The following is a 266,610-nucleotide window of genomic DNA, read 5'->3' as shown; positions in this document are numbered from 1 at the left end:
TGTGAGCAGTGTAAGTGATAGCATTTCTTCATCCAAAGGGGCAAATCTTCTCCTAATTCTGCTGTGTACCTGGCTATGAATTTTAACTTTTCCTCTTGTAAATTGATTTAAATTAAAAATAAATTCATATTAATGTCGAGCTAATACAGATTACAATATAAATGACCTAATTATAAATTATAAATTATAACATGAGCTACTGCATATGCAGGACAAACTTATGAACCATTTGCTTATTATTTTTCTTGTTGAGTCTAGTGTTTCAAATGTGTTTAGTACAATAACCTTTCTTCACTATCTGCTCCTTGTCAGATCTATAAATCAAACCGTTTTGAAATCTTTGAATGATCAAGTCTTGCTGATAAGAATCTAACCCTTGTAAAACAGTTTGTTATCTACCTCATATTTTATCCTACATTTTTACATATTTTTTTTTTGTCTTTCACCTTTTTAATTAGGATCTGTGTGATACACAGTACTTGAACACTAACTCTTGTTGCAGTTCATTGTCTGTGGTGCACTACTGTGAAAGTTTGTTGAGTATTTGTTTGGAGACACTTGTATATTTATTTTAGAGAAGGAGATAATGTTAATGTCATATGAGAAGTTTAAAGTTAAATTGCACCTGTTCCTAAGAGGAAATATGTTTGTGACTTTGACCAAAACAAGTGTGACCAGGCTCAAGCCTCCCAGAACAGAGTATGTGATCTCCATCTGCTTTTGTTTTAAAATCAGACAAAAAGGATAGCTTGGGACCTTTCTTGCCTAGAAAAGCCCCTTCAGAAAGGGTTCAAGCATCTTCAGGTATTCCCCAAAAATAAGCAGTACTTCTACACAGCCTGAACTCAGGCTGTGCTCAAGGTGCTTACAAGATGCAGGAGCAGTTGCAAAGAGCCTCAGCCAGGCCCTGTACAAACTCAGCTACTGACCACCATGGCCAAGCTTCCCAGCACTAAGAGCAGTGGTTCTGTCCAAATCTTTACAGGCCGAGACAGAAATATCATCTTCCCAAGAATAAAGCTATTCCAGCACCTTTCAAGGACTGTGATTTACAGACCATCTGTTCATCTGAACATTGCAGAGTAAACCCTCTCTCTAATTACATGTATTTTTAACAAAAGTTTGTAGTATATGAGCAGAAACTATATCAACAATATAGTTTTTAATATATGGTTTATATACCTAAATATAGCCTAAGACTGGCAAAGAAAACACATCTTACAGAAAATGATCATTATAAGCCCATTTTTTCAAACCTCCCCCATTTGTTCCATTTTCCGTCACACGATGTTTCATAGTTATTTAGCAGTTTCCTTACTAAAGGTTAAAAATAACTCTAGGTGATGACTGGACTCCCTTTGACTACACATGCAACAGGGAAGCTCTGACAGTGCACGGATGGGCAGGCAGCCCTCTGGCATTCAGAAGAAAACAGTAATCTCAAGAACTGGATGTACAGAACATGCAGACTCTTCAGGACCAATAGGGCTTGAATCTCTGCTCGCATGCCTGCACATCCAGGTAAACTCAGGAACCAGCAAAGCCCCAGAACAAAATCCCTGAGACAAGTCCACAAGGTGCTTCACTTCTCATTTTGCAACTCTCCATCTTGTGTATTTTCTTTCATGTCTTACATACATTTAGTACTTCATCTGATCTCTTCCAACTTCATCCAAAGATGTAGGGTTTTCCTTCTGAAAACATTGGAACGTCATCCACAAAAACAAACAAACAAACAAACAAAACAAAAACAACAACAACAACAACAACAACAACAACAAAACCTTAAGTACTCTGCCATGCCCATGTATTCCCTAGAACATATACATGGGTTTTGTTCACAGAAGCCTCCAGAGAAGAAGAGGATGACAGAGAATTGTTACTGTGCTATGTTCATTCTTTTTCCTTTTGGAAGATAACCTTTGAGCACATTTTTCTCCTAGCACTCCTAGCAGAAAGAAATCGTGATTTTAGTCTCTCCCTCCTCCAGACTTTGTTCAGGGCTCAGATTTGGAGTTTCCTGTTAGACAGAGTGTGCTTGAAGTGCTCTGATTATTCATCCTTGGAACTCTTCCACCCTCTTTCACAATCCTGGGTCTGCAGCAAATTAGCTGCTTGTGAAAATACATTCACAGCCCACATGGAGGGAGCGCTCAGTGCTTCAGAGTCCATAAGAGATCTCTTTCCCTCTGCCGCCACTTTCAGAAGGATATATGCACTTATACTTGCAAAAGTGTCATAGTATCCCCCTCAGCTTCTACTAACACCACGTGCCTTCAAACCCATGCTTGCTGAATGTCCTTGTGGTCACACCATTTCTATTCCTTGCCAGCTTGACACTCCAAACCTGGAAGCCCTGCTAAAGAACATGCTCTGGGGCTGTAACTTGTCCATTTCTGTAGCTTTTGTCTTTTACCCATTCTCAGCAGTTTCAGCACAGAAAGACTACTTCCTGCACTCCAGCAGTTCTGTGCCCTACTTTGTGTCTCTTTTCTTCAGAAAAGAGGACTGGTGCAGAGAAGAAGAGTTTTGAAAGAGAGAAAATTTAGCAAACACTAGTTATGCTTTCAACTGCATGGTCATATTGCACACAGCATGTAGAAACTGTAGCAGTAGCAGCAAGGCATAAAACATGAGGGAATAGCTCATGGAACTCAAACTGTTAAGAAACAACCACAAAATCCACGCAGGTACCCTGGTGGACACAACTCATGGCTGGAAACACCAACCATCAGCTTTAGAAATGTTTGAAGTCTACAAACCACTGTACAGATTTTCTTAGACAAATAGACAGATACAGCATCCTTTCATTCATGTAATAATCAGAGAACTTCAAGCAGTCACTGTGTAACAGGAAAATCCCAAACTGAGCTTTACTCAGTGTACTTTTTCCTATGCAAAGCTTTTTGTGGTCAGGAAATTATAAAAATAAAAAAGTTGTGAAGTATGAACAAACAGAAGTGCATCAAAGATATCTATCACCAATTTTTCCTTCAGTTAGAGGCAGCTTCCAGGATACTGAACTTTTGTTAATCAAGTAGGTGAAAAAAAAAAAAAAAAAAAAAAAACAAGTGAGATAATACATGTCATTTCTGAAGTTCTAAGAGATAAAGTGATCATGAGTACCCCAAAGCTGGAATAGAAAACTGAACTGCAAACCTGCAAACCCCATGAGGTGGCTAAGACACTACTCAACAACCTGTATTTCATATTGCCTTGAGGATGCAGCATTTCTTTCTCCGCTGAGGTCATAAGGAATAATTGTATAAGGTAAAGATATTACAGTAATGGAACCACATAAGCCACAGGAAAAACAATAAAAAGGTTCTTGAAACAGAAACTCTTTTGTGCAACGTGGCAACTGAGAGCTCTAAGTATTTAAAGTTTCCTGAGAAATGCAGACTGACTTCTGTGGGGAAGATCACAATTTGTGAAATGATTTTAAACCTAGCTTCCAACCACTTTTATCTCCTGTCTCCCGTAATCATTTTGCATTGCTTCTGTGAAAAGAGACCTGTAACGTAACTTGCCTTTTGTCCTGAGGTTGTCCCTTAGGTTGTTGGACCCAGGAGCTGAGTGGGTCCTCACAAACCAGCTACAGACCCCAGCCATGGTTTGAACCCATGCCAGGAAGACACCTCAGAACATGGAAGGATCCCTATATTTTGCTTTCAGTGGAAAATAAACTTCACTTTGAAGACTAAAATGATATTCTTCCTCTATTCAGATTCTCATTATGAGGGCCTAGAAATCCAGAACTGGAAGGAGTGACACAGCCCATGACTCCTCGAGTCTGGAGAGAACCTGAAAAGGTTAGTTAATTAAGAGTTTAAGTATTTGTCTAAATTACAGTTGTTATGCTACATGAATTAGTACACACTTTCACACTTATGGTGGAGTAACTTGATGGAAACTGAGAATCAAAACATAAAGTTTTAATTGCTTGTGAAATTGCATTCACATCGGCAGTATCATTGGGTTGTTCTGTGCATTTTAATACCACAGCTTCAAGGTCATGCTATAATGACAATTTAAACATATTAATGTGTCCGTAGTTAAAAGAAAACAGAGAGTAAATCTGAGCTGACAATATGGACTCTGTGGGCTCAAGCAGACCTACAGCTCTGGGCTATCCAGCTTATGAGTTGGGGTCTAACATGGCACAGTTAATGTTAAATCTTTTCCTGTAAGATGTTTTCTGTAACACCCATGGGTCCGTTTGTCCAATGTCTATGAAAGACCATGAGTCTCTTGCATTTTCTGTTCACTAAGGTGCTTCTTTTAATTTAATGAAGACAAGCTGTCTCATGTCTTGTTTGGTTTTCACTGTACAGATGGAGAAAAGACAACAACAAAACCACCATTAATAGCTCTCATGTGTTTGTTCAGAGCGATGATCTCAATAAAAAAGCTGGTGTGCAGGTGTCGTTATTTAGAAGTACAAGAGAAAGTGCCGGATTCTGCACGTGGGAAGGGGCAACCCTGGCTGTACGTACAGACTGGGGGATGAGAGGATGAAGATCAGCCCCGCAGAGATATATCTGGAGATTTTGGTCGACAGCAAGCTGAACATGAGCCAGCACTGTGTCCTGGTGGCCTAGAGGGCCAGCCATACCCTGGGGTGCATCAGGCACGGCACTGCTAGCCGGTTAAGGGAAGGGATTGTCCCGCTCTGCTCTGTGCTGGTGCAGCCTCACCTCCAGTATTGTGTGCAGTTCTGGGTGCCACAGTATAAGAAAGATTTAAAACTGTTAGCGAGTGTCCAAAGGAGGGCTGTGAAGATGGTGAAGGGTCTGGAGGGGAAGATGTATGAGGAGCAGTGAGGCCCCTTGGTTTGCTCAGCCCAGAGCAGAGCAGGCTGAGGGGAGGCCTCATGGTGGCCTGCAGCTCCCTCACGAGGGGAGCGGAGGGGCAGGCGCTGAGCTCTGCTCTCTGGGGACAGCGACAGGACCCGAGGGAACGGCATGCAGCTGGGACAGGGGAGGGTCAGGCTGGGGGTTAGGGAAAGGTTCTGCACCCAGAGGGTGGTTGGGCACCGGGACAGGGTGCCCAGGGCAGTGGGCACAGCATCAAGCCTGCTGGAGTTCAAGGAGCATTTGGACGATGCTCTCAGACACAGGGTCTGATTCTTTAGGTGGCCTTTTAGGAACACAGGAATTGGACTTGATGATCCTTGTGGGTCCCTTCCAGCTCAGGATATTCTGTGATTCTATGAAGTCACAGCTAAGTTTATCCCAGCAGATATCTGTGGTATATATGCTGTCATTCCAGCTGTCCATGTATTTAACAGGTATTCACACTTCAGTATGATCAGTATAATATAGACTATCTTCAGTATGCCTTTTCCTATATACAAGTCATGCACATTCATTTGAGCCAATTAGATGTATACTCCCTTTATAATGCCTGCAGTGGAAAATTCCTGCAGAATATAAGTTCATTTGTATATCTACACTTACTGTTTGCAGATCTGATACCAAGTCTATAACCAGAGGAGAAATCTGCTACTTTACAAGGGCTTTGATTTAGGTCCTAACTACATGTCAGAGAACATCATAAAAAAACAATTTTTAGCTTAGAAACACTCACAAAAATGGCAAATGCTTGACTATCATTACCTTAGGCTAAGATCTATTTGTCACAAACCGAACAGGATCTATATCTTCACTTCATTGTTTCTTTCTTGGGTGACAGGTCTAACTTCCAGTGAGGCACGCAGAACTGTTGCTGGTCCTTTAAAACATGCTCATGACTGAGTCCATGACTGAAGCCCTTTTATTTGTTAAAGATTAAAACGTCCTGTGTACAAACTTGTGCAGTGCCAAAACTTTAGCTCACAGGCAGCACACTGTCTCGCTTTTATGACTCCTAAGAATTATTGCTGTGTTTGGGAAAGAGCCAAAGTAGAAGAGAAAGCCCTGTTCAGATGATAACCCCTTCATTATGCTGCATCATTTACTGACGTATCCTTTAGGAAGTCCAAACAGGAAACCAAGCCAGCCGTGTTTGTATGAAGCAGCAGAACATAAGGCTTTGTTATGTTATGATAACCAGGAAGTAACACATTAGGTTGTTTTAACTTCACTCTCTTACTTGTCCACTGAATAAGTGGACAACAGTTTGGTTTAGGCACAGGCTCATGGCTTCAATATTTAAAGTAGATTTGAAACCTTCTCATATCTTCTCTCCAGTGTGCTACCTTCCCACTTTCCTTTATGTTGATGTACACAGATAGGACATTATTTGACGTCATGTTGATTTTATATCTCTTTTCAGTGAAGCTAATCACTGAAAGTTGTTGATTAAAGTCAGATCATTTGTTCTGCATGGCAGCTTATGGGTTAACAAAACTGAAGCTGTCAGTTGCTAGAGCCAATGTGGCAGACAAAGAGAGATCTAAGGCCAAATGAAGGGGCCATCCAGCCCCTGAGGCAATCTCATGTTTTTGAGTTTGGCTGCAAATACTTGTAAAAACTTTAAATGAATAATGCAAATACAGTTTGTTTTTATGTCATACTTTTCCATTTTCCAGTAATAGTGTTTCAGGCATCCCCTCTGCAAAAGGTCATGCCCAGATTGTCATATTCATTAGTGACTAATTAACTTTCCCTCTATCATTTTGCCTAGTCCTTAACTTTCCCTCTATCATTTTGCCTAGTCCCTTTCTGAACTTCTTATCTTTTGTTGCCTCCACAACATTCAACATATATTTCCTGCAGCTTAATCATTAAACTGTAAAGGCACACTCTTATTAAAAAGTGATTAAAACCCTCTACTACTCTTTCTTAATCTGCCCCTCAGTAATTTAGTGAGGCACCCTTCACTCTGCTTGTGTGAGAAAGAATGAACACATCTTTTCCTGCTCACTTTCTCCATTACTATTGATGACTCAGAGGAACCTCACAGCATTTCCAAGCTGCAGAGCCTTGTAGCAAAGCCAGCCCATACCACCATCATGTGTGGCACCCTTCTCTGTGCTGTGTTTTATTGGTGATGAAAGGACTCAAAAGATATGCTCTTTCCAAGATGTTGGTGTGCCTGCTTTGATATAACCACCTAAAGTTACTCACAGAGAGATTTGAATTCAAATCTCTCTTTTATCAGTCAGTTCTGTGAGAAGATTTAGTAAGATCCTTCCATAGCTCTCCCAATATGTTTCAATGAATTTGACTAGCCTAACAATTTTGTAGCAGGCACAAGGTCTGTCACCTCGCTACTATTCACATCACCTTTTTGTGAGCAACATGCTGAAAGTCCCAGATCCAGGCAGTAGAATCCCACTGAGCACTCTCCTGGCAGGTGAGCAGCACCAGCTACCTGAACCAGTGTAAGTCAGCTGATGGAATATGCTATTATTTTTACTTAACAGCACTCAAAGGAAATTGTGGACTCAAACATTTCTGTCAGCAGTGGGAGTGAATGAGGATGCCACACCCTTGCAGGCTCCCCTGTAGAAGTCAGGCCCTGGGGGGGCTGGGCTTTAACCTAAAGAGAAGAGAAGGCTCTGAGGAGGCCTTATAGCAACCTCCCAGTACTTAAAGGGGTCCTACAGGTAAGATGGGGAGGGGCTCTTTGTCAGAGAATGTAGTGATAGAACATGGGGTAACGAATTTAAACTAAAAGATGGTAGGTTTGGATTATGTATTAGGAAGAAACTCTTCACTCCAAGGGTGGTGAAGCACTAGAACAAGTTGCCCAGAGAAGCTGTGGATGCAACATCCCTGGAGGTGTTCGAGGCCAGGTTGAATGGTGTCCTGAGCAACCTGGTCTGGTGGGAGGTGTCCCTGCCCACTGCAGGGGGGTTGGAACTGGATGGTCTCTAAGGTCCCTTCCAACCCAAAGCATTCTGTGATTCTCTGATTCCATTCCAGATGAATGAAAGCAGTTTGAAGCTAGAAATTATCAGACTTTGCAACTTGCCCCAGATTAAATTGGAGATCAGCTCTGTTGTACTTCAGATCACGTAGGAAATTCTTGCTAGACAGACAAGAGAAAGGGGTGTCATGCAATATCAGAAGTATGATGGAAATTGCATTCCCATGGCACCTCGGAGCTCAGTGATCACAGTGATAATTATGCCACTCTAATGTGAATCGTATCCATCCTGCAGCTGAAATGCATACAAGTGCTAGGTTTGGTGTTACAAGAAATACTGGTGTTTCACACTGGTACATGCTAGCCTGTTTCAGCCACTAAGCTGCTCCTGTTTTGTGTCAGCAATATTCCAGATATTACAGGTTGTGAATGAACTCTCAGGATGAAGATGCCAAATGAGTTGTGAAAATGTTGCTCTTTCTGATTGTAGAATCAGCACAAACTGGGAGGAAATCAAAAAAAAATTAGTGGGAATCCACACATTCCTAACAATTCCTTGAACGTGGACATGAACAAGAAGAGCATAGACTGGAGAAGGACATGAACCCTCTGAAGATTCTTCCTGGAAATTAATTTCACCAAAATTAACTCACTTTAAAAATAAGTTTAAATTTTAATAAATTGTTATTTTCCAGTGACTAAAGTTTTAATAATTAAATCCCTGTTCTTCTCCACTTACACTGGCCCCTACAATACGAAAGGAAAATTTGCCATCTTATTTTATGAAGTTGCCTAATTAAGTGATTTCTCTCTGCCATTTTTAAAACACATACTGTCAGAACAGCTTTAATTTGAGCCTGACTGTACCGATACTTACTCATTGCACTAAATATGTAACCAAAAAATGATCCTAATTGCATAAACACTAAAGGCAGCTTCTTGTGCCTTTGCAGAGACTGTTAAAACAAAGAAGTCCTCTCTGCATTTTTACCATTTATTTTATTTGACAGTGACATACAGAAAAAATGTACTGAGGGCTGATTTTCTGTTTCCATTGTGGATTATCGGGACCTTAAATGAGCCACAACAAAAAACAAAGCTCTGGCTTGCAATAACATGCAAACCATACACAAGCCCATGTTACAGCAGGTAAAGCCTACCAGGAGCATCAGTCACTTGTCCTTCAGGAAGAAATATCTCTTTCTCTTGCTTAGCTACACAAATGTAGTAGAAAACTTAAAACTAAAAATATGTCAAGGGCTGGTAAGGAAAAGTGGGAAGCTTCCAAGCCCACATTATGGAAGCAGAATTCAAGTGCAGGCTTGCTCTTCTGCAAACTTATTGTCACATATCCCATTCATACACATAATCTGCTGACAGTGCAGATTTCATTCTGCATACATATACAGAACGAGAGCCTGACCTTGGTGACAGCTTTGCCCTTGTTTCAGATGGGAATAGGATTGCACTCTGCTTTATGCCTCAGGCATCATTCCCTAAAAACTATGCATCCCATTCAGGTTCAGTGTCGCTCCTGCTCACACGTCATTCCAGTGAAAGCGAGCAAGACTTGCTTTCTGGTAGCTGACTGCATACACTAATTACTGAGACAAACCTTTAGACCCTTCCTATGCAAGAATTGCTATGGCAAGCTGTTCTCCAACATGAGGCCTGTTTGGTTTTTTTCGGAGCATTTTGTGCAAGAGTTTGGGGCAAATGGGCTTACTGGAAAAGACGGTGGCAATTCTCAGAAACATTCATCCAAAATAATAACTGTCACAGGTCACAACCAAATGCTTTTCAGGAAAACGTTATTTGTTTTTTTATTTCACTTTTGAAAGCCAGGCTCAGTCCACAGCTCCCCTTCACACAGGAAGGAGCCACGTATCCCAGTGAAGCATGCATGTCTCCCACACTGCTTCCTTTGCTTACAGACCTGATCTACTTCTGTCTGACGTTGTTGGAGAGGTTCCCATTGCCTGCAGGGAGATGTCAATGGAAAATTGGAGGTTCACTAGTGTTGTAAATAGGTTTGAAGACACCCAGAGGCATACATATTTGCATAAAGGAAAATGAGTATTTCCTTTGCTTCGTACTCTGTAAAGAAGGTAGCCCTGATTCTGCCCGGGATACTAATTCAACAGAAATAATAACTAACTGTGAGACTGCTAGCATATATAGTGCAAACTAGAGCCTACAATAACAATCCACACCTGTTCTTGAGAATCCCAGGCTCAGCTGGAAACTGGTTCACAGTTTTTGCTGGAGATGTTTCAGCTGGTTTTATGAAAGACAAAATTCTCGGCCCTTATTAACTGCAAGTCTTTCCTGACCTGTCTCTGAGCTCATGTATCCACTGAGTCCATAGTCTGAGGAGCAACGGCACTGAATCAAGGCAATATTAAGAAAAAAAAAAGAAAAAAGAAAAAAAGAAAAAAAGAAAAAAAAAAAAAAGAAAAAAAGAAAAAAAATGACTGAAAAACTATTGTTACCCGTACTCTGATCATCCTGCTGGCAACCTGTCTTCCTTTTCTCCAGGCACTGCCTCTTTCCAGATCACAGCTCCAGGCATAAGCTTCTAAATTGTTTTTTCATTCCACTCGAAGTCCCGCTTTGCTTTGGGCAGGGTTGTTTTTCCCACGGCTAGCTGCAACTAACACAATGTGAAGAGTGCTGTATCACAAGTATTTAATTACATTCTAATGCCAAACCTGTCAAAGTGGCATCTTCCTGTCTCAGCTCCTTCAAAAGTAATGCAGCTTCTGAAAAACACAGCCCAAGAAGCTTCTGAGTCAAGCAGGGCTGGGGTAGAGCGGTACTTGAATGACAGGCATGTTTTGGTCAGCAGCAATCAGCAGACAAGGGATGAACTGAAAAGGAAGATGTAGACACTTAAGAATAGTTTCAGGCTGTCAGAAAAGAAGAAAGAGCTTCTCATCCCACTGCGTTTCAGGTCTGAGCCAATTAGTCTCAGGCCAAATTCCCACTCAACAGTTAGTCTTCGGCCAAATTGCTACTGAATCTTATGCCATGATTTTTTATTTTTTTTCCCAATTATTATTTTTAAGAAAAAACTTGATGAAAACTCTGGGATCTTCCCCAGCACACTCTGCTGCCGTCTGCATGGCTGAGTCAAAAACTGCTCCATGTTCTCACACTTTGTTCTTTTAACTGCTGCTGGCGGGGGAACATAGGACAAAGCTCATCTGCCACTTACTGGAAAACTCACCCAGCCTTTGACTAATCCTTAGAGGCATTTCAGCACTCTGTAGCCCAGCCCTGTCTGGATGCCAAGCCTTGTACTTTCAACCGGTACATCTATGGTATGTTCAGCAGGGACATGCAGGGAAAGTAGGCTCCATCTCCTGTTTTCCCGTTGCAGAGCTTTTCCAGAACAGCCTCTTTTGGCCCATCAGTCCAACGTGCTGGTTGAAGGCATAGCATTTTTATCTACATTCAGACGGGAGCCTGTGGTTTGTACCATCTTATAGCCACAGGCCAGCCTTTGCCACGTGCCCCTTGAGGAAGGGTGGTGGGCAGAGGAGGAAAACTTCCTCCTCCTCTTCACACTGTAATCGTGTTTCTCCCTAAAATATAATTCAAGTTTTTTTCCAGCTGGTTTTCAACTTTGATATGTAGAAGTCCCACAAATCAACTAAGAGTGACAAATACATTTTAAAGAAAGGAAAAAAAATGAATTTTATTAAGGGACTTTGCATTAAAATTAGCTGTATTAGGAAAAGTTTCTGCAATTATCTAATTAGCAAAGATATTCCTCAGGGCTACATAACTGTGAGAAAGGTTAGAGATGCATACTTTGGCTATGGCCTTGTAGTTCTGAACTATGAATTTCAGATTTTTATTTTTTTGAAACAGTTTTTAATTGCTTTTCCTTTTCATTTCCACTGTGTGATATCAGGACATTTACAGTGTATGTAACAAAACATGTAAATTTGTTTATTTGAAACCCTTTACAAAGTTACAGCAGGACAAGCAGAAGCTTAATTCAATAGAAAATCTTTGAGTAACTTTGCAGAAGCCAAATGCAGTAGAAAATCCTTGAGCAACTTTGATGGGCTGTATGATTGGTGAAAGTGTCAATGTCAGTATCTTAAATTGTTCATTAACTTGCTGCTGACGACCAAACTCCTGCAGCCAAAACAAGCATTGTATGAATCACACACACAAACGCACAATATATAAAAAAAAAAAAAAGAAAAGAAACTGAAGTGTTTTCCTGGTTTAAAAAAAAAAAAAAAAAAAAGCAAAACAAATTGTTAAATAAAGGTAGGATTAGAAGTGCAAAAGGACAAAGTTGATTATATAACTATATTGTTAGTTGTTCTGTGAACCTGAAATAAAATTGAATTAAATATTTATATAAAATGCCCACAGACCTAGAGAGGCAGCATAGAGAAGAGGTGCTAAAATTAATTTTACATATTTATATTTGCCAACATCATTAAAGGCTCCAAAGTACTTCTTGGATTTTATGCGACACTGTGTTCAAACATTTAGCAGTCAAATGCAGTCTCAAATTACCAAAAGTGAGAGCATGATGTTTCTGTGAAGATATTAAACCACTTATCTGTCCCTAGCCACAGCTAAAGGGGAAATTTGGGCTTCTGTAATGTACTCAGCTCTCCCTTGCAGATTTAGTGTCTTTTTTGCTCACTTAAAGTTGTCTGTTTAAGATAAGTTTCCAGCATACCAAGTTCAGATGTATTAATAGGGTAACAACTAATTAAATTTCTTTACTTAGTTACATAAAGAGAAAAGATTAACTCTAAAGTAGACTACCAGCTCTGTGTTGGAGCTAAAGAAAGAAGCCTGACAAAGGATTGGACATGTTAAACTCATGCACAGGTAAATTGCTGCCTGTGGAAAGACTACACAAACCCTTGCAGAGGACCTTGGAGGAAGGGATGTAGCTGGGATGGAAGGGAGGCTGGGATGTAGCTTGAAGGGGCTTCATGAGGTCATGTAATCTGTGTATTTGTCCTGAAGCAAAGCCAGTAGATCTGTAATATACTGAAGGATATTTCACATGGTTGTAAAGATTTAATAGTCCACATGATAGCCTCTTTCTGGGTTTAGGCTAGAAAAACTTGCTTCCTCCCTAGATGCAAGACTCTGCACTTGCTTTTGTTGAACTTCATGAGGTTCCTCACCACCCAATGCTTCAGCCCGTCCAGGCCCCTCTGAAAGGCAGCTCAGCCTTCTGGGGTATCAGCCACTCCTCCCCATTTTGTGCCATCAGCAAACTTGCTGCGGGTGCACTCTATTGCATCATCCAGGTCATTGATGAATAAGTTGAGCAGGACTGGATCCAGTACAACCCCCTCAGGGACACCGCTGTGACAGCTTGTCCTAATCCAGTGAACATGGAAAACAACTGCTCACTGTCTTCTTGCCATTTTGGAAGTCTGTTATCAATATCACCCCAGCCTTCTCTTACATTAGCAAATTTGTTTAAATTTATTCCCAATAAATCTTATTTACCAAAACTTGTCTTCATGTATCTCTTCTGGATTGTCTGTAATTTATGTGCATCCTTCTCAAAATGTGTTTCCAACTGGATAAAGCCTGAATCTCAGATGAGGCCTTCCCACTAAGAACAGAGTGGAGTAAATACTTCCTGTGTTATATATAAGAAAACCCTGTTAGTACTTGTCAATACAAATTGTCTGTGTTGCAACTGTTTTGCATTACTGACTCATGCAAATTTCTGCTGGACTTTGTCTTCCATATGCCTTGTAGAGCTTCTATTGCTTAATCAGTTCCCCAAATACCACCAAGGTTTGTTTTTTTTTACTAGCATGTTCATTTCTTGGGCTTATCTTTATCAGTTTGTACTATTACCCACCCCCCATTCCCCACCCTCCCCCCATATCAGTTTAACTTTGACCCTTATTGCTTATCTTCAATGTGTTTCCACCCTATCTTACTTATTTAACATATGAATTTATTAAGTATTCTCTAGTTTGTCACCAGCATTACTAACTTAAATAAGATTAAGTAGAATTAAACCATTTGCAGGGATTAAATTTGCAACACTGCCTTGAAATATCCTGTTTGACAGAAATTCTTTGGTGACTACTCCATGAATATTCTTTTCCAATAGCTGAGTGTCAGCCTTACATTCCCATCATCTTAACCACATTTCTCTAGTTTACTTGTGACAATCCTCAAACCCCTTATTAAATCTGAGATAAATCACAGCTGCTGCTTTCTCTTTAACACTAAGTCACTTATCCTAGAAAAGAGGAAACTGAACTAGCATGGCTTGCTTTGGTATTGGCATACCCACCTTATTTTTAACCAGCTTTTTATCTCTTACATGTTTTCTTTTTCCTTAGATACTCTTTGGAAGTTCTTCCAAAGATATGCTACCTGTCTGACTTACACTGATTCAAGGCTTCCTTCCTTCATTTATGATGCTATTGTTTTGTAGTCTCCTATAACTCAAATTAATGTCCACCCTCTGACTGGACTGAATTTCAAACACATTTAATTACTCTCCATTATCTATTAACTTCCTCTGTATCTACAACACAAAGTTGCCACTAACACATTCCCAGAACTTGATGGATCATCTGTATCCTCATCTGTTTCTTTCTCAACAGATATCTGAATAGTCCAGACCATTACTACCAGCAAATCCTTACCTCTGCCATTACTGTGAGACTGAATCTTTTCTTTTCAATTTATATTTTTGCCTAAAAACAGTGAACAAATCTGCCTTCCATCTCTTTCTGGCCTTGAGAAGAATCATAGGCAATCTGAATTTGCAGACCTCTCTCGTGCCTTCCTTGGCCTCTCCTTTATCTTTGTATACCGCATTGTAGTATAAACTATCAACTTTGTTAGGTGTGCAGAGTACACTAAAACATTTTACAGTATAATGTTTAAAAGAGAAGAGAAAAAAATGCATGCAAATGCATGATAAAGTCACAAAGAATATAGGATAACCCATATTTTACATATATGTGTAGTGTATGTATTTATATAATGGAATTAATTCAAAAGTAAGTAATCTCTTTTATTTGAAGCAATGGAAGAGTAAACACTAGTTCAAAACCAGATATCAACTACTAGAGGTTTTTTAATGTTTATTTTGAAAGGCTCTTGGAAAGTGGAACATACTTAGCTCTCTGACACAATCTGTGAGCAGGAAATTAACTAACACAAATTATATTTCTCACATTTCTTCCATTCTCCCTAATTGTGTCATTATGTAAATACCACACTTCTTACACAAGTAAATCAGCACCACAAGTTGCAGGAGACTAAGAAAATCTTTGATCTGAAAAGCACAGTCTAGTATCTGATTGGCAGGAAATCTAAAGCTCTCCTAGGGTTTAAAAAAATAATAATAATAAAATAAAAGGAGAACAGACAGACAAGCTGCCAGCTACTGAAATAAATTACAAAACCATTAGATTATCTCATTGCAAAGGAAGGTTGGGAGATAGGTAAGGATGAACAAGGCTGCATAAGGTGCTCTCTAATGAATTTCAAATGTAAAAGAAATTGTATAAAAAATGAGAATTAGGATCAACACCTGTGGCTATAAATAAATAGTCTGAATTCTCTAAACCAGAAGCTGGCAGAAGTAGGCACACCTAGGCTATTTCTTCACATGAAGGACCAGGAAAGGAGACTTAAGTAGAGCTATATTTCCTAATCCATCCTTTCTTTCCATCCTTCATAAATTCTCGCCACTTCCAGGGACACAGAGATACTTTGCACTCAGGGAGAAAGGGAGAAAGAAGGGCAGGTGAAAGGGAGCCAGACGACCTCCTCAGGGAGGAGCTGGGGGATGAGTCTGCCCTCCCTCTGCCCTGTTCATGAGGAGAACAGAACTGTGACAGTCACAGGACCTCATCATTTCCATATCCAGACACATGCAGTCTCATTGTGGCACATTTCTGGCACTGAGATTTGTTTTCCTCATTCTAAAAATCATCTTAGATGTGGTCTTTCTTATTCACAGAAGAATGTTTTCATCCTATGCACTAGGCAAAGGCAGGAGCCAGCAACACCTACAGCTGTTTTGAAACCCAGCTTTTCAGGCTGCTCCTTGGTGTCAAATGTGTCTGTGTGTCTGAATATCAACCCAGCCCTATCTTCACATCACTCTACATCACATACGTCTGTGTACATACTAGCACCTAGTTACAGACACTTGGGAAATTTTCAGGTCACCTAGAATTAGGCCTGGAGGGTTAGAAAAAGATGGAAATTAGGAGGTGGAGTCGTTTTGACTCTACTTACAGAGGTGCAGGATGTGCAGAATTTAGACACACTGCAAGGTCAAGGAGTCAAAATTCATATTTGAAGAAAAAAAAGGATGTTTCAGTTTGTAGGTATAGTGCAAGTCTGAATGGAGAATGACAGATGGCCTCTGTCTTGAGATGTAGATGAGAGGAGGTATCTCACTGCCAAACTCAGTCTCTCCTCTGTACCCTGAATATGCAGACGTGCTGTATGTGCACCATTGAAGGATGCAAGATAAGATTTAAAATCTTATCTTTCTGTGAGGAGTTTCTGTGAAAAAAGAACTTGAGAACCTAATGGCCTTCAACATTAGCTTACGCCCTTCCTAGAAAAAGTGTAGGTTTGTCACCAGACAAGGAAGGAAAAGTACCTCTTTATGGGAACTAGGGAGCTATTTTCCAGCTTAAGCAGTCATCAGCTGGCAGATGCTTGTGGAAAAGCTGTCCTTTTCAACTGAGGCCAGGAAAGCAGTGAAGAGATACTGAGTGAGAACATATGGCATGATTTCATATTGTATCTCTCTGTAGCCTAATTACAAGAGACAGCTAGCCCAAAAACAGGAAAGTGAAAAATGTCAGGGTGGAGCCTGCAACTGGGTGCAGTCGGCATGGACCGAGACAGGGAGTCACAAACAGTAGGGGAGGGGTCAGGGGAGGTAGGAAGAAATAGCCACACTGGTTGCAAACAGTAAAAATAACAACATAACCCATAATTTTGAATGGTGTTATTTTTCTTTTTCCATCTGCAGTAAATGGTATATGCTGTTTTGCTGTTTTACTGTTTCATTAATTGACGTCCTCCATCCCTTTGACTTTAACTGGACCTGGCTTGACTAGCATCCAACTAGCCATTGTGATTTTTAATAAACAAAAGCTCTTTTTTGAAAACATAAACACACTTAAAAACAATATTTAAAAAAAAAAAAAAAAACATGAACAAGATTGCAAAATCGAGCCTTCTGAAATTAGGCAATACAAGAATGGAGGGTTCAGACACATTATAAAAAAAAATTTAAATGCATGATGCATATTCTTTTCCCCAGCTTGCAGGGCACCGGATGGACAAAGCCATGGAGCAAATCAGGGCTTTGCTGTACAGGAGGTTGCTCTTGATGGGATTCCTCTCTCATTCATCACAGAATCTGGAAGCTGGTAAGGGATGAATTAGGGGTGGGAGAAAAAGAAAGAGAACATTGATTATTTTTTTGATGACATGAATGTTGACTTTGAAAATCACATTTCATCTTCAGCTTTTCCACAAAACTCCTGTGGAATGACCAACAAGTCACAAAAATAAAAAATATATGGGTGATAACTAATGCTGTATCTGCCTTTTGATACCCAAATGTATTGTTAAAATATTGCTTGTCAACGATGCAGCAAAGACACAGGATTTACTCAAGAAAGAGAAGGTTTAGCTGCATGTTTCATGGAATAGGCACCTGGCAGACAATGTCCCTGATAAACATAATGATATTGCAGGTACACAATAGTTTTGAGTACCTTAAAGCTTTCCTGAGATTTCTTTTTCTTTTTCAGTACAATATGATCATAGTCATATGCATATATACATATATATATATATGGAAATGTTTTCATAAATTTCATCTAGATAAAACTGGGGGAACTTTTGGACAGGCTTTCTTCCCTTCCATCCTGCACTTCTGTGTATTCTTTATGAATTCATAGCAAGTAATTCCCCAAGCCCACAGTGCAAATATTGCTTTGAAAATGAGTGAGACCCTGCCTTTAAACTCTGAGAGGTCCAGGCAGTAGATTCAGGAGACTCAAGTGTTAGTTATGTTTTGAAAAACTTTCTGGGGCCTGTGAGAGTGAAGCAAATAACTTCAGTTCATTTATTTATTTATTTACTTTTAAGAACATTTTGAGCTGTTGAATAGTAAGTTGCAAAAGTCTAAAATACTTTATAGGGAATCATACATCCCTTAAGATAATGGCATGCCAACCTCTAATATCCAAGCTCTCCACTAATGTTAGATTTTAGTCTTATTCCGCTATGTCCCTAAACACAAATCCAAGCAAAGTTGATGGCTGTTGAATGTAAGGAGGTCAAAAGGTGAGCAAACAATTTACATGTGGCAAAAAAATAACTGTGCTAACTATAAAATCACTCCCTTTTTCCCCCCAGTGAAAACAGACACATGTTAACTATTTGTCCTGAAGGAACAAGTTAAAACCAAGTGAAAAAGATGCAATTACATTAGTCACTTCTTAACAACATGCTGTGTTTTGTTACAATTTTGGCATTTGTTTCAATACCTAATTTTAGCTCTCCCACACAATCTTGGAGTCATCAATCTTAAAGCATTTACATGAGAAATGCAGGAGTTTGAGAATGCAATACTATCAACATCTGCATTTAAAAATAAATAAATAAAAATCCATTAAATATGCCTCAGCTTACTTCATTTTATAGTCATTCTCAAATAATTTGTGGTCTCTGATCACATGCTTTGAAGCTACACTCAACTCACGTGGAAAGGCTGAATGACAGTATATGGTCACATCATCCATGATTCAGCGACATATTTTGATTTGTGTTGAAAAACTGAAATATGCACTCTGTTTCACATCAGACGTGGCAAGAAGTCAAAGGCTCCCACCTCATGAGTTAATCTGAACTGCTTCAGTCCTAAGGAAAATATATCACATGGCAGAGTGTGAAGCCAAAGTGACTGCATCCAAACAGCCATATGCCCAAAGGAACAGACAGCTTTTACATCACCTAGGACTTCAACTAATGAGAACAAAATAGCCTGAAGAGAAGATAACACAGGCAGAGGAGAATGGGAGGTACAGGAGTTGTTCTTCTCCCTAAATAAAAAACTGCTTATTTCAGTGATGTTATGACCCAATAAGTCTATGCCAGAAGGCCACTTGGTTTTAAATCCCTTTTCTCCCCCTCCAGTGTTTCTTTCTTTCAATGTTTGAGGAAGTTGCTTTGTTTAGAAGGGAAGAATTGAGTGCCCAGAAACCCAGGGGCTCCAGAGAGCTGAAGAAGGAGTCTGTAAGGCTGCCAAATTTGGGGCTACAAGGTCCTATTGTGCACCATGCCAAAACACCAAGACCTGGCACCTCCATTCAGATCTCCACCCGTTCACTGTGCAGGTCACTCTGTCTGTTTTCCCCCATGCAGGATCTTGGGTTCCAGTGTGTCCTCTCCTCTTTCCCCCTGACAGAGCAGAGGAAAGGATGAGGTGTGACAAAATGCAAGGTAGTTTTCTTTCTGCCATTCCTGAGCAAGAAATCTTGGGACAAGAGGAAGCAGCAGGACTACTGCTTTCAGGAGAGCTTCACTGGGACTGGCCTCTTTGCTCCTATACCCTATGTCCATGGGAGGTGAAGAGTCCTGCATGCTTCTGCTTGGTTTTCTGCAGGATTGCTCTTCACTGGAAGGTGGGAAAAAGGGGGCAGCATCCATTCAGAAGGATTCCTACCCCTGCTGAGCTCAACTGCAAGAGGCCTATACATACCTTGTCATGTAAGAGTGGCCTCAGCCACAGGTGAAGGCTCCCATGACCAGGGAGAGTTGCCTGAAGTTGCATCCTCTTTGCTGAAATGTATGTTGCAAACAGAATAAATGAAAGGAAGACAAAATAAATAAATAAATAAAAGTGCTGAAACTGGATCAGTTCCCTGGAGAGACTAAGGATGAAGACTAATCTCTGCAAATAATGTTTTGCCCGTACAGACAAGCCGTAACATGCTCAGACCTCCCCAGTGTATTGCATCATAACAAATTGTTTTTAGGAATAACATGCCAAAAGTACCATGGGTCTGCTTTTAAAGACATTGTAGAATAAGGATTTAATTATTTTTTTTAATCAGAAAGAAATATAATAAATGCAAATGTAAAATATTACAAGCACAAATCTGACTTGTGAACTTGATGACTGATGTATATGCAAAGTCTCGGACTGCTTCTGGATAACCAGTGTCCCATACTGGGTAGACAGATGATTAGAAACTTGAATTACTGACTTAACCATGGGAGTAGGTGTTACATCTGGGTAAGTCAACATTCTGCTTTTATAGTTAAAGGTAAGCAAAAAATAAAAATAAAAATAAAAATAAAAATCCAGGCACAGGCAATAATCCTGAAATGTGATTCCAGAAGCTGCAAAGTATTTCTGTCAAGCCCCTTGCAGTTATGTTTCATCAGCTGGTTCTGTCTCCTAAAGCCCTCTTCCACGGCTGTATGCTGCTGCGAGTTATTACTCCACTTTTTGTTCCTTGATACTACCAACAGAGACTTTACTCCTGCTTGCTTGCACTGTCTGGGGATGCTGAGGCTGGAAGCTCTCACCAGGGCAAGTGGCTCCCAGTGCATGGCCAAGTGTGAAAGCCACAGCAACAGCCATTAAGCAGTAAAATGAACAAGCAGAAAGTAACCTCTGTGAGACAGAGTGAAAAAGGGTAGAGCAGGATTTAAGGGGCTCCTCCTCTCTGCATAGCACAGGCACTGGGGTCATATGGAGCCCTAGCTCACCTCACCAACACAGTTTTGTTTAGAGACTGGGTTGTGCCCTCCAGTAGGAAATACAAGATTCATTAAGGGCTTTTTTTTTCCAAGGAAACTGGCATCTCCAAGAAGAGTTTAAAGCAGATTAGGACTCTGGACATGACTACAAAGACATACAGCAACTGTGTTCAGTGTTTAATTCTTTTGATCTTCCAGCCTTTAAAAGCTTGAAAGGGCTGTATAAATTTGGCACTGGAGATTTAGCTGAGGAAATAATTGCACAATAATTAAACTCTTAGATGGGATTTTGTATCTGCATCTCTACAGCTTGTTTCTTTGTTGTTGTTTTTTGTTTGTTTGTTTTGTTTTTAGTTTGTTTGGCTTTTGTTTCAAATGGAAATAAAGAGCACAAATCTGCAGGACATGATGCAGCCTTGCAAACAGACCCCCTGCTGCCACACACATCAAATCCCTTTTGCAGCTTCACCCAGCTTCTTTTCCTCTCCATTACTCCTGCTGAGAAGGTCTTTCAGGACCCCACTGCTGTGCAGTGATTAGCGGCCAACATAATTTTGGTTATGCGTTTTTCATCCCATTCTGCTTCATTAGCTGAAATATTTACAATCACAGGTTCTCCAGCCCCCAAAGTGTCCTTTCAGCACTTCATATCACTCCCTGTAGGAAACCACCCTCTTCCACACATCTTACCCATGCATTCCACATTTCCTAAGTGAAACCGTGCCTGTGTGATTAAACAAACAAAAAATAAATAAATACGATTTGCTTATATATTCTTCCCTAACAGGAAACAGTCACACATGGGGCTTTGATGATGTGAAGATGTGAATTTATGACCTTTCTCTACAGTGTATCCTCAGGCATGTTACAGGATTAAACTCAGCAGGTAAACTAATAGCTGTGGTCAAAGGTAGGGCATCTGTGTGTCCCCTGAGCTGATAGCTCCTCTCTACTACAGAAAAGAGGTCCTCATCTCCAGCATCCACAGACTGTCAACAATGAGAGCTGAGAAACCACTGTTGTTTGCTGGATGTCTCTTCTGGATAGTCCCTCAAGCTGGCTGGAAATCAGCTATGATAAGTCCTAGTTAAAAGGAAAAGAGCAGCACCAACATATTGAGGATATATATGTAATGATACTAATTACTTAGTTCAGCTGCATCCCAAACATGAAAGCCGCAAAGTTGTTGAGTCTTTAATTTTCCAATAAACTAACATGGTATTGACTATGTCCAGTCATACTCTGACCTTCCCAACACTTATGACGAAGCACATTCAGGATCCAAAACAAGCAAACAAGATGATTCATTTAGCCCAAAACTAAACAGATGGATGAATCCTCTATACCCAAGGCAAAAAAAGCTGGAAATAAGTAGTACAATTTAATCCCTGCTAGGCAGAAGAACTGGTAATGCTGCACTGTCTGCAAAGAAATCAGAGCCCACCAAGACTTGTAGGTATGACTTGTGTCAGACTTGGGTCTGATAAGCAAATATATAGGTCATATAAGAGAAATTCAGGTTCTGGGACAATTCGGGCTGGTGCCAAAAACTAACACTGGGAGAAGGGACACACAATTAAATGAGCTAAACTGCACTTTGCAGCTAAGGATTAGGTAATGGGTGAATTTCACAAGTCCTAACAAGTGAGTTTGGGTCTCTGGGAGCTTTTGAAAGCTTCCCCATTATTATTAGGTATCTGGCTCTCCCTTGAGGATTTTAGGAAGACAACAATATGTCCTTCCTGAAAACTGACTTGTGCTATTACTCGGTCTGCCTTATTGAACTCTTTGGCACCATGTATACCAGCTACAGACTGCAACAGAGTAGGAGTTCCAGCATAATGAACAGATGAAAACAGACTAATATGTAATGCATATTTATCATGTTTTCTTTATCTGCTGCTGCCCGTGTTTGTCCACCAGCAGCAGATGAGTTTTACAATACATTAGGTGCACATAGCAGCATTTTTTCTGGTCTACTGTTGTTGCCTTGCGGTGCCTGCTAGCAGTAGGTGTTCTCCAGCAGGAGTGGAAGGGCTGGCAGCCCTCCTGCTGAGACTCTGCTTCATCTCTGCAGCTCTTTCTTTTCTTCCCGTAATAGCTATGGCTCTTCTCCAGGCCATGGACCACGCTCTGTGAGCTACAAACATTTTTCCAAGACATTTCCCAGTCATTTTCAGCCTGCTTTTTTTCATGATGGGTTCCACAATGGCTAACTTTGTGCCTGCATCCCAACGTTATGCAGTATTTTCCTTTAGCCTGTGTCCTTTCTCTGCACAGGGAGCTGCCAGCACTAGAGTCATTTCCCAAGAAGGCCCAGCAGCCTTGACCGTGTGAAAGGATGTCTCTGGGCTTAAATCCATTTCTTTCTATAACCCTTCTGTTAACCTGAAATCATGTTGTCCACAATCAACTTTTCCACTAACACTGCGTGGATAGACCTACCTTTGTCTTGAAGTTAGATGTTTAGCTTTTGTAACCGATGGAAAAAGGCACCTCTAGAGGGCCATTCATCCTATTTATTTCAGACACCAGAGAGAACTCTTCCTCCACCAAGTGGAGAGGAAACATCAATGACCATCAATGTTCCTTTCTGATGATCAAAGGCTGGATGGATGAGAGGTGCCCAATCCGAGGTTATCTTTAGCAGCTCCAAGGTTACAAGTGGGCAGGGAGCGCTCAGCTCCAAAACCAATTTCTTATTTTGTTTTGCTCTCCTGAGTTTCTAGCATTGCAGACTTGAGTTGGAATAATCATCAAACATTTTCATCATCTATTCTCACATGTAAAGGTTTATTTCTAGCAATGGTATTTGACATCTTTCTTCTCCTTCCTCATGCACACCTTCCTCCCTCAGCTACTAAAATCAAAAAAAAAAAAAAATAAAAAAATAACCTTCTAACCTTCATCTGCCAAGATCAGCTCCGTGCACAGGTTTAATTCTTATTTCTACTTTTATTCACTCTGCTATTCGTTTCTAGTTTTATTTACTCCCATGCTTATTCAAAGGTTTTGCCTGACAACCAGCAGATCTAGTTATGTGGTGCTCTCTAAATTATACTTACTTTATTTTAGTTGCTACTTTGATCAAACAGTTACGCTGTCTATTTAGATGGACGACTGACATCAAGATCATGTATTCTAAGTAAGACTATAAAATAACTGTTAATTGACCTCACTTTTCCTGCAAAGAACTACTTCTGCAGAAGCTGATTCTATCCTGGAAACTAACTCATGCCAAGACCACACCACACCAGTTTTTTCCCCTCTGTAGAGGTTCCTTGGAAAGTTTTGCAGATAGATGAGCTCTACTGGCAAATGCAGTTCCATAAAAGAGGTGGCTTTGTCTTCCTTACGTCATTAATTTTTCTGCAGAAGAACATTGTTACACAGAGACCCAAGTCCTTGACATAAAGTAGCCTTTGTTTTGTTTTGTTTTGTTTTGTTTTGTTCTGTTCTGTTTTGTTTTGTTTTGTTTTTCAGGTCTGATTGTAAGCTGCTACAACTAAGTCCTCAAGCTCAGTTTGCCTTGAGATTCAGGATATTTTCTCCTCAGAATATGTTGAGACCAGAGGAAAACTCCTGGGAGAGACCTACTCAAAGAACTATACATATGGTGACAACTAGAACTCTATTTTTTATTAAAAATAAAATAAAATAAAATAAAATAAAATAAAATAAAATAAAATAAAATAAAATAAAATAAAATAAAATAAAATAAAATAAAATAAAATAAAATAAAATAAAATAAAATAAAAATATTGCCATTGGGAAATTGAATAAGATAGATCTTCCTGACTAAGGATTATGTACTAAATTCACATCCCCACAATAACAGTCTGTGTTATCCTACATTTCCAGCCTCAGAAGGCATGAGAGGACACAATACTTCAAACTCTGGTAGCTGGAGAGAGAATGATCAGGGACAGCTGTGGCTGTGGCAGCAGTCAGGAAAGGAACCTGCTCCGTCCAGATTTGTTTTCCTTTTGGTGTGAAAAGCTGCATGGCCAGAGCAGAGGTAGGTTGAAGAATGGAGCACATCCTAGAGCCGCTGCAGCCCACAGAGCAGGGGACACTGCTGCCAGGGTTGAGCACTTTCCAGAAAGGTGCTGGAAAACAGGACCCCCAAGCAGCCATCTCAAGCCTTCCTTCCCACCCAACTCAGACACCAGCACTTTGATTTCTTTTGTGTGTTTTGTTTGTTTGTTTTATTTCTTCTTTTTTTTTAGGTAGTATTTACAAGAACAATGTAGAATGTATTTCACTTGCTTATAACAAAACAAAATCAAAGTAAAACATTTACATCATGCAGTTCATTTGAACAAATCTACCCATAAAACATTTACATACTGTAGTTTATTTGAACAAGTCTAGCTATCATGAAAGCCTTCAGAAAATTACTGTACCAATAGTTAAAGTGGGTATCACTTCATTAAAGAGTAAATCTTTGTCTCTTTACATTCCCCTTGTATTCAAGACACCATTGAGTATGTAGGAGCAGCTCTCTGCATGCCCAATTTTTATCTCATATTCACATTTCCTTCTCCTTCTCTAGTGTGGAGGAGGATCTGAGGTATTTAACTTTCTTTTGACATCAATACTCCATATACAAAACGTTCTACTTCTTTTCCACTACTTAGTGTAATCCAACCCTGCTCCTGCAGCCAGATGTGTTATCATGCTACTCTGGGAGGATATAGATGGATGGGAAGAGCAAACCACATTTTGAAAGTTTATACTTATTGTCAAACCTATTTTGTTCTCTAGTTATAGAATAACAATTGCTGGAAAAAAAAAAAAAAAAAAATCAGGATTCCTGAAGTACCTAAAACTTTCTCTTTTTTTCATGTTCCTTCCAACTATATTCAGCATTTTTCTTCCTTCAAAGAACAAATATCCAAGTAGGCTGACTTTTTTCGACACATTCAGCCACACTTTTGCATCTGCCCATAAAATCTATGTATCGTTTCTTGTCATCTTTAACATCCTGCACTTGGAAACAATAATTCCTGTTGTCTTGTCTGGTTGCCATTGACACAAACCATGTCAGAAATTCAACTCCTGTATCTTTTCAGCAAACATTTAGAATGTATAAAGGGAGATTTTGTCTTAAATTTCATAAGTTGTGAAGGTTTTTGCTAATAGCCTGAAGGGTTTCCTAATTCAAGCCACATCCTAGTCTTTAAAATTCTTCAAATATTTCTTGGGCTAAATTCAGAACCAGCTGTAAGTGGAGGTGGAAAGGAGATTGACAATGGCTTCTCCCAGATGTCTGAGAGTAGTTCATCTCTCTGGTCTGCAGGACTACGCACAATTCTAACATTCTTACTTTACAAAGTTGTTTCTTTAGAGCCAACATTTTTCCTGATTATTTTTTTCCTGATTATTTTTTCAAAAAACCTCCAGGCTGGTTTTCCTAAAGAAACAGCTTTTTCTTCAGCGTCTGTGAGAGGTGTCAGTTATGGATCTGTAACAAACTAAACCTTAAAACTGGATCTCTTCCCCTTCAATACAGATGAAGACATGCACTATGTACGATGGAATTATTTCTCCGCTATCTGCTCGGAAGAGGAAGTAACCAAGGCATTCTACTCATTTTGATCCTCAAAGTACAGCATGGTTACTTATTTATTTATTGCTCCCTTCTGATTTATGTCAAGACTTGAATCCAGTTACACTAAACTAAATAGGCACCATTCTGCATCGTGATTAATCAGACTGCGTACTTCAATTCAGAGGATACATGGTTCCCAAACCTACACCAGTCTGAGACTGGTGCAGACTCATTGTTTACAGGAATCTATTCCAGACTTTTATACTTATATCAGAGAGAAGGAGACATCCAGCAATAAAAGTTAGAAGCACAGAAGGGCAAGACTGTATCTTATTACTGGTAATCTGTTGAATCACTTCCAGGAATAAAATTTTATTACTACTAGTCAAATGACTTTCAAAACACTAAAACATCCTCCAAAATCTTTTCTTGGCAAAGATAACAACATGTTACAGCTGCCTACAGTTCTGTAGCCATGAGATGTTTGTAGAAAAAACAGAAACAAATTCTCCAGTGTACAATTATCTGTTACGCTGAGGTAGTTATCTCTGGGAGAGGGATATTCTGAAAACACCCATTTAAGCAAGGAATAATCCAAGTGGTTAAAAAAAAAAAAAAAAAAAAAAAAAAAAAAAAAAAAAAAAGAGGGAGAGAGAGATTTTCTGTGGAAAAGTTCATAGAAGTACCGTTGTCATGACAACTGAATTTGGCTCTGGAAAATGGAAAAAAAAAAAAAAAAACAGCTGTTTTGTAGACTGAAGAAACATAAATTGAGTTTGGGTGCACAAGGAAAATTCTTATCACTCTGGCGTGGAATAGCTCTTCTGGAGCAAGCTTTCTTAGTTTCTGTTTTTTAGGTTCTAGTTGGTTTGTTTTGTTTTGCCTTCTTTCAAAGGATAAGGCTATTGAATTTACAAAGGGTGAGACCATCTCTTTTTTCTTACCATTCTTCTCATAACAAGGGCACGTACCTGGGACACCATGTTTCAAAATGCTACAAACCACAGCCTAGGTGCAAAATAATAGAAGTGAGTTTCCTGCATCTAGGCAGCATTTTACACAAACTTGTATTTCTAATTTATTCAGATCATGGAAGACATGAAGAAGAAGAAAAAAGCTGATATACATCCATCCGGTGAGAAAGCAGTACGTCAAGCCTGAAACATCTCTCTGAGTCTCAAGTGGAAGTCAGCCAGGCTGAATTTTTCACTGTTGGCAGTTGGAGAATAAAGCAGATCTTAAACCTTTGCTATCATGTATCCTTTATCAGCTCTCTTCTTCCAGCACTTGTGTACACATATCGCCCCTAAGATGACACAGGCCAATGCGACTGGAATCACTGCAATGTACCAGGACAAGCCAACAGCTGGAAAAGTAAAGAAATGAAATATTGTCAGAAAATTTAATTCTCTACGTTCAAGGAGGAAGAGGAGAAATCACATAAAAAGGATGTCTGCAAATTAACCTTCCAGCAGGGTTGACCACTTGCAAAAGGAACAGGTCTATTGATTCAGTGCTCTGGGAAATGGGTTTGTCGAGGTGGGAGGAAAATATTGGAAAACAATAGAGGGTGAGAATTTAAAGTTCAGTCCTCCTGTGTACATGTGGCTCTTCCCAGCCCCTGCTCAGAGTGGCTACATGCTTTCCATCTTAATTCAGTTAACACAGCGACAATCCAAGCAGGAAATAAAGGCACCACATGGAAAGGGAGTACATAACAGCTAGTCTGCTCTCAAGCTCTATGAAGAATTTTCTCATACAGACCACCCGATAAATTACTAATGATCAAGCCAAGACTGTGAGCTTCTTCCCAAAATACACCTAGCTTCCAAGACAAGCATCTGTCCAGACCATTTTGGATTATGCTGGCCTACACCAGTTCATGGACTGCCTCCCCTTTAGCAATACCTGTATAGCTCACAGAAGACACGAGCAGCACATCATCTAGCTAAATGAGTACAAACCCCTCATCATAGGATGCTAGAGTGAGTCATGAGCTATAACTCATAATGAAGACTGTAAATGTTCATGTTCCTTTCTAAGATTATATGAGCAAACTTTGGTGATTCATCAACGTCACGCAAAGAAACAATTAGCATTGCTTCACATTGTTTTTACAGCTGCTTCTTAGCCAGTGGTCTATCGCACTGCAACATTAAATGCGCTAAGTGTAGGACTTCTCTTCCCATTGCTAGAAGCCAAAATAACAACACCCACCATAATTTACACCTCTTGTTATTTTGGCAACAGTCTGTACACAAGGAGAAGGAACACTCTGATCTTTATTCTGCTATTGTCTTTTTTTTCCTACTTTCTGAGGAGCTGGGGTTGATCTGGCCCCGTTACACCCGATGAGAGTTTGCCAGTAGTCTCACTGGAGCCATCATTTCACAAAGCATATCTAAATTTGAGCCCTAGCCAATGAGCAGATATATACCAGCACAGATCTTTTCGCTTGTGGAAAATGTCAATAATCAGCCCACAAGATGTGTTCATTGTGAACAGACTATTCTAAAACACTGTGCATGCTAGGTCTACAATTGAAAGAGGCAATCAGTTTTTCCCAGGTAATAATCCAGTTCAATACTAACTTGGAAAGTGTAAACGACTTTGATGATAATTCAGTTTTAGAATAACTATAACAATTATAGAATGTTTGTCCCCCAAATAAGCAGTCAAGCTCATTACCTTCCTGCTTGACCCTTGTTGGCAGTACTTGGGATCCATATCTGTTCTGTGCCAGACACTTAAAGTCTGTATAAAAATCCACTTCTTCGACAGATTCAAAAATCAGTGGCACTTCAATGAAGTTCTCACCATTTTCTGTGGTTTCTCTGAAAGAAAAAGAAAAGTCACATGTCAATTCATTTTCTCTCTCTGATATGTTCTTTCTAACAGCATATTGCAAGGAAATGCATTGGATATTTGCTCATCTCTGACTAGCCTCTTTGCATTACAGGACACCTGTGGCTTCCAGACCAGTTCTGCCAGCTCTTTGAGTCTCCGTTCCTCTCAGTACCCTTGCTGCACTCCAGAATATTCTTTTTCTCTAAGATCTTTATTTGTCTTGCAAGAAATAAAGAAAAGGGAGGGAAGAAATGCAGAGAGAGTTGTGTATAACTGAGCTCCCCACAGAGGATCATGGAAGGATCTAGTTCCTTGCTTCTGACCATCTATTAGTTTCTGAGACTAATTGTTACTATCAGCTGGAAGAGTACACACTGAGAACATAAATCTGGAAACACTCACTTAGCAAACTGAGCCACCATACCTGCTTATCATTCACCTCAAATCTAGATTTCAGTACAAGGAACTGCCTAGAAATTTTCCAGCTGACTTTAACCTGATTGTTTCATGAGTGCAACTATTTAAAAGTGGTTTTCTAGGTGCAAATACTGTCTCTTGATACCTTTTAGTCACTGTTGGAGAAGCTGTCCAGCTGCTTTGCAATGACTTGTTCATGAGTCTGCTATGTATTGCAGCAATGGACTTCTCCGGGGTCAGTACCGCAGGAAGGTAGCAACATGGCAGTGAGTGCTTTGCCACAAATTTCTGTGGGAAATACGTTTTCCCTGTGGTATTTGACCTGATATGACTTGCTGCCCTTCTGAGGGCTTCCAGCAGAGCTGGGACATCTCACACACCATGGGCACTGTGTGACCCTGAGATGGCATTGCCTCTTTCCATGTGCAACTATGTAGTAATATTTAATAGTTACATTAGTAATATTAGTAGTAGTGGTGGTGATAGTAATAGTAATAAAAGTCTAAGTACGAAAGCACGTGTGCTGCTCTATTCTAAATCCTGAAGAGACTCTAGCTGTTCCACATAATGTCTTACGTCACTTGACAATGCATTTAAATTCTCTCACTCGTGTAAACAACATTATGAATGAATGGTCTAAATCAAGCTGGGGGGAATACCAAAACACAGAAAGACTCAGGAACCCAGCTGAGCTATCATGTTACCTCTGGGTCTAACTGTGCAATAAACTCAGCACGGCCAGGTTCTTATCTGGCACTGAAGCTGCATGGCTGCAAACAGCCCACATCCATAACTGTTAAACACTCTTGTCCCTCAGAACAGGGATGTCACATCCCCAGACCCTGTCATCAATGGTCTCTGCCACATAATAAGTCTTAATCTCTAGCCAGGAGCTGTTTTGGAAGGTCATAGCTGGTGAGGGACCTGTTTGGCCACTAACAGCACAGGCAAAATGCAGAAGCCTTGAGGCATGCAACTATGAGGCAACTCAGAAAACATCTCAAGATGGGGAGAGACAATGGATCAGGGCAAGAGGATGTGGGATATCCTGCCTTCCCTCCCACCAGCATCCCCCCTGGTGCTTCCCTGGCGCCAGCTCTAGCACTCCCTGGGCATCTCAGTGAGTCAGTTTAAATTTTAAGTCACTGACATGAAAAACAACAACCCTAAGGGGAAAACCAACAATAATTAAAATAACAAAATTTAAAAAAATAACATAAAAGGCAAAAAACATTGGGTAGCTTTCTGTTATCTCAGTGTATTCAGAGGCTCAGTGAAGTATCTGATGAACGCCATAGATAGTGTGGGTGAATGCATGGTGGCATTTCCTTGGCACAGGGCAAGGAGAGTGATAAGAGAAGCACAGGGAAGGATCAAGGCCCATTGCTTTCCGCTGCAGTCTGCTCTTACATCAGCTCAGCTGCCCATGAAACTGTGCTTCAAGTGTAAGGCTCTGAGCTGGGTCATTTACAGTATAACAGGAATGAAATCCAGAGATTAAAAAAAAATAATAAAATCATTCTGCTTGGTATGTTTTGGCTTTTTGTTTGATTGTGTGTTTTCTTAGCTCTGACTTTTACTTTTGCACTCTCCATACCCCATTTCATTACCTGGCATTCATCTAAGAGCCAGTGTAACACTGCAAGTTAAGATAACAACCACAAGAAAACACTTTAGTCTGACTTACTGTCGTTCTCCCTCTGTAACTCTGTTTTGCTTGTAAACCACATCAATGATGGTGTCATTTGCTAACCATTCCACGTCAGTATAGACATGCCTGCTAGGTCCAGCAAATACTTTACAAGGGAGAGTCATCTTGGAGCCTGTTGGTGAAAGATTAAAAAGCACTCAGATACATGTTGAGAACTACCTTCTCTCAGTGAAAAACAACATCTCTGGTGGGAGATCAAGCTCCCACACATGTCAAGCACTGCTACATTCAAAACTGAAGTTAAGCCCCAGATTGTTTTTGATTTAGATGTATTCCTTAGGAGGCAAAAAGGGCACAGTGCGATTTACTGCTCTGGAGCAAGTGCACTAAGCAGCAGTGCAACCTCCCTTGGAGGTGCTGCAGGCAAGGACATTCAGTTCAAGATGGGACCTCTAGAGCCAAAGTGATGATACAAAAATTCAGAATTTTTCTATAATTATTGCTACTCTGAGCTAAGGATAAAAATCCTTCACACTAGTGCATAGCTATTTTATATGGAAAATGCGTGGCTCAATATTTATACAATATTGTTATTATACTGATGGTGATCGGAGGGATATAATATGCTCTGTGGAGCAGATAGGCAAAAAAAATGACTTAATGGTACATTAACAGAAAAAAAAAAAAAAGTGGCATTTAAATTTAAGAACACTGTGTGCAGAGCATCCACGTTAAAAGAGCTTAGTGTAAAATATACCTGCTCTTCTCTAAAATGAGGAAAGGCAACAGAAATGCACAGTCATAACACGATCTTCAAAGAAAAAAATGAGTTTCTGTCAAGGTACTTTCTAACCGATGACAACTGTTGAATTGAAACATTAAGAAGCAATTAAAAATATCTCCTCCCAAAAGAGTTGGTGGCTCATTCAAAGCCACTGGAAGACCTAGAGCTGTTTGAGGGAATCGTGAGAAGCTGCCTCTCAACTGACATAACCAGTATCAAAAGAACTATAATAATAAATGCCAACAAATTGGACTGTAAAGGAACCTCCTCTAATTTTCCTCTCATTAGATGTTCCCGAAAATAGTGCTGAGCCTTACCAAGAGCAGCTGATGTTGTCTTTTGAGTTGGATACACGATTATGGGGGTAATTCTCTTTTCTTGTTCTGGACAGAGAGAGAGAACGGAGAGTCAGTGCTAGCACCAGGGAAAATCTGGTCATTGCCCGGACCGGTGGAAAGCAGCACCCAGAGGGGTTGGATGTGGGTTAGTGGTGATATTGGTGGTAGGGGGACGGTTGGATCAGGTGAACTGGAGGTCTTTTCCAACCTTAGTGACTCTGTGATGTCCCTTTGAAGCCCGGAGGAGCGGATTTAGGCAGAAGCCTTGGCGAGCCCGGAGGATGCCGCCCGCGTCGCTGTCGCACGGCCGCCCTCTGCTGCCCGCCGGGCGGTGCGAAGCAGCGGCCTTCCCCCAGCCCCAGCCAGGACGGAGGCTCTTTTCTCCCCCAAGCTCCCCAGAGTCATGCACAGTGACCTCCCGCACCCTAGGACGTCGAGGGATGGGTTTTGCCTCCTGCAAGGCTGCTACCGAAGGCAGGGCGAGCGCTGCGGCTAACCACACAGCTGTGCCAGATGTGCCAGATGTGCTATGAGAAATTGCTGCATCACCTCCCAAAGCAGGCACCCCTGTTCTCTCCCCCTGGCAGCACCAAGGGGCTGGATGCAAGCTCCCCTCCTGAGCTTCACTAGCAATGAGCTGTGGCAAAGAGCTTTCTTCAGCGCAGCGCTGTTTTGGGGGGGTCGGTATTTACCCACTGTCTGCAGCTGGATTGTTCTGGTGATCTCGTATGTTACGCCTTCGTACGGGAAAGACATCTTGCAGGTGTAGTAGCCAGAGTCTGTTGGCAATACAGAAGTGAAGATCAGGGAATTCGAGCCTTTCAGAAACACAAATTTTTCACCGTTGTCTTCCAAAGGTAGAGCATCCTGGAGAAATGGCAACAACAGGTATTATGTCCCCAGTAGGTGTGGTTACACCCAGCTCCACTTTCCCACTACAAATCAGGTTGTTCAAATGTACATCCCTCTTCAAAATGGTCTGGGGCATTCTATGAGGTATGAAGAATTGCTATTTTAATATAGCTATAATAGGCATGTAAAACTTTTCAGTAAAGCCACATTTTAAGATGGAAAAAATATACCAGGATATTTCCTGAGTCCTCTTATGAATAATCAACTAAGAAATTCTTCTAAGAAAAATAAGTTTTGTGTAAACAGGAAGGTTTTCCTGCTATTATTTTCCATACATGTCCTTATAAGAATAATATTCTAAGGCACTCTTCTAAGACAGATAGATTCTAGTAATCACACAGGCTTTCACCACACTATTACTGACCCTACACAATCTCAGAAACCGTGAAAAATTTTTGCTCTGTATCACTAACACTCACACAAGGGCTGGAGCCCAGCTAAGAGCAGCTATGTTCTTTCTCAGCGAAGGCAGGATAGCTCTTTCTGACAGTTGTTGCATGAAGCACATTGTGGGGAAGGACTTTCGCATAGGTACGTCAGTTATAGCCTGCTCCTGAAGGAAAACCTGAGCAGAGCCACTTTGCTGGCATGGTATTTATCACACCATAGGCATGGCTGTGTGAAACCAGCAGAGGAATGACATCCTGTGTTAAGAAGGATAGCAGCAAGAGGCAGAGCATATGGTCATAGTGGGAGTGTAAATAAAAGCTAAACCAAGGTATGGGGAAAATATAACAAGACTCCCATGCTGTGCAGTGGAGAGCTGAGGATGGTCAGTTTAATTTAACATTAAAGGCAAAACCAGGATTTCCTACTTGAAAAGCCCTGGACTAGCAAGATAGGCAAGAGACCACTGTAAACTTTGATTCAATCTCTTTCCAGCACCTCCACATGTTGTAATCTTCATTATATTATGCTGTGACATAAAAACGCTTGTGACTTTAACAACATGGAGTTCAGGAGAAACAGAAAGCAGAGATAAGTGTTTGTTTACAAAAGGGATGAGATTAGGCTTTGCATGAAGAGAAGTTTAAAGTTCTACCTTGTACCACTTGAGCTCCAGACTGGTTATATTCAATGTAAACTCCCACAGGTCAGGGCAAACAATCTTTCCAGAGGTAAAAGTGAAGAGGACCTGCATATAAGCGATGTCTCGAGCAGCTGTCTTCTCCACAACGGTGAGGTGGATGGACACCTCGGCACAGTAGGAGTTGTTCCTGCGGGCAGAGCGGGGAGATGTGAGCACCCACAGGTGACAAGGGAGCCCAAATGACACCCTTCAGATCCATGGCAAGTGAGCTTGAAAGCTGGCAGCCATGTGCTCGAGCTGGTTTGAAGCCAGTGAGAGCAGGCATTGAGACTCTTTCTGGTAATTGAGTGGGTGTGAGCTGGATCAGGGTGTTCCTCTCTACACCTGTCTTTCCAGACCTGATGAGACTACCCGGCCTGGTCTGAGAGGTGCCCTCACTTCCACAGCCATCCATCCCTTGATACACAGCCTCTGGTCTGTGTTTCATTCCTCCCAGCTCTGTTTCCCTCCTTAGCCCGTTCTAGGAGGCCAAGACAGAGATCATACCAGGAGGGATCCTGAAGAATCACTGGTACTTGTTTTGGGCACGATCTAAACATATTGCTGACACATGTCTGCCTCAGAGTTCCAAGCTTTCTTTTCTTATTTGTACACAAAGTTTGCTGCACACCCTCAGGCTAAAGCCATGGCTTTGATTTTGCACAGAGGGGCAACGTGTCCATCTGAATAGTGGCAAGTGTGTCACGAACCCTCCACCCATTTCCTTGGAAGAGCTCTTGACTGTGAAAACCCTAACGATTGCAACGTAAGGAAGAAATAAAAAGTTTAAAGCATGTATTAAAATACATCTGCAGTTACTATTGTACAGCTGGTAGGCATTTCTGTGAGTACATATTGGTCTACATAGAAAAGAAGGCCTGAGAGTTGCACAGTATCTAGCTTTTCTTCCCAGCCCCAAGTAGCAATCGCTTCCAGTCACAAGGAGGACCAAAATGGACAAATAACTTAGGGGAGGCTGATGCCTGAGCTGTGTTCTCTCCAGCCTGTGAAAGCCTGCTTCTGTCTTCCCCCAGGGCAGAGCTCAGCCCCTGAAGGGGCCAGCAAAACTAGGCATGTGTCTGTGGGCTGATGGGCTCACACTGCCCCTATGGCACTGGGACCAGTGGAATGAACAAATCCCAAGTTCTTTCTCAGCAAACTAAGAGATCTGTGATACTTTGCTTCCAGCCTCATTTCACAGACTGCTGAAGACATGTTTTCATTTCCTTATGGGATCATATGAGAAGGAAGTACATTTTTTTTTTTTTGTACTCCATTAATCCTGTAATAATGCTAACAATGAAGCTATGCACTCAACCCCTGCATATCTTTCTCAAACAGGTTTCACAGCATTTTGCTATAGCTGGCAGTAACACTGCCACATTTAGAGGCATTGAGGAACTGAGGCAGGAGTGTCCAAAAACAGGATAAAAAGCAGAATTTGCATGACTTCCATATTTACAGCCTTTTCTAATGCTGGCTGCACTACTGAAGTCTTCTCTCCTGCCCCACCATTGCGTTCCCTGCTAACACATAGAAAGGCCAGCCTAATAAGTTGAACGTGATTTATTAATTTGCTTTCTGCCTGCTGTTTTACAAGGAAAATGAGCTCTGCAGAGGCAGCTCCAGGTGCTGGGATGTGCAGACAGGTATAGACCTCATGGGCCCCACAGCGAGGGAGGTGGACTGGAAGGAGGGCAAGGACCCAGGCGCCTTCTTGGATTTCAGGCCTGAATGGCACTGGTGGTTTTTGCCTTCCTCAGTCTGCCACAAGTCCAGATCCTTGTTCCTCTTTTGAAACTGTACAGCAGGCTGTCAGACCATAAACTCTCAGAAAAAAAATGACCAGTAAGCCTGAAAATAGCCTTGGCTGCAAGCCTGTATTATCACAGGTCTGGTACCAGCCCAGTAAATACACACTGGGTCTCAAGAGACATCTTCCAGCAAAGCCAAAGCAAACAAATTCTGCTTTAAAATGTGCAAAAGAAGAAAAGTAAAGATCAGCGGAAAGGAACAGGGAAAAAGGAAGACACCTCAGAGCCACTCTCTCTTGGTATATGCTTTGTAATGTAATCCAAACCGCAAACAATACTGTCTGCTTCTCTAAAGCTGTGATGTACGGCTTGTATTCTGCAGTGTTCCCTGTCTGCTGCACACCCGTGCTTGCTGCATCCCTGACTGACTTAAAAATAAGCTAGAGCAAACTCTCATGTACACTATTTCCTTGTGAGATCATAGAGTAACAATAGTGTCATGATGCATCAAGATTTCTATATATACATAGAGGAGACACACCATATTTAAAGGTTCTAACTTCCCATGTATTTTCTCTATTAAAGTTGGTGAGGAAATGATCTTATCCAAACCCACTCTGAAGATAAATCAAGATTAGAAACAAGCTAATATATTTTAGATACAGTCACCTTTTATGTACACTGAATTTTCTTTTAAGTACCTACCTTCTCGTACAGACATACACTCCTGAGTCTTCTTGCCTTGCTGGTAAAAACCAGAGTGCGTCTCCTTTTGCCCAGATTCTTGGATCTTCACCTCTTCCTGATATCATGGTTTTTGAATCATTTTTGTACCATGTGATATTATGGGTCAAGGAAGAAAAATCCAGATGTTTGTATCTGGGGGAAGGGCATTTCAGAACCACAGGTTCTCCATGCAGTTCATAGTAGTGTTGGAAAGAGATGATGTGATCTGGGCAGTTTTCTATATAAATCAGAAACATTTTATCATTACTGCTGGCCAGGCGCATTAAAAAAGAGGGGAGAGGGAGACAAGAAATAAAAATAATAATAATAAAAAAGGAACATGCCCTTACCTGTGCTTTTCCCTTGCTGGAGCCTGAAAGCAGAGGCACCCACTGTGCATGTAAGCAGGACAAAGAAGAGCCCATGCATTTTTTCCCAGAGGAAGTGGGAAGGAGAAGACCGAGGGAAAGTGTCTTGAAATCTGAAGGCAAGTTTATTAGGAGACAAAAGATACAATTAAAATACTCAACATTAACACTAGCAGAGTTAATTCCCCTATTCCAAGCACCAGGCCTGGTGATCTTTGGTTCTCCTTAGTGAACAGATGGGCTTCTTCACCCCCAAATTATGGCTTGGCATCTGGCTTGGCACAAACACTTCTGTCATTTTTCTTTCACTCTGGGAGATGCAAACAACACGCCACAAGATGCTGCTGTCCCCATGTGTTTGTTTTGCTTTGTTTTGTTTGGTGCAATAGCTCAGGGTAGAGAAATACAGCTCTGTGTATTTAGCAATAAGAAATGATGGAGGCATGGGCCAGCCACTTCAAGTTGGCTGTAGTGTAGCTTGTTTGGGTAAGCCCAGGAAAGAAGATGCAGCAGAGATTTAGGTCTCTAAGCATTCCCTTCAGTTTTCTGCCAAGGCTGTATACCTTAATTAAATCCTGTGTGACTCCATCTTCCCCACTATGGCTACCAAAATAGGCCAGAAAGCACAAAACCTTGCTATAACCAGAGCCAAGCTCTCCATGTTCCCAACAAATGGGGGAACAACAAATTTGACTCATGCACAGCCACCTTGCAGTTGGTACACAAGTGAGTACAGAGTATAGACACCACAACCATCTCTGAAAACAGAACTATCTGCTGCTGGTCATTCATTAGCTATCATCTGTATTGACCTGGACAGGCAAGCAGGCATCTGTGTACATCACTGGCCACTATTGTCTGCCATAAGATTTCAACTGCTGTTGCTCAGTCAACTGATCACATATTTCAGTACAACATTCAGAAATGCATTACATTTGCTATAGATAGGCATCAGTTTATGCTGTACATAAGTATTTGTGTACATACATAAATACAGTACACATACATAATGCATACTTTTTCCATATTGTGTACAGAAATGCAAATTACATACATTTAACATTAGTCTAATGCTAAGACTGTCCCATTAGATGGATATGAAAGGACTAGACAACTGCTTCAAGTTTTATCCAAGACCAAAAATGTATTTCGACCAGTATAATTCATTCCTATTCATAGGTACTTACTTGCAAACACTCTCTGTGTATCCCATCATGCTCATATTTATGTGATTTTAATCCAAATTTCTCCATGTTCTAATGGCTAAATTTACCTGACATCTGATAGTCTGACTGTAATAACTTATCTCTAACTTATTGTCATCTTTACAGTACTACACAGCCAACCTCTTGCTCAACAAATACAGTTTCATAACCACAGGTTGGCTCCCATACCATGATACATGCAAGCGTTTGGCATGGAGCAGTATCCCCTTCCATGACTATGCCTGGATCAGGAGCTAGTGTCTTCCTTTGCTGCATTAACAGTGCCAATGGGCCAATGGTTCACATGTAATACTCTGTAAAAGGATCTCTTCGGATCCTTTGCCTGATGAAAATACCTGGTTATTTTTGTTCAGAGGTTTCCAGTCCCTTCAGTGTAGTATCTAGCATTTTCTGTAAGCCCCTGCACACCCTAAGGTTTTTAGGGATAGCTTTCATTCCCAGATGTCTATAAGATTCACTTACCTGTGGTTCTGCATCCTTTCACCCATTAGTCTCTCGTGAAAAGATGTAACAATGAAAATTGCTGGTGAGAGCCTTATATAGAGCTTAGCCCAACGGACAGCGGAAATTTATCGCTCGTTGCCCAATCAAATTTGTGTCAAAACCAAATGACATTTTAGACCCACCTTTCTTTCCTTCCGTAGAGTGAGGATGAGAGAAATAGAGACAGGGAGAGAGCAAAAATATGCATTTGGGTTTCCCAAAAAAGGGGAAATGACTGCTAAATATATGACTAAATTTCCCTTTTTCTGACGAATGGCAGTTTACATGCACTCGTGTCTTCACATGACTATTTTACGCTCTACCTAAACCCAAACTTTCTCATGGGTGACAGACGGTGTCCTGCAGCATAGTCAGCAGCTGAACAATTGCACTCTTCACATAATGTGTTTGGTGAGTTTTTGTGTGGACAATATGGCAGGTTTTTCCTCTTTTGTGATTCCTCATATAGCCTGTGAATCACTAATGGGTTTATTCCTCTTTCCTTCCATGACAACCATCTCAGTTTCATGCTTTGCATGAAGGCCATCTTTATGGTGGGGTGTAAGGAATTAACTGATGCAAGCAGGCTACGGTCTCCAGGCTCACAAGCAGAAGGGTGAAAAAATGGGTTTTCAACTGTGGTAATGTTGACCTCTGCCTGTCTAGAAGAGGGCAGTCATGTGAAGGACTTCAGTCTGGAGCAGGACCACAAGTCAGTTTTTCCCGTGCCTTGCCCTGACATGTGATGCCTCCTGCGACCAATCCAGGACTTCTTCCAGTCTCTTTGTCCCTCAGGGACCGGCTGTCATGCACCATGTCACTGCTAGCCCAGGAAGGCACTGTGTGGTGTCCTGCTGAACTCCCAGTACTGGCCTTGGCATGCAGCTCCCTGCCAACAGACCTCACAAAAATGCCTCCTCCCCAGGACTTCACAAACCTCAGACAAGAAGCCCTAGTCTGGAGCGCCAGGATCGCAGCTTGAGGTTAAGGCATCGTGGTGCTGCCACTAACCGAGTAGTGACTCAGAAACAGAAGCAATGCAACCATTGATTGCAGTAAGGAGATACAAATCCTTCATGTACCATTTATTAATTTATCCCTAACATAATTTGTGAACTCTTTATTTAACTACTGTCATCCTCATTTATACTGGAAACCTTAGAATGTTGTTTAAGAGAGGGAAAATTGCCAGTTTTTGAGACCATGCTGCCATTTTCCACAGGGAGAAGAAGCATATAGCTGATGACACCTATTGACATACTGCAGTCTTTGGGGATGTGTCATATGCCAGACAGAAGAACCATCAGATAAGGTGACCAATGTTATCCGATGTCTAAGCTCTACTTCTCTGTGACAGTCTTTTCACATACGCAAGGGAGGTGGGAATCTCTAATGGCAACCCTGGCCACAGGTGCCAAACAAGATGCCAGCACATAAACTCAGACATTTACCAGGCTCAAAAAGAGCAAAACTGCAGGAAATGAGGTTAAATGACTTCGAAACGATCACACCTACCAACTGCTGCAAACACATTCATTGCATTCATTGAATGAAGCCATCTGATCGCAAGCTGTTCAGCGAGCAGCAGAATGAGCATCGCTAGCTCTTCTGGAGATATGTGTCCTTAGCACACACACAAACCCCTCCACTGCAGCCCTTTCAGCTCTCCCCTTATGGCCTCCCCTCACGGCCAACCAATTTCCCTCACACTTCTACAAATTCAGATGCTCTGAAAACATGAAGTGGGCTACAAGATTCAAAGTGAGTTTATAATGCAATGATATGTGCTATCCTCCTTTTAAAAAACTAGACTAAAACCAAATATCTACAGAGTAATGGTGTGGTTGCCAGATAATATTTTTTCAACTTCCCTTTTTTTTTTCCAATTTTTTTCCAATTTTAACTAAATTTCTTCAGAAGAGCTCTATCTTAGCTGTCTTTTTTTCCCATAAAACACTGTGATCACACACACCACTACCAGGATTTTAAGTCAAAATATTACATCTGGAAGTGCAACAGCCTGGTTTCCTACAGCTCAGGAAGAAATGCATGTTTTTAGGGGCTGTCTGCTGAGAAGACCATGTCACTTTGTGGTCAGTTATTACTGAGTATTTATAAACAAAAATGTGCAAGTCCAGCAGCTATATATATAGAGGCACTTTTAGGGAAGCTGGTGTCGTTCTGTGGTTTCGCTGTGCAGATGATTCATTTATACTGCTCAAGATGCCGGAGCAGAGCTGTGAAATTCCTGACTTGAAGACCAGGCTATTCCCCATATGTCTCACTCATTGCTCATCTCACTGGAGAGCTGTTTCCCACACCAGGGTTGCACGCAGATACCTTTGCTGCTCATGAGTGGATTTTTCTCTCTTAGGACATCCCAACAAAATAACCCAAAATCTCAAATAATATTTGGCATTCTAGCAGTCCCTTCCAACAGGGGTTTCAAAAGGCCTTCACAAACAAGGTGTGTCTGTTCATAATCTGTAGTTCATGGAAGGGGAAATAGAAAATCATGTGTCATGGAGTGGGGATAAGACCATCTGTACAAAGGACTCCCAGGTTCTGCTATCTTTCCTGGGGGAACTCATCCAAATTGCTCCATGGTTGATGCTGTTTGGCATCCAGAGACTGCACTCACATGGATTTTGCTAATTAGTTCTGTTACTCAGTTTGGCTGAGCCAGCTTCATATGATTAAAAATAGGAGAAAATTTCTCTTGTTCACATAAGAGTAAGGTGGCAAGACGTTAAGAAATATTGAATGTTGAAAGCTAACTGGCAAGAAGATGCGAAGTAAACCACAGCTATTGCACCAACAACACATGTTCTTGGGCTTATTGATATGGGCAGACCTGGTTTTAATAATTTATAATGTCCTTGTGCATAGTTCCCAGATGGGCTCTTGGGGAGCTCTGAAATGGAGAGGCAAGAAAAACTATCCAGCTCTGAGAAACACCAAATAAAAGGGACAGAAAGAGTAAGACTGAGCAGAGGGACTAGCCTGATGTGCAACGGATGCCAAGAATACAGGAATTCATATGCTTTTCCAGAGAAATAAGTGCTGTCACATACCAGTTGTATTTGGTATATGGGAGAAACAGGGAGAGATGGGCCAAGAAACAAACATGCTGTCATGAGGGGGTGCTTGCTTCGCTAGAGAAGTGACAGCTTGGTTGCAGGCTGCCTCCCTGCTGCCCCATGGGCTCCTAAGCTTTCAACAGCTCCTTTCACTGCAAAAGCAACCCGACAGGCTGCGAAGACTGATTACACAGGCAAGGGCTGGAAGGGGAAGGGAGGAGGAGGGGACCCTTACTGTAGAAGTCAACAGGCTGCAAGGGGCTAAGTGAGGGCTAGAGAGGCCCAGAGTCAGCAGAAATAATCCAGAGGGCCTTCAAGCAACAGAAGGTTGTGTTTATCCTCTCCAGTGCTTCCTCTGCCCTCAAATGGAGTCTAAGCCAACAGAGGAAGATGTCTGAGAAGCCTCTACCTGCTTCAGCCATGCTCTTCACTGTGCACATCACACCCGTGTTTGCAGGCCCCTTCTGGGACATGGGAAAGTCTTTGTCCTGCCCACTAGTGCAGCACACAGGCTGCCAGCAGCAGATTAGATTGTCAGCTATAGGATGATGAAATAAAGAAAGGATTGCTAAAAAAGTAGGGTTTGCTGGCTTTTTATTTATGGGAGAAAACCATCCTTGGTCATGGTCTACATGACATATGGCACAATGCTGGCAAGCAGGGAAGGTGGATTGTTGCAAAACTGAGGTTGATGGGAGCTGAAGAAGTGAAGTGCTGTCTCTGTTCCTGTGCACCGGAACGGAGATGGTAATCTAAATTGCTAAGTAGTGACAGTTTCACCATCACCACATCTGAAAGCCGCTCAAACATTAGAATAAGAGTGGGGAAAAAAAGGCCCTTTACTTCCTTTTCCCATGGATAAAATTGCATATAGGTATGCTGAACCATGTTCATGGACTGTCAAAGGGCAGTTTCACCAGTGCAGCAAGTGAAATCAGTGGGGCCATCCAAGCACAGATGCGTGTGTACTTCTCTGCATTTCTGCAGCTGATTGCTGACGAGGCAAGTGGACCACAACTGCCAGCTCTGCTCGAGCATTTTCCCAAGCCATCACTGCTTGAATGGAGCAAACCTATAGCATACATTTCCTACCACGTCTCTGTGCGAGGTGTTAAGTAAAGCTGCAGCACAGGCATGGCCACTCACCGTGTTGGGGCTGACCAGCATGAGAAAAGGATGCCAAGGAAAGCAGCGAGCAGACACTTCCCACAGCTGTGGCATCATCTCAGACCACAGGCAGTGAGTCAGTAGGGGACGTGGTTTGAAAGCTAGCAAAAGCAAACCTGAGATTGCTGAGCAGCTTTTTTTCCCCTCCACTTCCAAAATGCGATGCTTGCAATCACAAACAGTTTTTTATGTATGAAGTAACATAATGCACTCTGTGGACTTGCATGTGAAAACTGTATAGGGATTTAAATACGTGGCACTGGTTATGAAAAGCCCATGGTAACAGCAGGCAGGGGATGAAGTGTGACCAGATGAGGAGCATGAAGTCATGTAGAGTTACAAGAGCCAGAACAACAGGAATAGAATAAGATTTCTAAATCAGTTATGGTGGCTGCTTCAAGCAGTCAATCCAGAAAACAATGAACTTGAGAAGCTAAGCAAAGAAAACCAGATGACGGAGCTTTTTGTTCATGATTACTGTTCTTGTTGGCTGTACTTAAATTTAATTGGTAAAAAAGTCACTTTAGCTCTGAAAAACAATGACAAACATATATTCTAAGAGTAGGGGAAAACTGAGCTGGTGTTGATCTGTAGTAGTGGTTACTGTAGGTGCACTCAGAGGGTAATAGTAACCATTCTTTTTTTATCACATGTTCCTGAATGAAATCTTCGTCTCACCCAGGAGATGAAGTCATTTATTTAATGCAGACAGTAAATCTTGTAGTTTTAATATCCTTCTGACACACAAGTATAGTTTTCACACTTGTTTTAAGAAGCATAAGAGATGAAATACTCTTAGTGGGTACAGTTACCCATGATATTTCTTTCCTGCTCCACAGAAAGAATGTGCAATTCATTCACAAAATGTTCTGTGGGACTGGGGTGGGGTGTCACAGTGCAAAACATAAGAAAATGCAGATGATAGGGAAATAAATGTGCCAAAGTTTCAGTTGTGTTTTACATTTTTGCTCAGTACTTGTCCTGTGTTTAATGTCACGATGGTCAGCAATTCTGACTGACAGCAAGAGCTGCTTGAGAGAAAAATGAAACGAGAAACTTATTCTGGATTGGTGATATCATGGGAAAAAAAGGGTTGCAAATAAATGAATAACATAAATAGATGATTCTCAAGTGGAGAAAAAAAAAATCAGAGTATTTGAATATGGGAGAAATCAAGTCAATTCAGAAGAAAAAGAGCAAATCCCAAGATCACCATTGCAATTCTGAAGAAGAAATGCAAAAGCAAGCCAAAGTGATGCTGCAAGATCACATTTGCTTGCAGATTTTCATCTGTCCCGTTGGTGTGTGTACACAGCCAAGAACCAAATAAAAAAAGATTTTGTATCATTAATTCAGGTTAATGAACAAATTTGTTTTAATAAAAACAGCTATCATCGGTTGATCTTGGAGGTTCTGTTGTATTGACGATGGTTGACTACATGAGAAGAGTATAAACATACTAGGGGCACCAAAATTAATTTAAGGATGATTTCATAGTTCAACTGCACTGAGCTAAGGCCTTCTCCAGCATGTTCTGCAGCAGCTGAAAAGGGAAGTTGTCATTTCAGCAACTATTTTTAAAGACTTAGTGAGGATTTTACACATGGAAAATCAAGACAATATTTTATGCTATATGTGGGGTGTGGCAGTGTGTTTGTTTGTTTGTTTTCCCTCCAGAACATCCCTTGATTCAGAGCCTCCCTGCAAAACTGAGATCCCTGTTGGTCCTCCTGGCTGTAGCTTCCAGGATCTGCTCCCTCAGGGGCAGTTATTTTAATGGGGACCTGGCAGAAACCTGCATTTTCTTTAAGGACAAGTCATCTAACCTGACCTTCTCAGAAGTGTTGAGCCATTCCTTATGTCTTCATGGAAAGCTCAAAAATGTCAGGACCTTTACAGATCACTGTTTTGATTAAAGTACAAGTTCTCGTGAATAGTCTTGCCAGGGAGAGTGGCTTCCGGCAGAGTGTATGAATAATTGATACAGATCTTGGCTTGATAACATAGTTACGGGAACAAAACAAAAATGGGGAACTGAATTTAACCATGTAATGCCATTATATATGACAGTGCTGTTTGGAAACTTTAACCATTGTGGGCTCCCCTAAAGTTGCAACTGGCCAGCTCTGCATGGCAAGGACACAGCTCTCAGCCACAGGCTCTTGATGGATGTTAAAAGATCCAGAAGAAATCCTGAAAGAGTCTTGGTAAAAAAGCACATACTCCTTGGCACTCCAATGGTAATTTTTAGACTCAGAAGATCTCTTTCCCTCCATACAAAGATCAAGAGAAAGATAAATATATATATATTTAGGGAAATATACATACCCATGCATGGAGAAATACAGAGGCTGCCACCTGCTGAGAGGGAAGGGTTGCATTCCACATGCAAAGATCCCCAAAAGAAGGGTGGAAATGAAAGCCCCACAGGATTTCTGTCTCTGCTTGTCACAGTGCCATGCAAGGTGAACCCGCCACAGGATGCTGGCTGTGCTTTCCCAGGAACTCCCAACTAATCTGACTGTTTGAGGCAAACTGGCAAGTGTTTGGAGAAACTTAAAACTCTTTTACAGCAAAACACCAGCCAGAAAAAAAAAAAAAAAAAAAAAAAAAAAAATAAAAATAAAAATAAAAAAAAAGGTTGTTATTATAACACAATTAACAGTGTTTTGTTGATGTTTAAATGCATAGTGAAAGCCTGAAGACTACGTTAAAACATATTTTCTTTACATAATTCTACATTAAAATTTCAGTAAAAACACAGAATCACGGAACATTTGGGATTGGAAAGGACCTTAAAGTTGATCCAGTTCCAACCCCCTGCCATGGGCAGGGACACCTCCTAGCAGACCAGGTTGCCCACAGCCCCATCCAGCCTGGCCTTGAGCACCTCCAGGGATGGGGCATCCACACCTTCTCTGGGCAGCCTGTGCCAGGGCCTCACCACCCTCATAGGGAAGAATTTCTTCCTAATACCTAATCTAAATCTAACCTCTTTTAGATTAAAACCATTACCCCTTGTCCTATCACTACATCCCCTGACAAAGAGTCCCTCCCCAGCTTTCCTGTAGGCCCTCTTTAGGTACTGGAAGGCTGCAGTGAGGTCTCCCCAGAGCCTTCTCTTCTCCTGACTGAACAGCCACAAAGATCAGCCTCTTTTCATAGGAGAGCTGCTCCAGCCACCCGATTATCCTCGTGGCCCTTCTCTGGTCTCGATCTAATACTTCCATGTCCTTCTTGTGCTGGGCTCTCCAGAGCTGAATGCAGCACTCCATGTGGTGCCTCACAAGAGCAGAGTAGAGAGGGAAAATCACCTCCCTCAACCTGCTAGCTAGAAGTAGCCAGGCCCCTCTAACTGGGCTCTCATGGAGCCATCAGATCCAAGATGCCACTCTCAAGAGCTTGCTCAAATCATTTGTCTCTTAGGGCTAATTTTCTTCTTCCTAGCATCGCTACTATAGCAGAAGACAGTAATTTTCTAGTATATCCTCAAATCAAAATTTATTTATGAAGTCTTGGTGAAACAGCAGAGAGGTATGAAATTTTCTGGCACTGCAGTCTGCCAAAGGGAGATGTGCAATGTTTTCTTAACAATACAAGCAGCCACCAGTTTTAACAGCTCAATTCAATGAACATTTCAAAACCCTGTAAAGTAATAAAGAAAAGTGCCTGGCAGAACTGTCCCTTGAGGCTGAGCTTTCTGAGAAGATGAAGAAACAGCACCTTGAAGAAAGGATTCTTCTAATGTGTCAGCCTGGATGTTTTTGTAAGAGGGGTTTTCATCAGATGTTCAGGCAGAAGAGAAATAATGAACTAAGGAGACTGTGCTTTCAGCAAACCTTAAGCCTGACTCAGGATCTGTGGTGGGTAACCTTGAGTTGTTTTGAGTTCAGCTGCTCCATAGTCAACAAACAAAATGCAGCATCTGCAAATCCTGTAGTATTTTATTCATATTATCACGCCCATTTCAAAAACAGGTTTTCCTAGACAGGACACAAGTGTCCCTGTGGCCTCTGACAGGTGTTTTTCTCCATGTCTCAGCCTGCTCTCTTCAACACCCCTCTGTCCTCTGCAGACCTCCATCCTCCTCCCAGTGCCCCATCAGTCATGCCCAGGCTGCTATAACCAGATCGTACATTGAGATGCTGGATTTAATTATCCTATACCACTAAAGATGGTTATGACCCTTCACAGGCCATCCAACAGCCACAGCTCAGGGCTTACAGCATCACAGAGAAATATTCGTGCCATCTGGGGAGTCTAAAACCATAGGAATATCACAGCAGTCATTGGTCATACTGAAAGTCTGTGTAGCACACTGTCTGATCTTCATAGTAACTTGCTGCAGATGTTTAAGGAGATGTAAGAACACAGCAGGTCTAGCATGACTTTCACCCTTGTATCTGCTGGCAACCAGCAATTAAGGGCTTTCGGGGCTTCCAGAAAGGGCTGTTCCCAAAGCCAGCTGGTTTCCAGGAATTTCTTGAATCCATGAATACATTCAGTCCCTACCACACCCTATGGCAATGGGTTCTGTGGTTTAAATATATTCTTGACAGAATAATAATACTACTTCTTGTGCATTTTAAACCTACTCTTTGATAATTTCAGGGGATGTCTTCTAGAGCTGGGAGTGTGAGGATCAGCAATCACCCATTCCCTATCTGCCTTTTCCATACTACCCCAGACTTTTGGCCACAACCATACCCTCCAGCTGCCAGTTCTTTGCTGTGCTATAAAGTATGTAACCTTGCCATAGAGGGATGCAGCTCCTGGTCCTCTGTCACTTCTGCTGCCCATTTGCGTACATTTTATAATTTTATACCCCTCTTGATGTAGGATCACCAGAGTTTTTGCATGCATAATATGAACTTAAAAAGGACTGTAACAATATTTTCTCATGCCCTCTGTTCCCTTCCTACTTGTTGAACCCAGCACTTGTTGAACCCAGCCCCAGCAGTCCAGCCATGCCTAGTCACTAACAACTTCCCGTTTGCCTCTTAGTCTTACTACTGGGCAAAGGCACTTTATGGTGGCATTGCACATTAGCCATCATGTATCATCATCATCATTCACCAAGTGGGTTAACAAACAACAGACAGCAAGGTTGCAGAGAGCAACATCTACATCCAGGGGTTCTCATATTGTCAGGCCATTGCAACAAGGGCTTCCCACAACCTGAGGCAAGTGGGGTTTGATGTAATGAAGGTCTTTCCCTGCCACCCCATCCTTCTGACACTGTCCCCCCTGACCGCTAGCTGGGCACTGCTGGTTGACCCTTCTCTAGAGGTAGGATTAGCTCTGATTGATTGCTTACATCTTTCTCATTACCCTCAGATTCAGCTTCTCACCCCATTTATTTGCCTGACTGCAATGACTACAAAGTACATCAAGGTTTTTTCCATGCATTGAGGCAGCATTTTAAAAAGGCACCCATTTGCAGTAGCAGTGGAGTGCAGGAAAGACAGTGATGGGTCCAAGACATCCTACGGCACTGTACAAAATATGTGTGTGTTTACTGAAAACATTCAGGACAGCTCTGAAGAAATACATGACAAGTTGGCTGACCAGAACTCGTGGCACTTACAGGCAATCGGAATTCATGTGGGACGTACAGGGTGAAACAAAGCCTATGGACACCGATTGCAGAACAGCACGTACTGTACGTGCACTGCTCACGCAACCGTAGGGAGCTCCAGCACAAATACGCAGCTGAATATGTAAAAGTGCACCCAAGGGCAACCTCACGGTTGAAAACAATTCAATCCCTGCATCCACTTTGAGCAAAACCTGATGCTTTGCACTCTGGGTCATAAAGTTGTAGGTTTTCTAGGTGAACAAGGTAGAGGTAAGGTGCCCAGGGTTCATTTTACAAAAAGCATCCTATTACTACTCAAGTAATAGGAAGAAATTCTTGTGAAATAAGATCCTGTGACTGTGTTTACTTAGGCAACGTCTCCGTGCAAGTATTCATTGATTTGCTTTCCACGGGGCCATCCCAGATTGCGTGTAACCTGCCTTGTTCCGGAAGAATTGCCACACACCAAGAGGCTCGAACTCGCTTCCTCTTTACAAACCCAACTCTGACAAGTTTGCTGCTCACTTGGCAATGAAAAGCTTACCCTGTTGACATGATCCAATTTTCTACCAAGGCAAATCAGCAGAGCTGAAGAACAAGGTGACAGGAAAGCACCTGAGGACAATGCGGATTTACCTCTTGAAATATATCCTGGAAGATATCAGGCCAAATAGCTGTTACAACAACTCATGTCTTAAAGTTTAATGTTGGCTGTTGATGTATACGTTCTTTTTTTTTTTTAATAAATATTACATTCTGTAGGACTTGTATTATGACTAGCATCACCTGCATGTTTTCCCCCCTAACAAATCACAGAATTTCTAGGTTGGAAGAGACCTCCAAGATCATCAAGTCCAACCTCTGACCTAACACTAACAGTCCCCACTAAACCATATCCCTAAGCTCTACATCTAAACGTCTTTTAAAGACTTCCAGGGATGGTGACTCCACCACTTCCCTGGGCAGCCTGTTCCAATGCCTAACAACACTTTCAGTAAAGAAGTTCTTCCTAACATCTAACCTAAAACTCCCCTGGCGCAACTTAAGCCCATTCCCCCTCGTCCCGTCACCAGGCACGTGGGAGAACAGGCCAACCCCCACCTCGCTACAGCCTCCCTTGAGGTACCTAAAAAGAGCGATAAGGTCACCCCTGAGCCTCCTCTTCTCCAGGCTGAACAAGCCCAGCTCCCTCAGCCGCTCCTCGTAGGACTTGTTCTCCAGGCCCCTCACCAGCTTCGTCGCCCTTCTCTGCACATGCTCAAGTACCTCGATGTCCTTCTTGTAGCGAGGGGCCCAAAACTGAACACAGTACTCGAGGTGCGGCCTCACCAGAGCTGAGTACAGGGGGACGATCACCTCCCTAGCCCTGCTGGTCACACTGTTTCTGATACAAGCCAGGATGCCGTTGGCCTTCTTGGCCACCTGAGCACACTGCTGGCTCATATTCAGCCGACTATCCACCATCACTCCCAGGTCCTTCTCTGCCTGGCAGCTGTCCAACCACTCATTTCCCAGCCTGTAGCTCTGCTTGGGGTTGTTGCGCCCCAGGTGGAGGACCCGGCACTTGGCCTTGTTGAACTTCATGCAGTTGACCTCAGCCCATCGGTGCAGCCTATCCAGATCCTCCTGCAGAGCCTTCCTACCCTCAAGCAGATCGACATACGTGCATAGCTTGGTGTCATCTGCAAACTTACTGAGGGTGCACTCAATGCCCTCATCCATATCATTGATGAAGATATTAAAGAGGACCGGCCCCAGCACCGAGCCCTGGGGGACGCCACTAGTGACTGGCCTCCAACTGGACTTGACTCCATTCACCACGACTCTTTGGGCCCGGCTACCCAGCCAGTTTCTAACCCAACGAAGCGTGCGCCAGTCCAAGCCAAGAGCAGGGAACTCGTTCCACACTGTGGGATGCTTCCAAGCCACATTTCTCCAAACATGGTGGATTTTGGAAGTGTTTCCTTTTTATGACCTCAGTCATTACTGCATCTGCACAGAAGTACTGAGAGCCATGAGATTTAATGTGGATTGCAGGGACCCTACCATTACCCTAAATATGACCCAGAACTCTTGTCAGCCAAGATAGATGACAGCAGGATCATTTCAACATAAATAAAAAGATAACATTGATACCTTCAGTTATTTATTATTATTGATAAAATTATACACCAAGTTTCCTATATAATATTTCCTTCCAGCAGCTGGAGTTGAAAGAACATCCTGCTCTCTAATGACTCCTGCTGCTAAAGTTATGGATATTGAATCAATGACCTTGTGCATCCTACCAGAACAAATCTAACTCTATTATGAACTCCAGCACAGAAGAAAAAGAAGCTGGAAAAGCACTCACATGGAGCAATTGGTCATTTCAGTATTTAACCTACTTCTCCTTTCAGCCCTGGCTCTTCACTTTTTTTTTTTTTTTTTAACATCTACCCTTCTCTCCACTTCATCAGGTTTGTGTTTGTGATACAAAACAAAGACATTCTAATGGCCAGCATTGAACTTTTTGATCCACTGCCAGTTGTCTTTTCGTGAAAGATTTAATCAACATTTCAACAAAAAGAAGCCATGTATCCTTTATCCTGGCTCCAGAAATAACAATTCCTTTCTCCATCTGTGATACACAATAAATATTCATTTTATCATGTATCTAGAGGTTTTTCAGCAGCTCTAGAGACTGACAGCTGACAAGGTGAAATATTTTTCTATTTGAATTATTATTCAAACAAGAATATTTTTCTTAATTAGAAAAAAAAAAAAAACATACACCTTACATCAAATATGGCCATAATTATTTCAGAAAAAAAAATCATCTAGGTTTCATGAAGGTTTTTACAGATCTTTTTCATTCTGCAGGTTAGCAGTGCTCAGTTAATGTACATTTTCATTCCCCAGTTCATACAGTATGTCTCAGTTTCTACCAGAAAGACAGCTGGCTCCCATCTGTTTGTGCATAATGCCACTTACACAGCTAACTTAACAAGCTCTGTTTTTAGATGCTTGTTCCCTTCTCTCCTTTCTCATATCACGCACTGTTCACTTCAAGGATGCCATGCTTTCTTTAAATATCTCTCAAAAGCATCACTTTTTTAAAAAAATAATTCCCAACAGTGATCAAACAGATAAGATTCAGGCCATCGATTTCATTGAGTCACAACCCATGAGCACAGACTGAAGGGGAAAAAAGTCCATTTGTGTACCACATACCCACCCACCTTTGTGAGAAAAGGTTAAACAGGGATCACCCAAACTGACACACTTGGCACAAACAACCTCAAAACTGGGGAATGAAAACATCTGAATCTGCCTCAGAAAGATGTATCCCAGCCAGTGGAGGAATCCTTGGACAACCAAGACCAAGCAGTTTTGCTCCTCAAGTCCAGTTCTTTTTGTGTGGCTTAGGCAGTTCAGACCTATTATTACAATGAGGAAGAGCCTAGATTTCTAAGACAAGGTTCATTTAAGGCAGCATTTTCATTTTTCAGCAACATCTAAAGTGTTTTTTAAATGTAATAATAAAGGTTAGCAATAATTTTAAAGCAATAAAATAAAAAACTATAAAAATAACTATAAAAATAAAAGCAATTCTAAAAGTGCAGCATATCTATGTGGGGAAAAAAAAGTGACATTTACACTTGGGCTATTTTAAAGTTAACTTTTGAAATCATATGCTTGTATTTTTACAGTACTTGAGAAATGATAGGCATGCTAGTTACTATGCCTGGAGATAGGGACTTAGCAGAGAACACAATACAAAATCATTGTAGCTCAGGGAGACCTCCTCTGGTAAGTGATAGCAAAATGGATTACAAACCCTCTGTTTTACATCAGGAAGAAACACAATTACCAAGCATTCAGCCAAAGCAAGTGATTGGGTACCATATTATTCTGTCAACAACATACCCAGTCAGTGCATCAAGAGCCTGCCTGCTCTCCTCAACAGAATTAGACATCATGCTATTCCAAAATGGGTTGACCTGACGCTTAAATCATGCTCAGCTGAAGTAGTCTGAGTCTTTCAAATGTAGTGAAGTGAGAATTTTAACCTCTTAACAAGGCTACCAAAATGGGTTCATAACACATTTATATGATAGCACTGAGACAAAACCTTTGATTTAAAAAGAATAATTATAATTCTTAAAAAACTGAGAGGACAAAAATAAGAATATAAAGGAGAAATTAAAAGTATATCTACAGTCTTACCCAGTATCTCCTTTAGAGGCTGTTCCCTGCCAGTTTCTGCAGGTTTTGATGGCCCTCCAATCCCTTACCTGGTTACACCTGTGCTTTAAAGACAAGATGGGGTAAATATGAGATTTACCAGGGAGCCACAGGTGTGTTTGCATGGCTAACAGTTCTCTCCTGAGATTTTCTGACACAATATGTCTTAAAAACATATAGTAAGGTGATCACTACATTTCATTTATTAGGAGTTTACCTGAGTTAATTGTCAAAGTCTCAGTACAGCAGCAACCTCAATGGTCCTTCCAGGACAAGCCTCTACCCCAGGAAAATCACAACAGAAATCCCAAGTGACAGAATTCCTGGAACTGCTTTCTAACCATGGGCAAACGAAGTTTTGTTTTTCTTGGAGGCCTCTTTAAAGTAGGTTTAAAAGTTAAAAATCTTATGAATCCAATAATAAGTACTGCCATCATTAAAGCTTTCCAAGATGAGATTCGCAGCCTCTTCCTACCTGTGAGCTACAGATGCCATACACCCTGATAACAAAACCACCAGTCCCACACAACTCTCAAGTCTCCACAGCTGGTGTGAAAATTCTCACTGTGAAACAGCAGCAAAACATTCTTTGTCTGAGATGTGAACCTCTTTATATTGTGGCTTGACTATCTTAATGTAGTTATTAAAAAAAAAAAAAAAGTGACAAAAATGTGAAATATTGGCAACACGCAGAGCAGACAAGATGTTGAAAGAGGCAGAATTTGCCCTTCTGTGGTTAGAAGTATTTGCGTGCACAGCATCACTGCTATTCACCTGGAAAAAGAAATGCTTTATATTTTATCTTTGACACGTCGTGACCTTCAAAAAGTATGTGCCTCTGCGCACTTCAGATTTTGGAGCATCTCCCAACCTACTGTCATTGCACAAAGCTCCCACAAGAGCCCACCCTGCGTGCCAGCGGGCACTCGACATCCTTGCTGAGAGGTACCAGCTCAGCACACATCTTACTGGAAGGAAACTGGATGTACTTCTCTGATGGTCACATCTGTATGAGAATAGTGTTTGCTGGAGTGAGATTAGAGCTTGCAAAATGGGCTTGCTTAATAGCGCCCTATTTCAAGTCCGAAAGGAACTCCTTTTCATTCAGTGTCTGAGAAATGTCAGCACAGAAAACGCTTTCCAGGGTAAGTAGTGAAGAAGACTATTACAAAACTATTAGTCAAGCCTCGGAGTTACCACAGTCAACTTGAAACCAAGTCACGTACGTGAAATTATAGCATTTGCTGTTATATATTTTGCAAACAGATGGCCAATTTAGAAGCCAGAATTGGATTTGGCCTGTTCAAAACCTCTTTTGTAGCCTCATCCCTTCGTGCAAATCCTGTTATTTGTACAAATTTCCATATTAGCCCAAAGCTGCTTCATTAAAAGATGGAGTGTCATCTTATCTCAGGACAGTTGTCACTGGAATAAGCCCAATTACACACTGTAGTGCAGAAATGCAATCCCACTACCACACAGCTGCACTTTTGCTAGAAGGAGAGAAAGCTGCATTCACTGAAAAACCTCCAGAGTATTGCTTCAGCCCATTGCATTGCAAAACAAACACTGCTTTGGACAGAAACAGAAGTCAGATAGCTGCTCTTTCAGACACTCTCATGCTTGAATGTCACAAGAACTCTGGAGACAAATAAAGGAAGGACAGAAGTTGGTGAGGCCCTGGCACAGGCTGCCCAGAGAAGCCGTGGATGCCCCATCCCTGGAGATGTTCAGGACCAGGTTGGATGGGGCTTTGGGCAGCCTCACCAGCTTCATCAGAACCCTCAGGCTGAGGGGCACAGCCATGGGCAGCATCCAGACCCAGCTCAGCCAGCCTGCAGTCCCCAGAGTCTCTATTCCTTTCCCTCCAAATGTCAGGAGAAGAACTTAAGCTTTCATTTCTTTGGTCTCACCATGCAAACATCTCCCAGCCACCAGGAAATCATGTCTTCCTCCATGCAGTGCTGTTATCACAAAGGAAGGGGAAGGAGACCTTGAAGCTAGCCATTTTGGTAATGGAGATGAGAATGTGGTCCTTTCCCCACAACTAGAAATAAAACCGAAACCAAAAGGGTAGCCTATTTATAGAAATAAGGGATCAACAACTGCACTTCGGCTGTTTTCATGACCACACTCTCCTCTTCCGATTCTCTGTGGCTGAACTCCAAGGGGGAACAGGGGCCTCAGGGCATTGAGGGCACCCATGGTGGCAGTGCCACGTAAGGAGGCAACCAAAACACAGAGCACTTTAATTCCCTCACAGGGATGGCCAGCAAAGGCCCAGGTGTGCTTGCTGGTGGTTGGGCATCCCCATCTGCAGGGCCTGGTGAAGGTTTGTCTGTCCTGTGGGAGCAGAAGTCAGTGGATCCCGGGCACGGAGATGGTTGTGGGGCTGTCTGCTCATTTGTCTTGGTGCCAACAGGAGCTCGCAGGTTGATTTAGAAGTAATTGCAGTGTGATCCCTTGCTGCATCGTGGGCTTGGAGGGAGGCACAAAAATCAGAGCAGGGGATGGGCTCATCGCCTACCTCTACCAGTAGAAGGGTACCAGCTCTTCATTGCCTACTTCCTCACAATTTATCTGAATTAACTTTCATTGTCCTGAGGTACCTGGAATGTGACTGACTCTAGAGAGGAGCAGAAATTTCCAGATTTGTTCCAGTTAACGCTACATCCATATGTTTCTGCAGATTCCAGATTGACGGATTTCACTTCCAGGCAATGCTTCTGACTGGAAAACACGAGGGAAAGTTTGAACTGCTAGTCATGCTCTAGACCATCTACTCTGACTGGTCTTTTAGGAATAAATGTTCTGCTGCAATGAATCCGAGCTGCAAACAGATCCCAGGGGAGCAATATCTTGGATTGGTCTCAGTTAGGAAACACAATTGTGAGGCAGTCTCTGTGAATGCGTGAACAACTGTGCTGAATAACGCCCCATGTGATTTACAGCCACATGCACATGTGCAACAAGGAGCACAGGGAATCTATTCCTTTTCCCCATATGCTGCAGCCTGGGGCTGGTGCCCACCTCCCAGTGAAGTGGTGCAATGAATCTCTCTTTAAAAGACCCCATACTGCAAGGGGAAAAGTTTCCTGCCAAGGGGAATGCGTGGAAAAATTGATTTCATGCTGTCTTCACAAAAACAAGATCACTGTATGCACTTTTAGGCAGAAGACACATTGTTAAAGGCACAACAATAAATCATCTTCCAAAGACAAGCTTGAGAAACAGAAACCAGAAATCAGGCACCCACTGAAGACACAGGGTTTATAGCACAGCACAACCAGTGTTTTTCCTCCTTTTCAGGCTGAATATCTCTTTGTTTGACTGGGAACTTGTTTTTGCTTAGGAAATACCCAGCTTATCTCCTCTTTAATTAACAGCCATCTACTGCAAGCTCTCTTTTTCCCTCAGCCAGTTGGAGATGTGGCTGGCTAAACTCAAAGGACTTGTTCTCCCCTTGTGCATAGTGCACCTGAAGAGGCCCAAATCTCAGTTGTGACAAAAAACATCACTTCTAGTGAATATGATTCTAGTGAACATCTACCCAAAACATGTGTGTCTGGAAGTCTGCAGCTGAACCCTGTGGGTGCTGTGGCCTGGAGGTAACCAGAAGCTGCTCACCTGGGGCAGGCAGCGAGGCAAGGAGCACCTCATGAGTGGAAAGTCTGGCCAGCCAGACAAAACATTGCTGCAGTTCTTATATCAGAACCATAACACAACAACAAAATGTAGAGAGGCTCATTAGGATTTGGGAACCATATCAAGTCGATACAATGTATGAGAAAAGGAGCACTTTGGATAACACCAAGTACGATATACATAAGGCTCCAGAACTAATTAACGAGGATGAAGAGCTTTTGAGCACTTCTCCCTCCCATGAGGACCATCTGTTGTAGAGTGAGCATGGCACTTCAAGAAAAGTCTATAAGTGTAATTAAATGCTCAACAGTAGTAAAAGGTGTCTGGGTTAAGTTTAAGTTTGGTACATTAAAGCCTGTTCTTTTTTTAGCACTGTTAAAATACTCTTTTTTTTTTTTTTTTTTTTTTTTTTTTTTCTAAAGAGTTGTGTTACAGCATCAACTGGCTGTGTTACGCAAGGCAGCACTCAAAAACACGCAACAGGCAAGCCCTACACTGAAGACTCCGACGTCACAACAAACGTGTTAAAACGTCTGACAGGATTTAGGTACCTAACACCAGCTTCCAGTTCCCTTCCCGATGGCCATGGCACCTGGGACACCTCATTGTCCTAAGAATCCCAACGCTCTGCAGCAGCAGAAAGTCAGCTAGGATGTTAAAGGGCATCCAGGTTTTAGGCATCCAGAGGAATCCCTCTGCAAGTAGCACTAACTACTCTGGGGCATCCATAGAGAGAGTGCTAAGAGCAAACCTAGAATTCACCCCCTTTTGCTCTGGTTGTGGTGCAATATAGGGAAAGTTAGCTTCTACTGGATTTTGTGTAACTTCTGGGTTTGTAATTTGGTACCAGTAGGGACTTACTCACCAGCTGCGAAGCCTTCAGTGCCTCAAGAAGAAGAGCAGATGTCCCACTGCCTCACCGGCTCATCCTTTGCAGGACACGGCCATCCCAGGTCTCCGAGTCCACCAGCAGAACCACTGCCCCTTTGCACACCATGCTTGGCTCCTGGGGAGATGCTCACGAGCCTGCTGGTCACCTACCATGCTTTACAAAGGGGCTTTTAAGGCTGATTGCCACCAAGGACTTCTCATCTCAATACTGCAAACCGGAACTCTTCAGCAGCTGATTTCCAGGCTTACCCATCTGAGCACCATAGATTGAACCAAGGATGCTGTTTGCCTCTCTAAACTGTGTTGTCCTTGCTCTGAATTAAAGGCCTGAATTACCAGTTTACCAAATCACTTAATCTTAAGCATGTGAAGAGCTCCATTGGAGCTCATTGCTGGTCGATGTGGTTGATGGCAGGCATGGCTTTATACACTTCATATATTGAACAGCTGTGTGATGTGAAATACATCGCTTCATTTGAAAAAAAAAAAATATATATAGTAATAATAATTGTGGTTTTGCTAGTGGAAAACTGAGATTCTTTCCACTGGCACATTTTGAAAAACACTGGAAAAATATGTTTTTATTTGAACGGCAGACAATAGATGAATTCATGCTTAACTTGCATTATTCCATTTTAGAAAAATTAGTTAAAAAAAAAAAAAAAAACTATCATAGCAGCACAGTAATGATAATTGCAGCTTAATTACCCATAACTGATTCTTTATGGCCTGAAATAATTTATTCTCCTTTTATACTCGTCTCTGATATCCATTAGAATCATTACAACTGTGAGTCTGTAATTACATACTTTGCATTTTAATGTTCTGTGCCGGTTCGTGCTCTCCTCTTATCTATCAGTTAATTTTATTACTGAAACATTGAGAAAATTTCCACGTGGATTTTCCAGAAGTTCTTGTGGTTTGATTTAGGTAGGTTTGGGTCTTAATGAAGTCCAGGGAGCCAGCTTGTAGGTCAGAGCTTCTGGGCTCACACTGCCCCAGCTCTGTCAGCCACTTACTCTGTGGAGTCTGCATTTTAAGCATTAAAATAGAGGAACTGTATGAGATTTGACCTTTAAAAAATAAAATAAAATAAAATAAAATAAAATAAAATAAAATAAAATAAAATAAAATAAAATAAAATAAAATAAAATAAAATAAAATAAAATAAAATAAAATAAAATAAAATAATAAAATAAATCACAGAAGGCATTCTACAAGCTACAGTTAAAGAAACATGAGTTAATACAGAATTCAAGGGGACCTTCAGCAGAGGAACCTGATGGTCCTTTCTGGACCAGGAGCTCCAGAAGGGCTGAAGGTGCACCTTCCCTGCAACCTGCCATTGCACCATCCAAAGGGGCTAAGTGGGTTCAATGGCTGAGGTGAAAGATTTCATACCAAAACCTCCGTTTTCTTCCTCTATCCCCAGCTCACTAAAAGATCCCAAGCATGAGATTTGCTCTCTTTTCTCTTTCAACTTCGCCTGTTCATAAAACCAGAGTCTTGCTAACTATACCGACGGGGCTCTGCTGAAAATTGCCTGAAACCTCTCTGTGATAAAAGCCTAGGCAAACAGTATTTTATAATCCCCTCACTCCAATGGCTGTTTCACAGCCAAAAAAAGCACTTTTTTTTTTTTTTTTTTTCTCCCATGGCTAACACGGTATGGACACAATTACTACGGAAATGCAAATATTAAAATAAAATCGGGGTGTGACACTGCCTTTTAATGGACAAATTGCGTCGAATGACAAACACGGGGTTGTGCAATAAAGGCTTCACACGGAGGGCAAGTAGCATTTGAGCTGTGCACAGCAGTCGGTACACAGTAATCTCACTTTCCCATGCTGTGGGTTTGCCCCACAGAACCAGCAGAGCCTGAGAATAAAATGTTAAACTCAATTTCCTGTTATAATTTAACAACTGGGGGGGTAAAAAAAAGGAAAAAAAAAAAAGAAAAGTGTAACTTCCTCAACTGGACTGAGCACATTTTTATTGAGTCAGGGATGTATTTTCTTAGACAACAAAACACCCTCCTCTCTCCTTCTCTCCCTAGTTTAGTATTGCCTAGAACAAGAGCGGGATAAACCAGAGAGATAAGAAAGGAGGAGGGAGGCTGTCGGTATTTCGGTATTTCTAGAGCAGTTTTTACCCTTTATGGGAGCAGACGCTGCATGGAGCCAGACGATCACGAAGTGCAAATGAAGTGACTGCAGGTGCCTGATGGTCTCTGCTTCCCCCATCCTGTAATTTCCACGGCAGTTCACACTGACACGAACCTGCCTCGCCGTACCTGTCTGAGCAGCACAATACCACACTGATTTTTTATTTTTTTTTTAAAGGAGAAAAATCTCAATATGACATTTTTTTTTCCAGCCTTTCCTGCTTTAACGGGTTAGAAACAGGCCAACATCTGGGTGCTGGCAGTCAGCAGCGAATTTGCCCCCCTTGGAGCAGAGCTGCAATTTGCACAGCCGCTCCGCACACACCCGCGGCTCTTTGAGCTTCCATCCCTCGATGCCCCACGGCATCCCAGCAGGCCAGGGATGCCCACCACGTGCAGCTGAGATCCTGGCTACCAGGCATATTTCTCACATGCCCTTCTCACGGTTCAGTTCCCAGCATCGCTTCCCTGCTGGGCTGCGTGTGGTTTAGGGGAGAGGGAAAGCCGTGCTGCACAGCACCACGGGGCAGTGCCGGTACTTCTCCAGCGATGCGGGGAGGTGCCTGGGGGGCACAAACAGCTCTGGGCTGAGCTGCTACAGACAGATGGGTAACAGGGAACTGGACTACAGTGGAAATGTATTCGCCCTGCTACTAGCAAATTTGTTGCCTTTGACCATTTTCATGCGGCACAGTCCCGCGTTGAATGCAGTGTGCTCTCCCACAGGCTCTCCTCTTCCATTTGCAGTTGTTTCTCCTCCAACATCCACTTTACATTATTTTTTTAATTTTACAGTACTCCCAGACAATGGCACAGACACAAGCTGACGAACAAGCTCTCTGCACAATAGGCAGCCCACAACACTCAGCTTTCCCCATTCATTACGGTCCCACACAGTCCTAATTCTCTATCACGTCTTTCAGCAAAGCAACCAAAAGGAGGCTGCTTCTCCTCTCTCTTCTAATTTGCAGCGTTTAAAACTTTAATCTCATGTTTAAGTGTTCTTTACTTTTCATTACTCATATTTCCACTTGTATGTTGTATGTTTAAAAGCTTTGTAAAATAAAAATAAATAAATAAATAAATAAAAGGGCTCCTTTTGATGTCCGATTACTTCTTTCTCTGGTCTGACAACTGCAGTTGTTAATTACTGTTGCATTTGTCAGTTTTAAATATGCACATTTTTTTTGCCTGCTATTCTTTTCTGCCCTGTGTTCCTCCCTCCTGCCCTCACAAGGAGCTCACTGAGGGCCTCCTCACTACTACTGCCTGCAGCAGCAGCTGGACAAGCATTTTGCTGGCCCCGTTAGCTTTCCAAGTTCAGACACCCTCGGTACCTGGTACTTGCAGGGGCAGAAAACTGCGGGGCTCAAGGATTTCAGATACCTTTGTCTGTAGGAAGCACGCAAAACCCCGACATGTTTCAGCCCTTGCCTTCTGAAGATGAAAGTGAGAAGAAAGGCAGGAGGCCGGGAACACATGCTTCCTCCTCCTCCTGCAGAGACCAGCCCATTCGGAAGGAAACGTCTACTGCTTATCTCCACTGAAGAAAACAGGCACAGCCCATGGTGGGAACACACGTGCAAGAGCCGAGGAGAACCCCGCCAGTGCAAACAGGGGCGTTGTATCAAACCTGCTCAGTGCTCATGGCCTAGGACTTGGAAAGCCTTGATTTTTGTCGGAGCCATGCTTTTATACCATGTGAGAATCCAGCTCAGGGTGCTCCAAAAATCAGGTCTGGACGGAGGTGGGAGGGCACACTCACAACACTTCCAGGCTCTCCTCAAGGCAGCTTCTTCCTTCTGAACCAGTGGCCACTTCCTAACTTTCCTGATCTTCTCTTTTTCCTTTTTAAAGGAAAACCGTAGTTCTCTAAAGAGCAACTGCACCAGGAGACAGGACTTGGAGTACAAAAACAACAAAAAAAGCCCTAAAAAGCCCATGTTTACTGTCAAAGTCTATAAAATTATGAGATTTGACAATAAGGCTTTTGTTCTTACGATACATGCTACTAGGCATCATGCAGCTTGACTTCTGCAGCCAGGAGGTACTCAAAATACTTTCCACATACAATAGGTGTCAATTTGACTTTATTTAAGGAAAAACGGGGAAAAAACAGTAATTTCCATAATACACAGAAGACAAGTTAGATAGCACTGCAAAAAAAAGGCTGAGTGTTTTACTTGTCACCAGTCTGCTTTGCAGCTCTACGATTAGTAATTTTAATGCAGTTTGTCATTTTGTATTATTGTTTAGCATCTTTATAATCAGCAGAGTTTGGGGTTATAAATCACAAAAAGTGTACTACTACTATGAAAAACTAAAAAACCCACAAAAATCACTTTCAAATAAACCATAAATATGTGATGCACATTAGTGTAACAAAACCATTTTTGTAAACATTTTCTCCAACATAACATGTGCATAAGATAAAAAATAAAAACACTGCAGTCATACAAGTTAGGGTTACTTTGACTTAAAGATACAGAAAATTATTACGTATTAAAGCTTAAAACTAAATCTAGGAGCTTTTTCTTTTCTTCTTTGCTTACAAAAGCACTGTTTGAAGAGTTCGATGTCTGTATATGTAGTGGTTTTGTAATACTGTTTTTACCTTGCCATGTTGCTGTCCTGGCACTTCTGTGGAGGCGAAGGCTGCGGCGCGAGCAGCCAGCCCGAAGGAGTTTCCCCCCCAGGAGCCTCCAAACTTCAACAGCACGTATCCGTGACCTGGGAATCCCTACAGTACTGGAGCATCTTCCTCTGGGAGAATAGCATCGGCTTTCAAGGACTAACTTGATTTTGGACCGCATAGCGCTGGAAGAATTAAATCACGCAGACTGGCATTTGATCAAACCAGCTTCGGGAAGCTACACTACGGGGCTGCTGTGTGATTACACCCACGTCGCTTCTCCAAGTCCCCCTTTAGTTCATTATAGTACAAAAAAAGAGTTGATCGTTCTTCTGGCTGAGCGTGCCAGGCATGAAAAGAACACATCCTTCACCTTCAACGCTATCCAAAAGTCATACGGTTAAAAAAAAATATTTCTAGGTCCTCCTCTGCCAGCAAATGTAAGGCTTTCTTGAGTTTTGATTCTTTTGGTGTGTGGGGTGTGTGAGCGTGTCTGTGTGTGTGTGTGTACATGCACTTGTGGTATGCATTGACCACTCACTCTCAAAACTGTCTGTGATGTTCACAGGAGAGTCTTCAGCAGAAGCGCTGCTCGGGTTTGCAGGGTTTACAGCAGTCGGGTTGGATCCCACAAGAAGGGTCGGTCGGGTCGAGTCTCAGCTCTGCACAGCTCGTGCTCTCGGCTGGCCACCGACCAGTCACTCGAACGGTCGAGTCTGACTGAAGAAGACGTGTTTAAAAAGCCCTACCTGTCACGCCGTGAGGGAAAGTTAAACGCAGCAGAAGACAAAGCCCGTGAAACACTGAGAGCCTGTTCACTGAATGAACAGCTTAAGGCAGCTGTCAACAAAGTACCCCACCGAAGGAAGAATAATAATAATAATTAAAAAAAAAAAAAAAAGTAAAAACCAAACAAAAAGATGGCTGAATCATGACACTGTGCATTATTACATCACCAACAGATTATTATACACTCAAGGTTTCTCAAGTAATGAACATGTAGCCATTAAACAAATTATTACTCTCAAGACATTTATTACAAATGTCAGAACTTATTCATAAAATAAAACTGACTTAAAAACAAAACAAACAAAACAAAAAAAAAAAAAAAGAAAGAAAAAAGCCAGAGCTGGGATCTTACATCTAAACACAGGTATACGCTGTTTTTTATGAATAAGCAGTATTAACTACATTCTTAAAAGAGTTTTAGTGCATTGCATTCTTAAAAAAGAAAAACATCACCGCCCCAAAACGTTTCCTACAACATTTAACAGTTTATAGAACTAGCCTAGTTATTTTACCTGCCTGTTACTAAGCCCACGTGTTAGAAGAGTGAAACCTCCGGTTTTAGGCTAAATTCGGACTTCTAGTAAGGATGAAATTGGTTCCAAAAAATGCTTGCTTTCCAAATTTAGTAAGCAAATTACATTAATCAGTGTCTCACTGCCATAACGCTACCACTATTGCCCCAATGGACCACTCTCTCCTCCTGCTGAAACTTGCTACACGATAACAGTCAGAAACCTTTCGATCTGGTAGTTTTGGTATTAAGATTAAATTAGACATTAATGGTTTGCATCTAAAAACGTATAAACTAAACCACCTCTTTTATTTTATGCATTAAAAACAATGAGGTAGGCACAAAAAATAAACATATGTAGTTTGGATTTTATTTCTTTTTTTTTTTTCTTTTTTTTTTTTTTTTTAGTTCTGCGAGTGCAGACTGTGGTAAAACTGTTGTTGCACTTCTAGGTTTAAACAAAAATTAAACCTTTAACTGAGGCAGTGCTAATACTGTGACATAACCAAGTTCTGGCCTAACACAGAATCATTATAGAAAATGAATGTTTTTTTTTTCCTTTTTCTTTTTTTTTTTTATCATCTGCACATGTTTCAGGCAATACCTGGTACACAGAAAATGACTAAAAGTTATTGGCCAGGCCAAAATAAAACTGCAGAAACAAAAAAAAAATAATCAAGAATTCCACCCCAACCCCTTCCCACCCTCCCTGTCCCCAAGAAGAAGTTATCCTAGTCACTGTGTCTTTCACATTTTATAAATATTAACTTCTTAAAACCTGCACCTTCCTCTTTCTCCACATATTGTCACATTACAAAAAAGAAATGTCAATTAAATACATTGTTAACATTACTAGATAGACTAGATCTGCCCTCTGTTTCAGCCAGTCTGACTCTCTACACCACTTCTCACCTTCTCTTGCCTGCCTCCTGTCCACTCAACAGCATGTTCATGATAAGTCTGTGTTTATTTTTCCTTTTTTTTTCCCCCCTCTGTTTCCACACTAACAAACAGAGTCCTTCAAAGCCTAGGAATCCTGGAGCTGAAGGGAAAAAAAGACCTGTAGCTTTCTAGCATGATCCCAAACCTCAAAGACTTTGTAGCACCTGATGGCAATATCTTTACAGCACCAGCTGCCTTGCAGCCTCAGTTGAAAAACAAAAAGAAACCTAACACCAGTGATGCCTGCACACACATTTACACAGAGTGCTGCTGCATTAGTGCAGGTCTGTACTCCAGTTGAAAATAATTCCGAGTTATGAAGATCTCAGACTCTGGATGTCAGCAATCCCTCGCCACAGCCCACTGCTTCTACCAGCTCAGAAGAGAAGTCCTGCCAAGGGTCATGAAATAGACTTGACTGCTTCCACCTGACCGCACGGAGGCAAAGAAGACCTGCAAAGGAAAGAGAGAGGGAAATTTAACAGGTAGAGCAGCAGAGGCTTCAATTTGTCTTCACCGCCCGTGATATTTACGGTGCAATTACGGCTCTGTACTGTTTATCATCTTGTCATGAAACGGGGACCAGGGGTGGCTCATACCTTGTCGTTGCGTTCACATAAGAACTTGAGTCTCTGTGCCCTTTTGTGCATGAACACACCGTCCAAGTGTCCAGTTTCCACTGATCGTATTTCGATCGCTTTTTCTCCCCAGCCCATAATCTGATTGGATCGAATATACGCTGTGGGGAGAAAGCACAACACAACATAGCCCATTAGGACAGGTAGAGGGAAGCACAGAAGGACTGAACAAGCAGAGGAATACAGTTATATACTGTACTTAGAAATGACCTGTGTGCACACTCAGAGTGCTATTTTGGTCTTCAACATCTTCACAGTGCCCCCAAATCCTTTTTTTATTTAAATTATTTCCACGTGGGCTTTCCATGTCAGTACCATAGTTCGTGCCTGAGCATTTATGACACGATGGAAGCTTTCCAACCTTCAATTAAATGGAAGAACACTGAGTTTTACACAGGCTTTTTTCTCCCAAGTTTGGCAAGGAGACAGGTTAATTAGGTGTTGACAAGGAGAAAACAGAACCCAAGGTTTAAACAGACTAAGCCTATCCAATCTGGAACATCCCCAGCATCAGTTCAGTGTCTTAGGGTATTGTTTCTCTGACTTGTAGGAGTTCGGATAAATAAAGCAAAAATCAAGCATTTTGCCTCAGAGTATCACTGGGGGAAACAGATTAGTATTAGAATGAGGAAAAAAATCTGTTCTTGATAGCAGTAAAAATTGAATAAAGGAGAAAGGCACCAGCACTATGAAAAGGTATATTCAACAAGCAATTTGATGGATAGTCTTACGGATTCTGCCAAAACTAACATATGGGGACTTAGTGAAGAATAAGCTGTTGCCTCTGATTTGTATGCATACTTAGTGGAAAAATGAAAAGAATAACAATAGATCTTAGCAAGGAAGTTTTTATAAGATTTAATTTCACAATACTTCTCTATGTTTTGTTTTTATATATATATATATTAATTTTCATTTAAATGAAACCAAATTATCTACTATACAGCACATCTATACCATCATGCCTACCATTGGATATTTATTTACTTTTACATATGTCACGAGTGCTAAGTGGGCCAAATAGTTTATTAAAATTGTCAGATGAGATGTTCAGATGATGCCAACTGCCACAGTGCTATTTACTTCACGGGCACTCCAGTTCCCAAAGCCTCTACAATTTGCCACTTAATATAATCTGCTTGCTTTCAGATCTAGTCAAGAGCTAATCACCAGCAGAGTGAATATGCACTGCATGAAACTTCTTCAAATTTCCTCCTCCGTTATTGTTCACGTTACTCTAAGAGCTATCAGCAGTAACCTCCTAATACATGCATCCATTCCCAAACAAGCAAACCCAATGTGTTTGCACAAAAAACTAAGGTGTAATCACAGCCCGTCCTATGCTCATCACTGCAATAAAGCAGCACAGATAGCAAGAGCACCTATATCAGCACTGTGATTACAGTATCATGCTAAGATAGATGAACAAACTGCAGGTAAATTAAAATAAACCCACCACATCAGATATGCAGACCGTTATCAATGTAGAAGTACCCTTAATAATATCCTACCTGTCTGCCTCTTTACATACCTTTATACTAAAGGGTTTTCATAAATTTGCTGCTGTGCAGCAAAAAAAAAATTGTAGCGAATTTACAAAGGCCCTGGTGTTTATTAAATGAGTTTTTTATTCCTGCACTCCACAAGTTTGTTTGCATTTTGTTCTAAAAAACTCAACACAAAACAGATCCATATGGCCCCTCTGCACTTAGTGCAGCTGTTTTCCAGCAGTATTACAGCAGCGCTGCCTCTGAATCTGAAGTCAAACCCAATGCATTTTCCTTCTGCCCACGTTCACGCTCCCTTATGGCACAATTGTATTTGATTCTCTCAGGGCACTTACCAACTGAAGTTGGCATCTCTCCCCACTGCAGAACCACGTCCTTGGTGATCCTTCCATATGTGTTTACATAAACTCCTTCATCCTCATAGCAGACCAGTAGCTCCATTCCATCCGTATTCGGGAGAATTATGATTGCATGAGGTTGGATACTGCTCTGGATCTACAGAAACAGAGAAGTAAGGCCAAAGTCATTTTATGCTTGCCATGTTGGCCAACACCAGACCTGAGTGAGCAGCTCCCAGCCAAGGAGACACATGGACCTTAGGGACAGGACAGAGAGTGAGGCACAAGCCCCTAAGATATATTCACTTGGACCCCTCCATCTGCTTTTCCACTGCCAGTGGCTGGCAGTGATCCACAGGGACCGACAGACATTTTGGTCATGTGAGGAAAAGAAGAGAGGAAGAAACCAGAAGGAAAGAAAAAAATCCAGCCCAGGAACAGCTCTTACATGTGTTGGTAGATAAATGTCATAGACTGATCCCGAATCCACATCAACGGCATGGAAGCCAGCACAGGAGCCATAGATCACTTTTAGTCTCTGACCCTCTTCTACTGTTAGATCCACCAGCAATGGCTTATGTACCAATTCCCCAAATGACTGTAAGACAATAATCAGTGAGATTTATTTTACTGCTTAGAACCACAAGGGTATTTATAAAAATATGCTCTTAACACACATATTATAGGTCTATTCCTCCAGCGTGCCTCTGGCCTCCATTCACCAGATCAATTGGGTTAGCGTCTTCCACAGACAAGGAGAGATTTACTTAGCACCCTGTTATATTTCAACCACATATTTTTACATGCTGTTTTCCCTAGGGTTTGGTTTAGTTGGTCTGCTTCATTTTACTAGTAAGAATTGCTTTCCCCAAAGTTCAGGGCAATTTGACACTCCTGTAGCGTTTACTTCAACCTGCACCACCGGCATTAACTGATTGTCTGCAAATCAGCCTGGTAATTACTCCGAGTCAGCTAACTTCATTCTTGCAGCATTCGAAATACAATAATCTTGAGCGTCAGCTAATGATGCTCACATGAAGAAGTTTCAACTCAGTGCACTTCTCTCGGCCTCATGGTTTATTTATAGAGAGGAAACAAAGCATTGGGATATCGTGTCATTTTGATCATTCATTTATGCTTGGTTACACCTTAAGAGTTATAGGTATACTGCCTCTCAGAGCCAGCCTCCCACACCCTTTAACAAAAATATACTATGATGTTCATGGCAGATTTACCAAAAAGCTTGTAACACAGCCATGACAAAATGTCAGGCCAGTTTTGTAAAAGGGGTAACTGCAACTTGGTAGGTGAAAATCCTACGTGTGACTGAAATAAATTGTTACCTTAAAGGCCATAAATTTGTGGTATGGCTTTGGTGCCCATGCATAGACTTCCACAGAACTCTTCAATGCAATTACCAAGAATTTGATTCTTTCATATTTTACTGAAATTCAAACAAAACAAAAATCAGTTCAATAATCATACCAAAGTCATTGCAGTTACTTTAAGAAAGCAGAAAATGACAATATTTCTCCCTGCTTACATACCTTTCAAGGTTTTCAGTAACACTGCATTTTAGAATTGCTAATTCTATGTAGCTGAGAATTTTGACACGTTTATGCCACAAAAATCATTGCTCTTGTCAGTAACTGAACCCATCACCATGCTTTCAACTACCTAGTCAGTACACACATATTGACACTTTTCTTTCCACATTAGACAGTGCTTGCTCATCCAGAAATCAGTCTTCAGTCAGGGGCAATTACAGTAAAAGAAGCCAATGGCTGTGGCAGAGTTTATTGGCAGTCACAATCCCAGCGCTGTGGCAGTGGTATTTTGAGCCGAGGGAAAAAATCCCCAGAGAAAGGGAGGGGAAAGGAGGAACTGAAATGAAAAGCTAAGAAGTAATGAAATAAGTCCATTTCAAAAAAACAAAAGGCAACTGTTGTTTTGTTGTCGGCTGTTTTTTTTAATTTGTTTATTGCCAAAAAGCTCTGTTACCAAAAACTTCCCAGGAAAACACTAAGTGGCTGCCAAAAACCTCTTCCTCAGCAGATGGCTTAAAGGAAACAGGTAGCTGACATAGTAAACAAGTTGTATCACCTGAACTTTCTCTAACTGACCTTAACCCTAATTCTCAAGTAAAACACACGAGCTCAAGTCACCTTCATGACAATTCCGGTGACACATTTTACGTTCTGCCTAAAGAATGGAAAAGTTTTCAGAGGGGTTAAGGAGTCAGGAGTTTCTCTAGAACACTTCAGAAACATAAGCCCAAAAGCAGATTCACCCACAGAAGATGCAACATTAATCAGTATTTAGCAACTTTTTTTTTTTTTTTTTTTGGCAGAGACAAATGCAGCAATCATTGCTTTTCAGCCACAAAATGCTACTAAGCAGTGCTAGTGCAAAGACATGAAAAAAAAAATCAGAGAATTTATCAGAAATAATAATGCGTCATTACATAGCTGATCTGTAAATTCTCAAATGTATCTCTGTTCCCACACTCAAACAGTTGGCAAATTTAACCATCGAAAAAGGCTCTGTTTACTATCACTTTTTTTCAGGACAGGGCCCGTGAAGCCTAGAAATGGGTGTTCAAGTAATGCTGCTGGATCTGTATTTCCAGCTGGCATCTGGGTTTGTGCTGGAAGATATGGTGAGGACTTGCAAAATGTTGAGGTTTGTTAACCTGTTTCTCACGCTCTTTTTGGAGGAGAGGGGAAAAAAAGGCATTATTTGGGTGACACCTAGAAAGCTAAAGAGATTTCTTCTCTCTTTACCTCAAGTTTTGGGGGAATGATGATTTTCCAAAACACTGAGTAATTCCCTGCACCTCCACCTTCTGCTGTTGTTACCTCCCAACCAAAACTGATTTTAAAAAAGGGCAGGAGCGAAAAATCTCAGACTTGTGAGAACAACGCTTCTTTAATAAAAACTATTTTCACGTCTTTTAGGTATCTGACTATTGTACAAGCCTGTAGCTGTTCTCTGTTGGTAGGCAGTAGGGAGACAAAGCTGCTACTTGCTCCCTTTTACTCTGCAGGAAAGCAAGAATACTGAGCTGTAAGTGCTAGAGGACTTGACACTTTTTCAGCAGGCAAAAAAAAAGCCTCTCAACCTCCACAGCTGTACCGGCTGAAAAATAGAGCTTTTGTTCAGTCTTGTCTGGCTCGCAAGACTTCTTGGAATATTTTCTTGGGGAAGAAGGGGGTGTTGAATAAAACCACCTTATCTGTGAAAGGGAACCTTTGATAATCTTCGCTCTTTGCTCTGGGTGCTATCTGGGAATTCGCCCAAATCTGAAGTTTCAAAAGAGCAATTTATCATTTAGAGGAGCCAGAAGTTGCCTGAAGCGACCAAGCTCCAGAAATACCACTTCAGCCTGACGTCTGAGACCCCTGTAGCATCAAAGAGACAAGGAAGAGGCCAGTGCCAGCTGCCTCGGTGGCAGCCACCAGACTGCAGGCGCGACTATTCGCAGGGCTCATCCTTCTCGGGAACTGAGGCACAGCTGTCCAAGAGGCCTCCCACCACCTGAAGAAGCCTACTGTACGTTTCTGGTTCAGAGGGAAGTTCAGTGCCAGGCTGCAACAAATCACTCTTCATCTGGAAGAGAATGCTCTTTGTTTCGCACACTTCCCTGCTGGAAAGCCTCCTCTCAGTAGCTGTTAATGTATTGTTAACAGGCCGCTTCATCACGCTGCTGGCACCCTGGGGTGTGATCCCGGAGAAGCACATTATTAATTGTTTTTGGGGTCAAGCCCGAGGTTCAGCAGTCCCTTCTGCAGTAGCTATTGATGACGCCCCGCGAGCAGGTTTTTGCAAGAGCACATGTATGACAGAAGGAGAGCGAGCTCAGTCCGACTGCTGCTGCTCTGCATTGACCGACACAGCTTGAAAGGAACTGAGCTGGCACTTAAGAGAACGCCAAGTCAAACACAGCATCCAGGGTCCATTAAGATTCATCGTGAAACCGAAGCAGCAGAAAGAGCTCTTAGTTCATATCCCCACCTGCAGGGCAGCAGGATCACTGCATACGGCAAAAACACGACGTGCCTTTGTTGGTTTTGGTGGAAGTTTCCACGTCTAAAGCCCTTTAAACAACTTAAGGCCGCTCAGAAGGTGCCTGCCTAGTGAAAACACACTTCATCCCTGTAACCCCAGAACTGCATTGCAGAGGATCTGAGACAGCATTAGGAAAGTTCATGAGCTAAGGGGAATCAATGAATCATCTGGAAGTTAAACATATGCTTCTGTTCCCAGATGCCTCCCCAAAGCTCGTGCACTAGCTGGGCTTGCTTTTTCCTCCCACTCTTTTTCTTTTTTTTCTTTTTTTTTTTTTTTTTTCCTTCCCTCCAGTCTTAAAAATCTACATGAAAAAGGAGATATTATTCACCCTGTTCCAGAATTTGATTTCAGCATGGTAAAATAAGAGGGAAACCTGATGACAGAGAGAACAGCTGTTGGTTGACACGAGTCCCCCTGTCACCCCAAGGGTCTAACAAAGGTGGAGAAACATCACCAGCCCTCACTGTCCATGTCAGCCTTCTCCTGGAAGATGCATCCACCATGGGAAGGAGACTGATGGGGGATCTGTGCTTGCTCCAGTTCACAGCCCAGCATCCCGTTGCAAAACATCCCCCAGATTCATTTCAACCCACAGTAACCTGCCATCTATTCTGACACATCACCAGAAAAGTTTGTCCTTAGGGATAAGGAAGACAGCCAGCAACAAAAACAAATCTTCAACCCACAAGCTGCATGCACTGCAGTTCTCTTTCACAGCCAGCTTTTATCTTGACGATTTGATTACCTCGTTTGCCACTTACCAACTTTATAGTGCACACAGCCTTCCAAGTCGCCCACCGTCGTCCAACCCTGTTTCTTCTCTACTTCGGGATCATTGTGAAGGATTTTATTTCTTAACCAGGACAAATAGTAAACTCGCAACTTGTTCTTCTTACCTAGCCACAGAGAGAGAAAGGTTAGTTTATCTCCCCAGCGAGATAAGTGCAAAAAGAAAACAACAATACAACCTTACCCCAACAAACAGAAGGCCCCACAGAACAAGCCAAAGTAACAATGAAAGGGAAACTGCTGCAACCACGGAGATCTCTCCCAGTATTTATGCCCACAACAGCTTTGCTCCAGACTCCACCCAAAACTGTGTTTTCCTGATAATCAATGACAGAGATGCATGGCAATACCACATGAACTGAAAGTGATAAATTCTTTGGCTGTCTGGATCTTAGGACAAAACCAGCTTCTATGTGAAAAAGGTTATAATCCCACAACAAACACACCAGAGATTCCTGCACGGGGATGAAGAAAAAACCCCAAAACATAGCTGAGTAACAAGGGCTTTTTTTTTTTTTTTTTTGCATAAAACTCTAGGATAGAAGCAGGGTAGAATTTGAGGCTCAAAATTAGCTACAGAGCCAGAAGAGAGTAGGACTGGTGTGAAAGGAGGAAGAAAAAGCAAAGAAGAATGGGGTGATGGGGTTATACATTACAACCTTTTTGCAGCTAGTGACCAGGACATTTCCATCAGTTACATCATCCTCTCCGATACAAACCAGTCAAGTTTTACTAAGCCTGTTTACTATTTAATTGGAGGAAAAGTTTGCCAAAGAACAATTTCAGCATCTAACTGCTTTATACCAGTTCTGCTGTAAACAGGAACGAACAGCATCCGAAATTGCAGTGGCAGAATTTTCCATGGCTCACAAAAAAAAATCAGCTGCTTGCTAAAAGCCAACAGCTGCCTTACAAACAGACTTGCCCCTCTGCTCCAAGGGCTGCAGTACTTATCTGGCTGCACACAGAAAACTGCAAGGGGTGTTTCTTCTTCACAGGTGAGAATCTACCTTCAGCTGACATTACATCTCCCACCGTCATTGCAATACAGCCCAGAGTCTAACTTCCCATCTGGAAGTTAGGAAGACTAAACTTCTCTGCTCTGACTAGGAGCCACTCCATAAGGCTCCATGAGGTCTCTGTGCGAGGAAAAGAAACTGGAAATGTTTCCATCCTGCTGTTCCTAGCTGGATCCACCCTGGGATCCCTGCCCCTGATGGCAGAAGACCCCTGACGGAGCCAGGCACCTCGGGAAAAGCAGCTGTGAGGGCTGGGGCATCACAAGGCCCTACCTACCAGGAGACAAATTCTCTCCCAGATATTTCCATCGTTTTAGCTTCCCCAGTAACGTAGTAAACCTTAAGACTCAGACCAAACAGTGCACATGGGAACTTCCCAGCACGTGGCTATTTTCTTCCGGTTCACATGATGAGCACCAGGGTACTTCTCTCCAACGAGAAACATTAAAAAAAAAAAAAAAAAAAAACAAGACAGAAAAATATCTCAAGTGTGTTCCTATTGTGTTTAAGTGTCTAGACCACAAGGAAAGTCACAAGACAGGAAATTCCTCTGCCTTTCAGCAGGCTGACATGAAAAGAGCACAACCAGTTAGTTACATAAACATTGTTATGCATCTATTGCAACAAGTTCTGCTGCTCTTCGTATTCATACCGGGGAGGGGTGTTACATCTTTCTGCTTGTAAATCTGCACCAGCTTAAGCAGCTCTCAAAAATCTGATCTTTTTTTTTTTTTTTCTTTTCTTGTCTGTTATGGCCATGAAATAGGAAAGAAACCTCTGCTCCAGCCTTTAAGTAAGTCGATCAGGCAGTGACTTCTGTGAGAACGCCCAGCTCTGCTTCTCCCACAGACAGCGTTTCAACTGCAAAGTCTCTTTTCCCATACGGCGTTTTTGTTTGTATTGTTGTGTGGTTTTTAATTACCAAGCGGGCAGATTCCAACCCGTTCTTCTACTCCGTCTACCTCTCCTACCTTGCCGAGTGCCGCGATCAGCCGGTTGTGCTTAAAAACCCTCGGGGAGCCACAGATGGAGCATGTTCTCTATGCACGTCGTTAATCTCTCTTCCAGCACCTTCGTAACTCTCAGCACTGTATACTGCTACCCTGAGCACCCAAAACGATGGTTTTGCCTCCCAACAGTATGAACTAAAGAACTGCCTAGCTACTCTGCTCAAATTTTCTTGTACCAGCTGCAGTGGCTCAGTATCAAAAGCTTTGTGGTCAAGATTTCGAATTTCAGACATACATATAGTGGGAAAAATTGAGTTCAGGTTTTCAAACTCAGCAGAGTGTGTATTCAAAGCAAATTTTAGGTGACAATTCCCTCAGCATCCTAACGTACTGCAACTTCTTCTCGCAGTGTGGTAACATCTTTCAAGTATCACCACCACGAGCACATCACTTCCCCAAAAAGCCAAGAGAACAAGGGAACACACAGCTGCGAGAGCCGTGGTTGGGCAGAAATGCCTCTTTCCTGCCTTGTTCCTCTGTGCTCTCCCAGAAAAAGCAGGACAGGGGGACAGAGACAGAGGCGTAAAATAGATCCAAAGATCGGCTGATTTCTTAAGGGTTAATGTAGTGTGTCTTGACAGGGGAAGTAATAGTTTTGAAGGAAACAAAGACGACGGATGTGTCAGGGTACTTGGATTGTGACTGAAGCAAACATAAATAAACCTAGAACAATCACACACAAGATTTATTCACAGACACTCGTCTGTATAGGATATGCTTCAAACCAGCAGATCTTACACAGGTTGGGTTATACAGTATTTTTGTTTATAAGGCAGACTATAGAGTAAGCTCTATCAAACGATGCTTTCCAGTAGCTTATATTTTTATCAGTGTCACACATCAAAAGGACACACAACAGGTTGTTGTTTTTCTTTTTAAATGTTCCTCGATTCATCCTTTCTTTTTACACATTTCACGGCGTAACTGCAGCTGAGAACTGAGCACGCAACAAGCCAAGACAGGTGCAGCTGCTCGAAACAGAAACAAAGCTCCACGATGACACCAGCACACGGCTCTCTGCACCTGTATCAGCATAATGCAGCCAATGCATTCACTTGTCTAGGTGTGTGTCCCTCCGTAAGAGAGTAGGGAGAACCAGAAAGCTCCTCCAGCAGAGTCAGATGGCTTCTGGAGCCTCAACGAAATTTTGAATGGCTTTAATGAACAACACAGGGGCCACTGTGCGAAACCTCATTTAACATTCCCTCTCTCACATGCGCAACAGAGCAAAGGCTGACTTCCCAAACAAACCAACCCAAAAGGAAATGTAAATGGCTCCACGCCACCTGTGAAGAAAGCTTAACAGTGCACCACATCAAGTTGCTTAACAGCAGAATAACCTTGTGCAATAACTCTCTGGAGCCAACGAGTCTGGAACCTCAAGCTTTATAAAACACATTTTCCATCAGCGCACACAAAACAAACACAACAATCACCACCGCCCTTCTTCTCCCATTGCTGAGTCGTCTGCTGTTGCATTCAGTGAGAGGCAAGGCCAGAAGCTGCCCCAAGCTGCCTCCTCACCTCGTTAATTCCCGTGTCACACACACACTGCAGTCCCCCTGCCATCCACACACACTCTCTGCATGTTATTCCTATTTCTCTACATTGCAAGAGCATTTCCCATTCTACATATTCAGACACAGAAGACGTCTTTAAACCCCAGTAGCAAATCATGTCTTGGTTAGAAAGCTGCCAGGCTGAAATAACTGCAGCAGAGGGAAAGAATGTCATTTGTACAAACTGCACAAAACACTCATACAGAGCTCCCAAACACTGAACACGAGAAGTTTCCTCCAAACCTGTACAACATTTTAGAAGGAGGAAGGACAGGGACAAGCATGCACAGGGTGTTGTGGGGAAAATGATTCACTCGCAGAAACTGTAGACTCAAGAGAGGTGAAATGATGGAAAACCCACTGACTTCAGTCAAGTCAGGACTTCCCCCTCAACACACAGGCTGCCAAGAAAAGCTTTTTGCTGTGCCATACCAGATGGAGGAAAAATCATGTTGAATAGTTAACTTTACCAGAAATTGTCACCAAGACGTTCAGCCCTTCAAGTACATCCATTTGCTGGAATCTTCTTCGATTGATGAGCGGATAAACCTTCCCCTGACCACTTCTGTCTAGCAGCATCAGACCACTTTCAGTGCCCACTAACAAGTTCACTCCTAGATGAAACACAAACAGAGATCCAAGTTAGCAGGCAGATTTTCCACATACTCTGACGAAACGATGCTTTACACGGCAACCGTCTTGTTTCAAGCAAGCCTAACCACTTCTAGAAGGCTCTTTACGTTACCCAGTGACTGCTGACACCAAAATTGCAGTGCACAAGAGAGTAAGAGACTGGTAGACCATGAAGCACTTTCTGGAGCACCAATTTCCAAACAAAAAGGTACAGTAACGCTGGAGATGGGGGATGAGGCATGACATGGTTCCCAAGATTACGTATTCTGAAGGATGTGTTAGCTCTTGATTAGGGGGTCTGCAACTGGAGGTTTTAGACAAGAGCATTGCAATAAAGCACTGGGAGGGGTTTGGTCCCCATTGGGAGGGCCAGATTGTGGTGGTGCAGCCCTCCTGTAAAAAGACAGGCACAGGGCTGGTCCTCAGCTTCCCAACAGCTTTTTCCATCTGAATCTTAAAACTAGAGGAATTGTGTTACTCCTGTGTTTCCATGGATCTCTCCTAAAGGTCAAGCAAATACGAACTAAAAAAAGTACATAGATCAGTTCTATATACGAAAAAGTCCACACATCCACTGGAAACCTGTTTATGAGTACAGAGAGCCTTAGTATTTAAAATCAATTGCATTCTTTTAGCATATATATAAAATACATTTAAAGGTTTAAAAAGTCTATTAATAGATTATCACTCTTAAATTTCATAACCATAATTATTACAGTGCTTCAGTCCCAGACCCCACAAACTGCGCAGAGACGGGTAAAATACAGTACGGGGAAACAAGCAGTTTGATTTCCATTAGATTCCTATGTCTCAATCCCAATGTAAAACTTGTTATCCTTCAGCGTGATAAACTAATGACACAACAAAGAGAAACTCATGCGAGATAATCATAATTACTTTGCTCAGTGCCTTAATCCCACGGCAGACAATGAATCCCTAGATATAGCTAGATTGGTGCTGAAGGTCAGGTACTGGCTGATTATATATTGAACTCTTTCTAATGCAGGATGTGTCCCAGGACGCAGGAGGCTGCATCTCAGTACCTAGAGCAGTGACAAGCCTTCTCATGGCATTCAGAGACAGCACTGCTCACCAAGGCTGCCCGCCTCCAAGGCACGAGGCACGCTACCTAAACACCATCCTCGCTACCATGCATGGGGGAGGTTTGCAGAAGGGAGGGCACGCTCACTTCAAACTGGGAAGAGGAGGAAAGGAGAGCGAGGCACAGGGTGCAGCAGCACCAAACTGACCGAGGGAGCACCCAGTCTCTTTCCTGCAGCTCCAGGACAGCGCAATTAAAGCTGCAAGTGATTCAGCTTTGATACATATTTTTGCTTTTTTTTTTTCGGTGTGGTTTACAGTTCAAACAAAGCCACATGCACACTGCTCCCTCACAGTCTCTTCCTCTCTTCATGCATCAGGGCTCAAGTGCTTCTGCCTCCAACCTCTCCCTCCTCCTCTGCTGCCTGGCACTTGTTCCTGCTCTGAGCTGGCCTCCGCGCCCCGTCCCTAACCCCTTCCCTCAGCTATGCGCATTTCAGGATGAAACTAATGAGGTACCAGCGCTGGTGGCAAGCTGTGCCTGGATTTTCAAATGCAGACATTGTCTTTATTCACAGCCAGCCAAGCTCTTCTACCTCCACCCTACAATTAAGTCGTTCTAATTTTTCAAACAAATGGGAATGCTTCCTGAAAAAAGCATAGGCTCTCTGTAAAGGCTGAGTGTAAAAAAATTGTGATATGGCATCCACGTTGTTAACATCAACCTCCTCCGCTCAATACTAGAAAAAATAGCATCACAGGCCTCATACAACCAGCAACTTACCAGATACTAGGGCATTACCACTGGTAAAGCCAAAGGAAAACAAAGGACAAAGTCCCCCTCTTTGCTGCTAAGAATCATCATTATAAAATGCCCTCATTTGCTTAAGGGAAAAGGAAGCTAGACCTTCTCAAGAAATAAGCACGTGCACCAAGCTGATACCACCATCAGCTTAGCCCTAAATGTTTAACAAGGAAGCGCTTTGTTAGAGCTATAAAACACCTCTAGGATTTTACACCTACATTTTAAATCATCGAAACAGTCAGATACATAGATCAAAGAAATAGAAAGCCATTAACACAAATTGCTATTGGCAAAACAAGGCAGATCAGAGGAGCTGTGAGTCATCTTTACCGAGCCCATACAACTTCTCTCTGCCTTCACCCTCTCAGACTCTGAAAGTTTACACCTGCACAGGTCTCCTCATTTTACCAGGGAATTATTCATATGAATACATGCAGAAATAGCACGGGGTAAAAATTCTTACCAGTAAACTTTGGAAAAAAAAGAAAAATGCAGATTGGAAGATGATAAGGTGTCAGAAGAGCTATCTAACTGATGTGGCTTTGCAGGCAAGAAGGTTAGGTCAGCAGTGCTGTTCCAAGTAACAAGAAATGTAGGGAATAAGCTCAAAAGATAACTAAAGCCTCGCAAAGAGCTGTGAAAATGTGAACAAGAGAAGTGCCCTGTCCTACCTGTACACACACCACGTGGCTCAGGGGACTGGACAAATCTCTTCTTCATAGTCTTTGAAGTTAAATGCCCTTAAAATGTGTCTACTTTAGGAATACTATATAAGCATTGACATAATTGACACAAGCACCACCTCTTAACATCTAGATAATGAAAAAATTGAAGTGGCCCCATGGATCCTGGCCAGAGAAATTACAGAGCAGAGAAAAACTTTCAGCCTGGTGTTGCAGGGATCCTGACCGATTGTCTGACACTGGTATAAGTTAGCCCTTGTGACAAGTAGGCCAGAAATATAGGGTCAGCTGACATCCCATACCCAGCTTCTCTGTGCACTAACCACCCTTAAAGAAAGGAAGGCAACTCTCACACTGGAAAGTGTTCCTCCTACCCTTCTATTTTCCTTCTTCCTTCCTACATAAACTGATGACTGAGTTGGAAAGTCATCTTACGAAATGCTTCTTCATCAAGTGCTGTGATAACACGTTAGCATCAAGAAGATAGCTATTTTTCAAATGGAATGCCCTATGTGCATTAGATACACAACACAAATACCACCACAAGCATCCAAAAGCTGCAGGAAATGTATTAGTGGGGGTTAGAGAGAACTGAAAAGGTCATGCCAGCAAGCTCAATGAAGTCTGAACTCTTTCATTTAAAGAATATATACTGTAGTGAGAACTTACATTGAAGCAGAAGCAACATATTGTAAAAACATAATAAAAATAATCAGCTTTTGCAATGAAGTGAACAAACACTGAATAAATTCAGAGGAACAGCTGTCTTCAGAGAGATTTTCTCAAAGACTGTAGGTCCTACTGGCAAGTCTGCATCTCAACACTGCAGGAGGCAAGTGAGTAACGGGTTTTTCTTACCCCATAAGGCAGCGCACAGTATCTCAGAATTGAATCTCTTCTTGTATTTGCGAATCTCTGGGGTATCGCTCTGTGGTCGCGTATTTGTAGGATTCACATTGACAACTGATCCTTTCCGCGTTGGGTCTTGCCTTATTGCCTCTGATCTCATTGCTTCACTAGAAAATCCTACTGAAGAAAGAAAAGTAATGTGCATGTAATATCCCTCACGTGAGAAGCTTTGGCCACATATTCCTTACACCAAACAACCCAAATCAGTAACTGAGAATATTGAGCAAGACTTTTTTTCTTTTTTTTTTTTTTTTGTAAGAAATGTAAATGGAAAAAGAAAAACTATGCAATCCATTGCAAATCAAATAAAAAGCATGATGGTAACATTCGTAGTACTTTAAAGAGCCACTGAAGTCACTGAACCCTTTTTCAATTGTCGTCTTCAGCTACTTTACTTACCCACAGAAGTCACAGTTGTCCCACTAGATGGAGAAATCTGTAGTAATCTGGGGTCTATAAAAGGTGTAAAGGAGGAGGAAGATTTGTGTTTCTGGAGTGTGTTACTAGCGGACTGAGTCTGCAATGTAAATTTCAACTTTATTAATATTAATGACAATAAAAAGCAAGGATAACAACAACCAACATTTTGAAGTCACTACAGAATTATGCTGCATAGCCTCCCCAAGCTTGATTTACAGATACATAATGCTCTGCAGGCACCACACCTGAACATATGCACTCTGCACATGTTACAGTGAATTGCAATTAGCTACACCTCCATCCCTGTCACCTCAGCTGCCAGCGAAGATTTTTGAGTGGCCACTATGATCAGGCACAAAGCGAGGGAAAGTCTCTTTTTTTTCAAAATCTGCTTAAATGTATGCCTACCACCTCATCTGCAAGCTGTCCACTACATTCAACTCTTGTACTGATGAAGCATGTTCTAAAATGAGCTAGTTATGGAGTAAGTTAGGAAATTTGATCTCTTGGCTTGTGCAACAAAATCAGAACCATCTGCGATCAAGCATTCACTTCTGTAATGGTTTATGTTTTCACTGTCCACTACTGTTCGTTCTCCCTATTTTGTTTAACCTGAGCCTCTTGCCAGAAAGCTGCAGCAGGTTCTTCCACCTTTTTTTTGACAAAGCAAAATATTAAACCTGTATCGAACAAAGGGGCTCATTAGTGTGGAAGGTGTAGCAAACGGTGATATGAAGCTATGAATATGTAGTGGATAAAATCACTGGTGCTTGCCGAGTTATGTGGTCTAAACATGAAAAAAACATAAAGAAAGGAAGAAGACGAGTGAAACAATGAACTGTTAAAAGTGGAAATGGAACGACTTAAAAACCCTTGCCAGTTTAGTATTATAGTGACAACATCGCACGCTGAAGCAGAATGGGACAAGTAAAAACAAAAAAAAATGTATTATATATACACAGGGTGTGCACGTGGGTGAGTTATACCAAGCAGTACTGGGTTTTTGCTCAGCTTTATGCAAATGTAGTTAGGGACTTCATCGTCGTCAACTGATCTTCAACCTTTGATCTTTCTAAGGCTCTACTCTGCACAAAAAAACAGCGATGGGTCCTTGTGAGCACATCACTCCCCTGCACAGCTAAATACCAAGAGGCTCCTTCACCACCAGCCGCTGCCGCTGCCTCCACTTACCAGGCTGAGTTAACTGAGCCCTGCTTATTTATTGCTTAGATCAAAGTAAGGAGCAAGCCTATCTGTGGATCAATCAACTGATCTCTCTAACCCACGGAAGCGTGCTTTTACAAAGATCAAAGGCAAATGAAGCATAGCTGAAAATGAAATATTATGCTAACTGAATTTCCAGGAGGAAACCCTCCCACCCACCCTCCTGTCCGAGGCATTTTTCATCCCGTGGTAAAAACGTGCATTGCCAAGAGCCCACCCAGCTCACCGCAATCTATTCTTCTCAACCCAGCGCTTGCGTACCTACACGGCAGGATGACTCTAGCCCGAGAAGCAGCCGCTTCTTTCCACAAAGCTTCCCTCCCCCTGTACCACTCGTTTTGGGTACAGACAGGTCCCTGAATGCCAGGCTGGCCACCCGCTGGGAGTGGAGCAAGCATGCTGGGTTCCCAGCTCACTGCTAGAGGTAGCAAGGCAGGGATGATGCCCTTCATTCACACATGTGCATCTCCTCTGATGCAAGGGGCTACACGTGTGTGAAGGACAGGGTTTGCCCAGCTCAGTGACTAAGGGCAGGCACCGTTCCTGGCAGTGCCCTGGGACTGGTCCAGGACAGCAGGAGGGAGCTTCCCCAGTGGCAAAGCTTTGCTTCTCCAACAGACACGAGCAGTGCTGGTGGAGTGCAGTGATATTTACACAGCTGTGTTTCAGAGCACAAACATTTCTCCCCACTCGTTATTCCAGAACAGTAATACCCAAGGATTTTAAAACCCTCCCGGGCAACACCTGATACGTTCACCCAAGCCCACGTGGCAAGTTTTGAAAGAGCAAAATCCCTCCGTGGCAGCTTCCTCTCCCAAAGGGTGAGTTTCCACAAGCAGCTCCTTATACGTGCACAGTTACTAGCCCAGCCTCTACTGACAAAGCCAAAATTAACCACTAATTTTTAAGAGGCACACTGCTTGCAATTAGCCTGCTCCCAGAATAAAACAGAATTAACAAAATAACGAGCACTGGCTAGAAAATACAGCAGTCAAGTTTAGTTTAAAACAAATGCCATGCAATTAATGACTCACTAAAGAGGAAGCAAAAATAGTAAACTGGCAAGTTTGGCGTGGGACTGCTCTAGAGTTAAGGGCTTTTTACACAGAACTGAAATGTGTTATTTTGGGGTGGGAACAAAGGTGACAGGAAAAAAAAAAGCAGGGGAGATTGGCTGGAGTTCCTTTGCAAACTAGCTACTAGGCAATGCTGCTATAACCCTACGAAAGCAGCCAGCTGTGGTGTAAGACATACCTCATTAGTAGTTAGCTTGTCCTGGGGTGTCTGTGGGGACATGGTGGGTGTCGGCTGGCTGGAGGATGGGGAGGAGGAGGTGGAGGAAGTGGAGGAGGAATGGCTTTGCTGTAAGAGATCTGGCAAGAGGTGAATGCGACCGGCAAAGCCATTGCTCTCATGATGGCTGGCACGCTTTTTGTCAACTGTACTCTGTAGAAAAAACAGGCACACTTGTCTTGCTCAAGTGCTGCTTAAAGGCCTATATCCCTAACAACTTCTCTCCTTCTCTCCCTCGCTCTCTTCCTACCTTTTTTACATTTAGTTTTTAAGTAAGCTGATCATCCATGCCTTGATGCCTGGATTGAAAGGGAAAGTGGGCAGAGCTACTAGAATTCTGCAAATTTCCACCCTTTCTGGCAGGCAAAAGCTTAGTTCACGTGGTGGACTTGCACAGCCAGTTCCAGTAATGAACAGAAGAGCAACTGTGCCGGTAAGTCTTCCACCACAACGCAGACAAGCGCACTTTTGGAGGTGGGGGAGGATTTCTGCCCTATTGTTTTGTTTAAAACTAACTTAAATCCTACAGAGATATGAGCATTGACTGTCTGGTGAATGCCTTCAGCTAACTATTTAAAACAATAAGCATGAAATCTTCATTTTCAAACCAGAGGGCTCAATTAAGAAATTGGCATTCAGTTGTGAAATTCAGAAAATGCGATTACCGAGGAAACTCCTATAAGCTAGCATGCTCATTAACATGAGCTCATTTAAAAGCAGGGCATCATTATCTTTCACAGGCAGAAGAATGCGGTATTTTCAGAATTAAAGGCAACAACACAGCACTCTAGCTCTGTCCACATTCTCTGCCTTGCCACCTGTTTTGCTTCTCCATTCCCCCACGCTAACCGTGACATGAATTTGTGTGTGTGTGTGTGTGTGTGTGTGTGTGTGTGAGACAGAGAGAATGATCTGGGTGGTCTGTACGTCCTCAACTACAGGTTTGGAAGAATTTTTTTTAAAAACCCTAAACTCTTCCCCCCAGGCTCCTCCCCAGCCCCACTCCTGAGAGCCACACTTTGTTCTACAGTAAAACTACACTCAACTTCCTCGCTCCAGGTACCTGCTTCACACACCTGTAGCTTTTCTACCATTCTCTCCCACAGACTTTGAGGTATTCTGCATGGTGCTGCCATGGGTGTCACTAGAAAGCATGCAAAACAGTAGCAAGGGGTGAAGGGCTACTCTCCTCTTTGCATGCATCAAACATCTTGCTCATCTGAAATTCACTACAGCTGTGTCTTGATAATACAAACAACGAATATAATGTAGAAACAGCATGGGTGAATGAGCGAGTGGGTTAATGAGCACAGAAAAGGTGCAACACTGCGCAGGGAAGGAAAAGCAATACCTGTCGGACAATTAAGGTGCCCTCCTTAGAAGGAGTCAAGGCAGGTTCGCTCTCTACATCGTCGTGGACGATCATGGTTTTCACTGACTCTGTTTCACCATTGCTCAAGTTCAGTGTTGACCTATTTGCCAGACAAGAAATAATCAGGATGAGATAAGAGCATTTATGTCATAACTTTCACTGCTCCACAGCAAGGCAAAATCAAAATTATTTTAAGATTGTGACCAGAGTGGAATATTTACATAACCTGCCTGCATAAGCTTCTCTGTCATTTAAAAAAAAAAAAAAAAAAAAAAAAGTAAGGAATTTGTTAAACACTGATTCTTCTTTTATTACAAATCAAAAGGAGAAGAGGGAAAGGATTCGCTGAGAAACCCATTTCCCATTTGCACAAATGACTTAAAGAGACATATCTGCTAAACGGGCTCCTAAATGCTCAGATTGAGTTTGAAAAGACTACCTTCACTGCTTGAAAATGTGAGTGTACAAGGCTGCTATGCCTTGCTCGCAGATTGGTGTGAACTTTATGGTTTAGTGGAGGACTTGTTAGGGTTAGGTCAGAGGTTGGACTCGATGATCTTGAGGTCTCTTCCAACCTAGACAATTCTGTGATTCTGTGAACTAATATACAAGCCAAAATGCCCAATGTCAGTTTCTTTCAGCTCCCTAGAAGTACCAAAAGAAGCAAACCACAGAACTAACACTGCTCGGACATCGTCTGGTCCAGAAGTAGATTCATCTGCTCCTTCTTGTTCCATATCATCATCTTCCTCATCCGTTGTCCCTGACTCCTCACTTGAGGACGAATAATCCGTCACCTTATGTGGAGGCCGCACATCCTCTACTGCTCGCAATTCCTTTGCCAATGCAGTTAAATCCTGATGGGAGAGGGAGGAAAAAACTGAAGTTGCAGTCAGAGAAGAAGAGTTTGCAAGACAGCCCCACTGGATTAGTGGCCAAGGTTGCTCGCTTGTCCACTGCTGTGTTTCCTTAGCCCCAGCAGCACTGTTTCCTTTGATTTATTCATTCTTGACAGTTACCAAAGCTTTCTGATAAACTGGAGCACCTACAGGGTCAACCTAAGAAGGCCATGCAATATTATAAAAAAATGCATATAATCTGAGTCCAAACTGTTCTGATTAGGACTTCAGTTTATCCCACTACACCATAAAGGTACGAAAGACATAAATAAGCACCCAGACCCACTTTGACAGGGTGGTTGACTGTTGCAGTTCATTTTTCTTAACTTTGTAGGTAAATAACATCCACCACAAGAAACTCTGGGCAGCAAGATAGCAGAAAGAGTCTAGGAGTTATTGAGCTGCCCGAGGCGCAGCATATTTGGACAGTTGCAGACAGATGATCACCTTGAAGCCTTTTGATCCATTTCCAGTTTCACGGACATGCTCTAAGGAGTTCACCTGAGAGGGCAGATTCATTAGGCCTGGCTCAGCCACACACAACTGTCAAACAGTACAGACATAAGCTGCTCTTCTGTCTGCAGCTTGGAGCGTGGGTAAAACATGTTTGCAGTCACTGCAAGCTGCTCTCAATTGTATAGCAATGATTTATTTAGCTGAATACAGTTTAGAGCAAGTACTTCACACATTATACTACTGGAAGTGAAGGGAGGACCAACTTCCATGTTTCTTTAAAATAGCAGCTCTGAGGGATTTGGCTGCTAGTGCATTATCATGATAGCAAGAGAAAAAAGTTATAAGGAAAGTTGGAAGTACTGCAAAATCCTACGGTGATCCCCTGCATACAAAGAACTGTCATCAACTGCAACAACAACCAGCTTAGGAAAACATCAGAAAATAACATTTTAAAGTCTTACCACTTCTCCCTGCACCATTCAGCACAGCATTGATACATTCAGGTCAAATGCATTATCATTGGTCCAGCCACAGCAAGGAAGCACAGGATTGAAAGAAAGAGAAAGGGAAAGGTTAGGAAGAAAGCAGATGAGAGAATAGAAATCAATTCCCAAGGCAGAGCAAACCTTATTCTTTAAGATATTGTGATGTGTAAAAGCAACTGCATCACCCAGAATGTGCTGCTGGACCCACAGGTACAAACTGCAGCTCAAGCTGAAGTTCACTCCCGATAACACCACGAATGAAAGCTCACACTGCATTTTGTGGGCCTACCTGAACATGTGGGGGAACAGGGGAAAGCAGATGCAACTTACAGCAGGCTTGATAGGTCTGAAGACTTCCTTTTTCTCTTCAGGCTTTTTAGGTGCACTTTCATGACGCTGTGATGGCGAACCCTCTGATTTGGATGATGCTGCATGTGCCAAGACCCCAAAAGGAAAACAAAACAAAACAGGGATTCATCAGGAAAGTAAAATACATTTTCTTATTCCATTCTGGAGTGAGGAACAGAGGTGAGAAGGCTACCAAAGCAGTGCTTGAGAGCAAGACACCAGTTTCACTGGTTCATTATTACATTTTCCCCGAAAGACTAGGCAAAAAAATATTGCTAAGCTGTGATCTCTACAGGTGCAGCTGACCTCTGACTGAAGCCAAACCAAACTGTCCCACAACTGTAAATCAATGTGGTTGCAAATACTGTCTCATTTGCAGAAGGGATTGGGTCTGCAGGTGATTGAAACTGCTTAATTTGACTGAAGCCACAAACTGAAAAGCCTGTATTGGCATTCAGCGTGCCCCATCTCAGACCCATCCTTAGCAGACTGCACCCCTTCAAAAACCAAGGTGACAGACAACGAGCATCAAAAGGTGTAGCAGTGACTCAGCATGAATCAGAGGAGAAGGAAACACATTTCCTTGATGACTTCTGCATGATCCATGTTTCCCAAACAGGCATGCATAGCAAAGAAGGGTACTGGAAGCTAACCAGCCCTCAATACTGCAAGCACCAAGGTCTATCCCACTGAGGTTACCATCCTCCATTACTGAGTGTTGCACAGTCAGTAAATTTAAAACCTGGTGTTATGGTGGGTGGGGAGGGACTTACATCTCATCCGGAACCGCTCTCCAGACCCACTCTGAGAGCCGGGGTGCGAGCCAGGCTGTGAGCCAGAGTTGCTTGACCCCGAGGAGCTGCCACTGCCCGGCCTTGGTACGAGCTTCTCCACTCTTTCCCACAGCAGACGAGGCTCTATATTGCTGTATCAGGGGAGGGAGGAAAGCCTTTGTTACACACTTCAGTTTCAGATTCCTGTTTCTAAACTCAAATTTCATTCTTAGCGTTTTGCTAATAATCAGTCTGAAAGAAAACTAAACACTGAGCTGAGAGCATCAATGACACATCACAGCCCAAGCAGTGGCTCCCTTTGAAACACTCATTACCTTATTTAGGGTGGTCAAATAAAAAGTTTAGGTGGGTTTAAGCTATTCATTTTATTAGGAATTGGCTACCTGCCATTCTTATGTATCTAACCCAAAGTGGACAGTTCTCTCCAGCTGGATGCAACAGGTTTACAACTGGCACTGAAGTGCCCTGCCTACCCAGACACAAGCCAAAAAGCCAACATAGCCTGTCGCTCTCAGAATGCCCTCACCCGTGATGCCAAAATCTGGGGTGGCCTGTCCACGTGGCTTTGCTGAGCTTAGGAAACACCTCCTTTTTCCCCCTTCCTGACCTCAGATGTTCTGCATCACAGCTCAGGGATTCTTCTGCCTCTCAAAGTCTGGTTCTGGCTGAGAGGCTGGAAAGTTTCTGCGACCTCTTCACTTTAGGTCTTACAAACACTTCTGCTGCCAGTAATCCCCACAATAACCCAAGATGACCTGTTGCACCAAAGGCACGATGTTCACAAATGGCCACGTTTTTTCAGTAATATTAGGGATATTTTGAAATTATTGCAAAAGTTGTAGGACAAGCAACTCAAAGAAGGAGAGGCAAGAGGAAATTTAGCCAGTGTTTGTTGGCACACATGATCCACCAGGGGAAATTAAGATTCATCACTACGAAAAGGGGATCCAAATCCTTCTTCCTTCCACATCCAACAGACAATGCCAAAAGCTCTCTGAAAAACGCCCGTCTTCCCATCAGCCTTTTCCTTCCAACACAGGAAAGGCAAGGACATGTAGGCTTACAAACCTCGTGGAGTTTCTTTGACCTGCTTGGTTATTTTGCTGCCCACTGCCCTGCAGTGGAGAATCACGACGAGACAGGACTGGTGATCGGGACGTTGTTCTCACAGGTACCTTGGGAGAAAAAAGGTTGTGTTAAACCCATGAAGAAGAGAGAAAGAAGAGGAAGATTAAACCTCGCCTGCTACAGAATATATTCTTAAGATTTTAACACTGCTCATTCTATGTCCGAGTTAACATCAAAAACCAAAAGCTATAAAGAAATACCCACAAACCCCAAAGCCTTAGTTGGGATGCTGTTCAGATTTTGAAGAGAACTCCAAGTTTAGTCTTAACATTAAGTAGTGTTTAACAGCTACCACACAAACACATACACACCTCACTACCCTCCAACTACTTAGACATTTGCAAAGAATACAGCATTTTGACTGAAGCAGGGGAGGCGCAAAGCAGTTTGCTGAAACAGCATGAGAATTAGGAGAATAAGCTCAGGGGAACCAAACAAATGCCCAGGAATGGATCAGCAGAAGGCAGAGACTGGTGGGGGAGCAAGAATATACTCGGAAGAAGCAAATCCCAGTGGATGGAAGGGGGTTGGGAGGAGAGGAGGAGGAAATATTGAATGTTTCCTTTTTGTTCAGTTCCGTCTCAATTTTTAGTACTTGTATGATTCATAGTTTGGGTTGCTAACACATGAAGAAGAAAATTAACTCTGAGCAATAACCTCAGGGATATTTTAAATTCTTTCTGGAATATGGTAATGATTTGTTAACTTTGCATAATAAATTGTCTCTCTGCAATAGCTGCATTCTATAAATAATTGCCAATTTTATACAAAGCTTCAATATTGTACTGAAGGTTGATTCTCATTAACCCGTTGACTTAATGCCTGCGTTGTGATCTGACTTCGGAAATACTAACACTGGCACGAGGGCACGGTCTTCCCAGTGCCCAGATTATGACATGCTTTAAAAAAAATCATCATCATCATAAAGAAATAGCACACATCTGTCTTTCTACTCCTTACCCTTGGAGGCACCTCGTCACTGTCTGATCTAGCCCAAGCCTTTTGGGTGGGGTCGGGTACCTCCGACTTAGAGTCAGAACTCTGATTTAGCACTTCACTGCGTGAAGGTGGATATGGGTCCTGGGAACGAAGATGGTGATGAGCAAATTTGGGAGAAGGGTCACTGAAGGAATGGGATCGCGAGACAGGGGAAACATTGTTCTTGAGAGATGCCAGATGGGACCACTGTACCTTACAAGAAAACAAAACATAAAACATTCAATGCGCTCAGTATAACTGGCTGTCCAATCAACACAGAATAAAGGCAGGTGGGGCGGGCAGAGACAAATTGGTTATGGCATTAGGTAAGCGTGGGGTGGAATCAATGCATTTAAAAGCAAGGCAAGCGCCCAAAGAACGTAACAGACTGAAAATACAGCACATTTGTGTGAGATACGCTCTCCACATACACGTACACTAGTGCCCAGAAGAAAAGGGGACCTAATATCTGCACCATGAGCCTGGGGCCAAAGGCCACCCAAGACAGGAGTCATCATCTGTCCCCCAGTCTTCCGTGGGCTTTGGCCAGGTCTCATGGCAGCACTGATGGGTTGGGGAATTTGACGCAGATTTCCAATTGAAAAAAAATGTGCGAAATTAAAGAATGCTCTAAAGTGTGCAAACCAACAGACATTTACGTTATCGAAGAAATTTGGAAACTAGATACAGTTCCAAACTTTTGGAGAACAGTTGTAACACAAAAGCCTTTATTCCTTTATAGTCATTGCAATATATATATAAAAAACCATAATATATATTGTATATTGTATATAGTATACATATGGACAATGCATATTATACATATACCATATATGTACCATATACTGTACATATATACATATTTATTCACAAACTCAACACACACATACACACACACATATTCAATTACAGATACACTAAGAAGGCACAACAGTGACTCCAGAGCTAAAAATCCATTGGGATTTCCTTTGAAATACATACTGACCCTTCAGCTACTCCTTCTTTGTGCATAAACCCATGTTTCTAATTTGATTTCTGAAGCTAAGGAGGAGGAAGTGTCACAACTGAGGAACATACTGCTTTTGCACCTAGTAATTAATCAAGATTTCACTTTCAACCCTGGTTTCAGTAGGCTGGTTGTATTTGTTTTTCTGTGATTATTATTTCCTCAATTTTCATACACACAGCTGTTGAAGTGCCTGATTATTCTTAATATGAGTGGAAGATCAGACTTTAAAAGTAACTGGCACAGAGAGCATGAAGATGCAAGTCCAATATTTTGAAATAATCATAGAGGTTTGAATAAAAGCCAGGAATTAATGAGTAAGAGATGAAGTTCTGTCCTGATTTCTCCCACTCTCTTGTCTGCAGAAATTCTTCTGCTGCCCAAAAGAGTTTCAATGCCTAATCACAACCACGGATGGGTTTACTTTGTACTGTCATCAACAGTCTTACGTAGGAGAAGAAAATTCTGCATGGAAACAGAGGAACTCAATATAGAACTAGACTGTTTAATTTAGCATATCTCAATAGCTTCGAGCATATGGTGTATTTGTAATTTTTAAACTTTAAGTTATTTTTTAAATGTGTGCTATAATTCCCATGAGGTACGATTACCGAGCTTTGCAAGCTTCCATTAGCAAACAACAGAATGACAGCAACCATGTTGCTCAGTGGTTTCAGCCTCTTTTTCATTTTCCAGGGGTGGTACAGAACTCTGTTTAGCAAGCATAAGCCTACTGACAACAAACTTGCTTTTCTTAGTCATGTTTCATGCATCTCTTTGAAGCAGTGATCATTCTATTAAAAAACATTTTTTCGGTTAGCTTTTTTCCCCCATTATCTTAGAAGACTAAGCCAGCTCACCGCTTTCCTGAACATCCTCTTTGGCGGTAAATATTTTGCACAGATCAGATTCTGAATTGTAGAAATATACTGAAACTATGACCAGTACTCAGCCAACCATTCCACTGTTGCACAGATAATAAGATAATGCAACAGTAGTCATTAAAAAAAAAAAAAAGGGAAAACAAACACACAAATCCATCAGTTTATCAGTACAATAAACAAAACCATACAGAGATAATCTACTGAATAAGCTGTTTTGTGTAACAGTGCTACTCTTTACATAAGACTTCCTATGTGCCAAGATCTGCAAATCTGAAGGAAACGTGTTGGGACTTCTGCACTTCCTTCAGGCTCACCGATATTTTCCTGGGCACTTACTTGGGGCTCCATTGGCCTCTGCAGGGCAGGCTGAGCAGGTTCTGAGTTTCCATTGGAAAAGGACTCTGATCTTGAAGGCACTGGTGGCTCCAACACTTTGCCCATCTGCTTTGACTGTGCTTCAGGGGAGCCCTGATTCGTTTTTCTAAATCTCTCCTCCACCTAGGACAAAATAAATGCAGGTTAAGTCTAGAATCAGGAAACCAATTACAGTAGAAATATGAAGGTGACCACCTCCCTTTCTTTACCATGGAGACCAAATATGTTTGAGGCTTGGCAGGATATTTTTCCCTGCAGCTTTCACCAGCAATGTAAAACAGAATGAACTGTCCCAACATGGCAAGTACGGCATATGGGAATCCATACTAGGAAAGAGGTTACAGTGGGCAGTAAAACGTGAAGTGATATAATGAGAGACCACCAGGATACTTCCTTCTGCCTAGACTAGTTACTACCCATCAGTAGACATAGATAACAAAAAGAATAAGTGAAAACAGCAACAACTTTACAATATAAAAGTACATTTTCCTTACTGCAGTTACCCACCTTACTAAACTAAAGAGAAGTTATATTATTTGATTATCTGCTTTCCTGTGCTTGTCTCTTTGGCAGTGCAAGAAGAAAGAGGGTATGCTTCTCTATCCAGTAATACTGGAGGCAGTTCAGCTTTAGATACAGAACTGTAGGACTGCTCATCCCCTCTCTTATCAGATAGTCCCAAAATGACATCTAAGTGCTGCACTCTGACCTCAGACTGCAGAGAACAACCCCCGCAACTTATTTCTGGTTCTCAGAGACATGTAGAAGTGACTGTACACTAACCTACAGAGCTTTTCCAGAGGAAGACTAAATCAGAAAGTGCAAGTCCTCAAACAAACATCAAGCAAGGTCCCCATGCAGAAACGTCACCTCTTTCAAGCCCACGGCATCCAGAACAAAGCAAGTGGTACGAAGGGAAAGAGATGGAGGGAGGCTACAGGCAGAAAGGACAGACCCTCCCGTTTCCTAAAACAATCAATTGCTGGAATCACGGCAGCATGCACCTTTCTGCCAGAAGAGTTGCTGCTGAGGAATGCTAAACTCCCAGCACTTTATCAAAGTGTCAGAGAAAGATCAAACCGGTAGCTGGGGCTGAGATTCGTTTGTTGAGATGCTGCTCATGAGATCTGCTTTAACCCATGTGCCTGGAGGATGAAACCAGTATTGGGGTGATTCCCTAACTGCTCCCTAGCAGCAATGGCATGATGAGACTATTTATATATCCATGCTGGAAGACAGAGGCAAGTCTCCAGGACTCCTTAGTGAGGCTGCTTTACAAACCTAACCTGCCTCTGCTTTCCAGACTTTGAGGACAGTATCAGATTGCCTGCGGGAGCAACCAGACAAGCTTCTGCCAGGTCTACACAAAATACACCGTGTCTTGGGGAAAATGACAAGAATGGAGTCAAGCATCTTCAGCATACAATCATTTTCACCACCATGTCAGCCTCACAGAGCCATCCTTTAAAGTACAAAAATAGGCCAGACTCCTCTCGGTCTCCTTCTTATGAATAGAATAAGGAAAAGCCCCAAGTCTTTTTGTCTGAAGGAACAAGCTTTCATGTCTCTAGCTGTAAATGATAGGAGGTTTCCTCCACAAAGCACATAAACTGTGACAGCCACATCTCCTCAAAAACAAGCAAGATGTGAGAAAGAGATAGTCAGTTATTCCCTTGACAGAAACAGTCCCTGTTCCAGTCATCTGACTGTCTGGACCAGAAAACAGTATTAAGTTTCATTTCTTGCTCTAAGCTTCCTTCTGTTTCCCAGAGCCAATCTTAGAAGTCATTTTCTTTATATCCTCATTGCAGCTGGAATGGGTAAAAAAAGGAAAAACAAAAAACACCACAACAACATCACGATTTGCCAGAACAGGAGAGATGGCCCATGTTGGCTTAGCATCGTGATGGTCAGCATCAGTGGATGGAGACTTTCTCTGGACAGAGTTTTTGTGAAAGTAGAAGGCACAGATTACTCACTCTAATTCACTATTTTATGTCCAAAAGTACATCAGAGTTGATGTCTGCTTTTTGATATTAACTGGTGTTGCTCCAACTGCCAGGCACAGAGATATTACAGCTATATTTCTGACTACTGACTCAATTTTTTCTTTGCCCTCACTTTACTCTTTCTAACTTTCTAAGGTCTTTGAATCTTTAGGAGTTTATCTCCTTTTCAACTCTGAAAGGAAAATGAGAGGTGGATAACAGAGACGGTTCTGCACCCCTCCAAAGCCCACCCTCAGGCTGGAAGGGAGTTCTAGACTGACACTGTGCTTTCACCAAGGCGGGCCAGGAATGAGCACCAGGACAGGAGGGGAGGACTGTTCCACACTTGCACCACAACATGCTGTACAAGTCTGAACTTCTTCCAGAAGAGAGACACATACCAGCTACTTCAGCCAAGAGGAACAGATGAGATAGCACAACGTGGTTTATGAAGAACCGGGACAATAGCATCCACGAGAAAATGAGTTTGTGCTCATCAAGTCCAAACAGCAACACTTCAAAGGCAGTGAAGCACTACTGGACAAAGGTGGACTGAAAGCTATTTTATCAGGTTCAATAGCCCCGAGGATTTTTTTTTGTTCTTGTTCCAGAATGTATTTACCTAGTTCCCACACGCTGGTGATGAATGCCGTTAAGAGTTTTGACCAGTATTGCCCAGTCTAGTGGTTTGTGGGCAGTGTGATGCTCAAGGGAAGCACAAGAACAAGACCGCTGAAAAAGAGCCAAGTATGCATCAGAGGCAATTACTTGCTTAGCGATGTTAACCGTGGAGCAATGAAGTCAGGGGACCACTCACTGAGACAAACAGCACTCTGATGATTTCATATTGACTTCTGAGTGCCCGAAGTCCAAGAAGGCAGCACCACAGAGTTTCACAAAGGCAGGGATGTCATCTCAGCAGAGAATACTTAACACTTCAGAAATTAAATTCATGAAATTCATGTCTGTGCTCATGAGAAGCAAATTTCCAAGAGCATGGCATAAAGCACCTACAGGTGGTGTGTGTAAGCATCCCACACAGGCTTGTGCTCTCTCAATTTCCAGGCCTCAGTACCTGCCAGCAGCACAGATTGACAACTGTACCAGTATTTTCTGTGAAAACATCTGATAAAGTGCAGATGGGATTGACCTGATACTTCCACTGTTAGTTCCCCTTAGTCTGCAGCACTTCACAACTCCTTTTCACTCTTTACACCTAAAAACCCTGACCTACAACGATAGCAGAAGTATTCAGAAGTACCCGGGTTTGGAAACCAGTGGCCAAAAATTAGGGATATCCTGCTCTTTAAGAGTGACACCCTGGTCTCCAACCATACAGCAGCAGAACCGTAGTCACCATGATGCCAAGAGGAAGGGACCGAGGAGCAGGTAGCATATTCCTGGCCACGTGCAGGACTTACCTCACGCGCTCTTTCAGCAGGCTCATAGTGGGGTTTTGGCTCAGGGGTATGATAGCTTTGCTTATTTCTTTCTTGCTGCTGCTGTTGCTGCTGCTGCTGCTGTTGTTGCTGCTGCTGCTGCTGTTGCTGCTGCTGCTGCCTCCTGTGATCGTGCTGCAGCGACAGGAGGTAGGCTTGCTCCTGCTGCAACTGGCGCTGGAGTCGCTCTGCCTGTCGATGCTCCTCCATCTCTCGCCATCTGTATTCCTTTGAGAGAATGCGTGAATAATTCAAGACATGACGTGGAAGGTATGGTAGACATGTCCCTATCCATCCCGTTAAAAATGCACCTTTCTGGTTGCTGTTGCTCTTTTTTTTTATTTTTTTTTGGATTTATTTCATTGTTAAAGTGTAACCAAGAGCTAAGTCGGACCAATATGGCACGTGTCTCACGTTGGGAAAGTTGAGAGTGTACTGCTAAGCGTCACATGATTGGAGAGTTATGTCAAAACTGGTTTTTATTAAAAGAAAAAAAATGAGTTATTTATACTAAATCCAGCGTAAATTCATAAAACAATGATTTAAAACAACACTAGGCCATTGTATCCCGGGGTAGATTTACATATCATGTGTGCTTTTGATCTGCAACATAAGCACTCTAGTTCGTCACTGAATGCCAAGGTCTGTTCAGAAACTCGACCGCCAAACCAGAACTGTTCCACTTTAACATAAAGCCTCCTCTTACTGCCCAGAAAGCAGTGTGACCTTACAGCACTTCTCATATGTGCCTGTCAGCCCACGACGCTAGCATAAATGGCCTTTTAATCGAGCTCCTTTGTTGTCATACTGTCAGTGCAGCTGTGCCTGACTGAGGGAAGCCTAGGACTGGCCGGATAAATGGATCCTATAGCTACTGAACAAAACAGATACAGTGCTTTACCAGTAACATGGCCTGCTCCTGGAGCAGCTGCTGCTGTAGAATTTCCAAGTGCCGCTGCTCCTCTTCTAGCTGTCGCCTGATATACTCCTGTCACATAGAAATTACCCAGCAATGAATTTATTCAAAAGGAATGCATCAGAACCCCCTGGGTGGCACACCACACGCTACTTCCCCAGTTCAGCTTTAACGAGAAACGCACTTCAGGAAGGATTAGTGCCTGCAGAACAATTTAGGGAGCCCTGTCTACCGAGCATCGGATTTTGGCCCCTTCCGTTCCGAAATTTGGACTCCTGCAAATGTTGCCGGCACGGGCCAGAGCTCATTCGTGGCTTTGGGAAGGGATTTCAGGAAGCAGCGAAATGCACTCGAAGGTTTTGGAAGAGTTAAAACACAGCAAGTCTGACTCAACACAGCCAACACAAAGTCACATGCAAGTCGTATTAAACATTAGTTTGTTGCGCTGGTGCGATGAACTGTTAGCAACAGCTAGAGCCAGGCTTAGTGTAGGTCGACCTGGTGCAAGCTTCCCCGAAAAGGGGCTCTGCCAAGTGCAGCTCAGACCTGCCCTGCCGTCTCCCCTGCCGCCCTCACCAGAAGCTTCTCCTGAGCAGACGCCGCCAGCCTTGCTGAATTATGCGATGAGTTATGGCACAAACAAACATCCACCAGGAAACGGGTATTAGACCAAAGTCGCTCGCTGTTGCGCTCTAGCTGCCTCTCACCTGCAGCCTCAGCGGGCCCAGACGTTTGCCCACCGCTTCACCTGACCCCCCTAAATACGGACTCGACCCCTGAGGCACCAAAACCCAAGCTGGCCACATCCTGTCATGCAATTAATGGAGGTACGTAACACATGCATGCGCACACACGCAAGCGCACACGCACGCACGCACACGTTTACAGTGTATGCAGAGAGAAAGAAATGGATCTGTGATGCAGTGATGGGAGCTGTAGGGAGTCTTGCGACGGACTGGTGATGTATACACTGTGCTGTCAGCACACACGCTGGCTGAGCCATGGTTTGGGTGACAACAGGTCTAAGAAGGGACACGTCTTCTCTCAAAAGGAAAAATAAATTTGCAGTGGTTCGGGCTGACCACACCAATTAACCGTTTGTCATTATTGGCACTGTGCGTAATTAGCATTTCAACAGTTGAAAAAGCAGCTGGGGGAATACCCGGTGTCTGCCCAAAAGCAAATTGCTGTGCTGCAATTAGATGTTTTCCATATTTATTCCCACTGGTTAGTCTTCTCTCCTTTTGACTCAAAAATCTTTGACACGAATACAAGCACAATAAAATTCCCCAGTAACAGGATCACCAATGATCACAAACACCGTGACTTTACGTAAGAAAAATTAGGCACATCAAGCCAAAACTAACACTCCTGAAGGTAATGGGAAAATATTATAATGAGCCTCCAGGAGAGTAGTTTGGGCTCTTTATTTAGGATCAGGATTTTGCAGTTCATGCAGCGTAATTATTACCCTGATTATGACCCCGATTAGAGTTTTTAAAGGATTTTTAGAACATGCAGATTTCATGCATAAATATAGCAGCTGAATTTCACGTGGTTTCAAAGGTTTCTCACCTGTTCTTTCAATGCATTAAGGGCACACTGACAACTTAAAATATATTTCCTGCCTGAATTGGCATACGTTATTATAGCTGATTTTAGACAGAGTAAGAGAGAGAGATCACATATTTAACTACATGAATTTTAGGAAGGAAAACTCTCTGCAGCACAAAGGTTCCACCTCAAATTCAGAATATTCAAAGTTTTTGATGAGCTTCTGACCAATTCAGTGTGCCAGAAGCTGACAGGGAACAGAGCAGCCTTTCTCTCAGAGGCCTCCTGAAGATGGAGCATGTCCTGCAAGAGCCACTGACCCAGCAAGACAAGTCGAGAAACGATTTTCAGCCCCACTGAGGATTTTGCCAATTCTGCTCGTTTTTAGTCAAGCTCAGAGGCCAGAGCTGAATTTAGAATAAGTACCATAACAAGAGCTCTTTTTGAGGGAACACAGAGGCTGCCAGAATTTTCCAAAAAGCCCTACGAATCTATGTTAGTGCGTTTGCTGTCAGAGACAACAAAGATGAAAATGTCAGCATAAGGCTGTCTCTACACTGATTTAGTCTTACAATTTTTTTGGAAAATAAGATTTGAACTTAGAAGAAACAAATCTATTACATATATATATGTATCATGGACTCACCTGCTCCCTTTCTACCCTCCTCTTTTCCTCCTCTGCTCTTCTTCTCTCTTCCTCTTCCTTACGTCTCCTCTCCATTTCTTCCAGACGTCTTTTTTCTTCCTGTTCCCTCCGCCTTTGCTCACGCTCCTGTTGCCTCCGAGCTTCCCGTTCTCTTCTTTGTTGCTACAAAAAGGGAAAAGAAACCACAAAGTTTTACTTTTGTTGTTATCAAAGAAAGAGGTGGGGTTATTTTCAACTGAGAAGAGAGGGATTCACCAGGACTGGCAAGCTCTGCAAGTGAGTGACAAAACATTTTATGCAGGCGTTCCATCAGGAAACTAACTTGTACCTAGCACACAACTATCCCTAAAAACATCACTGACTCTCTTGTTTTTTTTTCATGCACACACAAAATCATATACTATCTTCTTGACAACCAAGGTGTGGAAGCTCACCTCTACTCATCAAAACAAAGAGAGGCTTTGTGAAAATGAAACCTCGGTGTTTGAGTAACTGTTGAATTAATGTATAAATCAGAGGGACAATTTTCTTGACTACTACACCTTATCCACATGTCACCAGAAGGAAATTATTGGCCCCACTGAATCAGCTAAAACTCAAACGACAACTGTCTGAGCTGTTGGTAAGCAGCTTCTCTCGTAACGACCAGCTCATAGTCTGCGAAGAATTTGGTGGTGTTGGATCAACAATCAAGCTCAATTTAATGCACTGCCCAAAACTTTGCCCAACAGGGAATGGAAGGCTGACCAACAGCACCTCAGCCCCACCCAGAACATCAAAAGCACCTACACGTAAAAGAGACAAAGGAGCTGAGCTAAGCCTTTATGCTTACACAGATAAGCTTCCACACATAACCCAAATGCAAACTGGTGCTCATATGTCTGCTGAAGTCTGAAAAGAACATGGAAAACAGCTCTAAAAAGCATGGACCAACTCATTTATGTCCAGATAGAACCATGTATAACGTTCAGAGAAGACATTTCAAATGCCTGTGCAGTCGTGACCAACTCTTCCTGCACTTCTACAGAAGCATCCAGTTAGTCCACCTACCCTGAAATCCCAGGCAGCCTCCCACAACTGCCTAAGTGTCAAAAGAGCCAGCTGTCTCCCATTCAACCATCTCTCTACTTTTGCTTTCATTATAGATTTCTACAATATGCTAAAAATCACAGAAGACATTTAAACAAAAAATTAAAAATCATACTCAGATTTAATCCCAAATGAAAGAACACAATGAAAAGCTACATTTGTTAGTCCTTTTTACCTTTAGATTAATACAATCACCAATTCTTTTGTTGAAGCGAAGCTGCCATGGATTTGCAGGTTTAAGACACTCCAAATAGTCTTGCAAGAGCACTCAGATTACGATTTTATTGGGGTGCCTAAATCCATGGTTACTGGTGCGGATTTCAGAGGTGTGCTCACTGAATGAGCAAAGGCCAAATTTTGCTCCCTGTGTTACTTTATGGGACGAACTTGCCCTGCTCAGGATGACAACCCGCATACCTATGAAGTAACTGAAAGTTCAACAGCTTTTTCTGTCTTCTGGAATCAACACTGATACAACTCACACAGGTTAGGAATTGGTAATACTTAAATAAAAAGGGCTGCTTTATGACTTTCTTGAACTAGGTGCTCTTTTGGATCATACACACTCTGCTTGAAGACTACTGTTCATATACACCCTCTCTGTAACTGTGACACCTTCCTTCCTTGCCCATGAAGTCAGCCTGGGTTCACCATCACCTCCCTGTGCCACAAGACACAAGTTTTCTTCTTCCCCATGTTTCCTGAATCTTCTCAGAGAAAAAAAATAATAATAAAAAAAGCTTCCTTGCTCTGACTTCTCTCCTAAGTAAACACGTCTACCAGCCTTTTCTCTCTTGTTTAAGCACGCTCTCTTCAATGAACGTTGATACAAAAATAGCAGAAGTGCTGCAAGGCAGCGAGGAACACAGCGCATTTCATGGGTTTCGCTGCTCCACCTCCTTCCTTTCTATAAGCTCTTTACAAGGATTAAGCAGGCACTTTTATTTCTGAATATAAACAGCTGTGTCAAACAATTTCTATATTTAAGTCAATATATTCAGGTGCCTCTTGGCTAATCAAGTCTGACAGGCTCTTTGTTTAAGAAAACTAAGATGTGAAGTACAATAATTCTGTCGCCCTGAGGATGCAAGAGACAACACACTGCTGGCTGGTTAATATGCACATTTATCAGCTCAAACACTTCTTAAACATACGAAGCCTGTCTGTCTGACAACATTGTGTTGACACTGTCAAGTGGATGCACTGCAAATCTTGTGATGGCATCAGCCTTGTTACGAGGAAGATGGGAAGAGTTTAGGTCTTTTGGATGAAACAAATTCATCACTTCTTGAACCAAGGGAGAAGTAGTCAGCAATAAATATAAATAACTGAACTTAATAATATAAAAATACGTTACAAATTGGCTAAGAGAGAGCTGATTTCCCATGGCATCGCGAAAAAATATCAGTTGTTAAAAGACGAGATCTTTAAACAAGCCTTGAATAAGACTGCTAGCTCAGCACCTGCAGGAGATATTTATTATCCAACAAATGATAAAATAAAAATAAAGATTCTCTGCCACCAGTGTGTGGTTAAGTCAAATCTCCAAATCACAAACGTGCTATTGTCCAGGCACCAAAGTACACAGAGAGATGGGGTTTCTCTGCATGGCTTCCAGCTTCCCGTCAGAAACCCACCAGCCCCTTGCCAAGGGAGTGGAAGGCAAGGCACCTGGCACTGCATCAGCCCATGCAAGCACCCTCATGACCTGCTTCTTCCCAGCCCCAGCTGCAGGAGAACAGGTCCACTGCCTTTGGACGCTGCCTTGAAACCTGATCATCGAATGACTGGCTGTTAATAAAGTGGAATTTACATTTAACAAGCAAGGGAAAGGAAACCTAGGGTGACAAGCATCTCTCAGGTCCTACTCTACCTTCTGTCAAAAGCAAGGGCAAAGCTTGTTAGCTGCAAGCTGTCGTTGACCCAAGCTGAAAACCACTACAATTTTTTAGGCTGAATTAAAACCAGTGCAATTTCTCTTTATAGCGACTGGATTTCTGACTTTAATAAGTCTGGATGCTGTAATTCTTATCATGCAATACAAAAAAGTCCTGGAGTAAAACACAGTTTCTGTACCTAACCAACAGACAGCAAATAGAGATCTGGATTCTCTGAAACGATGGATGCACATAACATCTTCTTTAGTTGGATAGGGTATTACCAACTTACTTATATGTGTCAGATGAAAAGCTTATTTTCAAAGACGTAACTGGTACCCAGAAGGTGAGGGCAGGAACTCTTTAAAGCAATTTCAGAGATGCCAAAACAGAATTTTGACAGAAACCCACGCAAGCCTCAAATTTCTGCACTTCACAAAACATTACTATACCAACAAGGGAAAAAAAATATAGAAAATATAGTGTAAATACTCTGCCTCCTTATCTGGCTTCAGGGTGCATTAAAGATGTTCTCATAATGGTGCCCTGCACCTCCAAACTGGAAGACCATGCAGTGGAGCACGATTTACCAGGAGGGGGCAATGCAAGTTCACACGCAGTTGGTATAGACCAACACATCCAGGACCCAGTTCAGACAGCAAATTGCCTAAGATGAATGTAGACCACCCTAATTTTGTATTCATAGCATAGTAGTGCTCTCCCTTATACTCAGTTGAAGGCTGATAAATACCTGCATTTATGATTTCTTGCACAAAGAACTAGGTAGGCTGCTATCAGCTTAGGAAGAGGATTATTAAGACTGATAATGAGACTTTTATTTTGCCCACAGTGGAGATAAAGTCAGGAGTAGAACTTCTTACTCAGAACCAGTCCAAACTGCAGGCTATTTAAATGAAGTAGATATGAATAATCTGTAAAAGAAACAAACCCCGACAGAAATCACCTGCGGGTACACGTACATTAGCATCTCAGTTCAAATCAGGAATGCTCGTTTGAAGTGAATCATCCAATCATCTCCTCTTACCAGGTTTTGTTTCGTATTTTAAAGAGGTTTCACAGTGCCAACCACTCCTTTTGGATGAAATTAAAAAGGCAGATGCGCTCCAACCGCAGGCAGGCAGGCAGTCTAGACCTCGGCTAATCCAAAGCAACTCCTCCTGTCTCCAAACACATGCAGTGAAGTCTTTGGGTCCTCAGCACTCTAATTGCTGTGCTGTAAATCAAAATCTGTTTCTACTGGACTGTACTGCTTGCCAACGGAGCTATACCCTATCCCCTCAAAAACATCCATCTTAGGTTCTCATAACCAGATAAATCACTTAATCAGGTTGTCCAAAACTGCAGAGGTCCACAAAGAATGGGATTCCACCACAGCTAGTTCTGCATTTGTCAAACCAGACTCAGTTTTGCAAGGTAAAACTCAAATGCCTCTCCCCATGCATCACACTGAGCAATGGTGCCTCCGTGATGCTGAACAGAAACACGGGCACCTGTTAGGACAGCCTAGATCAGCTCAGATCTCTGCTTTTAACCATCTAAGTACTCGTGTGTCACAGAGCTGAGAGTTACGCAATGAATCCTTATGCTCATTTTTAAAGGAGGCTGGGGAGGAGCAAGAGCAATCCCCTTTCCAAAACGTTTCGAGTAATTTCCTGCACCTTGACCCTGTATGATTTCCACCTCCTAAGCCATACACAAATTATAAGGTCCCTGCAACAACGACTTCCAAAAGTCACCTATACGCCTTTTAAAAAGTAATCTTTTTCTCTTATACTGCTGAGAATTATATTTGGCAGATGTCCTAAGCACCGTTCCTGTTGCAGTCTTAGTCAAAACTGTCTAGGCTCTGGGCCAGCATTGTAAGAACAAGCCCTCAATTTTAATTTAGGAACTGGGGGGGGAGGGGGGTGGAGGGGGGACAAGCAACTTGTCCAAGATTATCTAATGCACAAAATTCTTCCCAAAGAATGTCAAATAGGTATACCAAAATACACGCTTACTGTATACAGGCAAAACTGAAAAGAAAGCAATGCTTGGTAAAAATATCAACAAACCGGTGAAAAACCAAAGATTCAATGCCCGATGCTAATCTTAACTCACATTACCAAGCTTCTCATTGTTTACGAGCCTCATCAAAACAGTGGGTGAGTTAAGGACAGAGTGACAACATTTCAATATTTTGGCCTTCAATTGTGTCACAACACTGATGTTTATCTAAATACGTGTCTACCACCCTTCCCCCATCTGAAAGTGCTTGTTTTGGCTGTTGCTTTGTTAGGAATCACTGGGGACCACACATTTTTCCAGCAGAAGATCCAACAACTTGAGTTGTTGGTTTTTTTTTAAGCTCACTGTGAACCTTCATTTAATTCACTTTAAGGACAATATTCACCAGCACCACCTGCAAAAGGAAACCTTTACAGCTTGTCATTCATATTTATGTTTCTAAGTGAACCAGGCAGAGGTTATAGACTCAATAAAAGATAATAGCTTTTCTCTTTCAAACTCTACATGGTTTACTGTGTAACCTTATTCAGTAATACATCAACCTACATTACATGCTGCCTTGGGGTTGCTAAAGTTGTTAGTTCTGCCTTGTATTTTAAAAAGCAGCAGGACTGTTTTAAACGACTGTTTTCAGGTACCTGCCTTTTCTTTCAAGTGCTCATTGAATTGTGAGTTCTGCAACATCCCAAAAAACTTTCAACCCTGTGCAGTGAAGAGGGATGTTGCTTAATTTCCATTATTAGCAGCAGTATCTCCTTTATTTGAAAAAGAAACTACTAAAGTTAAATGACCTAGATAATTTAATTGTAATTGCCTTCCTCACCGAAGAAGTACCCTTGCAGAACCCTGGAAATTATGGAGGCATTTAAAAGAACTTGTTGACTACGCTAAAGTTGATATCTCAACTTTCGCCCACTTTTTTTTGACAATATTAATAAATAAAAAAAAAATATTTTCACATTGGCTCCTTGTTCTCTCTTCCTAGCATCTTTTTATGATCTGCTCCCCCTGCAACATCGCTACGGAGCCAGAGTCTAAAAACAGCTGGATGAGCAATGATGTTTATCTTGGCAATCTCAGAAGGGTGGGGAAGAAACAGAGGAGAAAGGGAGTTTATAAGCCTCCCCCTTGTCCCTCCTCCTGGTTCTATCTGTGGCTGAGCGTTTGCTTACCAGCCCCTTCTTACAACAGCACTAAATGCACTGGCACATTGCAGAGGAGGGATAAGGAGCATAGCGTGACCTGGAAAGCTATTTGGAATTTTCTGTTATTTGTTATGCAAACACGTCACGTGAAATTTGAAGTCAGGATGCAAATCAACATTTGGTCCTGGTTGCCTCCTCGTTAAACATTACAAGGATTTGGAAAACCAAACTGGGTGTAGTTTTTCCACCATTGCTAAGTGAGCGCTAGAAACAGCGACTCAAACAAGAGGTCCTTTAAGGACGGCTGGAATCTGACCCTGCACTTCCTGAGGAGCCAGATGATTGGTTTCACTGCAGCTCTCATACCCAGCCTTGGCTAAGGAACCGTTCTGAAAGTTCTGAAGCTCATAGTGAATATTCTACTATGTAGATATAAACATGCACAAGAGCTTAGGAGGTGAAAAATAGGACAGAACAGTATTTTATATCTCCATTTCCCCTTTGTTTTTCAGACTGTATACTGCACACCTACCATATCACAAGTGTGATTTAGTTATTAATAATTTTGGTACAATTATAATTTCAGCACCGATTCTAAATCATATTTATAATTCTGTGTGGCTTTTAGTCATCATGGTACTATGTGTGAGAGGAGTAAGACATGAAAAAAAAAAGCTTTCTGCCTACCAGGAATGAGTGCCAAACACAGATGTTTGAGAAAGCTTTAAAGTGAAATTCTGAGCATGTCACATCCCCCCAGAAATCATCTTGAGGCACTGCCCAATTAAAAAACTAAAAATAAAAATCCATAGGGGAATAATTAATGTCTCTCATTCTCCACAGCTACCTAAAGCCTAGACATGTTGTCTCTTCTTTGGAGCAGAGACCAAGCTTTCCCCCAGGTCCCTTCAAACAACTAGGCTTTGGCTTCTGTTGCCTCCACAGGAGCTGCTGGATATTCAGTGCTTCCGAAGACTGTTCATATTCAAGTAGCCAAACATGGATTTAAGTGTTGTGCTCTACATTTGCCAGTGGATTTGCACGTGTTGTTTTCCTTCCTGAGGTGTGCGGGAGCTACAGAGAACCCTTTCTAAATGGGCGTGGGGATGGGAAACACAAGTGGAAGAGGGGCTCTTGGCGCCGAGCACCAGCCTCCTGTCTCTACCTCTTCCAGCCGTCTCCTTTGCTCCTTTTGCTGCTCGATGCGCTTCTGCCTCTCTGCCAGCAGCTGCCTCTTGTACTCCTCCTGCTCACGGAGCTGCTGCTCCTGCAGCAGCTGCTGCCTCCGAAGGGCCTCGGACCGTTCCTTGTTTTCCTGCTGCAGCCTCAGGAAATCACGTCGGAGGGTTGATTCTCCAGGCACATTGACAATGGAACTGCAACAAAAGGAAGTTGAAGCCTCCCATACAATGAAGCCTGATGGGCCATTAAATACCTTTTCCAAAGCAGGGGAACATTAATAAAATATATCACGACGTTAAATTTTAATCTCATTTCTTTCAGAATGAAGGCACTGGATGCACATCAAATACACACTCGCAGTGGAAGGCGTGAAATGAGGCCAAGCAAAATAAGGACCAACCCTGACATTTTGGAGCCCCTGACCAGTCACATTTGCCATAAATCTCCTTCCATTCAGAGCTCTCTGGCTCTAAGCCACGTGAGAGGGAGCTTTAAAACCTTTAGCAGTCATAGAAGAGGTATTCAAACCCTCCGGGTGGTTTGTGTGGCTTGTGCACACACTTAACAGAAGACAGAAATTTAGTGTGCTCCTGATTTATGGTCATGGGCTTCAGACTTACTTGGCATGAACTGCCCAGAGCCCTCCGAACAGCAGTTATTACCTTGGCTCTCCTTCTTGTTCAGGCACTTCCTCCTCTTCTTCCTCACTTCCACTATATTCATACTCCGTCTCATCTAACAGGAAAGAAACAATGGTCCAGGTAGTGCTTATCTTTAATTTGAGGACAGTGGGGACTGGCAGCAGCACCTTAGTGAACCAGTTCCTGTCCCCCTCAGTGAGAAGATCCATCTGAGACCCCAGGATTCATCCTGTATATACAAAGCCCATCTTCCCACACGTGTAAAGCAGCGCAGTGCTTTGCGGTGGATTTTCAGCACGTTTCCTGAATGGCACCAAGTTTGATTTCTAAGACAAGACACCTGGAAAACCTTGGCACCACCTGAATAAAGAGTACAGGCTGCCCAAGACATTCGCTTCATAGGTCTTGTAATGTGTTATTTCCTGTGAGTCTGATTTATGGCATCATTCCAGGAATTAACCTACTACAAAGCAAAAAAGGGCAAGGCATCTATGCCAACATCCTCCTTACTACTGTTTAACACTCACATGGAAGAGGCATAGCCTAGATGAGAGTAAATTTAAATTCTCTGAAAGTATGACACTTGAAACTGATGTTTTCTCCGTAGATGGAGAGAATAAAACCTAGAAGTCTGCTGATAGTCAACCCATGAATTAAAAAAGAACCTCTCAAGGGTATGGGTTGTTTGGAGCTTTTCTAAGGGTGGGGATTTCGAACAAAAAGCAGGACAGAAATGCCTATTTTTAATAAGCTGCAAGACTGGATTTTTAGAAGCTGCATACCTTTTTCTCCTCTCTTCTTCCTGGTCCTGTCTATATGGTCCTTAAGCTGGATTCGAACTTGCCTTTCATTTGGTTGGTCACGTATAAATGGATGTTTCAACAGTTGTTCTGTAGAAGGTCTCTGCATGTAATTCTTCACTAGACAGCCTTCTATAAAGCTGAAAAACTTTTTTGACCTGAGAAAAGAGAAAGGGGGGGGGAACAAAACTTAAGTTCATAGCTAGAACTCAGCTCAAACAATTTTCTTCTGTTCTCCCCCAAAGCCTAATTCCTGTGAATTCCTTAATTCCTTCCACAGAGCATCATGTCCCAGAGGACGGTACAAGTGCTGTCTGAAAGCGTGCACCCAAAACAGAGCTGAGCGTCCTCCAGCTGAACATCAGGCTAGCTGGACACAGGGTGATGCTGACATACCTGCAGCGCTTTGGCACAGCCCTGCAGTAATGTGCCCTCTTTCACGGCCATAATTGCCCTGAAAGGCAGGATGTATTAGCGAAAGCAGATCATGCAAACCCAGCTCTGCTGCTTCTGGGCCAGTGCTGGCTTGCAGCCAGCTTGCTTGGAGCACAGGCAGGGCAGCTCTGGTGTGTCTCCACCTGCCCATGCCATCGAAGGGCATGTCTACTTCAGACGAGCCAAGAGGAAAGCTGCAAGAGCTGCTGCCAATGTTTCACCAATGCAAGAAGCACCACACTGCTTTTCCGTGCACCTGGGCTCACTGAGACAGGTCTGCGAGAGCTTACGATTATTTTAATTTCCACCTTAAGAGCCAGACAAATAAATCCTCAGAGAACAACAGGCGGGTGTTGAACATCGTTGGCTGTTCAACACCAGCGTGTGGGGTCAAATTCTCACCGGCACAATTTGAAGGGCATAAACCCAACTGAGCTCCTCCTGCACACCACGTAAAGTGACAGGGTATGGCAGTTTGTCAAACTGGAGCACCGTCTTTCTAAATTTGCACTTAATTTGGACTCTTGCAAGAGGACCTCTCCAGACAGAAGTCACCAAACAAGCTGTCTTGCAAAATGCCCATCATGAAAATACCCACGACCGTATTTTTCATCATTTGGCCTTTTTTCTCATAACCCATCACTGACTACACTAAATAAAAACAGTTGAATGATTTTTTGCCTATTTGGTGCTCTCAGACTGCTCCTGTGCCTGGGCAGCAAACACTTCCATTAAATGGTTAAATGCAAAACCAACAACAGTTTCCACCCATCCCTTCACTCTCCTGGTGTCATCCAGGAGGCTCAACTGAAGGGAACCTCGCTGCTTTCTGTTATTCCTCACACCTCAAATGTTATGAATCCAAATAGAAAGGTTCATGAAACGTTCATGCAAATACTGTATATGCATCCCTATCCCTTTAACACATGCAGAAAGCACATACGAGAGAGGGAGAGGGATGCCCTGACAAGGACAAGTTCACAGATAAGTCAACCCAGGCAAAGACCAAGCCCAGCAAGCAAGCCAAGTCTGTATTATGTTGGTTTTGACGAGGCAGTCAAGTCACTTCAGTATTTTGACAGGATCACAGCATCCCGCTATCACATCCAATCTATACAAAACCTCTTTCTAGGGAGTTTTTTTCATTTCATACGTGCCAGTCATAACCAGTAACTGTGAGGAAATCCTCCGATACTAATGGATTCCTCTCAGCTGGCAAGAAGCACACACTCAATTTCAATCGTTTACAATAATTATAGTAAAAGCCTTCATTAGTTTTAATAGCTCCTTTCAACTTAGCAACTAGAACACCATAGCACTGCTCTGCTTCTGTGTTATGATACATCTGAGAAAACATACTGCATATTAAGAGTGCTGCGGGAGTTTATTTTTTAAAATATGGTTCCATTGGTCACCTTAATACAGATGCTGCTCTGCCAAGAAAAGAAGAAGCTTGGTTTTTATTTTTGCAGAATTCGAGATGCAGTTTCTCTGGGACAAACAGAACTAAATAAACAAGGCACGCTTTTTATTTTATGCTTTGATTCCGTAGCACAGGAGATAACAACAAATGGTTTTAGCTAACAAGTCTCCACAATTCTGTGGACGCGGTAACAGAACGGCATGCAGTGAGACAGAAGAAAACGTCTCGCCACAAGAGGAGTTACAAACCAGAGGCAATTATTACATACCATTTCTTGGATTTTAACCGTGGGGGAGGGTTTCTGGGTATCAGAAAGAGCGCCCTCATGGGATGCATGTCACAAAGCGCTGGAGGAAAGAAAACAACAGTGAACAGACACATGGAGACATTGGCTTAGCTGCTCCCTGTCAATACCATGGCTTCAGCTTCCACAAACATTCCTGCCATCCCCACCACACACGCAGCAGACACAGGAGATGGAATTAGACAGAGCAGACACGAAGAAGGGAAGGAGGATGCCCAAGAAAGGACACTAGAAGCAAATCCTCCATTTTTATCATCTTTCTATGCTTGACCCCTTGCACCATCCGTCTCAGGCTCAATAATCTCTGCAGGCAGAGGTAATGTTTTCCACACAGCAGAAATTCAGGAGAAACAGACTGAAGTGACAGGGATCCAGGATTCAGAGATAAGGGGCCACAACTTTGGTGAAGAAGCTCCTTGGATGCCTGTGGATGCCATCGGACCACCAAGCTTAGAGATGGGCTTTTCAGCTGCTTCTGGGGGAAGAGGCAGACCCCACATACCAGTGGACAAACCAAGGCCAGTGCTGATTAGAATTTACATTGCATCTTTGCTTACTTCTCAAATACCCCTCTTGTGATTTTATGTGATGAGGGGCCAAGCTCTGCTTCAGTTTGGAAGTGAAAAAAATATTCTTGTCCAATTCCAGGCTTACAAAACCCACTGAAAGAGCTTTTAACTGACAGCCACCCAGGCAACCTAGTGCTCTGAACAAGAAGGTAAAGCAAAAAGGAGGTCAAGTGGTAGCTGAAATGCTGTTAACACAAGGCTGGCTGAGGTGTCCTGGGAGCAGCTCTCCTACGGGCATTCATGCAAATGTGCAATTAGGAAGGAAAAAACAACAAAAAAAATCAGACCTCCTACAACATGAACCAAAACAAGAGTGTGTTGCTTCATTTTATAAATTTTGCATTAATAACAACAACACTCTGGCAGAGGCTATAATGAAATGACCATTTTTTTTAGTTAGTAAAATGTCAGTGTGTCATTTCACCTTCATCATCTCAAAGACAGAGGTTTCAAGCTGGGATTCTGTGATTACATGTGGTGTGGTGGTGGTGTTTGTTTACATGTAAAAAATATATATATTTATATTGTAGTTCACTCTTGGGTACCTTAGGCTGCCAGTTTTAAATCCCAATCTCCATCTGGGAGTGGGAGTAAAAATATTTGCCAGTATACTGAGGACTTCCATAGAAGTTACCATTAAAAACAAAAACATCAAGCCTTCTTTCTTTTTAAATCCCTCTGTGCTCCTTGCAGATATTTGCTGATTGCCTTGATGTTCAGAAGGAATAAAGATATGAAGGGAAAATAAGCCACCAGAAGTTGTGCATGCTTCTCTCTCAAAAATACCCACGTCAACTCCTGAGTGCTCTCAGGCAGTGAGCATTAAGTTCAGCGCTCTGTGCTGACGGTGGATTTACACTTTAAGTCATGTCACTTTTAAGGAAGATCAACACCACCCACCGATGAGTTGAAACAAAAGGAGAAGCAATGTTAGCATTACCCACCCTGCTGGAAAGGCGACACAGCAAAGATTGCTACAGGCGCTTTTTTCATTAAGGTCGGATTTCTCCAGGCCCCGCTGCACCTCTCCCCAGCTGAGGTTTCAACATCCCAGGCCAGCCCCTGCACAAACTGGGCCACGCTTCCAAAAGACAATATACTACCCATAGGAAGGAAGTCTGACGCTTGATTACCTTCCAAATATTCCTGCTATAGAAATTAAATTACTGCAGTCTGCACTGTAGTGCTTATCCTATCCTATCTTTATCAGAAGTGTTGCTATTTGGGGAATTTTGTATTTATAGGGCAGGCAAAACCAAAGAGAACAGAAATAACATGAGGACACTTTCAGAAATCTCAAAACTAGGCTTAGATTACGAGCAGCATCTCCTAAGTATACGTTTCAGCCTTAATCAGCCCGCTGGAAAAGCACACGTATCACTTACGGGGAGCTCCTTCTGCCATCTCGATGGCTGTAATGCCGCAGGACCAGAGGTCGCTCTGCACAAAAAGAGACAAGGACCATATGTTAGGAGGTAGATTTACCCGTTCAGACGGTAAGAACACCATTTGCAGAGGCATTGTAGGTGAAATTGTAATGAAATACCAAGGCTGTTTAAATAATGTAAGTAGCTTTTTTCTTGAAGGGTTTCCTAAAATGCTGTTTCTCACATCATACATATGTATACACTCAAATGCACGTGCATCATACACGATATGCAAATAACTCTAATAACACATGAATATATTCACATTAGGACAATAAGAAGTACATTTGCCCCAAATCTGAGTCTATGGAACAACAGATTTGGCAGTATTCCCTCGCTTACAAAGGGCTGAACGTTTCCTTGTAACGGACTCACAGAAAACACTCAGTGTATTCCCCCACACAGAAGACAGAGAAAATGAAAGACGAAAAGCTGTGGGGCAAAACCCCAAACCTGTCAGGTCTTTTTCAGTGTCTAAATACGGATTAGTGGAATATACTCATTTCTGAACCCTTTCTAGGCAATAATAGCTAAATAATAATATAATCACATCATAGTTGTATATAGTGGAAGAGCCATCACTGTGAAAATGGTAAGAAGCCTCTCTTGGGCACAATGCTTGTGGCCAAAGCACCTACTCCATCCCTACCACCTCATCTTTGCTTGAGACGTCAAGAAAAACCAAGAGGCCTTCAGTGGGAGCCTTCCAAGGTATTACCTCTGGATAATGTCCCTGACTAGCAGTTAACTGCACTTGCTCCCGAATGAGAGCCAGAATCCTCAACTGCAGGCAGCAGCTGGGGGAGTCCTGACAAGGGGCAAAACCAAGAGACTCCTGCAACTTAGTGGGCAAAACAGCGCGGGAGGCTGCAGAAAGGAGCACAGCCACTGTACAGATCTGTTCTTGAGAAAAGCAGGGTTCATTTTTGGTAAGAATATTGATTTTTTTTTTTTAAGTGAAAATTAAAGAGCAGAAAAGCTCTTCTGTACGACAGACAGGAGAATTTCTAGTAGTCTGGCAACTGCATTTTCAAACCCAGCAAGGCACTCATTTCTCTTGGTCCAACCTATCCATTCACGCTGAACTGCACAGCCTCCTGGTCTTACAGGAGCTTCAACCATGAATTTTCTAAGAACAAAACTAACTAAATAAAAATAAGATAGAAAGACAACTGCTTCAGCTCCCTACGGGCTCCACCAGGAGCAATATACACGTGTTTTCAGAGAGAAGGAATCCTTTCTCACATCACGATTGCATTAACAAATACAACAGAAAGGTCTTCTCCTTTACTAAATCGTATTAGTCACCTTCCTAATAAATCTACCTGCATTATCTTCATTACAATGAGCTGTTGGATGTAAAAAGTGATTAAATCAACAGAAATAGGATCAATCTGATCAATTAGTTGAAAAAAAACACCAATTCAAATCTCCTGTGTTTTTTGTTTTTTGTTTTTTTCAAGAAATCTGGACATACACAGCCGTACTGATAGCTAACACCACTACCAATCCTAGCAAATTGATACTCAGACCCAATAGTCATGGTAAGACCCTAATCACCGGTTTTCTGATAGCTTTATTGCCTTTCTTGGTTAAAAGTTGGAATAGTTGCATTAGTCTAAGTGAAGATTTTTTTAAAAGCTTATTTTCTCTTTTTTTTCCTTCCCTTGTGCTTTTATAAAAGCAAGCTGAGAAGTATTCTGAAGGTTACAGGATGCTCTGACCAGAGAAATTTAACTTCAAACACGAATACATCATATTCTTAAGGGTAGTGCAAATGCCATCAGGCCAACGGTGGTTTTGCAGTAATTAAATATTTTGTTTGTGGCGAACTACGTGAGAAATAATCTTTGTTGAAAAATGTCAAGATGGATACATTTTTATCTCCGTGTACATGTATCCTGAAATCAGGAACAGGCACAGTTTAAAGACCTCCTTCTGCACTTCGCTAGCTCTCCAGACGGTGCTTCTATTTAAGGCAACACCTAAACTGCATTGTTCTGGATTATTACAATAACTGGGACATATTCAAGCACAATTTAAAGTACAAGCGTTATACAAATTGAGAACACAAGCATCTCCAGTCAAACTCTTTTTTGCCTTTCTCTGAGTACCTACAGCACGCTGAAGTCCTGCTCCCTCTGCCTCGAAGCTAGGACAACACAAGTCACAGCAATTTTTAAAGGTCATAAAATTGGCAGTGATCCATACCTCGTCCTCCCCTAGCAAAATGTACCTTCACAAAATAAAATTACTCTTACAAAGCATAAGAAATCTCACAGACTACCATCATTCATAGGTGTTCATGCTGCAAAGGTAAGGTTTCTGTGCGTTGATTTGTGTATTTTTTCTGTGAACAGGGCTCTCTTACTCTGTAATCGTATGTAGCATCTGGATTTTCATCACAGGCAATAACTTCTGGAGCCATCCAGTACGGAGTTCCAATGAAAGTGTTTCTCCTGCCAACTGTCCTGTCCAGCTGAGCACTCACACCAAAATCCACTGCGGGTGGGAAAAGATTAGAATAAAATCAGAGGGGAAAATAACGCCGTGATTACTTCTGTAAGATGGGCTGGAAATAAAACCAGGTGGAAGATCCACACGGGAGGACCATGCTGAAGAGAAATATGATGATGAACACAGAGGCAGCCAAGTCACCGTGCTTCACTCTCCATGTGCTCAGGCCACAGGCATCTGGAGACACAGCAGTGGTATCTGCAGTGGAGACACAGCACCTCTCCTGCACCTCTGACCTGTCTGTGCAGCATCACCTCTTCCCCAGACGGGACTGTGTGGCTACAAAATACTGTCTTGGAGGCTGAGGAAGGACCATTCCCTTCCTAGCCAAGCACCTTTGTCTACACAGGCAGGCTCTGCTTTCACGCCATGGGAAAACCACATGTGAACGAGTCTCCTTTTTTTTGGCTGTCCACCTTTTTTTGCTGTAAAATTGGACAGCAAAAATAATTTGTTGCTCGGTGAGCTGCTCCCTGCTCTGATGCACAGAGCAGATGTGTCAGCGGGAACAAAAGATGAAGATTATTCAAGAGGTGCTAACTTTGAGCACATAAGCACATGGGCTAAAACAGAGATGCCCGTTTCGTTACATGAGATTTTTCCTCCCTTCGCTTTCTCCCCCCCCCCAGTTCCACTGCTGTGATCACATTCACAAGCGTGAGAGATGCTTTTCCGTACCAGTAACTGTGTCTGCTCTAGGAGGAAGGGCTGTGGCAGCTCCACAGAATCCATCATTTAGGAGACACAGACAAACTGGTGGAGACAAGCTCTGTGGGAGCACCGGTTTGGGAGCTACTGTGCTCCACTTTGGACCAGAAGGATGAAAGCTCTCCAGAGAGCTTCCTCCTCCAGCAGCCAGGACATCTTCCTATGCCTCGTGCTGCAGGAAGGTGTAATGCAAAACAGAAGGGATGTGGGCTGGGTGGGAGGCCTTCAGCATGGCTCTATATTTAACCAAAAAAAAAAAAAAAAAAGGTGGCGAATGCAGTGTGATGCAAATACAGAAGGTTAAAGTGTTCAGAAACTGGAAGAGGCAGATCAGAGAGAAAGAAAAAGGAGGATGTCCACTTGTGGAGGAAAGAAGAGGCGTGGGATGAGCACGGCTTCCAGCAGGCATGCCAGAGCTGGAACTACATTTGGGACTGCATGCCACTGCTCCCTCGAGGGTGGCACCCAGGCCACGTTTTTGTGCCCAGAGCCTGAACAGCAGGTGCCGTTGTCGCTCAAGCCAAACGCAGGAGCGACTCTCATCACCTCCCGAGTCCAATATACACGGAGCCTCGATCCACATGAGAGCAGTGGCAGAGTGTACATGCTGAAGAAGGTGTTGCAGGGCTCTTAAAGAACTAAATTAATTTGGGAACATCAGAAAAAACAAGGCTAGATGACTCGGGAAGCGGACGTGCTTGCCTACTTACCAAGTTTCACTTCTGCGTTCTCTGTTAACAACACGTTCTGCCCTTTGATATCCCTGTGAATCACGTGGTGGGCATGAAGATGTGCCAACCCCTGCAGGAGGGAAAAGAGAGGAAGGAGACGACGTTCAGAGTTAGGCCCTTTGCTCAGCAGCAGGCGATCCGTGTCCGAAAGTCTCAGCCCAGTGACACTGTAAGTGACACTGGGGTCAGTGCACCTCGGTGGCACCTGACAGGCAGAGAATCCCCCTTAAAGGGATTGGAATTTAGGCTGGTAATGGGGTGGGAGGAAGAAAGGAGGAAGCACCAACACGCAGATACGTCCCCTGAGAAGGAGGTGGGATGGTCATGGGCTAGCATTGATGTTTGAGGGTGAGGGAATACTGACAGCAAACAAAAGCTGCGGAGCAAAGCTGGAGTCCTCTTATCTACCTTCCATAATTACGAAGCCAGATAATTGTTCCTCAGGAAAAAAAAAAAAAAAAAGAAAAAAAAAAAGAAGTGAGCATTATACTTTCCAAAGGAAACAAAACCTCCTGGCATACGGTGCTTTTTGTTGAGACAGCACCTGGATGCATGCCCCAAAGTGTCAGCCATGTGGAGGGAGGGCCGGGCGAGACATATGCTGCGTTTGACTCCCTAATGCCATGGGTAGAACAATAGGCAGCCCTCGGAGCAACTGCCTGTTTTGGTTTCTCCTCGGCACTCTGCTCGGAAAACTCTAGTCTCTGGTGGGATCGTCTTGCCTGTTCGTGCTGCCCTCGTAGGCTTTTAATGTTTTATGAAAAATAAAGCCATAGAACCTTTACAGCTGCAAAAGGTTAAGGGAGCAGCGCTCGCTGTAAAGAAATATTTTCTAACACATGTTCTTCATTAACCGGCCGTTTACCAGTTTGCCTACAGAACCATTGGGGCTCTTTGCTTTTTTGGAAACAGCTAATGAGCACGGCAAAAAAATACAACCCGCAGCTCCTCCCTGCACATGTCACAAACTGGCGAAACGAAGGGGCAACGTCCTTGGTGCCGCCTCGATGCTGGCTGTTAACACAAAGTGTGCTCCTATTTTTCACGAGAAGGAAGGCTTTTCCACGGCTTCGCACAGGATGCTTTCTAAAGCCTTACGCTGCGCTGCCCCAGCCAGGGTAGATAATCACATGAATCACACGTGCTCCCCAGGGTCCGATCCGGTCTTACTGGAAAAACACATTCAGGTCCTCGAGAGGTTAGGACGAGACTGAGGGGCAACGTCTCGAATCTCCTGCAGACCCTACATGAGTCCTCTGAGACTGCTCCGACCACACAGGAGACTCTCACTTGAGTCTCCACCTGCGCAAACCTTGGCACCTCAGCTCACTTAGCTCTTTGTTACACAACCTCTCTCTTCCATCACTGACGAATTCAGTGTCAAATCAGGTTTTGCAATGTGAACCGAGCATTCCTTTTTTCTAGATATTCCAGTTCCTGCTAGCAAGCATTAAGGCTCCTTTTACAAGTGTCTCACAAGAAAACAGCTTTCAGGTAACTCTTTTCTGAAGGAAAACCTTTTTTCATCTTCTCAGCAAGCGAGACTCTACCACCTTACCCAAGGAGAGCTCAGGATAAATGCAAGATAACATGCCGTACCTCCAGGGCTGCACAGTTGTTCTCAAGTCAAGCGTAAGCTCAGCACTCAGCACTACAGCAGTTAGCTTTCCTCGCATTAAAGTATGCTGCTACCCATTTGACTGGAAGCACAACCAGCAGTAGGTATTCATGACAGTAACTCTTCTTCCTCCTAGTAAACAACGACTTCAAATGTGCCAGCCAAAACTTCAACAGCCAAGCTCTCTCCTAGCAGATGGAGTCTGAGCAAGAGACCACAATCGCATGTCTCCATCGTCTTAAAAATCACCAAGGCAGAGCCAACGTGCAGCACAGGCAACAGCAGCACTGATTTATGCGAGAGCCACTGGTGGTTCCCTTTAGCATGAAGCCCTCAGAACTTCATTTGTGATGAGGCAACTGAGCAGACGCACTGTGTGATGGTACGGGTAGGAGGCAATTTGTTTTACCAAGAAGCACGAGGAAAATCGTACCAGATTTACTTAGCACAGCAAACATGCCAACTCAAAAAGCGCTCGGACGGTGCCAACTGGAAATTAAATGTGAGGCGTGATTAGTTAAAGCTTCAGTTTCAGAAAAACTGGTACGTGGCATCCCTCTCTCCCTGAGAAACTTTTGCAGAGCCGTATGCTGGCGCTCTGCGGCGCACAGCCGCACGCGGGACGGATCTGCCTGCCAAGCACATTTGGGATAGCCCATTCTGTACCCTCTCGTGTTAGGACACTGCTGCGACCTGGATCTTTTCCAAACTAAAAGCATCTTACAGGCACACGGGCACTGTTTCGCTGCTTCACCAATAGGCAAGGGCTCTGGTTCTTATTGCTGGCTTCTCGTGACCAAAAATTGCTGCTCTCTGCAAGGCTGCTGTTACAGCGCAGCACGACGCACACAGCCCGCGAGGATCTGCACCTCCTGTCCTCTCTGCCGGCGTAGGAGATGAATGAAGTTCAATGACGTGGAGCAGACATCCATCCACTCCTACATGCTCTTCAGACAATGATTTGGCTAACAGGATTGATCAGAAACAGCTTCTTGCAGACCCACGAGCTAGGTTATATCTGCAAGATTGCCTCTGCGCTTTCAAGTGCAGCGGGCTGGTTTCCTTACCCTGAGAATCTCCCTGGAGATGTACGCTATCCAGTCTTCCTTCAGAGTATTCCCTTTCGTGTTCTTCACGAGGTCTGTGATAGAGCCTGCTCCACAAAACTCCATAACAAGCTGCAAAACAAACACCAGCATGCAACCACCATTACACACAGCTCCCGGCCGCCTAGGGAGGCAAAATCATCAGGCTGCAGCACTGATCTGGGAAACCCTCCCGAAGCACAAAGTATCATTTATTTTACCTCTCTGCCTGGGAAGTGGCTCCAAGACAAATGTCTCCAATGCGTGTCAGACGTATATGGAATATGTCTCACATTAGTTACCACATTTTCAAGGACTGATTTAATCACTGTAATTTAATACTGGGAATCTGGATTTGCTCAGCTATGCAAAATGCATTAGCAGTAACAGGAGTAAGAGCACATCCAATGCTGAAGGAATCAAGCTGACCACACCATTGCAACACGTCGTATTCCATAATTCCCACTTATTTATTGGACACAAGGACATGCACTGGAGTCTGTACTCTGCCATTTCAAACCCAAACTTCAGTCCTCAACGGGGTATAGGCAAGATGGGATAAGAAACATAATGGGTAAAATTTTCAAGTGCAGCTTTATTTTTACAGCCACGCACTCTTACTGCTCAGCTCCTCTGCGTTGTTCCCATGAAACATGTTACCATCCATCTGGGAAATGGGGAAAAAAGTTACTTAAAGAGCAAATCCATTGCTAATAGCAAATCTTGGTTCAGCCACCACGTTAGCCTATGTGATTCAGCTCTCTATCTGTTCCAGCAAGCACCAAATTCTATTAGTTTGCCTTTGCCTAATGCTGTTTCTGTCATCCTCAAATGATATCCGAAAGGGAAAGGCTAATGAACGTGCTTGAGAAATATTTGCTTACCCACAGCTGGTCATCATGTCCTGGAGGACTTTTCTTAATGAAAGCACCATAATAAGTTGCAATATTTCTGTGATGAGAATACTTCTTTAGCATATTAATCTCCAGTTTGATTTCTTCTTCTTCATCCTTTGGAAAAAAACAAAAAAAAATGTGTTTAATACAACATGTACGTGACTTACTTCCTCTTTAACACGAGTAGTTTTAAGAAGTTTAATTTATAAAAGCATCATGCTCAGTAAGCACATCTCTGGTTCATGCCAACAAAATCCTGTTTCTGGAGATGGGCTGAAACAGACCTGTACTTCTGCAAGCCTGATAGAGGAGTATTATTGCCATCTTCCTCATTTTTTTTTCCTTTAACTTTGAAGATTTCAACCCGTCCTATTTCAATGCCACTGGTGGGGAAGGGCAGGAGCCCACAGCAGGAAAGCAGAGGTGGAGAGCAGGAGCCCCCCTCCCCGCACCGACAAGGCGTTTGCCTCGTGCACGGGTTTCCTCCTCCTCCTCCCTCCGGCTCGGCGGAGGAAGAGCAAGTGCATCAGGAAAAGAGGGCCGGGAGCCCGACTGGTAAACAGGATGCCGCAACACAAAGGCAGAGGAAGGATTTCCCCCCCGCTCCTCCTCCTCTGCGAAGTGCCAAGCAGCAGAGAGCAGCTCAGGTGAAGGGAGGTCGTCTCTCTTAGCTCACCTAAGGGCAGCGGGAGCCCTCCTTTAGCACAACTCAGTTAAAAAAAAGAGCTCATTTGCCCATTTACGCAGCCTTGCAGCCCCAGGGGACAAACGTGTTCAGGAAGAAGCTGCGCCCCCTGGTCCCCAGGGAGTGTTTTGATTACCCCGTAATGTCAAAGCTGATTGCACGGGAACATTTTCGGCCGCGAACTTCCTCACAATCTGCAGCAGGGCAGCAATCAGCTGCCCCACGACGAGGTGTGCACCACTGCGAGCACAGCTCCGTGAGCCAAAAGCTACTCGGGGCTTCCTCAGCTGCTTCTTGCTGTCGGTGCTGCTGTGTGGTGTTTGTTTTTAGTCCATATGCAAACAAAAAGGAAAAAAGATGAAGGAGTAGTAGAAGTGCACGTGCCCGCACGAGAAACTACCAGGCTGAGCTTTGGATTTCGGCAAAAAACTGCAAAGGGAGCTCTGCTGAACTGAATAGTTTGGGACTTGCTCCCTGGCAGATTGCTATCTGTAATGGGATTAATCTGCTGTTTGGTACCGACTCTTCAGACGAAAATTATTTCCTACCCTCGGCACATGAACACAATAGCCCTGACCATACAATGGGCAGGATGTCCTAAAGGTTGCTCCTGCTTATCTGTTACGGCAACAGCCAGAATGACAATGCTCAGACAGGATCTTCTGGGGAAGGGGGGAAAAAAAAAAAAAAAAAAAAAAGAGCAAAAAAATAAAATAAAAAGAGCAAAATTGTCGTGTTGCAGATTCAGGAGTGGTTTTGCCCTGCCCTGCCGGGGTTGGCTTCTCCCCTCGGGGCACAAAAGGAGGGTGAGGTCACCAGCGAGGATGCAGCCCCCAGCCCCGCAGATGTCTTGCATTAGGGCGAGATGCCTCCCGCCCCAAAATCGCACCGGATAAGAGTGCTTCCGCACGGCCCTCCTGGCGGACACGTGCGCCCGCAGCCTGGCGGCACCCTCAGCCCCCAAAGTGCTTTGGGATTTTATTTAGGGACGCGGGGAAGGAAGCTCCCTCACCTCCTCCCTCCCTCCAAGGCAGGCTGACATAGCCCCCTGGAGGCGCAGGGATCACAAAGGGAAGAATTAAATCTGACTGGGGAGAGGGACGGGCGCTCTCCTGAAGGGATACAAAAGTGCAGCCTTTTTTTTTCCTTTGGAGGAGGGAGGCAGCTGGCGAGCCCTTCCCGGGGATTTTACGCAGCTGGCATCAATTACCACTCGAAGCCATTATCTGCGGATACAAACTCCCATTGAAACCCTCTTTGTCTGGGCTGGTGCAAGGGTTTTACACTTCCCTGGTTTGTGGCAGCACGGCTGCTGGCTGGCAGTTCCTGCAGCAAGCCATACTTTCACGGGACGCACGTGAGCCAAGGGGGCTCAGAGTGGATTTCCTCATCCCAGAGCGTGTCTGTGGTGGCCAAGCAAGGTTAAAGCAAACAAGGTTTTATGACGAAGGTACAAGCAAACTTATCTACCCTCCCAGGTGGTTTACGTGCTGCCCTATACCGGTTTGCAGTGCCATACAAATGGGTTCCCTCAGTAACCTTCCTTTTTGACTCAAGAAATGAGGCAGCCAAACAGCTCAGCTCTCCTGTTCCAGAGGCCACGCCGTGATTTTAAGTTATTAGTGAGTGTTTTAACAATGCTCCCCTGTAGTGGAACCCTACTGTGAGGGGTGAAGGCAGGGAGCGCTAAGCCACCGCTCCCAGGATGGTGGAGAGGAAAGTGTTTTGCCTTCGGAGGCACCAGAGGTCCTCTCTTTTACCATCTTCCCCCATGAGGTGCAAGCTCAAAAAATAAAACACAAAATAACAGGAGAGGCCCACGAGAAACCCAGTTTATTTTCCTTCCTCCTTCCTTTCCCTGCTCTTGTGTCCAAAAAAAATGTCCTAAGGGGCACCGAACGCAAACAAAAACCTCCCCGGATAATTCCCGACACCAACTTGTGCAAATCACCCTTCTCCTTGGGTGTCACATCCTCCCCTCTCCCTCCTTCCCCACACCCCAGGCCTGGCTTGTGTCCATCCGAAGCAGGATCCGTCCAGAGCAGGGAGAGCCTGAATAGCGCCTAGCACAATAGGTGACCTTTCCTGGCGCGGGGATCGGCACTATATACACTCCTTAATACAGTTCTCACACACGGGGGGGGACGTTTTGGCAAGCAGTGCTGCACACAGCGCAGTGTTTCACCCAGGAGCTCTGGCGCTGCCTTCAAGCAGGGCAGGAGATTGCAGTTCTGGGAGGAGCCTTAACCACAGTAAAACAGAGATCCCCAACGCTGGGCAAGGCCCTGCCGAGGTAGGAAGTTCATACGAAGCAGAAGGGTTTGTGGTGCTGAGAAAAGTAATCCTTCCCAAGGCCGCTGCGGTGTCAGAACAGGGAAAGGGATATAAAATCGTTCCTCAAAAAGCACCGAGCACAGGCTTCTTGGGAGGGAAAGCCGGAGCTGTTCAAATGGAGACTTTAATCAAGGCGTGCAGTAAACATTTAACAAGTCCATATGCAGTGCCTCCTAAATCCTAACTTACAAGAGCCTCCAACTCTGTTACTACAACCCGTCTGTCCCGGAGTGTTTTACAGAGCCTTTGAGCTTTGTTACCCTCAAGCTAAAGACCTCGTGCGAGTTCATTTCCCTTCTGTCTCCTTCCTCCGTTACCTTTTCACCCCCAGCGTTCACTGTGCCTGTCCCACGGGACGTGCAAGGGCTTACTTTCATGAACCCCTCACTCTTCCCACCTTGGAAATGGCACCTTCATTTTCTTCACCACCCTTCAAGTCCATCCTCAACGTGTGCTTCTCCAAACACCTGCAGGCTGTTTGTGCTTGGGAAATGCTTGAGGCACGCTGTGAGGGTGCCTCTCGACTTTGCCCTTTGTCCCTGTGTGCAGCCCATGCAGAGAAAGCCCTTTGTGGTTTTTGGTGGTTACAAGCCTCCTGGAGCTCATCTTGTCACTGAGAGCTTCATGGGAGCAAAAGACACCTAGGGATGCTTTCTCAAGGGTCAAAAAAATCTTACTTTTGTGAGAACAGTCTGGGAGAACAGGCCTGTACTTATGACCACGTTTGGGTACCTTCGGTCACAAGATTTCCTCAAGCAGGTTAAAAACACACCTCCCCCCCCACGCCAGACAGAGGGCACTTTGTATCCCCTTGGCTCAGCACCCAACAAGGGAGAAAATGAGCCAAATCGCTTGGGGTGGTGCCACTGCTGAGGCTGCAGCGATAAAACAATGATAAAGTACGCTGGACAAAGAAGCACAAGGGACAGGGAGCTTTTTGGGAGGGCCCCGGCACTGCCTGAAGGAGCCTGTGAAGCAGCATTGTGCAGGCACACAAGAGGGGATCACGTGCACACGGGAAGGAGCCAAAACCCACGTGAAGACAATACTTGCCTGTTGTCTCTCCCGAGCCACCTCCCCTGCCGGTGACGGTGACAACAATATTGCCTTTCTTGCCCGAAGTGCCCCCGCTGCTTTCGCTGGTCACCGGATAAAGGCACCGCTGCTGACCTGCCCCAGTAAAACCCCAGGACACAGGAGGCAACCAAGGGAGGAACATCCCTTGTTCCCCCTTCTGTCCCCCCAGGACCTGGATGGCAGATCTCCTTCCCAAAGGGGACAGACACACACATCCTTCCCTGGGTGCGCAGTCCAGACGCTGCTGGGCCCCAGCTTGGACCTGTTAAAGGTGCCCACGTCCTATGGATTTGATGCAGCCAAAGAGACTCAACAAGAAATTAAAGTTCTGGTTAGAAACTAAGCCTAAAATTTCAGGAACGTGGGCAGAAGGCAAACATCTGGGAGAGGAGAGAAAACAAGAGGCTAAACGACTGGAAGCGTGCTTTCTATGTACAAAACACTGATCAGAAAACAATATGAACAGAAATGTAAGGTGGGAAGGTAAAATACATTAAAAATGGCTGTTTTGGCCTAACACGAATGTTCTTCTATTACGTATGTCATGATAACCTGTAATTAAATGAACACAAAATTTCCTTACAGAACAGTCCTTTGCTTCACACCCAACCGACCAACAAAGTCTAGAGATGAAAGGGAAAGAGAGATTTTTACAACCCCTCTTTCATTTTGTCTTAAAAAACTACCAACCAAACAAAAAACAACCAACCAAACAGCAAAAGCACCAGCCTTTTTCAATCATGAAACCAAAAGCTGTCACCACGCACACCCAAACAGGAGCAGAACAAAGGAGAACAAGGAAAAGTAATCCCTCTTTGGCACTTCCTCGGGGCTGTCTCACATAGATCCTTTATTAAAAAGAGATTGGGCTGGAGAAGTAGCTGAGGAGAAATTCAGAAGCTCCATCACACGCATGACAGCCACGAAGGGCTCAGTACTACTCAGTAAGTAATATTTAGGCCAGAAGAAAACACACAGATCTTCGAAACGGGGGGAGCAGACAGGTGATGGTACTCCAAAACCAATTGTACTTTAAGAAAGGATTTTAGAAGATGGGAGAGTGCAAACCAGCACCTCCACAATTGCCAGCAGCAAGAAGGTGGCAGCCACAAAGCAAGTAGCTCTGACCTCCAGGAGACAAAGTCCTGCCAGTACCATTAGGACAAGTCCCAGGTCAGGCACATGGACAAGTCCCCCAGCCCTACGTTGTGGGTACCCGGCGCCCCAAGCATCAGCACAGCAACCAAGTGCCTAAAATCAGACAAAATGAACCCAGGCTTTGGCCATTAGTAACAGCAACCATTTGCTTAAGTGCCAGCTAACAGGCGCTGGAAGATTTCAAGGTTTATCATCGACTCTGGCTTTTGAAACCAAATCAGCTGGTCGGTGGAAGAACTTCATAGCATGTTGCTGATCCTTCAGCTATCCGCATTCCCCAAGTCTTCCAGGCTTTAATTAAGCGAACCCTCCTCATTAAAATATTGCAAGGGCTGCGTTTTTTCTTTCCAAATATTTAAAACTCCGCGTGCAGCACTAACAAAGCCCTGCATTTTGTCCGAAAATGAGCGCTGAGGAAAGCCCTAAAAGCAGAATTACTGGGTTTTCTTTGCAGCCCACCAAGCCAGCTGTAGGGCGTGAAATACTTCACCGAGCCCGTGCTATGAAGAAAAAGATTCAACACTTCTTTCTTGAAGAAGTCTGTCTGAGATACACCTGCCAGATAAAACACCATCTAATAGACAGCCTCGCATCCCCAAACACCTAACGTCACACACCGGATGGGGAGCTCATACCCACGTATAAGGGCTGTCGTACGTGCCGCCTTTAACATAGGCTCTGGTTTACACCCACAAAAGGAAAACTTCAAATTTGGGGCTACGGGTACAGCCTCCAAAAAACTCCCTTGTAAGCAAGGACCGGTGTGAGATCATGAGCCGACTTATTCAACACAAGGTTTCTTTTGTGAGCCAGCCAAAATATGTAAATTACACGGGGCTAAAACGAATCGCCCGATCTGTACGTGTGTCTTACAAGCAGGCTTGAATGACATGGTGAGAACACGCAAGCCCTTGCAAGTCTTAATTTTCGGGTAATCTTTGCCCGAAGGTTGAACGCCTCAGCTCCCCCAGGCCGGCGTTAGTCACCGCTCAGGTAACCCATGGCCTCCTCCTCTGCCCGACATGGCGACAGGGCCGGCCATGACAAATGACAGCGGTGGGCCGAGGATCAGGCCTGGCCAAGCAGCTTTTCCCCTCACAGGAGGAGAGGAAGAGCTGCCAGGAGAAAATGGAGCTGTGTGAGGGGCCCCAAGAGGCTGTGAGGGGATAATGGAGGCTGGGAAACCCGCCTGAGGCAACAGCGGTGAAAAAGGCCCTGCAGCAAGGCTGGGTCAGCACCGGGAGGGGAAGGCTGTGAGGGGATGAGGTGATCAGCGAACACAGAGCAATAAAAGCATGGAGATAGGTGACTGGGCCTCAAGAGTCCAACATGAGGCCACCAAGATGATCAAGGGACCGGAGCATAGCTCCTATGAGACATGCTGAGAGAGCCAGGGCTGCTCAGTCTGGAGGAGGCTGCGGGGGATCTCATCGATGGGATGTGTGCGTTAGATTGTGCGTCTAAAACAAATTCGCCCTCAAAAACACAGCTTTTTTTTTTTTTTTTCAAAATGGAAATCCATTACAGAACGATTATATCTGACTGACAAGATGATGATGATGACTGGGTAATTATTAGCTCCAATCACTCAAATTAAAATCTACCAGCAGACACACAAACGACTCGATTCACAGCGAACGTTTCCCTCAGCACACAGGAGGTCCTTCCTGAACCAAGACAGGAGACAGACAACCTCTATCAGCAGCGAATAAAGGCGACTGCTGACAGGAGGAATTGAATTTGGGGACGTCTATGAGGGGCACGTGTCCTTTCACGCTGGTGCCAAACCCTCCCGGAGGACCGGTGACAACGGGGGCTGCCACCAAAAGGCTTCTCCTTCATATTGGGATGGGACTGCAGGGTAGGGAGGTACATCCACGGCAGTGCACGCCCTGTAAGAAAGCTCTTCATGAAAAGGCTCGCTGAGGTTTGGATTTCCTCCGGTAGGTCCATGCTGACTTACGCACGGCGTTTAAAACCGCCCCGCGCTGCCAAAGCGCTGTAAGGGCCGTGCACTGCAGTGTACGAGTAAGTGTGGTTGGCACCGCGCCACGACGTCCAAAAATCATTTTCATGCAGCTGCCAGCAGAAGGGAACTATATTCCTGGAGCAGATGTTTTTGTCGTCGGGGCTGCCAAGCACGCCTGGAAACCTCACAGCTGAGCGGTGCTGCGGGAGTGAATTGACAATGAACAGAGCCACGAGATGCTCGTGGCCATCTATCAGACGGGGCGTCACGGCCCCCTCTCTCCCTTCCTCCCCCTCTTGAGCCAGGAAGCTGCTGATAGCCGGTTGATTATTTACCTGCCTGAGAAGAAAACTCCTTCTAGCTCCACTGGGATGAATAAAAGCAATAAATGCTGGCAGAAAATATTACCCCCCAGATGTTTACCCTTAGCCAGGCAGGTGACAAAGAGACCATGATTAACAGCCAAGAAAATAGGACTGGAGCAAACATAAATGGCCATAATATTACAGTGCAGGTTTGTTTCTGCTGCTGGGCTGCGAACAGGCTTGTGGTTATTAAACAGTATTTCACCTCAGAAAGCAGAGCCGCTATGGCATCTCTCTCCCTGTTTAAAAACAAACATCCTCGATCCCAGCACAAGGCTCGCTCTTGAGCTGAGACCCTGGCAGCCCCAGCTTACAGAGGAAAGCTGCATGGCTGGAGTTGAAGGACAACAGCCCCCGTCCCAGCAGAGCTGCTTCCCGGGCGGGCTGCTTCACGCCCTCGTTTTCCAGCACTCGCAGCCTTCAGACGAAGTCACACCAGCTTGGTCCTCCTCCTCGTCGCCACTGCTGAAAAGTGACACTCAACAGCTTGGCTGTAAAGTAACGTGTTTCACTGAAATCCTCCTGTGCAGGAACGATGTGACCTCCCTCGGAGGGGCTGACGTTTCAGTGTCCTCAGCCTCCAGTGGCCACGACGTCTCCTGTGCCAAGCCTGAGGGCATCTGCATGGGAGCCACGCTCACGGCTAGTGTCTGGAGCAGCGCCTTACTCCAGGATGAATTCAGAAGTTGCATATTTAAAAAAAAAAAAGACACAAAACCCAACAGACGGCCTCTCTTGTCTGAATAAATAAAGAGCCTCCTTCTCAGGGACTTTTCCTTTAAAACAAAAGTAACGCTATCACCACAGGGTCTCCTGGGAAGATGATTCATACGCAGGAAAAGGACTGTAATTCTACGCTCGGGGCACTCACCCGAACAGATATTACAACTTTTTACTATGCTGGTCCCGTAACATGACGAAGTGACAGGCTGAAAAATCTTGCCTCAATCGCACTGATTTGAGGGCGAACAAAGAGCAATTAGCCCAGCCAAAGAGCTGGGGGCGGGGAGGGGGGGCCCATTTACATCTGAACGAGGAAACCTGGCTGGTGTGCAGAGCTTCGAAATCCAGGAGGATGTGCTTTAAGGCAGCGGATTTGCTCAGAGCGGAGCTGCCTGACAATGAAGCCATGCACAAAGGGGACAGAGCACAGCAACCGTGCCAGCTCCAGCTCCGCCACCAAGGAGCGGAGCCGCCGGTCGGTTTGGAAGCCTCGCTAAGCGTAGCGGAAGAAGAAGAAATCCCACACACAGCAGTCAGAGCCCTGCAATCGCCGGAGAAAGGCAGCTAAGTGAAAGACCATGTGTCGGGGAGGTCAGCTTCTGCCAGACTACAGGCATCCAAACAAAGCCCGGCACGGCTGGAGGCTCCTCTCCTGCGGTTCCCCGAAGCGCCGTCCCCGCAACAGGCTGGAGCAAAAACCCCAAAGCCCAGTCGAAAGGGAAAGCCTCACAGAAAGCCTTGGTGAACTTGGCGAAGCTTTGCCTTTCCCAGTTTGCTAACAACTGGCACCTCGCTCAGAAAAGCCTTCATCAGAGCGAGGGGCAGAGGTGCAGAACAGGGAAAGGCCGAGCAGGGAGCCTGTTAGAAAGTCAGCCAAATGTCTCATCTTAGAAAGTGGAGTTTAAAGGTTGTGGGCGCTTTGGTTTTCGTTTTGCTTTTCTCATTTGCAAAGCTTTGTCCCCAGATCAGCTCCATCTGCAGCCTGCAAGCCTTGGAAAGTTTCTGCCAGAGCGATGAGGAGCGCACAGCCAGCATTTGGCTTTCAGTCGCAGCCATCGTGTGCTCCAAGGCTCACACGCCGCGGAGAAAAATCGAAGAAATTCGGAACTCTCTCTGGGCAAACGCTAAGCCTCAGATCCGAGGCACGAGAAATGACGACAGCGCATGTGTACGGCTTCAATAAAAGCCGGGCGCTGTGGAAACAGGGACGTTGCCTCTTTTCATGACCTATAAAACTTCCGCACTGAAAGCAGGCTCGGCTGAGGGCAACTCTCCAACTTACTGGCAAACATCTTCAAAGCGAGACACCCAGCTAAGGTTGTCTCTCATACAACACAGCCCTTATTCCCTCATCCCTTTGGTTCGTTGCCGGATGCTTTTCACCAGCAGCTGTACCTGGCTGCAGCACGGACAGCAAGGCACCAGTGGCAAGCCAGTTTTCACCACCTGTGTACAGCACATTTCTGTGGTGCTGGCCTTTGGGGTGAGCACATGCCACACTGACAACCCCTGTGGCGTGTCTTCTTCCCTTTGGGGAGGTGTAGGACACGGCAAAGCTGTTCCTCTGCTGTTACCCTCCCCATAGGTAGGCTCCCACAGGGCCAGGTAAGGCCCTATTTTACCATTCATGCTGTAAAGATGATAAAAAACAAGGATCAAAAGGGAAAAACTAATGATGAAACAAGTTTCTCTGAATGGAAGATGGAAAAAACACTCAACACCACTCAACACCAGGAAGCTGCTACGAGCATTAGCTCGGAGGTCAGCGCTGTGCTGCTGCCTATGAGCCTCCAGAAGAAACTTCTGGCTCCTGACATCAGGCAAATCAGTTCCTCCCTCGGAAGCCCTCTAGTGATGGCCCAGAGCACAGCAGTCCCACAGGCACCCGGCGCAACAAGGAGAAAATTTAGCCAAGGATTTGGACATGGCTATGTTCGGAGTAGCTATTTAAGCAAGTGGTAGATGGGGATTTTGTGACTGGTTATGCACTAGACCTCCAATACCAAAGAGGCAGCCATCCATCATGAGTGGCTGGTAACTAAGACATGGAAAAAAATGTAGAAAACTCGCAAAAATGTAGGCTTGATACTGTCATGATTATTTTTTTCAATCTCAAATGACTTTTTGCTTTATTGTGCCTTAGCAATTGGCACAATCTCTGCTGTCTCCTATACAGCTCCTGAACACTCTTGACTTTCTACAGCCATGCTCATCCCCACGTATTATTGAGTTGCAGAGAAGACCTGCAGAAAAAAATGCATCTTCGGTTTATTTTCTAAGAAAAACGATTAAATGGCAGCGAGTGTTAGCCCCCCTCCAGATCCAGCCCAGCCTCGGGGCTTGCGGCTGCATCAGGTCTTTCCGTGTGACCGTGTGATGCTGTGCCTAAACCCAGGGATTTATATCCTTCTGCTTTATCAACCAGCTGCACGACATTAGACTGTAACACAACCGGGGGGGCTGTTTTTTCCATCTCAGAGCAGCGAATCGTTAGATGCATCGTATGCTGGGCACTGCTTCCCACAGCACAGCCTGCTGCACCTCAGGACCACTTCGCTGTCAAAGAAAGCCGTGATTTAAGTGGGACCTAAGTAATACCTGGGGGAAGCCGGAGCAATATCCAGTGCCTTAGGAATGGCACTACACAGGGCAGGGCTCCCTGCTCTGACTTTATCCCGCACGCTGGAATTCAGCATCGCAATGTACATTATGGAAATGGTCCAGAACAAGAAGTGAAGTAATTTCTGAGGCGAGCAAGCCGACTAAAAATAGCCTGCTGCACAGTGGGAAGGAGCGGAGCAGGGGGGAGCCCTGCAGAAGGGCTTGGCTCTTCGCTCCTAAGCCCACAGGTGTGGAGCACGAGGAACAAGCCCTCAGCGACCACCCCAGGTGGCTGAGGAGGATGCAAGCAGGTCCTGGAGAAGGCATCACGGCCAGCTTGCCTTCTGGTCATCACAAAGCCATCGCTGTGCAGGTAGGGGCTCCCACGTGGCCCCGTGGCTGTAGTGGGGTCCTGAGCAGCCAGCTGTAGGTGGCTCGAGCAGGGGGTCGGACTGGGTGACCTCCAGGGATCCCTACCAGCCTCAGCCACCCTGGGGCTGCATGAAAGCCACGCTTTTCTTAGAAAACAAACTCTTCCTCCTGTCTTCCCTGCGAGCAGGAGAAATCCCTTCATGAACTTACCGGGGTGTTTGTTTGTTTAGGTTTGTGTGCACGGGCTGGGGAATGAGTTTGCAATTTAGATGCCGATTCCTCCATTTTCACAAGAACAGCACGAACGGCAGCGTGCTAGCAATTTGTGTTGGAAATCAAGGCCAGGGACACCTCCCCGATGGTTTTAACCAGAACCGAGGAGCAGCAGCAGCAGCTCTGAATGAGGAACCAGCTTTACCCTCAGGGGCTTCAACTGGAGTGGAGACTTCTCCGACGATGTAGCCCTCTAAGATCCGTACAGGTCAGCACAACTCAACCGTTTTGTAATGGACTCAAGGCTTCATAAAGCCTTTACATTGAAACAAATCGCTTCCATGTGTCAGAGAGGTTAAAAGAATGAAAAATTCAGAGTGCAAACGGCTAACGGACATAAAAACGGGTTTCTCCCACAGACTAGAAGAGAGGAAACCCAAGTCAACGCTGGAGAAAAAGCGACGGGGGTAAAATATGCAGGAGGCAAATCAAACCCTCCGTGCTGGTGCTGCCTGTGCCTCACAGTTTCCAAAGCAGTGAATCACCAAAGCCTCGCTGCCTGCAGCCGCGGTCGGCCGGGAGGACAGGTTAGTGCAGGGGGAGCCAAGCAAGCAGCCAGCAGCCGGGCTGCCTGCCCTCCCTTTTGCCTGTGGTCTGTTTTCCCAATTAAATTTCCATTTGGTAAAGCATTCCGCAGGAGAAAGCCATTTTCAGGAATCACACCCACTCCCCTGCCTTGCTCTCGCAGGCACATCCACGGCGCTTTGCCAGGCCAGGAGCAGTTATCTGAAGGCACGGGGGCTGCCGCGTTGACGCGGGGATTTCCACGCAGTTCTTACCAGCTCGTGTGAAGCGAGGAGCAAACGCTAAAGCTCAGTTCAGGAAGAAAGAGCTGCGGTGGAAAATGCAGGAGAAACACCTCATACAGCCACCAACACGAAAAAAAAAATATTAAAGTTCGTTTCTGGGACTGACCTCGCCACTTGGCAGAGAGAAAGGCATCCTGAAGGCCTTGGGCACCAGGGGAGGAAATGCCTCCCTCTCAGGCACAAGCAGGGTGTTAATCGTGCTCACAAGTCAGCTCGGAGTGCAACGAGCTCCCACGTCCTTGCACATTAACACTTTCTGCCACCAGCTCGAGGTTTAGGAGCTGTTTCTTTTTGTCTTAAGACCGTATTTTAGCCAACGACTCCCCGCGCAATCACTCACAAAAGGAGCGCTGTCGAGGGACTCCGAGCAAACATTTCTCTCTCATTAAACATCAGAGCACGACACTGCCATTTTATATTTATATACACGTTAAAAACGGAGCAGAACTGAAAGGGGGGGATGGCACAGGATAACCACACGATTTGCAGACCCATAAACTAAAGACAGAAGCAGAGGGAGATTTTTAAACGCTTCCAAGCCTAGCTGCAGCGCTCACTGGAAAGCCAAGCGCCGAAACTTTCTCTTTAAGGGCGAAAAGAAAAAGAAAGTTATCTACCTCCTGCTCCTGATTTACTACAGACCAGTGGCCAGCCGGCTGATGGACAGTGGCCACGGTCTGCCCGCCATCCCCAGCAGCGAGGCTGTAAATCCCAGCCTCTCTCCTCCCCGCGCCGCCTGCCAATTTTCCCATAGCTTGTCAGGGCTTCATATCTTTGGAATTTCTCCCTCATTAGGCTCGGCCAAAGCCGGCCAGCGGATCCAGACGGCGTTTGGTGGAGAAGAAGGCAGGAGGCACAGGCGCTATCGCCGAGAAGCTTCATTTCCTTAGGAAGTCGAGATAAAACTGGGGAATGTCACAGGAGCAACAGGAGGAGCCCCCGGGCAGGTGGGGTTTATGAAACTACAATTAAACACAGTCGAGAAAGATTACGTTTGGAGCAGATATCTCCCCTTTAACATAAACACCAAATTAATTCTCGGCTCTTTGATCCGAAAGCCAAACTTTGAAGCGCGCCCCTGAGAGGCAGGAGCTCGGGCTGGCCCTGTGCTCTCCCGCCCGCCGGTGCAGGAGGCAGGAACCTGCCACAGAGCCCGGCTGCAGCCCAGATCCTTGCGAAAGTTAAAGCCGAGTGCTCTGTCACAAGCCTCGCTGTGTGTTTTTTTTCCTGTCCAGACTGACAAGAGCACACATGTTCCCGCCATGTATTGACAGCGCTGCCTTGTTTCCCCGGAGCAGACAACGCGCCTGATTCACCGGGGGTAAATGGAGCTGCGCCGTGTGCCTGACAAAGTATACAAAGCGCAGCCCCCTGCTTTTTGCTGTTATCTGCACACCAAACATTTCTGCTTCCCGTCACAAGCTGAGTCTCCCCAGGCAGCTCTCGCAAGCAAAGGCAGCGCCAAAACGCCGGCGTCGAGGCCGCCTCCAGCAGCGGGACTCGAGCGGGCTGCTGCTCACATTCGTGTCAGTGCAGGGCTGACCTGTAGGTCAAATATCGTGGCTGGGAAACCATCCCATACTACCAGTGATCCTTTCCCATGGCTGGTATCAGGTCCTGGGCTTTCCTCGTACAGATGCGAGCCCCTTCCAAGCACGTGGAAGTCACGTTTCAGTCAGGGACTCCCCTGGCAATGCTAGCAGCGGGTCTCCAGATGGCTGCAGGTACCACGGGGGGAAAAGATGCACGGCCTTTCTGTTAAATGCATGAGTACTGGCTGCTTGGATCGATGGACAGTCCCCGAAAGCTGGCCTTGAAGCACCTGGCCTGCTGACTAAAAGGATGGCACAACCTCTGCAGCCCACCCAGACAACTCACCCTTTGCTCCCAAGCGCGTCAGGGCAGTGGCAGCGTCAGACCAAAGGAGAGGAGTTTTTAAGGAAGAAGCCCAGACTTGTCCAAAGAGCTCAGGACGTGCAGAAAGCCTTAGCACATACCTGTGCTCCCACCCGTCTGCCACTGGAAGTCAGCTGCAGCCTCCACAGCATTTTGCGTTGCGCTCCAGGTGGGTAACCACACGCTCAGTGGCAGGCTTCAGCTAAGGAGAGCATCCTGACCACCATCAGTTTGTGCTACAGCAAGGTGCTACCTGGTTCTCCTACAGCCAGGCAGGCAACATTTTAAAGCTGCCTCCCTGAAACAAGGAGATCCTTCTCCAAGGATCTTGGAGTCATGGCCAAGTCCCCTTGGTAAGGCCATGAGTTCAGTTAGGTCATACGTGCGACGTAAATTTAGGGGGCAGGATGAAATCATTTCCTGCTAGACAGGATGAAGCCTTTCAGACCTGGCATAAGCAGGAGGAGATGAGGAGAAGGCAGAGACTGCACAGCTTTCTTTGCACCTCCGTAACACAGCGATCCACCACCAGCCAGGGCTTTCTGCCTCACCTCTAACCACGCGTGGAGCTCCCCACTCAGCCTCCCTCTCGCAGCAGCACCAAGCCTGACGTCCTCCCTTTCCCCAGCAAGCTCCTCCAGCCTGACAGCCTCGCCAACCACCCCAGGACTTGGATGAACACGGTTTAAAAGTTTGCCCTTTGCACAAAGCAGTGCCAGCAATGCTCCAGGAAAGTTTCTTGGGTCAGGTCCAAAAATATTCCCTGCAGCTCCAAAAAGACTGCCCCACTGGCTGTAAGCCTCAGCTCTTCTCAACCCTTTCCCAGACCAGGTATTACAGCTCAAGGGATCGTTCTGCTTAGCTCTGTAATGGTAAGTTCCCAGCAGCTTTTTTTTTATTTTTTTTTTTCAACTTAATTCCTAGAAGAAACCAGAGTTCAATCAGCTTCAGGAGATATTGCACAGCCGCACCTCACGCCTGGGGGACAAGCAAGCAGGGTGCTAGCCCTCCCCATGGGAACCATCTGGGTTTTCAGGTGAGACAAAGATCAAGATCCATCGACCATCTTTTGTCCTTTTCATTAAAAAAAAAAAAACAAAACAAAACATGTAAGAGGGTAAACTTTTGATGGCTATTATTTTTGTTTTTTTCTTCTTTCTTTCATCTTTACGCAGCTGTAGGCTTTCTGCAGACCGCTGTTGGGATGCTTTACGGGCACCGGGTAAGATCATTTATGCTGCCAGGGTTTATAACACCATACGGACCATCAGATACAGGCACCCAACGACTTGCCTCCTCCACCAGCAGGCTGCAGTGAATAATCCCAGTCACCTTTCCTGCCGAGGTGCAGGAGATGTGCCGGGTTTCTGTGCAGGACCAGAGCTTTTGGGTTGGGGTTGGTCATTTTTCTGCCTATGGAAAGGGCAAGACAGGCGAGCTCTAGGAGCGATGCAGCCTCCTTCACAAACCAGCGGGACACAGCTCCCGGTTGTTTATTTGGCATAATTTTACCCAGACTAGACTGGACAAGCCAGGAAACACTGGGCACAGGAGCTGAGAGATGCTGCTATTAAGAAGGCACGCGGAAAACTCTCCCGGAGGATGCCAAGAGTGTGTGTGGGAAGAGGTAGGAGGAAGAAGCGGCAGCAGCAGGGGTTACAACAAACGGAGAAGCAGAGGTTGTGGTTTTTTTTCCCCTCAAAATCAGCTACCAAAGATTTCCAAGCAGAAAAGCACCTCTGGAAGTGGGACACAGGGCTGACAGTGGAAACAACAGCCCAGCTGCACAGAAAGCCTCCCAAAGAGTTAAAGAAAGCCGAGCCGTGTGTTCGGGGCGTGAGGCAAGTTACCAAGCTCAGATGCGCGCCAATCTGCCAAGTAAGCTTCGCGAAGGTTTTAAATGTTGGTTTTGTGTTGTGTTTTTTTTTTGTTTTTTTTTTTGCTTCACGAGAAAATGGATTCTTCTAAGCGAAGGGCGGCTGCCAAATCTCACAGCATACTCGTGTTGCAACTGATAGCATCAGTCACGGCTCGCTTGGCATCCCGCAGCGCGCACAGCAGCGTGCAGCAGGCAGCTCGTGGAGATCCAGCAGCACGGTCACCGAGAGCCTTTTGGGAAAGGGGTCAGCACTGACTCAAGGCAGACTCTTCCAAAACAGTGCCCCATAAGGAGCAGAGACACTTGCATAGGAAGATTGAAGCCAGACTGCAGGAATCTCTCGAACGAGGCCTCCCCCAGCGCACACGCGCAGCCCGGGAGGCAGCCTCCAGATGTGCATTTGGGAGAATCCTTCCCAAAGTGTGTATATGCTGATAGCTCGTGGCGTTCCCCTTTTAAGGCCATTGAGCTCGCTCCGGCGACAGAGCAGCTCGTGATTGATGAACGCTGCTGTTTTGTTGTTATTTGCTCCGTGCTCCAGTGACATTTTTTCACCCCTCCGCGTGCTCCAGCTTCACCCTCGGAAAGCGAAAACACGACCTACACGCATGCCATGCAGGAAGAAGGCTTGTAGGGCTTTCAATCTTCCCCGTCTTTTATGGCTGGATCTATAGGTGTGTGGATCTCTTGAGATCTACATGACCTTGCAGAGCTTTCCTTGATTTGTTTGGAGAGAAGTGGAAGAAACGGCCAAGCTGCACGCCGACACCCCGCGTCGTTCCAGGCAGCAGCGCTGACTAGTCGTAATACATTCAAAGATGGAGCTGATATCTTCAGCCCACCTCCTCTTTTCTCATCCTTACCACCATTCTTCTCGAAATTAAAAGCTGAAGAGCAAACCACAAGAAAAGCTGGGGCGGATGAAGAGCGCTTCCAAAGCGCCGCGTTGGGTTTGAGCTGTAATGTTTCTTCCAACGTTGCTAGTTGGAGGTTACGCTACCTCATTTTCTTCGTGCCAACCAAAACTTTTCAAGGGAAGCCTTTGCTTCGACTTGGACATTCCTCCCGTTTGGAGGAATCAAAGCTTCGCAGCCCAGAGCTGATGTAACCCGGGTGATCCTGAGCAACGCAGGAATTGCAGAATTGGGCCTCGAAAACTGAAAACCTGGGGCGTGCCCCTGCAGCGTGCCAACACATTAGGCTTTCTAATTTTTTAAGCGCTTGGCAAAGCGAGCACTGGATCAGAGGTAGCTGAAAAGAAAGCAAGTCTTGTGTGTTCTCCACGCAGGTGAGACAAAACAATCAGATAGCATCCCCCGCACCACTCTGTCCCAAATCCTCTCCTCCTACCATCCCTGGTAAGTTGCCGTGAGCTACAAGGATGATAGAGCTGCTTTAAACGTTGCCTGCCAGCAGCAGGAGATGCTCAGGGAGGCATCCCCTGAGGAAACCAAGCCACGGCTTGATCGTGAGGCCATCTTTGGCAGCAACATCAATTGGAGCTGTCCCTGAGCCCTCTCTCATCTGCCACCAGGGAAGTGGTGCACACAACTGTGCCATTCGTGCCTGGTGCTAAGAAGCAGGGCTGGCTTAGAGCGACTTGGAAGAATTTACACCACACTTTTGGCCTCGTCAGGCTCGTTACTTTGAACCAAAACCACATGAGCTCCGCTGGTAGGAACGACGACACTTTTTAAGCTGCGTGGGGCTGACATCTCCCGACTCCTCCCCTCTGACTGCCCTCATCCCCTAAAAAAGCCCTGAGCCCGTGAGATAGGAGCTAGACGCTGCCAACACACAGCTTGCAAAACCGGCCAGCGAACTGCAGAGGGTTTCAAACCATGAGCTCAGCCACACCACGCGCAGCGTTTTTCAATTGTTTTCCTTGTGCTGCGCAACCCCTCCATCACAACTGGTTGTGATTAACCCGGGCTATTGGAAACAGAGGGGCGCGTGCAGCGCAGCCCAGCTCAACGCTGCGGAAGGAGCCTGCGCCGTGCTTCGAATGCTGCACGAGTGGCAACGTCTGCTGTGCAAAGAGCTTTCGCTTCGTGTCAACGCACCTTCCTTCTTCCCTGCTCTGTCCACACGTTATCTGCTGCAAGAGAGCGCGGCCTCTTCATGAGGGCTGCCTTTGGAAACCTGCAGCTGGAGGTTGCTTCTTATCAGCCCATCTAACGCAGCCAGGACGCCCGGCTCTTGGCAGACACAGCGGCTCAGGTTAGGGCTCGGCCCTCACAGCGCCCATCGATCACAGGGAGATTGGGAGATAGGACTCGAGTCCTTCCAGTTAACCTACCCCCACCTCCTTGTTTTCCTCCCTGGTCGCCTCTTGCACCTCGGCCACTCGCCCCGCAGCTTGTCTCCAAGCCCATTTTCACTCGCCGAGGCCCCTGCACACGCCAGCAGCACAGAAAACATTTTGCAGCAATATCCTCGTAGGATTTTCTGCTTAACATGAGCAGCTTGCCAAAGACCCCCTGCCCTGTGCAATGCTTGCACATTAACATAATTTTTCCCCTAAGGCCTGGAGAAGATGGAGGAGCTTAGAAAGGGAAGGCGCTGGGTTTGGAGACGCACAACGTCTCCACGGCACTGCAACACCAGCCAGGAGCTACAGATATCCCACGAGGGGATCTCGTTCGATTTTAAGGCTGAAGCTGCTGTGTTAATTGGGGATGCAACCCTGTAAAACAGAACTGGAACCAACGGGGAAAACTCCAGCTTTTCTGAGCTGTTTTGAAGACTTAATTTAAGCTGTTTGCTTTCTGAGAAGCACAAACTACGAGGCTTCAAGTATGGGCATATATTTTCTATTTCTCTGGCTGGGTTAATTTCCCGTCTTTCTCATCTAAAGCTCCACAGTAAATCCCCCTGGGTCAGCTACAACTACTACTTTACACTGCTGAGTTCTGCCAGCAATCTGCTCATCGTTCCTGCAGATGTTTCTGCTTTCGGGCTTCTGGGAACTTTATTGGACCCATTTCCTTTGAATAAACGCACACCCTTCTCAGGCTGCACACGCACCGGGGTAACTACCGGCCTCTCCCTCGAGCAGCCTCCTCACCTTCCTCCTCAGTAAGGCAGAAGGAAGGTGTTTGAAAGAAAATAAAGTGGGAAGCAGGGAATTTGCCTTTTTTCTGAGCAGTTCTGGAGTGCTACACGTGCTGGTGTGTCCTGGGCCCAGCCGAGGCCCTTTGTGCAGGCCAGAGGCCCCAGCACACAAGCAAAAATCCCACAAGGGGCAGATGGGCTGGAGAGGCCAGGCCCTGCAAGCAGCGAGCAAGCATCCACACGCCAGGACCGTGCCCGTCAACGCCACCCCGCTGTAAGCCACATGGCAGCCTCGTTACTAATAAAGCAGGATGCTTCTCTACTCACCTCAGTAACGTCCATGACTTTGATGGCTGCCAGCTGACCCGTCTTGACATGTCGACCCTGGAGAAGAGAGAGAGAAGCGTCAGCACCCGGTGTTTCACCCATCCCTGCAACGCACACGGAGCAAAATATTTGGACGAGAGCTCCAGCTGCTGGGTTTGCCCCAGCTGAGGGACCCTTCCCTTCTGATGCTTCAACAACAAATACTCCACACAGCTAAAAAAAAAAAAATTTCTTTTTGAAACATTCTTACAGCAGTCTTAAAACCCATTCTTTTTCCCACATTAAAGGGGTGATCGCGGAGATTAAGCACAGACAGGTCACATTTGCAGCTTCTCTTCCGTCTACTTTAGCAGAGCTCATAGCAGTGATCATTCATTAACACACCACCAGTTATCCTCCACGTGCCACAGATTTCATTTCTACGCATCAGTGTCTGGGAACTGGACAAATGCAAATATCCTGGGTGGCTGAAAAAGGATTCTCTTGGATTTGGCCTTTAAAAAAAGGGGAAAACGGGTGGTGTTTCCTCAAGTGGTGCATCAGACCCGTAGCAGCCCTCTTTGCCTGTCTCCTCCCGATGAAGACAACCTCTCCCTTCGGCTACAGCACCATAAGGGTAGGGTTTCTCGGTATAGCTTGAGCTGAATTAATAGATCCCAGCTACTGCAGCGGGGAGCTGGTCCCCTTCCCCTGCCTCCCTCCATCCTCCTGTCGCAGACTTCTCCCCTGAGTGCCGAACGCACCCTGGCACGCCGCAGGTCATATGAGAAGCTGATTTAGATCACGAAAATGGCAGAAAGTTAGCACAGAAAAAGCAAACTGCGGGGCGGGGAAGAGCAAAACTTGGTTTGCTCGGCAGTCAGAGCAGAGCCAGAGCCTGAGCTGGCACAGGGTGGGCCACGGGGCTGGGAGAAGGCAGCCTGCCCCACGACACACAGCCTGACCTCCCCAAACCCTTCTCAAACCTCAGCCCTTCCTAAATCAGCATCCCCTATAGCTGATGGATGTTAACAGTATCTTTTTCCTTGGACCGACTTCTAAACCTCTTTGCTTTATTCAAGACTGGCACCCCACAAGCAGAGCACCCCAAACCACGAGTCTCTTCGGAGAGATTTTGGCTCCTTCCCACATCACGGTGCCCCCCAGAGAGGCAATGCCCAGCGCTGCTGCTGCTGCATCACCCAGAGCTTGGGTGAAATCCCACAGAAATCTCTGCTCCCAGCTCCTTTTAGGACTCGCGCTGCGCTGCACTCTCCCCCCATTACCCGATCCACGTGCTTTCTATAAATAAATTACTGTACTCGGGCTTCTGCCTGCTCTCTACAGTCTCTTTATTGCACGCCTTTCTTTTTACAGTTTGGTCTCAAGCTAGGCTGGATTTTGAAACTAAATTAGGGTCGTAACATGTGTGCGCGATGGCCAAGATCGACCTCACCTCGACCCTACTAATTCTGGAGCCTTTCGGCGAGCCCTGGGGAGATGCAACTCCAACATCCCACCTGGACCTCTGCCTAATGGCAAAAGGCTGCGGTGGTCTCCTCGAGGCTCACCCTCCTGCCAAAGGAGGAGGGGAAAATGCCTTCGACCGAGGTGGAAAGATGCCTCCTCTCTCGGCTCTGCCCTTATTCTCTGTGGCTCTGGGGAGGGAATTAAAAGGTCCAAGGACTCCGGGAAGCGCGGTTTGAGGAACAAGCAGAACACGCTGAAGATAAGAGAGGAACAAGGACATCTCAGAGGGGGAAAAAAAAAAAAAAAAAAGCTCAGAAAGAAGAAAAATTGCTTTATTTATCACTTTAACCCCTCAAACTACTGCTGGGCCGGCTATTTCCAGCGAGGAGCCTGAGTTTTCCCAGGGCTCAGCCTCGCAGCTTCTCCTCGAGACGACATTCCTCCCCGCGAGAGTGGCCCGTGGCCATGAGTAATGCACAGCAGCCCTGCCGGCCCCCCAGTATAGAAAAGCTTCTCCAGTCTAAAAAAGCTTCTGTACTGGAAGGAAAAGCTGCTCAGGGTCCTGCTGATGCCTCGGCCGCCCGCTATCGAAGCGCGGGGAGCTGGGGCCAGCGCTGGCGTTTCATTTCACTGCCTCTGCGGTGGGGAGGGGAAAAGCTCCTCCAGCAGCCTCCTGAGGGACTGGAAGGCAGGGGAATTGCGGACTGTGGGAAACGTGGGCTTCTCGGGATCTCAGGCCAAATTTAAACCCCGGTCAGTTCCGAATTATCGTTAAAAATTGCTCCGAATACCCTTTCGTCGTAACGTATGGAGCGCTCCTATAAGCATCTACGACACGGCTGGGGGGTGCAGCGTGACAAACTGATTTATATGGGAGAAGGAGAAGGACATTTCCAAGTCACATTCTTTTTATTAAAACCATTTTTCCAAGGAGAAAAAGGGGGAAAAAGCAAACGGCACGGGCACAACACGTAAGCAGGAGCGGAGCTGGTGTTTGTTTGTTTATCTGCCTCGCCGCCCTGCTCAGGAACAGACTTGTCAAACTCTCCGCCCGCCGCTGCAATTTCTCTTGCAACATAAACCGGCCAAGGGCTCCTGCTTTGGAGAGACTGATAGCCCGATATTCCTGGCTGGCTTTCGCTTTGGAAAGCTTTCTCCACCTTAAAAATAATAATAAATATAGAAGTGGTTGAATATGTTGAAGGAACTGCTGGGAGAAGCCTTTAGGACTCCATCTCTGGGGGTAAAAATGCACTCGAGCCCACCTCCCCGGGCACCATGTGAACACAGCAGGCATCAAGGCCACGTCCATGCAGCATCTCAGCGCTGTCTGTCCCTCCAGCAGGACATTTTTCATGCCCAATGATGCCCCTGCCTTAGTGCTATGTGGAGCCGTGTCCCCCCAGGGTGTTCCAGGGCACCCCAACCCCACACACAGGGTGCCCAGCAGCTGAGCCCGGCCACCACCCTCCCAGATAAGAGCATCCCCCGTGGTTAGGCCATGTTAAGAAGTTCCCTAAGCAGAATTTCCAAATGGCTTGCTGTTTCTTACACGCCCTCCCCTGTCCCTTCCCTCTTGCCATGCATCTATTCATGCTGAAGCACTTGGTTATCCTCCCGAGGAAGGAATGCAAAGATATTTTTGTAGCTGCTGCTCCCTTCTATTTTTAAGTGGGCTGTTGGGCAAACGCAGAACTGGGCTGAGCAAGTCAACGGGGCCCAGCCTGCTGACCCAAAACCTCGTCCTGCTTCTTCTCCTGCGGGATGACAGAGCGTTCATTTACATGCAGAGGGTTTTGAAACACAGCTCTCCCCGTCAACCCTGCAACACTGAACTGGATGTTGCACTGGATCCATTACTTAACCGTATTCCCAGCCGTGTCTGATAGCAATATGCTGTTTATTTCTCATCTCAGTGGGCTTTCAGCATCGTGAATAGCAGAGGGGACAAGGGGAATCCTTGGTCGACCGCCAAGATCTGCAGAACATTAGAAATTTCAGGCCTACCCACACTCCCCACGTCAGTTAGCACACCTACTTCTTGCCTCTTTCCTCCTCTGCACACGTTGCTACTGTAATTTTTTGTTGTTGCTGTTGTTTGGGAAAGGTTCAAAGGCAAGTAGTGTCATGTGCTGGTTTAAGAGTGCTTTTTTTTTTACTTTTTATCCCCAAGAAGCCTTAGTGTTATCAAAGAGCTATGCAAATGAAATGCAAAAGGCATGCTACCCGCTCGCTTACCTCCTCCCCCCCTAAATACCCAAGACATGCATTGCACAGCGATGCACTGCTCCTGCTGACACACTTTCCGTGCATGGATGTGCCTTTTGGGGGACTGTTCCTGGAAGCCTGCTCCCCAGCTAAATGGCACGAAAGCAGACCGGGGGGCAACGTCATAAGTTAGTTAAGGAAGGAAGGCAGCAGGCGTGACTCACGACTTGTATGTTTGGATTATCCTGCACACGGTCTTTGGAAAACCTCTCCAACCTCCCGTTATTCCACGCTGACAATTACGAACAGAGGGGCAACCAAGTTGAAGAACTTCCCCAAAAACTCCTAGGTCTACCCCGCGAAAAGCAGCAAGGGCACTGCTTGAGGAGGACACAGAGCATGCATTCGGACAGGCAAAAAGAACAGCACGAAGCAAAAGCAACCTCCTCAATTAATGGGAAATAAAAGAAAAATCAAATGTTCTTAAAGCAAGTCTGCCTCGTTGCATTTGTAGCCAAAATAATGCTGTTCCTACTGATAAAACTACTGAGCAAGCTGAATAATTACAGGCTCCAGCCGTGGAGATAAATTTGTACAAAAAAAAAAAAAAAGAAAAAAAAAAAAGGGATAAAGTTTATCTGACATGGAAGCTCCTTGTAAAACAAAAATCAGCAAACAACCTCAGTACAAAGGCCTGGCAGAAATGCACGAGAAGTGAAAAAAAAAAAAGCCCAAACCGATGTTCCCTTTTCCTGTTAGCTGATTTCTAAACCCGACCCGACCAGAAGCTATTAAAGACTCCCACTGTTTCAGTCAAAAGACAGGACAGGGTGCTGTGTTTTCCCTCCGTCTAGCTCTTGACATCAAATGCCTGGAAAGCAGAACAGCAAACAACACCCTCTCGATCCGCCTTTCGATACCCACGGGCTCCCGAGCAGCCTGTGGAAGAACTAATCGGGACAATTTCCTCACGCACGGCACCACATTTCTGTGAAGTACGAAAAAACATGGTTATTATGGGTCAGGCACCTCCAGGGACACAGGGAAAAGCTGTTCCCTGCTAAAACAGGGAAAAAAAAAAAAAAAAAAGATGTACATTATTACCACAGGCACTTCCTCCTCCCGACAGCTCATTGCCTAAATAGGCAAAAAGGCCAGGAAAGCTGAAAATGGATGGTGGGAACACCGTGGCAGGGAGCCACCATCTGCCTTTCCCAGGATCACGGCAGGGCCCAGGCCCCTGCCCCATGCCCACCTTGCCCCGCGGAGCAGCGGGGTGGCAGAGGGAAGGAAGAGCACCACAAGGGGCTGCCAGCTCTCAGGAGGATCTCCCAGGGCTAGCCGTGTCCTGCCTCAAGTGGCACAAAGCATTCCTCAACAAATGGGGCCCGGAGGCCGCCCTGCTTTCCATCTCCACACAGACCACCCAGCAGGAGAGGCCAATGAAGTGGGGTCTTCTGGCAACGCCCCCAGCACAACCACCACACGTTCTCCACAGGGCCTCGGCTTTAAGCCCACCAAGAAGATGAGTCCTAACATCGATTTGCCTCTTGTGACCCCCCAAAAAGTCACCTTGAAGGGGATCACCACAGGCCCGGGTGCCACCTCGCCTTCACAAGCACCTGGTGCCACCTCAAGAAGAGGTGGCTCCCCACCACAAGGGGCACACCGCTTGCTGCCTCCACACAAAGTGACCCCACCAGGGTCCACACGTGGACACGTGGAGCAATTTACACCTGCAAGGGAAAGGAGAACTATTTTCATTTATTACCACCCCGGAGGAACAGTACAGGTGAGCAGAGCAGGCAGGACTGCTTAATGAGGTTTGCTTCAACATGGCTAAAACAAAAAGCCATCCATAACCTTTACAAAAACCCACAACATCAGCATTTAAGGAGAAAAGTTAATAAATTCTTGAATGTATTTTACATATGTATCTATAAAATGAAGCTCCAGTCCAACTGTCAATACTCCTCCAGTCCACAAGGCGCAATAAAGAAGCGCTGGGCTCTGTGTTTGAGGGATTTTGCTTCTCCTACCCGGGGCAGACACGGGCAGGTGCCTCCTTCATTTTTACCCAGTCATGACGAACACGATCGGTGCCACTTCTTGTCACTCACACCTCCTGGTCGGTATGGAGGAGGGAGCCATCCTTTACCAGGCAGCCAATGCTGAAGCTGAAATGCAGTTTCCAGGGCACGAGACACGCTGGGGAAGCGCTACAAGAGGAGGCTTTCCTGCAAAGCATCAAACCAGCCGGTGTAGGAGCCACACAGACAGGGACTGTGCTTTATACTGTGACCCTGGATGCACGAGCAAATTAAGGAATATTTTCCCAACTTGTTTGCAAGATGCAAAACACACATTTAGCCTAAAGTTAGATGTATTTTAATTAAACGAGGACTTGCATCGTTAAGGCTCTTTCCAGATTTCTTTTTTTTTTTTTTTAAATCTTCTGATATCCTGCCAAGTACATCTGTGATTCTAAAGCAAAAAAACACCTTGTCCTTGAGAAACTGGCGGGTGGCCAGAGCAATCTGTAAACAGCTTTGTGTCCACATGAACTATTTTCAAATCCTCACGCAGTATTTTCAGACCTCGAGCTCTTTCTGCTTTGTCAGCACTTAGAGCCTGACTCAGAAACCCCAGCCTGTACGAACAACCCCTTCTTTACCAGACTCGCCAACAATGAAGCGCCAACCTCAGAAAGTCTCCGAGCCTGGTATTTATTTATCTAGGGAAGGAGGGAGAGTGGAAAGAAGGGCCGAGAGGAAGCCCACTTCCTCTCGGTTGCCACCTGAGCAGTATTTAAGCCGCGCTCCCAAAGCCTGTGGCCACCACGTGTATAATTTGGAGGGGCCACGCATCCAGCGGACAGGTTAATCCGGGGATGAGAGCCGTGTTCATCAGGTAAATGCAGCCTGCACGTTCTCCCACGATTACTTTTTACCGAGTGCTCCAGAACACACCGAGGGCCTCGCAAAAACCAGTCAAAACACGCTCGCTGCTCTGAAATAACACGGCACGGGCCTTCGCAGACCGAGCTCTGGCAAACAAAACGGAGACGAAATTCCTAAGGAGGACGCGTGGAGCAGGCACACTGAGCTCCCGCCGCTGCAACCGGTCCCCGAGCACCCCACAGTGTGCTCGTGGCACAAATATAATCCAGATTAAGCAAAGTTTTTTCAGGGTAAAAGGATGTCAGATTTTAGTCCCAAATACAGCTGCCTGCTGTAACTGTAGGTAGGACACCCACTGCAGACTTTTTAGCATTTCCAAGAACAACTGCACTTGGGAAAAAAATAAAAAAAAAAATCTTTCCCCATGACACGGCACAAAAGTAGTATTTGTCTCACGCCCCAAAACCATCTGTTCCTGCAGACCACAAGTCACTAATCCGGAGCAGAGCTGTCATTAGGCGTAATGTAAAAATTGCTAGTCAGGAAGGCCAAGATTTTGGTCGCAAACCGTTCAGTGAGCTGCAACAAAGAAGACAACACGGCACTGCCCCGGCCTGCAGAAGAGGAGCGAACAGCAGAGGCTGAATTCTTGGCATCGATGCTCACATCAGGGCAGAGAGGCAGCAGGGATGTGGCCCCATCTCAGAAGCAAAACCTTAAGGAAACAGGCAAATGGGCCAGACCTCCTGAGGGCCACAGCAGGCTGCCCCATCAGCTCATCCCCCCTAAACACAGGTAGGGCAACAGGAGCCTGTCAACATCTCAGCCTCGAGTCCCAGCCCCAGCGAAGTGATAAAATTGTTCCAGCCCCATCTCAGGAGTGCCCTCCACACCCAAAGTTTCCGTACTCGGATGGGTGTTTTCCACAGAGGTAATTGTGAAAGATCTTACGGATCTGCCCATACCCTGATGTCTCCACGAGCAGATAGGGCTGAGGGCGAGGGACATACCGTGCTGTATCTGGCTCACAGCACAGCTGGGACCAGCACGCTGCCTCCTGCTGCATGGATCTTTGCAAAACAACCTGCCACCTCTGCCACCAGGGCTCGGAGATGGACCCGGACCAGGAACAACTGAGAAAACACCAAAAAAAAAAAAATAGGAGCCATCCACTGCACTTTCCTAGGGTGTATGCACACCTCCTGAGAGAGGAAGCCCTGAGGACTGGTGCCATAAAAGCTACCTGCCATTTACACAAATCACCACTTGAATCTGGAAATCGGCCGCGTTAAACAGCAATCAGGTCGTCTGCCCAAATGCTACAGCCACGACCTAAACCCATGACGTGGTATGGTGGTGCAGAGCACCAGTTCCTAGAATTAAGCAATCTTCCAATTAAGCGCCGTGTGTTGAAAACAAAATTAAATCAGCTGCCGTGCTACCCTCCTCCTCCTCCTCCCTCCTCCCCACACCGGGGAGAGAAACCCAAAGCCCTTCCATCCAGCCGAGCGCTGGAGCTGAGAGCTGCAGCACCAGCAGGACTGGCTTGCCGAGGTTTGGGAGGGGGTCGACGTGTGCCAGCTGTGCCTGTCCCAAATTACAGTACTCCGAGGAGAGCTAAAACAAAGTCATTATTTTTTTTAAATCGTCGTAAAACGGGATTTCGGAAAGTTCCGATGCTTTTAAAGCTCGCCTTTTGAAATTTACAGCCACTCGTCTAATTACCAAACGAGCTTTCCGTCTTATTATAATCATGTGTCTGCTCTCCAAGCATCAATACAGCGTGCTAGGATTGATTGCTCAATTACACAACGCGCGGCTCTTGCATCTGCTGGCAGAGGAGCATTCGCAACACGTCCACGGGCTTCTCTTCCCACCTTCCCAACCAGTGCTTACCGCTGCGAGTCCCCCCAGCCAGCCGACCCCTGGGAGAAGCACGGAGGAGACGCGGGCCGTGGCTGAAGGCACGTGCACGGGTGAGGCCTTCTGCCACACGTGGGGCAGAGCCACCAGGCACACCACTGAATGGAGGGAAAATCAATCACAAGCATCTTTTTTTTTAATCTTTTTTTTTTCAGACTAGATGCTCTAAGCCTGAGCACCATCCCCGATCACCGACGCTGGCTGAGGAGACCCCGAGGAGTGAAAGGCACTCACCTCTGCTTGGCTCTTTCTACAGCAGGCTCCTACAGCCAGCTCTTCCCAAGGGAAGATCCCCCTGCAGCCACACACAGCCTGACAGAGGACAGCCAGGTCCCCACGGACACTAGGGTCTGTCCCAGGGGTCTTACTCTGGCCCAGGGCCCAGGAGGATGCTTTAGTGAAAACTGAGCAAAAAGAAGAGGGCTCTTGTGCTCCTCTTACCCCTCGTCCAGCTGCAGTGCATCTCAAACGGAGATGCCTGGAAAGAAAACAAACAAACAAAACCAGGCCCAAAGCCTCCAATGAATTTCCATCCAGAAAACCCCAGAAGCTTAATTTGATATTGCACTGGGCTCGAGTTCAAATAAACACGAGAATTCAAAGCTAGCAGCATAAAAGATGCCCAGTACTGAAGGAACAAGGGAAGGAGCTCGTACTTCCCACAGGTGGAAAGCTACAGGGGCTTCCTGCTCTCGTTTTTTGCCACAAAACCCAAACCCAGCCAAGAAAGAAGCAAGGCTGAGAGGATCAGAGGTAAAGTCATCCAAGGCACATCAGAAAGATGAAAACTGAGGAACTGCAACGCCCAGGTTTCTGCAGGGAGCACAAAGCAGGGGCTCCCAAGTGCTCAACCAAACAGCCGGGGCAGAGAAAACAATCCAAAGCAAATTACTGGCAACTGCTAATACTCTGTTTTAGGGAAAAAAAAAATAAGCAAGTGCTTAATTTTAATTGATTTTGATGGTTTTATTATTATTTTCATCTTTTACTAAATGCTTCAGTATCTTACAAGCCATCTTGTGTACACAGTTAAAAGCAGGTAACGTACTTCTTCCAGTTTGCCTGCTACATGAAAACGTCCAAAAACCATCTTTAGGTAGAGAAGTTATTGAAAATGATGAGGAAAACCTACTAGCGTGAATTCAAAGCACATTATTCCAGCTTCCTAGTCTTCGTTTTCATGCTCGTTGCAGGCAAAAGTTCACTTGCTGTACTCCTGTGACCCCCCCCGAATGTGTACACACACCACACATTTAGCCCTAAGAACGCACTTACTAAGGACAAGTTTTGCCTCTGCCTCAAGACAGAAATCATTCAAAGCACAGGCAAGTCCGTGCCAAGATATTCCAGGAAAACAAACTAGAAGGTTCATGATAGGCTTAACTCAAGTCTGATTTCTTCAAGGAAATTAACTTGAAAAGGAGGCCTTCAGGCTGCATTTCTCCAGGCTGTGCTACGGGAGAGGCCTGGCAGAGAGGACAGGTGATCCCCAGCGAGGAACCAGGACTGAGGTCCCACCAGGTGCCCCCTTGGCACAGCCTCTCTGGGGAAACAAGAAGCACTATGGCTTTGGAAGAGCCCTCGAACACAGGACGTAAAGATTGCAAAAAAAAAACACAGACGTATTTTACTGGTGGATGGGTCAATAGCAACAGAGCTGGAGATAAGGCGTGTAGGAGCAAGTACAGCTTTATCTTTCATCTCCTCATCAGATCTTCTGCACTCCCAGGGATGACACCTCCATTCTCAGGAAACAGGATCTCAACTGAGGATACCTACTAACTTCGAGCAGTGGCAGTGTTTCATTTCCTCCAGCTGGAATCACCTCACAAATGATGAGCAAAGCCCGTCTTTCTTCAATCAAGATTACCTGATACTGGATCGAATGTGACACTCACACAGCTGCTGCCTTCAGGACCAGGCAATAGCGTCAAGCAACCAAAAACCAAGCAGGAATGAAACCAGAGCTTCCTTCTGATCTTTAAACTCCCAGATGCAAATAAATCCATCTCATGCATATACTGTGACACAAAGAAGAGGCATCCAGTCCAGAAAGCTGGAAGGAACAGCCAAAGAAAAAGAGAAGGAAAGAGTCCTGCCTTGCGACTGCTCGAAAGCCAGCACACAAGAGTAGGCCATTGCATCAGAGCAGCTCAGGAAACAAGTGTGAATAACAACAGGTTAAAAATGCTAGATTTCAGGAAGGCTTGTCCATTCAATGATGCCATTTGTGACAGTCAGCAGCACTTCTTTCCACCACAGCTAGACACAGGCGTTTTCAGGACCACACTCTGCTGGGACGTCCCATTGCTTCAGCCATGACTGCAAGGCCAACATTCAAATACAGGTACCTCAAACTCCATATGTTAAAAAAAAAAATGCCCTGATGTTCAAAGACAGAGAAAACAAAACAAGTTTCTGTATCGTTTGTCCACTTCAGTGGACATGCCAGGTGCTTCCCAAGTCTACAAAAAAGAGATAGTTAAGGCCCCTGAAAGGAAAAGGTACGGTAAGAAAAATAAAAAATAAAACTTAAGAAACAAGTATCTATTTAATGTTTTTTTTTGCAAAGCTCTGTAACAGACCCGAGGCTTTCAGCCAAACTGCTCTTGAAACTAGCAGCTGTGCCAGGGGACCTCTGCTCATATAAATTAATTGTGGAGAAACTTGCACGCGCATTCAAAAGTCGGCATCTCTAGCGTTGTTCCTCCAAGTCGTGCATGCAGAGAGAGTCTGACCCGCTCTGCACCTCTACCTCCACCCTTACAACCACTTCCCTGACTCTCCTCAGTTTGCAAACGTTTCTTTCTCCCCTTTTCAAGTCACGTCTTGCAAAGCCTGCTACTACACAAATTAAGCGCTGGCTTTCTGCTACCACATTCCGCTTCCTCGGGGGAAGCAGCCTGAGCGTCCAGGAGGCAAAGAGGTGCACGTGCACCTCGTCTTCGCTCCAAAAGACAAAACGTGCCGACCCTCTTCTTTTTTTCCTGTTAAAGCAGGCAGGAACCTCTAACCCTCTCCTTACAAGCAAATCCACAAGTATCAGAAAGGTCCCCCCATGGGCAATGGGGTTGGGGTTGGAAGACAACGCGTAGATGTCACCACTCCCAAGGGCAAGGAGAGAGCTGATTCCCAAGGCGAACTCCAGTTGTGATGCCCTCAGCCCAACCCCAACTCAGCTTTTCTAGCTTTCCCCTGAAAATGACCAGAAAAAAGCTCCAGAACCAGCCAAGGAAGAAAAGTTCACGAGGAAGTTGCTATCCTGAGCACGCTGAGGCACGATGGAGGAGACACGAGACTACAAACAAATGTTTGTCACCTCAAAGCGCCGTGAGGTGGGAGAACGCATGCGAGGAAGAGAGGTTTGAAAGGAGATGACACATTTCCACTCCAGCCAGAGGCTTCCTGAGCAATTTTGAACAACTAAATCAATTTCCCCTGTTGTTTTTTATCTATAAAATACTAACCAAGCTCATAGCTGTGTTGTCAGGCATAATTCATTACGATTTATTTTAAGAAGTGCTTACATATTCCTGGGTAAAAGCTACAACAGATAGATGGGAACAGATAAGTATTACCAGGACTGGAGCCTTCCACAAGTATTGCAGCTCCTCTGTACTGAGCAGCTGTTTTAGACCAGGAAATAGCCCCCGATGTTTCCAGCAGAAGCATCAGGCACAGTCGGTGCCTCGCAAGATAAGGACAAGAGCAGCCAAGGCCGCAGCAGCGAGGCAACAAGCTCACGGGTGCTGAGGGAAAACCGAGGAAACGGAGTCAGACTTCCCTTTCCTCCAGCTATCGGCCGAGCCCGGACTGCCGGCATCCTGCGGAGCAGTCCACAAGGTCTAAATATGGGTGATTGATGCCGGGTGGGACATCCCGGGGCAGGCAGAAAGCGGCACAGGGCCTGCTGCAAACCTGTGTGTCCTTTCGGGGGAGGTGCTGGGGGCCAGGCAGGATGCTCCAGCACGCCTCAGAAGTAGCACTAATACACTCGTGCACTCAAAGCAACCCTGTGTGACTCCAGCACACAACTTGCAACCCCTTGAGAGGCAGCTGTAAGGCAGCCCACCACCCAGTGAAGACACCCCAAGCTGCTCTGTGGGGAATCTTCACCACCCAGTGCAGGAGAGCTCCTCTTGGCCACGCTCCTACTTGACCACACTTGGCCAAGAGGAGCAGAGGTGACAGGACACCACTTCCCACCCTTCCTAAGACACAGAACCACAGAACCATTAGGGTTGGAAACGCCCTCCAAGATCACCTGGTCCAACCACCCCCCTACCATCGCTGTCACCCACTAACCCATGTCCCCAAGCACCAGGCCCAACCTTTCCCTGAACACCCCCAGGGACGGTGACTCCACCACCTCCCCGGGCAACCCGTCCCAGTGCCTGACTGCTCCTTCTGAGCAGAAATGTCTCCTCATTGCCAGCCTGAACCTCCCCAGGAGCAACTTGAGGCCATTCCCTCTGATCCTATCACTGGTTACCTGTGAGAAGAGGCCGACCCCAGCTCCCCACATATTCCTCTCAGGTAGCTGCAGAGATCAATGAGGTCTCCCCTGAGCCTTCTCTTCCCCAGCCCAAACAGCCCCAATTCCCTCAGCCGCCCCTCACAGGCCTCGTGCTCCAGGCCCTGCACCAGCTTTGTAGCCCTGCTCTGGACACACTCCAGGGCCTCCATGTCCTCCTTGTAGCAAGGGGCCCAAAGCTGAGCACAGCACTCAAGGTGAGGCCTCACCAGAGCCGAGTACAGGGGGGCGATGCCACAAACAGGGCTGCACACCGGCAGGCAGGCTGAAAACCAGAGGCGTGCCTATTCCAACAGGCTGCTGGGTCCTGCTTCAAGGCAGAGGAGATCCCTCCAGCTTTCTGAATTTTGCAGCCTTACTCCAACGCACGGAAAAAATAATCTCCTTCTCCTGAAGAGGTGGTGTGGTTTGTTCGAGAAGTACACGCGTTGTAACTTTCGGCTTCCAAATATTAAGTGATTTCCATGTTAAATTTGGAAAGGCAGAAAGGGTTTACAGGAAGAATTATCGTTAATGCTTTCCCTGCCCTTCAGTACGGCAAAAGGGAACGAGCAGGTTAAGACAGCCTCCGAAACAAGTAGATATTTTATTAAAGAAAGATCTGTTGAATAAACATTAACAACATCATTTGGAAGTCTTCAAGAGACTGTAAATCCGAGATTTGCTGATGCGGAGGAAATGCAGATCTTTATCTATCAGCCTGAAAGCAAGGCAAAAGAAAATAATTTTTCCGAATTCCCTCTTTGCGGAGACACTTTGTCCTTTTGTCCAGGACAAATTTCCACCGCTTCAGCACCGTCGCCTCTGCACCTTGCCCCGCCGGGCGCGGGTGCTGCTGGTGTACTTTCAAGCCTGAGGTGTTCTCGCTTCCAAATTTAACCATCGCCAGCTCCTCCAAAAGGCTCCGCGTTTCAGAGGTGGTGAGAAAAGACTGCCTTTAACACAGGCCAACTCCTCCCACACTCCTCCACTGATGGCTCACTCTATGCCAAGTCGTTTGAAAAGCCTGCGCATCCGAGACGGAAGGTTCCAGAAGGGAGCAGCAGCCCGGGGCCACGCGGCACAGCTCCTGCACCCCGCGGCAGACGTCGGGCACGGCCTTCGTTAGGGCTTCAGCTCACCCTCTGCTTGGTGCGCTGTGGGGCCCTGACTCGTTAGGAGATTACCGGGGTCCAGTTCAGGATAATCGTGCCCTGAGCGAGGCAGTCTGTAGGACTGCATATAATGAGCATGGGTTAAAGGGAAGTGCGCAAGTGCATCACGAATTTACCCGAACTGTAGCAAAAAAAAAAGAGCAATGTTCCAATTATCTGCTCCCTACGCCAAGTTTCAAATAAAACCCTTGGCGAGACCGGCACTATAGCACAGTAGGGAGCAGCACAGTGGGCTGCAGTTCTGTTATTCTTCTCTTTGTTGGAAAAAAGACGACCAACAGCTTGGACTGGGGGGCATTTAGCTATCTATTTGATGAGTCACTCAGCAGAGCGCACGGGGTCACCAAGGCTCCAGCCAGCACGCCTGACCTCACGGCACAGGCACATGCCGAGTCCCCGGCACTGCTCCTCCCCGCATCCCTCCCGGAGCTGGTTCCAATACCAATAACCTGCTTGAGCCCATTTCTACTGCATTTCCTTCATTTTGAGGGAAGACGGGACCTTTCCAAGCTCACAGCGAGCCGTGGAGAACGCAGAAGTTACACGTGCAAGTATAAATACCTGCTGTATGCCCCCCAGCTTATCTGTTTGATGTGAGTATGTCCAAATGCCAACACCTGAAACAAGGGGGAAACTCATCGCAAAAATAAAGCTAATTGGGAAAAAAAAAAAAAAAAAAAAAAAAGGTAGAGAAGTGTTGGCTTTTTTTGTTTGTTTTTGGTTAGTTGGTGGTGTTTTTTTTTAGCAGAACAACCACCTACCTTCCTACCTTCAGGTTGGCACAATTCAGTCTTTCCTAGGTGAAGGAACAAAGAGGATCCTGAAGCTCAAAAAAAAATAAGCTATGAAAAGGAGAAGAGGGTGAATGGGAGCCTGCCCTGGCTTTATGGGTGGAACTGACAGACTACCAGACCCGCAGATAGACAGCTGCAGCGAGCCAGAAATTAAATCAAGCCATCTAGGGAGAGGCACCGATGGGAGGCACTTCACAGCTGATATGGATGGTCTAAAGCCCGAGTAAATGCACCCCTGAGTGCAGATGTCCTGCGGGTTATTTTCAAGGTACGAGCCACCTAGAGCAATGCCAGGCGGTGTTCCTACATCACCGATGGTACGTGCTGGGGTGAGAGCAAACACAATGGGATCTCATCCATTGGGAGCATGGGGTTTGAGAGGGCTACAGCTGTGAGGAAAGCGTGTGGAGACAGGGCTGCAGCTTCTCCGCCGGCCACCAACGAGGTCTGGTTCCTGGGGGATACTCACGCAGCAGGCTAATTACAGCTGGAACAACAGCCCCGTTGGGAGTGAATGGGTTTACAGAGGCTCGGCGTGGGAGTGCGGCTCAGCGACAATTTATTTCTTATTTATGCTGCAGTACCACTCGGAGGCCTCAAATCACGACCAAAGCGTCATTGTATCAGATAGTGCTCAACCACCCCCACACACAAACCGCTCAGCCCAAACAGATTCAGGAGAGCACGTGCACCCCAGCTAAAAATTATCTGAAGTGAAGGCAAAATGCAGTCACGGTATTCAAAAAGAGGGCACGGTGTTTAAAAAAATAAAACCCGTGTTAAAAAAACTAAAAACCTTCTTAGAAACTTAGATTGACACAATCCAGCTTGCATCTCGCTTCAGGTTTGCTCATCCTCTTTTTGGGCTCAAAGGACATTTTGTGTGCCCAAAACCCTGAACTCCTTTATCAGCTCTGCCACGTCTCCCCATACATGGGATTTAATTCATATTGCCACAGCCTGGGGGATCTGCAATACTATTTACACCCCTAGTTTTACAGAAGCACTGTGAGATTTTGGTGGAGGCAGTTTCTCAATCCCTCTGTTGAAGGCCTGCTCTGAATACATGAAAATTTCCACATCTCAACAGTTAAAATCTTTCCAACATCGGTTTCTCCTCCAGTTTAAAACCTTTGCTCTGGCCCACTATAAAAGGACAGAATTTAATCAGATGAGGGGAACCAATTCCTCCCATCACCTTCCCGATTTCAAAGGCCCAACCAAAGCCACTTCGCACAAACGCTCAAAGCAAACTCCTGGAAGAATGAGCCAGATGAAAACTTTTGGCCAAAACAGGGAAAAAAAATCAATTATTTTGACGGTCTCCAGTCTGAGGCCCATAATAGAAACTGTTTTACAACTTGAATTACAACTTACACTAGAAGCTGAATTTATAGTATTTTCTTAGCCCTTGTATATATGCCTAAATCAAATCAATAATTAAGCTTTGGGCTTATAGGATTTACTTTGTTACAGCATCCTACTTGGCAGGGTATTTTACAGCAGCAAGTTTACACAGCAGTTCATCCATAACCATGATTTACTTCACTTTCATTAGCTGAAATCAGAAGACATTTAATTCTTCTAATTTAATATTTATAAATTAAGGAAGTAGGATCACGAGTACGGGGTTGCTAAAAGCCACTTCCATGCCAAGGAGTTCAACAAGAAAAACTTTCTGCTGCCAAGGACATCACTTCCAGCACAGCTTCACAATTAACTGCTGCTGCACTGTGTGACTGGAGCTGCAATGAATCCTGTCAGGAGGAGAAGAAAAATATCTACCTTTCTCCAGGCATGTTTCATAGGGTATTCAGAAAAGTGCCAAAAAAATGAAAAGTAAATTGGAAGGGCTGAGGCAGAGCCCTGCTTCCACGACTTTTGCTTCTGTTATCCCGTTTATGGACTTCAAGGATGGACGGACAGATGGATGGATGGCCGATCTCATAACTTGGTACAGAAGGACCAAAGCCGTGTCACTAAGATAAGCAACCGGATTAGATCAGTGGCTGCTAATAAAGACCAGGAGCTCAACGACAAAGTGGAGCTTCTCCAGCTGTTGTCCTTGTCTCGGAGAACAGCAATTAGCACCTCGCCTCTTCACTGTGCTCAGGCAATGACAATGCCTTGTACTAGCTATTGACTCGCAAAAAAAACCCAGACAAGTAAATAAAATAAAATGTTATCTCAGCTGCAGACAATTTTATTACTACTCTACTCCCCGCATTTTTACTAAAAATACTGTCATTTAAAGAAAGCCATTTGTTCTGCTCTCAGCTATGAAAACAAATCCTTGCTGCTGAGGACAATATAAGAGTAACTTAAGCCTTTTGAAAACATGTCTCTGTGAAAGCAGGCTCTTTCACCCTCGCCAGATCAACACAGGACTCCTCCTAGCCCGACCTCGTCCTTTCTGTTAAAGCTGGGGAAATAAGAAGGTTCGTGCTGTATATGGGGAGAGCAAGTCACGTTTTTTTAACGCATAAGGAAACGACAAGGTCTAGTTTGCCAAAAGTTACTTCTCTAAATGTACAGCAATGCTTGCAAAAGCCATGGTTGATTTCATCAGCTGCAGTAATTAACAAAAGCAGATTTAAAAACAAAAAACTTCAAGGTACCCTCAGAGAGAAAGGAAAGAGTGGTGAAAATGCCCTTTCAAAGAGGTTTATTGCCTCGCCCTTAAAACAGAGGTGTGTTTAGGAAAAGGTTGTTCTGGTTGTAGCTCCAGCCCAGCTGCGTGCAGTTAGCTCCTGTCCTAAGGAACTAAAGGTGACTGGAGGTAAAGGGGGCAAAGCAAGGAAACCGCTACATGAGTGAAAGGGAACGGGGGAAAAATGGGCTAAAGCCAAGACTGAGAAAGCATCTGAGAGAGTAATTAAAAAGCAAGGTATGGAAACAGTGGGGACTGGAAGCCCAAGTCTGTGCACCAACACCTAGCGAGCACCTCGCTGTCCATATGTGCGGGTCAGCCTGCCTTGGGCACAGCCCGTGCTGGTGTTTCACCCCACCACAAGCACTAACACCTCACTCAGAAGAGGCCTGGGCAGGTGTCCATGGGTGACACTGACTTGGGGACACGGCTGACACCAGCCCAAGGCAAGCGGCCACCGTGAGGAGCAGGCGCCCGCCCGGCTGCCCCCCTCCAGCACTAGGTTCGTGTTCCCTCCCATCAGTGCCACATGCCCTATGCCTAAGGGCTGCGGTCAGAAACTTTAGTCTCTTACACAAGGCTTGAGCCCACTTTTCAGGGATAAAAGGCTCAAGCTGACGGAAATTTCCCTCATCTGATGGCCGATCAGTGGCCACAGCCAGCCTCTCACAGGAGACAGCCCTGAGCGTTAGGTCAGGGGCGAGGCCGAGACCCGTGAGGCAGCGGACGCCATCTTGTCCGCATCGCCATGGCAAGCAGCGCCATGTCACTTTCCCTTCTTGGCGGCTGGGGCCGGCGTCACCAACAGGGCCAGGGTGGTGACGGGGACCGGGGAGTCACCAGCTTTCCTGAGGAAATGCCACCGAGATGGTATCATCGCATCCCTTGAGAACAGGGGACAGATAAGACCACACTGTAGGAGATAATTACCCGGCTGTGCTACAAACGTGTTTTCTTTTACAATAGCCACTGGGTGATTTTTCCCCCCCCGTAAGGAAGGCCAGACGGCTATTATAAGAAACACTTTTGGGAAGTGTCCGCTGGAAGCATGGCAGCTTGCAGAAATGGCATGGCTACTGCCTCCTGCCACCTAGCTCGAGCACTGGATCAGGTCCTCCTTGCGACCTGTGAGCCCTCTGCCTCTTCCTACCCCAAAAGCACCTCTCCAAAGCCTCCTTGACCACAGCTATCAGGTGCACAGAATGAAGCAGTGAGAGGCTGTGATGGGGAATGGTGGGTAAAAAGGAGACCCATACAGAAGAACAGGGGAACAGGTCGTATCCTCAGCAAGAGCATAAGAGAAAGGCTGGGGCTACGGAGAGAATAAACTGGTGCCCTCGCCCCGAGCATTCCCCCAGACCTCGTTGCCTCCACACATAGCAAGCACATCATGCTGGCAATGGCATTTGTCAGCATCAGCCCTGCAGTTGCATTCAATGTTACCTGTTCAATGTTAAAAAAAGAAAACACCAGGAACAAGACGCAGCCAGTGGTTTTCAGAAGACAGGCACCGTGTGCGCTCTAAAAAAGCCAAGTTTCAGGAAGCCCTCCCGAAAACTGAGGGCACGTGAAAAATCACATCTGAAAGTTCGAGCCCAGCACTCGCTGGGAATGATCTGAGAAACTTGAGAGAGAGACGAAAAGGTTTCAAAGCCAAGCACACTCAAAAACCACCCTTACTTCAGCTGGCCTCCTCCGCTCCCCTCCAAAACCAGTTATTTTCTCTGGCACAAATCCGCTCTTCCCAGAACGCGAGGAGAGCGGTGAAAAGAGCATGTTTAATAGAATTTACCCATAATGAAAGCCAAGGCCTCTTAAACACCGGCTTGGGCCAGCCGGGGGCTGAGAAAATGCAGTTTGCTCTTACCTCCCCGGGCTCAGCCCTGAATACTCACGCCTCCCAGAGCCTCCTATGGACACAGACGACCGCACATGCCAAAATGTGCTGACCTCGGCAGTGCTGTGTGATGTGGTAATAGCCGGAGACCGGGGGGGGGGGAGAAAAAGGACCACCAGGAGCTATTTCAAGCCCCACCACAGAGCCCCTGACACTTGCAGTTTTGGTAACAATTAGAGAGCACCAAAAAATAATCCTGTGTAATATTATATTTGTAACAACCGCCTCCAAGCCATATATAAAATTACACATAGGTAAAAATTACAGGATTTTGTCTTGTGACAGCATTTTTATACAACATCCAGGGGCAGTAGACTGCTTCCCCCCAAAACATAAAGCTTCGTCTAAGAACCGAAAACTCTGAAAGCTTAATTTACAACAAGTTTTGACTAAACTTCATAAAAAGTATAAAAACTTCCGAAAGAGGCCTATTTTCTTCAAAAACTGTGGAGCTTTCCCTAACATCTGTTTACATATACCTGCTTACACAACATAGGAAAGGCTCGTCGCTGATGTCTACCCATTCTTTCCTTCAAACAAGGCAAAGATGTTTCTTAGAAAAAGGATTTAAAAAATCGTATGCATAACCTAGAACGTGTATTTTGTCAGCTTGTTTAAGATGCTGTAAGCTCTGCTGATTGCCAGCAAAAGACTGGGAAAGATGATGCCAGGAGCTCACACTTCCTCCACATGCCTATTGTTCCCAGTCTCCAAAAAGTTAGGAAGTTCCAGTGCCACCCTTCACATCATGATGGAGCTGAGGGAATTAAAACCCATCATGATACTGAAGTATGTGCAAACTAGGTTCAGAGAAGCTCAAAATGCTGGAGGGAGTTTGGGTTTGAATAGGCCCAGGCACCTCTTTTCTGTATCTGCCAACCAGGAGCTAAGGCTGAGCCTGAAAAGCAAGAGGAGGACAGGAGGGATGGAAACAGCAGGGCAGCCGTGGAGCCTCAGCCCCCATTTGCCACCTTCCCCTCAGCCAGTGTGAGGTGGTCACCAAAGCGGGCCGTAAAATTAGAAGCCAGCTGAGAGGATTTGTAACATGAAACTGTCAGGCACAAGGCTGAAAATTTTCCTGTCTGCTGAGAGGGGGGAAAAAAAAAAAAAAGAAAATCAGGCTGGAGAGGTCATTACAGGCAGATGGCTCCATGTGGTAAGAGCATGCTCCGCTCCCCCTCGACACCTCCTCCGAGACAGCGTGAGCATCACCGGGGGGTGGGCAGCTGCTTGCCAGGGTGGCTCGCTGACGGCCAGGAGTGGCACGCAGCATCCATCCAGGAGGAAAATCCTGGCTGTCGGCATCCTCTGAGCAGCTCAGCACAGCTGGGCCAGCGGGGGAGGACGAGGAGGAGGAGGAGGAGGAGGAGGAGAAGGAGGAGGAGAGCGGTGTGGCCGCAAATCGAGTTTAGTGCTGAGGTTTTCCTGGACGCGTATCAGCAGTCTGTCAGGAAAGGAAAGAAAAGCCCTCACCCAAGCATCAGCTGGGCTCATTAAAATGTTAAAGATGGCTGGAGACCAGCTCTTTCTGAGGCATTAAGTCCCGGGGAACTTCACCTCGGCTCTGACGGAGGCTTTGCTGTCCTCCTGCCCCCAGCCCACACCGCCCGGCCCGCAGCGGGCTGAGGGCAGAGGAGATGGGGGGGTGTGCAGATAAGTAAATCCTTTGCTTTGCACATGTCCTGGTGCTATTTATCCCCTCTCCGCGATCACGTGAAGTGAAACAGAGCCCACAGGCAGAACAAAAGGCCTTTGCTGGGAAGTCCACAAGGAGCCCTTTAAGGGCTCCTGCGCAGCGCACAAGCATCTTCCCGATTCGTCTTTAAACTGTGACAGCAAAATAAAAAAAAAAAAACTTTCATACAACAACGTTAGCCCTTCATCAGCCAACACAAAGTAAGGTGGCTGCAGGAGCATACACCCCCACCCGCTGCTGGGGAGAGCATCTCGCTTGAGCGAGTCACCTGGTCTCGAAAGCACAAAATGAGTCAAATTTTGCACAATCAGGCTCCGAAATAGAAAATCAGCTCCTCTGCTTAGCCACAGCAATCGTCTCCTGCCAGTTCTTTTTAATTGCTAGACTGACAGCCATGTGGTAAATCTGACATAGCCAAGTACTTGTCATGTCATCGGTGCTGCCAATTCCTGTCTTGCTGAGACAATGACACATCAAAAATAACTTTCATCTGTTTATATTCTGCATGCTCCGTAAACTATGTCACCAACTGCTGGTGTGGAAAAAAAGGGCTTTTTTAATATCCCCATCCTGGAAAAAAAAAAAAAAAGATTACACACTCCCTGAAAAATATGAAAAATGCATTCCATACTTTGGGAAACCTTCAGTGCATCCCATATTTCATTTCAGATTACTGTATTCTGAAAATATTCATCACATGAAACTGCAATAATTCTTGCTCTTTCCTAAAAAAATAAAGAGCAAAGTAACGTAACCAAAACTTCTTTATCAGTAAGATACTGGTTTCCAAAGTTGCTGCAAGTATTTGGAGGACAGGAGCAGATATCTGAAGGCATTTTGCTTTTTCTTTTATTCTGTAGGTCCAAACAGATGCCAAAACCAACACACACGAAATTTCGCATTCTTCCTTCACATTTTCAGTTGGCCTCCCTGGAAGACAAACTGCATGAGTCACATCCTTTTGTTCCTGTCTTCCTGGGTTATTCAAATTTGCTGAGCTATTTCTTGGTGGACAGCATAATTAGAACAAGTCCTGCTCCCTACTGATCTGATGCACATCTGAGTTTGGGTATGTAAGAATACGCTGTGAAATGTTTATTTGTGCAACTTCGGCTTTGTTCTTCCCTCCCTCTATATATAGCACAGAGGACAGAAAGGGTTTGAGGCACCAAACTGCACACATAAAATCTTAAAAGCAGATCTACAAGGAGATCCATAAACCTGGAATAAAGTTGGGAAGGCCACATTGGAAAACTATAGCAGATCAGCTCACTTGGGTTAAACCTGCGAGCTGGGACTGCCCAGCCTGGGGAAGAGGAGGCTCAAGATCTCATCCATGTCTGTAAAAACCTGAAGGGAGGGTGCAGAGAGGATGGAGCCAGGCTCTTGTCAGAGGTTCCCAGTGCCAGGACCAAGGGGCCTGGGCACAACCTGGCCCCCAAGGAGGCTCCCCCTGAGCCCCAGGAGCTCTGTGCTGTGCGGGTGAGGAGCCCTGGCACAGGCTGCCCAGAGAGGCTGTGGGGTCTCCTCCTTGGAGGCCTTCCAAAGCCGCCTGGAGATTTACTTGAGCCCCAAATCTCCTGCTAGCAGACAAATTCTCATCAGCAGGATTCTCTCCTAACTACAGAAGACACAGAAGTGTTTCACCAAAGCTGGACTCTTGGCAGTTTCAGAAGGGAGTCCCAGCACAGACTGCAGAAGGCAGCGGGCTCCAGGCCTTACTTAGAGACCTCTGACAGCCTAACAAAGCAGAGATGTATTTGTCCAACTCACAGATTAAAATAAATACCAGTTTGGTGATAACACGCTTTTAAACGGCCCGTTTTCTGAAGGGAAAGCAACTGTTTACCCTACACTGAGCTTCTGCCACTCTTCCACCAGCAGTTTCCCTCAGCCAGGCTCGTGGCTGCAGGATGCCACCACCGAAGCCAAAGGCAGAACCACGGTGGATACCATGACAGCCGTGAGGCACGATGAACGGGGTGCAACCTCAGCCAGAGAAAAATAAAGCACCCACCCAACACACGCACACACTGTCAGCTGCCAAAGGTTGGGATACACCATGGGACAGGTCTCCTTTTCTCTCTGTAGCGTGTTCATACCGCTTTCTGTCCTTTTCCCCATCACTGCCAATTACCCGAGACTGCGGCCCAGACTCTCCAGACCTGCAGAAGCACAACCCAGGGCTGCTGGTCTCCTCCGGCAGTCCGAATCAAGCAAGTGGAAAGAGGAGAGAATTAACGTCTGCATTAAGATTAAATTCATATTTTAAAATGCTATTAGCAGCAGATTGGTACAAGATCAAATGCAACGCACCCAGTGAAATTGCTGGATTAGTTTGGGGTTTGTTTTCTTTTTTTTTTTCTTCCCTAAGTAAACGTATTCCATAAGAGTAAAGATAATCCCACACAGTTAAATTTTAATTCGGTTAGTTACATAAACTACATGCCACTATAAAAATTCTCACCAGCAGTTTCAGCTCCATCATCACAAGCTGTTATTCACTTTCCATGATTACACGTTCTGCCCCTCTAAAAAGCTCCTCCTTCCACTTCAAACACGGGCTAAGCATCTCAGAGATGCATTTAAATCAGCTTGTAAAAGAACTTGGTGAACTTTCTGGGTATAAAATACACTAAATATAAGCCTGACTTTGTCGTCATACTTCAGCGACCTGTCATCAACTTCACCGTTTACCAAAAGGCAGCATTGTTCAGAACTGAGATAGGGTGTAAGAACACTAAAAAAAAAAAAAAAAAAAAAAGGCAAGAGACATTATCACTTGGCTTAATTTTTCTTAGTTTAGTCTGCTAGGAAAAGACTTTAAAATTTTTTTATAAATCTATAAATTGAAGCTTTTATAGAAAAAAAATCCTAAAATGTCATGCAGCATACACCCAAAGTGCAGTCTTACTACTGAAACATAAAACATGCTCTTAGCATGAAAATAAAGGTCGTTATGAAGTGGTTTGGTTTTTGTTCTCTTTTTTTTTTTCAAATTTGAAAGTAATTAAAATGTATTATATGCAAATGCTAGATGGGGCTAAGTCTATGACTCAATTCACATGTCACCTCTGATCAAAGTGACACACACGCTCAAGAAGATGTCTCAAATCTATGGGTAAAAAGATTTGCTACTGCTATCCCTAGTTAATCCAAACCCAACTGTTTCCAGTTCTTTGGTGTACGAAATAAACCGCACACAGGTTTCTCCCATTTGTGATTCACCTAATTCAAACAGGAAACTCTTCAAATCTAGGATTGCAAAAACCTAACGAATAAATTGGAATAATTTGTCCCTTTAGGCAGCCAGTCAATGAACTTATTTGTGAATGTAAACTTGAGAGCACGCCTATAATTTCCTCAGTATCGATGCCCTGGCGTATCCATCAAAACACAAAGAATAACCCTTCAGACCGTAGCCCTCTACGTGCACCAGCCCAAAGGCATGCTACGGAGCAATTAAGCTGAACAAACGCTGGGAAGAGAAATAGAAGGGAGGAGGAGTAAGAGTCTAAAATTGCCACTTTTAACAGGAATTATAATATTTACTTTTTAACAGGAATTATAATATTTAGCGGGGCCTGCCACAGGGTGTTTCCAAGGATGGTTCGTGTGTGCGTGCAGTTCCAAAGGCTCCAGAATGGGATAAAAACGTTTCTCTTTTATTTCGAAGCTGCAAAGACACCCCAAATAAAACCCTTGACTGCCAGCCTCAACCTGTGGTGATCGGCATAGCTTAAACCACTGTAAATAATCTCCAAGGGGAGAGCGATAATGTACAGCCATCCCCGAAACAGCGAACAGGGGTCGGGGGGCAAAGAGCTTACGAGCGCTAAGCGCAGCCCTCTCAAAAGAGCAGCTCCAGCTCCCTCCAGCTCGCACGTGACCCCTAACCCGCCTCCGAGTCCCGGGGCTGCCGCTCTGATCTCGCTAAATCTGGGAATTATTTTGGATTTGGCCAATGCAGTCAAGAGCGGGGTTGGATAGTAACCGCCGACTTCCCCTTCAGAGCAAGACCGGCCCGAGGAATTATTATTTCTGAAAGGCCAGAAGAAAACGCCAGCGTACGACAGCGATGCTGCGAGAGAGCAGTATGTCTTGAGGAGTGCCAAAGCCAGACAGATCTACATTCGCCAAAAAATGGGGGGAAAAAAAAAAAAAAAAAACAACATCTCTGGCAGGAATCTTTGTCTTTGTGCTGGATCTATCCAAAACACAGAGCCAAGTTTTGGCTCCACTGAGACTGTTTTTTTTTTCTAATCCGCGCAAGCTCTCATCCATTCTCCCCGCAAGTCGGCACGATGATAAAGTATCGCCACACTCCACCTCCCCGTGCGCTTCAGAACCCCTGAGCAAACAAAACCAACGTGCTAACTTGGTGTTTATGTGTTTTTGTGGGGTGGAGGATATTCCCTCCTTGCTATCAACATTACCCAAACACTCAGTAACCCAGCCAAGATGGATGAGCTCTGGCCGGTCGCGCTGTGGTGGCTGGAGGTCTCGCTGGTACTGGTGCTTCCAGCAGCACCTCAGCACCTCTTGGGGCCCAGCTGCCGGTGCCCCGGGAGGTGCTCGGCTCTCTCCTCCGATTTCAGGTTGCAGCATGAGCAAGTTCAGAAGGCAAAAACACAGCTGCTGGCTGGGTTGGCAGCTTCGCCAACCAGGTGAGTGCAGGAATTCGGCCCAAAGGGCTTCATCCTGCAGCCCTCGACCACCCACTGCAGCCGAGCACCAACAGCTCAACACACCAGCGACTTCTCCTCGCAAGAGTGTGATGCTCCAGTGGAAAATGCTGCAGCAGGGCAGGAGCTGAATATGGGAAGCACACCAATTTTCCTACCAAAACAGAGGATACTGGCCTCTGGATCCCTCTTCATTCAATGAATCAGAAAGCGCTTTGAATTTCAATGAAACAATGGCAGAAACTCCGTTGTGTCATTCAGTTCTCAGCAGAAAAGCAAATTCTGGCTCGCTGCAGGCAGAGGATGCAAATATCCTCGTAGAACCACCACAAGGCAGCAAAGAAAAGCTTGGTCAGGAAGGCGGCCAATGCCACCTGCACTGCTTTACAGGCATAGAGAAGAGAAATCTGTATTTGCTCTCTGCTTTACAACCCCATCCCCCTGCCGCACCCGAGGTCCCTCAAACACCAGCACATTGTTTGTTGGAGTCTTTTATTCCACCTCTTTTAGAGGTATCTCTCTAGATACGCAAGCACTGAACAGGCCATCAGAGACCCCCAAAGGTCTGTGGTATTTTCCTAGCGCTTTGTGTTTGCCTGAGCATCCCTGACCGGCCCTAAAGCTTCTGGAGAAGGGCAGCAGCCACAGCTCCGGCCTACAAGGAGGAGGGGAAGCCCAGGCTGTGCACACACAGCCTGTGAGCCTGCAAAACACCAGAAAACGCCCCGTGTTTGCTTCAGGCAGGCAGGACGAGGCAGGGCCTGGTGGAGGCCTCTCTGGCGGCCATACCCGGCCCTACCACCCACTGAGGGAAGCTGAAGCCACCTCACTTGAGGGAAAACATGAGGGACGAAGTACCCCAGACAGAGCACTGAGGTGTTTTAAACACTAACACTTGAGCATTAACACGAAAACCCGAAGTGAAGGCAGCTCCATGCCCTCCCGCTGCCGGGCCTCAGCCCCCGCCCGGCATCGGCGCTAATCCCGCTGCTCCACAGCCCGGGGAATAGGGGTCACGGCTACCAGAGTAATCCTCCACGAGAGGCGGTATTTGCAGAGCACTTCAAGAAAAATGAAGTGCTGAGGAGAAATAAAATAAATATTTGGCCAAGACCGTTTCGGTTTATAGCTCAGCGCGCTTATAAACCCCGTGAAATCAACTTGTGCTGTTTTCTTTCTGTTCCATTAAAACACCCACTCACATAGTCAAGGAACAATTCACGAACGTGGCTCTTCCCTTTCCGTCTGCCCCCACCCCTTCTCCACCAATAAATTAAATACACGAAGAAAGTTTCCGCTGCAAGTTTTGGGTTTCTGACTTCACTTAAAGCTTCATCATGCTCAGGCTACCACAAACACCCCCGGCCGGTCCGGCTCTGTGAAGGGCACCCATCCATAGCTGGAAAATCAAGTGCTTACACTTGAGCACCTCTCGCTCAGGTCAATACAAATAAAACGTCCCAACACGTGAAGTTTGGCATGTTCTTTCTCCCCCCTGTGCTTCTGCTTTCACCGAGCCTCTGGAGAGGTGTTGCTTATGAGTGTGATCTGCCCTAACGCCAGCTATCCCTCAAACCTCCTCCTGCTCCACTCCAGGTACCTCTGGTCTCCTTTGCTGTCTGTCCCGCTATCCAGGACAGACGGACAGTCCCTGCTTTGATCTCCCCCACTATCTAGACTCCTTCAGGAAGGTGGCTGCTCACGAGCTGTGGGCCAAATATTCCTGTTGGGGAAATCATTTACAGCTGCACCTTCAGGACACATGGTTTCGGCGCTGTGTCAAAATAAAAGTTTCCACTTCGGCCACGTAAAACTCGTATGAAAATACGGCGTGTATAAACACAGGCACATGTGTTCACCACACACGGTGTGAGAAAGGCAGCATAAAGGTACCCTGCCTTGCCCCAGCGCTGCACAGGTTTGCGTCGCCAGCATTTTTACCAACCTCCCCGAAGAATATTACCGCATAAATACAAAGACGAAAAGCGCTAATGAGTACGAAAGCCGTGTAATCATTTCTCCAGATTACATCCATCTGTCCAACAGAATCCATCTGTCCAAGGAGCTTATTAAGGCCGAAATAAGTCCTTTATTAGGCAGGTTGCTTGCACCCAAGCCACCTCCCAGCCCATCCGGCGGGGATGCCGAGATGCTGCGGGCATCGTGGCAGGGCTGCCCCTTGCTCCTTTTTGTCCTTCTGCTTAATTGTGTTCAGACCTTTCAGGCTGAAAGAGAAAAAACCCTGCTCTGAGTATTTCTCCTAGCCCAGGAAAAACAGGAAGGACCCCGCCACAACTGCCCGCAACCTCCACAGAGCCCGAGCTTTCAGCAGCGGCACAATCCCGCGCCTGTGCCCTGGGAGCTATGAAGGGAGCCACTCAAAGCCAAACCCAGGGCAGAAGAAGGCGACTAATGTCTTCATCAGCCTGCAAGGGCACAGTCCCCGCGGCCCGCCTCGCCGTGCCAAAGAGCAAAGAAGTGGAAAGCGAACAGTGCCCCATCAGTCTCCGCGACCGCTATTCAGAGCCTGGCAAGCGGCTGGCAAGGCAGAAGACTGCTAAAGTTCAGCTTTGTTTGCTGCTTGGCACGGCCAGGAGCCAGCACTGGGAGCATTTATAGGAGAAGGGTCTCCCAAACATGGAAACGAGGGGAGGAGTGTCTGGACAGAGGCATATTCCCACCACGGATGCCAGAAAAGAAAGGAAATTACCAGCCAGGGCATAAAAAAAAAAAGTGCTCAAAAGAATGTAAGTGAGGTTACACCAGGCAAGGAAAAAAAATAGGGCATGAGATCACTTATTTCAGAAGGGAAATCATAAGAAGAGATTGTGATTTTTTTTTAGCTTGAACAAAAGACATCCCTCAAGAATATGCTACACTTAAACATAACGCACAGCTTTTGCCCCTTTTGCATAGATATGCTGGGGCTTTGCTTACTCCTTCCAAACCTACAGGAACTTTTTCCTGTGTTTTATAAAGTCTCTATAAGATAAAGAAATACATGCCTGCAGGCTGACAAACAACTAGCTGGTGCACTGCAGCAGACAAGAAGCTGCAATAGGAAGAACACCCCAAAGAGGTGGCAAAACACCCCAAAGAGGTGGCATATCTGTGGTCACTGCTCCTGATCTCTGCTGTGGGAGCCCAAAGCTTGCTTTAGAAACTCACTGCCACATCAGGCAGGACACCAAACAGAAGCCACGGCCGTAACTGCTGCACTTTAATGACAAACTGCATCAAGGACAGCACAGGAGCTGAGGAACGGAAGAGGATGATATAATTGCTTTGATTTTAAGCGCCGAGCAAACAGGGATTGGGAAGAGCAACATAAATCCCCCCATCCCCTCTGGCGGTGCCTCTAAGCCGTCAGGACAGAGGACCATTAAGACGGCCCAGAGGGCCTACGGGGATGATCTGTAACATACAAAGAAGCCCTGGGCTCAGCCTGTGGTGTCTGCACTTCAGTGAGCGTCTGTGCATGTCTGTGAAGCAAGATCTTTACATGGAGAGGGCCCCGGAGTTGTTCTTTTACCCCTCAAATTACTCACCCTCTTTCGCATTTGGAAGTGCTGGATGAAGGGTTCTGCATCCAACACAACCACATGCAGGTGAATTGTATGTGAGTGTGCACACACAGGAGAGAAAAAATATAGAAAAAAAAAAAAAAAAAAAAAAAAAGAGGAAATACGTGGCTCTCTCCATCAGGGCTGGGTCAGACAAGCTGTAAAAAGCTCTCTCTGAAACTCCACCGAACCAGGATATGCATCTGATGAGCCAGTATGGCATAACACCGTACCTGGCCCATTTCACCCCTTCAACTGGGCTTATTTTAGCAGTGAGATGAACTGAAAAAGGGTCATTCATTTTAAGACGTGTACATTACCCTGCTTCCTCACTCACTGAAGAGGACGAAACTCAAAGTTATGTTCCAGCATTTAAGTCATCAGAGCCCTCAATGTCTCCAAAAGCTAGCAGGACACAGCCAAAAAATCAGTAGGACACAGCCAGAATTTCCCATGCTAGGCCATAGATAAAAACAAAACAACTGAAGGCTCCACATTTTGTACCAGATTGTACAATTTTCCTTCTCACATTTTCTGCCTCCCAAGAGGAAATAAACAGATCCAAGGCAATGAAATGCGATGAGGGAAATAACCACCAGTAAGTACATCCTATAAGAAATTTAATCTGTTTCTGTAATTTCCATGACACTTATCTACCCTGACATCTCAGAAATCAAGAACAGAATTACTTCCTCTATCTATACCAGATTTTTTGGGGGGGATTCACTAATAGTTGAAGTTTAAACACGTTCAGTACTCTCTACAACTCCCTGAGAGAAGGAGGTTGCAGCAAGAAGGGCGTCCTGCTCTTTTCTCAGGTGACAGGACGTGAGGAAGTGTTCTCACGTTGTGCCAGGGGAGATTTAGATTGGGTATTAGCAAGGATTTCTTCATGGAAGGGGTGGTTAGGCATTGCAAGGGGTCGCCCAGGGAAGTGGTGGAGTCCCCATCCCTGCAGATACTTAAGAAACATTTGGATGTGGTGCTTAGGGACATGGTTTAGTGATGGGACTTGACAGGTCAGGTTGATGGGTGGACTTGGTGATCTTGAAGGTCTTTCAACCTAGATAATTCTACAATTCTACAAAACTACACTTCAATGAAGAAATAGCTCCTCATCATCTAAGCAAGGGGAAGAACATTCCTCCAAATCACCATGCTCTTTCCAGCTTTTGGTTACTCCATTTAGGCTGTGTCAAACCTGCCTTCTGCTCTGGAACACCTTGCTGCACCTGGTCCAGGAGCATTTTACACTTTTATGCGATGGACTTTTTGGTCTCCATCAGAAGTCACTCCTTCCTTCCCCCCAGAGTTAAATGTACAGAGACTCTTTACCAGCCGCCAGGCCAACAAAGCCCCATTAAAACCTGATCTGCACTGAATCTGGTAGAAAAATTAAATGAATTTAGAAAAAGAAAGAACCTAAGCCAGAACTCTGAACAAGGACTTTTTATCCTCAGCTGACTAAGGGCTTGTCTACATGGGAAAGTCAGGGAGAAGGGAGCCACAGTGTGAATTTTCAGCACACTTTCTTTCAGCGGACTGAGTTAACTCGCACAACGGGCGCCCTTAGTGCACACTCAGCATCCACAGGGGGAGTTAGTGCAGAGCAGCTAGCGTGCTGTCAGTTCACACCCTAGCTTACTGCGCACTAACTGCCCCATGTAGACAAGCACCAGGCTGCTGGAGGCTTCCTTCGCGTAAATGCATCCATGTGTTTTGTTTTTTTTTTTTTCCTCTCAGTTCTGGAAAATTCGGGCCCCCACTACACTAAAGGAAAAAAATTAGCCGGCGAAACAGGATGAATACTTAATACTTCTGGGAAAGCAAATCACAACCACACACAGAAGTACTTTAACCAGTATGCAGGCACGCCAAAGTGTTCTCCACTCAGTTTGTTTTCCTCGGGTCTCGACTCAGCCCCGAAACCCATGCAGATGAAAGCCACCAGCACAAGTGGCTCCAGTAAGACCTTGCCACCCAAAAACTGCTTTTTGAATTCTCCCAGGTTCTGCACATCGTGCCAATAAATAATAATAATAAAAAGTTCAAGCAGCTGTAAAACAGCATGTGCCTCATCACTGCTGAAGTGAGAGATGCCCCAGCAGCAGCCAAGTGGGGATGCAGACCTGCCTGTGCCTGGGAAAAGGTCTGTGCCACAGAGGCAGCCCACAACCAGTTTCCTCTCTATCTGGTAATTAACGAGGGCTCTTTCCCCCCTGGCTGACTAAAGGGAAATTTGTCAGCCTTCCCTTCTTAATGCCTGCCTCTAGCACGGTATCACATAAACTTCCCCTCGCCCCTCTGCAAAGCGTACTCCTCGTTAGCAAGCTCATGATTCAGCTTTGACCAGACACTGACATCCTGATGTAATTGTTTGAGGAGCTGTCTGTACTGAGCAGGGATTTTCCCGTTTCAGACTCATCCCACCCGGTGTTCCCTGTAAACCCACTGCAGCTCCTCCACGACCTCGCTGAGGAGCACCTGGGCGGGCACCTCATGGCAGTAACAGATTAACCAGGCGCCCTTCGCGGGGAAGACAAAGCAGCTTAGTGAACACTGGCTCTGTCCTCTTGTCTGGCATTGTTTCTGACCAAGGATTTGGCTGAAGTGATCAGACTTCAGACCTCTGAACCGATCCCAGCACTTGTTTACCCCAAAGGCCATTACAAGGTTAATATTGCACTGGAGGGAACAGAGAACCTCTCCTGAATCCCTGCTCTAATGTTACCCACGTCATACTTTTTATGCCTTACTTCTACATGGACAGTGAGAAGAATGAATAAAAGATAAGGTGAGGGTTTAAGGAGCTGCCATTCACAATGTTGTACACCTCAGGAGCCAGATGATCTGAACTTGGAACAGAAAAGACCTGGTGGTACCCCTTGTCTTTAGTACCTATACCTTGGGAGTCCCATATCACCAAGAATCACATTTGTAATTTAGTGCTGCCAGAGTAAAGCTACAGCTGAGGCTGTAATTGGACAGATGGGACTCTACACGGAGTTGTCTTCACTTTAGGGACCCCTGATGAGGCCTCAGTCCCATCAGGGCATCACCTCTAGGCAAGACACCACCAGGCAAAGGGCGCTGCTGAGGGGGAGCTGGAAGTACCATCAGCGAGCAGGGGTTACACTGCCTCCTCATCAACCTTTGAAAAACCTAAAACTTCCTTTCAAACAAACAAACAAGACAACATAAACAAGAAAGCTGGCCTGCCAACTTCAGATTTAACTCTCCATTGCACGATCAGTGACTTTCAGGACATGGGCTGTAAAGGCAGGGCCTGAGCTAAAGACAGAAACCCTGTCACGGCCGACTGTCGGCCTGCTGGTGCCTACATTCAAACAATACCTCACAGGAGACAGCTTTCTACTGAGCACAGCCTCCTTCTTTTAAGGCAAGTCAAACATTCCTGTATAATTACCTACAATAAAGATTTACCCTTATCCGCAGACAAGGTTTTTTTCTGAGGCGGCAGAAACTCGCAGGCCCTCAGCAACATCGTCCCCCACACGCTAAAGCCACAGGGCTCCCGGCATTCCTGCTGACAGCGAGGTCAGGCTCCAGAGTGAAAATTTCCATCAAAACCAGGAATTTGAGCTTTCAGACTTCAGCCTTTTTCCATCTTCAGGAAGATGAAACCCTCATAAACCACACAGACCAGCACCAACTCATGCTGAATCTGACAAAAGTAGGCTCGAACAAAACATTAGAGGTTTTTACGTTGGTGTCGTAAACTGACGTTTCCCCTTTTGTCTGAAATTTGCCAGAGAAACTCCCCAAATTAATTCCTCAGGGTAAGCTTACCAAAAAAAAGAGAAGCGAGTGATAAAACCCATGTTTTTCACGCGGCTCCCTGCAATACCCTCCGCTCCAAATGACCTACAAATTAACCAAAACATGAAATCTGACCCCACACGTCTGCTCTGTAGCACAGTCAGCCTGCCAGCAAGCCCCAAGATGACAAAGAGGTTTCAAAGAAAGCCCTTTAAATATATTACGGCTTGTCACCGTTACGTTTTCCACAAATGCTGAAATCTCACCTAAATGGGGCACATGCTGTTCGAGCAGGGAGGTGACCAAGAAGGAGAAACACTCCCAGAATAAGCAACAGCATCCTGAAGCAGCCAGGGCAAACAAAGGATGGCTAAAGTGGCTTCCAGGCAGTTTGCAGCTCCTCGACCTCCAGCTATAATCAAGCTAATCAGATCAAAAATGGATCTGGTCCCTGCATGCATCACGGACTTTCAGAGAATTCTCTGCGCAGAAACTGATAAGGACAATTGCTCTTCTCTGGTCTCTGGAGCAAAACAAAATCCTAAAGGTCTGCAGTAGCAGCAGCAGGCACAGTGCTGTTGGATGTACCTCGAAAACAACCAAAAAACATACTGCAGATCACTACCAGCCTCACGCCTTGGCTTTAGAAATGAAGAGAAGGCAGGAGAACAACAATCCTGGCATTCTGACCCAATGTCAATGGCTTCTGGTCCCCTTTTGTCTCTAAAGCAAAACTCCTGAAGAAATTCTGCACTATTAGCTGCATAGTTTTTCTCTGGGGAGGCAGTGCTGCCTTCTCCACCATCTCAAGCCCCCTCCTGCCAGCATGGTGTCCTGTGTCAGGACACCTGAACACACAGCTCAGTGCTGAGGACAGGCTCGCCACGTGTGACCTGCACCAACCACCCTTCTCTCTGCACGAGGTTATTCCTGTATGGTTCCCTGTTAGGCCTCAGGCAAACAAAATTGGCCCAGTCCACATTCAACATGCCACTCTTTTCGTTCTTATGTGGTCCTAATGGGATGGGGAATGGTCTAAGACCAGGGCTTACACTTTTTTGACAGCACAGAGAAACAAAGGGGCATGCAAACACAAAGCCATAAACCAGGAATCCTGGAATCTTCAATTTGTTCCACCTCACAGTCTGTAGGAGCACATGCAGACACAGGGAATTAAAAGCAGGTATCTGGGCCTTTGCTCCTTTCCCTCTGCTACAAGTCCTGCTTTGGGAAGTTCCCTTGGCTCACCACTACACTTCTTCGAGCCTGTCCCTCCGCTCACGAATGAAAAAGGAAGGCTTTCAGGCAAACACACAAGGTCACCAAAACAAGTCTTCCACTCATTTCCACAGCTACAAAGGAAGGTGGGAGCTCCACCACAAAGAAACCCTTCCAAGTTTTCTTTAGCAGCCCACAGAAAAGCTCAAATTCAATTTTAAATTAAAGCCTCCTAAGAAAGGTATGGGGCATGGGGTTGAGATAGTGACTGGGTAGCAAGCATCCCATTTGCTGTGGGAATATGCAAAATAATATATATATATATTTATAACTGGAATATAGGAGGAAGAAAGGATTGTAAGCAACAACAGGAGTGCGTGAGTTTCACTTCCAGCTTGTTTTCTGCTCTAACTTTTAATTTAAAAACGCCTCCTATGAAAGGTTTGCAGATCATCCAGGCTGGTACTGTAAAGGCTACAGTAAGGACCCTTACTATGCAAACAAGAGAGGGATTTTGTTTATGCTGACAGAGCAAATCGAGCAGACCAAAACCTATCTTCAAATATTTATTTTCACATTGTGAATGTCAACATTCTTCGCAGGCTTCGGGACAGGCGGGTTACGTACAGTAACTGCACAAACCAAGGTCAAACGCATCCCTTCAAGGTTTAATTTGGCTAGATACCACTGGAGGACTTATTTGTGCAGGCTCGGAGATATGTAATCGAGCAGGAGGCTGCCGAGATTTCTGAGAATTTTGGGGAGGAGAGCAGTGTATTTATTAGTGTTTTAAATCATAAGCGAGTGAAGGGTTAATTGTTAAAACAATAAGGGGGCCAGAGCCGAAAGGAGGCCCACAAGTGCCAGTGTGGTTCCTCTCCCTGAGAGCACAGCCCCACACACACACCCCCTGACCCCCCAGCCTAAGGAGGGAGGGGAGGCCTGTGTAATGGAAGGGCAAAATAAATAACCGAGGCATTTAAGCTGTATTTCTCCTACAGTTACATTTCCTTCAGGACAGAGGGGTCAGCGAAGCAAGACCCCTACGGCTGGAGCCCACCAATCTTCAGGAGGCTTTCAGAAAAGGGGTGTTGAGGAGAATAACTCCAGAAAGGGTGTTGTAGTTGACCCTCTGCAAGGCAAACAGTCGCCTGAAGTACGTGCACGGACTGTGTTTTTCCACAGGGCGGGGTCAATAAAGCAGTTTTTCAGCAAATAGCCGAGCTGTGTGCCTGCATGCCATGGGGACACAACTTCTGCATGGGTAAGGATCCCAACACCTGCACCACGACGCCTGGGTACACACGAGCAACCTACCAGAGGCTTGACGGGTACAAATAGCTCACCTTAGCACTGAGGTTTTTTTCTGAAATGTGTTCCCTAAAAAAACAGACACAGAGATACACAGCACTTGTCCTTGCTTAAAATGTTTCCACCCTAAAATAAAATAAATTGGCTCCTGGAAGAGCTCAGCCTTAAAAGCTGCATTCAGTACCAGGGTCTTTTCGCAATTAGACACTGGCGTTGATAACTTGAGCTGAAGCAGAAGCACAAGCAGGCACGTGTGGAAAACGCAAAGACATAAAATTGCACATTGTGGGGTTTGTTTTTTTTTTTCCTCATCTCTGTTTCTGACACACAGACCCTATATATCACAACTGCCCCCCACATACATGCCCTGATGGCACTTTGAGGCGTACCATTTTGAGATACCTCTAACTAGAGATTAGGTCAGGGCTCAACAACCCTAAACATGATTTTTTTCCAAAACGTTATCCCTCCCAGTGCTGCACCTGGGGGAGTTATTAGCAAACTGCCAGAGGGTAATTTTAGCCAACAGTTGCTTCAACCACCTCCAGGTTATCCTGTTCTGCCTTTAGCTGATCCTACAGCGAAACCTCCCTTCTCCTACCTTTGTGAGAGCCTTCAAACCCTCTCACAAAACACTTTATCATTCGCCAAAGTTCAGATGAAGAGTACTCAGGAAAACAAACACTATGCTTGCATTTACACTCTTTGCCCAGCACCAAATTCATTCTGGGGGCAACCTCAGAGCGTTTGGGTACTGCACCTATATGCCAAAACGTCACGCACAGCACTTCCAGCTCAGTGGGCTGCTAAACAGATGAGGTGCAGGTGAAGAGCAGTGAGGATGACGGTGGGGCAAGCAGAAACTCCAAACAGCTGCTTCGTCTCCACCTCTTTAGGAGCCTCTCATCTGAAATTTGGAGCACGAGGTCATTGCCCTGAGCAAGTTGTGTGACGTGTAAAGGAAAAGGGAACGTTTTCAGACTGTTTCTGGGATTTTGGGGGGATTTTTTGGATATTTTTTTTTTCCTGGTGCGTGTGTGTCTGCCTGCATGGGTGTTAGTCACCTGATTTATGAGGGGTAGTCATTCCTCCTACAGACAAGATCAGCGCGGGCTTTTCTCCCGCTGGTACTCCCGAGCACATCTTTCAGCGGTACGCACTGCTCTGCCCTATGAAATGGCAATTAGTAAGCCCGGTAGGGGAGGGCAGCGCTTAACCAAAGCCAGCTTTGCGAAATTTTGAGCAGAAACTACACAAAGGTCAGGTATCAGAGAGGCACATCACAACACGCGGGTGGAAATCAGATACACTGAGACAGAAACCCGTGTGCAAGAGCACATGTGGGCTCACGAATGACAGGCTGCAGGAGGAACCTCACTCCAACAGGTCCTTTTTTTTGCTCGCTTTCCTTTCGGTAGTATCACGGCTACGTCACCGTCTACAGTGACTGCATTGTGAAACAATCCACTCTAGGAGATACGTCTGAGAGAGGCAAGCCAAAAGTGATGCCAAGGATGCCTTAAGCGAAGTCGGTGCAGCAGATCAGAAACCTTGACTTTAAAGAAAACACCGGGGCTGTGTTTCTAGGAATGTAAATGAGGCACCTGCACATCCAGCATAAATGGGAGCATCTCAAAAATATGAAGAAAGAGGGAAGCTCACGCGCTTGAATATCCGATGCAATATTCAACGAAATAGCAACCGTTTGGTGAAAACCAAGTCGTGGTTGGGGTCAGGAGCCTGAAGCCCTCGTGCTCCTCTCCCTGAGCTTTGCCAGACCTTCCAGGGATCATCCTGGGGGGCTACCAGACCTTGCCTGCTGCCCTGCGTGATATCAGGCTGCAAATGGGCACGTTTTCATGTCCTGATGGGATTTGGGCTGTAAGATTGCTGCTTTTTTTTTTTTTTTTTTTTTTTTTTTTACCGGGTGAGCCATCTGACACGGGTGAGAAGCCTCACCATTCAACCTGTGCGCGAGGTTAAGAGCCGAGTTCAACTGCACAGTATTTATGAAACACTGCGGGGAAGAAAATCGATAGCAGCGCGTTTAGAGCCATTGTTCATGGTCTCGTACACAAAGCTTTTGCCACTGCCAGGCTGTGCGATCACGCCAGTAGTCTCCATTTATGCCTCGTGCTCCCCAAAACACTACGTAGTCAAATTTAATCCTAGAAAAACAAGCCAGGAATTTTATATCCTCGCACCCAGGTGGCACACAAACTCCTTTACCTCCTTTCTAATGAATACTATGCTATCCTCCTGGTACGTAATCCAGTATCTGGCACTTGGCTATCTAATACGTTTTCAAAGCTGATGGTAAAAACAGAAAAATACCTGGATAATTTGTCAAGTTTTTCCCATACCGTCAAAACCCACAACCCACACACCTTTTCCTGCAGCTCTGAGGCTCACCTGCTTAGAGCTTAAGTAACAAAAAGGTACGCAGGTCTCGGGTGGGGAAAAGGGGGACGTCAGAAAAAGCCCAAACGATGTCTGCAGCTTTCCTGTTTTGCTTTCACCTCCAGCGATTACTCATCCCCACAGCAGGAATCCAGAATCTGCCCTTTCCTGCATACGCTTGTCCTCCTCTTGCCTTCAGTCCCACCCACCTGCCACTCGCTCAGCTGCGCACCTGAGGGATGTTTGGCTTGCACAAGGAGGGGGGAAAAAACAGTAAACAGGAGGAGGGAGCATCCCCAGTTCAAACAAATAAAAGGGCTCCGCGGCCAAAATATGATCTCGGTGAAAAACCTGTAAAGAACGTCGCACGCCCTTGCCACGGCCCCGGGGTAAAGCGAAATTATATTCCAGTTTTCTGATGTGGCTTTTGCATGTTGATTTAATCTCCCGTCGAGAAACAACAACAACAATAACAACAACAACAAAAAAGTGAATTTGGTATTGCGTTGGCTGGGACATCCGCTACCCCACACAGGGCAGGATGGGGAAGAGGGAGCAGATCTTCCTAGGGCTCTTGGAAGGGGGCAGAGAAGGTAACACCTAGCTAGATCTGGGGTTGGCCTTGTTCTGGCACGGCCTGCACGGTGTTTGCTCTGAAGCAGTAGGGTGCCATGGAACAGGAACACCCCATTTCTACACGAAACTCAAAGCGTGAACTGATCTGGGGGAGATGGGGTGAGATAACGAGGCTGGTGAGGGGCCTGGAGAACAAGTCCTACGAGGAGCGGCTGAGGGAGCTGGGCTTGTTCAGCCTGGAGAAGAGGAGGCTCAGGGGCGACCTTATCGCTCTCTACAGGTACCTCAAGGGAGGCTGTAGCGAGGTGGGGGTTGGCCTGTTCTCCCACGTGCCTGGTGACAGGACGAGGGGGAATGGGCTTAAGTTGCGCCAGCAGAGTTTTAGGTTGGATGTTAGGAAGAACCTCTTTACCGAGAGGGTTGTTGGACACTGGAACGGGCTGCCCAGGGAGGTGGTGGAGTCACCATCCCTGGAGGCCTTTAAAAGACGTTTAGATGTAGAGCTCAGTGATATGGTTTAGAGGAGGACTGGTTAGTGTTAGGTCAGAGGTTGGACTTGGTGATCTTGGAGGTCTCTTCCAACCTAGATGAATCTGAGATCACTGCAGGGTGCTCCCAATCCCAACCCCAGGAACCATTTCTTTGGGCTGAGCAGCCCCCTGTGGAGCGAGGCCTAGACGCTTATCTTCTCGGCGCAGGTGAAACTGCAGGGGCTTCCCTGCCACACTTCAGCCTGAGGTTTTTAACAGAGTTTCGTGTATTTTCTAGCTCGAAAGCTGGCAGCAGGCCCCAGCAGAAGGTGCTCAGGGCCACGTCCACATGCAGAGCACCCCGCCAAGGCAGCTGGGCCCGCGACACGCGCTCAGAGGCGGGGGAGCTGCACGGGCAGAGCCCCGCTCCTGCTGGGCGCGTGCCATTGGGGCCAGCCCCGGGCGAGATACGAGCCCTGCACGGCTCTGCCAGCACACCCGTGCCAGCCGGGCACCATCCCCTTTCCCTCACACCCTACAACACCCACAGCACAGTCAAGGCCCCGTGCTCTTCCCATCCCGGACCGGGTACCAGCGAGCAGCCGCATGTGCCCACGTTGGCCGGAGCTGCAGTGGGCAGATAACCTGTTTTGAAGTAATAAATATATAAAGAAAGCGCAGATTTGAACCAGCAGAGTGAGTTCGCCTTGCGAGGACTCAGCACTTCCAACGAGGCATTAAAAGGCCCTAACACCAGCTTTCGCAAATTGTCAATCTCCAGTTTCCCAAGCACATTGTTTCGACAGCGGGGCCAAGCCCTGCATCCCTCCTCCCTCCGGCCCGGGGCTGCTGCTTGCGGCTCCAACCCCGCAAGGGTAAAAATAAAACCCTGGAGGAAAAACTAAACGCGAGCCCAAGAGCAGGCAACCTCATTTTACAGTGAATGTCTCACGAAGTGAATTTTCTCCACACTTGCCCTCTTCTAAGCCTGTTTAGATCACCCTGATTCACCCAGGGCGACTAAGTAAGTCGCAGCTCCAAGCTTGCACAGAAATAAGGTAACAGTGTGCTGCTTCTCGGGAACGCATTAATGATTTGATCCTTACTAGACCACATTCGTAGCGTTCCTGTAGGGTTTTTGCAGGTTTGAAACCTTCAGCTGTTTCCAAGGAAGAGAGAGCTGGAACAACCAGAATGCAAAGACGGCGAGAGGACAGGAAGCTGTGGACGGGCACGTAGGCGCTGAGCGCAGTGGCTGATCGCAGCAGAGGGCACGCTGTTGGTGAAAAAAGCACGCAATCTATTCTTATAATCACACCCGGAGTTTATAATGCTGAAAACCCCGCACGGATAAACAAACAAGCAATCTCATCAGCCTGAGACCCAGACGCCCGGCTCTCCCAGCCAAATCAGCTGGGAGAGGATTTGCATATCTAAGGAAGAGCTGAATGCTTGAGTCGGTATCGTACTGGAGCTCCCAGAGCCAGTTGGTCTGAACCAGCACGTCCCCAGCACAGTGCCCTTTGCACCTCACCTACCAGCTGTGAAATCCTTCTCCTCCTCCTCCTCCTCCTCGTCTGCACAAAGCCGCCCGAGCTGGTGAAATCACGGGGGGAGAGGGAGGGAGCACATCTGTCCCAATACAGGGCATCCAACTTCAGCCAGTCACCTCCTGATCGGGGTCTAAGACGGGGCAGATGAATCACCCTGAAGTGTTTATCCCTCTCTCAGCTCTAGGAGGAACATCGTCTGAGTAAATAGGTGAGCCGGAGACATTAATTGCAGACGTCTTGACGTTCAGAAGTGAGAAGGATCTGCACCTAAGGTGCCGAAATTACACCATCGTGCTTAGCAAAATAAGATCCAAAGAAAGGAAGGCCAGGAGAAATAAACCACTGGCTCTTCACAGGATGAAAAGGCATACAAATACACCAAGCAGGTATGATTTTTTTTTTCCATATTCCTTAAGTTTCCACCTTTTCCCTGCACTAAGTGCAAACACTCTGGGAAACTACCAGATTTCACTGGAACTTCACAAGCGTCGCACCTCTCTGTTTCAGTGGGTCAAAAACCTGTATCCGTGACTCCCATTAAGGTACAGAGCACATCACAAAAATAGCCACATTTAAATAAGCACGGTTGTGTAACATCACGCAGCAGAGCTCCCATACAGCCTGGCTTATTCCTGCTAGCCTGGATAGAAGGGGCAGGTTATAATTACATTAGGAAACCTCTTCTTTAACCCGGAGAGAGAGCCAGAAAAGGTAAGCCCTGTCGATATCTCGGCTTTCTCTTCTGTTTTTCTGTTATGCCTCCGCTGTCAATAAAGGCAGAAACGTGTATCACAGCACTTAAGCCAGCCCATAATTCACGGCAGTATCCCGAGCCGCTTAGTTCTGTTGTATAATCAGGTCTCCTTGATGCAGCAGGGGACTGCTGTGCAGGCACCGGGAACTCACTGTGCCACTTTCACCATAAGCTGTATTAGGCAGGATCCTTTTTCACCTTTATCAACCTGATTGAGCCTTGCATAAACCTACTGATTGAGACAGGGACTAACAATGAATACACGCACATATGTGTCCAAGAGAGAGGGAGGGCAAAAATGTCCAAATCCTGATTTTAAAGCAGCTAGCAGCCTGCCAGAGCAGTTAGCATTCTCTTTAATATGTTAACATGCATGATTTATGTTATTCTGATGTGCAAAACACACACAGTTCTCTCGTACCCTGAAAAATTCATGTTAACTACACAGAGAAGACCAAGCAGCAATGCAGCAGTGAGACCTCTTAGTCAGGAGTTGCATGAAACGCCTGAATAGGAATATTCCACGTGTGGCTTTAATCCCACACAATAATCCCACCCCTTTGCATGACATCCACCTTTCTACCCTTTTTGGCTTCCTTTTGTTGTCTTACCTATTGTGGAGAGGCAAACTTTTAGTCAAAATCAGCACCTCACAGCGTTTCACCATTCAAACCCTCGGTAAGATGCTGCTCAATATCTCCAGCGACAAGGAGAATAGATAAAGCACCGCTCGAACAAGACCATTCCAGCAAACTCTGATTTGCTTTTTGCTATTTTCTAGCCCACATGAATATTTAACCCCCATGATTTAAAAAAGAAACAATTTGGGGCTCAATTTACTGCAATTTTGTAAAAGGAAAGTTTAACACAGAGACCTAACTTCTGAAAATATGGTGTGGAAGTGATGTATACAACAACTGAGCATTGTCCTGCTGAAAATCCCTACCATAGTACTTCAGTACTGTTGTGGGAATGACTTTGGGCCCACACAGCAGCCATCCTGGTGCAAACATCTCCTCTACCAACCACTGACCTTCCTGAATCAAATTTTAAAGCACAAAACCCACAGCTCGGGTCCTAACTGAGGTTCGGCAGCCACTGAAGGTCACCCTGATGTGGTCCTGGGCTCAGCCCAGCAAAACTTGAGGAGAGCTGGAACACAAAGAGTGACAATAACCTGAAACCACTGCTGGTCCTCAATCCCTGACTTAGTGATTTCGGGCAAACAACAGCTCAGCATTTCCTGAGTTTCTACCATCTACCAACAAAGGCTAAGCCAAGGCAACAGCCTCCTTAGGAAAACAGTTACATAGCCTTCCCCCAGTTTAGCATTTTTAATTTCTGTTTAAGGTGATTAGATCCGCGATTTGGAAGTTGGGCAGACCGTGAGATGAAAAGGCAAGCGCGAGGCTCCAGGTCAGGATTAACCCCGGTGGCAGCATGTCAAGGTAAAGGAGTTCATTTTCAAAGCAGCAATCTCCCTCGGAGCAGGCAGTTTAAAGCCAGTGCCTGGCATTGCTGTTTTCTCATTATCGCTTCCTCTGAGGTACAACAGTTTAGAAGGAAAAAGGAAACAAAGCAACACTTCATCACCATATACCCATAATACGGCACACCCAGTTCTTGCCCAACTAAAAACACCTCGGAAGCTTTTCCCGATAAGCCAAGTAAAGCAGGCAACAGAAACACCGTGGGGATGTGCTTCTGAGGACGGGGAAGTGGAGAAATATCCCTAACAGTCACCACAGTGTTCCTTGATTTTTCCCGCGAAAGGAAATGATTTTGTCCTTAGCTGATATACAAGAGACGGTTTGGACTTGTAACCTACTGGCAAGCCTGATAAAGGAGGCAAACAAGCTTTGTGTTCTCATTGAGCACGGTGTTTACAGAAGAATTTGGCTCCTTCTGTCCCTCAGTCCTTCGCTGGGGGCAGACTGGCACCTCCCAGCACGAATGTCTCCGTTCAGTGCTGAGGGGGGGTGCTGAGGCACCTTTTTCCTGAAATTTTGCAGCCCAGGCCCCAGCAGCCCGCGGGGCTTTGACAGAAGGGCACGTCGGGAAGGAAACCTGGCATCAGAGAGTCCACAGAGCGCTGGCTGCGACCTTAAAAAAAAGGATTTTGTGAGTAATTCGACCTTGACTGGTTGCACACCCATCCGAGGGCTTGGCGCAGTGCGGTCAAAGCGGTTGCTGGATGACTCTTATCAAGATGGAATTGGCACCGCTGAACCCTGCCTGAGAGCGAGGGCAACACTGGGCTGGCATGGGCATCACTTCTCGCAGCTCCTGCAGGAGGAAGTCAAACGTGCCAATCACGGCCCCGCCGGGCACCAAACCACAACCAGACGCAAGGTTGGCAAGGACCACCTGCAGAAAGAGCTCACACCCATGCACGCATCTGCATTAAAGCAAAGCCAAACCTGATGCAAACAGCTGGACGCCGCGTTTTAAAAGCTTGTCGGGGGAGCGTGGCCGAGTTGGCAGGGCCTCCACAGGAGGAGGACGTGCTTCTCAGGGGGATCCCTGTGAGGCTGGGCTGACGCTGCCTTCTCGGAGGAAAAGGAGAGCTTGCTGGAGCAATTTGCTTAATGCCGCATCTATTTTAAGAGCGGTGACCCAGATCTTTGTTTTGTCAGCAGATGACTTGTATAACAGAGATGAATTGACAAGGAGTTCAACCGGCGTTGGGCAACGCCAAGGTGCTGACAAGCACGGGCAGGTGACGGAGGAAGGTGGCACCACCGGGCTCTTCCACCTGAGCTGCAGCTTCCCAACCTGCCGGCAGCCCGAGGGTCGCCTGTGGCCAGCTTAAAATCTGCCACGGGTATCACCTTATCAGCTGTGTGACCAAACCCACGGGGTAAGCACCGCTCCGGCCACCACCACCACCAGGAAGAGCTGCAGAGACGTTCAGGCCGGGCCAGGATGGCGAGGCGCTTGCCTGGTCTTGAGCACACATTTTTATTAGGGTTGATGAATACGCAACTGAGCTCTTGGCAAACAGAGAGGAGCCACTTCGCCCAGGCCCCAAGTCACAGGGAAATGAGGGCTGTTAGCAGGCAGCTCGGAAAGACAGAGCCAGTCAGGTGGCTGGTATTAGATTTTCTGTCTGCTAAGGCCTTTTGTTTCAGCTGTCTCCAGCATTTCTTAAATACCTACAACCTTATGGAAAACAGACTGGGGAAAGATTAATTTCCCACGTATCGGATACTCTGAAGGACGGGGCATCCAAAGCTCAGATGTCATTGCGGGGAATAAAATTGCAGAAAACATCTCCAGAGAGGGGCTTAACAGGGTACAGGGAAGGTCTCTCAGGAGACAAACAACCACAGATCTGCTTAAAACAGGGGCAAGACTGCAAGCCAGCCCCCGGCCTACACCCCGAGCTGGGTGAAAGTATTTTTAGCAGCCCCGCTCTGCCCAGGGACATGCTGATTCCTCACAACAAAACTTTCTCCCTGGCACACCAATGCTTACAAAACATTTTTTTTTTTTTACCCTCCACAGTCCAGAGCCTGCTGGACCAAAGCACGAGTGCTAAAGCAGCAGCAAGAACAGACTGCCTGAAACAGCAACGAGCAACTGCTTCTGGTGTTTGGTTTTTTCCCCTTGACCTCCCTCCGCATTCGGCATATCGTGAACACCACCACGTTGCCTGGCGTAAATTACAACGTGGGGACCCCGTGGGTGCATCTGGAAGCAGAAATCACCTGAGTGCACGGCTCCCTGGGAAGATGAGCTGATGCAAAGGCTGGAAACGCGACCAGGCTGCTGCTCAGCGCCGAGCAGGTGAAAGCTGCGACCTTTGCTCCGTCGGCAGCCGAGGAGAAAGCAAACAGGCTCGGCAGCTACATGCAAACACCCTCCAACTACACCTCCGTGGGAGAGGAACAGCCAGAACCCTGCTGGAAAGGGCATCAAACTCTTTCTAAGCTGAAAAAAAAAATGAAATAACCACTAAATCACCGTGGGGGCAGAAAAAAAGGCGGGATGAAGAAAACCATCAAGATCCTGAAGGCTTAAAAATCAGAAGTAATTAAAAGGCAGCAGAATTCGAGTCTACTACAGATTTATCAAATATTTAATGCAGAAAACCCTTAAGCATGCCACTGTCACCCGAGCCTGAGAGAGATGTGCTTCTCTCCTCGCGTACGGCTTAATCTGCTCCCAGGGTGCATTTCTTTGCTCGGTAATTTCAGTTTAAACAGAACTGGACAGCAGATGTGTATTTTAGCTAAAGGACTCCTGCTCAGCACCACTTATCGGTGACACGAGGCGCCTCTTTTCAGAGGGCACCCTTTCATCCTCCTGCTGCCTCCACGTGAAGCTCCAGCAGTGCAATGCACCCCCAGCGCCCCATCCCCCTGCCCTGATCCACAACCAGTCCCCTCACCGGGAGCATCAGCCACAGCAGGTTAAATTCAGCAGCGCAGGACAAACAGATCCCCATCCAAGGGCAAAACCCTTCTGAGTTTGCTCTGGCAATCCAAACAGAGGGGTCGAGCTGGAAACGCGCCCTTTCATTTCAAATGTAAACTCTGCCCAAGAACGTGACCCGTTTGCAGTGGGGGAAGTGAACCCCAAGTACCTAAGCACCTACATTACGGCTGAATTTGTTATATAGGAGCAAAATGATTAAAATGATTAGCAATGATCAGAACCCTTTGTCTGGTTGGTGCCTTACAGAGGCCAGCACCAGACCCTTCAAGAAACAGCTGTGCCCCCTTGCCTAGGCTTCCTGCTATTTTTCACCCAGTTATTTCTACAAGAAACTCAAAGTCCCACGGTAGCCACGTAACAGCCCACACCTTCCACGATTGCCTTTTCAGCCTACAGCAGCGTACAGACACACACCACACCCGAGCGATTTTCCTCAGGGATCAGCACAGCTCCTCAACAAATGAATCTCTGTGTCCAGATGGTGCTCTCCACAGAAACTCCTCTAAGTACCTCCTAATACCTAAAAAACAGACTTGGCTCAATCCGCCCACAACTGTCACTTCCTTGTAGAGCAAGGGCTGGGGGGAAGGAGGTAATCTTAAAAAAAACAGCTTGAGCAATAGGTGCTATCGTGTTTTTCCTGAGAAAAGGCTATGTGAATACGCTCAACATTGCAGACAATGGAGTAGGAGAGTTGTGATCTTCATAATTTGTTGCTGGCCACTACCAGGGGGACCACTGCAATATTATCCAGCACTGGAAGGACTGAATAAAGATCCAATAGCAATTAGCACACAGTGTTGGACAGGGGATGGACATCAGCTTATTATTCTTCATCCCCCACTGCTCGCAACGTGGCACAAGCTCATTCACGCCCTTCCACGTGCCCAAATTCATCCACACTGCAAGGAAAACCTGGATAACTAATTTCACTTCACCTGGCAAACCCAGCAGGCCGGTGCACTGTGAGTACCAAAGCACAGCATCGCCTGCAGCTATGCCAGCTGCTCGCCTCAGGATGCCCTGCCCGCATTTGTGGGGCCAAACAGAACCAACAACAACAACAGGGGCAAAGCTGCAGGCTCAGGGGGCTCATAGAGCCACCCGGCTCTTCTTTATACCTAAAGGAGCTGAGCATTCAGAAGTTGCATCAAATTTTGGAGAGCCAGAAGCACTGAAATGGTTTAAAACAGAGCAGTCGAAGCGGGGCAGGGGGTGCTGGTAAAGTGCACGTGTTGCACTTTAGTACACTCTAGAGAAGGTTATTCAAAATTCGTTGTATTGAAATATAAAGCAGCCCTCCCTGGTTTTATCCTCCTGACAAGACGTCTTTTTCACCTGCCACACCCAGCCTGAGAACAAGAATCAGCTGAGCTACAGAGGATCCAGCTCAGCAACGCAAACGTTTTCCTCCCCTGAATAAAATTAACAGCCACCTCCAGCTTAGAAAGAGATGCCTTAAACAAACAGCTGCATCAGAATCAGCAGTGAAATGCCTTGAGAGCTTCTGCTGCAGCCCACACTCTGAAAAGTCATGACTGGGTTCATTTTCATAAGTCTGAAGACACAAGAAAGCGAAATGTTTTGCTAAAATTTGTTCTGCATATGCGTAAGAAAGCTCTCCTCTAGAAATGCTTTTTTTGCAGAAGCAGGCAGAGAAGCAGCACGAAGCCTTTCTCTCTGCAAAAGAGCAGACGGATTGCAGAGGTAGGGCTGGAGGCTGAAAGGGGCAGTCCGGAGCTAACTAGGTCCTGTGTTTTGGGTTTGTTTTCACATCCAGAGTTTCCCAGAAGTCTGCAAGACACCTGCCCTAAACGCCCATCCACAAACTGGTTTAAAAAAATCCTTTGTTCCCATTCCTTTCCGCAAGCCATCGCTGGTTTGCATCGTGGGGGCAGAGCAAAGGTGAGGTGTTGATGGTGAGCTTCTTTTTCGGCAGGGAAGGCCGGCGGTGCCCGTAGCAGGCGAGCCGCGCAGCATCGCAGGCAAGCCTTTTGTCCTGCTGCTGTGCCGCCTTGCCTCCCCTCCTCCCCCAAAATCGCGAAAACAAAGGACAGCTCAAGACCGAGGGATCTGGGGTTTGGTTTATTACATGCTTAACGGAGCACTGAATTGCTGGTGGTTATTGCCTGCTTTAACTGCTTTCCTTAAAAGAGAAACATGAGTAAACAAGCATGTGTCATGAAAAAGCCCCTATTCAAACAGGAGCTGACAAGAGAAAGAACATCCACGTTTTACAGCTGCTCCTGAACAGTTTTGCAGGCAGGCACCAGCTGAGATGGCAGCAGAGACGAATGCAGAGAAACCCCCAGCTCGTCCCCCACCAGCTCGGGGGGCTCGTCGAGCCCTGGATTTAAGGCCCGAGGTTAGCACACACAGGGCTCCAGGCTTAAATTGCAGGGACTTAGCGTGTGCCAGGGGCAGCCTGACTTGTCTAGACAAAGACTTTTGATGCCTTTCAATCAGCACTAAAAACATTCAGTCTCAAGCCCTTGGAGAGAGCATCCTCAGCCCCATCCCGCCAACCCTCGCCTGAGGAGCCCAAGGCCTGAGCCCAAGGCCTGAGTCCTCCAGCAATGAGGACAAAGGCCACAGTGACCCCCCCAGCCCAAATTCGGTGACAGACACTGCCATCCGACCCCTGTGGGAGCAGGAGACCGTGCTCCTTCACTTTTTGGCTCAGCTGGCAGGCAAAAACTGCGACCCCACTGTCCCTCCACACAGGCTGACAGAGCTGCGGGCAGGCTGGGCCTGAGGCCTGGCACAGGTTTTCCCAATCCCCTTTAAAGAAGGGGTTTGTTTAATGGGCTTTCTCTAGGAGAAAGCACAGGTAAGAGAAGAGTAGCCAGGTTTATCACTCCTCTCTACCTAATCACCTATTTTGGTGAAACTTCTAAGGTTTTTAGGCCTCCACCCCATACCAAGTCACCAGCTCAAGTCAGCCAGGAGGTTGAAAAATTGTGGAGGACAGGCTAAAAGGCTCATTTCTTTGGAAAGCCAGGGTAAAAAGAAACCGCAAGAAAAAAGATCTAAAGGAGGTGCAGAATGCATGTGGAGAAACACATTAATGAAAAAACAAACAAACCTCACATTGGCAGAGCTGCAGCCAGTACCAGAGGTCACATGGATTTAACTATACCCCTGCTATTTGTTAGTTACTTTGGTACCGAAAAAAGAAAAGAAAATAGAAGAAAGCCACAGACAAGCCCAGAGGAAGAAATGAAATGCAAAGGATGAGTGTAGAGTTTAGAGGAAGGGAGCAGTGCAGGAGGAACTCACCCACATCAGATGAGTATGAGGGAAGGGTGAGAAGAACAAAACAAGCCACACAAAGGGAGACAAACCTCTTGAAAAGAGACAAACAGAGGAAAGAAAACTCATCCTAGGAGGAAAGATTAAATCTTTAAGACATGAGGCACTACTGAGAAGTGATATTTCTAGAAAATAATACCTTTTACACACCTAAACACTGCGATAAGAAGGATTACCTCTACCATACCCTTATTCCATTGCACTTGTTTTTCTCCCAAATGACATTTACGCCTCTTAAATTATGAATTCAGAGACAGCCTGCATAATCGGTGAAGAACATTATTCCCGCAGGCCTACGACAGCAAAAACATTCAAAACATTTCCCTCATAACATCCTAATCGTGAAATTGAGTATTTGGGGAAAAGAAGGCTGGCTCGGGCCCTCACAAGACTTTTTCTGACGTCGTGCAGAAAGGTTCCCGAAACTAGGCGGTTTTGCTGATGGCTGTGATTCAGACCCGAGTCCCTAGTCATTTCAGCGTGCTGTTTTTATCATCTTTCAAAACTGTCCGTAGGCACTATTAAAAGAAACCCACAGACTCCGGCATGGCAGAGGCAAACCCAGTCTGTGCTTTGCAAAGAAACCCAGGACCGAGCATCCCTGCACAGCCCCATCCCTCTCCCACGGGAGCAGCACAGCAAGGTCAGGTTATGAGCTGGGCTCTCTGGGAAACGCTGAGAACTGCTGCTGGATACCCCGAGCACAATCTGCACACATTAAAAAAAAAAAAAAAAAAAAAAAGGAACAGCCCTCGAAGGCGGATGAGCTATTAAATTTTTACTAGGTGAAATGTTTACCAAAATAAATCTAGTCCTTTCCACCCTTCCTTATTATCATAACACATATGGTAACTGACATACAATTAATGGAGCTTTAAACCAGGAGTTCTTGGAAGGCAAACGCACTCTCAGCTTCTCAGCTAGCCTTGATAAAAAGCCAGTTCCTGACAAAGGGCAGCAGTGCAAGTGGCTTTATGAGACTCCCTGATTACCGGGTACCCCCCGCTCTTACGAGGCACACCAGCCACATGCAGAGAGGTGAGGAAGGCTCTTCCAGCACCCACACGAGCAACAAGAGTTTCAGCTCCTCCTCTCTTACGTGTATCCGCCCAGCAGTGAGCTGACATGAACAGTGTTGTGACATTTCAATACCCAAGGCTACTCGGTTCCTTTCTGCACTCCCAAGGAGCTCTGAACTGAGGTGATGCTGTCTTTACAGACCTGACACGCAGTTCACGTTTCCTTTTCCCATCTTCTCCTACCCGAGCTACAGAGACAGGGTGCTTTCAGCACAGCTCTGTGCAAGGCAAGCATCTCCCTGTAACCTGGGAAGTAACCAGATACTTCCCAAGGTGTTTCAGAGATCTGCCTAACCTTCCCTTCTCCTTTCTGCAATAGGGAATCCTACTGCTGGGGAGCACAAAGCAAAACTCCCCTCTTAAGCTTCCCCTTTCCCACACAGCACCATAGGTACACAAAACCTATTTCCTTATAGCATGAGAAGACGCTGACACAATCAGGTTATCCAAATGCTAGGAGGTAACAGCAGCAGCAGCAGAAGACGCTGCCAAGTCACATCCTGGGTGCCACCTTGAAGGAGGCAAGGCCTTAGATCTGGTGGGCTGGTTCCCTTGCCCACTTCTCTTTTCCTTTCCCAAAACCACATAGAAAGCGCTACCACCACACCCAGCGCGTGAGGAAGCATCTCCAAACTCAGCAACTTAAGCAGAAAGAAGTCCGGTCGATAACTAATATATTTTTATTCCTGAGGAGGAAACCAGAGCACTCTTCCATTACCTCAGAGGAAACCTAAGGAAAGGTAGCATTACTCAGGGCTGATTTACTGCCTCCAGCCATTCATAAAACCATAAAGCCAGTGACATATAAAACAAGCAGCTCATTCACAAGAGCTCTTTGATCTTAAATACAAATAAAATTAGGTCAATATTAAAGATTTTCATTCCTTGCCATATAAGACTTCCACAAAGGCTCAGGAAAGCTTTTCCCATCCATCTCTTTTAACACTCAAGTTATTTAGAAACTCACATTTCTTTCACATGACTTCAAACATGTCCTCGACATCCACTTGTCATCGCTCCAGGATTTAACCCTTAGAAGGCACAGGACACCGTGCAAAGACTTCTCCGGGACCCCCAAGGTAAGATCAGAGAGTTTTATTTGGTTTCAGGTGGAAGAAAGGAGGGAGCTAAGGGCTTAATCTGCTAAAATAAGGAGCGTGGGACAGGCTTGGGGTGCAGCATCGCCTTGCATTTTCGGTTTAGCATGCGTGATTGTGTTAGGGTGGCTTTCAAATTGTATTTATTTGCTTTCTAAATCAACCAAGAGCTCTCATAAACAGCAGAAGGCCCCTGAAGCTATCACCGTAATGCGGTATCTGCTCATAAACGTCAATATACCAATTTTAAAGGTATTAACGCTGATGTTTAGTCATGGTAAAATATCCTAATACCTGCCCCACCTCCTGCACAGACAGCAGCACAGTTAAATGGGAGCAATTCAGCTCAGGGCTTCCTGCAAAAAGGCCTCTTAAACCTATAAACCCGCCGTCTGTAAGGCAGCACGCAGCGATCCTACTGCGAAACGTGGGTAAAGCACACAGGGGGACCACGAGGCTCTCAGCATGAAGTCCTCCTGCTCAATGCCCAAAAACACGCAGCCCTGTCCGCGGAGGGGTATTAAGAGACCAGGATGCCAACACCCAGAGCCCTCCCTCTCTTCGGCCAGGGCAAGCATCAAAGCCGACCTCAGCTATGGTTAAGGCAAAGAAGGGATGGTTTCTGATTAAAGCAAGGACCTTCACGCCCAGAGATCTGGATCCTACCTCTGCCACACAGCATCAGTTCCCCATGGTGCTTCCCTCCCACAGCCTCGCTCAGCAGCAAGGCGCAGGGGATGATTTGAGTACCAGGGAAGAAGCACAGGAGAGCTCCGCTTCCTTCTGTGTTTGTAAGGGAGATTTCCATGCAATTCATGGTTCATTTTAACAAATGGTAGGGAATATGAAATCTCAAACAGTTTGGGAATGTCTGCTGCAGCTGCTGCAGGAACATGAAGGATACTGCCTCCAAAAAGAAAGTGTTAATTAGAGAAAAGATACTCGGGTTTACAACAGATTGGCATTTAAAAATAAGATTCACAACCAGATTCAATTCTACTAGGCAAGCTTGCAGCTACAGAGAAGCAATACAACGACAGAAAAAAAAACAAAACAGGTTGGATGGGAAAGGATACCTTAGAGAAGAAGCACACCTTTGAAAAACACTGCTTGGACGTCAGGCACTTAATTACAGCCCTTATCAATACCATCAAAAGAGCTGGAGTATTTCTGTAATTCTGTCCTGTAAAACAGTAACCCGGAATAAATGCACTCTCTGTAACAACGTAATTCATTCAAAAAGAGAAGATCCTGCTGCTTACAGCTGAGGGCAGGCAGCGGGAGCCACCCCGTGTGTGGCATGGGGCAGGGGCAGTCTGTCCAGCCTCAGACATCTACAAGACCTACATTTCAGACCCTAGGTTCCCACTACGATGAGCGGGCACAGGCAGAGTCGTGTAAATTGCGATTTACCTCATCCTAACATTGGTGGTCTCCAGAGCCCATCCGCCTGACCTGCTTCTCTCCACTACGAGCCCTAGAGCACAGGACCGAGTTGTAAGTGAGCGACAGGACACGTGCATCTGCAGCTCGCCCTGCTGAATGCGTTTTTTTGCCTATCAGTAAAATAACTGGAGAGACACAGCACTATCTGCTCGCTGGGAAGCACAAAAGAAACGCAATTAGAGCTTCCACTCAGGAAATACCTCGTCAGGACATTCAGACACCACTGTGCCAATTCCCCCGAGAAAAAAAATAAGGAAAATAATGAGTTACCATCGTGTTCCTGGGGCCCAGACCCTTTAAGATACACAGAAACAAGCACGGGGTAGAACACTTTACTGTAACACGTTAAGGTCAAAGGACCTTGAGCTTTTCTTTCCTGGTTTTGAAAACAAAACAACCCCGAACCATCAGATGGCTCCAAGTGCAGGGGGCAGGTTTTAGGGAGGTTTATTTTGCTTTGAGCTTACTGTTTAAATCGGAGCGGCGAACTTTTATCCGCTGTCGTCCCCCACAGCCACTCTCACAAAATCCTAGGAAGAAGCTATTGAAACTACCGAAGCTTAGCTCAAATTGGCTGCTGTGTTTTTAAGATTTCCAGCAATCTTGAACAGCTCCAAATGCAAAAATTCCAAACAAGAAACGCGCCAGCTTTGAGGTAAACCAGCAGGAGCAGGGACTCTTGTGGTGGCAGCACCCGAATGATTACCAATAATCAGATTTGTTGCAAGAATGTCGAGCTGCTGCTGCTCTTTTACCAATTTAAGTGGTGTGGTGAAGGTGATGGGGTACCAGGACCTCGCCAGAAGCCCCCTGGGGCTAAGGGGGCACTCGAGGCACAGCAGAAAGGTGAAGAGTGGCCAGGGCTCATCCCCTCAGCCCAGCAGTCGCGTTGCTGATCCCAGCTGAGCGTGGACCCCCTCCAGCAGCAGCAGCACTGCCTCCAGGACGCATCTCCAGCCCGTGCAGCTCCTCCAGGCACCGGCACGAAGCCCTGGGTCCCCGCACGGAGAGCAGCTCCTATCAGCAGGCGATGGGGCAGCTCCAAAGGGAGGGGACGGGGACACAGCAGATAAGCACCCCAATACCTGTAGGACTGCATCCAGGCGCGGAGCCTTACCACAGCAGCGGGTTGGTTGACGAGGCAGGCTGCTCAGGGCTTGTTGGCACTTGCAGTGTCCTGTCTGAATGCCTGCAGTGACAGCAGCTACGGTGGCAGGGCAACCCAGGGAGGTGCAGCGTGCCTGGGAGAGAAGCACCTCGCCAGGAGCACTGAACCATCTCCCCCGGATGACATCCCTCGTCCTGGCACACGGACACAGCCCGGCTAGGTGGGGTGAGGCAGGTCTCCTCAGCACAACAAGGCGTGTAAATAAACCTTCCTTCAACGTGCAGGAGTCCAAAGCGTGGCTGGCTAGCGAAAGCAGAAGGCTCCTCGATCGCCATGGGTAAGACTGATCTCTTTCATAATATATATGCATATTTACAATGTCTTTCTATTGACAACGAAGCTGTCTTGTTCTTATATTGAGCAGTTTCCTCCACGCTGCCTTTGTTTCCCACAGGTACGCATTGCCTACTAATCCTCAGCGTTTAAGCCAGCATCTCCTTCATCAGCAGCCAGTTCATATGTTCATAGTTTTTTTCGCTGTAAATTCACCTTCAGCCAGGCTGCTTTCCTCCGAGCCGTGTCACCGTCTCCTCCCAGCTCCGGATTTTCCCATGCGTTTGGTCTTCTGCTTGGCAGCACGATGCAAGATCGAGCAGGAGGAGGACATGGGAAAACCCTCAGGAGAAGCCAACGCCCTTCAGAAAACAGAGAAGCCCACTCCAGCCGTACGTCCACCTGATCCTGATGCAAGGTCCTCTGCAAGCGTGGGCATCTCTGTTCCTCGCTCGCTGGGCTTTCAGGCTGCTTCAGTGCTGCTTCTCCCGGCCTTCCCCATCAGCAGCAAATTAAATCCAACGCCACCGAGGTCAAATCGCAGCTCCTCGTTGCATTGGGAGCTGCAGCTTGCACTTGGCTGCGGGACAGCAAAGCCCAGGAGGGCCCAGGGACTGCTCTGTCTGCGGGGCTATCGTGTCTCCAGCCTGTAATCCCTCCTCCTCCAGAAAGCTGCTCTGTCCTTGCTCTCACGCCGAAAACAGATAACCGCAGAGGTTCTGGCTGCTCTGTGATCAGTGCCATACTTCGTGCCTCTGTGCGAGTTGTTTCACGCTGCATCCGAGGCAGGAAATACACTTTGACAGTAATACCGAGATGCAATGTGCAAATCTCTGTGTCTCCAACATTCAAAGTTACCTCACAGCTCCCAAGCAGTTTGCACAGTTGATTTTTTCCCTCCCCCTTCCTGCAGCTGATTCCCTTTAGCACCAACAGCATCTTTTATTTTTGAGCCTGTGCCGATCCAAGGAACAATCAGGGACCCGTAACACTACAAACCTACAGTATTTGCTAAGAAACCCCCTGTGCAAGGCTCTGAGATCCCCTCCCAAGTCCACGTCTCGTTCAAGTGCGTTGAATTCTTTCCACCAGCCCCAGCGGGAGCTGGACGGGGACCCGAAATAACGCCGCAGATAAGGATCTGACTGTAACTTCTGACTACAGGCAGGCTCCCATTGTGCGAGTCGCTGCTATTGAGCCGAAATACCAATGGCAGCCAAAGGCAAGGAGAAACGCTTCTGGAGGAGCCAGAGCATACAGCCAGAAATGTGAAGCAGGGGAAACCAAAAATGCCACTTTTCTCCAAGGAAAACGTATCCCAAGAGAGGAGGTAGACGAACCGCCGGGCTGACATCGTGCTTGCAACAGAAAGCACCAACTGAAAGGAAAACGGCTGGAACACGATGTGTGTACACACAAACACACAGCACACCACATGAGGAACGTCAGCCAGCCTGCTGGCCCAAAGATTTTATGCTAAAAAACCTACACAACGAAGGAAGGCGGGGAAACGAACACCTCTTCTAATATGGGATTCCCCTTGGGATCTTCCTACAGCAAATAATAATAATAATAATAAATCCCTAGGAGTCAGCGTAAGACTCTGGGTTGCATTTTGTTACACCCATCACCTCCAAGCACTGCACAAAGCTCCCGAGGGCCAGGGCCCCTTCTAACGACATTAACAGAGGGTCCCTGCCCCAGGATTTAGCACAAGGTGAAAAAAAAAAAAAAAGACATTTTGACAAACAGACAGATGGACCGGGGGAGGAAGAATGAGAGGGACATGTGGTTACCCACAATTGGCAGGTCGCTTTCTTTTCTCTTTTTAATAAAAATAAATATCAGTAATCCCCACTGGCCACCTGCCTGGCTGATGTATACTTAATTAGGAAGGATTCAAGAGATGGGAACCGATCAGAAGTTCAGCAAATTTGGGGTAAGGTTGGGTAGGGGGGGGTTAAGGGCTGCAGCTAACCACAGGACCCAGAGGAATGCCACTCTCCACTCTCGTTCCAGCCACCCTCTGGCCCTCCCTGCTTTCTCCAAGAGTAAATTCCCACTCGGGGAGAGAATTCCTGCAAAATAGGAAGGGAAGAGGAGCAGTTGGCAGGCAGTGACCTCAGCGCTCCTCGGCACGGCTTGCCCTCAGAGCGATAAGGCTGGAATTGTGTTGGTGTTTAACCAGATCATTTCAATCCACAATGAGGGCCCTTTAGCAGCCAGAGCAAGCACGGGGAGAAGGGAGAAATGAAAAAAAAATAATAAATAAAATCCGCCGAGTTTGTGCAGAACAGCGAGCACTGGGCTGTCCCCCTGCCCCCCGACGCGGCCACCTTACAGGCCAGGCAGCAACAGGGCGTCCTCGGCGTGGGAAAACATCTACCCGAGTTTTAATTTATTTTCAAATCAGCATTTAAACGATCGCATCTGACATCATTTCCTTTTATGAGCCAGCAGCTAGACAATATGCATCATTTACATGCACTTTTGGAAGGCTGCTCCGTAAATCAACACAAGGAGCTCTCAGTGCGAGTTAACCATTGCGAGGCTCCCCGGGAGCCACCCCGGCCTGCGCTGGGGGCAATTGGGGGCATCGGCCCTAATTCTGAGCTTTCTGGTACAATCACACAAGGGCTGCTCCTGTCCTGGGGGCACACAGAGCTCATTTCGGCCCTGATTCACCTCCGGGTAACGTCGTCTTTGTCACGCAGCACTGACAAGGCTCCTTGACACACCAGCGGGGTTAGGACGATGAAAATTACGTCCGCGCTGCGGACTGGAAGCAGAGCAGCCCAAAACTTCGCATTTTCGAGCTTCGTGCCCCACCGAATGGCTGAAACCCCAGAAACACGCCGCTAGACACCTCCGAGCCACCTGCAGCGAGCGCAACCCAGGCGGAGAAAGGCCAAAATCACCCCACGTGCTGCTCCCCGGCACCTGGAAGGAGACCCCCGGCCGGGCCGGGGCACCCCCGGGGTGCCGAGCAGCGAGACAAAGAGATAAGCCCGGAGATAACGTCATGCCCTCTCCCCGCGGTGGCAGGTAGCCAGCCAATCCTGCCGCCAGCGCCCGGCTGACATCAGCGCCGCTGCCGACACCGACGCCGAAAAGGGGCTCGAGGGAGAGAGGGAGGAAAGCTCGGCCTTTTCCCTCAGCCCCTCCGAAGCCCGCCCAGGGCACACATGCAGCCTCTGGTGGCTCTGGAGGATTTTCCCCGGCAGCACGGTGGCTGCGAATAGTCAAACGCCACTGCAGGGCCTACTGGCATTCCCATTTCGGAGCTGTTTTGGTTTTCAGAATAAAACCGAGCTTGAATCACGAGAAGAAAGTTACGTCCAGCCCTGCGAGGCGTCCACACCTCGCGTGCAAACGCATGCGAAGCGAAGACAGAGGGGCACCAAGCGGCTGCGCGCATCCTGACGTTTGCACCTGCCCCCCCAGCAGGGTCTGGCAGCCTCCCCAGCCATTTCCTTCACCCCCGCCTCCAGCTACAAAGCAGGAGGAAACAGCGCTGCCACTATCGAAACTGAGAGGAAGGAGGGGAAGCCTGGTGGCACAGGCCAGGCAGGAGCTGCCCCCAAAACCTCCCGGCCCTTCCGTATCCACAAGCACGTGCGCTGAGGTTTGCTCCTCCTGCAGCTTCGCCCCGAGAGCTGCCCCACGCGTCAAGGGAGCGAAATTCACAATTTCCAGGCTGAAGACAGTTAAAGCCAAGCAGGACTTTGCTACTTAAGCCGAAGCATTAGCCAGTAAGCCGTGAAACAATGCGCCAAATTGCAATAATTAACAGGAGGGGATAAAGTCACACATTCACACCCTGCGATTTTTCCTATGAAGGGTGCGGGTGACGCAAGCTCTGGAGCAGAAGGATTGCAGGGGAAAAAAAAAAAATAAATAAAAAAATAAATAAAGATTAAATGGCTGAGCACGGGCGGGTGGTGTCAAAGTGCAGCTCCCAACCCACTTTGGGAGCCGTGCAGGGTTTTGCAGCCCTCTGCCAAGCGGGGCAGCCTGGCCACTGCCCTGCCAGCCCCGAGATGCACGCTGCGGGGCCGGGCTGTGTCCCGAAGGCTGAGGTTCACGCCCTCAAAACAAACTGACATGTGTTTCGCTCGCAGAAGACACACCGAAGTGCTTCGGCTGCTTGCCCCAGCAGCATCTCACCGTCAGGGAAGCCCTAAAAATGACACCGCCTTCTTTATCAGCACAAAAAAAAACCTCAAGCAGCTAGGGGTATCGAGCTCCTTTCTTTCAGTTATCTCGCCTTCCCTCTGCAAATTCTCCCTGCGTTTCTAGTTTAAGGCAAGCTCCTTCCGTCTGCGAGTATTAGGGCTGTGTGAATAATTAGTCATCCTGGGAGCTGCCACTCGCTGCAAAGTCATGCAATCTCGGGATTTGTTTGTTCCACTGACTTGCACGCTGGAAAGGGGAAAAAGGGAAAAAAAAAAAAGAAGAAAAAAAAAAAAAAAGGAGCAAAGCCGCCGAGTTTCACACCCACATGGGCACTCTCCCGTTTCTATTTTCTAAAAGTCATCCACTCGCCGAACAGGTTATTCTGGGGATCCTCATTCTCACCAAACCAATCTGCCCCGCTTATCTGATCGCCGCCCGGCGTGGCGTGCCCCCCGCTGCCCCGCTCGCCCCGGACCCCTTCAGCCTCGCTGCTCCGAGGGTTTTCCAGCAAGGGAGCCGGGTGACAACCCCGGGGGAGGCCGGTGCCTTTGTCTCGAGCCGCAGCAGCGGCAGCAGCTCCCCGTCAGGGCTCCCCGAGCGATTCGGGAGAAGCCCCGGGAGCTATTTCTAGGGCTCGGCCACGCTCTGACAGCGGCCGCCCAGCTCGGCCTTTTCTCTGGGGGCACCCAGGGCTGCTCCATCGCTTCGGGGGCGTGCCGGGCGAGGCGTTGAAGCCCCTTTTTGCGAAGCAGGAGCCCAAGGGCCGGCCAACTCGTCGCGCCAAGGCCAAGGCCACGGCTCCTGTCAGAGCCCCGTGGGCAGCGCCGGCGAGCCAGGAGCGAAATTCCGCCACAAACCTTGTAGACTTGCCCGTACGTGCCATTGCCAACCACTTCCACCAGCTCGAAAATCCCGGCGGGGTCCTAGAAAAGAGGGGAAAAGGGTGGTGGGGGGGGGGAGGGCAGAGGGAAGGAAAAAACAAGAGCGGGGTTACGTTTCGGCCGGCCGATGGCTGCTGCCACAGCCCCAGCCAGGCGTGCTGCGCTGCTGGCGGCGTGCAGCTGTTGCGCCCTGCTTCTCCCCGCACATGCCAACGCATGCAAACAAAGGAAAGCAGCCCAGGGCCGGGCTCAGCCCCCCACAAACCCTTCCAGCACCCCTCCGGGGGGCTCCCCGCACACCCACCCGGCCCCACAGGGAGCCCGACCCCGGCCCTCGACCCCCATCATGGGGGGGGGCCCCCCCCCCTCCGGGCCGCTGCCCGCCCCCAGCCCCGGAGCTCACCCGCAGGGAGGACAGGTCGATATCCACCAGACTTTTCGCAGGAGAATCGTTCGCCATTTTCCCGTCTCTTCCTTTTCTTTTCCTTGATTTTCTTTTATTTTTTTTTTTGTTGTTGTTTCCTCTCGGCGTTAAATAACAGCGGCGCCCCCCCCCACACTCCTTCCTTCTTTCCTCCTCTCCTCCCCGAAAATAAAAAAAAAAAAGCCGTGAATGGCGCGGGGCTCCTCTTCTTATTTGGGGTTTTTTTGTTTCTTTTTTTTTTTTTTTTTTTTCCTTTTTTTCTTTTATCTCCTGCCCTTCCCTTCTTCTTCACCCCAGCCCCGCCGGGTTGAAACTCTCCAGCATTGGGAGGGGTTGGCGGGGGGATGATGGATAGATGGATGGGTGGTGGGAGGAGGAGGAGGAGGAGGAGGAGGGGGAGAGGGAGGTGAAGGCAGGCGGGGAAGGGAAAGGAAGGGAAGGAGGGGAGGAAAGGGAGGGAAGGAGCCGAGGAGAGGGGGAAGGGGGTGCCTCCCGGAGGGGCTCCGAGCTCGCTGGGGGTCCCGCAGGGTCCCCGGGGCTCACACCATGGCGCGGCGGCCGGAGGAGGAGGAGGAGGAGGAGGAGGAAGAGGAGGAGGAAGAGGAGCGGTGCCGGGGCCGGCAGGCTGTGGTGGCAGCCTCGGGGTGCTCCCAGAGCCCGGGCATGGCCCGGCCCAGCCCGGCTCGGCTCGGTCACACCGGCAGGAGGTGGCAGCCCCGGCCCCGCTGTCGCATGTGGGGGCTGACGCCCAGCGCCGCGGCGGGGCTGGGAGAGGGCTCGGCTGTGAGGCAGACAAAGATAGCCGGGGCGGAGGGAGGGAGGGAGGGGAGGAGAAAGGAGGGAGGAGGAGAAGGAGGAGGAGTGAAAAGGGCTGCAAAATACACGGCGAGCTGAGGGAGGGAGGGAGAAAACAGCTCCCCCTTCCCTTCTCCGACAGGAAAAACCGGCGGAGGGGCGGCCGCAGCGAAGCACTGCCGGGTGAGGGCGGGCAGGGAGGCGCCAGCCACGGGCGACCCATGGGTGCCCATGGGGTGGCTCTCCCCAGGGCTGCCCTGCGCCCTCCCGCCCCAAAATCCCCCCCTGGAAACCCCCCCCTGCCTCCTATGGGGCTCTGAGGGGGGAAAAAGGGAGCCCAGGCTTGGTGGCGAGCCCTCCAAAGGGCGTTGTGTCCCCTTATGCACCGCCACCGAGGCCTGGGCTAGCTGGAAATCTTTTTCCACGTCATGTGGCAAAATCTCCTTCGCCTCCCTCTCTGCTTGCAGCCCCAAAGGGCAGTTGCAGGGAGGTGTAAAGCTTGGCAGGCCCCGGCTGTCCTTGAGGTGCGTTCCCCGCCTGCCAGAGGCCGGGCTGCGTTTCCTGTGGGAACCAAGGTTTTCCTGTCTCCTCGGCCCCAACCACAGCCTTGCATATACATGGCTGCGAGTATCGCAGCGACACGCTTCAACAGAGCGAACCTGTTGAGCAGAAAGTGCGAGGAGGAATTACCATAACAGCTGTAATGGTGCACTGCCTTCTGCAAAGGAAGCCGACTCGGGCCCAGCCACTGCAAATGTTTTTATTTTTTCTTTTTAGGGGAAATCACAGGAAGGCAGATGGGTTCGGATGGGCTGCGTCCATCCCTGTGCGCGCACGCAGCGGTGGGATGGGGTCGAGATGCACAGTGGGTTTTAAAATCAGGTCTGCACGGAGATTTACTGTCGAGGGCTTGCTCTGCATTACGTGGTGTCTTTAACTCAGCCTCTCCGTGCACGAGAGCAGCCTCAGCAGGTCGAGCCCACTGCCCGTCTGGCCCAACATCTTGTCTCCAAATGTAGCCGGTGGTGAACGCCGAGGGAAGATCACAGGAATAGTTTATCCGTCCAGCGATACTTCCCCGGGGCATCCTCCCAGCTGCCAGCTCGCTGCCGCTCAGGGACCTCGGCAGCGTTTGATGCCCCTGCACTCAAATAATCCATGATGATTTTCTTCTTCCATTCAGTTGCCCATTTTCTGGGTGAATCCATACATACTTTTGGCTATGACAGGGTCCTCCGGCAGTGAGTTCCCCAGGTGAACAGCTCGGTATGTTGAAGACCATCTTTGTTTAGAGGCTTTGAACCGTTCTCTAGTAGTTTGCAAGAAATCCCTGCTGATTCTTGTGCTGGAAAAAAAAAAAAATGGTGATTGTTTCCTATTTATTTTCTCCTTTGCATTCATTTTTTTTTTATAGGCTTCCGGTGTGGTCCCCCTCAGTTTTTGCCCTGTAGCAAATTCTGATCTTTTTACTGATGCCATGAACAGCATCCATTTCAAACTCGCCCTCCATTGAGCCACTTCTGCTGCGTAAGCCTTCTTTTTCAGGGCAGAGGAATGGACCTCCACACCCTCTTCTTGATGTTGGGTGCCCCATGCAGTGCCGTGGCAATGCCCTAGTTTCCAGTCCTTCCCTGGTAATTCCCAATACTCCTGTTTTTCACTGTTGCTGAGTGTGGAAATGACATTTCCATGGAATATTGTAACTCCGCAGTCTCTTTCCCTACAGCTAACCCTATCCCAGAGACTGTCTCTGTGTGCTCTTGGATTCCAAACCCTATATGTAGCACCTTTCTCATGCCCTTGAAAAATACAGCCAGAGTTCTGCAGGGCTGAGCCAAAATACACATTTTCGGTAACACAGCTCTGATGTGGCTCCACCACAGTGGCTCCTTGCTGCTTGGAGTTTGTATTTTAATATAGTCACTTCTGTTTGCTAGTTGGCTTTAGTATTCTGCCAGAACACCAGTAAGGAAGCAGAACTGCTAATGAAAAGTTTGCAAATTCTTGTCACAGCCCCTAAGTTTAGTGAAAAAATAGTTTCCATAAATCCATAAATGCCACGGGACTTCTTCCCTCTGGTTCCCAGGGAGAAGCACCACACAGCCTCACCTTCCTTCTCCTTCCTACACAAGCCGAGGGATTAAAGAGTTGCTTTCTTGAGGAAGAAGTCTCTCTGGCTGTGGCCAAAACCACTCTGTTCACATGTTCGTCATGTTCTTCATGCTCTTCACCAGCACAGCAGACTTGCCCAGCGTAGAAAGCCTAAAGGTTAAAAGACCAGACGTAAAACCACTGGAAAGAAGATGATGAGCAGTCTGTTTTAGCTTTTCCTCACAAAGTTGAACCAGCATCACCGAAGCAGGCAAGTGACACAAAAATCCTAATGGGGGTGAAGTCCTGCGGATAGTCACCCCACACAGCAGTACACGACTGCCTCTTCTAATGACAAACTAAGTACCAGCATCAAAAACTGAGTCAGCTCCATCTCTTCAGGAACAAAGCAGGAGAAAGCTGCAGGGCCGGCGTGCTGTTTTCTGTGACCCTCAGAGAGCTGCACCGGTTCCTACTCTCTGTGCTCACCGCAGCAGAGGGAACAGAGGAGCTGTAGCTTCCTGAGCGCTTTCAGCATCCCTGAAGGAGGGAGTGTGAGCCTCTCGATCCCTCGGCCATTTGTTCCTGCCCTCTGGCACCTCGTGCCTTGTGTCAGCGCGAGCATTCATACAGCTGTGTAGTGGCTTCTTACTCATAGCCAAGCTGGCCCAGGAAAGGAAAAGTATTTTTAATTTTAGTTTTAAGCGGTTCCCCAGGCTGGGGGTTCGTCGCATGCTTCTTTGAGCAGTTGTTGACAAGAGGCAGCGCAGGGGCAGAAAATATGTGCAGGGGAGGAAGCGTGACCATCACGTTGCCTCTTGGTGGTAGCTGTGGCTTAGGCCAATTCAGACTCTCCGTGGACCCGTCGGGGTAGAGCTGGAGAAACTTCCTTCCTTTCTGGAAGAGGCACCGTGGGGAAATGGAAGCCCAGCAGTTATGCTCAGGCCACAAAGCAAATTCCTTGCCATCTATTTTTTTTTTTTTTCCAGTTCTTTGAAGTTGCCTTTGTTTTATTCTTTTCCGCATTTAATACACTGGGGTCCTGATCGCTGACCAGAGACCCGGAGGTCACCAACTACATTAACGCTGTAAGAGCTTAATCACCAACAGCATTCGGGGAGATGAGTAAAGAGACAGGAAGTTCTGAGTTTTCGTTTTGTTGCTGCTACTGATTCACCCCGTAGCCCTGGGGCATCTCATTTCCTGCCTCCCCTCCCTTTCACTGCTGGGGAAGCGGGAATGATTTGGACCTGCTCGATAGCACGAAGGGTGAGGCATGCACCCCCTCGTACTGTTCGGAGAAAGGGCTCTCAGCTCGGCCAGGAACATCCATGCTGGATGAGCCAGCGTGAGGAGCAGCAGGGCAGAGGGCAGCGAGTGACACCGAGCGAGGCTTTGCATGGCCCAGCCCTCCTGCTGCAGCCGGGCTCCCAAAACCAGAGGCCTTCAGCGCCTGCCTCTTCTCCTGCTTCGACAGGTCACCGACAGCAGGATGCCAGGCGATCAGCCTTCCTCCCGAAGAAGAAAGGACACCTAAAGGACAGGCTGCTGCCTTGGTAGCACAGAAGTGGCTGCTTTGAAGGAGTGGTGGGCAGCAAGGTGAAAGCAGGGATTCCTGGAGCTGTTACTGCCACAGGTCTAGGTATCATGAAACTGTGCCCTAAAAGTTACTTTCAGGTGAAAATGGCATCGTAGTATAGCCTGGGGAGACAAGGTAACCTTGGTCCTGTTATCATTAATATTAATTAATATTATAACAGGCAGCACCGGGGCACCCAGCAGCTCTGACTTGATCCAGATCACGAATGAGCATGTAACACTGCTCTTATGAAAACAACCAGGGCTCGTAACACAGTGTTTGTATCACTTTTATGCTGGCTGTGAAGAAGAAAGATGCTATCTGGTCCATAGGACATCTACAGCTGTAGATCCATCCAAGCTAGGGGACGCGAGGAGCTGGTAGTCGAGGCGGCATGGAGTTTGCCAGTGCTCCCGGAGGAATCAGCGAGCAGATCTGAAGCAGCAGAGCAAAGTTCAGCAATTTGCATCACATAGCTGGGGCATTTTGAATCCGCTTCTGAACATGCCCACACAGGATTTACACCCCGTGGAGCCGCAGCCTGCGCGGGGAGGCTGCTCCCATCCCTCCGACAGAACAGGACAAGGAGGGGCGATTTCGTGCCACCGCTGTCGTTCGCTGACTCCACATCCCTCGCCGATCTACCCAGGATCTCACGCTTCACCTCAGGCCAGGAATTGTCAGTCCTGCAGCCAGGCTTAAAGCGGGCAAAAATGCATCAACCCGGCATAAAAATACCGCTGCGTGCCTGGGCTAATTGAGACGGTCCCGGGTGTATTTTTGGACGCTGCCTGTGCTCTGGGTTTTAACCAGCTAGCTGTTTCTGGTCCTGCTATCTATCACACAAAGCATGCAATTACCCCGCGTGGCTGCTGTCTCGGGCTATCTGCGCTCGCAGCTAAGCTGGCTTGTAGTTATCTTCCCACGACCCAGCTCTGGCACTTATTTCACCCCTTATCCAGGGCCCTGAGCCAGATCTCTAGCGGCTTTGACCGAATTTCTCTCTGAGTCAGAACCCTTCAGGGAGCATTGTCCCTCCTCACGTTCGTCTTCATGTCCCGTACCTCACCCAGGGGCACCTGGGGATACTCACCCACAGTTTATGTGGTCCGTGCTTTGTTCTTGTGGTGGTGCTGGTACCGTTATGTGCTCAGCCACACGATCAGACAGATCAGAGCTGGAAATAGCCCATTTTTCCCAATTTTGTTTTGTTTCACCCAGCCCAGTTGCTCTCGCAGTGTGGTGAAAGACCAGAAACAAGCAAAGCAGAGAGCATGGAGGTGGTTGGGTTGCTCTTTCATAAGCCTCTAGCTTATGCAAACGTAGTTCAGGTCAAGTTTGCAAGTCTACCGGGCTCTTGAGGAGATAGGTGGAGATTAATCCTCATAAACCTAGGCCTTGTTTTGACATGGCCCTGAACGTAGTCTTTAGGTGCTGTGTGCTGAGTCAGAGATGCCACAACGGCACGATGCAAAGCACTGAACCTGAATGAGCTTACCGTGTTCAAATGTCTTCAGAAAGTTCAGAGGGAGCCATATGGTCCCAGAACAGAAGCTGGAGGAGGTGCTGAACTCAGTACAAAAGCACAAAGCTGGCACAGAAATATTTCTGGACACTGGGCTAACCAAAGAGGTTAAACCAAAGGTTTTTGGATGCTTACAGCTGCTGCAGAGCAAGTCAGCCTGATGAAGCCCACAGACCTGGTAATGACCATCCTGTCACCATGGCCTCAGCTGGTGCAGAAGCCATCACGGTACCAGATGAAGCCGATGCACTTCTACCAGCAGCAGGCTTCAGCCCTGCGAGGACATAAATTCCCACACTGCCCCTGGTCCGAGTACAGTTGCCTTCAATCCCACAAATTTATCCCTGCGTTTAACTTTGCGCATTGTGCAGACTCCCTGTGAGTTCATAAATCTTTGAGGACTGTGGCTTAAGTGAGGTGAATTATAGAAACTGAAATTAAAGTATAAAGCATATATTCTAAACAAAAATTAAGGCTACTGAAGGCTGCCCTTTGAAAGCTTTCATCTTCAGTTTCCAGGTAACTTTTGTTTGAGGGCTGAAGGGGTTTTATTTAGAGTTATATTTTACAATGAGTAGGGAGTTACGTTTTGAAAGTAACTCTAAAACTGAAGAGTGAATTATCACCAAATTACAAAAGAGAAGAGAAAAAAAGAGCGTAGGTGAGCACTGGCTGTCCTTTCAAATGAAAAATTAAAAACCCAAGTGCTGTTGAAGGAAACTTAGAACAAAAATGATAACATAAGGATTTCCACAATTAATATACAGGCTTAATTGGTTTAGCTTCCCTTTCATTTTATACAGCATGACGTCCACAGAGGCCATATTTTCATGAACCTCTGGCTTTGCCAGTGGAGCTAACTTAAAATGTTCCCTCCTCCCTTCCCTGGTGCCTTACAGCTGGCCTCCCACTGCAGAGCACTGCCCTCCCTGCGGGCATCTCCTCTTGGCAGAGCAAGGTATGTGGCTCAGCCCTGCAAACCCAGGACTTTTAGCCAGGTTAGAAATAACATTCCCCAAAATAAGTAATTTCTACCATCAACCAGTTCTGATTTCTGGTGCGGTCCCCCAGGCAACTGCAGTGGTGGCACCGAGGAGGCCGTGGTGACGAAGAGGAGCACGTGGGCGCTGCAGGGCTGAGGTGGTGAAATGGCACTGGAAACTTCGTGAGGTAGCTCTGACACCAGAGCCAAGCTCTCACGAAGCTGCTGCTGCTGACATGTCAATAGAAATGCCAGCGAAAGGTCTGTGGGAAGAGAAAAAGCCTTCGGGCCCCACAGTGCAGCATATAATTTAACAAAAGACACCCACTGGTCATAATAGATGGTTGAAATGAAAAGTATTAGTCACCCTTGGGATGGTGATTGACACAGGGTAATCCTCCAGGTATTACTTTTTTTAAGCAAAATGTTGTCATCAAAATATAGCGAAAGGCTGGATGTTATGGGGCATCGCTAGGCTTTGATGTGAGGCTAAGTATTTTAGCTAGAGATTAACCCAAAAGGGCATTTTCCGTTCATTTTCTTTTCTTCTGGATCTTGTTGATTAACCAGGTGGCTCTTTTGTAAAATACATTTACACTCTGTGATCTATTTTTAAGAAAGCCAAATATCAGGGATGCTGTGACACAGCGGTTTGGTAAAGCTCCTCAGGGAAACTGTAAGCAAAGAACTTTGTAACCAAGGAAATCATTTCATCTTCTGAAATGTGGAGGGGTTTAGGGGTCTTCTGGTTCTAAAAGAACCACTTTGAATAGAGAGGGTCTGCAGAGAGCTCCCATCTCAAGACAAAACTCGTGGGCTTCACCTATCACATGTGGCAGGCATTTTTGGATGCCTATCGGAGCTGATTGCCTAAGCTTCCTTTGACAGCTGACAGAAATAAACAGAGCACTGACTACAAAGAGGGGGAGTTCGGATGCTGGAGTCTGCACTGAAAACATCTCCGGCTGGTGAGACGAATCCCATGCAGCTGGTCAGCGCTCTTTCATGCAATGCCAGTTTTTAAGATTTTCAGCTGCACAGTCCTGCGTAATTGGGAAGTAATTTACCCATTTAAGTAGCAAAGTGAAGTCAAGGGGAGAGATACTTAGCTGCTGCAAATGAGCGTAGCTCTTCTTGTGAAATTAGATGGAAGCTCTGTTGACCAACTTCTCCCATTTAAGACTGGTGTATTTACTACAAGCATTCATCATCAGAGGCAAGTATGTTGTTAGGCAATGGGGAGCAGGCAATTTGCCCTCTGCTCAATTAGCTCTGAAATGGAAAAAGCAGGAAAATTTATAGGATGACTCGAAAAATAGCACATGATTTCCCAACAGCACTTGAAAAGTTTTTACGCTGCTTTGAGTGTGATTGTTCCCTACTCTTGCAAGCCCAGACTGGAGCCGTTACTTGGGCTAGGTGTAAGTGCAGGGTGTAAGTACTCAGACCCTACCTGCAGTCCCTTTGCTGGTCAAGTCCTCGATTTCCTGCAGGAGACTAAGGCCGTCTTTGCACTGCTGTCATGACCTGAAATCCCGCTCGCTGGGGATGACCATGAGCTCACCAAACTAGTTTTCCCTTGCACTTGAATCTTGGCAAGATGGGGTAAAAATCTCTGCGGCTGGATTGCTCTTGACCTCCGTGGAAGCATGCCAGCACCAGAAGTGGCCCTTTGGTCCATCTGCAACTCCACCACAGTGGACATTTGTGCAGAAGAAAACAAAAAAATATATATATATATGTAAAAAAAGGCCCAGCCTTTCTGTTTGTTCATTCAGCTCTGCTGGGAAATAACACATAGATATATTTTCGTACCATTAAAAATACAATACTAAGTAGGTGCAATTAGAGAGTTTTAAATAAGGGCCAAGTACCTTAGAGTCAGGCATTCCAAGCATTTTTCTCCAAGCCGCTTTCCTCTCACCACCAAAATAATGTTGGAGGGAAATACTTCATAATTTTTTCATGATGAAATTTCTTCATGATGAAATTTTACACTGGCAAGGTAATGCCATAATATTTGAATATCAAACCTTCTCCTGCATCACACAGCAGTTTCCAACATGTTTGTGTACTCCATTTCACAGGACAACAGATAATATCTACACTTAGCATCACTTAGATCTTATATCGTTATCTGACATCTCAGAGCACTCTGGGGAGAAAAGATCGTTGTCTTATCCAAATGCTGAGAAATCACAGGTCACGAGTTCTTTTAAACCAGGAGCTAGTCTAAAGTACCTAACCTGAGACAAACTGATGTTGATTTTGTTGACTCTGTATGTCTTTTTTCTTGGCAGTTGACTTCATATACTCTTTCTCAATCTATAATCCTAACGAAGATACATACAGATATCTAAAAGTTGAGACTTCCCTTGAAAAATCCTGGGGCTAAGTGCCCTGCCCAAAGAGGACTTGCCTAATGCAATCTGCAGCTCTGCTGTCTTACAGAACCCTTGCAGCAGTTTCAAGGTCAAACTCTGACTGTCCAAGGCTCCCAGGATCACACTGCACATGTACACAGCACACCACCACCTCAGCTTACATATCGTGTGCTTATGCTATTTGCCTTTTTAAAGTGTGGGCAGCCCTCATGCTGCATAGACAAACCACCTCTGCCAAGCTTGATCAGTCTTCTGATCCCCAGGTGTGTGCTCAAAGGGACAGCAGTTGTATGCCGTGTTGCCTCAACATACATCAAAAGCTGAGACAAGACAAGCTGTGTGATCTAGCAGTGTCCTTCAATTATTTGGCACGCCAGCATGGGACCTATCACTGCCAAGGACGCACAGTATCTTCTGGCTGCTTGTCCTTGTAAGAAGTTCAGTCAACAACATGATGGGGTGAAGATCTTCTGTCCCAGTAAGATCCTATCCCGCCAATGGAAGTGTGCAAAAAATAAAAATAAAAAATGAGGTAACAATTGCAAAGGCAGCCTAAGATATCTCCTCACCGAAACACCTTGTCCTGAGTGCAGTTTGCCACAAATCTCTTTGCTGACCCTTGAGATAACAATGTGGACTGAGCTACTAACCAGTTCCCTAGGCTCCCATGGGCTAAGGAGCCCAGCCACATGAGGAATCGCTAGAGTTGGGTTTGGGGCCCTTGGCTTTGGCCCAATGTAGTAGATGAGGTCCCGTTACACAAAGTGCCCTTGAGTTGTACCCCTGAATGCTCACTGTTGGGATAAGAAAGGGCTCCTTTCTGCCTCTAAGTTGCTTGTATGAATTTCTAATCTCCAGCACTCTGTGGCTTGCCTGTCCTGTTTAGTTGTCTGTTTTTTTAGTCCTGTTTTGAAGCAAAGATATATTCATCAAATTTGACTGCATTTTATGGTATGTAAAAATTTACTCTAGGCAATAACAGATAGGCTTCTGCACAAATATCAGAGGTAGGAATCATCCTAAATGCCATAAAATATCCACAGCATAGAAGTCCAAATCTGATCTTCTTCATATAATCTCTGCTGATAGCAGAGAAAGAAAGGCAATTCTTGTGCATGATTCATCTCATTTAAAACAGGTCACACAAATAACGTTCTAGAAATGCCTATTTCTCTTATTGAGTCAAAAGGAAGTTAAGATACGTAACTCAAACATAAGCGGTTATACTATAAACGTCCAGAGTTAGATGAGATGAATCCCACATGCATTGTCTGTACTGACACCCTATGCAAAGACTTTTTTCCTCCCCTACTCCTAAATCAGGTGTGCTTTTGTCAACTGCTCAGGTGTCTCTGAGTACCTGCTGCAGAGGAGCTAATTTGTCATTTCCCCCAGGAGTGCCAAAGAGCACGCCATCAAGATATTTGAGGGATGATACAAGTAAGGGTAGAGAGACTTGACCGCAGGGCATCAGGATCAGCAAGCAGGATCACAGAACAGCTGAGGTTGAAAGGAGCCTCTGAGAATTGTCTAGGCTGACCCCTGCTCAGAGCAGGGCCAGCTAATGCAAGTTGCTCAGGACCGTGTACAGTCAGGTTCTGAGTATCACCAAGGGTGGAGAATCCACAACCTGTCTGTGTGATCACCCTTCCAATAAAGAAGGTGAGTGTTATTTTTTCTGTTTGTTTGCTTTTAATGTTGAAATGGTATTTCTTGTATTTCCATTTGTACCAATCGCCTCTTGTTTGAAAGGATGCCTCAGTAGTACCCTTTTCCTGGGTACCACCAAGTCTAATTCCATTTTCTTTAGTCACTCCATCAGGTATCTACACATGGATAAGATCCTCCCAGCACATTCTTTTCTCCAAACTGAACAGTGCCAGTTCTCTCAGCCTTTATTTGTATGTCAGATGTTCCCATCCCTCCATCTTTATGGCTTGCTCCACTAAGTGCCTGTCTCTGTTGCACTGGGTGAGGAGCCCAGGACTGGACCCAGAACTCCAGATGTTCACCGGGGCTGAACAGATGGGAACAGTCACCTCTCTCGACCTGCGGGCAGCCCTCTTCGTAATGCAGCCCAGGGGGCTGCTGGCATCATCTTGAGATATTGCAGTAGACAAGGGCAGAGGGCAGCTGCCAGCATGACTTTAATTCAGTTCCCAGGGATGCCAGAAGCATGTCTTCTAGTTAAAGACCTGCAGCCTTTAGGCAAGCCAAGTACAGCATGCTAGCAAGGACACTTCATAGGAAACTAAGTAAGTGGAAAGGCAGGTAGCGAGGTCATAAAGAGGGCCGCTATTTTGGTACTAGCCATTAGCTGCTACTGAAGGAAGAGATGTAAGTATGTCATTGTCTTTAGCTGATGGGGTGTAGGGCTAAAAGATGCCAGCTAGCTCTCCATACAAAATGAGATTTCTCCTGTTGCTGGTGGATAGGGGAAAAAAGAAGAGAGGTGAAACATGAAAGGGAGCGATGGGGGGAAAAAATGGTGGCCAGGCAGGTGTGTCCACAGGTGTAGAGTCCCCAAGGGAATGAAGCCTCTGACAGTGATGCAGATGGCATAACACGTGGTCTTTCATGCCACAGAGCCACATTTATCAAGGCCACTGCCATGGCTGATCACAGGTAGCTGTAGAGACCACTGGAGCCACTTGGCTTCGAAGGGGCCCCACCAACCTCACCCAGACTGTGTAGAGCACAGCTTAACCTGCTGAGCTGGAGGGCACTCTCCAGCCTGGCTTTGAGGTGGTATTGTGCACAGTCCTCGCAAGCCTTCAGCCTCTCTAAACGATCTTCAGGACAGATAAAGATGCAACACTTATTTCTGGCAGACTGAAGAATGCCAAGGATCGATGGCCGTGACAGAAAGAAATTGCTGCTCTCTGAAACTCACTGCTTTGCCCTGTGAACGGGCACGGTGTGTGTGGATCACGCTGTGTGCTACCTGTTCATAGGATTATCTGTACAACATACATGTCATTTATTTGATGTTTTGGTAGAAAATTGAAGCAAAGCTGGTGCGAGAAGCTAGGCTTGCTTATTACGACCTTCAGCAGGTCGTGTTGCCTCCCCTTGGGCCTTTATCTTTCATCTCTCTCAGAGAGGTGTTGCGGAAAGGAACAAACAGCCAGCGAGCGGCACTGGCAGATGAAGCGAGGCTTCTGCTCCCCGGCAGCCCATGGTGAATTATTTAACCTCTTCCCAGCCAGGTGGGCCCATCTCCACCCTTATGGCCCTGTGGCTGTTCAGCCAAAGCACCAGTGGCGCCCAGCTCCATGTTCCCACCAGGCGAGGGTGACAAAATGGCCGCGGGGCGGCACGGCGGTGGAGCAGGAGGCGGGGAGGGCCGGCTGGTGGCAGCTCACAAGCAGCCAGGCCACGGCCCCGGTGGGATGGCAGCCAGCAAAACCCAGCCTTAATGCTCCTGCACACAACCAGCAAAACCCAGCCTTAATGCTTCTGCACACAACCGAGTCGCCGGTGTCCCGTAGGCTGTGGGGGAGCAGGGTGCACTTGTGGAGGCTTTGTACACCTGAGTGAGTCACCGAAGAATGTTGCCGGGAATTTTTATTTCTAGTTTGCCCAGTCCGCCGAAATGAATCAGTTACCAGTGGAGATAACAGAAAGTATTCGCTGAAATACTAAATGCCAGCATTCAGCAGGGTCGCAGCCCAGCTCGGTGCCTGCTGTAAAATTCCAGCAGGCGAGGAAGGCCGCTTGGCTGGTGCTCAGAAAGCGGCAGGAAACACCCCCACTACGCTGTGATTCAACACCGAGGGAAAAAAGAAATCCCTTCCTCTGTAACAGGGAGTGTGGGTGAGCACGGCTGGGCTAATAAAGCAACGCTGCCCTGTCACATCTGGAAACACGGCTCAGAAAAAAAAAAATAAAAAATCCAATTAGCTCCAACTCTCCTTACTATAGTGGTCCTAAATCAGTCTCTAGAGAGCCATCGCATCAGATAACTGCAACCCGTGCTGAGTGGCTACATGCTCTACAACACGTGCCACAGATGGCAGCCACCAGCCAGGACGGAGAAGTGCCCATTAGCAGAGAGGCAGAACTTGGCTACAGGCTCCTCTCCAGCCCCAGGAAGGTGGTGATGGCAAGGCACGGAGCTGCCTGCTAGCAGATGCCCCCCTCCCATGCGGAAGAGGTTGCTGATCTAAATTAAAAGAATAAAGATAATAATAATCCTGCCTTTTTTTTTTTTTTCATTATAAAAGCATCCGGGCAAAGCCAGAGCTTGTAACCCTCCCTTATCCCAGGTGCTAAAGCTGGTTGTGTGCAGAAAAGCACCGTGAGAGACTGGCTGGATTCTCTCAGTTAGCAGGTGTTGGGAGCCTGCAGGGATCTGCAGGTTAATTAATCCTGACTTACCAGGGCTGGGGAGGCTCATTAGCCTCCACCCTAAAAACGAGGAAGACAGGAGGAGCCCTCTGGGGGGAAGGCAGGCAGTGTTTGTGGGGATAGGAGCTGAGGGAGAGCCAACTCGGGGGAAGAGGCTTTAGGTGGGGCTTATGAATTAATTTTTCATCCCTTTTCTCTGAATAAAAGCAAAGTTCAGGAGAAGTACATTTTTACACTCTGAGACAAGCATCCAATTTGTCAATGGTTAGCAGAAGCTCCATTTGCAGAAACCAGACGAAGCCTCCCCACACTGCACCGCAGACCCAGGCAAGCGCTCACCCCGGTGAGCTTTGGTGCTGCTTGGGTTTGCCGTCTCTGGCCCTAAATGGGGAGATTTCCAGGCCTGTAAAAGGGGGAGGGGAGGAAGGGGGATATTTGACTTGTTGTCAGGGCTTGTGAGACCACACGCTTGACTTGATAGCATTTCTGTGCTCGCCTGCCCGCATGTCACAGGATATACATTACTTTCTAATCAAATCCAAAATGTCAGGGAAGGTATCGCTGGCCAAAACCCTGTTGACTGCAGGGGAAGGAAAGGGGAACGGGAACGCCAGAGGAGGGGGATGGGCCAGCTGTTTAGCATAGCTACAGCTTCCAGCACCTCTGCAATTGTTTATAGTTCAAACAACTGCCTGATGGCACCCACTCGCACCTTCTTGCTCAGCCGTGCCTCCACCTTTCCCCCTCCTCCTCCTCGTTGCCTTTGAGGTGCTGACACCCTGACAAACCCAGCCTCCCCTGCTCTTGCCCTGAGCAGCCTCTGGCACCACGCTGGCCAGCAGGAGCAGCTCGGGAGGAAGGCAGGAGGAAGCGGTGGCAGATGCCCAGGTTGTCACCGCCACCTTGCACCAAGCCATGGGTCTGGTGTATGGCCGAGTGATGGGGAGAGGGACGCAGCAGTGCCAGGATGTGAATTGCCCTATCTGGGACAGGAGGAATTGCCCTATCTGGGTGCAGAGCTCCTGGTTCAGGAAAATATGTAAAGCCCTGCACACAAAGGGAAGGGCAACCCAAGGAGCACCACGGAGGAAGGGGAAATGGGGATGAGAGGAAAACACTGAGATTTGGGATGGAAGGAAAGTGAGAAAACAGACTTGGCAATTCCTTCAGGGCATCCGTGGAAAAGAGGTCAGGAGGGCGGCAGTCATAAAAGCTTGTGGGGATCAGCCTTGTCATGTGCTGGGCTGGTGAAAGCTCTCTCCCCAGCATGTTGGGCAGACGTCTCATCAATTACATGTTTTCAAGGCAAACTCAGGTCAAAATAAGCCCTTAATGATGGTAACAATTGCCTTTGATAGAGCTTAAAAGAAAGAGGAAAAACAAAAACAAACAAAAAAAAAAACACACATTTTTCTTTATCAGAAGAAAAAAAAAATGTGACTGGTATCCCAGGGAAGACTACCAGGCTTCAGGCTACCACTTGTCCCAATTCTCAAGGAATAAATCAAGAGAAAACTCCCCGCGTTTCATTTCACGTGAGAAATGAGAACGAGCTTGTTCCCATTTCATTCTTTTGCTGGGATGCCCCTTTCCCTCCTCCTGCATCTGCAACCGAGATCTGAAAATTACAGAAGCGATGAGGGTGGTGCTCACCGCCCAAGGATAATTCCCAAATTCCTCCTCCCCCCCACCACACATCCCACTGAAAGTCGTTGCCTGTCGAGGGCTCGGTACTGAGCCACCTAGTGGCATTGGACAGGAATCGGTCTAGCAGATAACATCAGGCTACAAGCCCCCACAAAGGCAGGAGGTGGAGAAAGAGGTTTATTGGCAGCGTTGTGGCCCATCCGTGCCTTGCCCAAATTGCATGGGAAACCCTTTTCGTTGCTGGCTGGAGTCCTGTTCCTAAAGCATCCTTTGGGACGTGGACCAAAGGCTGAGTGTTGATGCAAGAGCAACTATCATGGGATACAAACCCATCAAACCCATGCAGCCCCCCTCTCCCCAAACCCAGCTGCTGCTGGTTTCCTTTGGTCAGATCTGAAGATGCTCATGTGTTGCAAATGCCTTAGTGAACAGAAAGTCCTCTCTCCTGTATAAAGCAGACATGGGGACTGTGTAGGGGCCTTTATGGGGCTCTGAGCAAAGGAATTAAGAGCAAAAAAAAAAGGCTTATTGTCCTCCATCAGGGGAAGGGAAGGTCTGTCTGGTGCCGTATCCCCTCAGGCTCTGCTGTGGGGGAAGGGGAAGTTGTGCAGAAATTGAGCAAAGGCAGCCCTAGGGTACTTCATAGGGTGATAAACTGCTGTGGAATGGACATCTGAGTCTGGAAGCAGCCAGCCTATATTACTACATTTCGAAACATGGGAAGCAAAATTAAATTGGTCAATCTGACCGCTACTCATTGCATCGTGTCAAGGAATAGCTCGTGTAGTTATTTTTCTCTCCTGCTTTCTCAAGCGAGAAACTCAAATCTGCAAAAATTGTAATTTATTCCCTCTAAAATCAGCACACACCCAAAATGGCAGTTCTTGAAATCTGCTTTTGCCTTTTCAAGTTCCATGGCTATGAAGCTTTAAACAATAGAAACATTTGTTTTGCATGAAAAGATGCTAAGATTCTCCCAAAGTCATTGCTTGAGTCAGGGGTTAATAAAAGCACCAAATACCACAAGGCTTACAGTAAAATCATACAGATTGACATCATTAATATATGGAACTTTGTAGTTTGAATTAGGTACAGCCTTCTGAATGCCAAACTTTCCCTTTGTTTGTTTATTTATTTATTTTGCCTGCAAAGCACAACCCAAAATATTAGAAAGCCAAGTGAGAGTGGTTTAAAGAGCAAGATACACAATATGTAGAGGCAAGGGTATGGCAAGAATGCTGTGATTGGACATATCAATCATTTCTATGGCAACAGACAAGGATATAACAATACTGTAGAACTGAGCAGAGGAGACTGGAAAAAAAAAATCATTATTATACACTACTGATACTTTCATTTACTCACTGTAAAAATGGATTCAAAAAATACAGAAAACCATAGGCAAATGTTCAGAATTATTGTTTATATTTTCACATTTATAGTTCACGGTAGCAAAAATATCTTTTGTACAATGAGTATATCCTTGATCTTCCAGAGAGTGTTTGAAGGTCCACATGACTATAAAGAAAGCATATGTTTTGTGCGAATGTATATAATATAGCATAATACAATATGATACAAAGGAGCGTGTGTTTGCAAGTAAAGAAACTGAGATTGGATCTTACATATCCACAAAGCTTTTGCCTTTCTATATTCTTGGATGAAAATCACGTTTAGCACAAAGACTGATCATTTTCATATTCTTCTCATAAATTTATTTATTTATTCTTTTTTTTTTTTTAGTCACCATGGCTGGAATTTAGCTTGCCTGAGTTTTACTACCTGGACGTGAGATACTGCCTAAACTGCTACAGCAGCCAAGCAGGACTGAGCCCTCGGGTCAGTGGAGCCGAGCAAGGTCCTCTGCTCTTCATGAAGTGGACTTCTACACCTCTCAGCTTCTGCAGGCAGCAGCAGGCAAGGAGTGGGTACAAAGTCAACCTGGGAAGTCTAGGGAGCAGGTCAGGGTCAGCAGGGATGGGGTGTGGGGCACAGGAACACCTACAACATAGCTGGGTGTCAGGGTTGGAGCCCATGTGCAGCCCCTGGAGCAAGGGGTACAGGGGGTGAGTCTGGGGGTGCTGTAGGAGGCAGGTCAGGGCACTTAAAATCTGTGAGCACACAGGGCCATAACATCCCAAAATCAGGGGGAGGTGAATCTTCAGCCTTGATGTTTACAGTGCAGAGATATGCGTTTGAGCCTGACTACCTTTTTTTTTATGCTTTTCCTCTCTAGTAGCTGGGAAGAACAGGCACTGCGAGGAAGTTTTATTATCTGTTCTGAAGGTATGGTATCAAAGGAGAGAAATTATGCCCTGGGAATACATGTATCTCCAACCACAAAGGGAATCTCAGTGTGGATGGGTGTGCTGTAAAATGGGTCAGAGGAACCCTGCCTGACATATCTTTAAGATGAGCCAGGGTGGGCACAGATGGCAAAAAGCACACAGGGGTATAGCCCTGTAATGCAGAGTCTTCCTATCCACTCACACCTCTGTTGTGATGTTGAAGACAATATGAACATACATTTCTTAGATTGGACACGTGATATCATGAAAATATTTAATGTCTGACTGAGTCCTTAAGGGTTTTGTTTCCTATTCCGAGGACAGAGAAGGTATTTGCTGCAACTCACCTCTGTTCTCGGTGGGTCTGTCCTTGCTGCTATTTCTCTTTAGCTGCCTCTACACGGCAAGGCCATGTTGAAATATTTTTCATAGTTTCCTAATGTCTTTTAGAGGTGTGGTGGGGGGAACAACAACAAACACGCACAAAACAGTGATGTGTATTGGGGGTGATGAGCAGCAGGCTGACGGCTCTGTGCTGGAGCCCTTCCTGTGTCAGATAGCTCAGGCTCCTTCCCACTGCCCAGACAACTTCCACACCTGACCCCAAAGGAGGGTCATACAGCCTTGTGCATATTCCTTTTCTCAAATAGGTGGCAATTAGCCCTGCTTGTGGTGGTAGCTTTGGTGACACCTACTTAACAGAATGGGGAATGAAAGCACCAGTTCTCAGAGGGCTGTCCCTTCTCTTGGAGAAAGCTGGGCAGGACTGGTTTGAATTAAGGTACAAACTAGCCTCCTACACAAGGCCAGGCACGGTTCTGAAAGTCTCCTGTGCACCTACATGTAAACACATACTCCACAAAATAGATCATAAAAATAATTTGATTGGAGATGGCCTGTTTAGGTTTCCTCTCACCCATCTGGTCCGTCCCTTCCTTAAAACAGGGCTGTCTCAGATCAGGTTGCTCAGGGCCTTGTTTAGCTGTGTTGTGGGCATCTCCAAGGACAGGCATTCCAGAGTCTCTCTAGGCAACCTGCTGCAGCACTTACCACCCTCCCTGTGAGACTTGTTTCTTCTTTTATCTGATCGGGATTTCCTTAGTTGCGATACTGTGCCAGTTTCTTCTTGACTTGAGCTGGGCTTTCACTGTAATCTCTCACAGGATCCTTAAAGCCAAACTGCTGAAATGTGTGCTGGATGAGTGGACTGTGAGGTGGGTGGAAAGCTGGCTGGAGCGCTGGGCTTACAGCTTTGTGGTCAGCATTACGAAGTCCAACCAGCAGCTGGTTGCTGGTGGCCTCCCTCTGGGGTCAGTACCGGGGCCTGTAATGTTTAACTTCTTTGTCAAAGTGCATCGCTCTCCCCTTGTTCACGGACCCAGTCATCTCACAGGAGGAAATCAGGCTGGTCAGGCATGATTTATCCTCGCTGAACCCATACTGACTGTTCCCAGTTACCTTCCTGTCCTTCGTGTGGCTAGTCATGGCTTCCAGAAGATTTGCTCATAGTCCTGAAGTTAGGCTAAACAACCTGCAGTTCCCTGGATTATTTCTTATCCTTCAGGTGTGACATTTGCCTTTTGCCAGTTGTTGGAGACCTTCCCCAGTGACCACAGCCTTTAAAGATGGCAGGAAGCAACCTTGCAGTGATTCCCTCAGCACCCTCAGATGCATCCCAACAAGTCCTATGGACTTCTGTCCTGCCTATCTTCAGGCCAGGTGTCGCATCATGCACATTTGACAATGCCAAAACACCACATCCACTTACAATTTGATATTAAAAAGCCAGTGCCAAGAAATGCAACCTTCTAGCTGTGTTTTCCTAGAGAATATTTGGTATCTTTGTAGAACCAACTTGGGAAGTGAAACAGTACCAAAAGTAGCAGTGTTTGCAGAGAGACAGAAGCCGGCCTTTTCTTTCCTAAAAAGGCTTGCAAGCACCATCCACCCTGCTCTTAGAAACTTCTCAGTCCTTAAAAGAAAAATTAAATCCTCCTCCCTAATAAACGTCTCCAAAAACAACATAACACTCCCTGCAGAATCGGGAACTGGAAAACAGGTCTCGAAGGTCTGCTTGTTTTTCCTCCTTCATGCATTCGGCTACTGTAAATAAGCTGCTTCTTCTGTCAGACCTTGCTTCTCGCCCAGCCACAAAGGGTGGGATTCCCCATGGCCAAACTGGCTGTAACCTTCTGCATCTGAGCATGTTTCCTGGATCCCTTCACAGCTGATGGAGCGACACAGGCTTTCCTAGCTTGCAATTATTTTCCTTGTAAAGTTGCTATCTAAAATGGGTCGGGTGATTTTCACACAACTAGGATGTGACATGGAGGACCAGCTCAGATGTAAATGTCTACGCTGAAGGTACTTAGTGATAGCTGGGGTAGATGCTGTTAGAAATGCACATAAAAAGGTGGCACAGATTTCTAAAAGTACGTTCCTTGCTCCTATGCTGGCCTTCCAACTATACCTGAGTCACCAGAGAAGTCCTGTTAGGACAATTAAATCTCCTGACATATTGCAACAAATCCAGGAGGAAGCAAATTCTAATAGCTCCCTCAAAGCATCTCTCCTTTAATAGCAAAACCAAGGTGTTAGCTTGATTATCTGAGGTGATTTCAATGGTAACACAAGAAGACACAGACGACTTCTCAGGAATCGTCAATTTGCCATTTCCGTTCTTAAGTCAATTCTCAGCACATGTCCACTGTACACCAGAACTTCTCTCCTTCACTGCCTCATGCATGGTGTAGTGATTCACAGTTAGAAAAGAAATGTAAAACCCTTTTTGTGGGGTGGACAGAGCTCCATTTTGCACAGGCTCACAGCACAAGATAGAAGAGAGTAAGGAATCCAAGCCCTCGCTCACAACAAACATGTTCAGAAGTTGAATGCAAGGGATTAGCCTAGATACTCCCTACAATATTGCATCAACATCGTGTTTGCATAGCTACTCCCAGTCTTAGAACAAACAGTAAGGAAATAGTGAATCAGACCATGGAGGTTTCCAGAAACCTGAGCAGACAGACTGACTGAGGAGCTTGTGCAATGAAGAGAAGTACTGTCACTTCTCCCCAGCCAAACTCATTCTGTAGTAATTTACTCACTGTTGCATGAAGCACCTGTAAATGTTTCAACATTAGGACGTTTATCACTCAGCTGGAGTCCTGAAGCCGAAAAAATATTCTATCTGAATGCACAGCATGTTCAAGGAGGATTTTTGCTTCAAGACAATTCCATGCTTAACTGAAACCTGGGTTTTCGTTAACAAGCTGAGCCATGTCTGCATCCCTAATGCCCTGCACGTCAAACTCTGTTATCCTGATTTGGGTCTTCTACTAGAAATAAGGAGCTTTTCACCAGAGAAGGCATTGGCTAAAGGTGCAGGTCTAGAACCAGCTACACTAAACATTGAAGAGTTTCCATGACCTTAACAAGTATTTTGAGGTGAGTCAAAATCCCTTCAAATAATAATATGAAAAATAAAAAAGATTTGTAAAAATATTCAAATGAAAAACATAAGTGCTTTTTATTACATTAAATTAATTACAATGTCTCTGGTTTCATGGCTTTTAATGGATTCTTTTCAGAGGGCCATATTCTATGTTGCCCCAGGTTTTTATTGCATATTTATTCTCTAATGGTTCGAAAGCAACAGATTCAGCTGCTCACATCCTGCCACCAGGGTTAAGGTCAGAGAGAGTAAAGGTAGCCATAATCTGTACCTTTCAGATATGAAGCATTTCCCCTAAAATTAAATAGAAAACAGAAAACAAACAAAAAGAACCCCCTTTATCTCTACTCTGAGATAAATTTATCTGTGAAGGTAGCACACGTAATGAGAGAGGAAAAGATGCCAGGAGACAGGTGTGACCTAGCTTTCATTAGCTATACCTTTATCTAACTGGGTGGAGACACAAAAGAAACAAAATCTTTCCATTTAGCTGTGTCATTATGGGGTGAGGCACGCTGGCTTTGGTGCACTGAAACTCTGACAGCGGATACAGTCACGCTCTCCCACTAGCCTCAGTTGCTACATCTCTTTCCCAGCTTTTCTCTCAACGTCCTCACTTTCCCTAGCTTTCCTCATCGCTGGAAAGTGGCTGTGTGTCCGTGAAGGCACATTCCAGCATACCAGCGTGTTTATGGTATCACAGTTTATCACTAACATCTTTCCCCTCGCCCTCTTTGGTCATCTGACAGCCTGGGCAGTTTGAAGCAAGAGACAAAACTCAGATGTGCACTCCACGGACTCCAGCAGAATTTGCACACATGGTACCAAACGAAAGTGTCCTCAGAGGAATTTGGCCATACAGCTCATTATGTAACACGCACACAGCCCTGGCTGTGACAGAAGATGTGCACGTCAAGAGTTTCTGAAGGAGGAGTTTAGCTTTTAGGTCCTTTCAAAGAGTGAATAAATGATGCACAGTAAATAAAACTGTAAAATTTAATGTCCTGTAACTTCTCATAAAACACAGTGGTTTATCTGTCAGAGTTTGGAAGCCGTTCTGCAAATATTTCAGGAACTTACCACAAATAACCTGCAGAAAGGAAGAAGCACAGAAAAAGAGAAGAAGCACAGAGGTACACATTCACCCTTTGCCAGCAGGGAAGTTTCAGTCCTGCCATGATGGAGCATGTTGCTTAGCACTCCACATGAGATGGGAGTTACAGTCAATAGCTTGCAGATATCAAAAAGTTTACAGACATCAAATAAAATATTTCACAAACAAGCAATGGTTTGAACACTGTTCCAAAGTATTTAGGCAATACTTTGAAACGTATCTATTCAAAGAAAACTGGGAATTTTCAACATTTCTCCAACTCAAATGGGCCAGCTTCATAAGAAGTATTATTTTTTATCTGTTTCTACCAAGAGAGTACAAAAATTCTAGCACTTAATATGTTTAGCAAAGCAATGCTGTGCCTGGAAGCAGCACAAAGGAAATAAGGGCTTGCTGCACTATCCAGGGATTAAAATTGGCAAACGTACCCCACTAGTTTGGTCTTCCAACAGTCACAGAGCACAAATGAGAGAGACACTTACTGCACTGAGGCATCTCCTCCTGTAGATTGAGGTTTGTTCCTTACAGGGCAACAGGGGATGCAAGAGCCCATGGGTGGGACACCCACCGCTTCCCTGGGTGTCTGTTTCGGCACACATCTCCCCATCACAGTGCAGAGGAGGCTCTGCAGTCCATACAATCATCGCATGGGTTGGGTTGGAAGGGCCTTAAAGATCACCCTGTTCCAACCCCCTGCCATGGGCAGGGACACCTCCCACCAGACCAGGTTGCCCAAAGCCCCATCCAGCCTGGCCTTGAACACCTCCAGGGATGGGGCAGCCACAGCTTCTCTCAGCAACCTGTGCCAGGGCCTCGCCACCCTCGTAGGGAAGAGTTTCTTCCTAATATCTAATCTAAGTCTACCATTTTTTAGTTTAAAGCCATTACCCTTTGTCCTGTCACTGCCCTCCCTGACAGAGTCCCTCCCCTTGCCTGCAGGCCTCCTTTAGGCACTGGAAGGCCTCTGTAAGGTCTCCCTTGGGCCTTCTCTTCTCCAGGCTGAACAAACACAAATTCCTCAGCTTCTCTTTAGAGGAGAGGTGCTCCAGCCCTCTGATCATCGTCTGTCCCTCCTCTGGACTTGCTCTAGGTCCATAGATAAGTCCATGTCCTTGTGCTGGGGGCCCCAGAGCTGAACGCAGCACTCTAGGTGGGGTCTCATGAGAGCAGAGAGGGAGAATAACCTCCCTTGACCTGCTGTCCATGCTTCTTTTGATGTAGCCCAGGATACAACCTACCAGTGCAGACCTATCTCTGAAACAAACATCTGACTCGATTAGTTTCAATGGTTCGAGACAACTTAATGTGGCATGCAGCCAGGCTGAGCCAGCACCTCAAAGATTTCCAGTCGCCTCTTCCTGCAGCCTCACTAGCACAACCGGTGCCTTGTATATGCAAGGTTTCTAGGATCATCCTCTTTTTGGATGTCACTGAAGGGTCACAGTCACAGAAAATAAGGACCATAGGGCTCACTTAGGGTGGTTTAATCTCCTCTGCCTGGAAGGGCAGCCACAAACCCTCCAGCATTTTACAGCCCTTGAGGAGCTTGTGGGGAGCTGGAGGGGGCTCGGGACAGAGTTCATCAACTGCATTTGCATCTGAGCTGCTTATTCCAGCTGAGCTCCCAGGGTGATTTAATGCCAGGTATACACAGCCCTGCATGAGATGTGGCCTGAGTCCAATCCCAAGATTAAAACTCTACAGCATGGTCTCCTATTTGCCCCTCTTTGCAATTCTTCCCCAGCAGCTGACAGGCAGGAAGCACTGCTAGCAATGGGATATGGGCAGCTGCAGTCAAAAACTAGCCATCAAAAACTGGCACTGAGGAATGATTTTCAATAATCTGGAATACAGGCTAAATTTTCTATGCACGCATATTGGAGGCAGTAATGTGATTAGAGACAATGATGTATGAGGAAATATTTACCATGGGCTTTAGCCAGAAAAGTCTGTGAAAGAGCATACGTATTCTTAGCTAAGCTAAATTTCAACCTGGAGTGAGAAACACCTTAGGAATGGTCACGAGCTAAAACAGAGTGGGCCTGGCCACAATGAAAGGTAAGGCCTGGCCTCTTTCCTGAAGGATTTCTATGTCCTGTGGTGAATCAGAGAGATCTGTTCCCAAGCCACCACAGGGATGTGTTGGGATCTACGGCTTGGGGATGCTAGACAGAGAAGTCCTCAGGAAAAACCCAACTCTGAATTGCCCGCTGGTGGGAAACTGTTGGAACAAAACCAAAAAATCCCCAAATTTTCCAGCCCCCTGAAGTTCGTCAGCTCACTGCCAGGTTCACTCATTTTCTTCCCCCTTTGGCAGAACCCTGAAACCCATCTTCCATCTAGAGGGAGACAAGTGCTCCGGCTGAGCTGGCTCACACACATTAGGCTATTTCATCCCCTCAGGGCGCTCCCTCCCTGGGGCTCGGTGTCCTCCTTTCTCACCCATCTTTACCACGGTATCTGCTGAACCACAGGATTTTCTTCTCCCCCCATCCCAAAAACAGCCTGGCATGGTCCAAAGCTTCTTCCTTCCCCGTGCTGCTCGTCCAGCGGCACGGGGGAGGCTGGAGCATGGCAGGATAAGACCTGTTTGCAAGAGTTGCCCAAGGTGAGTGTGTTTTGCTTCCTTGTTGGCGGCGCCTTGACAAGGTCAGGTTGAAGCATCTGGCACTGTGTGACTAACTCAAGGCCGCCGCGTGAGTCAGCAGCCGCGGTCCGACAGGATTCAGGAATGCTGATTGCCGGGTCTTGCCGTCACCACCAGATAATGCTTTCCCCATGGCTGCCCCGGCAAGGCTCTCGTGGGTGAGCACAGCACGGAAATACCTCCTGTAATGAGGGTTTCCCACCGCAGTTCTTGGCAAAGTGGAACTGCTGCGGATTTATGAGCCTCCGTTCAGATCTTCTCTAATTCCTCTTTTGAAACCCCATTACCTCCATCTGTGTTTCCTTTTGCCTCAGTCAGCCATTTTTACTGGATGGGACGGTTTTTTGTTTGTTTTGTTTCTCGCGAGCTCTGATAGAATTTCACCAACTGCATTTTGTAGGCTCCTTCATTACTGGCATCTTGTCTGCAAACAAGCTTGGATGAGGAAAAAATACAAATCAGCACTTTTTTTTTTTTTTTTTTCTCCAAGAAAGCAGAGAAATTCTGAGTTTTACTTAGAGAAAAGCAGTTTCACTGAAAAAAAAATAGGAAAAAAAAAAAAAAAAAAGCTGTATTAACCAACAAAGATGGCAGTACTACACCAAAATGATTCAGAAATGTTGCTCGGGGAAGTATTTTTCCAGACCCAGAACTGATTGTTTTGCAGCTTGCACTTCAGTTGCATTCAGTGACTGAGGGTCAGATTCAGCCTGATGCTGAAGAATGACCAAACTTACACCTCTCAGGGCTGCTGCAAGCCTCCATGTCCCCTCCAGAGGTGACTAACCCCAATGGCAGTTCTCAGAACAGCAGACAATAATTTTGCCTTTATAAATCATATGGTATGGGCAATAGCTGGATCAACGGGTGGAAGCAGGCAGACATTTAGTAAATGCCCTATCCAGCCTGATCCACTTGAAAAACTCAAGTTATTTGGTACCAGTATTGTCCTAGGCAGGGCTCACGTGGTGAGAAGTCAGCAGATGTCCCACATCCAGCCACCTCTCTGTGGACTAAAAGCAGGTAAGAGGCTGGTGTCAGCTGTGTTTGCTCACAGGTGGAAGCAACCTTTCTGACGTAGACCCCAGATACTCTGATCCATACTTGTAATGTTAAAGTATGGTAACAAAGCTTTTCTCACCTGTCCTCCTGCACTTAGTTTTCACCAAAAGGCATGCCCAAAGGCAACCGCTTAAAATCTGAAGAAAACTGTTTGTTACAGGAAGGAGAATAGAGGCGTTAGGACAGTTTTCATATGTACATAAATAAAATAAAATAGTTTGTACTTCTTGACAAAGGTTCCCTGAAGCCTGGGTGTAGCTGCAGACACTATTCTTAGGACAAGGATTCCTCCATAATAGTAACTTTCATCAGCCAACTTGATATATATATATGTGTGTATGTGTATATGTATGCATGCATGAGAATATACATGTATTTATGTGTGAGAGAGACAAACAGAAGAAAACCAAACCTTTGCATTTCAAGAGCTCCGAAGGCTTGAGCAAACAATATGGCACAACCAAGTGCCATTCCCTTCAAATAATCTTTGAACACTGATCACCATGCAGAAGGATATACTTCATAATGTAAAAGATAAAGCCGGATGTAAGAGGCAGATAGGGATTTGCACTTGAGCAGAAATGGCTTTTCAAGGCGTAGCTCTGTAGCTCTGTCCACCGATTGTTGCAGTCTCAGCTGTACAACATCTCCTTCATAACAAAACATAGTATTACATGACCAAGATGGATGTTATTTAGATCCCTCATATGTCCCTTGAAAATGAGTCTTTTCCTGACAAAATTAACCTTATCCCAACAGCAAAGCTTTTTAGTAAAGCTTGGGCTCTGTTTGTGAAGAAAGAATGGCAGGAAGCATTGCCACATGTTGGGCTCAGATGCATCAGTCTCCCACCATCACCACTGGTTGGGGACAATCTCCTCCAGCACAGCAGGGGTTACCAGGCTTCTTCCCTGCTCCAGCTCAGCTTAGGAAAACAACAGAAGGCTAAAGAAACCGATTCATGAATAAATGCCCTAGTGGTAATAGACTGAAGGTCAAAATCTGAGCCTGGTCTATAGCTCTATTGTATTTGGATATCAAAGCAGATATCTGAAGTATGCATGAGTATGCATTCATTCATTAATAAGGGTTACTATAGTACATTTTGTCCTGATCCTTTTTTCCCCTCAGCTCAGTGGTCTCTCCAATGGAGAGGTCCCGAGGAAGGTTACGCTGATGCAGAAAGATCAAGTCGCGCCAAGACTACGATGATCAGGCTTGCAAAAGAGCTCAGTTTCCATGGAGGCTCCTACGTGAAGCGATCCAAATTTTGCAGAGACTTCATCCAGAAAGACTGGCTCAAATCTGCCTCCGAGAGCTGCTGAGTCCTACACACCAACAAAAGGACAAATGCAAGGGCCTGATTAAAAAACCACGGCAAGTCCCTTCTGTTTCAGAGTATCAGAAGTTGGTGCAAACAGTGGGGATCAAAACCCACAGTGACTTTGCAGTATGACTAGCAGCAGTGCTGGTGAGGCAAGCATTGAATCTGGCCACAGCTTAGGCATTTTGGCCCTTCTGCTTCAGAAGCACATGAACCATCGCTTTTGGGGAAATGCACAAATAGGTTGTTCTTCTCTAAGCCTGTGCTTTGACCACACTGAGCTGGAAATGTAAATTCTCGCCAGCCTGCAAAATGCTTTTCGTTGTCACACGTAGAATTAATGGCAGTATTTATGAGGACCAAACAGACTAAATATGAAGCTTTGCGTGCTATCTCTTCCCCTGAAAAAAACTTCCTTATAATGTCCTTATAATTCAGGCCTATCTGCTAGAGCTGACATCATGTCCTTTCCACTCGCATTGAACTGCAGGAAAGTCTTTCTGCTCTAGGAGTTCAAGCAGACTTTCCTGTTTTCACCCAAACCCGGATATTGCACCTAATAGACAACACCACCTCTCTATTTATCCAGATATTTTTAATTTATTAGGAGCAGTCACCCACAGTATTAGCTGTTTTATAATTAAAATGCACAAAAGAACAGGATTAACTGGCAGAACACAAGCAGCTACCTACCCAACAAAGACAGGGCAAAATACCACATTTAATACTATTAAATGCTATAAATAAAAAAAAATACTAATAATGAAAAATTACTTCAGGATTAACCATTCATAGCTTCTTTCCCACCCTTTTATCAAAGGGCTAAGGTTTTTCAGCATGTACTAATAGCTGACAAATTGGGCTTTGGGAGACTGAAAAAGCTTTGTCACACACAGGATCTCCCTTTCTTTCAAACTAGCAGACAGTGAACACTAACCCCTCTGTCATAAATGTGTTCGTCCATCCCTTATTTGAAGTTCTTCCTAATTCCTTTGCTTTCTCCCTGAAGGTGATAACCCACTCTTTAAGTCATCCCTTATTTCATTCTTTTGTTGCATAAGGAAAAAAAAATGAATCAATCAATAAATCCTCTGCAGAGTAATACTAAACAAAGTAACTGTTGATTAAATTTTGTTTTCAAAGTAGAATTTGGCCCAAAGAAAGTTAGAATTTCAATAATAATTAATCACATGACCAAAAAAAAACAAACAAACAAAAAGACTTCTCTCTTTATGTAGATCTAAGACAACATTACATTACTCACTTAAAATGAAATCTGTAGATAGGCCTTAATTTTTTACCTGCTAAAATATGATGTTACTCAGACCATTGTTGGCACACATTTAACCCAGTGAAGGAGCTGATGTGCAAGGCAGAACACTACAAAGCTTTGCCGATAGCTGCTGGTATGGTGTACCGTGATGTTTCAGTGCCTTGATCAGTTGGGACTGCCTTTTCATGGGAGTTTCTTGGCAGAACTGGAGGCTCCTGGACATTTTCAGCCAGGCTTCAGCAACCTTCAGGAAAGGGAGAATCACCTTCCAAGATGGAATGGGGAAGAGGAAAAAGAAATGGCAAGGACCCACTCAAACCATTGGCAAGGATCCATTCCGTCCATTTGGATCCATTCAAGGCTCCAAACCCTCATCCACCCAATGGCTGAGGGTTTCAGAGGTGGGAGATTACTTCAGAAAAAGTGGGGTGGAGATCCCCCTTCACCATGGCCTCCAATTAACATTAAAATGAAAGCACCCATCAGAGTGAGCCAAGGGTCAGGGGAGAAAATGTTGTGAACATTCACTGGTCCATAGCAGCTGAGGTACACCTGCAAGGGACATCGTGGTCCCTTAGCTGTTCAGCTGCTGGGGTGCACCACTCCTTGCCGTTTTCTGCCTGCTCATCCTCCCCACACAGAGAGGAAGAAAACAAGGGGATGCTGATACATTCCCCCCAGATCTTGTTCCAGTATGGAATCAGATTACAGCTGGAGATCCTTCACATTTGACAAGGGTAAATGTGAACTGCATGGAAAACAACATCCATGGCTTAGATATGCAACAGGTGTTTCATAGACAAGTAATACTGACATGGGATCAACTCTACGTATTATTTATTTATTATTTTCGCTTGGTCAAGTTTCATTTTTACACCGACTGTAGCCATAATTGTAATGGAAACCTCCCACTTAGAGGCAACCATTGAAAAGAAGATGCTCTGCAATTTCTAGAGTCTGTTAAGAAGTGACCATGTATAAAGTATTACCATGAGACTAAATAAAGTATTTACCATGGGACTTACTTCAGTTTATGAAGAAGTTTCTAAACTACTTGTATCCTTAAATGCACTACTGTATATAAGTGGAGTGGATGATAAAATAATTCCAGCATCTTAAATCTGTTCTGCAGCTAAGAAATATGATAATTAGAAGAAGAAAAGATGCCTGCTGCAGAAGCATAAAAAAAGTGTGCCATAAGATTAGCTGAAGCTATTCGTATATATCACTTGACTGTGACCACAAATTAAATCATGCTGTTTTCTGAGAGTCACTCATAGTTAAAATTGTGTATCTTCTCAAACAAAAGCTTTCTGCATTTCTAACAATATATTAGCATTTCCTTCAATTAAGAAAACAATTAAAGATTTGATTAAAAAATATTTTTATCTGTATCCCTTGAGGCATTAAATGATGGAAAATACTTCTGATACTAATTTATTGTTGCATGGTTGAAAGGGGAATAATCCATTTTCTACCTGTTTACTTTCAACACAGTAGTGAAAACACATTATAAATATTTGAAAACTTAAAGATATACTAAAATTGAACTTTTGAATGTTGAAAATATAACATAGTTCATGAATTTTAATTTGGAGGTTATGCTACCCAGTAATAGGAAACTAATGTGTGAGGGCTTTTAGGTAACTGCCCAATTTACCATGAAATGCAGCAATGAACTTCATGAAGACATCATAATTTCATCTTGAAAGTTTGAATAGCTGAGGTTTTTCAGTGCATTTTCCATATCCACCAAATACATTTCAGAATTATTAAAAAAATAAATAAATAAATCTTAAAATGTTGACTAGGTTTTCTTTCATATACAATGGGTTTAGAAAAATGGGTTTATGTTGTACAGCAGGTTAGGATTCTCCACTGGCAACTTAAAAATTGTTAAAGTTGTCAAATATGAGAATGGTGAAGAGGCATGACTTGCCTTGCACTATATCCAAAAAGTTTGTTACCATGTTTCTAAATTTTCAAAGCTTAAGAAGTTTTAAAATCACAGAATCACAGCACCACAGAGGGGCTGGGGCTGTCAGGGCCCTCTGGAGGCCACCAGGCCCCAGCCCTGCTCCAGCAGGGCCACCCAGCGCAGGCTGCCCAGGCCCATCTCCAGGCGACTTTGGAAGGCCTCCATGGAGGGAGAATCCACAAATCAGGACTAAATCATTTTGTATGGATTTAATTCCTTTATTCATTAAAAGGTAAATTACAAGTGACTTGAGATAAAGCATATTTCTGTAAAAACACACTTTGACAAGACTAAAAAATTGAATCTGTGGTATGCATTTTCTCTTCAATACTTATCTCCACATTTTTATTTCAGCAAACATGAGTCAATTATTTTCTCAATAGAAGAACCTGCATTTTTGGTAAACAGTAAGCATTACTATGGGTTTGAAACATGCTTCAAGACTGGATGAAAAACACAGCAGACTGAGAAGTTCTGAAGCCATCTCACATTCCCAGAGAGGTTTTTTTTTAATTATTATTATATTATTATTGATAATTATTATTATTATTAAGAATAGTATTAACTTCTATCTTCATTTTCATCTTTTTCTCATTTTCACAGCTTCTGGAAGTTAAGAAGTCTGGTCTGCACTCAAAGGCAGCAGTAGAAAATATATTTTATTTTACAAGCACATTTTGGCAAATTGGAGAAACTTGCTACATGCTGTTTCTGTCAAGACTGAGCTTCAAATGAAAATAATTTTCAACTTCTACAAGCAGATTATTTTATAAAAAATTGTGTATTAAAATGTATTTACAAGTATATAATTAAAAAAAAAATAATCCAAAGATATATTGAAAACATATTAAAAGGTACTAAAGCACTGTGAATTGTCTATTTGAGGGTGGTGGAGCACATGTGAGAGAATAACGTATGAGGTAGCTTCTCTTAAATGCTTTTAAAAATAATTTTGTGTCTGTTATTTTTTCTGTAGCTCTACCTTCTGTGCAGGAAGGAAGGGCACCCTACCTACCACCGGCTGCAGATGCGAGACCGATGACTCTTCATTACGGTTGCCCAGATCCACGTTTCAGATGTTAACATTCAGCAGTGATGCTATTCAAAATAAAAGCGCAAAGACCATCTCCGTAGCATGAAGCGCAAAGGCATTGTGCTCTCCAGGTGGACTCCTACTTAGTAACCAAGCAACCATATCCTGCATCTCTAGCTCACACGGGCTGATCTCACCAGAGGATTTTCTTTGTCAAATTTCGCCTTGAATCATTTGAAGAGCTGCAGTTTTTGTCTGAAATATGCTGGTTACAAAATTGTGAATGAATGATTTCAGTGAATAAACAGATCTGCAAATCATTTAATTTATTAATTTTGTAATACACTTTGAAATTTTCAGCTGGGAGTGTATCTTCTGCAATAAATCAAGTAACTTTAATTTATAGCCTATACACTTTTTGATCTACATTGATACAGTTTTTCAAAGTAACAAGGAGAATATTAATATTAATTGTCCCATGGACTGTAATATTGCCAAACTGTGCTTTGCTTTATCTGCACGGATCGTAACATTTTATTTGAATAACTAATCTAACCAAAGTCAATTGAAAATTTTGAAGTGCCTTTTAGTGACCGAACATTGGAATTAAATGTTTGCTTCTCATGAGTAAGTCACAAGGGAATTCTCACAAACAAGTATTACTCTTGTAAAGCTCAAATGATCACATATTCATAGAAAACAAATATGAAAGTCTTACAACCACAGCTAAATAAAAATTCCCTTTTGAATGCAAATGGACATTTAGGGTATGTATTCACTCAGCCCTAGTCCTTGCTCATGCACAGCTCCAATAGTACTAACCGGAGGGCCGGTCATGTTACAAATAGCACACAGTTGAAATAAGAAGTTTGCAGGGGTTGAAATGTTTTATGCAAGCCATCTGAGGAATGCTTAGCAATAAGGAATGTATTTGTGAGCGTCAGGAACAGCTAGAGTATAGTTCAAGATCAGGATCACAAATCAGGACCATAAATCAAGGATGTCGACTGGCCCAGAGTCCCAACACATCTGTTCACTCTGCAAAGCCCCTCGGAGATCCTTCATGTCAGTGCAGAGCTGCAGAAAAAGCTGGAGAGTATAAACACTTGAGCTGGTCAAAGGGCGATTTTGCACCAAATGTTTCACAAAGCTTGATTTTGTAATTTATTCAATGGAAATATATAGTATAAATTTACGTAAATGGCCTTTTTTCATCCTAATCTGTATCAGACTAACCTAACAAACTATACTAGGAAAAGAAATATACCCTCATCTACCAGAGCAATTGTCCCTGTCTTGTATTTGGCTTGGTTTTTGCTGCTTTTTTAGGATCTGAAACAATGTGTGGGGCCTCCCAATAGCAATATTTGTTCTAGCAGCATCAGATGGCCTATGAAAAAGACACTAATTCTCTTTATAAAGCTTGTTCAGGTTATATCTGTACAGTGCTCTGTAGCATTATGAAGGAGCGTTCTACTTGTTTGCCTTATGATACTTGTTTGAGTATAAAGGAGTGTTCTACTTACTTGAACAAAAGCCAGATAGACAAATCACAAATGCTTAGGGCGATAAAGAAAGAGACCGTGCAGCAATCACAGAGGACTGGAACTATCTAAGCTGCAAGCAATATCTGGAGGAGCCAAATCCACCACCTGCTCAAAACAGCGTCCTGGTAGATCTGATCTTGTCAGATCCTGGAGCTTTTAGGTTTTTGTTATTCCTGTGGTGGTTAAGTGGTAATGCTTATCGAGTCTGTTATGGTATTTTCCCTCTCTCTAGAATGTACTGTGGGTCTTAGGTACAAGTATTAAGTGAAAATGTCATAACTCATGCCATCTCCACTTTTATTTTGTAGTTTTAAGGATGAAACAAGATTTGTTAAAGAATAATAGGAATATAAGGCTTACAAATTTGGAGAACAGTTATACAACTGTATGCAGTTCTAGTTGGAATCATAACACTTCTGACAATAAATGTGTAAAACATTTCTTTGATGTGCCTCTTTGGTCTAAGAAATTCAACTGGTGAGAAGAGGAAGCTACATCAGTCATGTAATACACGGTTTACATTCAAAGAACAATTGAGGCAGGATTTTTATTTGTTATAATAAAAGTCATTCTCAGAGGAGATTAACTGTTAATTGCATCGTCATTTATTTATGTCAAACTTACTATATTGAAGCTTTCAACAAACACTTTCAAGAAAACCACTCGTTAATCTAGCTATTTAAATGAAATATTTTTATCTGTCATTTTTAATTTAATTTTTCCCACTGTTGTACAAAACAAATACACACACACATACAAAAACCCTACCAAAGATAGTAATCCAAAATGGTTCCTCTAGTATCAAAATGATACTAGGGCTTTCCAGCATGCAATACTCCCATATAACAGAAGCTATGTATGTTTTTTCAAAACAAAAGATGTACCACATAAACAAAAATTAGTATTTACTGTGATGTTCAGATGCTTGAGATCAGAAGCCCACACGGTAAGTAAGCATTTTTGCTCTAGTTTGAACAATTTGCCCAACATTCTTGCTATGAGTTTTTAGGTGGCTTCTAATTTGAGGAACATACTTGACTTTGAAGCGCCTCTCTTCACAGTAAAGTTGAGTATTTACTCTGGTGTGGGGGGGAGATGTTTTCTCTCTTACCCCGAGCATGCCCCTGATCCCATTCCTTCCTCGGAAACTAATTGATTCACTGTGCAAACATCTCTGGTGCACAAACATAGCCAAAGATCTCTCGCAGGTCATCTGAGAATCAGGCACAGAATCTAATGTCAGAGCTGCTGGAACATCCACCAGCCTCTGAGATTGACCGACTTCACTGAATGGCTTAACACTGCTTTTACTGTAAATAAATAAATAAATAAATAAATAAATAAATAAATATTTCTGTTCAATTTATTGTAACATGCAAAACAACACAATAATTTAACAGCTTATAGCACAGCCGTCAAATAGATTGTTAACGGAAAGGGAACTCCAGATATATCCGAGATATAGAAAACACACGACAAAAATCACAAAACTAACGAAGGAGGGAAGCCCAATAAAATACTGCTAGACTTGGAGGAGCAAACGCTGCATCTTCTGCCAAGCAGAAATGAACCAGTGGCTTTTGCCGGCAAGCATTACCTCAGCCACTTCTGGACAGACAGGCAGTTAGCTTTCATCCCTATCTCCATCTTCGTGAGTCACTGGGTGAATGAATGGTTTGGCTGCCCTGAGTGGATCTAGAAAGAGAGAAATACAAAGAGCGGGTGTCAGCAGCACACGGTGGAAACCACAGCCTGTAGCTCCATGGTCACCCTCCTAGAGGCACTGGGTGCACAGGTAGTGTGAAGGATGACTGGCAGAGCCCTCAAGGCATTCACACCAAAGCCTCACAGGATGAGAGAAAGAGAGATGCTCAGGTGGACCCTAGCACCACTGATGGCAGTACCAAAAGCAGCTGGAAGTCAGTGATGCCAAGGAATGTGGAGACACCTGAAAATGCTATCATGGTACCTTCCTTCATCCTACTCAAGAGGAGATCAGAAACCAACACTGCAGGGCTGCCCTGGGCAACACCTAGGATTGAAGCTGTACCAACAGATTTGTGTTTCAGCTACTGTGTGGAAGAGATTCCCACCCGGTCTCCCCACCAGACACTCTAAAAACAGGTGAGTTGAGATGGTGCGAGGAGTGGAGTGACTGAGATGGTTGTCACCCATCGCAAGTCAGCAGACCCTAAACCCTTCCAATGGCTTCACATCTTTTAAGAGATCTTAATCATATAATGATTGCATTATTTGAATCAGTTTGTTCTAGTCCTGACAAATCCCCATTTACATACTATGCTATGTTCCCAGCTCTGTCATTAAAGTTTAATGCCTTAATTCAGCCATCAATCCCCACTCAGCAAGACAATTCAGCTAAGTACATATTTAAAGTTAAGCATATTCTTGAATGCTTTGCTGAAATGAAGCGGTCTTATGCACACGGTGACATGCTTTGCTGAACTGGGTGTTCATGCCCAAAGAGTTCCCTTGCTGTAGGCAGCTGGGAGTGAGGCCTTCTTCTTCCTCCTTGCATTCATGTGTAAGTGGGTGGCTGGTGAAGGACCCAGGATCTTCTGTAATGTCTAAGCGTAATATTCAAGGCGAAAGTGATTGTAATTCTGTTTTGGTTTTGCCACTGCTTCATGCCTTGACACAACCAGACACAGCCCTTTGTATTTTCTAAATGCTGTCGTGTTGATTTATTTTAAATTAAAGTTTGAAATGTAGCTACTGCTCTGAAGATCCCTGTCCACAGCAAACTGGTAGGATTGAGCTAATACCAGGTCACTGGGATTATTCAGACCTCAAAGGAAGGAAAAATCAGTAAATCTTTACACAGATGCCATTTTGTCCCTGGTGGGTCACCTAACAGAAATACAAAAAGAAAAAAAAAAAAAAAAAAAAGTAATGATTGATTTCTCAAAGCACAATATTTATCTTTTTTTCCACCAAGACTCGTATTCCAACACTGACTAAATTGTTTTAGCTTTTCATATCAATAATTTTATAGTACATTGCTCCAGGGCCTTGATTTGGTGGGTGGTGTAGAGGAATTTGTTTTTATTTTTAATTTTCGACTTCAGTTGACAATTTCTTTCTTGAGAAGAATGAATGAAATAAATCCCATAATGGAGTTTTCAGCTGTAAGGGAACATGCAATTTATTATAGTTAAATATTTCCACTGCTGCTGGTAATGGTGGAAGCAATAGTGGATTTACTTTCTTTTATGACCATGTTTTATATATTCTTTAGCTTATGTGTTTAAAAATCTTATAAGGTGCTTGTTTAAAATATTTTACGTATTTGAGAGATGTTAGCATTTTAATGTTCCTTTACAAGACAGCTGTCTCCAACAACAGCTCTTGTATGTGCCATATATCTCTACAGCAAAGAATAACTCAAAGGGTATCCAAATCCCCTCTTGAATACAGAGAGGCAAGGGAGGAGAGTAATCTGCAGAGGAAACTTTGTGCTAATGACACACATTACAACATTTTAGAGATTTCTGGTTTACCTCAAGGTTTGATTCAAATTTATCCTAGTTACGGGTGAAGGTCAGAGGAAAGGAGCTTCTTTAGCATGCCTTTTAATCAATCCAACCACGGTCTTAATTTTAGGTTAAAATTTTATTCAGTCGAAGTGCGCGTTCATTAATTTCTCTTTCATTTTACACAAGGAGGACGTCCATGGCAGCAATAAACAGCCGTGCAGCTTTCAGCTTATGCAAGAATAAAGGCTTGCCACAGTTTGACCTAGTGTACATCCACCCGGTCCTATCTGACTGCATTAAATTGAAGAAACGGATTTCAGGTTTTCAAGCAAATTTTACTAGCAGCTTGGTATTTAAAATCAGATTTTTATTATTTTTTTTTCTCCTCTGAAAAGTATTGGATTTAACTGAAAGGTTAAGGAGACATTTTCTGAAAAACTGGAAATACTTCAATCAAATAATGACGGAGTGTAGAGATCTGAACAGGACATCTCCATTTATCTCGTTATTGTGATCTGGCAATTGGGCAGGGAAAAATCCGTGACCTACTTCTTTGTACATCTTAAGCCATGGGCAGTAATTGGACGGTTTCTTTGTGCAGCATTTGCTTTGTCTCCTCAAAACTTAGTTCTGAGTAGTAGGTGTTGTCCAGGGATTTTATGATCTGTGTGGCTGCCCTTGCTTTCAGTCTGTCACCATGGAAATTGTTTATCATTTTTCGGGTTTAGATAAGCTGTAAATGTTTCTGCTGTTAAGGCATCTTGGGGGCCATGGAGCATCACAAATGTTGTGGAGATTTTGGGTGGGCGCAGAAAGCCAGTTGTTGGCTGCGGACCTTGAGAACCACGGCTGCTGGGATTGATGGAAAAATGCAACCAAGCCAGCTGTTGGCAGCTGGAGATGAGAGCATCTTGCTCAGGCACATAGCCTGGCAGCCAGGGCAGCGTGGGGTGGCACGCTTGAATCAGCGAGGAGACATCTCACTGGGGCAGCACTGCACTCACCAGCCACCAAGGTATCTGCAGGTACGGAATCAACAACCAAGAAGTGAGCAAAGCTCCCACAATAGGCGATCGAGAGGGTTTATTGATGACAGATTGTGCTGGCTGCAGTGTGCATACCCACAGTGTGGGCAGGCAGAGTTTCCAAGGCTTTGGTTCGGGGCCTGGCGAGCGAGCAGCATCTTCCCATGGGGTTCTCAGCACAGCGCAAGGCTTTACAGATTAAAACCAACATGTATTATACATGACATCTGTGTGCACTGCTCCTTAACTGCGAGCCACGTAGAGGGACCAGAAAACCAGCAGCCTTCCACTGTACATTTCCTTTTTCTGGTTCCCTGTCCCCCTCCAATTTTAGTACAGCTTTCTACCGGCGTGTTGGCTTTGGTTGCCTTGTCATAACAAAGCAAGCAAGCCTGTCTGTGTCATACCTGGGCTTCAGCAGCTAATTAACATGAGGCAGCCATGGGAGTTTCTGAGAAGCTCAACTCTGATGTAACGCAATCCCATCCACTGAGGAAGCTTTTAGATGCTCCAGCCCTGCATAATTTATTTTTGTCAGCCACATGGTAGTAAAGCTCATTTTGCATAATGGATGCTTGCAATGGAAAAGTGCTTACAGGGTTTCAGTAGAGCAGACAGCCTTTTCATCTATCTATATCAAAGAGAAATTAAACAATGATGGGATCAGCCTTGTGTAAAACTCTGAAAATAATGTTTTAAATGCGTGCAAAACCTATTAAAGCAGCGCTTGTGTTATTCAAATGCGCTGCTGTGTAATTGTTCATTTATACCTCTCTCCAGCATGCTTGTGCCTCCTGATTTACATACAATTCATTCTCCTACCTGTAATTCCTATAAAACCCCTACGTGGCCACGCACGACTCAGTGCCAGGACCGGCTGCACTGTGGCAGCGTTGGCACCCAGGCTTCAGGTCACAGTGAGCAGCCCCAACCCAAACCTGGGCTTGTGTCCTGGTGTAACCTGGGTGTGGGAGTGAGGCCACTGCGAGCCCCTGCTCGAGAGGGATGGTACTCAGTGTCCTGATGTTGACTGTGGTAAGGTGGTGGGTATTGTTCTGCTGCTGGTGGGCACATAAAACAGAAAGGGAAAAAAAAAAAAAAAAAAAAGAGAGAGAGAGATAAGAAATGAAATGAAGAAAAATAAGAAAAGAGAAAAAAGAAATAAGAAAAGAGAAGAAAAGAAAGAAGGGAAGAAAGGAAGGAAAGAAGGAAGGAAGGAAGAGAAAGAAAGAAAAAGAAAAAGAAAAAGAAAAAGAAAAAGAAAAAGAAAAAGAAAAAGAAAAAGAAAAAGAAAAAGAAAAAGAAAAAGAAAAAGAAAGAAAAAGAAAGAAAAAGAAAAAGAAAAAGAAAAAGAAAAAGAAAAAGAAAAAGAAAAAGAAAAAGAAAAAGAAAAAGAAAAAGAAAAAGAAAAAGAAAGAAAAAGAAAAAGAAAAAGAAAGAAAGAAAAAGAAGAAGGAAAGAAGGAAAGAAAAAAGGAAAGGAAGGAAAGGAAAGGAAGGAAGAGAGAAAGAGAGAAAGAGAGAAAGAGAGAAAGAGAAAGAAAGAAAGAAAGAAAGAAAGAAAGAAAGAAAGAAAGAAAGAAAGAAAGAAAGAAAGAAAGAAAGAAAGGGGAAAAATGAAAAGGGATAAAAGGAAAAAGAAAATAAAAAAAGAAAAAAAATGTAAAAGAAAAAAAGGAAAAAGACAAACGACAAAAGAAAAAAAAGAGAAGAGGGGAAAGGGAAAAGGAAAGGGAAAGGGACCCTACACCCCCCCCTCCCCGCCCGGTCCCGGGGCGCCTCCTCCCTGCGCTCGGGACCCGTCCTGGAAGCGCCCCGCGGCGCGCGGCCACCGCCGGCCGGTACCGAACGGCCCCGGCTCGGTACAGCCCCGGCACGGCCCGGTACAGCCTGGTACAGCCCGGCACGGCTCGTCCGGGATGTCCGAGGGCAGCCCCACCTCCCTCCTGCACCTCTCCATCACCCGCTGGTGCGTGCCCGCCGCCCGCGCCGTGGGGAGGGCGGGGATGGGGCCGGGCAGCGCCGGCACGGAGGGGGCCCGGCGATAACGCCCGCGATGGTTTTTGTAAGGCCGAAGGTGTCAGGACAGCGGGGAACTCGTCCTGAGAGCCTGCGTCCTGCCACGGTTCGCCTGGAGGGGGTTTGATGCAGGGGAATGGGGTCACTTGTCCCGCCCGTGCCGCCCCTTGGTGGGAGCATCCTCGGCGGGGCGATGCGGAGCCCCCGCTGCTCCCCGCGCTGTGTCCCCGGGGTGAGGGCAACGGCTGCACCCCGACACTGCGGGAGGCTTGCTGCAGAGGGGTGAGGTTGTCACCTTGGTTTTTCTTGGGTTTGGTGAAAAGTGCCATCAGCCGTGTGGCAGAGAAAGAGAAAAAAGGGTTCCCGGCCTTCCTTCCCCATGCGCGGTTGAATCCAGCCAGCAAAGAGTATTGAAACATTGGAACAGGCTGCCCAGGGAAGTGGTGGAGTCACCATCCCTGGAAGTCTTCAAAAGACGTTTAGATGTAGAGCTTAGGGATATGGTTTAGTGGGGACTGTTAGCGTTAGGTCAGAGGTTGGACTCGATGATCTTGAGGTCTTTTCCAACCTAGAAATTCTGTGATTCTGTGAAACCGTGCGTGAAGCAACAGCAACACCTGTAAGAGAACCTGAACTCGACAGCACCTCAGTCTCAGTTCTTCTATCCCCCCTCTCTCAGCAAAATCTGAACATCAGGGTCATTCTGCCCATTCGCTGCGGTGGACGCACCCCGACAAGGGGCATCCCACCAGGGGATCCCACAGCCTCGAGACGCTGCATAAAACTGAATCATAAATGACCCTTCGAAAGATAAGCATTATTTATTTATTTTTTAATTCAACCCAAATCACCTTTCCAGGTTTTGAAATTTTTGAAGGTTTAGCCCTGTTTTGTGGTTGGTGCACTGAAAATAGCAGAAGATGCTTTTGCTGGAGAAGTGGTTTAATAGCAGACTTGCTACCCCACGTGATGGGCTGGCTACCAAAGCTGCACGTGTAACAGGTGGCAGATCCCAGAAAACCTGGAGAATTGAACACATAATGATCCTAATGGAAAGATAGAAATGAAAATGTGGATAGAAAGCAGTAGATAAACGGAGGAGGTTCTTCCCCATGTGATTCTTTAACTCTCCATTGTCCTCCCTTACCTCTCCCTTCCCTTTTGCTCTTGCTGATTTTCCTGCCAGTTTTGTTTTGATGCATGCCACAAACACCCAGGTTTTGAGAACCTTGGGTCTAGTGGATAAGAAGACAAGCACAGCGCTCTTCTCTTTGTACACTTTTTTGCTGTTATACAGTGTTTATTTATTATGTGTTCAATTTGCTGTTTGAAAAAGGCTTGCAGTTTAATAGACGAAAAAATCATGAAACGAAATTCCCCAATATTTTGTCAGTAAATGGTTAAGTGCCGAAGCAAACCTATTGGCAGAAATCAGTAACTGAAGCATGAATTAATTTCTGCTCCACATCCAGCGGCGCTTGCGGTGTTATATTAAGGATGAATTTGGACTTCGGTTTAATCTCCTCAGGGACTGCTCAATTATGAAGGGTTTTGAGATGGCTGTCCTAGACCAAACAAGTATTTCTGTCTGCTGGGAGGCAGCGCTTGGTCAGGACTCTTACCTGGAATAAGTTTCATTCACCATTTGGCCCCACGGAGGGAAATGCCCCATAGGTGGGCTGCACGGTGATGATGTCCTTGCTCCCCATCATCGAGCGGCCTCTGTTCTAGCAATCCTGTTCACTGAAGGCCTCGTCCATTATCTACCACCCATAAAGCTAACAGAGAAAGACAAACACTGCATAGCCTGAAATCAGGCTGTTAATGCTGTGGGCAACACCAAATTAAAGCCTGAACTTGTTATCTCAATGGGCAACTGGGAGAAGTCCGTGCTCTGAGCCAACCCGATGGTTGGTAAAGACACAATGAGCAACTGGCACTGTGCTGCACCAGCGTTCGTCTGATAAAACAATTAAATATGCATAAATCATCGGGCAAAACAGAAGTGGAGTCACGGTGAGAAAACACGGCTATATGATCGGCGTGTCATGCTTTGAAAAGTAATCCCCTCTCTGCTTCTCTGCTCCAGCTTTGCCTCTGTATTTGCACTGGGGAAGCTATTACCTTCTGACATCAAAACCATTGCCACTATCTCATAACTAAGGGTCTTTATTCTGGTGAAGGTAATAACTTAGGCTCAGAAGTAACTAAGCTCACATCTTCTTTATCTCACTCATGCAAATAGTTGCATTGACTTGACTATGACCACTCCAACAGGTAGGATGAGCAAGGGGTTTGGCCAAAGGGCAAGTACTTAAACACTGAGAACAGTTTAGGCACTGTTGGTCCTAATACATAGTAAATATAACTTAAGAATCTGTTCTGTTGTTAAACTTGTGCTAAAATCAGCGAGGTTGTATGAGAAAATACTTTGGTCCTTCATCATTTGTGCACTCTCCATCCCAAAACATCACCCTGGACATTTCAGAAGAAAAAAAGGCTCACAATATTGTCTTCGGTACAGCAGAGACCTTTGTAATTAGAAGATAAAAACTGTGTCCTATTAGAGAGTAGTTAATGTCCTGCATATTGGTTTTAACGTTAGATTGGTACCACTAAGTTGTATTTCTTTATTAAAAACCATGAGATCCAGTTAATTTCTTAATAGAATCTCACATGAGTGCTCTTACATGTTGGGAAGAAAAAAAAATAAAAAGGAAAGTAGAACTTTCCTTTTAGTAACTTCTATGGAGTTCACTCTAAACCTGATTAACTATTAAAATTTCGCATTAACAACCCTGTTTTCTAATTCTGACATAAACTGATTATTTTTTGTTTGTTTGTTTTAAAGGATAGCTGACAATTTCTATTTGTGTGAAGGATGCACGGTACCCCGCTGGCTACTGTACGAAATGTATATCGAAAACTGCAACCCAGGTGCCAAGGATCAAGTAAATTCAGCCACCTTTGGAAAGGTACCGAGTAGACAGGATATATAAGATAAGAAGCTGAGATACCCAAACAGAAAATTGGATAAGTTTGTATCAAATATACTCAGTGCATACCAAGAAAGATTAAATAATAGAGAAGGGTTCATATGTAATGTATTTTGCTGTAATAGGGTAAATAATTTTCCAAAGAGCTTGGAAAAGGTTGTATTTGAAGGCTTGTATATGGTCCTTCATACCCCTTTGGTTTATCTGGAGAGTTGCATCACTCTTTTATTTTCTGTGGCAGTTGCACAGAGATTTGTGTTGAGCTAGGAATGGCAGCTATGCTTGTGTCTTTGCTAATATATTTCTGGTAAGCTCTCCCAATATATTCTAGAAGGCTTTACCGGAGTAAACTGTGCCAGGTTAATAAACTAGTCCTGAGGAGCTGATTCTTCTGTCCTTAAAAGACCCCTTTGTTTGTTATGCTTTAGTGTTTAATTATACTTAGGGAGGTTTTACTCCAACCACACACACAAAGGTCTTTACAGAATCATCCAGGCAAACTAAATGCAGATGCAAAACCCAATCTCCTTTAAACAGTTACACTCTCCTAATAAGTGGAAGCTGATACAACCCACAGGGCAATCACCACTTAGAAACCCCAATTGCAGCAAACACTTACAGCTATTAAACTTTATTTAGCCAATTAAGGAAAACAGAATGGCTTGGGATTGTTTGCCGCTCGGAATTTTTGTTCAGAGTTTGTTATTTTTACTGCTAATATTCTCTCATTAGTGTCCATAGCAAGAGCTACTAAGCATTGTTTTAGAAGAGAATGAAAATAATACAAGTAAAGGAGGTAGCAAACAATTTTGGAATCAACTGAAATCAATTGTGTGTGTGTGGATAACCTCATTTTAGGAATCATTTATCTCAATTCAGTTGAATATATATATATATATATATATATATTTAAATGGGTTAAAGTTAAGTCACTCTTACTTAGACTGGAGTGAATGATGCAGCGTGATGGATTTAGCACAGCTCAATGGATCACCACCCATCAGCCAAACCCATGGCAGAACTTGTCCATTTTGGTGGAGATGTTTGCCATGCAACCCATCACCATCTCTCGGTAGTCAATGGAGAGAAATAAATAGTTACACATGATTCCTCTCACCCTAAATGAGTCAGCTCAGGTGAACTGCACCTCAGAACCGCCTGTTTTTCTTTATTGACTATGGAGTCTGCAGTGACTAGCTTACACATCTCTACCTGGTAGCCCAATAGGTGAGATGAATCCCATCCTGTCTGTGCGCTTTCAGGTGCGCCAGCATGATTGCCCTACCACCGGTAAGCTAAGCCTTCTTGTGGTTTAGGCTAATGCACTTTTCAGCTGGGACAGGCAAGGCTGAAGCATGAGTCTGGTCACGCAGAAGGGCTTAGTTGATGAGCCATAGCTGCTGGAGGTCGGTGCTCACAACTGTTTGCTCGCAGCCTTGGCCTACCCAGCTCCTTGCTGTGCAAGTGAGCAAGCTGGGGGGCAGCTCCCCGATGTCTTGAATTGGTTGGTGTGTCCTGCTATAGCGAGAGGTAGCAGCGAGGGGCTGAGGGGGGCAGGAACTGCAGCTCCGTGGGTTTCAGCCGAAGGTGCACGTGTAACCAGTTACCAGAGGCTGGCTAGTGGGCTGAGCTATTAATAATTCACCAACCTGTAGCAACCTGACCACGCTACGTGACTGTGAGGATTTTAGCAATCAAGCCCCGTGTGAATCAAGCTGCGGTCATTTAAGATGGCACTAATTCAATCTGCTTGATCACTCTGTCCAAATATATCCCTGTTTCCAGAAGAGCACTGCTAACACTGAGGCTGCAGGTTGGTGTGTGTTGGGGAAGTCTGTCCTCGAGTGGGCCTGAAGGCCAACAAATCGCACTTTGCACAACGTCTAGACATTGTGCTGCTGAGTGGAGGCTCCCCTTGCTCAACACCAGCGTTGCACACTCGATCCTCTCTCTCTTCCTGCTGTATGGTTAGCTCCAGCCACCCCTGGCTATGCTCTGTCTTCACAGGATAGCTCATGCAGAATAATCATGGTGAAGTGGGTTATTGCCCCGACAGTATCTTATTATTCTGCAGGGCTTAACCTTGGCAGATGCTGCGTGACCTCAGCTCACATTTACCACGGGGGTGGTCAAAAGGTCGCTCTGCAGCTCGCTGATGCAGCCTCTCAAACCCAGATAAGTCAGACCCCAGCCTGCAAATGCTCCTTGCACGAGCCAGTGGGCTGCGTGAGTAAACCCTGCTGGGATGAGTAAGGCTCACAGGGCTGGCCGAGGACTGGAGAGTCACGGCACTTTCACAGGCCCCCAGCCAGACGTGCTCTTGCAGATCGAGTTCCCCCGGTTGCTGCACCCACCCGGCTGTGGGTGGTCTCCCGCTGTGTGCGTTGGGTGTGCTTCAGTGCGAGCGAGGCAAAACAAGCTGGTCTAAAAAAAAAAAAATAGAAATTCCTACCCGAGGGAGGTAATCCCTTAAATTACTTAGATTTCGATCCGCAAAAGCCTGATTGAGTTCAGTTCAGCAGTTACCATTTGAGAGGTATGTAAGGACAGGTATTAGCCTGCAAGTCATGGAAAGCAAAAGAAATGATTAAGGAGAAAAAAATGTAGTAGATACGCTTTTGTGCTTTAGAATGATTTTGCTAAGTAACTGTAATTTTCTCTTTTATTTAGCTTATTCGGTTAGTTTTCCCAGGTCTGGGGACAAGAAGGCTGGGCACAAGAGGCAGCGCCAGGTATTGGTTTAGCTTCCTTTGTTTAAAAAATGTTATGTGTAACTGCTGTAATAGATTTTTGTAATGGATGATTTTTCAGCTCCAGCACTAATACAGCAGCTGAATATTTGATTTCAAGTCCGTCCCAAATTGCAAAAACAGACCCAGAGAGATTCATGATGTCACCACATACATGAAGATGGAGTTAATTCCACAAAATCCACCACATCAGAGCAGCTCCACTAGCATATGAGTTGCAAATAACACTAGCTCTCAAAAAATCAGTGCTCGGAGTTGTCCTTGCTTTAACAGCTGGGCTCATGTGAGGCAGCTGCTGGACCTCACAGCCTTCCTCAGTGCTCCTGGGACACGGTGTCCCGGATGCTTGGGGCTGGGTGATGTGGAGCAGGCAGCAGTGGTGTATGTGCTTGCAGGCACAGAGTGCTCATCCTTGCACGTATCTGTGCCGTGACCTGGAGGGTACTGGTGGTCAAAAGAACTGTTGTACACAGCATAAAACCAGATAAATCAGATCAGCCCAGATCTGATCTCCTCCTCCATCTCCCTTCCCTCTCTTCCTCTAGAGCACAGGCAGGAGGACTGAGATCGATACACTTGCATTGATTCACTGTCCAAATATATAATCACACTCTGAACATCCAGACTGGAAAAGGCGCTGTTTTAAGGGCACTGAGACGCAGTAATTTCACAAGCCTTTGGAGCAGCTGTATCGCACTGGCTTGGCGAGTGACATGCCCTTGCTTGATCTGTGATTTTTCCCCACTAGTCTGGGCTTGCTATCAGCTTGATCCGGCGAGACCCAGCGTTTTGGGAGTGCCTCGCCACAGATGCTCCCGGGCTTCGCCTGGTGCGCGGTGGCCCTGGGCCTCCCACCGGCAGCAGGTCACCATCTGGTGGCTGCTGAGGGCCAGACACCTCCTTGGCCACCCTGCAGCAGGCGGTGATGCTGTCTGGAAAGGCTCCTGCAGAACCCGCTGGTGGCACCTGGCTCCCACTGCTCACCAGGATGGGCATAAAACCATAGCAGGTCTTGCAGGTTTCTTGCTTTTAGCTTCCACCGATGGGCCAACCAGTCCGTAAGCTGGTGTAAAGCACTGCGCTGCAGCTGCACGCAAGCCTTTGGCTTCAGAGGGGGCATGGAAACTATCAGCTGAGACTCTGGACCTCAGCTTCTCCAGTTGTCCCATGCAAACCTGTTGCATCATGTGTGCTGGCTTACAGCTCTTCATTTAAAAGAAGATATTATTCTGGGAAAAAAAAAATGTTAAAAAATATTGTAAAGTCTTTCTAGAAACATTTGTGCAAGTACTTTGCATCAGGGAAATAAGTTTTAATCAGAATTTTTAAAAACGCAGAATTTAAAAAATAAATGTACCTTTTTTTACTTGCTCTTTTCTTGCTTAAATGTGCTTTCAGTGGAGGAATATGAATTCTTTGCTGACTTTCCTGAAAATCACAGGCTTGTCTGTTGATCAGGTTTTTTTTTTTTATCTTCTAGGTATCATTATGATGGAATAGCTATCAAGAAGAACTCTCCCTTTTATGCACGGTATTGCTTTCTTCTGTCCGAAAAAAAATATCTCAGGTTTGTTTTCTAAATGTTTTAATCATAAAATATCACCTGACAGTCTATATATCGTCTGCATTTAGAACTCTGTAAACCATCTGCTGAGCATTGTCAACAGTGTTATTATTTTTTCTTTCTCTTATACACTCTATAGAAGTGCTGTTCCTGTGAGTAATGTCCCTTCTAAGGAAAATCCATCTTGAATAAGTGTCCTGCCTTATTGGATTTCCTCAAATTGGATATTTTAGACATGTAGGTCTTAAAAACAGGAACACTCGACAAAACTAAAGGAGCATTATACATAGAGACTCTAAATGGGAGCTCAAATAAATGTACTGACAATTGCTTCTTGACATTGTAGCAACCTCCTTGGTAAACAGTAGGGTGAAGAGATATGTATTGAAGTATAAATGACTGCACTGTTTTGAAGAGTCCTATGTGCAATCATGTTATCTGGATTTTGCTCCTTGAAAAAATGAGGCATATTACTTTGAAAATGCTTCCCTCGTTTTGTTTTAAAATTTCAGATTTTAAAATCACCACTTGTAAGAGAACAGCAATGAGAAAATGTATAAGGCAGGAGTGGAAATTGATTGCAAAAATGGAAAATCTAGAAATAATTGATGAATGTAGGATACTGAGGCAAGCTAACTGTAGACTTGATCACATCCCAGTTGCAGGCAGGGCGAGGAAGGTCATGGTTGAGATAAACAAGCTACAGACTTGCATTTCTCCAAGAGAGAAAATAAAAAGAGGAGATGTGTGTATGAATGGATTCTGTACTTCGGTTTCCATTCTTTTAAATGGGGTTATAGCAGCTGTCTATAGCATGAGTGTTCTAGGGATACAAGAGAGGCTATTAAGCACCCAGATATTCTGGCTATTATGAAAGCTGTTTCCCTGTCTGTGGTATTTTATAGTATAGTTACTTAATTGAATACACACACTGCAAGAGAATGGAAAAATTATCCCTGTGGGTTTGCTGCCTGTCTTTGCTGGCTTTACAGTGGAGCCATGTTGCAGCAGTCCACAGAGTGACAACAGAGCAAGGATAAGGAAAGGGCAGGGCAAGGGATCAGGTTCTATACATGATCAAGTGGCAATCAGTTGTCGAGTTCAAAGAAATTATTCATAGGCAACTCGAGGCTCGTTTCAAATGAGATCCTTGCTGAAGTGACATCCCTATCTATCAATGCACTCAATATTAAAATAAATTTTATTCAGAAAAAAAAAATCTTTCTAGTTGCAATTCTCTTGAGAGTTGTAAGTCTCTTAACTATGAAAGTATTTTGTCTGATGCTTCCTTCATTTCAGCTGTTGTGTGAAGCCAGACAGCTGTAATTAGAGCAGCTTCCACTCTAAATACAGCCAGTGCCCCTGTCCAGAGCCAGCCTGAGCAACAGCAGCCCCTGGGCAGTCAGGTGCAACTACTACTTCTTAGGGTCTGTTAAAGGACAGCGGAAGAAAATAGAAATCAGTAAAAACAATCAAAGAAACAAACAACAGCAATAAAAGTCAACAACAACAACAAATCAAATGCAGCTGGAGAGGCATGAGCACCACTAATCCACCCCCCATACCCCCAAATAAAATAGGCCACATACAAAATAAGCAGTGGTCTTGGCCATCTAATTCAGTTTAATTCCATCAGGTTGTATATGCTTTGCAAATAAGCAGGAGTGCATAAGAAAATACCTCATCTTTACTGTCTTCTCTGTAGGGGTCAATACTTTTAGAAACATGAATTAATTTTATGTGATCCAATATAATAAGTATTATATATTGGGGGTATTTAATCCATAAAGCTTCAATCTGTAAGAGCGTTTTGGTATGGAAATTTCCAGCTAATAGTGAAGAAGATTTTGAATACGCCATTGCAGTGCAGCCCAAATGCTGGTCCATGGACCAGACCCAACAAGTGGGATAGACCTTACTGGCTTGTTGCCATTCCCCTCTGGCAGAGATGGGGGTGTTTCTTTGAATAGTGAACAAGTCCCAAATGACTGCTCTCTCCTCCCATGCCTGAACCGAGGCCCACATGCAGGTGCTTCTCCTGTAGCATCTACCTGAGGGGAAGGTGGAGCCGAAAGCCCAGCTGAGAGACCCACGCATCCACCCAACCTCCAGGCTGTCAAAGAAAGGGCTGGTTTCTGAACTGTACTGAAAGCAGTGTTTCTTGACCCTATTGAGATCGTCACTTGCCAGGTTGCTGGTAGCAAGGAACTGGGCCTGTGAAGGGTCTGGCAGGTTGGGAGCTTTGCTTGTTGGTGTCACAGAAATGGCCGTAAGATTAAAATAGCTTGCCTTTGCCTACAAAGAGGCATTTGCCTTTTGGTAGTCAGCGGGGCCTTGGATGTGTCAGGGTGCTGGCCTGGAATGAGCTCACACGAGAAGTGAAGAGGATACTCTTACAAAGCACCTGTGAGCTGCTCTGCTTTGAAATCTAGAGGGTTTTTGAGGATATGTATACTGTAACTCTGATGATGATGTGGAAGTAGTGTAAACAAGCAAAGCTGTAACCAAAGGGGTCTCCAAATACATTATAGGAATTTAACAATTTACATTACACTAGGGTGTCTTTGGAATGGGAACTTTGAGAATGAGGCCTCCCTAAAATGGCAGCTGCTGTGGCAGATCAAGGAGGCTTGGAGTATGGCAATACTGTATGAATGCCAGCAAATTTTGGCTTCGTGAGAGTTACTTTATGATCTAGTAATAGGGAAGGCTTAGGCTTCTGACTTTCTAGTAGGGCAAACTTGTAATTGTCCTATAAAAAAATTGCATGTGACTCTAGGAAATTATCCTTTCTAATCTCAGAGTAATCCAGAAGTCACATTCACCATACTCCCTCCTTTCATTTTTCCTTTGTCCCTCCTGCTCTCCTGTTAGTCTTCTTGTCATCCCTACCTCTGCGTCTCCCACTTCAGCTCTAGCTCCCCCTTCCCAGCACCATCCCAGCCTCATCGGGAGACACAGTTGAACCCCTGTGGCTCTGCTGTATCACGTTGCAATCTCTTTTCACCCACTTTCCATGCTGTGTGCCCTGTCTCTGCCCAGGCACCGCTCTCCAGGGGAGGTGATGGCCGCTTCTGCGTGGCAGCTGAGCACCCCGACGGGCAGCGGGTGAGTCCAAAGCCCCTCTGCTAGCAGCGGGATCACGCCCGTGCTCGCCTTAGCTAGCAAGGGTGGGACAAGAGCTGGCAGATAGGGCTCCCAAGGGATCTGTGGGGTGTGGGAGGGAGAAGGCTACCACCCAACATCCTCCCCACACATGGGGAGAAGGGAGCTGGGCGGCCCGCTGAGGGAGAGCGGCGCTGAGAGGTGTTGCCATAGCAGCAGAAGGGCCGCCTGCTCGGGGAGAGCAGGGACTGGAAAATGTTTGTTAATTTTGTTCCACGGGCTTTAGCAACCCGCAAGGACGAGCCATTTGGTGGAAGTACTGTAAAACATACTCATTTAACCATTCTTATGTTTATGGGGACCAAACACATGCAGTAGTGACATGCCTGGCCTTTGGCAGGCAGAGAGCAAGGTGGCAAGGGTCAGCCCCGTGGACAGCACAGCATGAGGGGGCACGTTCAGTGCCTTGAGTTCGCACATGGATAAGCTGGCATTTCTGTCTTCTGCCCCTTCAGGACACGCAGCTGTACCCTGGTTTATCAGGTCTCACAGCAGTGAAAGCCCACGGTCAGCAGCACACAGGCAGCATCCTGTTAGAGGGCCTGGGTGCTGGCAGTCACTGAGGGCTGCATGCTTCCTGCAAAGCCCCGACTGCCACCCCTCAAAACAGGGGAGGCCACGAGGGCCCTGGTGCTCAAAATGTCCTCAGAGGCTTCGAGCAGGTGTCAGCAGAGCGGGGCAGCTGGGGGGATCCAGTTCTTGCAGCACGTCCCTTTTCTTAGCAGCATTGCCCCTCTCTCCTGCAGGACCAGCCTCAGCAAAGCAGGCATGGGGAGAGGGAGGGAGGGGATGGTAAAGCAGGAAAGCAGCCCACTGCCCCCCAGCCTGGGTTTTTCAGCCCAAAGCCAGTTGTCAGCCCTATGCAGAGCCATGGGAGTGCTGATGGTGTGGAGCACCACGGAAGACTTGCAAAGTACATGAGGGACTGTCAGGAAAAAAAAAAGTCATCTAAACCGATAAAGGGAGCAGAAAATGGGGCCATTGTGAAATCAAAGCACACAGATGATTATGCTTTCATTGTTTGCTTGTCTATGATTTTTATTATTCCAAATGAACTGCAACTACAACTACAAAATCATGTATAATGTACAGGAAGTTGGAAGATATTTGGAAGATATTGCTCTGTTAAATGGCTAATACCTTGCTGTCTGTGTACAGAATAGCTCGTTTTTATCTTAAAATGAAGAAATTAGTCTTCAGATTCATTAGAAAATCCTGGGGCTGCTGAATGACAGGAAAGAGAAGGTTTGTTTTCACAAACACACTGCTGTCTACTTCATCCTAGTGCTCTCTATCTATCCACTTGGTGATCATTTTTTTAGCTGAATGCAGAAAAAAATTGGTGTGCTTTTTTAAATGGGTTTCATGTTGTATATTTCACCACAGTGGAGATGCCTGCAGTTCGGCAGATGCAGCTGGTTACAAGAGCAATGGCCAAAAAATAGGAACAGTGAGTTTTAGATAAATTAGACTTAGAATAAAATGGTTTTCTGTCTATTTAGTTAGAACTGCTATATAAAATGCTCTAATGAAATGCAATTAACCCATCATAATCCATGAAATAATTTTTGTCTGCGTAACCTCACTAGATGCTTACTCCCCCTTCTCTTGTTTCACCTGACAGCTAAGTATTTTTATTGTCTAAATGTTAGCTCAGATAATTTTATCTATACTGAGAGTGGAAACTGTGACTGACTGCCCAGGTTTTGAACACTGGGGGAGTTGGTGGGGCACAGCCTTCCTTTTCTGAAACCCACTGTTATAGCCCCTCATGCTGCTGAGACAGTGTCCCTTCAATCACCATGAGTTTACCGTCACAAGGGGTCTTTAAAATACTGTGATTAAGAAAAAGGAACAGCATCCCTGCTCACCAAAAGGGGCTGATGCTCGGCTAACCCCTGGCAGTTCTCAAATATGTGCAGGGTAATGAATTGGCGTGACACTGGGGTTGCTGGAAGTCAGCCTACAGAGCAGGAGCAGCAGAATTATGGGGACCAAAGTGAGGAAAATGAGAGACTGGGGGTCTTTCTTATTTTTGCAGAGCACTCAAACACAGTAATGAGTGCACTGAAGTGCATGTAACGACAGCTGATGAAAACCATGCTGCCATCCCTATAGCAAAGCCAACTAACTTTAGCCTTATTTAGGAGGCTTCTACTGCGAAATGAGTGGTATAGAAAATATATGTGTAAGGTATGTATAGCGTTAAATATTCACTTGCTTTGGAAAGAAATTCATGTACTATTTGGAATTTGAACATTTAGTCAACCTTCCTATTTCTTTCACCCACCCATACTTTCTATAAAAAAAAAATACATCTTATTAAAAAATAATGTTATACAACAGAATATACCTTTAACAGGAGTGACAAGATAATTGTGATTCTTTTTAATCGTTTAAAATAAATTCTGATGCATTGAGGGCCAGGATTTGCACTATTTTCCATTGGTCACTTATTTGAAGACTGAAGAAGACAGATATGAGTACCTTTTGCCTGAATTCAGGACAGTCTATCCTTGGGAGCAAGAGTTAGCGAAGAAATACCCCTATGAAACGGTACGTTTAAGTATGCAGTAAGCAAACAAAGTAGCTCGTTGCCTGTGTGATCTTTTTGTACACTCTTTTTGTTCACCTTCTCCAGGTTGTACTGCTTGCAAATGAGTACAATAACTACTGCCAAGTCCTTTTACAGGTTGTGAGAATGGAGGAGTTTGACAAGGTATGTCTTTGCTTCAATAGCACTCGTGGTGTCAGCAGACATCTATAAAAATGAAATTGTTTCTTTGTAGTTCATTTAGCTGATGGTTTTATCTAAGGTAGATGATCATTTATAAACAAAAGGAGCATTCAGTCCAATTATTCTGGAATTCTTAATTAACATGACCTGCTCTATTTGATGTTGTAGGCACAAAACACAAGGCCATGGACACGTATTTCTCACTGTATCCACATATCCGTGCTACAATTTGTTTCTCTCCTCTTTCTCATGCTGCCTTGCCAGGTTCAGCATGCTGCCCCAGGATGCTCCCTCCCTGGAGCCAGCCTGGCTCCAGGACTATTCTTTTGCTTCTGTGCTAACGTGTGTCATTTCACTGAGTCACAATTCACATTTCACTGGCATAAAATTGGTGAAAATTCATTAACAGATTTTGTGCAATAGGTGGAAGACTGCATTGTGTCATTCTGGAAGTCTCTGCAGCCTGAAAAAATAGCATTTATGTCCTTGCCAGATGTGTGCGAGCTATTCAAGTGCTATGATAAGCAGCTATTCCAGGTACTGTAGACGTGTTTCTTGTAATTATTTTGTATTTGTGTTTTTTTGCTAGCTCTACCTGTGAAAGACCAGATGTTTATTGTGTGATGTACAATGGCATTTTATTATATATATATATAATTTTGAGCCAGCACAGTTTGGATTTTGAAAGGATCTGTTGGAATTTGAGACAACTGCCACTTTGCTGCCATATCTTCCCTTGAAAGTCCCTAACATCAATGGAGTATGCTGTTATAAATGTGGTCTGTGGTTCTGGCATGAGGATATGTGACTGAAATTCTGACTGATAGCTGTTTTCTAAACCTGAAGGGAGTTATTTTTCCTTTGATAACACTACTGAATTTCTCAGTGACATTCCACATTGACATACGGAGCTTCCTGCTCAAAATGATTTGCTTCTTATTCACAGCAGGTCACCAAGCAGTGTCCAGTAATTAATTCAGGAAACAATGCTTGCTGCAGGATCTCATTCCTTCTGCTAATAAATGTAGCTTAGTTACTGCTTTAAGTGGAGGAAAAGAATGGTCTTTATTCACGATTTACATTTAAGCCATCAGTACAGTTTTATTTCATGCTGCTATAAATAGCTGTAGTACACCACTCGTGCAGCTCCATCCATTTGTATTGTAGGAAATGGAGAACATTCTCCTTCGTGACTTCCTGGAGGAGGTGTCTGTGCAGTACCTGAAGTCAATCAGACTGTTCAGCAAAAATGTTAAACTCTGGCTGCTTAATGCTTTGGAAGAGATGCCAGTGCTGCTCCAAACAACCAAATGTAAAGGTATGCAAGTAACAGAGAAATTTCATAAAATAATCTTTGCTTAAACCGCAGAGAAGATTGGGTTACAAGACTCTTACAGAAATTATTTAAGAAACTCTTTCAGCTGAAGTAACCTTGAGAGTAGCGAGGACTAGAGTTGGCATACAGTTAAAAATAAATGGTCTCAGATGACGTGAGAAAACAAATTTAAGCCCAAATTATTCCAAGATCATGGTAAATTAAAGTGTACTTGAATCTTTTTAAAGATATGTCTTTTGCCATGATCACTTTGACTGTGTTGATGACTAGGAATAATAAGCACCCTGCCCTCGAAATTTAGGTATTCTTCTGTCTCTTTACCTTGCAAGTGGTTTTATGTAGATAAATTAATTAATGACTATTGGGCAGTTCAATTTAAAGTGAAGAAAAAAAAAAAAAGGAAACTGACTCTGTCATTAGAGTAGGATTTGAAAAACTTGTAATATACAAAGGTGTGTGTTTGTAAATATGTACGTACATGCATACATTTATGTATGCAAATGTGTTCATGCATACGTAATGTTCAAGGACAGGTTGGATAGGGCCTTGGGCAATCCGATGTGGTGAGACGTCCCTGCCATGGCAGGGGGTTGGAACTAGGTGATCTTTAAGGTCCCTTCCAACCCAAACCATTCTGTGGTTCTGTGATTTATACCTTATGATGAAGAATCTGGCTGAACCAAAATGCTGCTCAGTTGCTCACTGGGTGAGAACCACCTCTGCAGTGACAAAGCAGGGCTCCTGCATAGACACAGGGCTGTGTTCGTATTCGTCTGCTTAATAATGACTTGCAGTCAGTCTTAATTCTGGCAGTTCTTACATTTAAATGCTTGGCAGAGCAAACTCAGTAATCTGCTTTTAACACATTTGTGTGCATGGAAGTGCATGTAATTAACCAGCTACAACCCTTTCTATGCACATCCAGGACTGGGTTTGTAAAAACGTCAGAGAAATAGAAATTTTCACTTGGAAACCATTGCCCGTCTGCAAAAGATTTTAAGTTGTTTTATTCTTGATTTTCCTGCAACTGAGAATCAGTTATTTTAGATTTTATCCCTAAAAAGGATATTCCTGGACCATGCTTTTCATAATTCCAACACATTATAGACAGGAGCGAATACAGCAACAGAAATCAGCTTTTATTATCAATTCTGAAGAATTATAGATACATAAAAGTGAAAAATGTAAACGCTCTAATCAAAAAATAGAAGGTTTAGAATTAATGTTGCCATCAGTCATCTGAAACCATACACATAAAAGAGTATTTCTCTTGCTTTCTTGCTTGAGAAGTATTTCATGGGAAAAAAAAAATAAAAAATAATATTTTTCCCGTGCGTCACGGGCTGACAGGTTTGCAGTGAAGGAAAAGTAGTAACTTGGGCAGCTGCTGCTTGCAAGCCTTAAATTGGCAGGGTCCCCAGCACAGAACGCAGCTCGGTTACCTCCATGTGCCCTGAGCTTGCCTGTTGCTCCCTGAGGGGTCTGCTTTCTCACTTAAGAGATCTGTCTTCATTAATGTCTTTAAGAGCATAAAATATTAATGATATGAAACATCTGCCTCTTCTTTCACAGAAGTCACACTGTTTATAAAAAGACTCAGGAGAAAGACAGATCTTTGTAATATGGCCAAGGTATGTTCTAGAGTCCGTGAACCAAAAAAAGCTGGGCATCTCACTCACTCCAGAAGCCCATCTTGCAGATGGTATTATTTACGAGATGCTCCGCTGTAGCAGAACAACAGCAGCACAGGTGTTCTTGTCTGTATACCAACTGGTCCAAATCATGCTCCTAATGGTCCAAATCACCCTCCTACACACCTCTGCCCTCATAGTATGTATCCCTCTTAGAGTGAAAGCCTCTGAGGTATGGTTAGTGGTCCTCCATGGAGAGGAGAACATCACTGTAGTTAGAAGGGTCAGGTGAGACACGGGAAACCACTGATATATTGCTTGCAGTGAAGTTGCATGGTCTCAAGGTCTGTAAGGGCACAAGGCCTTGAGCTTTTTCATGGATCTCAGGGATCAGCTGGCAAAGCCTCCATCCTCTGAGCAGACAGTGTTGGAAGGAGCGCTGCAGGGAACTGTCCTCTGAACTTTACTCCTCAGGGCATCGCTTTATTTCTGGGGAAGAGAGAGACAAAATATATCTAATATCTCTGTCTACTTTTTGCTCTCCGGTATCATTTTTCTCAGCCACAGTGACAAATGAGATGCATCAAGGAGCTGTGCCCTTTGAACACCGTGAAGTAAATTGCTTCGTTAACCTGTACTTACTGCTGCGCTATTTTGATGGGCTGTGCCCTCCCTGCAGCATTCCTTCCATTGCTGTCCTTGGATCCTAAACCTTGTGGGTTTTTTTGAGGTAGTCCAGGCCACAACACAACAGATAGGTCACAGTCAACATTTAATTTACACCCTCAAGATTTAGGGCAAGAGAGTTTTACCCTAACTGGGGGGAATTTTACCCTAAGACCAGTGGCAGCTTCTAGCTGCTGCATGTTCACTTTGCACTGTTTAACCAACACAAAGTGAACCTTTTGGACCTGACAAACTGTGTCAGATCTGTACTTACAGCTTGAGCACACTCTCAGCCTGGTTCTTCTTCATGATTATGAGCTCCTCACACCATTTGCACAAGGAAATGGTGTTTGCACCTTCTCCAGAGCCTCTTTAAAATGCAAGAGAAGGTCAAAGGAGCTCCAGTGTAATCGATGTTTAGTCCCATTGGCAATTTAAAAACAATAGCTTCAACAAGTGAAAATATGAAAGTCCTGTAAACCAACATCCCCATAATCTTTCAGCAGTCACACAGCCTCAGTTATACCTTCTGTTAGGGACCTTACCATGTAGCTATTTATACTGGGCTCCAGTGAAACAAATACCAGATAAGGATTATCCTGCAAAATTACTCCCCTACCTAATGCATACCAGAAGATGGTTAGCTGGACACCGTGGGTGTTTAACATTTTCAGCATGTGAGAAACATGCAGGTGCTTCATGGGGAGGTGGACGTCACTCAGAGAAAACCACAAAGTGTTTCAGTCGGTCAGACCAGACCCTAGGTCTGCGTGGACGCATGTCCTGTTCTCAGATGCTCAGGTAGAGTAGGTATGCATAGAGCAAATGTTACCCTACTCTTTTGCCATTGTACTCTCCAGGCTTACCAGCAATCTGAAAGGAAGGTTGTATCCACATTCTTTCATCTAATAGCTTGGTTTGGGCATTCATAAGGTATTGGGGTTGTAAGTCCCAGGACTTGATTATTTCTTGTGTGAAAAAGCACTTTCTTTTATTAGTTCTAAAATTTGTGCCCTTCTTCATGCAATTCTTCCTGCAGACCTCTATCACATCCTTTCTTGGTTATTTCTATCTTAACCTGACATTTAATTTTCTTATATGGGAGCCTAATCAGCCTTCTTGGTTTTCTCCGTCTGAAAAGCACGTTGAATTTCAACCAGAGACAGGTGGTCAAAGCAGGTGACAGTGCTCCTAATGAGAAGTATTATTGAGGAACTGTGCAGCTGCAGCTTCAGAATGGTGTAAACACACTGTCCCTTGTAGAGTACTTTGCAATAATTTAGCCACCTGGTGAGAAAATCTGAGCAATTTTGGCAGGGTCAGCATTCAGAAGAAAAAAAAAGTAACTTTCCCATCATGTGGAGATAAAGCAGGCTGACATCTGCTACTACCTGGATATACAGAAGTAATTAGGGTATAAAAAGGAACGAATTCCCTGTGAGAAAGGAATCTGAGTATAACACGTGTCATTTCCTGGGGCTGATTCCTGCCTCTGGTAAGCTGTATTTAAGTGTTGTCAGGGCTGGCTCTCAGTCAGTTGGAGTATCACACTCAGTATACAGAAGTGCAGTGGTTAAAAAACACTAAATACATTTCTAAAACACTCGAACACGGAGCTGGGTGCTAGCATCCTGCTGAAGGTGCTGCACCTGGTAGCTCCCAATGTTCACATTCTGTGCTCTTTGACACTGGAAACTCCACGTAAAACAAGGAAAGACACTTTGTCTTTAACTGAGCTGAAAAAGACTACCAAACAAGTATGAGGCTGCGTGTGATATTTGAGTAATGCTAGCACAGTAATGAGGAACAAAGTTCTAGATTGGGAGTTCTGCTTGAAAACAAATGTTTGTGGGGTCACAGTAAGTAGCATTCTTTGCCATGCACCCGATGAATGGGATTTGTTAAAACGTTTGTGAATCCTGAAGTTTTTTCTGAACTTTACAAAAACAATTTTTCCTCTAGAAGGCAAAACTGAACACGAATTACTGAAATAAATGCCCGAATTCAACAATCTTTGGATCTCATAGGTTTCAGTATGAAAGTGAGAGACTAAATCTATGTATGAATCAATTTTAATAGATTCATGTTTAATTTCCTTCATCATTTTCCACTTAAAACATTGTCATCAGGAATCTGAAGCAATACTGTGTGATATTAGCAATTAATTAAAAAAAGAAAGAGATGAGGATCAGAAGTTAGACTGAAAATTGTCTTCAATATCGTGTAAGTAATACTTCTGGGAACAAATATAAAACCAGATTCTTCATTCACAAATGACTTAAAAGCAGAAAAATGGGACACAATCCCTACTATTATTTTAATTAATGCCATATTTCTAATCTTATTTATACCTTCTCAAAGGTTTGAGCAATTCAAGAAAACTTGTCTTTTAATTTAATTTTGACACATATTAATGATAGATGTCTTTGAGGGAAAGTTGATCCTAGTATACCATTTCATTTTTTAGACAGTGTTATTTGGCATAACTAAAATAACTATAGGCAAAAAGAATTGGGCAGATACTTTGAGCATCTGTTAGTCTTGTCTGCTCCACCACAGACCCCACCACAAAGTGTCATTGAAAATGGTATCACCCAGAACAAAAACACTTGAAGACAACATAAGATTCATCTCCTTTGATTCCTTTTTTATTTTTTTTTTCCATTTGGAGACTGGTGATTTATTTAAAATCCCAATTCTAACTTAACATTGAATAAGAGAAGCTTTTTTGACCGAGTTAAGGGCTTGAAAAAAAATGAAAGATATTAACTGTTTTCTTATTATCCGTAGACAATGCGAATAGTCTTGAACAACAACAGCAAAGTCACTGGTCTGAGATCAGACTTGCATGCTGTCATCAACCAGGGATTTGTGGATATGCCCGGAAACCTCTTCCAAAAGAAGTTTAGGAATCCAGATGAACTGCAGAATGACACAGAAATCAAATGTAATATTTTTGTTTCTATATTTTTCTATCCATTTAAGCCCCTGCTTGACATTGTTAAAGCTCTAGCATTTCCTTTTGTTTATTCATGGCATCTGCCCTAATGGGAATTATAGTCTTGCAATAACCCTGTGTCCTGGAAAGGAGCCAATATAATTGAGAATGGAGCATGTAATATTATCCTTTTAACTTTAAAGGTTAAGAATGAAAGGCTTTCGGTGCTGATTCTCTCTTAAAGCTCTCTCCAGCAGCAGGAGTGGGGTTTGTGTTTCTAAAACGATTTATCTTCCAGGAGAAGGTTGACAAACAGGGACATTCACCGTTAATGCTTGTCTTTGATAAACAGAAGTTTCCAAGAACTGCATTTTCCCCGTTATTAATCAAAGTACACAAAATTACTTCCCGTGGCCGGATTTTACCTATTGTATGCTGAACTGGACAAGGGCTCCCGACCTCTCAGCTTCCTTGCCCTTTTGCTCTACTGCGGCCTGTAGCATCGGTGCTGAGCTGTAAACACTGAAATACAGCCTGCGTGCAGCCACGACATAATGCATTTGCCGGTTTAATGAAAAGCGATGGGAACATAATGGCAAGTTAATTCTCAGATTAATGGACTGCCATTTGAATTATTAGCAAGAGGCAGGCGTCTCGGACCAGGCTGTGCTCAGAACCGATGGAAGAAGCCCGAGCTCTTTGTTCCTGGCCTGCCGCCGGCGCGCTCTCTGACTAGGGATGCACCACCGCCTTTCTGTGACTGCTTTCAGCAGGAATAATAATTTGCTTTGTTCGCAGAACCACCAGGAGATCCCTGCAAATAATATTTACATACGTCTTCAAATCAAAAACGCCGTGCAGAAAGTTTTTATTTCATTTACTCTTTATATCAATGATTATCTTTTCCAAGGTGGATTTGCTGCATTTCTCTGTTCCCATTGCCTTTCCAAATTGTTATTTTTAATAAATAATGCTTCACAGGAAGGCCTCTTAGCTAGGAGGGTATAGACCCTGAGGGGTACAGTTGTGATGTACCTGGTGGCACTGAGTAGCAGGTTCTAATCATTTGTGGGAACACCTGCACTGTTTTTTGGCAATATTATCTGTATTTCCATTGAGCTACAGAATATTCAGTAATTTCTGTTATTGTTTTAAAACAGTTTCTACCCCCTCAACAGATAAAATTTCTTTTCTCAACCCTGTGAAAGCTCAGATAAGCAAGTTAGTATTGCATATAGCCATATGCCAGCTTGGATTTACGAAGTGTTTACTCTTTCAACTTTTGCCATGATGACTAGGTTGGTGCAGATATGGACATAAACTTGAATTCTGACTGATTTCAAAGCAGGGTGCTAATCACCATTCAAGGAATGGCACAGTTATATTAATCAAGATGCTATAAGCAGATGTCTTAATATATCTTAAGCCAAAGATGAAAGAAAAAAAAAAAAAAGCTAGAAACTGCAGAAACAAACCAAAAAGTAAGCCAATCACTTCAAGTAATGATCTCCTTTCTATCTTTCGTAGGTTTGAATGACTTAATATCTTTGCTGGCACCTTCTACAGATATTCGGGTTCTCCTGAACTGTATGTCTACAAATCTTCAGGCTTTTGTCATTGAGGTATAAAATTCATTTAATACTTTCAGAAAAGGAAGAGTGATCACACCGTCTATCCCCCTACAAGCTGACTGTCAATAGTTTGCAGGAACTACATTGTATAGCAGCAACCTGACCAGACTGCAGATTTGCATAGACACAATTTATGCATGCTGCAGAAAAAAAAAAGGGGGAATTAATTGGCATACAAAAATTCCATCTGTGCAAACAACTACAAGCCTATGTCTGTGGATATATCCACTTCGGTGATTTCAGAATCTGGTCTCATTTTGTAGACACATGCTATAATAATGCTCCCTTATACACCAAGATCCGTAAGAAAAATGTTAGTATAAACAAAGAGAACACTTCATGATTCTTGGAACTGTTGACTCGTGAAACTGTTGGTTTTTAGCAGGTGGTAGGGGCGTGATAAATTCTAGCACAATGGCTCTACATCTGGTGAAAGATTCGAGTTAGATCACCCTTGCATAAAGATCTTTCCCCAGGTTGCCAACTCTAGCACCCCTCTTCCATCGGTGATCCATAATTAATGATAGCTTGATGGTACCACTGCCCTCAGTCAGCTGGACAGAACAACAAATTTAGGGTTGAGGGTGGGTTGAGGGTGGTTTAAGTCTTTTTTCTTTTTTTTTTTTTCTTTTCTGAAGAAGCAAGACAAACTGTACTTCTTCAGCTTAATTATTTCCTGATAATTCATGTGGGTTTTGTAATTAGGATTAGCGCTTTGTAGTTCTGCGGTGCCTCCATCTCACAGACCCATCAGTTACCTCATGGGATGGTACGGAGAAGATGGACTGGGACTTCTCCTGGGGGTTCACAATTATAAGGCAATAGACACAAGCTGCAGCAAAGGAAATTTGAATAGATAAAAAGAAAACAAACAACCAAAACCCCAAATAGCAAAAACAAACAAACAAAACCCTACAACAACAACAAGCCCACAAGAATAGTTCACCACAGGAAAAGGTTACCCAGAAAGGCAGTGAATACCTTGGAGATATTCAGAACTTGTCCGGACAAGACCTGAACTAAAATGACATTCAACCCGAGTTATTTTAGGTTTCTAACCAAAAAAAAAAAAGCTGAATTTTCCACCTTCATATGCAGTTTGTGCAGGGGAATTATCTGCAACACAATATGGGATCCTATTAACCAGCTTTATCATAAAGCATCTTTTTTTTCTTTTTTTTTTTTTTTTTTCTCTATTTGTAGCCAAGCAGGAATAAAGAGGAATTTAGGAAACTGGCAGCTGATTTCCAGTTGAGGTGGAACTTCCTATTAACGGCCGTGAGCAAGGCAATGACACTCAACTACGCAGACAGCTTTGGTGAGTAAGGGACAGTTTTGTGGCTGCCACCTGAGGCACCCCTCTGGGAGCTGAGGTGGCAGAGGCACCGGGTCACCTCGACGGACAGAAACTCAAGTTGGTACAACCAAAAAGGGCATCGCTTCTCCGAGGTGAGCAGAAGGGAGGGCGGCAGGGAGATGCAGCTGGAGATGGTGGGAAGAGCAGGACTCCCTCTTTCGGCAGAAGCTGGCGTGTGCCTGAGGGGGAACGGCAGCCTCAGGTGCGAGCACTGCAAGGGCTTCAGCAGGAGTGGTGCTGGAGAATTTGGGCACTAACGTGCCCCAAACCACCAAAATTCCGCATCTCCCACGTGATAGCTCCCAGACTTGCAGATTCTGCCTGCATGATACAGGAACAGCAGATCCAAATGCTTGTCGATGAGGCGGTTAGTTCCTCTGACACCAGATACAGGCTCCTTCCCTTTCCTTATGCTTGCACTGGTGTAAGCGCTTGCCTAGCCAGCAGCAAGCTGTTTAAGATATTAAACTGATTGAAAACTAGTCACCTCTTCAGCTGGGTTAGTCTTCTCTCTGCTTTAGTGCTCGGAGCTGCCAAGCATCAAATCCACCACACACTAGTGCAAGGCAAGGGAAGCGAGGGGGCCATGCAGTCACATTTACTCAAAGCGGCTTGAAGCGGCACAACCGTGTCTTGAATCAGCTCTGTGTTTCACTTCTATATGGCTTCAAACCTAACTGCCTTTCTCTTCATTTGGAAAACCTTTCAGAAGCAATCTATTATTCATTCTGGAGAAATGCACCGTATCCTCTGAGTAACATCTGATCCCAGACGGCACGAATCACTTTTTAGATTTTCAAAGAAGTACCTTCATATTTTTTCCTGTTCTGTTGGATGGAGCTTCACACAAATAGCCAAAAAGCCCTCATTATCTTCTTAGAAATCCCCCTTCAAAGCTCTACTTCCCTGTGTTTTCTACAAAGACATAACAAAAGGGTATGCTAAGGTTACTGCCTTTTATATTCTTCAGTAATCTTTCCCTCTTACTGTCTATGTTTGTGCATGCATGTGCGCTCCCCTTTTCTGCATCTGGCTGTTACCTTTTGCCTCATAATTAGAACGCAAACTCCCAGGAGCAGGATTTGAGTTTTGTTCTGTGACTATGTGGAACACAGCACAGTTCATTCCCCTGTCCATGGGCTGCTTCATTAGAGTAGTAATAAAATCATCATTCCTCTCTATCTCTGCGGAAGAGTCCTGCACAAAACTCTCCCACATCGGATGCAATGTTTTGGCCACTGAGTGGAAATCGTGAATGAATTCCAATAACAGCACTGGAAACACAATGTTTGTAGAAATTCCCCATGGTGATGAAATCCTCTCCCCTCTTCCCACTATGAGAAGAGTTTCATGAATTGCCTCCCTGTTCTACAGTTGCCGGTGGCTGGGAACACAATTAATGCCATCTGATGTAGAACATCTCTTCCTCTAAGCCTTCCTTAAACTAGTGACAAGCAATGTTTTCATTCCTCTTGAGACAGCCTTGTGATATACTTCATCAGCATTAAGGCTTATTCTCACATATGAGAGTTTGAAAAAACAAAACAAAACAAAACAAAACAAAAAAACCCACCACATTTTAATGTTTCTCTGTGATGCTTCAATTGAACTGTTCATTACTATCTTCTTTCTTAATACCATTGGTTCCTTAAGACATTGGGTTATATGATCTAACAATGTCTGGCCTTCCCCTTTTTTCTGTTCCAGTAGGGTTTTGAGCCATAGTGGACAAGGCTTAGGCAGTTACCTTAACAAGCCGCCTGGTGTAAAAGCTCTGTACTCAGGGGTCACTGCTTTTCAGAAATGTCTTAGATCTCAGCATTTCTTGCAGGAATGGCGGGCCTCGTGCAAGTAAAAATATGCAGCATGCACCGAGGAAACAAAATTACTGGGTCAAAATGTCAAATTTTCTGTGGATGTCTGTCACGTTCATGCAGTGTGCCTCCCCACAAAATAAATCCTATACGAGTAACCAAACCCAGCCTCTACACGGGTGAGTACAGTCAGAAGAACCGTGCAGTTACTCCCCTGCAAGGCTGCAAGGAACAAAAGCGCTACAGCAGTCAGGGCAAATGGGACTTGGTAGCCCTAAGGGACATGGTTTAGTGATGGGACTTGGAAATTCAGGTTGATGGTTGGGATTGTTGATTTTTAAGGTCTTTTCCAACCTTGATGATTCTGTGATTCTATGCTACAGCTGTTTCAGTCCCACCTCCTTCTCTGCAAATGTACCTCTACACCACAGAACCTTAGATCAGCTGGTACACCTCCATTTCTTTTACCAGTCTCCCTTCCGTAGAGTTCAGGGGCATATTGCTGAGCCACGATGGCTGGACAGTCACCTATCTACACACCTACACCTGCTTTGGAACTTCACACCTACAAAATGCTTCCAGGGTCCTGATCCTGACAGTTCTGGGTTCTCTTAAGGTGTGACTGTCAAAGAGTCCCTGTGACTGTCTAACAGTTCCTACTATGACCTCCTTTCAAAAAGGGGACACTGGCAGATTTATACCCAAACAGCTTCAGATCACGAGGATTGCAACAGCTTCCTGACCACTGACTTTCATCTCTATCTTTTGTCAACACGGATGAGTCACCAGATGCCACTGATTCCTCTGCAAAAAAAAGTCCTGCACCAGTTTGCAGCACAAACTGCCTAACATCTCAAAAATTCATTTTTTGAAGCTATTTGCTATTAGCAGTTAATGCATTCCTCTTTTGCAAGCAAGCTGCTTCAACCTAATCTCTTTTCAAAACTGTGTCCCTTCCTTATCTCAAGGGACAACTGGAGTGGTAGCTTCTGTCTCATGCTTACTCTTGTTTAGCATATTGAAAACTCCTGTGATATAAGGCTGATAGAAGCACTCGTTGATGCCTCGTGTCAGGTCTGTATAGTCTGAACTCAAGTATAAAAGTCCCCATCCTTGTCACACAGATAAACGAGTCCTATCACTTATTTTGCTATCATTTAAAGATCTACAAAAGGACCAACAGCGGAAGCAGCAGCTTCTCAGACATCAAAAGAGGCAGTGTTGCTCATTTTTAAAGCTCTGGAAGTCTTGGTTGTGCATATAAATTGTAATATCTCCTCACTGATGTCCATGTAAACATGTTTGTGGGATGCAGAGACTCTGAATTGCTTGATAATTCCTATGGAAATTTATGGCATGGAAGATGACCTACTCTTCACAGTAAGAGCTTTCAACCAAAGGTACAATTCAAAATTCAGTGGCCTCAGGAGTCTTTTTCTTGGCTTTTAGCTCTTATACCCCCAGCTGCCAGGTGGGCCATTTAATCCCATGGGTACAGAACATAAAGAGGTAGGAGGGTTTTCCTGCAAAGAGGTGGAATGTTTTATCTGTGCAAGGGGAAAATGGGGATGACAGGTGGCTGCTGATAAGCAGTGAATCTGGGGGAAGAACTTGAACAGGAAAGTGAATAAACACAAGGACACTTCTCTGTAGCTATAAGAAGAGGAAAAGGCTTTTGCTTATGTTTATAACCCATAGTTGGTGCATATTTTGCCATGATATTTGGAAGTACGTAATTCTGTAAGTATTATTTAATGAGTGCTAGACTGCTTTGTCTAGTCCATTACTACAATAAAGCCATTCTAAAAATAATATATCCTGAAGATATGCAAATTAAGAAATTGCTACAATTATTATTTTTTTTTTCTTTAAATCTAGGATCCTGGCATTTGTTTAATTTGCTACTCCTGGATTATGTTGCTCACATTTTCCAGTCCTATATAGAGGAGGAGGGAGCTGAAAGCTTCTATGTCACGGAGCAAAACAACCCACCCGTTCTGTTGGTTTATGAGCCCAACTACCTCTGGGGCTATTTTGCAGAGGAGCAACCTCAAGCCAATGCTCCTCAGCCAACTCTCATAACTGTGATGCAGAGCCCGAGTAACGTCAGATTAAGCGACACATATTCAGAGTTCTGAGTTGTTTGGAGGACACAGGCACAGGCAGCAAGGTGAAATAAAATACTAGCTCTAAAGAAAAATGAAAAAAAAAAAAAAAAGAGAAAGAAAGAAAAAAGAGGCCATAAATTGGGTGAATTGGGAAGGGTGTTATGGTAGGTTCAGCACAGCTTGTGGGCTAGCAGACCAAAAGGACTGATCAGAAGAGGGAGAAAATGGTGTAGTCTTTTCTCACTAGCATGAGAGGCTCTCTTTCCTCCACCCTGCTATTAATTTTGTCAAAAGATGTAGAAGTGGGAAATCCTTGAGGCCTTTCTGCCATGCCAGACTTCCTTGCAGTCAGTCCCCTGGTTCAAAATTAGCAGCATAAGGCATGACATACAGGTAAAAAAACAAAATGTCCAAGTCTTCTTAGGACACGAGGCTAAATATAAGGCCATATGGGAATGTGGATCAAGCCTCTGTGGTTAATAGAAGTGATATATTCATCACTCGTATGTTCAGCTGTTTTCAGATTCCTCTTCCATGTAATAACAGCACTTGTCGTCAGTCTCAGAGAACACTGTGTTTTCCAGAACACGGAGCTGGACAAATGTTAATGGCACCAAGATTCATGAAGAAAATAACATTTTGGGGTGATCTTGCTATCGTTATTTTACGGCTTATAAACTAGGACCAGGACTGGAAATTAACTGTTTAAAAAAAAAAAAAAAAATCTTCATTAGTTGCAAAGAGTGTTGGAGAACACTTGCTTTTAAATATAAGATATGCTAAAACTAGGTCAGCAATGAAATTGGAGGGGTTAAAGAAGGCACAAAGAGGACAAAACAAGAATGATTTACGCACAGGTCATGGGCTGTTGGACAAAATAACAACTCACTTTGAAATGCAGTGTGATGACCTGTCCTGCCATACCATCTTAACTTCTAAAACAAGCTGAGCTGGATGCAGGGTATGACCAAGGGACTGCCAAACCACTGATGGCCAGAAATCAGGAGATAAACCAGTAGAAAGCTTACTCAATGTCTGTCCTGCTTCCTGTGCTCTTTCACTCTGCTGTGCATATGGGCTTTTTTATGGCCTCTGTGGCCATTGCAATGCTCTTACGCAGGTGACAGCAGACAAGGATCTGACCCGGGTTGTTTGTGTAAGTGATATGCCTATAAATAAATGTGTTGTTTTTTTACATATTTTGAACATGACACCAAGAACAGAGGAAGGCAGTTTAGAGTGAGGGACGAGGGTTGCCAGAGTAAGAAAGAATGGGTATAAAACCCAAAAAGGGGAGTAGCACAACTTGAGACGGTATGGAAGAGGGAAGGAGAAAGTAAAGGATTGGGAAAATGTAGGAAAAGCTTAGAGAGGAAAGACCCTGACAGCTAAGGGAACTGAAAGCCCCGGGTTCCAGCGGCCCATGTCAATACTGATGAAAAATGCAGCTGCCAAAAGCGTCTCCATCTCCTAGCACTTTGTTCACCTTACCATCTCTGTGGATCCCCTGAACGGATTCCTGTTGCAAAAGGGGTTGGCTTCTGTGACTTTGGATCACCTTCCCCTGCTCCCAGGCAGCCATCTGTCCCTGCTCCTGGCTAATCCCAGAACCCATCCTGTGGGGTATGCAAACCCTCAGCGGCGTCCCACAGCCAAGCTGCTGTTTCCTGGGCTGTGCGCCTGCTGCCTGACTTCCTGCACCGTGTATTGAGGGTGTAGCTTGTATTTTTTTCCCCTTTTCAGTCCTTTACCTCATGCAGCCTCTGCAGATCTCTCTGGCCTGGTGTCTCTCTTCAGCTCCCTTCCTCCACTCCATCCCCTGCCAACAACACCAACCTCCGTATCTTTTTCATCTTGTCCCACAAGGCATTTCTGTGCCTTCCATGCAGCCTGCTATGCTTGGGAAAAAAATCTGTTCATCGCACCTCCACCCGCATCTCATTGAAATTAGTGCTAAAAACTCACTTCTGCTGTGAAACCCTGGAAAAACGAGAGGGAGGACTGGTAACAGAAATCAGAAAAGAATCTCCCAACCTTGCCCTTGCATCAGCAGCAGCAATATGCGCCTGTGTCTCAGCAGATCTCTTCATGATCTTTCAGTCGTCACCTTCATTTTTCCTTTTCCTTCCCCATCTGTTTTTGGTCCCCCATCCCCAGTTCATGCTGAATATAAATTACGCTCCTCAGCAGAGACACCCTGTTTTTACATGTATTTTGAACAGCGCAGCATTTTTTTTTCTTTCTTTTTTTTATATATACATTTTTCTTTTTTTAATTTGAAGCATGAAAATCATTGTTAATAATCTTGAAAACTGAACATATTCCAAGCTGGTGACGTCTCCCAAGGAAAATATTCTTTTTATATAAAAAAAAGTGCAGAGGGAGGGGAATGAGACGATGCAAGATTTAAACAAACTGGCTAAATGGGCAGTGTGGCAGGTTAAATGCTATACGGCCAAATGCAAGTAGCTTGAAGTAAGAATTGTTGAAACTGATGGCACAAACAAAGATGCTCTGAGTGAACTGTAATCTGTAAAAGGGCAGCTCAGAGAGCATTGGCCTGATCTTTATTCCTTATCACAGAGCTTGCAGTTGCTTTCTCTCAGCACGAGCAGCATTTTTTCATCTAGAAAATCCCATTCTGCGCTTCTTCTTTTTGTTCACTTGTTACCAAATTAAAATCCTATTAAACTGCACACCTGCAGTGGGTTTATCTGCAGAGCACTGTGCTGTAGCTTTTAATCCAATTCCACGCCTCTGTACCATACAATATACGGCAAAGAGAGGCTGAGGGAACACTGCTTGTAGCTCTGCCGGCAGAGAGCAAATCAAACACTTTGATTTGCAAAAAAGGAAGGAAAAAAAAAAAAAAGGAAATAATTAACTACTTCACTTCAATGAATGGTGGGTGTTCATCTGAGTGGTCTGAGTAATCCAG

At 45.2% G+C, this 266,610-nt stretch overlaps 3 protein-coding genes across 11 annotated transcripts; 1 reads left to right on the top strand and 2 right to left on the bottom strand.

Moving 5' to 3' along the window:
* Positions 1 to 27,235: 27,235 nt before the first annotated feature.
* Positions 27,236 to 38,729, bottom strand: LOC116500711 (interleukin-1 receptor type 2-like). Its single transcript, XM_032205906.1, has 9 exons — positions 38,704 to 38,729; positions 36,998 to 37,128; positions 36,627 to 36,885; positions 34,141 to 34,315; positions 32,879 to 33,053; positions 32,166 to 32,231; positions 31,101 to 31,236; positions 28,838 to 28,983; positions 27,236 to 27,515 (listed from the first exon to the last, which is right to left on the bottom strand). The coding sequence occupies exons 1-9, from the start codon at positions 38,727 to 38,729 to the stop codon at positions 27,388 to 27,390; spliced, it is 1,242 nt and encodes a 413-aa protein (XP_032061797.1). The 3' UTR covers positions 27,236 to 27,387.
* A 25,072-nt stretch (positions 38,730 to 63,801) lies between these two features.
* MAP4K4 (mitogen-activated protein kinase kinase kinase kinase 4) lies at positions 63,802 to 197,781 on the bottom strand. Of its 9 annotated transcripts, none has more exons than XM_032199667.1 (33): positions 197,349 to 197,781; positions 196,922 to 196,987; positions 137,559 to 137,615; positions 118,025 to 118,150; positions 117,123 to 117,233; positions 114,417 to 114,507; positions 112,853 to 112,983; positions 110,440 to 110,494; positions 108,450 to 108,528; positions 106,306 to 106,481; positions 105,545 to 105,617; positions 104,866 to 105,076; positions 97,562 to 97,723; positions 95,347 to 95,433; positions 94,428 to 94,673; positions 90,980 to 91,141; positions 88,736 to 88,966; positions 87,716 to 87,822; positions 86,627 to 86,778; positions 85,836 to 85,933; positions 85,482 to 85,490; positions 84,347 to 84,522; positions 83,645 to 83,765; positions 82,255 to 82,446; positions 79,756 to 79,873; positions 79,306 to 79,476; positions 75,756 to 75,899; positions 71,670 to 71,804; positions 68,181 to 68,281; positions 67,286 to 67,435; positions 66,835 to 66,994; positions 64,953 to 65,092; positions 63,802 to 64,806 (listed from the first exon to the last, which is right to left on the bottom strand). In XM_032199667.1, exons 1-33 carry the CDS (start codon positions 197,403 to 197,405, stop codon positions 64,723 to 64,725), a joined length of 4,179 nt encoding a protein of 1,392 aa, XP_032055558.1. In that variant the 5' UTR covers positions 197,406 to 197,781; the 3' UTR covers positions 63,802 to 64,722. The 9 variants fall into 9 exon arrangements, with proteins under 9 accessions (XP_032055558.1, XP_032055567.1, XP_032055593.1 ...); XM_032199676.1 differs by having other exon boundaries at positions 79,306 to 79,473; XM_032199702.1 differs by lacking the exon at positions 82,255 to 82,446.
* Positions 197,782 to 236,879: 39,098 nt separating this feature from the next.
* RFX8 (RFX family member 8, lacking RFX DNA binding domain) lies at positions 236,880 to 263,702 on the top strand. Its single transcript, XM_032208273.1, has 15 exons — positions 236,880 to 236,929; positions 239,831 to 239,954; positions 242,646 to 242,707; positions 244,206 to 244,292; positions 247,332 to 247,397; positions 248,841 to 248,904; positions 249,882 to 250,010; positions 250,096 to 250,173; positions 250,615 to 250,728; positions 251,359 to 251,509; positions 253,100 to 253,158; positions 256,615 to 256,771; positions 258,290 to 258,384; positions 259,597 to 259,711; positions 263,443 to 263,702. The coding sequence occupies exons 1-15, from the start codon at positions 236,880 to 236,882 to the stop codon at positions 263,700 to 263,702; spliced, it is 1,611 nt and encodes a 536-aa protein (XP_032064164.1).
* The last annotated feature ends 2,908 nt before the right edge of the window (positions 263,703 to 266,610 follow it).

Source organism: Aythya fuligula, chromosome 1 (assembly GCF_009819795.1).
Source record: "Aythya fuligula isolate bAytFul2 chromosome 1, bAytFul2.pri, whole genome shotgun sequence".
In the NCBI taxonomy this organism is placed as follows: Eukaryota; Metazoa; Chordata; class Aves; order Anseriformes; family Anatidae; genus Aythya; species Aythya fuligula.
The sequence above is the reverse complement of the archived record's forward strand: the minus strand, read 5'-3'. Positions and strand labels throughout refer to the sequence as shown.

Coding starts and splice junctions, on each gene's coding strand:
- LOC116500711 (XM_032205906.1), bottom strand. CDS start 38,729: ATGGGTGAAAGGATGCAGAACCACAG. Junction 33,054..34,140: donor TGGAGCTCAAGTGGTACAAG/GTAGAACTTTAA, acceptor CCATTTCTCCAG/GATGCTCTACCTTTGGAAGA. Junction 28,984..31,100: donor GTTACAGAGGGAGAACGACA/GTAAGTCAGACT, acceptor TTTTTCTTTCAG/AGAAACCACAGAAAATGGTG.
- MAP4K4 (XM_032199667.1), bottom strand. CDS start 197,405: ATGGCGAACGATTCTCCTGCGAAAAGTCTGGTGGATATCGACCTGTCC. Junction 114,508..117,122: donor TCTCCAGGGAGATTCTCAGG/GTAAGGAAACCA, acceptor TCCCTCCTGCAG/GGGTTGGCACATCTTCATGC. Junction 79,874..82,254: donor ACAAGCTAACTACTAATGAG/GTATGTCTTACA, acceptor TTTACATTGCAG/ACTCAGTCCGCTAGTAACAC.
- RFX8 (XM_032208273.1), top strand. CDS start 236,880: ATGTCCGAGGGCAGCCCCACCTCCCTCCTGCACCTCTCCATCACCCGC. Junction 242,708..244,205: donor GGCACAAGAGGCAGCGCCAG/GTATTGGTTTAG, acceptor TTTATCTTCTAG/GTATCATTATGATGGAATAG. Junction 250,729..251,358: donor ATGATAAGCAGCTATTCCAG/GTACTGTAGACG, acceptor TTTGTATTGTAG/GAAATGGAGAACATTCTCCT.